This window comes from Colias croceus, chromosome 12 (assembly GCF_905220415.1).
Source record: "Colias croceus chromosome 12, ilColCroc2.1".
Taxonomy (NCBI): Eukaryota; Metazoa; Arthropoda; class Insecta; order Lepidoptera; family Pieridae; genus Colias; species Colias croceus.
Window position 1 is genome coordinate 5,623,898 of NC_059548.1, and position 288,358 is coordinate 5,912,255.

Here is a 288,358-nt window from a genome sequence, read left to right on the forward strand (position 1 = left end):
ATGTAAATGCACCGTTAGAAAGTATTGGACCGAAACCACAGATAATGTAATACTATACTAGTACCGAAACTACAGTTTAAAATTTTAAACATAATTCTATTGGTACAGAACCAATTGAATACGTTAGTGGTTTAAATTTAATGGAATTTAGGCAGCGATTTTTCGAATAGGGATTAAACTTTAGAAATACCGATTGTACAATATCTGTTAAATTATTTCGTTACTATTTTTCAATATAAATTTGCATAATAATAAAAATGTAATAAGAGCACATTCACGACAAAAATATTACATTATTAATTATTATATATAAATATAACTCTATACATTTAAAGGACAAGGACATAGTATAGAATATGTGAAGATAAAGACTTTAGGACGAAGACATCTACAAGAAAATTGAAGGAGTAGCTTAAGGACTAAACTTATATATTACACATTATATAATAATTAAATCTATATATCTATATATAGCCACAGTCACATTCCTACATATATAAAAATAAAGCTTCAAAATATTCACAGTAGTTTTACATTTGAGTAAACAGAACGTTATACAATAACCTCCTAAAGCTATAATAAGAAATCACTGTTCTGTCACTTTCTTAAATACATAGAATAGTTAAAGTGTGAAAGAGACAAAACAGCGACGCGTTAAATTCAAGATAGACACATAAAGGAAAAACAAAGCATTGGTCCATCACGATAAACACTTATCCTTACACGTTAGTAATAGTCAACCGTCTCGGACTTCTAGGCCTATTTATATTAGTTCCTGAACCCCTAACATGTACTTGTATGGAGGGAACATCGACAGCGGAATGTAGACTTGCAGCTCTAGACGCGCGTGGTGAAGGCGCACATACTCTAAGGTCTACAGTGTGGAGACTGGCAGCTCTAGAGGACCTAGAGGTGGTGGGGACGTGGTCGGAGGGAGTGAGCGCGGGGAGGTCGGCGGCGGAGCGCGAGCGCCGCGGGGGACTCTCCGGTATTAAGGCCATACCACCCATACTACCTACGAATACTGAGTTCTGGAAAGAGGTTATAAAAAAGTAAAAAATAGATGAAGATGGTTGCAGATTCCACCTATTATTAAAATTTATTGTTGATAATGGTTAGGGTGTTGAGTTCTGAAAAGAGGTTATAAAACGAAAAAAGATAAATATTTCGTGACAATTTTCACACGATCTGATCCCATACTAAGCTTTCGCTTGTGTTATGGAAACCAGATGGCTGATAAACATACATATATAATTTTAAATAAGTACCTATATAGATAATTAACACCCGAAGAGCACGCAGCAGCATGTTTATCACACAAATATTTGCCCCGGATGGGAATCGAACCCACGACCTCTGGCTTGGAAGGCAGGGCCACTACCAACTAAGCCAACCGGTCAGTCAAGATGAAGATGGTTGCAGATTCCTCTATTAATAAAATACATATATGGTTGATAATAATATTATGGTCAGGGTGCTTTTCCACCAATAATGTGCGATCATGTATAGCGAGGAATATGTTTGTAAATAACCAATCATATCGCTCATTTAGTTTGAAGTTTGAACCGTTTAGCGTTTGAAGCGATACTATTGATTATTTACAAACACATTCCTCGCACATTATTGGTGGAAAAGCACTCTTATTCCTTACAATTTAGAAATTAAAGATTTTAAACGTGATTTATTCTGATATTTCGAACACTATAGAAAGGTCGCCTTTAAAATTAGTTAAAATCTTTAATTTCTACATGTAATATAATACTCGCGTAAAATCTAACACAATCAAATTCTAGGAATAACCATATGAAGACAACTATACCTACCACAGTAGAGGTTCCATAAAATTATAAATTGAAACTGTAATTGATTCTACTCCTCTTAAAAATATTCCTAAAATCGATATGGGTATTAACAATATAAATATCACAGCTTAACATTCATTTTCATTATATTCAGAACGTGTATCTTTTGTGAAGATAATGTTCGAATTGGAATTGTAAGTCGAGACATAATTAAAGCTATCTAACATAATGATAAGAGTCAAATATACGTACACGAATCTTCACTCAGCACAAATACTAAGCCCTTTCTTTGAATACAATGGACATCACGTGATTCCACGATATCACATTTTTAAGAGAGCTTTCATTGATCGTGCTTTATTCGTAGTTATGTCAGTTATTTCGTCAAAAAATATGTGACTAGACTTTAGCCTCATTTATACTGAAGGTTTTATTTTCAGGTTCTATCTTTACACCTTACCTTTATTTAATTCAATTGAATATTACCTTCACAACACTATGATATACATAATTCACAACTTTATAAAATTATACTTACTTGTCGTGGTCTATGAGAAAGGTATCCACACGGTTGGTACGCAGAGAATGTGCCCCCACAGTCATATGACACGCACCCCCTTGAGAGTGACGCTCGATGCTATAAAATACACATTATATTATTTACTACCTGTGCTCCGCGGTTTTACCCGCAGTGCTCCGCTCCTGTTAGTCGGTCTTCCTTGATAAATGGGCCATATAACCCCGAAAGAATTTTTCAAATCGGACCAGTAGTTCCCGAGATTAGCGCGTTCAAACAAACAAACTCTTCAGCTTTATAATATTAGTATAGATGCACACGGAAGTAAAACAGAATAATATAAACATTCATATTTTTAGTATCTATTTTACACATAAAAATTTATTCTTTCTTTCTTTCTATTGCTCTTGAATTTGCATGTTTAGTCAAATTCATTTTCAGGGTATGAATTTACAAATTTTCACTTAAGTAGTGCTTGAAGCTCAAAGGCAACCACATTGAATAATTCATTATGCGGTTTATTCAACGATCGACCACTCGAGATTATCGACCAAAAGGTAATTTCAAATTCCATATAGAAAAAATGATAAAATAATGTTCATAGGGAAAATAAATAAAAATACTCTGATTTTTCTTACAAGGGGTGGCACGGAGACTGTCTCAGCGAGCACGCAACTCTGACGATGCTGTTGTTGGAATTTTGGTTGATATGGTTCTAACATTCTGCAAAGAGAGTTATTTATGTAATAAAATTGAAAACGGGAATATTTGCTAGCATTTCTAAAACACAACCGCAAGTTTTATTATCTGAAATGCGCTGTAAAGAAACTAATATTATGTAATTGAAGCAGCTATTATTTATTATGTAAATTTACTAATGTTGGTACACTTATCATTTTTTTAAACATGTATTTATTACAATTCTTCAAACATTAAAAAGCACCTTTTATTTATCATGCTAGTAAAAAGAATATCAAGTAATCAAAAGCTTAAATAAAGATAAAAAGCATAAATAAGGCACAAAATCTACGTACAGCTTATAGACGCACCTGATCTTGCCCCAGCGGTTGAAAAATAGAGCGATTGCCGCTACCCACAGGAGTAGCACGAATGCTACTATCAATGCTTCTTCTGCTCGTACTACTATTGCACTTCCATCTGTAGAAATTGAGATAATATTCTATATAATAATTAGCGTAGTAGTCCATTTTTTAGGTAGTTCTGTACATGATTTAAAAAGCATCATCGATTGAGCTCAACGTCTGAACTATAAGTAAATCGTCATCAAAGTTTGTTTATTTTTCATTTGTTAAATATTCTATATAAAAATGTTCTGAACTGAAAAATGTAGATGTAAGTCAATGAGAAAATGAGAAATTGGTTTATAAAAATTCGGCAAAAATTGTATCCAATGTTGAAAGAAATATGTTGAAAATAACTATTGGCAAATTCATTTTTAATGATACATGTAAAGATTGTATTTTGAAAAGAGATGTTCGGCTCGTTATTTTCGGTAGCAGCTTCTTTTCAGGCTATTGATAAAGGAAATTTATGTGGCATTTCCAAGCACTCCTAAAATAAATGCGAGATTATAGTAATGCTCGTATTTAGTCTTATTTCAATTATGTAAGAATTACTGTAAGTAATGTTCATTTTTATAGGTATTACTTTTTTATACATAAAGGAAGTAAAATGTTTCAATTATAATAGATCAAAAAGCTCTTACAATCCATCAAATAATTCGAAAAAACGTAATTGGATATTTTCAGAACGGCCTCCAAGATATAATCCATTAATTTAAGATAATTTGCAGTAGGAATCTAAACTGAATCATCGGATTTGAGAGCTATATCAGCAATTTCTCTCAAGTGTTCTGTAATGCGGATTTGCTTGCTGATGAAGATATCTTGGAATTAATGTTGACTTCTGTTCTGTGTCTATTTGGTTATTTCGACTGTGTAATGTATTATATTATAGTTTTATGTTATATCTTCAAAAAGATATTTGAAATTTGATCTTATATTATGTAACTATATAGATTATGCATTTTGGAAAACAAAAATCAAATGACTCAGTCTCAAATTTAAAAAGTTGATTGAAAACATCGCTCGAAAATATGCACATGGCAGGTTCACTTTCTACGCTTCGGAGTAATTTCTGACAATAGAAAAAGTGTACCAAACAACTTTTATCACTAAAAATTCTAATAAATTACATTAAAAATAATACACAACTCATAGAAATAAACAAAAATAATAAAAGCGATGTACCCTGACAAGGCCTTGGCTTAGCATAATGTCATGATTCTGAGACCATGACGCTGATATTCTGCCAAGCCCTATTCGAGGCACTTTAACGAACCAAGCACTAAACGACAATTTAGGGAGTCAAATAAATATAATAATAGAAGTTACAAAAATATAAAGGTGATATGAATGAATAAATAATAATTTATGAAATCCTTTAAATAAATATAAGGCTTTCGTAGCGTATTTACGTAGCGGTTTAAATCGATACCGACAGGCACGTGTGGAACGAATAATAATTATAAAACCGTTTACATTATTTAATGAAATACCTGATAAAAAATAAGCTCTATAGGTTTTCGAAAGGAGAATGGCGAAACTGGGCCTAACTATTACAGAAATCATAATAATCGAAAATATTATTTTAAGAAATCGAAAATTTTTCAACGACGATTATCTTTCTATATTGTTAAAAACTATTACAAAAAATTCTCAGTTACCTATGTAAAATATAATACAGTACTTTAGTTTTTAGTTTAGTAAATTTAAGTCACCAAAATGAATATGCTAATTATGATTTTATAATTACGTGTCCCAAATCCTGTCACAAACAGGACTGCTAAACAAGTCCTAACATAAAGATAATAATATAATTAGAACCTTATATAATTAGAACCTTCCGCCCGCGACTCCGTCCGCGCGGATGTCGGTCTTCGCGTGGATGGTTTATTTCTCCATTTTGAGTAACTCTGACAATGACATCTTATAAATATCTATTGGACCCAAATACGGCTAGGCCTATAAATATATAATAGGCATACGCAACGTGTGTTCGCGGTTCTACAGAACAACGTCTATGGATAAAACTGAAAAATTAAGATTAATTTTTTTTCTTCGTATTTTTCCAGGATAAAAAGTATCCTATTTTACGCCCAGGATAGTAAGGTATAATTATACCAAGTTTCATCGAAATCGAACCGTTAGTTTTCACGTGATGTCTTCACATACAGACAGACAGACAGACAGACAGACAAAAAATTTTTTAATCACATATTTGGGTTTGGTATCGATCCAGTAACACCCCCTGCTATTTATTTTTTCAATATTTTCAATGTACAGAATTGACCCTTCTACAGATTTATTATATGTATAGATTATTTATTCTGTGGTAGTACTCAAGTGCTCACCTATTTCAGTAATTGACATGTTCCCACGGCTCTGCACTGGGTACGGAGTGACGGGAGTTGGATGGAGACGGAGGATCACCTCCGCTGGGGGACCGCCGGTCGCACCACTCCATTCTGTGGAGTTCAGTGGGCAATTAGCTAAAGGGTTAGGAAAATCTAGTCTGATAAGTGTGTTGAAATTATAATGAATTTTAAAGTTGTAATTTGGATATACACATAAAATATAATATGTTAGGTACTCAATTTTATGTACATTTCGTAGATAGTTAGGCATAAATTAAAATCTTGCTCAACATTTAAAGGTTTTTGTTGAAATTAAATACAGTATGTAGCTCAATATTTTAAACAATTTGTAGAAGTAGTAAGGTTAAGCTTTGATTAAACACAGAATAGAAAATATTATAACTCCGTTCCTGTTCTTCCGTAAGACATGTCTTTAAAAAACATAAAATAATTAATTAATTTACTTTTTGAATTCCTGAAATCTGTTAATTGGATTATCAAGATTGTCCTTGAAGGTAATAATGAATTGACGTCTATAAACCCTTTTAATAAGGTTGACATTTAAATTCATAAGACTAATTTGTACAATTGGTAATCCATTGATACAAATAGAAATTCGAACCATTATTAAAATGGCCTTGCCCTTTGTCTGGTTCAATGCAGAGTAATTTGTCATCGTATTGTAGATAAGTTAATTCGATTATTAAATAGCGTTTATGGTTTTTAGTAGCCGAATAGTGGTTTCACCGAATAACCGAATACCGAATACTATTCGGTTAGAACCTTACCGAACCGAATATTCGGCCGAATTATTCGGTTCAATGTTTTGACGTGTTTTGATGCGTAAACCGGTTCTAACGGGTCGCAAGTAGCTGCCGGCTCGGTGGCGAGCGAGCCTTACCTCACCGCCCGCCAACCGCGTATATCGCCCGCGCACTCCGTGCCGTCTCAGTTCTGTTGAAACTTCGCACAAAATATTAAAATTTTTTAATTGTTTAAAAATTTTATATTTTTACTTTAAGTTAGTGTTTGCAATATGAGCGGACGTAATGTCATTTTCTATTGGGACTAAAAGCATTGTCTTCAGACTTCAGGATTTAAAGTATTATAAATATTAAATACTGACTAAGTTCTAATAATAAACATGATTAAATTATGTTGATGTAAATTTACAAAATAAACGTTGGTTTGAAATGTAATGATCGTTTTATTTTATACAGGGTGTAATCGTTAAGTGTGGCGATTATTCCACAGGCGATTATTCCATAACTATTACAGATATCAAAAAACTTTTAACTCATATTGAAAGTACTATACCTAATGAGTAAAATGACAATAATAACTTTTTAAAAATAAAACGAGAAATATCCAAAAATGTTACATGAAACGCTCACGTTTTATTTTTAAAAAATTATTATTGTCATTTTACTCATTAGGTATAGTACCTACTTTCAATATCAGTTTAAGGTTTTTTGATATCTGTTATAGTTACGGTTAATAATCGCCTGTGCACACTTAACGATTACACCCTGTATACCTTAGGTTCAAACATTCTTCATAGGATTTCTTTGACTTGTGTATAGTATGACATAAATCATTCATAATATGAAGTTATTTATTTAGTTCTATAGCCAAGAAAGTAGAAATACTCATACCGAATATATTCGGCACCTAAACCGAATAATTCGGCCGAATACGAATAGTGAAAAAGATGCCGAATATGCCGAATACCGAATATGTATTCGGTATTCGGCGCATCCCTAGTTTTTAGGGTATAAAAATTAGTACCAAGTCAAAATAATATATGAAGTAGATTTTTTATTACTTCTACACATTACCAATATGTATAACCTACCCTTACCCTTTAACTTTATGTATATTATCAACAGCTTTTCGCCCGCAGCTTCGCCCGCGTATTCAAAGCAAAATCTGCATAGTTCCTATTTGTAGGATTTTCGGGATAAAAACTGGGAAAATCTTATGTTGTGTTAATCCAAGTTACCCTCTAAGTGTGTGTGTTTATAAAAATCGGTTCAGTAGTTTTTGCTCGAAGCAGTTACAATAAAACAAACAAACATACAAACTTTCGCATTTAGAATATTAGTAGGATTTGTCGGTAGGTTATAGGGGTTTTTACTGCTACGAAGATCATTATTTTTATGAAAACTTTGCTAGCGATAACGTTAAGACTTCAGAACAGCAATCGCTTTCAGCTTCCGCTATTAACTAGACTGTCAGATTGCTTTTAAATATTCTGCTATGAATCATGATTATCAAAGCAAGTTGATATACATATTTACATAATTATATTATGAAGTGAGTGCTTAGATTCTGTTCAGTTTCGATTATAAAAACGGATTTTATAATATATTTGTAAACATTATCTTTATGCATATTAGTCCTCTTTGAATGAATGTTTGTTACTGAACCCCTTAAAAACGGCTGGATCGATTTTAATGGTTTTTTTTTTGTCTTCAGGAAAAAATTCTAGATCGATTTTTTAATTCAATCGTAAGCCAATTCCCAGGCAAAAGCTTGTTTAAATAAACTTGATTAGCTATTATAAAAGAGTAAAAAAGAAAAAGAATGAAAACTTACCAGCAGATATTCTCGATGGTGAAGGTGTTTGACGAGTTATTGCTTCTGTGGATTTCGCATCAGTAGATGTATCTAGAAAATAAATTAGCCATATTTGAAAATAGTAACTAAATAAAAACCCATTAACAATTTGAATAAATATTGCTAATGATATTTTTTTTCTATTTTTTATGGAAAATGGATATGTATTTAATAGTTTAAAGCGTGAATATTGTATAACATGCTAGACACAGAATTTGGACTTCTTTGTTTTTTTTTTTTCGGCAATATTCAAGTATACAACGTTCAAAAACGACATAGGTAAGTTTTATATGTTTTAAAAAGTATAGTTTCAACTTCAATATACTTAATTAAGACATAAATTGAATACATGTCATCTAGTTGATATTTATTAATGCTGTTATCTTCTTATGCTGCAATACCTTAATATAATGTTCAAACAAACACTTCCACTATACGTATATATATACTTATATGATATTATTGAATTAGGTAACGTTATTAGTTGGTTCCCTACATAATTGTATACCGGTCCCTTGGTAAATGTTACGTGTTCATAATATCAAATAGTGATGAGAAATTAACTTCGTAAAAGTGTTTCGTTTCAATTCAATTCAATGAAGATTTTTATAAACTAGCTCTACATTTTATTTAGGTTGCCCTCTTGTTGTCACGTTTTAGTTACATTTGGTGTTTGAAGAAGAAGTCAGGAGGAATAAATTGAACATTCCATAAACAATATTTGAACATTCCACCTATAATATCGTGTCAAAACTCAATTGATGAACAATTTTTTGATATTTTAAACATACATGAAGCAACTTAACACTTTTCTATACATTTATCGATATAATAAAATAAAATAATATATTATATTATACTCAGTTATCTTCAGTCTTTATCATCAATAATAAGAAGATTAAGAAGAATAATAAGATTATGGAGATTTTCTGCAAGTAGGTACCATCTTTCATTCCACACGAACGTCTTTTAAACATCTTTCAGAATTATCTTTAATGTGTCGAGACCAAAAAGAGGGATAAAGTCAAAAGTAAATAAATTGTCCCTGAAAATTTTTTAAAGTACGAATGAGATATTTTATTATTCAATTGAATTTTTCTTACATTTATAGGTAAGTAATTGAATTTGAAACTTAAATGAATTCATTCAACCTTTCGATATAGTCCGATAAGTAAATCGAAAGCTTTATGGGATCAGCTCCTTTTTTGTTTCAAAATTTAAAATATTTTTACATTACAGTCATGATAATAGCAAAAGTTATATTAAAAAAAGAATGAAAACCAGAAAGCTTTATCTATAAGGTACTAGCGGTCCGCCCCGGCTTCGCCCGTGGTACATGTTTACGTTTTCTCTACATAAGATCCATCCTTGTACTTCAAGAAATATAATAAAAAAAGAATTATCGAAATTGGTTCAGCCGTTCTCGAGTTATGCGCTTACCAACACATTTTGCGATTCATTTTTATATATAAGACTAGCGGTCCGCCCCGGCTTCGCCCGTGGTACATATTTACGTTTTCTCTACATAAGAACCATCCTCATACTTCAAGGAATATTATAAAAATAGAATTAACGAAATCGGTTCAGCCGTTCTCAAGTTATGCGCTTACCTACACATTTTGTGATTCATTTTTATATATAAGACTAGCGGTCCGCCCCGGCTTCACCCGTGGTACATATTTACGTTTTCTTTACATAAGAACCATCCCCGTACTTCAAGAAATATAATAAAAAAAGAATTATCGAAATCGGTTCAGCCGTTCTCGAGTTATGCGCTTACCAACACATTTTGCGATTCATTTTTATATATAAGAAGACTAGCGGTCCGCCCCGGCTTCGCCCGTGGTACATATTTACGTTTTCTCTACATAAGAACCATCCTCATACTTCAAGGAATATTATAAAAAAAGAATTAACGAAATCGGTTCAGCCGTTCTCAAGTTATGCGCTTACCAACACATTTTGGTATTCATTTTTATATTATAGAAGATATATATGTAGATTAAATGACTTCAAAAACAACAAATACTTTTTATATTACTTTATCTCCAAAAGAAAATATGTACAAATAAAAGTAGTAATCCTACTTTTTAAGATGAAAGACGAAACTTTCACTCCATTATAAGTTCAGAAGTTTAATGCGTAGAAAGTAAAGCTTTGTGTAAAGTTTTTCAGTGGCTCGAATTACACCACAAAAGCTGTTCTTTAACATTAAATAAATATTTAATTGTTCATAATATTCGCTCTACTAAATATTACGGTTAGTATGAAATATCGTAAAAATACACTAGCTCTACTTTTTATTTAGGTTGCTATGTTCTTTGTTATGTACATTACGGTATATGAAGAAGAAGTCAGGTCATTTTTAAACCTTAGTGTTAACTATGGAAAATGCAGTATTATCAGTATTCCAACCCTCTGAAGAATATGAAGGATATAAGTTACAGGAACGAATTTTATGTGCGTCACGATGGATAGGTTTAGTACTGGGGAAAATGTCTTCTGCGTTTAATATGAATTTTGTATCACATTAAAGCCACTACATATATATGTTAGAGCGTGGTTGTATTACGTAATTAAATACTGATATAATATTTCTTAGACATCTTTACTCAACCAAAGTCAAGACAAGAATGACTTGCAACTGCAGACGACCGTTATTTATAGTACGATCAAAACAACTATTCGAGTGGTGTGACAGTGTGAGTCAGCGCAGGTGTTATTTGTGTTGTTTTGATCGTTATTTTGAATACGACATGAAATATTATTACTCGATAATTAAATGACTGTTAATACTTTTATCCAATTGGTTATTGTTAAAATAATTAATGAAGTTAATCAATTGATTTACTTTTAAAATATAATTTTATCTTTAAATTTAACGCGCTAACACGGCCATTCTGAAAGAAGCTCGTGCTCTGAGCGTTAATTCAAAACTCAAAATATCAATGATATAATTCACACTTGTTGGAATGATAATATAGTTCGCGCTGGTGACATTCAGACTTGTTTTAAGTATTCAAATTATTTGTTTCTTTGTCCAGTTGTCAGACAAGTGACAATCAGGTTATTATTATTTCCCGCCCGGTTGTAACAACCCGTGCAGACAAATGGCATTCGATTGTATTATTATCTGCCCAGTTGTAAGACTAAGTCACAGAAGACCCGTACAGACAAGTGGCATTCGATTGTATTATTATCTGCCCAGTTGTAAGACTAAGTCACAGAAGACCCGTACAGACAAGTGGCATTCGATTGTATTATTATCTGCCCAGTTGTCAGACTAAGTCCCAGAAGACCCGTACAGACAAGTGGCATTCGACTGTATTATTATCTGCCCAGTTGTCAGACTAAGTCACAGAAGACCCGTACAGACAAGTGGCATTCGATTTGTATTATTATCTGCCCAGTTGTCAGACTAAGTCACAGAAGACCCGTACAGACAAGTGGCAGTCGATTATCATAATTAGATTCCATTACCGCTAACACGGTCATCTAAATTTGGCTTTGGTACTATTCTTACACGTACATAGGACACAATAGCAGTCTAGCAATTGCTTTTACTTTTCGCTTCATAGCAATCATTATCTTGTATTTTTGTGATTTGATGATATTTGTACATAGGATTCGATAGCTTATCGAGTTCTGCCAGCTGCGAACAGCGGCTTTATCTCATCTGGTTGTATCTCATATCTCAAGTGATAACCATAAGTCCTGGAACTTAATTAAAAGTTAAAACACAAGTTATAACGTCCTCGTACGTTCATTTGAAATGAGTACGGTAATTTATCTCGTGGTTTCAATACAATGTATTAACACAAAATTAACCGCTCGGCCAAACTGACCTTATAGAACACCAGTCACATCCACATGATGAACTCAAACTCAAAAATTGATTTATTCAACTGGATTTCGCTTAGAAGCGCTTTTCAATTGTCAAAATACAGAAAAATAATAATTTACCAACACAATAGCTTACACTGGGCGCCATCGAAGACACCACATTGGATTCAAATTCCCTGGGATCAAAAACTTATTATTTGCGACATAAGCACGTCGTTCGCTTACCACAATTAAAGGCTCAAATATCCTGGACAACCGCCCGAATTGCACATCACATTAATATTGATGAACTACATTACCGTTACAATATTCCACACCACAAAAATTTACTTCACACAACGCACAAGAAAACACACTTTGTGCGAGTTCCTTCATTCTTGTTTACTTGAAGTCAAATTCAATTCAATTATTTCGAAGCTTAAGATTTTTCGAAGGTTGAAGTTCACAGTCGTATACTATCATGATGGTGACAGTGACAGTTGCACACTGTCACGTAGTATGATAGAAGAATTTGTGCCAGCCTGCCAGGATTCCGAGTAAGGGCTGGTTCATCTTCTACTTCTGATGTTAGAGCGTGGTTGTATTACGTAATTAAATACTGATATAATATTTCTTAGACATCTTTACTCGACCAAAGTCAAGACAAGAATGACTTGCAACTGCAGACGACCGTTATTTATAGTACGATCAAAACAACTATTCGAGTGGTGTGACAGTGTGAGTCAGCGCAGGTGTTATTTGTGTTGTTTTGATCGTTATTTTGAATACGACATGAAATATTATTACTCGATAATTAAATGACTGTTAATACTTTTATCCAATTGGTTATTGTTAAAATAATTAATGAAGTTAATCAATTGATTTACTTTTAAAATATAATTTTATCTTTAAATTTAACGCGCTAACATATATGTATAACCTAAGAAGCTCGAGACAGCGAATATTGAATATATTTATATTATCTATATCATATTACTTTCCTGAGGTTAGTGGGTTCGATTCCCTGCACCCGGGGTAAATATTTGTGTGATGAATGTTTGCTGTGTGTCTGGGTGTTATGTATATAAGTATTTATTTAAAATTATATATGTAATATGTATGTTTATAAGCCATCTGGTTTCCATAACACAAGCGAAAGCTTAGTATGGGATCAGATCGTGCCGTGTCTGAAATATTTATTATTTATTTATTTTTAAGCTATTGCATAGTATCTATCGCGGGTCTTGAGCGCGGGGACCGAATCGAGAAATTCCGTAACGAAAAAACCTCACGCTCACCACTCCGACGGACACGGAGGTGTGGTTTGAAGGCATGCTATGCAATAGCTTTACCGCGGCAGTCCCCGAGTGCCACACGTCTTTTTTATTTTTATTTATTGTAGGGACACACATGTACAATTCGCTGATCGAGCTTTTTGTATATGTGTGCGTCCACATTGTTTCCCCGACGCTTTTTAGATTTATTAGAATTTAAAGTCAGTAGTGCATAACGGCTAGCATAAATAACACTTATATATTGTGAAGAGCAATAAATTCATTGAAGGAAAGGCTTTATTATTTGGGGCAACCTACGGGGGCAAAGGCACTACTCAACATTGGTGACCCCCGACAAAGAACAACAAGAAATTATAACAATAAAATTATTTTGAAGACAATATATTGGAAGAATTTAAATTTTAACATGGCGATGCCTACATCTAACCGTTTCGGCAACCTTTCGGCGGAATTGGCGAAAATCAACGAGCGTCTTTCAAACATCGAGCGCTCACGATCACGAGCGGTACACCGGCGACCCAGAACACCGTCACGCAATTTTCGAGAGTCTTCAAGGTCATCTTCGAAGCGACGTCGTCCCGGCGCACCTGACTTGTTGTGCAGCTACCACTTCAGGTTCCGGCAGCGCGCTCACAAGTGCATCCCACCGTGTGCCTGGAAGAGAAGCCCCAGCCCCAGCGCAGCAGCCGCCCAGCCGGAAAACTAGCGAGGCAGGTGCAGACTACGGCGGAGGTCTGTACCATCACGCCGTGCAGCCGTCTCATGGTAACAGATTTAAATACTAACTTAAAATTTTTAGTAGATACCGGTGCCAATGTATCCGTTTTACCCGTACCTAGAAATCCATTTAAATATAATAAATTATGTCGATCCGATCTTAAGTTATACGCTGCTAACGGTACAGAAATTGCAACTTATGGCGTTAAATCTATTGTTTTAAATCTTAATTTAAGAAGACCGTACCGTTGGGATTTTATTTTAGCAGATGTCAAACAGCCAATATTGGGAGCTGATTTTTTAACACATCATAAATTATTAGTTGATTTGTATCGAAAAAAGTTAATAGATCAAGTTACCGATTTACATGTATTAGCCTCCTTAGTTTCGTGTACGCAACAATCGCTAAATTCTGTGTGCAAAGGTCACCCGTATTACGATTTACTAAGTATGTTTCCTGACATTATTAAGCCGATGTCGTTTAAAGAAACTACATCGCATAACGTTTTGCATTATATAGAGACGAGCGGCCCACCTATTCATGCTCGAGCTAGACCGTTGCCCCCGGATAGATACAAAAAGGTGAAGGAAGAGTTCAGGGTTATGCAAGAATTAGGTATCTGTAGGCCTTCTAAAAGTGCTTGGGCTAGCCCGCTTCATGTTGTAGTTAAAAAGAATGGCGAGTTAAGGCCGTGCGGAGACTATCGACAGCTCAACGCAATTACAAAACCCGACAGATATCCAGTTCCGCGATTACACGACTTTACTTTTATATTGGCTAATAAAAAAATATATTCAAAAGTAGACATAAATAGAGGCTATCACTGCATAAAAGTTGCCCCATGCGATATAGAAAAAACTGCTATTATTACCCCTTTTGGACTTTTTGAATTTCCCCGTATGAGTTTTGGCCTAAGGAACGCCGCACAAACGTTTCAACGTTTTATGAACAATACCGTTTTACAAGGTCTCGATTTTTTATTTTGTTACTTAGATGACGTCATAATTGCCAGCGAAAATGAGACTTTACATCAAGAACATTTGAAGTTAGTATTCGAACGTTTCAATACATACGGCATATCTATAAACTTAAGCAAGTGTAGCTTCGGACAGTCGCGTATAGAATTCTTAGGTCACGAAGTAAGTGTAGATGGAATTAAACCACTCAAAGACAAGGTCGAGGCCATAGTTAATTTTCCTAAACCCGTTACAGTATCGGATTTAAGACGATTTTTAGGAATGATCAATTTTTATAGACCACATTTACCTCATTTAGCGTCACATCAATGCGAACTCAATAAATATTTAGTAAATTCTAAGAAAAATGATAAATCGAAAATTATTTGGAACAATGTTAGTGATAATGCTTTTGTGCAATGTAAGATAGGACTACAAAATGCCGTCACATTGTCACATCCCCTTTTAGATGTTCCCTTAGCCTTGATGACCGACGCTTCCAATACCTGTATGGGTGCGGTATTGCAACAGCGAGTAAAAGGTAAGTGGATACCCCTAGGATATTTTTCCAAAAAATTTTCGCCTACCGAGCAAAAGTATTCTACTTATGATAGGGAATTACTAGCGATTTTTCAAGCTATAAAATATTTTAGGAAATTGTTTGAAGGCCGTCCTTTAACAATATATACAGATCATAAACCATTATGTCATGCATTTTCTAAAATAGGTAATGACAGTAAAGAAACGCCTAGAAGGACGCGACAATTACTTTTTATAAGTGAATTTACGGTCGACATACAGCATATTAGCGGAAAAGATAATATTGTAGCCGATACTTTATCGCGCGTAGAAACAATTGTTTGCCCGACTGTACTCGACTTCAACGAACTTGCTGACTCGCAAGCGAAAGACGAGTACTTGATTAATATGACACGTAGTGGGCATAGCGATAATAATGTAAAATTTAAGAAAATGTATTTACCGACTTGTAAAAAAGGAGTATATTGCGAAGTTTCAAATAATATTATTAGACCTTATTTAACAGAATATTTTAGAAAAATTGCTTTCGATAGTGTTCACAATCTAAGTCATCCCGGTATACGTACGACTCGGAAGATGGTCACTAAACAATTTTTTTGGCCTAGTATGAATAAAGATATAGGGAAATGGACCAAAGCGTGTGTAGCATGTCAAAGGTCGAAGATTTCGCGTCACGTTGTTTCGGATATAGGAAAGTTCCCGGAAGTTTCGCGATTCGAGCATATCCATGTGGATTTAGTTGGTCCATTGCCGACATCTCCACAGGGATTTAGATATTTATTAACAATTATAGATAGATGTACGCGTTGGCCTGAAGCATTTCCCGTTAAAGAAATTACTGCAGACGTCGTTGCTAAGCATATTTATGAAGGATGGATAGTTAGGTATGGTTGTCCCATCCGTATTACTAGCGATCAAGGACGTCAGTTTGAGTCGAATCTATTTTTAAAGTTAATGTCATTTTTGGGTATTCATAAAATTCGTACTACACCTTACCACCCACAAAGTAATGGCGCGGTGGAAAGGTGGCATAGATCGTTGAAGGCAGCCCTTATGGCGAGACTGCTTAGTAGTAAAAAAACGTGGTTAGACGAATTACCCACTGTTATGTTAGGGTTGAGAGCAGCAATACGAACTGATAGTAATGTTAGTGCCGCAGAATTGGCTTTCGGTAAAACTTTACGTTTGCCTGGCGAGTTCTACGATAGTTCTACAAATGACTGTGATGTAAACGATCCTTATAGTTTGGTAGAGAAAATCCGTGAAACTATATCTCAGTATCGTCCGACGAGAGATAAGACGAACGCAAAGAAAATATTCGTTTATTCCGATTTGCAAAGTTGTAGTCACGTTTTTGTTAGAGATGACGCAGTGCACAGGTCTCTAAAACCGCCTTATGATGGTCCTTATCAAGTGTTAGAACGTAGTTCTAAAGTTTTTAAAATACAATTTCCGGATAGAGTCGCACGCGTTTCCATTGACAGGTTAAAGCCAGCCTTTATATTAAAAGATGATGTTACAGTTGAGAACAATATTGTTCCACATAATACATCTTTATCGAAGTCGGTTAAGCATGCGCCACCCATAAGCGTAACTAGGAGCGGTCGCGTAATCCGACGACCCGTGCGATTTGCGATATAGTACTTTCACACAGTATTTAGCTATTGTCTTTAATTCGAAGTATTATCTGTATTGTATGTAATTCAATTTATTATACTTGTGTGTTATATACATTTTTGTTAGAATGTAAGTTTATATTAGTTTACATGTAATATTGCGTCTTATACAAATTTTTATATTAATTGTTCACTATACAACGTTTTGAAATATGTAATTTTATTTGTTTTTACCGTTTCATATTATTGTTTAATCATTTCATTTTATGTTTTACATAAATATGATTAACATTATATTGTGCATATTTTACATTTTTGTGTAACTATTGCGAAAGAATAAAGTAATACGATAGTTTTGTTTTTACGCATTGAAGATGCTTATTTAGTATTTCCTGTTTTTGTAATAATTAGTACCTATTTACTTAGTAAGTTATATCGGATTACATAGGTAATAATATGGTCACTCATTTAGCATTTTATTTAACTTCATTTGTACAGTATTCAATCACATTCATTTATTAATCGGCTCGCAGTGGGGACAGTTCAATCTTATCAATTAGTTCATATACCTTTTTTTGTACCAATATGGGTAACTACGCAACAAAAGAGAAAACGGGAGGAGTTGCAAACGTGCAAATAGACTCCAGGAGTATAGACGATCACGTCAACACCATGGTCATAGTAATGATCATATTGGCTGTGATCGTTACGGTCATAGTTCTATTGGGCCTGCGTGGTTTTTGCCATCGCCGGATCAGGAGTTGGCTACGCCGCGAGGTGGATAAGGCCAACCAAGGACGAGCGTCCGCGACGCTGGGGCAAGCGACCCAGCCTGCGCCGCCCACTGCGGGATACGCGTAAAATAAATAATAATATCGTAACGTAGTTGTAACATAAAGATAAATTCGTGTAGTGAAGTGTAATCCGATCAATTTTAATTAGGCTAAGCCGTTTAGATGTAAGATCTTATTTTTATTGTTGTGACATTATGAAATATTACGAATTAATATGTATTCAGTATTGCATTGTTATCTCATTTGTATTTTACGGCAATTTCTGTGTTTGTCTTTGTATTTTTTGGAGTGTATGTAGTTTTTTTTTGAAAAAGGGGGGGAATAATGTAGGGACACACATGTACAATTCGCTGATCGAGCTTTTTGTATATGTGTGCGTCCACATTGTTTCCCCGACGCTTTTTAGATTTATTAGAATTTAAAGTCAGTAGTGCATAACGGCTAGCATAAATAACACTTATATATTGTGAAGAGCAATAAATTCATTGAAGGAAAGGCTTTATTATTTGGGGCAACCTACGGGGGCAAAGGCACTACTCAACATTTATTTTATCTTCTATTTCTATATTATGGCATCAATGCCTCTTATTGTCCGTAGGAAGCTGCTGAGTGCTGATAAAGTTCCACCCTTATAAGGCAACATTTAACTGAAGCCAACTAAAACTTAGCTCTTAACTCCTTTGTTAAGTTCTGTGAGCGGTATTAGGGCAATTTATCGATTTTATCTCTTGTGGTAGCTTTACTGAGCCGATGGGTCAAGGTTTCTTCCATATATACTGTTACATTCGTAGGTAATAACTGAAAGATTCACAAACGCTGATAGCGCCTATGAAATTTAGATTTAATCGCGCATAATTGGATTTTCGTGTCTCACAAGAAGATATAACGTCCGAAGCAGAATTATTAGTGCCTGTGAAGGTAGTTGGTTGTAGAATCCTAGATCTTATCTATAATCTTATATATAAAAATGAATCGCAAAATGTGTTGGTAAGCGCATAACTCGAGAACGGCTGAACCGATTTCGATAATTCTTTTTTTATTATATTTCTTGAAGTACGAGGATGGATCTTATGTAGAGAAAACGTAAACATGTACCGAGGGCGAAGCCGGGGCGGACCGCTAGTCTTATATATAAAAATGAAACGCAAAATGTGTTGGTAAGCGCATAACTCGAGAACGGCTGAACCGATTTCGATAATTATTTTTTTATTATATTTCTTGAAGTACGAGGATGGATCTTATGTAGAGAAAACGTAAACATGTACCACGGGCGAAGCCGGGGCGGACCGCTAGTATATGATAAAAAATGAATCGCTGAATGTGTTGGTAAGCGCAAAACTCGAGAATGGCTGAACCGACTTCGTTAATTCTTTTTTTATAATATTCTTTGAAGTACGAGGAGGGTTCTTATGGAGAGAAAATGTAAACATGGACCACGGGTGAAGCCGGGGCGGACCGCTAGTTCTCAATGAAAGGACCAAATATGATATTTTTTATTGAGAGTTGTACGAGATTATTCCTAGCTTTGTTTGGTAGAAATAGAAGCAGACGTCTCCATGATATTCAGCTTTCACAGGGACTATGCATGATATTTTTCTTTTTTAAAGACGATTGATATAAAATATAGTTAGCAGTTTGTTCATGTTATTATAACTGAAATGATTATAAAGATTTACTAGTACCGTTGAAACGTTATAGGTAGGTACTCAAAAAGTTAGACGCACAATAACAAGCATTGCATGTCCTATTTCAAGGTTTATTAGAAATCAATGAGAATGTATTATGGAAGCTTGGTAATAAAATTGTTTGTAGTGTGGTTGAAATCTTTTTGGGTTGTTTATACTTCTCCTTTTTGCGTGTCGCTTTTGTCGTTATTTAATATTCGAATGTTTCTTTTATACATACTTTAGTGTAGTTTCATAATATCGTTAGCGAATAAACCTAGGCACACTTTATACATGTAGATTTCAAAAAAAAAGAAAATATTTTTAAGCTATTGTATAGCTTCTATCGCGGGACTTGAGCGCGGGGACCGAATCGAGAAATTCCGTAACGAAAAACCTCACGCTCCCCACTCTGACGGGCGGAGGTGTGGCTTGAAGGCATAACAACTAGCAAGGCATGCAATAGCTTTACCGCGGCAGTCCCCGAGTGCCATACGTCGTTTTTTATTATATTATAAAATAAAACATTTAATTGAAATATAATACAAAAATAAGGTTTCATGTGAGTATAATAATTTTAGTTTCAATTTAACAATCTGCGAAATATGTTGTGCAAACAAAATATTTTACAACTGAAATTATGTTTTCATTTGAAAGCGTAATTGCTTAATTGCCGGGACCCTAATTTTTGTTGTAGGGCGTATAATTATCAAGGAAAACAGACGCTGTTCGGATAAAATAACATCCCTTTTATTGCTAATGAAAATTAATGTTAAATAAAATTGCTTTTAAAACGTACATAACGTTTAGAATAAGAAAATAACGGAGAAACGATAACAATGATGAACTACACTTGCAGCTGTCGCATTTTGGTTCGGAAAGGAAATTGTGCCAAGTCTTCTCGTTTAGATTATTTTGTTTTACTGCAATATAAGAAAGAAATAGAATGAAATAATGTTATATAGTTAAGAATGTAATTTGTAGGCTTTGTGTTCGTGGATAGACTGTATTTATAGCGTTCGATATATCCATAGAGTTTTGAGGTGAATTGCAAAGGTGTACCCCTCTGAGGGGTTAGACAAGTGGCTTTCGTTTAGCGTAACGTTTGATAGAATAGATTATTAATGTATGAGATTGACATAAGCTGTAGATAAATGTATCGACAGCTTACGTCAATGTCATACATTCATAATCTATTCCAAACGTTACGCTAATAGAAAGCCACTTGTCTAGGGGGGCAGGTTGTCATAATTTTTAGGAAGTGTTTTATACGTAGCAAGAGAGTGATATTATATAATAAAAAAAGGAGAAAGGCTTTTCTACGTACGTCAACCCTTTTCTTCCTAAACTACAGTCTAACTCGGGTCATTATTCACAAACGACGATCCGAACGGAATTTTTACAATTCAATTGGGATACTTATTTCTCGAGGGATATCTAAATATCCGGATTTGTGAATTGCATTTTAAGGAATTCGCAAACGGCCCTTGGGTTGTTTATGTAAAGGTCAAGTGTGCACAATATTTACTGAGGATCGGGTATTTATTTATATATCCCATATAAGTTTTATGTGTATTGTAGTTGCCAGATCAGTTGAGTGCCTGAATTTAAAATTCGATCTATAATAATTAAAGAAAAATGAAGCTTTAATAATATGTTTAAGCAAAGCAACACTATATTATGCCTCTATGGAGTGTGACTTTAAAATTACGGGAGATATAAATATCAGAATCTCTGAAGCAATATTTTTATTGAACATTCGTTTAAATCCGATAAATTTTTTATTTTCATATGACGACGAAAATGATTTCAAAAACAAGAAACTCTGAAATAATTAAAAAAAGGGCCTTTCTATCCGGTATTTTTTTAAATGACCAAATTTTTTTTCCTCGTACCTACTTAAATTAAAGTACCTATCTCCATTTTGGGCGTGTTACACTTACACTTAATTACTAACGAGTTTCTTAATTGCGTTTTAGTAATGGTCCCGGGGGTAATGTAGGACTAATTTGTGTATTTTATTATATAGAAATTTCTGTGGTTAGTTAGTTTGTTGAAAATAGTGGTTAGACTAAATTACATGTTTTACAAATCCTGCCTATTAAAAAGTATAATATAAGTGTTTTTTTGCTATTTGCAGATAGCATTTTAAAAAGGCTCTTATTGAAGTTTTACAAAATGCCATAGTTCAACTTCACCGTACGTTGGTAATGCGTAATCTTCTCTTCTCTTAATATATATAAATCTCGTGTCACAATGTTTGTCCTCAATGGACTCCTAAAACCACTTAACCGATTATAATAAAATTCGCACACCATGTGCAGTTTGATCCAACTTGAGAGATAGGATAGGTTTTATCCCGGAAATCCCACGGGAAAGGGAAATATGCGGGGTTTTCTCTGAAAACGCGGGCGAAGCCGCGGACGGAAATCTAGTTTTGTTATGAAATTTTAAATTATGTTAGAAGTATAATTATATCCGTATATCCCACGTCTCACATCAATATGTCAGTTTTCTGCCAATAATATAACTCTTAAACTGTACATTTTAAATTCTATTTTCCTTCATTTTTGAGTGAGAAAGCCTCGAGTAGGAAGCGATGCGACTAAGCCTGCTCTGGATTGACTGAAATTTTAATAAAGGCGGACGAAAATTTCACTACCGCAGTCAACGGATTTATTTCCTTTTTACTTTTACGTATTCTTCCCGTCTTATTTAAATAATGCAGCTGTTTGTTTAGCTGAGCGCTTAAGATTCATTTCTAAAATATGCATTGTATTAAAAAAAGAAAATTTATTTAGAGAAGGATTCATAAGATGTGAATTAGAAAACGGAATGTACTTTTTTATATTGAAATATTATATACAGATTCCATCCACCACAGAACCCAGTCAATCAGCGATACTCATAGCTTTAAACTTGGTGTTTATCACATTAGAGCATAAGATAGACAAGATTTTCCATAGTTAGTAACTTTATAAAATTTTATATCAGACTAGCTGCTCCGCGCGGTTTCACTCCCGTGGCTGACCTCCTGTCCTGTGTCGTGGTCGTAGCGTGATGATATATACCCTATAGCCTTCCTCGATAAATGAGCGACCGATAAAATACACCGAAAGAAATTTTCAAATCGGACCAGTAGTTCCCGAGATTAGCGCGTTCAAACAAACAAACAAACAAACAAACTCTTCAGCTTTATAATAATAGTATAGATTTATTCATTGCTTTTATCAAGTCTCTGAATTTGAATATCAGTGCAAAATATATAATAATAATACAACCTCTCAAAAATTTCCTCTATATAAGTTCAGACAAAAATTATTATTAAAATGATGAAACTCCTATAAAATAGACTGCATATTAATAATTCCCTAGGCTATGTTCAGGACTCAGGTAACTTGTAACTATAATAAACTAATTTTCTTAAAGCTCTCACGATACTTGTTTAAGCATTATAAAGTTTTAGTTCTTATTATCCTTATTTAAAGAGGTCTTTAAGTTTTCCTTGAAAGTAACTAAATGCTAAGTTTAATAGGAAAACTGTTGACTAGAGCGCTCATATATTACGATAAAATAATTTGTTCATTAGTACCAAAGTAAGTCTCTAATAATATTATCTTTTAACAGATTCCGGAGACAGATGTCAATCGATAAATTTAACCGAAACTTATTTATGACTAGTTTAATCGGCTGTATTCGTATAAAGTTCAGCCTGCTTAAATAGGTGACAAATAATACTGATATATGAAGCACAAATTAAACTTAAAATTTAATGTAAAACGTTTTAGCCTAATATAGTATTTATACTATATTATTATTAACTGTACTACTGGGTTCCTTCCTCTGAGAAAATAAACAACATTCTCGTACAAAGCTGATCACGTGCATGTTCCTAAATGATTGAAACACTATGTAAAAGAAAAAGGATTCTATCTTTAAATAAATAAGGCTTTCAATTCTTTAAAGTTTGTTTCACATGTTCATATTAAATCCAAGACAATGAATATATTTCATCCAAGCTTTCACAATGTTTATTTAACGTGTTATTGTTACCAGTTTTGCGTACTCAGAAAACGCTTAAAAAATATAAATATTATCTGTATCTGTATAATATAATACCTACGAAGAAGTATAATGTTTGAGAATTAAAACTGAGGAGATCCTTGATGTTTTGATGTTAGCGCTTCTTAAATTATGTTGACTTAGGAGCGGTGTTTGTCAAAGTACTTTCAGACATGTACTAATTAGTTTTAGTATGGAAAATGGTATAGACCTGGCTTTCCATGTCAAGAGTTTGTTATCGGGTCTACATCAAGGCCTGACAATGAAGCCTATACCCTAGCCTAGCTAATCTGATGATTTAACAAAGGCATGGCTACAAGATATGAACTATGTAGGGATTTTGACACTTTGCCTAACAACGGAATTAACAATAGTTCAAGACGAGATTATAAAGGGTCAATATTGTAAAGGAGCTTACTTGGTGAGGAAGTTGGATTGGAATTTACTATCGACATATAATACGTGTATTCAATCAGAAATATAAATACATTTCAACCCAATTCTTAAAAAGCATGACAAGAAATACGAACACTTACATAATATTGATGATGATGATATGATGGCTTTTTTTTGAGTATCATTGGGGAATAGATTTTTAATCAAAAATAACAGACGAAGAATAGGATTGACAAATACTTTTTTTTAAAGAAAAATACGAAGAGGGATCTATGACATAATTTGGCGCACTAAGTGTTGTTTAATAAGGAGGCGAAAAGTTTAATTAAAGTTAAAAGTAAGTAAAGCGTTAACAATTATTGCGTTTAAGTGTTCTTGTACCAGCAAATAGAAATTTACATAATAAAACAATGTTACTTATCGTACCGCTGAAACCGTCTGAAATGTCTGTTTACCCATTCTAGTCGAGAAAATGTGTTGAGAAAGTTCATTGCACTCTATCGTATTTCCTTTGAACATGCAATGGCATTAACCTACCTGAATGCAACCAAGTTTTGCAAATTTCTTATACCGAATACTGCAGGATATATCCTTCTTTATAAGTGTAGAATAACAAGGCTATATTATGTTATTGTTTGAATTGAATATTACTTTATAAATACCATAAGAAGGAATTGTTACAAAAAATGATTATCACGAGAATCCATTACAATGCATTAATCTAAGGATAATCCTATAAAGAATAATAACCTATAAAGTAAAATCCAGCATTTACGATGTAAAGAAAACCGCAAAAAGGAGATCACAGTAATAAATTTCGAGAAGGACTATTTTTCCCGCTTTGGCAACATTTTTAATTGATACTTCGTTTCTATTGGTCAATTGTTACTAAGCCTATGAAACCTCCGTATATTAACTATCCAACACAAAAATATGTTTTCAATAATTTGTTCCTGAGCGTAAGCAACCAATCAAGAAAACTGCAGCTTTATAAAATAGATTTGATAATAATAAGTTTTCTTAAAGAATAATTGGTTCCTGAAATAAACCTCTTAGCCTTATAATAATAATTTGTAGTTTCAATATTAATTGCAAATCAGTTTAAACAATATCCATTAGTGTTTGACCCTCTTTACGTATAGGTAATACATTGTTTGGGCAATCAATCAAGCAACTTTAGCGGAAGCACGCACCACTAATTTGTCACATGTATTGACCTTGTTATGTCAATGCTTGGGAGTGCCTTGGAGACCTTATAATTAGGTAAGGAGCTACAATATATAGGTCTCTATATTGAGATAGTATATACGTATTAGTTTATAACAAGGGTTGTGCCTGAAAGGGCAAAAACATGTAATTTACTTTGCAGGGAGTATAGGTCCTGGAAAACAGGGCGGATACGTTTTCAATGAATTGAAAATGTTGCAGTTCTTCGTAAAAATATGTGTTTACTGGATATTAAATGATTTAAAAGGCGCAGTATCATTACTTGACAATAAAATGTGTTAACTATTTTATATGAAACAAATGAAAATATTCCTATAATAACGGTGCTCTCTTGAGTACCTAGAGATGGAATTGTATATCTTCCAGGAATAGATATTATGCATTATGCATAATTTATACTTCATTAAGAAAATAAATAGAGTTTAAAAAGCTTATTAGATTTTCTATATACTTAACTATACAGATAAAAATATATATCATCAAAACAATATTTCATTTTAATTGCGATTTCATGCCATTTTATGACGAATGTTCTCTTTGACTTTGTTAGTGTAGGCCGTGTAGGCGTTACCACTAATTTGCGTGACAACTAATCTATAGGTAATTAATAAAAGTTACAAGTAATTATTTGCTTATACAATAAATTTACATACAGCCAAATAAAAAACCAAAATCTGATTTTAAACATTTGTCAGACAATTAGTTATTTATATTTATTTAAAAATGTAAAGTGCGAGTATAATTTCTTGGCGAAGAATGTAAATGTTCTTCTTGAATATTAAATAGAATGGTTTTTTCATTCTGTTTAGGCTCTAATCATTATTATAATTTTATTTCTAATTATTATTATATTTTTTTTTTCTTTTTCTCTCGACCTACTTTTACAATTTAATTGAGCTGATTACCTTCTGCCCTGGTTGCCTGGAAGAGATCACTACTAAGTGATAAGGCCGCCAAATACACTAAACTGTTCCCTGCTTTTATTTTTGTATGTTCTAGTATGTAAGTTTGTTTAGTTGTATTAAAGAGTAAAATAAATAAATAATCTTACGCATCACCGCTATCCGAGTGTGGTGGTTGTTTTTAAAGCTTTCACATTTAAAAACGTTTTTTTTTAATCATCAGTATATTTTATATAGAATGGTGTCAAGCTTCAGAGAAAATATTTGTATTAAACATAAGGAAGTCAATATATCATGAAACTAAAATATTACTTTTCGGCAATATGTTTTGGAGACGTCGTTATGACGTACATCAAGTGTTGAACGAGAACGTTTCGTTCTTGAAAATTGAAACTTACACATTTATCATATTTTCGAAAGTCACTTTACGAAACAAGCATATGATTAATTTAATCTGATGTTGTTTATTCTACTTGTTCATTTATTTCAATGTTAACAGTTAATTGGCTAAATTATTTGTATGTTATCACGTATTTTACTAATTAATATAACCAGCATACATACCTATTAACGATTGAGTTTCAAAACTCATACAAATTTACTAACCCTTAAAACAGCGCAAAATTTCATAACCTTAGTAGGTATGTCAGTCAGTAATTAAGAAAGTTTTTTCTCTCTACATGTCTTAATTTATTGCATCAGCTCCTATTGCAGATTTTATCTTGGTATTCTGAGCTGTAGAAAGATATTCTAGGAATTCTAATCCAAACTTGTTACAGGTTTAGGTGAAGCAAACCCAGCATTCCCGTTCGTTTTTCAAGGCAATAAAGTTTTCGTGAGAAAATTATCTGAGAAAAAAACAATTCTTAATACTTACAACCTTTTACGTTTAGTTATTGTTTTCTTAAGAATTCTTGGAACAAGTGTGGTTATGAAATTATACCAGAATAGCTATGGTTAAATATACTACACTACTTAGTGTCTTAATGCTATTAATGAAAATGTATTGTCTTACTGGAATATTAAAATACGGGTGTTTCACGTTTATTTTAATTTCTAGACGTAGAAATATTTTATGCTATACTCAAATGAACTTAATGAAGTTCATTCCACAATCTAGGCTATCTAATTTAAATTTTCTAGTTAAAGTCTATACGATACTAGATAAAATATCGTATTGCATAAATTTGATATTTTTGGTATTATGGCATTCAAATGCTTTATAAATATAAATTTATAAATAGAAAAAAATCTCTCGAAAGAATGCGGGTTCGAGTCCCGCCTCGTAATCGAATTTTGCATCAATTTTTTTTGAAAAGATACAACATCATCAACAATGATTGATCATTGTTGATGAAGTGGTTGACCACTTTAACTCTTACAAATATAAGTAGGTACTTTTAATACAATTATCAGAGTATAAAAATATATCTAAATGAACCTCGATCTAAAATCACTCATCTCTGTTGTTGTTATTTTTTTATAGACTTTTACATCTCTGAGAATTGCTTTATAGAAATAGGTACCTATCTGTCTTTTCGCTCGTCCCCTTCTGGATCTGTAACGTTTTGCAACCAGCTGCAGCGTTCGGCTTCCTCTCATCCAGTCTTTGTTTTCTGTAAAAAAAAAATATTAATCAAGAAAGCATAAATAATATCTAATTTATTTTTTATAGTAGTAATTCATAAATTAAGGGTTATCATTTATTTATTTATTTATTAATTCTTTATTGCACTTAAAGAGAATAAAAAAGAAATACAGACACTTAAATATAGCTTAAACTAAGTACAAATGGCGGTCTTATCGCTTTAGAGAGCGATTCCTTCCAGACAACCTTTGGTACAGTAGAGGAAAATGTATAAAATAAAATAAATGGGTAGTGCAATAATTAATAATAATAGTAGGGAAAACATACACATACATATTTATATTGTTATTGATAATAAATAGTGAAAGGGAAAGAGAATTACAAAATACCATAATATGACATAATACATAATAATTAATAATAAGTATATAATATAAGTAAATATTATGTTTGGCTATGACTAAGGAAATGAGCTTTAACCATAGTTTTAAAACTTTTTAAGGATTGAGCATTTTTAATAGAATCTGGCAGGGAATTCCATAGTTTAGTAGCGTTCATCATAAAAATGAGTGCAATGTGGAGGCATTATTATCCTCAACCTTTCAGTTGAACGAACCTCGCTACAATGGCCTCTAAACTCAAATCTTTCCTTGAGGTACGTTGGTGTTTTAGGATCGAATAAAATTCGATACAGTAGTTGAAGAGCATGTGCATCCCTCCGCAAACGAATCGGCAACCATTTGAGCTTACTTCGCATATCATTGTATTTGTATATCCTCAAAGGATCTATTTCTATTAAAAATTAAACAAAAGGCTTAGAGGAAGCAGAGGATAATATTATTATCTAGGTTATAACGCGCGAGTACGCGTGAGAAAGCGTGGTTGACCAACGGAATTAACAACTCAAACTAAAAAGTTAAAAAAAGGCCTATTAGTTATTCAGGATGTTACGATCACCTTAGATCGTAAGAGGATTGATACTTACGCCTCGTAGAAGTAATAATGTAGAAGATATATTATCTTTACCCGAGAACATTTTGCCATACCTAAGTATCAGCGTATGTTAAAAATGTACGAAAAATAGAGATGAATATTGAATGAAGACGTGAATATGCTGTTGAGGTGGAAGTGAAGGTCGCCTAAAAAATGTTTGTGTTTTTCAGACATTTTTTTCCTGATAAATCTTGCATTGGAATATACAGAATCACCTCCGGTGGGACTATAAAAACAGGTGATATTCATTTAGGTAAACAATATAATTTTATTGTTAGAAGTAATAAAAAAACTTGTCAAAATTTTACTAAGTGATAGATTAATAACTTTTTAGTAGTAGCAAATAAATAATTGTGGTAGAATAATTTAATAATTGTTTATTCTATTTTCAAAAAGTGTCTGTACTTATAAAAGTTTATGTTGAAAACAATTTATTTAAAAAACTACCGCCCGCGGCTTCGCCCGCTTTGTCTAAAACCTTCCTCTTGGATCACTCTATTGACGCGTATAGTTTTATAAGCATACAAAGGGACATAGGAACAGAGAAAGCGACTTTGTTTTATACTATGTAGTGATTCACAGCTACCTCCGTGAAGGAGGTAGCTATGAAATTGGCGCTTCAACTAATTATGTAAATGTATGGTATGTCTACCCTCATTTTTTGTAAATTAAAAGTCTGTAATCTGCTTCGTTGTCAGTCGACAATCGATGATAGTAGGTGTTTTTATTTTATAGCTTTAATTTAAGGTCATATTTTCCACTTGTTGATAAAATCGTTGATATACATATTTAACGTCTTTGTTGACAATTTTTTAAATATTTGTTTTCATTTGTACTGGCAGATAAGATGAACATCCAGAAGTTGTGAAACAGTTAGCAAATATTCATAAATAAATATTATTCATAGATTATCTGTTGGAAAGTCTACATATCCATTGGTGACATAGGACATTGATAGTGGGAGTCGAGCATGCTTCGGCACGAATTGGGTCACGCTCGCACCGGGGAAGGTACCACACCCTCACAGAATATCGGCGCCATAGTGACAGTTTACTGTCGCGTTCCGTACGGTGAGTGAGGGGTCCGGAGGCCCACATCCCTTCCCGTCCCCTACCTATCCTCTCCTTCCCTATCCTCATTCCCTCCCATCCTCGCCCCTTCAACCTACTCCTTCCAAATCCCTTTGAGGATAGCAACACATCCACTTCCCAGTGGAGTGGATGCTCATGGGCGGCGTGTATCGCTTAACACCAGGCGACGCATCGCTCGTTTGCTATCCTATAGCATAAAAAAAAAGGCCAAAGCCCAGCTTTACTGCTTCAACAGTTACCATAGCCTGTGGCATGGCGTGCATCGTTCTGCAAACAACGGCAACGAACCGACCCAGAAAAGGAAGGAAATTAAGGTTAGTGGTTTTATATAATCCATGTTTGTTTAGATTATAATTATAATATCGATGTGAAGTGACCGCGCTAGTAAAGCGCAGTTTGATTGGTTTGATATTTAAATGACTGTGTAATTCAGTTGGATTCACTTCGTTTATAACAATTACATAATATTATAATGTAAACAACACCAAATTCTGTTGTTGATAATAAAAATTGATATTATTTGTAAATTCTTACTTTATAAGTAAGTAATTAGCTTTACAAACGTATGATTTTGGTTAACTTTATGAGTAATAAATAACAATTTATCAGATTTATGCAAGCAAATTCGCTCAAGCAGTGCTAAGATAAGGCCAGTAAGCCGGTATAATATACTGGGATAATTACATTCATACGCATGTTCTGTATGGTCGTCGGTGGCAGGCTTCCTTGGTAATTGGGTTACTAACAGTCCTCGGCTTGTGAGAATTGGAATTATATACCCTTTGTGAACGTAAGAAGTGAGAATTTGAAAATCTAAGAATAAAAAAATTGGGGAACCAGTATTTTTTTGGTATTGCAAGTTTATTTTAATTATTTAATACGTTATACATAATTTCGATGGATAATTTTCGAGTTGGGTAAAGACTAAAGACATTGAGATGAGAACATATTTTAATAATTTATATTAAAGTACGCTACTATCTTAAATTTAAATAGATCAAATTGACCAATTTAGGCTTATTTATACAGTTATTGTATAAAACAATAGGCATTTTCAGCATCTAAAAAATATAGTTCAGTATTGTGCGTAAATAATTTCACATTGGGTTAATTGAAAATAGTACCAACCGAGCAAAAATATATAAAAACTAAACCCTAGACCAGCAAAGAATAAAAACTAAACCCTAGACCCGCAAAAGTAGGCTAGTTTTGCCAGGCCATAACACTTCACGATAATCAGAACAAATAAACGGAGCCATAAGTTTCAGGTCTCTAACGAAGCTAGCAACGGAGCTAGTTGTTTGAAATAATTAAACTTTGCGAAGTAGCTAATTGGTGTGTCTGTTCATCTTAATACCTACGGATGTTTACAAATTTAATTTGAAATTGATAGTGTAGGTACACGTGTATTTGATATCGGATGTTAAAACATTGTTTAATCGAGAGGGTGCCAATACTCTTTATACTCGTTTGTTTATTTGTTCGTAAATGCAATACTTATTTGTTTTTAATAAAATGTAGATATAAATCAAATGAATGCTCAGTTTAGCATTGCCGCTTTTTCAGAATATTTTAAAATTACGCGTCTAGCATGATACATTATTGCAGTGTTTGACCTACTTAATTTGACTAAAAATACATGTATTTTTCTCAAAATACAATTGGAAAAAATTAATAAAACATGCTTGTCTGAAAATAGTACGTTCTATAAATTTATAAAGAATAGAAATATTTATATTTATAAATCATTTGAATGCCATAAAAACCAAAAAAATATAAATTCAATAGTACGTTCTATTCATAAAACTCTCTTTAAAAGTCGTTTACATATTGAGGGTCTTTCAAAATTATAATGTATGCTTCGAAAATAACCACAGGCTTAGGACATTGATTTTGAAATAGCTTGGTTATTTATTTCACTGTCGCTTCGTCTAATGATATATTATAAGAAGGACAACGTGTATTCATTTATTATTATTTTCAGCCTTTCGATAAATTGAATCGAAAACTCTCCACTAGTTATTTGGTAAATATAAAAATATGAAGTGTAATAATAAAATGGTATCTTCTTTCGATTCGTTTTTAATATAACAAGTATAATGTTATTTAATAGGTAATTAATAATTAATAGATATATAGTATAGTTTCATGAATTTATATAAGATAGGTAACTATTGTGGCCTTTTTTTTCTGTAATTTTTAAACCAATTTATTAATGTTAAATTATGTTATAAAACAAATTTCGTATATGAGATAAAAAAAGAACCTTCGAAATTGTGCCAATTGGCACAGTATCTTCTTAAATATCTCCAACCCTTTCATATTTTAACTTTACTTATCTTATGCAGTTTATATAATATTAAAAGCCGTACGTAATAAAGAAAAATAACTGTCCTATTTGAATTTTAAGCGTGGTTCACAGTTTAATATTTCAATAAATATATACAATTATGTACTCAGTTCTTACGTTTATCTCTATCGTTTTTTTATTATAAAAAAATCTGAGTGGGCTAATTATTCACGTGAAAAGTTACAGCATTAACCTTTGAAGAGCTTTCAAAATTAAATTGAATTAAAATCCTTATTGCAGAACCGTAAATACGATTCTAAGTATACGACACTGCTATAAAGATTCATATCACATGTAAACTCCGTCGACTTGTCTGATTTTCAAACTCGCGAGCAACAAACCGAAAAGTCGGTTTTAATTAAGAGATATATAGCACTTCTTCATTCACACCATTTAATTTATCCTACGTAAATAAAGTAGCAAATAACTTCGATCCTTTAATGAGACTATATCCAATAGGAAAATCTTTGATCTGTGATTAAAAAGTTCGTTGCCTTTTAGCGTAGGCGGCAGATAAAAATGGTCTTGTAACTCAGTTGGATAAAGTAATACCTCGTTGTTAAATGGAAACCGCAGTGGCTCAACTAGGTTCGTGACTAGAATGTCTCTCTAGGGTTAGCGCCCGTCAGACTTTGTTTTATAAACATTGCATCTTAGATTTATTTTGTAATACCAAGAATAACTGAAAGCTAAAGGACTTTTAAGGGGTTTAAATTGAACATACAAATTCATTGACCCAATGGATTTACCGATAGTTGAGTTTGCGGGTTTATGTTAGTTTTATTGACCATTCCCTTTTATTGATAGTTGGCAACCCTCACTTATTGCCTTTAAAGTGGTGTGTAGTGTTTTTTTCAATAGTTGAAAGGTTTTTAAAAGTTCATAAATCTCACAATAAATCATTAAAAAAAAATGATTTATTCGACAAATAAACCTCTAACAGCCTATTTCTACCAAAAAATGAATTACCTATTAACTTTTCTGACAAATTTTAGCACGAATTATTCTAATAGTGACGGAGAAAGTATTTTCTTAATGAAATATAATAAGTTAATTAATGATCTTTCTTATCGGGAGATACTCTCAAAATTAATTACTGTAATGAGAAAGTAGCTTGTTACTTGTTATAACATTATAAACTAAAATACCATAGAAACAACATTTTATAATGTAACAATTATTTTAAAACTAGAATATTTTCAATTCATCTGTATGATAATTAAAATCTTTTACAAAATAAGTTCTTGCTTTTACCTTTTTAAAATGTTAGATACGTATTAAACAGAGCTTTTCCCTTTAAAAAATTCCACGTAATTTTTCCACAGCATGTCTTCATAGAACTAGTTAATAAAGTAAACAAAGTGTTACCTCTGGGCAATGCTTTGTATAATATTTTACTTTAGCTGTCCCACACCTGTGCAGAACGCAAAATGCTTACAATAACTGGGGACTTTATCTGCTACCCTCATTTATGTTTTGGAACTAGTTAGTTGTTTTATGTTTATATTTTACAGTGAGATTTTACCTTGATTAATGCACTAAGTTACATGTATAAGTTCAAATACTTTTAGGAGATTAGTTGTAAAATTATAAATTTTTGGACAGTGCATATAGGTAAGTAATTAATAATTATGATCTGAAGTCACGAAATTGCAATCATATCTATTCAATCAAATATAGCTAATATATCTAGCTAATACATATTATAATTTAAACACAGCATAACTTATTGAAAAATATTTATTTCGGGTCAAAAAACTTTCAGTTCTCTAAAACAGTACAAATTCTTCTATAATACTTATGTAAAATCGTATAGTATTTTCGCATTATCCACTCGATTCGCTCGTTGCACGTGCAGTTGATCGAAATTAGACTGGATATTTTATTTTAATACCACCTGCGTTCTATTTCACGTATTGTAATTGAACAAATATCCGAAATTTCCAATGTATTTCCAGAAAAATATTAAAATATATTATTGAAATCTCTCAAAAAAGTTTGACTTTTAAATTACGTTTATTCGGGACAATACAATTATTTTTACGCGGGGTTACTTTAAAGTCCCTAAAAGTCCATCCGTTTAAGTTGAAATTACTTGGACTGTAATTAGCCCGGTGTACATAGAGAATGTCTAAATCTGGACATTTTTGTAAGCCCCACAAAACATTTCAAAGGCTGTCCAACGCTTTGTTAGCGTGACTAATTTACAGAGAGATATCCTACACAAGACGTGACTAGATGAAAGTTTAAATACATAATATATATTTGTGGCTAAAATAAAATTGTATAAGATTTTTCGTTTTTCAGAATCCATTATAAAATGTTAAAATGTACTTCACATTATCACAGTGAAGAAGTGAAATAACTGCATTATCTATTAATAAAACATAACCTATATGAAATTATGAAAAACAAAATAAGCCGGCAGGATAGACAATGACTCCGTAGACAATGGAGTAAAGGAATATTTTGACGGTAGCGGCATTGTTTAAAAAATAAGCTGAGTAAATTCCTAACAAAATAAAGCAAGTAAAACGAACTTGGTACAGCACAAAGTGACAAACAACGATAAGATCGAAGTTACGTTTGAAGTTCTTTATTTCGTTTCGCATTGTTCTGAAAGCGCTAACTACGACTGAATTCAATAAATCCACATCGAAAAATTTCCCAGTGATATTCTACGTTTCATATCTTCTAAAGAAAAAGGAATAACGTTTTTAAGTTTCTTTTTTAACAGCCAGCGCCTCTAACTAGCCCGTAACTTTTTTATTTGGCTTGGTCTGCGTTGAAATCGGCCTCCGAGCCGAATTGCGGTCAAAACGACTTTATTACTTTTTTAACAAAATTCATTACTGTAGCTTTGTTTAAGAGAATGCCTCATTGTTTTCTACTATTGAAATAAAACAATGACATCTGTGTTATAAAATTGCAATGTGATAAAAAGTTTGATAGTATCCGAGATATAAGAATACTTGACCATATAATACAATAAAAATATAGAAATGCATATCATTATCGCTCATGATGGATTTATAATGACTATATTTGGTTTCATGAGCATAAATTATGCGTAGTTCTACCACTGATGACGTATTAAATATGGTGTGTTTAGATTACATTACCAAAACATGATTTATGATTCTAACCTAACCTACGTCAACAATTTTAATTATTCAGTACAAATAATATGATTTCAGATAAAGTAGTAACATAACGTGATAGGTATATTGATTGTAAATAAATTCATTCATACGGACATTAATACAATTGTTGAGGATATATTTCAAGTAATATTTTCCAACCATTTACTTGTTTTATTTACGGGAGTAGGTACCTTTATTCAATATAACCTTTAGGGCGCTTGTGCACTACAAGGAATTTTACTGTCCGGCATTCCGATTTTTTACGGTCCGGTGTGGCATGAAAAAACCGATGAATTGCTTGTGCACCTGTCCGTCTTTACTCGGATCAGTGCGGTACAGTTCAAGGAAGTTTGGCGGTATAATTCTATCATAAATGATTGTTTTTGCATTTTACAAGAAACGAGTAAAAAATATAGAAGGTGAAATATTATATTACTTCGTTGTAATAAAAAGTAAAGTTCCGTAAGAGATTTAAAATGCGTGTTTCACTTATTTATTTTAATCGGTAACGAGGAGCTAAAGCTATTCCCACTTGAACTTTAACTTACCAACACTTACTTAGATAATAATTAAATTTTTATAGGTCAATGCTTGGTCAATGTATATAAAATAACAATACCGACTTCTCAAATCTCATTGCCAACTAAAAGAAAGTAAAACAAGAGCTTGCTTTCAATTGGCATATGCAGTATAAAGAGTAAAATCCAAGCAAGTGGGCATTCGAAAACAATTATTATACCTACAGCGACTCGTAGACACAAAAAACCATCCGGAATAGGGAAAAGTAAAATGTCGGACAGTAAAATTACGTATAGTGCACAAGCTAGTATTTAGATTAATGGCGTGCCATACCGGACCGTAAAAAATCGGAATGCCGGACCGTAAAATTCCTTGTAGTGGACAAACGCCCTTATTTTCCAACAAATTTTTATATGACACATTTGCTATGTATAGAAAGTAAATCGCTCATTAAAAATTCTCTCTGGAATTCATAAATTACATTTACACGTCTCGAATTCTCCGCTCATGAATACGTCATAATTTCCCGAATTGTACTCGAATCGAGTGCTCATTATCCAGCGTAATGATTTTAGGATCACCTGCCCCTGTACCATGATATTTTAGCATTATTATTATTTATTACCAATGTGGAAAACTGACAGCGCTATATAGGTTTTCTAACGTCATCACTTTACCATACTGGAAATAATACTGCTTAAAGACATCATGGTAACACCCTGTCCTTGTACCATGATATTTTTAAGCAGTATTATTTTCAGAATGGGAATATGACTATATAGGTAGCGTCATCACTTAATCTCAGTGGAAATAATACTGCTATACGACATTATGGGTTTTGTTATGGTATAGAGTAGCAAACGAACAGACGTGTCTTCTGGTGTTAAAAGAAATAGGTACACGATTCATAAGTATATCCTTTGGGAAGTGAATGTGTTAAATGGTAACCTGGTATTTCATTTATTCGGTGAAAATTCACGTGAGCTGAGCTCGCGTAACAAATTACAAGTTAAGCGTTCGTGGCAGATCCTGTTGTGGAATTATGCGAGGATCATGTTCATGTGAGGCGAGATTTCATGCATCACAATTTAATTCGTGAGTACTCACGTATGCGCGAAGTTTACTGTCTAGAATACATGCAGGAATTGAATAGGGTTAATATTTAATTTACAATAGCTTGTCAGATACAGCTTATATTGTTATGGAAGAGAAGCGCCTTCTAACACAAGGCATTTCCCTCCAACCCAAGATGAAAACTTGTTTAAAAGAAATAAACAATTTTTATTTTTATTTATTTTTATGATAGTTTAATATAATGTACTAACATAGTAACTAAGAAATTACTAACAAGTTGACCTATGATGTTCTTATAATAAATGGATTAAATTAAATTAAATTAAATTAGAAATAGAACTTTAAATTTTCATATCAATAGTTAGGTCACCGTAAAAAATATACCTAATAGGAGATCCCCTATTCTGTCTGGATCTTCTTTTTTTTATAAACATTCCAACATGATAATTTGTAGTACTTAACATCGTCATTGAAGATTTCGTCCACGGTAGTCGGTAAATAAGTTACATGTCCCCAAATTTTTATACAGAACTACGTTTAAACAGTGGATATTTTACGTTGGCATTATTACATTTAAAGTGGGGTCCTATCAATAACGGTCCCTTTACGAAGAGACAATATGCTCGAAAAATATGCTTATTCCGTTTTTCTTCTTTATCAATATCAAAGATAAGAGTTTACTTTGGGATAATGGCGAATGAGAAGTTATACTAAAAATATCGATTATCAACTTATTTTTTATGGTAATAGAGTCGTATTTATTTTGCTATATTAGTATAATGTTATGATAATATTTTCAACTAGCTTACGCCCGCGACTCCGTCCGCGCGGAAAAATTAAGAAAAATTAAGATTTATTTTTTTCTACCTATTTGTCCGGGATAAAAAGTATCCTATTTTATGCCCAGGATAATAAGGTATAATTATACAAAGTTTCATCTAAATCGAACCGTTAGTTTTTACGTGATGCCTTCACATACAGACAGACAGACAGACAGAAAGACAGACAGACAGACAGACAGACAGACAAAAATTTATTTAATTACATATTTGGGTTTGGTATCGATCCAGTAACACCCCCTGCTATTTATTTTTTCAATATTTTCAATGTACAGAATTGACCCTTCTACAGATTTATTATATGTATAGATGTAAATAATGTGGCAGCTTGTTACTCACAACAGTGAAACCTATCGTGGAAGCGGTGTTACTATAATCTTGTTATAACTCAGTTTAAAATAAATAATACATATTTTTAAAGACAAAGTGTCAACAAAATATGATGGAAAATAAAATGTTTTTTTTTACATTATATATTCTTCTTATTATTATTCGTATTCACAATTTTGTTCTTAAAATATACAACCAGACGTTAATTATTTAATATAAAACAGTTACGCAGATTTATCCTTCATGTCTTGAAATAGAAAGCAGAAGCATCAAACTATTATTAGACTTCAAACGCATCCAACACCCAAACAAATCAATCAATTACAAAATCTTTGTGAAATGTATTGCGTGTAAAGAGGATTACAAACATGTTAAAATGTTAAGGTCTTATCATTTGTTCGAATTCTCTTGGCTTTTTTAATGTTCACTTCATATTTCACATTAATTAATGTCATGTAGGAGCAAAAGCGAAATATTAAGGTGAGGTGAGAATTCAATCTTCAGCATATGTCTTGTTCACTAGGAATACACGTTTTTAAGGTAACATACTTTTACCCGCGCTTCAATATAGTAATCAGTAATCACTGCGACAATCACGTGACGAAATCGAGTATTTCAAATTTCAATAACACACGAATATTTAACCAAGGGCGGGAAATCTTAACAACGCTTTTCAAGATACATAGGTACTGTGCCCACGGCTAGCTCTTAATTATAATATTTGAATTCGCGATCATAATAATCAGTCTGCTAAATGTCTGTCCTTTTATATTACCTAACAATGTATCCTTTGTAGGTAGGTTGTCAAACGCAATTTAGAGAGATTTATCACAAAACCTTCAGTTCCAGCTCTTTCTATTTAATTTTAGTTTCTCAAATATAAAATAGGCGCAACGAATACAATTTCACCTTACATTCCTGGAGTTTCTCAAATAGCTCGCAAACGGTTAGACTACACTCGAAATAACGACCCTTCACTTGTTATAGAAGGCTGTTAATTTAGCCTTTTGACGAAGGTTTTCATTATGAGATTCCGTGGCCGGCTAAGAATCCGCGGCATCTCGCTGCGTGTTAGCGTCCTTCAGTAAACGAGGGAATTTCTTTTGTTGAAGCTTTGTATTATATTCCTGTATGCACGTCCCTCTGACGTTAACACATATTTTCATTTCCGTAAAGGTGTATTCCGTAAACGTTCCATTTTGGGATAAATTTACCTGAACACGGTATAGCCGGAATTTTTATGAATGAGTTTTATCTAAAGACGCGAGGTAAATGGACGTGTTTAAAATAGGTAATACTAATCAAATATTAATAAGCACCAAGTATTTCATTTTCTCGTAACTCTATATTAACACGCATTTAATCATTTTTCAATAATAAATCGAATCGGTGGTAAATGTTAAAAATACTTATGTAATGACGATTCGAAAGTGCTACTAAATAGTAGTCTAATTGAATAAATGAATGTTTGAGTTTGAGTTTGAGTTTAAATATATCTACTTTCGCAACACAGTACCTAAATGGATTATGTACATTGATTATTTCTCGTTTTAATAGTTCTTTTGAAGTCATTGTGAAGCTGTAAAGACCATTGTGCGGTTTTAGAAGACTCACCGCACACAATAATGTTACGATTAAAACCTAGATCTTAGGTAATAAAAGATTTCATTCGAGAGTCTTCACAAAAGAAGCATTTTTCTGAAGACATAAAAATTTATATAAAATGACAAATGTTGTTTATTACTTCTTAGATACCTATTTCATTGAAATAAAACGTATCTTAAAAATGTTTATAGTACCAGTATAGTATTATATTATCTTTGGTTTATATGATAATTTGTTAACACATTGTTTCCTGAAAAAGGTGGATTTATAGATTTTTATTGAAATGTACTTAAAAAAATAGGTATTATTTGCACGTCCTTTATAATATATTTTTAAAGTATCTACTTATGTATTTTATTTTTTAAATTTTCATAAAATCAGAATATTTTCTCATAAGTGCAATTTACGATAAAATTAACTGTCGCGTATACCATGCAAGAGCGTTATTACTATATGCCAACGTTATCGTCCATATAATTTAGTTAACATGACACAATAGCGGAGGTTAATTTTGAATAAACTTTACACTTATGCGATCAATTCTTATGATAAAATACATGCACGTATAATATACTAAAAAGATTTTACATAAGAAAGATATTTGAATACCCATACATACGTAAAATTTCAATTTGTCAAGTACGTCTTTACTACTTACGTGTAGTAAGTTGTCAATACAATATGCTCAAGATTTTTGAAAATAATAATTACCTCATTTCTCGAAAAAGAAAGCGTTAACACGATACCAATGACACTGGCTAATAAAAAATGGTTTTGAAATGAATAGTAATATCTAAACACACTGTATAAATAATAAATACTAAATAGACAGAAACTAAATTCATAAAACATGTATATGATAAAAACGATAAATAACAATTATATTAATAATAATGATATACATGTAACTTCATTTAAACCTGTCACAAGCGAACATCAAATAAACAGACAGCAAAATCAATGGTTCCGAACGAAGGCTTATCGATCGATTTGAATAAAATATTTGTTCGGTGTACCTACTGATTTGTGCACACTACACATAGAACATGTGCGATCAATTTTTTATTTTAACTTTTGCTTCTTATAAATAAAGTTTTGATATGTTTTCAGTGAGCCAAAACAATGGTATAACGGTATAACATAAATTGCTGTATTTAGATTTTATGGATGACAGGAGAGGACAAAAAAATCATAATACAATAGGTATGTAAATTTCCCAAAATGAGGTTCCCTTATTCTTGCAAAAATGAAAGTATTTTAAGGATTAATTACAAAGTCTTGTGAATCAGATAATGATTGGTAAGATTTCTATATATACTATATTTTAATTCAAGTTGTGATAGATATTAAAAAAATATTACAAACATAAAAGTCCCAAGTGTCCATTATAGATTGTTCTTTAGCAGTTCCATGATTATGAATGATATGTCACAGTACGCGTGTTATAGATAGGGAGGCGAAGAGGGGAATTTTCTGCAATACTCGAGCGTGGCAGTTTAAGATATGAGAGATACCTTAGACCTAATAGAACAAACTTTTTCACTATTTAGCTCTATATGTAGTGACGCGCGCCCAGGATAGACGATCAGATTAGTAAAAAAAATCGATAGTCTGAAATACTCGAGCGCGTCAGATTAAGATATTGGGGGTTGATTTTAGTGTTTTAAGACTAAATATAATTAATCTGACCATAAGTCCTTGACGCCGCCGAGTTATAGGGTCACGAACTTGTAAAAAAAAACGTTAACCCGGCATTCTCGAGCGCGATTTTTTTTATTTTTATTTTGAAGAATATAATCTAAAACTTACTAAAAACACAAAATCTGCCGGTTTCCGCATGACCGGAAGTCTGGAGGAGCCATTTCGTCTTCCGAAAAACGCGTTGCAGCATATAAGTCACAAACTTTACTTTTTCAAAAAAAAAAGTTTAAATAAACAAAAAAGGTAATTTTATTTTACAAAAAAAGGTCTCTTTTCATTTTTGTCCAAAGTTTAATTTTTTTTTACTTGAAGCATCATAAAAACTCAAACTCCCGGTTTTTTGAGTATATCTCGAAAACTGAGGGTGGTAAGAAAAATTGATATGAAATAACGATGATTAAAAAAAAGAAACCCACAAACCTTTTTCGGTCAGATTAAGAGAACCCACCAACATTTTTATCAGATTAAGAAAATATGCTTTCAGGATACCTAGATAAACCTCCCCTATGAAAATCTGATGCGCTCGAGTATTTCAAAAGGACTTTTTTTTTCTGCATTTTCAAAAATTCATCGTAACTTATCGTCATGCCGTAATCGTCAGTTTTTTTAAGGGAAGCTTTCTTGGGGCCTAATTAACACCCCTTCCGAAAATCTGACGCGCTCGAGTAAATTTTTTTTTTGTGCATTTTTGACGAATTTATATGCCTAGCCCCACCACGCAAACCGGCAGATTAGTATACCGTTGTTATCAGAGGCACTTGGGGCACACGTAGTATGAATATCTGACGCGCTCGAGAATGCCCAAGTAACTGTTTTTTTTTACATTTTTGAAAATCCGTACACGCCAAACCCACCGCTAAAATGGTTTTTACCATAGAAGCTTTTCTTTTCGAAATTATTTTCTCTTTCGATTTTGATAAGTCTCGACGACGCCGTTGAATTACGCCATTTAGCTACCTCGCCTCCCTATCTATTATCAAAGACCCATATCTAATTTAATAATGAACAATTTTTTTTTTTTTTTTTTTTATTGTGTGATAGGGAAGCGCTTGACCACGATCTCGCCTGATGGTAAGCTGAGATGTGGCCTAAGATGGAGCGCGCTTCCCTAGAAGGTACCCGTTCACTCTTCGCTTGAAGACCCCCATATTGTACTCGTCGGGGAACACAGACTCAGGAAGCATGTTCCAGTCCCTCGCGGTTCGGATGAAGAATGTCGATCCGAACCGCTTTGTCCGGGTACATGGAACGTCCACCATATGGCGATGCCTAGAGTCTGTGCGCCTCGACGATCGATGGAAAAAATTTATCGGAGCATAAATTATTTATTTAGGAAAAGAAATACCATATTTAAAAATCATGCCCTAGAAAACTTTCTGGCTAATATAAACGTTATCTTTAAATTAAATAGAACAACAAGTCGAGCAATTAATATTGTTAGCTCTTTATAAAAATACACAGGTCATGTATAGGAAACACAATTTTAAGGATTGAAACATTTTGAGATTTCCCATGTACTAAAAGCATTCAAAAGAGTGCATACTTAGTGTTAGGTTTTCCGTGAAATTTCTCTTTTAATTAAAAGTTAATAATTATTAGCATTAAAAGAAAAATAAGACGTTCATTCAAAAAAATGTTCAATTAACAATCAACCCATATTCCTATTGTAGCATTTTTTGTAAGTACAAAATTTGGAAACCGTCATCTATTGACCTAATTCATGTTTTTAAATAAGGGCTTAGTTACTGAAATTATTATTAATGAGCACTCTCATTAAATTTACATTAACAGATAGGTACATTATCTTTTGCTTCGTGGATAAAACCTTACCTTTTCATAACCTTTGTGAAAGAACGACCCTCAAAGAAAAATTTAGTAACGGTACAAATTCTGAAAAATTTTGTGTCATAATAATTCAGGTATTATAGAACTTCAAGGAATTTAGGGCTGCGTGGGATTATTTAGCAACAGTTACAAAAATTAATCAACCCTGGTGTTGGCGACAGAAGGACTTCTTTATAGCGCGGAATCTAAGCTAAGCTTAAAATATTTCTGCAGAATATTTCTTTACGAAATTTAATATAAGAAACTAGCTGCGCTCCGCGGTTTCACCCGCGTAGGCAGCTCCTGTTGGTCTTAGCGTGATGATAATATATAAGCCTATAGGCATCCTCAATGAATGGGCTATCTAATACCTAAAGACTTTTTCAAATCAGACCAGTAGTTTCTGAGATTAGCGCGTTCAAACAAACAGACAAACTCTTCAGCTTTATAATATTGAGTACTAGATTTCCGCCCGCGGCTTCGCCCGCGTTTGCAAAGGAAAACCCGCATAGTTCCCGTTCCCGTGGGATTTCCGGGATAAAAACTATCCTATGTGTTAATCCAAGTTACCCTCTATATGTGTGTTAAATTTCATTGTAATCGGTTCAGTAGTTTTTACGTGAAAGAGTAACAAACATCCATACATCCATACAAACTTTCGCCTTTATCTTGTCTTATATATAAAATTCTCGTGTCACAATGTTAGTCTGCATACTCCTCCGAAACGGCTGGACCGATTCTCATGAAATTTTCTGTGCATATCGGGTAAGTCTGAGAATCGGCCAACATCTATTTTTCATATGTACCACGGGCGAAGCCGGGGCGGACCGCTAGTAATATATATATTAGATATTAGATAGATATATAAATCAAAACTTTTTATAAACGAAGGAATAAATTGATAAAATGAGGTACAGCTGTTACATATACCTAGATCATAATAGGTATAAAGCTTTCACAAATGACGTAAGTGAATACTAATATAGGATGTTGAAAAGTTTTATTCCTAAACTCTTGTAACAGATTAAACTTACGACGAAGTTAGTTTTTTCTCGTTCAAAATTAAGAGGGATTACTAGTTCTGACAAACTTTTTCCATGTAATAAAACTTGTACCGGGTGGTGATCAAAATTTAAATGATAATATAAAAAATGGTAGTTAGAACTAAAAGATACAATTAAATCTAATTTACAGTAAAATTGATAAAAAATAGCGCGTTCTTTAGGAAATTATTCATAAAAAGACTGCACAAACAATATTTTAATTGCTTGCATGTATTACAACCCTTTTATTTTGTCCCGTCAGATATTTAACTACTTCATTTTTGTTTTTTTATACTAGGTACAACTTTTCAGTTATATATTCTCTACAATAACTGTTAGCCACAGTCTAAACCAAATCCATTACACAAGCAATTTAGAACATTTAAAATTCAGTCAATACACATTTGAGACATTACCGCACATATATCCTACGTTACAAAGGTCATCGCGTGACTACAAAAATCATTTCAGTCGATACATCCATACTTTTGGGCATTCTAGTAATTAAGTATCGAATATTCCAAAGCACATGGTTTAATATTTAAGTACACGTAGTGAAAAGTTTTAATTGAGTTACGTACGTATTTGATACGTATTTATAAAATGTAGTTATTAAGCTCGAACTTTATTTATTGGTTTCAAGGTGTACAATAATTGTCTGTGACTTAGGTATCCTCTAAATAGAAATAAGTGACACTTAAACTACGGTTTGTTGGTGAAAACGGGCATGAATGTTGTATAGGTAAACCAGAATCTGATGGCAATTAGGGAAATCAAAATTTAGAGTGTGCAACCCTGGGGAAAATGGACTGAACGATTTTGATACTGCTTAATTTTTATTTTGATCTCAATATCATTAGTCACATTACATAAGTGGACAATACTGTTCTTAATAATGATATATCCACTTAATATTATGTAGGGTAATTGCGCCTGTTCGCGTCCACTTAGTGCAGTTGGAAAGTTTGAAGGAGAAAATAAAAATGTTCCAGAACAAATTTCAACGCAAAATTTATGTAACGTGTTCATTACATAGTCTATTTTAAGATTTACTTTCGATTGTGTTGGATACATCATGTAGTTTTTATTTATCTAGACAAATAGCAGAATTAGGCGTTTTACCCAGTTTGCGTCCAAAAATTCCAGTTTGCGTCCACCCGTGGACCAGTTCGCGTCCACCAGCTTAGAAAAGGAATTAAGAGTGATATTTTATCAGATAAATGCAAATAAAAAATAGATTTTAATGAATTATTTATTTACGAATAGCTATTTAATAAAAACCGGCCAAATGCGAGTGGGACTTGCACATCGAGGCTTCCGTATTAACCTGTTTTTTTCGTATGTTTTAACTGTAAATGATTATTTTTTTCAATGTTTCCCTTATTTGTGCTATAAGACGTTGCTTCGTACCAAACTTCAAGTGTCTGTATTCACGTAAAGTACCCTGGTAGTAGGTTTTGATTCCCTTGCGAATGACGAAATTTGCGAAAATTTTCAGCATAAACGGCTGTATCTTTTGCTTATAAGTTTGATTTTTTCACTGCTTCAAGGGACCGTAGATTTGAGTATTCAATATAAATTTCAGCTTTATACCTCCACGCGTTACTGAGAAAAAGGGTCTTGACAGAAAGATAGACCGGCAGACGGACATACTGACGGACGGATATCAAATTGATGATCAAGTCTCATTCACAGAATACCCCTTTTAAAATGAAAAAATAGCATCAAAATTTGCTAATTTGAATGAAAATTTAAATTATCAATTTGTGTTCTTAGTCCAAAATTTACAATCTATTTTAAATTACTTAATTTAACAAACAATTCATTGCTACGTAATGAAAAACAATGTGGACGCAATATGTTCTATTGTTATGCACTATAGGTATAGTTTGCGCCCACCGTGGACGCAAAATGGAAGTTGTACAAATTCGGTGTAGTAATTCGCGTCCACCTTATTTTAGCTATTAATTGTAAAAGAAATAAGCTGATTTATAATCCATACTATTCCATGTTTTGTTAGCAAAGTAAAGAAATAGTTACATATTCAAAAATTCACATTTAACAATAAGATACTTACAGTCAAACGCGACGCTGCGCACTATTTTTTTTTTCAAAATCCCGCGCGTTTTAGCTCTCTCGTTTAATAGCCAAAATTAAATATTTTTTTAAATAGGATAGGCGGTCCGCAGGCATATTTTGAATATGTGTGCATGTCTCTTATACATTGAGGTATTATCGGAAATTTTTCTTATTACAATTTTACTTAAAGTATACTTATTTTCGTGAATTTTCTAAAAGATGTCCGCAAAATGGACGCGAATAGGCAGGTGGACGCGAACAGGCGCAATGACCCTAGGTACATACTTACATGTATGATATACAATTATACATATTACTTTTATACAGGTAATACATATTATTATTTACACATACCTATATTTGTATATTCATTACCAGTATGCCATCTGAAAATATCGATATAATGATAATGTAGATCAAAACTGCTTATAATTTTTTATAAAATAAAATAAAAATAAAATCAAACTATTTATTTATTCTTCACTGTATAGGAAATACAAAATGAAGACGACACAAAATAAAAGATACAATCGGCATACAGTGGGCGGCCTTATGGCCATAAGCCATTTCTTCCAGGCAACCGTCTATTTTTAACTATGTTTATTTTCGTAAGTATTATCAGATACTTACGAAACTTACATTATAAAATTGACTTGGACAGCTTGGACTTGACGAATAGCCGTATTGGAAACTCCTGTAATAAGTTTTCATAAAATTATATTCTAATCAACAAACAATATTATAATTACCTACATAAAATATTTTTTAATTTAATCCATCAATCCCTAGAATCTCAGACACAATAGAAATCTATTGTTGTCGTGCCCCGATCGGGGCGCTCGGTGGTCAATGGGTTAAAGTATCAAAACGAGTAAGTCCAATTTACCAATAAAATCTTCAAAATTGAAAATTGTGATGTGTTTGACCCTTCTTCATCGAATGTTTTTCTATACACATTTTAAACAACACCTCTTGCTTGTGATCGCAGCGGCTTTTTCGACATTTTCGAAGATTTTTTAGACAAAATCCTAAAAATTATTCATCAACTGGAAAAAAGACAAATAATTTGACAACCAATTTGATAGTTGTCAAATAAGTTGCCACATGAAAATCTTATATTTCTTAAATATAAATATGCCATCAGATTCTGGTAGACCTATATCTTATATTTAGTTGATATCTTGATTTTTGGATAAAATTGAATATATAAAATTACATATTACTGGAAAGTCCTTATACAAATAAAAACATAACATACACATTGTGTGGATATGCGTTAAATATTTTATGAAATTGCGGCGGTACACGCAAGCAAATAATATATAGGTACAAAATATTAAATACACTTAGATCCACGAGTACATAAATATGGGCTGATTTTTCAATCCTTGGTTAAAACTTATTAGTAGATAACGTATTAAACTACCATATTTTATGAAATGTATTATAATTGCCAGTATTTGACAGTTTACATATTGTGACATTTTAATATTATCGTGTAATACTTTATTGGAAGCATTGAGATAATATGAATATGGAGCAGACATCACGAACAAAATCTGTGCGCCAAGCGCGGCGGCGCGGGGCGCGCGAATGACGGCTAGACAGTCATAGATTATGCGATGTCACTGACTCACCGCTATAGCGGCGACACTTTGTTTCATTCTGTCTATTTTATTGGGTGCCACTGATTACATGCACGTTGACTTGAAATTTTCTTTGTACTTACTTAATATTTATTTTAGGTATAAACTGACTTTACTACGCGGGGCTAACTATATCTGGCATATAAGTAAATAGTGACGTCATATGGAATAATTTAATTTTTTTCGTGTTTTAGGTTCAGTCAGGGAAGTTTTATTCCTTACAAATTGAGCCTTTTTTAGAAAAAAAATAATTTTTCCCTTTCTTCACGGCCCAGACATGGAAACCTTGAATAGAAAAAATATTAATTACTTATCTCTGAACTAGCAGTCCGCCCCGGCTTCGCCCGTGGCACATATTTCGCAATAAAAAGTAGCCTATGTTCTTTCTCAGGGTCTTAAGATTGTCTGTGCCAAAGGAGAATGCCCATGAAAGTATGGACCACAGTACAGTGTTGCGTCAATGCCAGAGTGGTTTTGGAGGGTTCTTCGATATTCAAAAGATTTTTACCAATTGATTTTTTTGTGATAAAAACAGGGGTTTTCAAGATATTGAGAAAAATGTGAAATAACCTCAAAACTTAAATAACCCCGATTTAGTTAGGTTTATGTGTGATTTAGGTAACATTTTATCGTCCATAGGTTATTTTTCGATTACTTAACATATTATTTAATCTATGCGTAGAGCTTATGCTTTCAGACAAAGTCTATCTGTTCATCGGCTAGTGTAGGTAGGCACCAGAAATCTTCCGGGACGGATTTCAAGAAAACCTAAATATATACTTAAAAAATGCCAATTGAGTTTTTATTCGGTTTATGTAATTCGGTTTATGTTGTTGTTGTTGTTGTTGTTTGAATCATTTTTTCACTACATATTCGAAGAAAGAAACAAATAAGAAATAACTGGTTACCTACCAAGCTATGTCATAATAATTTTTTTTTTATATATACATATTTATATTATTTTACTTCACTATCTTTGTTAAAACAACCTACAGTGTATAAACAATACCTTAAAGAGTGATTTTATGTTAATTGATTTTTTTTTATAATTCAATGAAAACAATAATCGATATTAATACATTTAGCTATTTACCATAGTAAATGTAATAAGTTACCGCTTGGTTACCGTGGTAACCTGTAATGGACACTAATTAATCTATAATAATGGATCTAAACAATTACATGTCTTATTAGATTTTACAAAACATTCCCTGTTCAAAATATATTTTCCGATGGTAAGAAGGCCTCTAAATTGCCGAGATTTTTTTTTAATAGTATTGTTGTCTTGATGCATGAGAAAAACCAGTACCAAAAATGGGCATTCTCCTTTCATCAAAATCGGTCCAGTAGTTTATGAGCCTATTAATTACAATCAAACAAACAAACAAAGTTTTCCTCTTTATAATATTAGTGCAGATAAATAAATAATAATTCAATTATACGTTCAAGTCAGTAGCTTATACAATATCAATTAAAAACTTGATTAAAATCAATTAACAAAAAAAATTGGTGATTGAGTAATTGATTTTCATATTTCATGATTTCACCTTTTTTCAATTAACAACCAGTCTATGCTTTTCTAAATATGTAAAATTATTATTTTATACTATAAAAATATACGCCAGCAAATATTACTAACAACACTTATTTCATTCCCAATGTCATATCTTAAATTTTTAATCTATGACAAAATGTCGCCCGCCAAAAATTTTGCTCTAACTAAGTTTTAAAAATTATTATCTAATTACTTACTGATGAAAAGTTATTCCTTTGCACTTTTCCGTATTCTTTGTATTATTTGTGCAATATCGTAACACACACGTAGACATATTTGATGCGTTTCACTTTAAAACAAATAAAAAATGAGCGTGACGTTCGCGCCAATGAGCGGAGCAAGCGACTGAGTGCAGTTACGCCAGATGACGTATGTTGAGCGGAACATATGTGATGTAGGCGGTATCGACTCCATATTAATATTATCTCAATGATTGGAAGTGTAAATTTTATACAAGGATTGAAAAATCGGCCCTAAGTAATATAAATTACCTTTTTGATTTCGTTCATTTTCAATTTCCGTCTTGAATAAATTAATGAACTCGACACTCATTTTACAAAATAATAAATAACTTCTAAAACAACTAACTTTATATCCAACTCTTTATATCCATGTACAATGCCACATTCTTACTTTTTAAGTTTGGAATGTGAAAAAAAAGAAATAACTGAACGTTCGAAAATTAAAAAGTTATAATGTGAAGAGTTTGTATTTCGTATTCTCTTTCGAGCGGAGCGGTTCCCGAACGCGACGCGCGGCTACGTCCATCTACGACGTAGCACTGGTTGGTTCACTCGACAGTCGACACCATCTTTGATATTATTTTGTGATGGCGCGACTTTTCGTTTTTCTTTTTTTTTATTCGCGGGTTTCTTTTATGCCAATGTTCTTTTTGACGTTTCTATATGTCATTTTTTTACAACGACTTTTATGGAGCCGGTATACCAAAAAATACAAATTAATATAACTTGATTGTATAGAATGTTGTATTTTCATCTGTTTTAAAATTTGTTTAAAATAAATAATTTTAAAATTAAATAAATAATAGTTTATTTTTTACTTTTAAATAATAAAAAAACTTAAGTAGGGTAAAAAGAAAAAGGTTGAAATACATAATAGATATTATTCAAATAAATAGATGTAGGATTAACGAAGGTGTAAATTTTTAAAATGTTTATCTAATAGTGAAAAAATTAAAATGTAATGTGTGAAACAACAGTAAAACTGTTCATTTATTTTAAGTAAGTATTGTAATTGTTTGTATTTATTTAGTAGTATATTATGTTTTTGGTACCTACAGAATATATTTTATAGTTTTTGTGTACATTCGTTTCTTTTATTTGAAATTGTGGCGTAGTACCTACACATGTTTTGGCACAATATTTGAAATGTTTGTATTCACTCTTGTGTTAACAAAATAGTACATTTTCATAATGGAAAAACATTTTGAGTTAATTGAATGATATAGTCGAGCACTGTTAGAATATTATTTTACCCTTTTCGAATTTAATTTTCGTTATCCCTACGATCATTATCTTACGAATTATATGATTGCATACATTATGAATATAGTATTACTATGTCCTTGATAGTCCAATTAAGTTGGTTAAAACTTAAAAGTATCGTGAATTAGTAGAATAAGTGGGCTCTAAAAATCTCTTAAAGTACAATATTAAAAAAAGATCCTGTGTGCCGAGTACACGTGTCTGAAGTGAAACTACTTTGGCAAGATTCAGAGATACCAAAATTGTCGTAAGGTGCATTAGGGTAATTCCAGATGACGGGGTAAATGTAATAACGTTAAATTAATACGTAACTATTGATTAAACAAATATGAATAATATTGTTATCAAATCCGTTTATTTGCATGCGATGCCTTCACGATACTCACAATAAAACGATGCTGAAGTGGTATTCACAATTTTCCGCCACCCGAAATTCCTCGAATGCACTATACTCCATGACTTGACGGTATTGCCATGTCGCGACCTTGAAATTTTACTCTCAACGCGCCTAAAGAAGTCTCACTTCAAAACTTAATTTTAGATGAATTTCTGATCCCAATTAAGTGTCCATTGAAAGCACTTTATTTTAGTTATTTTCCTCACGTTTTAAATCGTATTATCGAAATGGAGATTGTGAATAATCCGAAAATGAGTTATAAAGTTCATTTCGAGCTTTAATAATTTGATTTCTTCGTAATAAACGAGTACCGTAATAAGTTTAAAACTGTATCATTTCCATTTGAATAAAATTAATGAATGAGATCAACTTTATTTCACAAAAAAAGAAATCGCGCTTCTTCGGATTGTATCTAATTTCTTATTAAATAAAACTTAGACAATTAAAGCTGTCTCAAAATTTATCAGCAATTTAATCAAGGCAATTGAACATTATCTATTTATTTTTATTGGTGAGAAAAAGAAAATTTTCTTCCATAATTTTTCAGACCGATTAGACTTGATCAACATAAATACATCTATACGATTAATACTTTATCGAAAAGGATAGGTACTGTAGTTAAACTGTTGATACTGTACGAAATAAATAATACCATCAGATATCATACAATAAAGTCACACATAGCGATAAATCAAAGCAATAAATTTAACACAAACGTTACAGTAAAATCTATTCACAAATCAATTGCGTAAACCCAGATTTATCGATATTTATATTTACTTGTATTCGATACGAGAGGTTATTGACCCGAAACGGCATACACACTGTTAAAACCATACAAGATTTTCCCTTCCGTTTGTAACCGAATATTATAGGTATATCTAAAATGTGACAATAATATATTATGATATAGAATACGTATGATATTATGTTTAAGTAATCGTACCGTTGGATCCTTTTTCTAAAACCTTATTGAGTAAAATGTCGTCAGTAAAAGCACTTTTAGTTATTATGGAAAGAGAATCATGGAATCCTATAAAAAAAACTACCATATAATATGCCACTGGACAAGTGTGTAAGTTTTCGATGCTTAGCGCTGTTGTTGACACATTGTAGTACTATCCATTGTAATTGAAATACTAGATCGTTTAAATTAGTTTTTAACTTTGACGTGTGAAATGTGGAATTCTTTCAGTGCGAGTTTGATAAAATTATAACAATTTACAGGTTAGGTATTTATGAATGTATCTATCTAATGTGTGCGACATAATATGTGCTATAGCTTGACCGCGTCGTGGTCGATTTATAAACATTAATTATTTAAATACTTAGTTAACTTAAAATTAACATTTGCAATTGTTAAAATTTACCCCACAAAGGTATGTAAATGCATTAAATTAAAATTAAGCTATTTAATTAAAATGACATTAATTTATACACATTTGAAACGATAAATACAATGGAGTTGTAAATGGCATCGGAAATTCGTGAGTTGCAGTGGAATAAATTAGCATAAAATTTCGAGTGTTTGTGAAAGTACATACTCCCTTATTATAAGTATTTACATACTCCCATTGGAAATGTTTACAAGAAATATATTCTATTAGCCCGGTTTTTCTCAATAAAATAATAGGGTATAACTTAACTTATAAACGTATTATATTTTTTTATTTATTTATTTATTTATCAATAAAAGAAAAAAATACTTTATAATTGAACATGCCAAAAACCACGAAGATTTGTCCGGCATGCAAAGCAATCCATCCACGACAAAATTCAATGCACAGCGTGCTCGTGTGCTTGCGACAAGTTAGATACAATAATTATGCCACATTATACAGGTTGTTTACAAAATGCAATTTTAATTTAGATTTAACATTATTATTATTTATGGTTTTTTTAAAGTTCAAATCAAGATTATTTAATAATTGAGGAACTAAATAACGAGTTGTTCTTTTACCGTAAATGTTAGTTATTTTTGGAATGATTAAGCGTTGGTTGGTTTGTTGACGGGTAATGATTACGTTATCAACTTTTTTCTGCAGGTCAAAGTTAAAGAATTGTTCTTTTAATATAGTGTAATGGAACAAAGATTCTACCGGCAAAACTTTACAATGGTGAAAGAGATTTTCATTACTATTTTTACATAATGTTTTTATCTTAGGAGATACTATTTGTTTTAATATTCTTAGTTGTAGTGATTCAATGTTCTTCAAATAGCTTTTAAAGGTTCGGGCGTAGCTACTTATACCGTAGCTTATAACATTATTGACTAGGGCGTTATATATCATTAGCAAAATTTTGAAAGGCATTTTATTTTTAATAATTTTTATATTAGCTAGAATAGCTCGGAGTCGATCACAAACAGAGCTGATATGTGGCTGCCAGTTAAACTTACTGTCAATTATAAGTCCCAGATACGTGTGACTACTTACAGTTTCGATTTTAGGACAATTACAATTACGCACATTATGTTGATGCAAACAATAATGATTATGAGCTACTATCACATTGTTTGCATCGAACAATTTTTTATTGTACGGAGAGCGAATATGTACTAATTTGGTTTTATCTGCATTAAGAACAAGACCATTATCGTGGCACCATTTATTTATACGATCAAAATCCTGTTGTAGGTTAACAAGCGCATTTTCAACATTATGATTTGCAACTAGCAAACAAGTATCATCCGCATATTGGTAGGAAGTGCAGTGCTTAAGAACGTTATTCATGTCATTTACGTAAGTGATAAAATGGAGGGGACCGATCACCGACCCTTGGGCTGTTCCTTCAGTAACAGGTAACACACGACTCACAGAATCGTCGATTTTTACGTAGAAAGATCGATCATTGACGTAGTTTTCGCACCATTTTAACATAGGACCCCTGATCCCAGAGGACTCTAACTTTGTCATAAGGCACTTATGATTTAAGGTGTCAAAAGCCCTAGAAAAGTCTATGAAAAGAGCTAAAACATGTTTTTTGTTATCCAGGTGAATGTTCACGGTGTCCGAAAAATCTGAAAGAAGAGAAGTGGTGCTTTTACGTGGTTGAAAACCATATTGATTATTACAGATTACGTTATTTTTAGAATAGAACAAGTGTATTTGATCACTTATAAATTTCTCAATGATTTTATCTATAGACGACAAAAGGGATATTGGTCGATAGTTGGTTACGTCGGCTTGTTTTCCTTTTTTATATATAGGACGAACGCAGCTTTGCTTCAACTCATTAGGATATATTCCTGACAGAAAACTAGTGTTGATAAGATGTGAAATGGCAGTTGCTATTTTACTTGAGATACTTTTAACGTCTATTACTCTAATGCCATCGCTACCAGGCGCCTTTCGGCTATTAAGATTCAAAATAATCTTTTTTATAGTTTTAGGGTTGGCTTTTTTAAAATAGAAGCTAACGTTGGTTGGTCTGATGTAATGATTATCATATAGAAGATTATTCGGACAGGAAGGTAAAATTTTTTTAACTGCATTTCTGAATTCATTCGCAAATTTATTGGCGATGACAGCGCACGTCTCTTTTTCTGTATCAAAAGCATTGGTAATAAATTCATCAATTGACAGAGCAGCCCTACCACATATTGAATTTATGATTTGCCAGAGTTTGCGGGGATTTTTTGTATTCATTTTTATTTCATTTTCATAATATTTATTTCGTTTAATTTCAAATATTTTATTAATTTTATTGCGGATTTTATTATATTTTACTCTGAGGCATTTATTTGATGTGTCTTTTTTCCATTTATTAAATAATTTATCGCGTTCATCGCACATTTTTATCATATATTGTTTAATCCACGGTTGTTTAACTTTTTTGATATTAATTTGTTTTTTATATTTACAAGATTTATCATAAGCAGATTTAAAGTTGGATCGAATAAAATTGTAAATGTTTGTAGGGCAGGACATATTTTTTGTTACAGACCAATCTATGTTATTTAGTTCCTCAAATAATATTTTACTATCATAAAACATTTTATTACAAATTATGGAATCACGCTGTATAAGATGCGTACGAATACTTTCACAAGCTAACAAAAAAAAAAAAAAAAAAAAAAAATATACCGGCCGAATTGATAACCTCCTCCTTTTTTTTGAAGTCGGTTAAAAAGAACTCGGTGATCTGCCAGAACGGTATCGACCACGGCCGTGCACGGATTCATAGTGGTTAATCGTGTAAATAAATGGTCGATACAAGACTTTGTTATTTTGTCTAACTTCATTTCGATTCGAGTATAATCTGAAATTCCCATTGAGAATCCGTGCTCGGACAACATATCAAAATAAGTGTTTTTAATAGCAGTGTATGATTTTAAGTCTATATTTGCGTCCCCGAGTATGATTACATTGGATGTCTTATTGTTATCTAATACATTAGATAGCTCGTTCACAAAAGTGTTCTTATTTGTTTGAGGTGGTCTATAAAATGCACATAGTGTTACGGAGTAGTTATCGGCTGTAATTAAAGTACCAATAATTGATTCAAAGCTAGTATTTTTGATGGGTATTGTAGTAAATTTAAGATAAGTTTTAACATAAACTATTATTCCACCTCCTTTTTGTTTGGATCGTAGCTCAGTGTGCATTTTATAACCAGGTATGTTATATAAATTACAAATTGAATGAGAGATACCTACTTCTGTTAAAACAATAACATCAATCGGACACTTACAAGAATTTATGAGCACTAGTAGTTTAGAATAATTCTTTATTAAAGATCTGATATTCACATGCAAGCATAAAAAAATTATTTGGTTAAAGGGTACACAATTAATAAATGAATTGACTGTTGTACAATCAAATATTTCTAAACAGTGATTATATGTATTTATTTTGGCCATTAATGCTTGAAAAAGAAATTTTAAAATTAAGGCTTTATTTGTTATACCTATTACTTATTAATATTAGATGTAGAATACAAGATATATAGGTAATATGACACAATGTATTACCTACTTACTTAGATAACAAGGATTCTATATCGGACAAAGATCTTATTATAAATGGCCGACTTTTATCATCAAGTTTTTTAGCGTACACAACACCAGCCTTGCACCACACAAACTTGTAACTGTCTTTTAATTTTTGTTGAGCATTGTAGAGGAGGGTTTTTGTACGGTGGGTTAATGCTTCGCGGACAAACACACGACGTGTCGCTTGATCTGAGGGCAATCGGGGCAAGATATCACCAACCGTGATTTCTTTTTGTTTAGCTGATGCAAGCCATTGATTACGCACCACATTTGATTTGACCTCCACGATGATGTTTCCTGGTTGGGGACGATTCTGGGGTTTTGGCATGCGGCGGGATGATAGTACATCACATATGTTAACTTGTAAGTTCTGGGCAACACTTTCCAACACACTATTTAGATTTTGATTGGTAGCTTCTGGAACTCCTGCAATTTCAATAGTACAGGCTAGCAATTTTTGATCAATTTCATTAATATGCTGTTCAGCAGCCGCAATCCGAAGTTCTAGATTTTTATTTTTGTTAATTAGGTCGGTGTTTTTGTTAAGTAATGTTTTGATGGTATTTTCCTGCCTTTTTACTAATTCTTCGAGATCGGTCATCTGTCCATTCATATGTTCCATTGCGGTTGTTAGATCGCCGAGTTCGGCCTTGATGATTTTTTGCATTTCCCGTGTAATACTCGCATGAATGTAGAGGTAGAGGATAGATATATAATGAATATATATCTATCCTCTACCTTAGGTGGCCTGGAAGAAATCGCTTATAAGCGATAAGGTCACCTTTTGTACTTTACCTCGCATTTATACAGTAAATAACAGTATTTATTACCTACAGAGGTACATTTTAATATTAAACGGTGTGGTAAAATATATGGCTAAATAAATATAAGTAACTCTTTTCTAATACTAAAAAAAAATGCGTCGACTGCTCATATATTTATGCATAAAATATTATTTTGAAATGTAAATTCACTTTTTCGAAACTGAAATAATTTTGAATTTTCCACAAAAAATAATAGTATTTTGTTGTAGGTTCTGTAAGAATTCTGAAGTAGGTGTACTATTGTCGATTTTTGCTACAAAAAATGACTTACTTATAAGAATGAAAATGTATTTGTCTCTACACCAAAGTGAATTTAATATTTCGGACCCAAGTTACACGCACCTGTTGTATAAATTGTGTCTTAGTTTGAAGCTTATATTGTAGGTACGAGAGAAAAGTTTTGGTAACAATATTATATTTTGTTATCTTCACTCGTAGTTAATAATTTCGCTGCGACATTGTTTTTGGGCTAAGTTTTAATTACTGCGAAATTTTAACCAATTTTGTGTGATATAAATTGTATAATAGAAGAAATTAACTTTTTTAGGTTAAATTGACAGTTATCGCTTACCTTAATAATTAAAATAAAAGAACAAAAATGATTCGAAGAATTCAAAAAAAAGGGACACAGATAAAATAGAATATTGTGATGTCTTTTTAAGATGTCTTTTTCCCAAATCATTCACTAAGTTACAGTAATGTAATTTACTTACAGATTAAAAATAGAAAGTAGGCCAAGACTTATGAAGAACCAGGAAATGCAGCTAACTTAAATTTAGACAATGCCAAACCGCATAAGATTTGAGCCAAATTTTATGACTTTAAATAATTTTGAAAGCTTACTGCGATGTCAGTTTGTTGACTTTAAGGTTAAATGAGCACTATCGATATTGATGCAGCACTATCTTCATTATCTAATATTTAGTCTATAAAGCTTGAACTTCAGTCTGTCAGTTAACGAAAAATAAACAGTAACTCAGTTAGAGTGCCTATCCTAAATAAACTCTAGTTTAAATCACATGATCTTTCGTTTACAGACCATAGATTACTAGATAAACTAACTACCGTGTTAGTTTCCGTTTAGAAAATATTATGCGCAAAGCTCGCAATAGAACAATGCTATTGCATAATCCACTTCACTACGTGTTCTGGCAAATGGTAAAAGATTAGTTGCTGTCTTATTCAGTTCCGACTCATGTAGTTCTGACGACAAGCTTGAATATGCATATGTCGTGGCCATATCGTAGATTTGCTCATTTCATGAAATGGCCAACATAGTTTGATCAGATCGTTAAATCGTCAACGTTTCACGATTTGGTCATCGACATTTGGCCACATCGTATAAAATATAGGTTAGGTTAGGTTAGGTTAGACTTTAATAAACAACGCCAAGCCAGAAGCGAATCGCTTTTTAAAAAAGAAACAAAAATGGTCGCATTTCGTGAAATGGCCATCCACGTTTGGCCAGATCGTCGATCTGGTCAAACGTGGATGGCCAAATCGTGAAACGTTGACGATTTAACGATCTGATCAAACTATGTTGGCCATTTCATGAAATGAGCAAATCTACGATATGGCCACGACACATACATTTGACAAAACAGCTGTTACGTATATTATACGAACTTAGGTACCTACTTATAACAAATTACACATTTTAATTGATTTTGCCTTTACACTGTGACTTGATCATAATGACGTGTGATTGCTTACTTACTCCATAGTTCTCTTATAAAAATAGTCACTACCCACTTTAATATTATTTCGCATTTATAAATAATTTTATATTCTCTGTAGGTTACAAACATTTTTTATTAGTCGCTTGCCACAACTGTATCGAAGTTGAATCGGGATGAAAGAAATACTTAGTTAAAGCCTAATTTGAAAAGTTAATGATACAAATTTTGAGTTGATCTATTACAAACTAATAAATACATATTTAATAAACATTAAATGTAGATAACATTCAATTACAGGCCTCATAGACGGTTTTCATTGAAATTGACGAAATTACTCTCTCTAATAGTTTAATATTATGTGGTCTGTGGTTTTTGTGCAATTAGTTTATACATATTGTATAGTCTGTGCTTTCATGTTCTGAAACTGGTATTGAACGATTTTAATTATGATATTGATTTGATAACATATTGTGAGGAAAAGGGTGCATTTCAAGCCACTTTATCAGTTAAGGATTTTGTGGAAACGAACTTTCATTCCGATAAAGAGGATAGGATATTTTTAATAGATTTTTTAAAATTGAAGATATCTAGGAAATAGATATACCTACACAAGGATAGATATTTAAATTATTTTTTAAACAATGTACCTATTTAACGTATAAACAAATATTAATAGAACACGATACAATACCGCTTAGACACCAATAATTTCTATGATAATATCATTCTACAATAAAAAACTAAACTGATCTAGATCAATTGATATGAATACCGAAAAAACATAAATCCATACTTTAATATTAGAATATTGCTTTCATATTTCTCTTTTTCATAGTATTGTTTGTTCCCAATGTGTAGCAATTCGAAGAATATGTGCGCCGCGGCCCGCGACCCAAAAATAGATGATTGTGTAGAAACCTCTTTATTTTGCCCTAATAAAAACGAACCACATTTTTATGTAGTCCTCGTGGGCTTTACTAGAGCATAGTTTATAGCTGCGTAGTATTTAACGACACTTAAATAGGTAGTAAAGTTTATATTGGCCGAGTCATACAAGCTGAGGCTTAACGGCTTCGGAAGTGGATTAAACTATATTTGCTTTCGACGATTATGCACGCTCTACCGGTAATGATAGATTTGTTTTATTAGGTCGTAAATAAATATGTCTGAGTATTTTTCCCTTAAATTCAACCTTCATAATAAACACAGGAAAGCGCGTGTGTTGCCATTTTCCCAGGCCAGGCCACGTTCAAACTGACCGAGCTGCTTCGCGCTGCAATTGCTTCGCGAGGCTGCTCGCTCTGTGTGTACCAATCACATCGCTTAATTTAGCGTTTGAAGCGATACTATAGGTTCTTTACAACAAACCTCTCGCTTCGCATCCTCGCACATCTCTGGTGGAAAAGCACCCTGATACATAAACACCTACATTAGGCGTGTGCGAAAAATGTACCCTTTGTAAGTGTTGCGGAAAGTATCCTGACAATAAATATCATTACAAACCACTTAGCGCTTTCGCCTATTATGCGTACCTACATTAATTAGCCTTACTAATAGGACGCACAGAATTTGGGATTAATGTTTGTTAATCATACATAACTCGTGTAAGTAAAGCATTAGTCACCAATATTATAAAGGTAGGTAAGTGGTAGTAATAGGTTGTCTGTAAAACATGTAACAAGAATTCGGGATGTTGATATTTTTAGAGAAATGTCATTTCTATAGATGATAACCCATAAATTACTTCATTGTTTTATTGTTGTAAATAATTTCTTCCGAGTTGTAATTATTGCAAATAATTTTATACATCTATTAAGTTTTATACCTACTATTAAGTGTGATAACAACGTAGTTACGTAGTACTATCACAGTATTATGTAATACCTATATTATTCTGTGACGTAAGTAGTTACTAAAAACAAGATCTCATCATGTTTCATTCGATACGTCTTTACTATAGGTACCTATATAAATGATAATAGCGTTTGGAATCATTTTATAATTGCAATATTGCGTGTGATTGTAATCCCTGAGGTATACTCAGAGATGCCATAAAACTTTGAGTGGAACAGCTGTGAGAGTGGAACAACAATGGACTATTGTTAATTATTTAAAATAATAATTTAAAAAATATATTCATGAGTTTTCAATCTATAGTGGTTTAAAGTTAACTCAAAAATGGAGCATTTTCGTAAATTTTCTGAAAAATCTCAGAGAAAGTGTAAGAAATGTTATAGTATGCTATATATTCGTGATCTACTCAATAAGCTCTTTCATTTGATACCCCACACGGCATGTTTTGGAAATTTTTATTTTTTTATTTGTATGCCATATTTAATTACCGGGGTGGGGGGAGGGGGACCACAAAACTGGTTGGCAACATCTGTCTATAGGATGTTTGGGATCTATCCAATATATATCAGAAGTCAGAGTTAGGTCCGCTATTTTTGCAAACGAACATCTCCTTGGAGCCTGCTCTAATTCATAGGGAAAAGAAGAAATATAGTTTACATTTTTATATTTAAATTCGATGCTACAACTTTTATAAAACAGACGGCTTTGTAGAGTGTTAAGAAATAACAAAACCATAAATTGTAATCAATCGTAGTAAATAAAGCTTATTTATAATTGAACTGCTAATAATAATAATTAAACATTTTCATAAAATAGAGGTAATTGTTTTAAAGCTATTGCATAGCTTTTATCGCGGGCCTTGAGCGCGGGGACTGAATCGAGAAATTCCGTAACGAAAAAACCTCACGCTCCCCACTCCGACGGGCTCGGAGGTGTGGCTTGAAGGCATGCTATGCAATAGCTTTACCGCGGCAGTCCCCGAGTGCCCCACGTCTTTTTTACACGAATTCGATCCTCTTACGAGTATGTGGTAGGTATGTTTTGAAACAACTAAAATATGCTTATAAATTTATAATTAACTGTATTTGATGGTGTTAATTAACGGTATTTAAAGAAAATTACTTTAAAATGAAAATGTTTAAAATAGTCCTTTTATCTTTATTCTTGGTCTAAACTAATTATTAACATCACTAACTAATTAGAGGCTATATTCTCTGAAGTATTTTTCATTAAATCTTTTTATTACTGCAAAAACGTTTTGATATTTTTTTCAGTATGAAGTTCAAAATATATGAATTGGCATCTACATTTTGTGTTATTTTTTATATATAAAATTATTCGACATAATATAGATGCCGCATAAGTTCGTTTATATACAGATGTTTTATTTATTTTATTTTATTTATTTAAGATCCCTACATATAAAATCATTATAGATTTCAGTTTAATTCTCATGGATGGACATGGATATAATAAAAATCGTCGTATGAAGGGTCTGGTCCTGAAATGAAATGCTGATGTATTCAGAAAGTACCTATAAATCTTATTTTTATTTCAAGGGTTTCGTTGCAGACAGCTTGATTAACCATAAGTCTCAATCGATTGCATTAAATATAATATAAAGAACAAATAAAATATAAATTGTTTTCTTACACCATTTTATTAGAGCACAAATCCGGATAAGATGTACTTTTTCAGCAATACATAGATACATACATATATAGCTGTTATAATCACTTTTTCTTGGGGTCTTATAGCTATCAATTTTACTATTCCTTTCCTTACCAGCAATTCAAAAGATATGTGGATACTTTTTAAGCGTATCTTAAAAATAAGTGATATTCCAGAAAACACTTCTAATATAAACACACAAGTGAGAAAGCAACTATAAATGGGAACGACCTCTAAACAAAAAGATTAGAGCAGCATATTGTGTTATGAGGGTGTAATTTTGTTTTAAAATAAAACCGCTTTGGTTACACACTCGGACTTAATTTGACCCACGAAAGCGGCTAGGGTTTAAACAGAAAAATAAACAGAAAAGTTTATTTAAAGCATTATCTGTGCGACTTGTTTGTCCAACAGCATTTATAAAAATAAGTATGAATTTCAATGTAAATAAAATATTGTGTCGTTTATTATTTAAATGATACTTGTGGAAAAATAAAACTGACCTGTGTGAAAGCTGTGTTTGTTATGACGCGTCAACCGTGGCCATACAAATAAATGTCTGTTCCTGATTTCACTCACTTCACCTTTTTATTTTCTTGCTAGATTTCCGCCCGCGGCTTCGCCAGCATTTTTAAAGAAAAACCCGCATCGTTCCCGTTTCTATCAGTGGGATTCTTATTCTATTATACTGGGTCTTCAGGTACCTATATACCAAATTAAATTGTAATCGGTTCAGTAGAATTTGCGTGAAAGAGTAAAAAACATCCATCCTTACAAACTTTCGCATTCATAATAATATCTGGATGTTCTTGATTTAATCTAGACAATTCTACGAGAAGAATCTGTACTTCAGATTAGTCACAGAAGGTTGATAACCCAGTTGTCCGTAAAGAAAATTCGATCACTAAAATACATGTAAAAACATCTGTATCCCAATTCACTTATTGGAATTGTATCAATATATTCTCGCCATTTTAGTAGAAGAAAGTTTTAAAAATGTAGTAGAAAATTGTGTCTGAACCTTGTTTATCCGAGTTCAGAAACCTAGTAAAAATAAAATACGTCGTATTTGTAATAACGGTAGTATAGAATAATTAGTGACAAATTAATTATTATGGTTGAGGGTAAATCTGTTTCTTTTTAATAAACCAGTCTGTCGTTGAAGCCCGCCTTTCATTTACGTATCATTGGCGACGAGGCAGGATTTTTTTTTCCTTTGTGTTTAAACTGTTTGTTTTTTGCGAAATCCAAGATGCCTATCGGTAAAATTGAACCTTTCAATTTGAGTTCGAAGCAGTGGCCTGCGTATATACGACGAGTAAATCAGTACATTAAATTGAACGAAATTGGTGACGATTTAAAGGTGTCCATGTTGATAACGGTCGTCGGCGAAGAAACATACACGTTGATGTGCGATCTATGTGCTCCGAGTTTCCCTGAAAATAAAACTTATGAACAATTAATACAAATTGTGACGGAACATTTGGAACCTCAGCGTTCCGAGATCGCCGAGAGACACGTGTTTAGATTACGACGTCAGCGTGCCGGCGAATCGCTCACTGAGTACCTACAGGCATTAAAGCATCTCGCGGCTACTTGCAATTTTGGTAAATGCAGTTCGTGTTCAACTCTGGAGGAGAACCTGCGCGATCAATTCGTGTCGGGACTATCGAACGATGCGATGCGTTCCAGAATATTCGCCGAGAAAAAAATTCAGTACAGGGAGGCCGTGGAACTCGCGCTAGCTTTAGAGGCTGCGGAGAAGCATGCAGAAGTGAGCGGCTCCACCGGGGCGGGGACGACAGATTCAACGGCAGCGGCGAGCGGCGAGGCGGGCGAGGGCCTGCACTACGCGCGCGGCGGCGGCGGCTCGGCCGGCCAGCGCGCGCGGCCGCTGCGGGCTGAAGGCGCGCGGGGCGCGGGCCGCACGCTCGAGGCGCGGCCGGCCGCCGGCGCGGAGGCGCTAGGGCACCGCGGGCGCAACTGTTGGCGCTGCGGCAAGGCGCATGCGGCAGAAAAGTGTCGGTTTAAGCATTACAACTGTGATGAGTGCGGCCAGCGGGGCCATATAAAAGTGATGTGCAAACGGGTGTCAGGTCGGCAAAATTTCGTAAGCGACGAGTCGGACGACGACGGTTTGTACAACATCGACGTTACGACACGAGGTAACCAACCATTCTTTGTTGACTTGTTAATTGACAATAAACTTATTCAATGTGAAGTGGACACGGGCAGTCGTATTTCGGCAATAAGCGAGGATATGTATAATCGTTTGTTCTCGCATAAATTAATAAAAGCTGATAATTTAATTTTACGTTGTTATTCGGGTTCACGAATTCAATCTCTGGGTTTCATCGAGGTGGACGTACGTCTGGGCAGAGTGTATAAAAAAGAGTTACGATTATATGTAATTAAACAGGGAGCACGGCCTTTGTTAGGAAGAGAGTGGATGCGTGCGTTAAACATTACAGAAATCCGCCTCAATGAAATCAGTGAGGATGAATTCGTGAACCAGTTATGTAAAGAATTCCCTGAAGTATTTTGTGATAAGTTAGGTACTTGTAAACAAACAATTCGATTACGACTCGCGGATAACGAACCGGTTTATGTGCGAGCGAGATCGGTGCCGCTAGCGCTGCGCGAGAGGGTTGAGAAGGAGCTAGCTCGTCTCGAGGCGGACGGCTCGATCTATCGCGTTGAATATTCAGACTACGGGACCCCGATCGTACCCGTTGTAAAAAAGAATGGGGAAATTCGAATCTGTGGTGATTACAAAATTACAATTAATCCAAAATTAAAGAGGGATTTTTATCCGTTACCGCGTATTGAAGAATTGTTTGCTAGCTTAAGGGGAGGTGAGAAATTTACAAAGATTGATTTAACACACGCTTATGAACAGTGTATTCTTTCGGATGATTCACAACCGTACACCGCTATCACTACGCATATGGGCACGTTTGCATACCGGCGCACCCCGTACGGTTTATCTTGTATACCCGAAAAATTTCAAAAATTAATGGAAGAAACCCTCCGGGGAGTGACGGGATGTGTCGTATTTTTAGATGATATCTGTATAACGGGTTCTAATAATTCGGAACATATGAAAAATTTGAAATTAGTACTCGAACGGTTACGGGAAATGGGGCTCACTGTTAAATTAAGTAAATGTAAATTTTTGCAAGATTATGTGAAATATTTAGGGTTTATTATAAATAAGGAGGGATTACGGCCGGATCCAGAAAAGTTAGAAGCTATTTCCAGTGCACCCACACCTAATAATGTTTCGCAACTTAAGAGTTTCCTAGGCATGCTTAACTATTACGGTCGATTTATTCCCAATTTAAGTACTATATTACAACCTTTACATAATTTATTAAAAAAGGACGTGAACTGGAAATGGGATTCAAACTGTAGGGAAGCGTTTAATGAAGCAAAGCGATCACTCTTAAGTGAACGGTGTTTGGCACATTACGAGGAAGGACGCGAGTTAGTATTAGCGGTGGATAGTAGCGCGTACGGACTGGGCGCTGTGCTGGCGCATCGCTACGCGGACGGCAGCGAGCGGCCGGTAAGCTGTGTGTCGCGCACGCTTAACTCGGCTGAACGTAATTACAGCCAACTTGACAAAGAAGCGCTCGCTATTTTGTTCGGTGTAACGAAACACCACCAGTATTTATTCGGTAGACGATTCACATTACGCACAGATCACCAACCACTAACATATATTTTTGGCAGTAAGGGCGGTATTCCGCAGACGGCAGCGAGCCGTTTGCAGCGATGGGCAGCGCGTCTGGCTGCATACGATTTTAAGATTAAATTTGTTAGGTCGGCGGACAACGGGCCGGCTGATGCGTTATCGAGGTTACCGTTAACACGAGAGGGTCGCATTACAGACTCAGTAGATTATTTAAATTTAGTTGCGGACGCATTACCTGTTTATTACAGTGATGTCGCTGCGGAAACGGAACGTGACAACTTATTGTGTAAAATTAAGCGGTATATTATTTTTGGCTGGCCGCTTAGTCCGAGTTGCGATGAGGAGAAACCCTATTTTGCTAGAAAACAGGATTTTGTAGTTGAAAAGGGGTGCATTATATATAAATATAGAATAGTCATTCCTTACGCTTTACAAAACAAGATTTTAGAGGAGATTCATGAGGGGCACCTTGGTATGAATAAAATGAAAACTTTATCACGAAATTATGTATACTGGGCGAGTTTAGATAAGGATATTGAAGAAACATGTAGGTCGTGTTCGGCGTGCCGCTCGGTGCTGGACGCGCCGGCGCGCGCACAGCTGCACCCGTGGGAGTTCCCGCTGCACCCGTGGCAGCGCGTTCACGCAGATTTTGCAGATTGCGGGGGTGTACGCTATTTAATTTTAGTGGACGCACATTCTAAGTGGATTGAAGCTTATCCAATGCGGTATACGAATGCAGATTTCACTATAAAAGTTTTGAGAGGCATATTCGCAAGGTTCGGTCTACCATCGCAACTTGTAACTGATAACGGTCCACCCTTTTCTTCGTATGAGTTTAAGACTTACTGTAAAAATAATTGTATTAGGCACACGACTTCGGCCCCTTATCGGCCACAAGGGAACGGGGCGGCGGAAAACGCCGTTAAAATAATTAAAAAAACAATTAAAAGAGCGTTATTTGAAGGCGAGGACGTGAGCACAGCACTAAATAAATTTCTTTTTAAATATCGCAATTGTGAGCACGCCACGACGGGTATATCACCAGCATTAGCACTACAAGGACGACGCCTACGCAGTCGCCTCGACGCATTGCGACCCGACGTGGCGGCTGCGGTTCGCGATAAACAGGAAAAGCAAATCGCGCGCAGTTCGGCGACGCTAAGGGAGTTTAGCGTGGGGGATGCTGTGCTCGCGAGGGATTATAGGTCTAAGGAAGATAAGTGGGTAGAGGGCACTGTTTCTAAAAAGACAGGGCCGGTTTCATATAAAGTCGAGTTAGGGAACGGTATCGAGTGGCGAAGGCACGTCGATCAAATAATATCCGCGAAAAATACCTAGGTTCTCGTTAACACGGACAAATGCCACCTGTGCAAACGACGCGGGTGACCTTGAGGCCGGTAAAAAAATCGAGGGGGAGACGTGGGAAGACGCAGCCAGTGGTGACGAAACAAATCACCAGTCAGAGACTGCAGGGCTGTCCCCACCGGCCCGCGTAGAGGCGGCACCAACGGCGTCGCAGGTTAGCCCTGAGACATCACAAATGTCCGCTCGTGCACTGCGTGCAATTAATCGAGCAAAAAAATTATTGTAACGAAATATATTATGTAATTTAGGTTCTAGTAGTAAGTATTTATATAACATTAAGGATATGTAATTTGGGTTATGGTATTTATATGTATAGTTGTGCGATCAAGGCGTTTCCTTATGTTTATTATGTTTCAAGCTGTCTTTTAAGTTTGTATGTTAATTACTGTTGTGTCTTTTAAGTTTGTGTGTTAATTACTTGTCCTATATTATGTTATTGTGATCTTGTTGCGGAGGAGTGTAATAACGGTAGTATAGAATAATTAGTGACAAATTAATTATTATGGTTGAGGGTAAATCTGTTTCTTTTTAATAAACCAGTCTGTCGTTGAAGCCCGCCTTTCATTTACGTATCAGTATTGAAAACTATATTCAAAAATGGTTGTAAAATGTATACACAATATTTAATGAACCTCAATAATGTATTTAAATATCCTCTCTACTACTAAATCTATACAGACGTAATATAATAAGGGTTGCTAACCAAGAAATAAACATTTCAAATCGAAATTTACATAACAATACACATTTATATTCCGTCCACAAAATTGATATGACCGTCTACATTACCAAGAACGGTATTATTTGTGACATCAAGCACAAAGCATGGATGCATAAATAATGTGCTGACTGTTTACATTTGAAAGACAGCTGTAGCCTTGCTTTATTAATTATTTGGTATATTGATTGATTGTTCCGGCATTGCATGGGCTACTCTATTTTCATTTCAACGTTTCAAACTTCACTACCAAATTTAGCGAGGTAACCTTTAACAGACAGTGAAATATTTTTCTGAAATAACTTTGTGGTGATTAAAATTTTGTAATAGATATTATTAAGTATAACGATTACCGGGAAGAATATAAAGATTTGTATTTTTAAAGTATATTTACTTACGACAAGTGATAACTGCGTTAAAAACAACCGACTTCAAACTTGCACTTGCAAAATTTACAAATACCTACAGACAAAAATGCTCATAAAATAAAAACTACTGGGCCTATCCGAATAAAATTTTTATGGGACCAATTCGACACCATCCCGCATCGAACAAAAAAAGAATCACGTAAATCGGTTCAGAAACCTCGGAGTAATCGGTGTACATACATAAAAAAAAAAAAAAATACCGGCCGAATTGATAACCTCCTCCTTTTTTTTGAAGTCGGTTAAAAAAGTGTCGTATTGTTTAGTTGCGTTAATAAATTAGGTGAAATAACAATTTAAGATTATAATGTAAATAATGTAAAAAAAATCACGCAGTCGTCAGTTTAGACTCTAGATATCATTTCAGAGTATCAAAAGCAGGGCCTAAACCCGCTTCAACCATGTTCAATCGAAAGCAGAGAATGTTGAAAAGCGCAAATATAAGCTCAATTACAGTAAAATTAAGAACTTTTTCAATTTTAATTTAAAATCAGTGTTACCTGAATATTTAAGATGTTGTATCGAGCGTATTTCATATCACTCAACAGAATTCAAGGCCTTCTATCTAGGTTGAGTGGTTGACTTGAACTTATAAGCTTTACTTATAGCAGAAGGTTAATTCGGAATTAATACTGAAATAATAATGAAAGAATGTATTTTGAACGACTTAAATGCAGTTCGTGTACCTGAGATGTGATATGGACAGATTTTAGATATGATCAGTTTGTAAATAATTAGTTATTGTTATGAAAGAGAACTTGTATGACGTTAATTTAAAATATATATAAAAACAATATATTGAATGAGTGAAAAAGACTAATCTGAAAATTGTCAGGTTCTTCATCGTTAGTTCATTTCTAGAAGTTTGACATGAATGAAAAAATCAACGATATTATTTGGCGACAAAATCTAACTTTAGTTTATTTATTTTTCGATATAAACTCCAGGAAATTAATTCAAATCTAATAACGTGTTAACATAAATCTGTCAAAAAATAATATTTGTTTTTATTAGTTATTTCCAAGGAATAACTTAAAAGGCTATCATGACTCTTAACCTGAAACGTCCTCAATCCTGATGAATGTAAATCACCTCTTATCGCTCAAGAGAAAAATGTCTGAATATTAAAACGAGAGCTTTTAGCATTTTATGTGAAGTAGCTCAATTACATAAAACTTCACTTTTCATCTTTTGGTTTCAAAGTAGATAATCAATGAGTTTAAATTAAGTGTTATTGTATTGAAATTTATCTTTCGTTCCAGAACTTTCAACTATAAGTTTCAAGGGAACTACGAATATTAGTTTTGAAACTAATATTTTTATTTATTCTGCAACCAAAAAGGTTGCACATGCATTCAATGAAAAATGTTACTGGCCGGTTGGATATGCGCTGGCTACATTAAAAAAAAAAGAAAATCTTACGAAAATATGGAGGACGGCAAACAGTAATGGCTCGAAAAAACCCTACTACCTACTACCTAACCCTACTACTCAAAATAGTTATATCTTAGTACTGGGATTTTAATAAGGCCTTCTCTGTAAGTAATTATTTACGTATTATAAAATTCTTTCGGGAAGTATATGCGACATGCGTGTTAAATGGCTATAATTTTTGAACATATGTTAAAAAAATTAATAAGTAGTTAATTTTTATAATTTTTAAGAATCTCATCGAATTCTTAACAGTAAAACGTGGTTTATTTTCGTGATTATTATTGTTCCTGCTTCCCTTGGATTTATTCTTTCTCCACAGGGATCAGTTTCGTGTCAGCCCAATGTAATAGTTCTGTAGATGTGAGAAAGGGATTCGAACTCATAAAAGTGAAGTACTGAGAAGTGAGAACAGAATATATGTACTATGCTGTCTCTCACACCGAACGGTGAGTAATGTTTATCCAACTGATAAAAGGATTGTGAAAATTTATCTGTTTCTATCATTAATAATATAATAGTTTTGTACGACTCTACTTATCTCTTGTTTTTAATATCTGCACCACATATAATGGCTTATTCTCAAATTACCTACAAATAAGATAAAGAAATCATGATTTTAGCTAAATTATAAAGACCCTATTCTTTTGTATTTTGTAGTTTAAGATTCAAATTGGATTATTTTTATTAGTACCTTATTATTAGAAGGTAATGTTATATTTAATGTTTTAAACGTTATTAAAACAACAAATGGTACTTTTTTCAGTTCAATAATTCTTCACTATCTCTTTCTTTCTCCACATTTGCATCTTTAGTTTCACTACAGAATGAATCTGAAAATAAATCGTAGTAAAGATAAGTAACTCTCCAAATAAATCGTTGCAATTCTAAACGCACATCATAGTGCAAATGAAAATGGCCAGTAATGACGTTGTATACGGTAGCGAGAGGACAGTGAATTCGTTTGCCCACTTCGGAAAGGGCAACGGTATTTACAGAAGGGTTTTCCGAATGTCGTTGCGAGGAAAGGTTGTTACTCCCATTGTCTTCCGCCTTTTTCTGGTTGTACTCATTCCTTTTATATGTGTAACCGTTCTGTGGTTTTTTCGCAGTTTTGTGGAAAACAGTTTTATAGTCTTACACATCTTTAAACTTTTTTTTTGTAAATTGCACATAATAATATTTACTCGCGACTTAGGTCGATATACAAATAGGCGGTATTAAAATATCGAATTATTTGGATTTGAACTCAAATATTCTTATGCAATTTATTGCATTTCTTCTTGAAATATCGAAATAATTATAATTAATATTTTTTCTTAATAAATAGCCTTTTACATCCACTCTAGACATATATTTCAAAATAGTTAACATTCTTGAACCTCAAGTGACAAACCTGATTACAGAAAAAAAACTTAAATACATTATATTTCATAATTGTGCTCAAACAACCCGACCTAGTTTCTCTTATGACAATGTTAGCTTATGTAAACTAATTTTCTAGAGACAAAACCTTTCATAGAAATCATAAAACACACTTAAAAAGGCTGAAAGGTTTAACAGAAAGAAACAAGTGTTTGTTAAATTAATTAATTCTAAAATTAGATTTGCTTCATTAACCGTTGAATTCAAACTGTGCATTTGTTAATTTTTTGAATCTAGAACATTAATTTATAAAATTATCTAGGCATAAACTGTATCACATAGCAATGCATTAAGTATGCTATGAATTCAGAATAATCATAATTCCGTAAATTTACCGAAAAAGTCTGAACTAGAAGCCGACCTCAAGTAAATTTTCTTCAAACACATTGGATCGTTTTAGTAAAGTCGGCCTTTGTTGCCAAAACAAAATAAATATTTGGTTCAAATATTCTGATATTACAACCATTTTCTTTGAATTTCGTTGGTTATTTTTGTGATGCTTGCTATAAACGGTCTTTTTATTATATTTCGTATTGTATTAATGGAAATATTATACATTTAGTACAGAACATGCGTATAAAGTAATTCATTTATTTTAAATTACGTAATTTAAGAAGAAAATATAAACACAATAATAATATATAAAAGGAAACTATTAAAATATTTATTTCTCTTACCACACGTACAATTAATATTTTTTTTTACTGAAACTCCTACGTATATAAAATAATTATCATTTACCATGATTTTCATCATAAATCAGGATTTTTTCTTCTGGATTCATGTTTCATGCCGCGCGCTGAAACTAGGCTCGAAAATAGTTCAAAATTCAAATCCCATAAATGTGTCACATATACCTTCTACGGTGCTTTGTTTGATAAACTGATGTGTCGGAAAATTCCAGAATTCCATTACATTTTGTATTCTACACAACTCAGCCACAAAATAAAACTTTTCGAAGATATAACAACAGCATTTCGCTTTAAAAGTATCAGATACTGCACATATTAAATGCTATAAAATACCAAAGAATGTAAAATCCAACAATAGTATACAGTATACTACATACATCTTAGCATACAAAACGCTATTTAAAACGAATTACCAACTAAAACGAAAATTTATCGCAAGCTAGCTGTTCCAAGCATTCTATGACTTTGTAGCGAAAATTTCTGCGACAAAAACCAACTTTCACGGACTTTCAATACAAATGCAAAACAGTGCGTGGAAATTCGTAACAGGAATTATATCACAACATGAATGCCTTAAATTTATACGTTTTTAAATTTTAATTTAAAATATTTATAGCTGATGAGGATCGCGGTTTGTGTTTTAATTAATTACGTAGGTAATTGGAATTCGTGTTTGTTATTTGTGTAATTTTACAACATAAATAACAGTGTCTTATTTCAACATTTACCCATTTTAACGAGAATTTTTTATAGAACTTTCCAGGCCATGTCGAAATGGGAATATCTGAAAAAATAAATTAAAATTTATATTTTAGTCTTATATTCCATTACTGTAAATTAAGATTTTCATCCACACATTTTGTTCACGCGATAAAAAGTATCGTTCTCAAATTTCCTGAACTTTCTGAGGTCTCAAGCTATTTGTATCCAATTTTAACCAAATCGGTTCAGTGGTTACGGCATGAAGAAGATATATACAGTAACTATCGCATTTATATTAGTTAGGATTGAATAACGAACTGTCTCAGTTCTGTACTTATTTTACAGGTAATAATAATATTTATTTTAGTCGCAGTAATAAATTTGCATGTGAATTGTTTCCGTTCCACTGTAAGGTTAATGAAGAAAAAGTTTTGTTTCTCTTTTTGTAATTCTTTCTTTTCCGCAATTAAACTTGGCGCTAGTTTTAAGTGGAAAGCCCAAGGCAAGTTTTTGGTGTTATTAAAAAACGTGAAGGCCATTGCAACAAATTTTACAATGATCTGAAATTATAAAAATTATGAACTGAAATACGGGATACCATAGACGAATTAAACTATGCTCATTATTTATAATCCCTATAAGAAGAAAAATTTATCAAGTAGTACCTATTAATCTACTCGCCAATTTAAAATAATATATACTTTTTAAATTATACTTCTGTTTTAATTCTATTTACTGTACAAACTTTAACACTTAAGACTTCACGATCTCCAGGTTCTCACAGCTTCAAGAGTTGATCCCACTTTAATTCTAAAATATTAGCAGTCTCAACAATTTCAATTTATCCAGACAATAGAGACAAAAGTGTCAACAAAACAGCAAAAACAAAGAACAATTCATCCACTTTGTCACTGCCATTTGTCGTAATTGTTAATATAAGTTTGGTCCCGGTCCACCCTTTTCTGATAACGTGTCATTTTTTACAATGATAGGGATTTTCGTTGTTTTGTTTAGGACGTGTATAGCGTAGGGTTCTCTCGACTCACAACCTGCTTGTGACGGACCTGTGGGTAAATTCTCGGAATAATGCGAGCCAGCGAGCCTTTCTTAATTGATTACCTACTTACGCTGTAAGTTAACGGCAAAAATATACTTATAATTGCCTGCGACATAGAGTTTTAAAAATATATACTGATTGTTCCACTTTTCACAATTTTATGCAAAATGTGTGTTAAATAGACTTGATAAAATTCACACAAATTATTTTATTATGACTAGGTCTAGTACACACTTGTGGTCATAATATCCTTCTCAATTCGTTAGGTATATATTACATATATTTATTTTATCTTCCCTGAAATATATGGACAGGAAGAAGGTCATATAAAATATCAGAAAACCACACGAGACTTCACTCGGAAACATTTTATGTTCCACAAGCTAGCCTCTATTTCCAATATTTCACTAAAATTTTATTATAGCGACAAAATGCCAAAATTCAAAAAGTCATATTTTATTAAATTTTTAATTACACTATTAACAGTAGGTTGATAAATATACCCACTAAAATTATGAAAAATAGCATGCTTTGAATTTTAAATGAGTGGTTACGTATATCACTACTTCAACAAATTTTTTGCATTTTATTTTAAACGATTTATGAGATGAAACTTTGAGAAACTTATAAAACGGCTATTAAATATTTTAGATTCGTTCACATCTGGCTTGAAGAAAATTCTCACAAATGTAAATTGAATTTAAACTTTTGATATAAATTTTATGTTATTTTTTAATATCTATAACTCGTTAAAACGGTCTCATTTCAGGAGTATCTTTTAATAACTTTTAAAAAATAGTTTTTGATTCATTCCGTACAGATTCTATACACAAGAATTTATCATCATTTCCACTTTCAGACAATACGAAACTTAGAAAAATAATTTTCTAATTGTTTTATAACGAGATAATTCTATATCGGATACAAATAATTTTCAAATTTATTTTAATTCATAAGTTTCAAATGTGATTAGATACATTTGATACAACTAAGCATAAAATTATTACAATTGGTCAAACAATCTATTTAACTTTTATTTTACAAATGGAATTTCTTTTCATATCGTTAGAAAAATCGTTGTTACAAAAGGATAAGAACAATAAAAGTTATAACTGACTTCATACATTTTTTATTTTGCCATCAACACATATTATGCCATGACGACTTGTATAAAAACTTTTAAGAACAGAAAATGTTCCAACGAACCAAGATCGCTATACATATAAATTCTAAAGAAGAGATTCAAATTTCAATAAATTATTGTATAAATGTAAAGCAAATGCTTATAATTTGTTTAAAATAATAGATTAAAGAGGTTCACTGCGTATATATGAATTAAAATGTTACATTAAATTCTGTATAGAATAGACCTAAAGAAGACATCCCGACCGCAAGCATTTGTTGTCGATATCCTATCTTAAATAGGGTTAGAAGTGGGATAATAGGATACTGTTATAAGTGGCTAAAAAACGTTCACGATAAACAAAGTCTAGCCTTTGGACAGATACGTATAGTTATATATTACTTATAAGCTCATGTTTTGCTCAGGTTTTCTTATTTTTATTTCCTTGTATATGGCATGAAAATCATTTCTATTTTATAGATCAGTAAATATGAATACATTGAAAGACAGACTGAATAATAGGCCACACTCCTACTATTTAGATTTGGTTATGATGCTTAGATACCAGCTGTATTTTTGCGGTGCCTAGAAAAAAAGGTAGACCATACTTAATTTGAATATTTTTCAGTTCAATAAATAAGAAAATTACTCTGGTATGTTTCGTCCACTGGGTAAAAGATTTAAACATTCAAATTAGTTCATTACTGCATCAAAAGGGTATATATGTATGCATAATCTCATAAAATTTATATGTATGTAATTTATTTAAATAAATAGTATTGAATAATATTATGAATGTGTTAAAACTTTGATTGTTTTTTTTATTATTGTCATAGGAGGTGTTTGTAACAAGCCTTATTCTGAATGACAAACTAGCCTCTTATATCAACGCTTGCACAAGGTAAAAAAAACATAATTGTATAATTCAAGTTATAAAACTCATTTACGTATAATAATGCATGATATTATCCAAATAAAATCTTGCATCTATGATTTAATGCAAGAGACTATATTATGTAGGTACTTTTCAAAGCTATTTCTAAATTCATAACATTTTTGTTTCCCTCTTTTTATTAAATAACTTAAAACATTTGAGATTTTTCTTACTTTAACATTTGCAACATAGGATAAAATGTAATACCTATTATAACAAACTCCGTATAGGACCTATACTATAGGTGATCCTATTACAAAGAACTATTCCTTTGACAATTTTCCTATTCAAGTAGAACCACCTGATTCAAGACCTTATTATACTTTGTAAATGTACTGGAAAATTCTTCAACCATTTTTATAATTTATTGCAAAGATTTATTCGACTCTCAACCTTCAGGACCTACCGTAAATCTGAACTCGGAGTTTCTAAAACTTTATAATCACTGGGCCTTCGAATATTTTTCACGCATTTTTCTCCTTTATTAACAATAATTTCTGTTCGCAAAGAGTTTTTAAGTTCAATTTAACGTAAGTTATATTTCTATTCAAACTTTTGTGGTGTGGTGTATTTTCATATCTACTCGTATTTCATTTTTTTTTTTGAAGAAATAAAGCAGATGATCGCTCATTTATTTTACTTCGTTCATTTCTATTTAGTGTAATGTAGCCATCGTAACTATATTGCTTATTAATGTAGGTAATCACCGCCTATAACATACGTGTTTGTATGTTCATAGGTTCATAAATACGTTAGCGCTTATATCACTTAGGTATAAAATTTTATTTTATAGAATCAAATAAAACCTCGAGAAAATCTTGGAAGTTGTTTTTCTGAATTACAGCTATACTTATGTAAGTAATCCTAAGAAGATGGAAGTAAAGTGAGTATTAATGATTCTTTATCGTTGTATCATATCTTTCATATCAATGTAATAAAAAATTTCTTATAATAATGACGCTTATTTTAGCGCTTTTTCTCTCTTTATTTGAAAAACATAACCAACTTCTGAGTTGTGTAGGTACTTGTGTATCTACTAATAACTAATACCACGAAAATAGTCTTAAAAAGAACCTTTGCACATAAGGATCGCATATTTAAAGATACGGGATGCTCTGACCTTTTCCAATTCATTCCCTACAATTGATGATATCGTGATCCGTGACTGCGAGAAAAGAACGGAAACCGGTTACTTACAGCCAGCGATGGAAATGAAGGCGCTGGAACATTATTTCTATAGAACATACTAGATAAAATGCTCTTTGAAACTGGGAATTCGCCAAGCATAATATAAAAATATGCTTTAAAGTTAAAAGCAATATTATCGAAGCCAGAGTTTCAGACATTTTTTACTGATTTTAATACAGAAAATTTACAAGTTTGCACAGATACATTTTCAAGTATAAACACAAGTATCTATTATGTCGTAAATTGCCAGATTTCCGAGTACCAATATGTTTTCTCGTGTGTAAAATTCATACCCTCTAGGGTTTTTATTTTTATCGTCACATTTGTTTCGTTAAAAGAAATTCTCGACGCAGAACGATCATATATTTTTATGTAACAGTGTAAATTGTATGCGCCTTTGAGTAAGAGGGAATTGCGACGCAACGGTGTCATCACTTTAGATAGAAGGGCCCAAAATGTTGATAGCTATCATAGCTGCGTATAGCTATAAACTCTTGTGTTGATATAATCTTCTTGTAAATACAATCTGGTTCGGGTTAATAAATACATTTTGTTGGGCACTTATTTTTTGTACTTTCATGTGCACGCAGGACGTCTAATTACGTACGTACGTATTAAAAAAAAATGTATGAAACATCTTGTATTGTTGTTTTCCCTGAATCGGTTGTATAATTGTTTTAGATTTTTCTATAATGTATTGAGACGTTACATCGTTTTCATAATATTTGTGTGATCAATATGAGAGAATGGGCACTGGGATGAGTGTGAAAATAACATTTCACTATTCTTTCTAGAATAAACGTGGTTTTGGTAGTATTATTTACATAACATTATATTATATTACAATTGTTACGATAAAATGCTTGAATCAGATATGCGTATCTGCTTAAGGTTGTGTTGATATAAAAAAGCGTTAGCGTACAAATAATATAATAAAATATAATATTTTCCTAAAATCCTATCTAAGGAGATACCTACGTCAATTAGCTTTATGCATGCAAAGAGATGCAAAGTCGTAGCCCGATTGGTTTAAAATTGACAAATTTTATACAAAATTTCAACCCCTGTTTTATTCCCTTAAGGGTAGAATTTATCAAATCCTTTCTTAGCGGAGGCCTACGTCCTAACATCTACCTGCATACCAAATTTCAGCTCGATCCGTTCAGTGGTTTAGGCTGTGCGTTGATAGATCACTACATCAGTCAATCGGCAATCACCTTTGAGTTTTATTTTATACAGTATACCTATTTAGATTATTTTCCATATTCGCTTATCGCTATACATGAGGCTACAACCGAGAAGCCATGATGATACTACCACATTTGTTATGAGCATGTTCTCAAAATGTAATCATGAAAGCTTTGTCATGTAACGGGTTCCATTCCGCTTATTTTTGTATCAAGTAAAGATATACAAAGTAAACTTTATTATTATGAATATTTTGGTAATAATTTGATTGACATATTTTGTTAATATCTATGTCTTTAATTTAGTTTCGCTGATTCGGTTCTCCAGACGAAATCGCTGTGTGACAACAAATTGTTTAATTATTTATATTCAATTCAATAATTTAATTTTTTGTTTTCAAAAAATAATTTTATAAATACTTTATTAATTGTAACAGAGCATAAATATTAAAGTGATATTGGTCAATTAATTTATAACCAAAATAGGTATTAACATTATTAAATCCAATGACCTATTATACTAGTAGACGCGGCATACGCCAACATCATTGCACTAAAAAACAGCGTAATTAATACATACCTACTTACTAACGCATTATCACCAATACAGTTGTTCTCTCTTTCACTCTCACGCACGAGACATAATACATGTCTCACTCATGTACTTCGTAATAACAACTGCCGATTAAAATACAAAAAGAACGTCCAGCCTTGACGCTGAATGGTGCGTGACTAAGTGAAACTCGGGCACTTACCTGAGTTTTTTCTTGCCAAAATAGAGAGCGGGTAACGTATCTAGCTCTTTTATATATCATAGATTAAATCACAAAGAAAACGAGAAATGAATAAAGACTTCTATAGAAATCTAAAATAATTGTAATTTATATAGTTATATAAGTCTTAAGTATTTTTATCTCAAAATGTAATATATTGAAGTTTGAAAAAACAGATTTGAATATAGACAAAATTCAACTCTATCCTAATTTCCCAGCGGTAAACGCAAAGAAGGAACAGTTTTATTATGTCCCGGCGTAAAACAAATTTTTGATTCAAAAGATCGCAAATTTAACCAGACTGATTGTAATATAAATTCCACGAGAACCTCAATAAGCTCCCAATTAAATAGAGCGGTGGGTTGTTTTAGATCTAAATGGGATATAGTCTATAGAAATAAAATAAATCGCGAGGGGTTTCGCTTACCTAGTATTCGTGGAACGGATTACAAGTTTACTCACGTTTTTGCATGCAGAAATATACTTTTTTGTACCTATCCAGTTAATTTTGTAAACGTGTATGATTCAAATTTCTGTAAAAAATATCGTGGTTATACAAAATATTATACTATACACCACTAAAGCGTTCTTTGATAAAATGTTATTTAAACATTATTCCTTTTATCTTTATTAAATGCTTTCCAAATTCCATCGACGTAGTTTACGTGTCGTTTTGTTCTGCTTTGAAGACCCACTCTATTAATAAGATCTATAAAAACATCTAGTAACATTATAATTATGATTCAGTTTCAATTTTCCAGACTAGTCTCATTTTTATTAGACGAAAAAAAATATTAAAGCTTATTTTACTAAATTAAACAATGAACTACAATTTTACGAATACATTAATATTATCATCTAATCACTAATGGATTCTTTATAAAAATAAGTGAAAACGTTTTCTCCTTACATAAATATATTAATATAACATCGTATTCTACAAAAGTAAAGTTATCTCCAAGAGGCTATAACAGCATCACATTATTTCGCCTTGCAAATAAATACGAGCAAAATTTGCTTACATTTTCTTGCTTACTTGTTGTTTGTTGATATCTTAAATAAACAGGCAAGTCAGTTGAGGACCTTTTTGAACATATCGAAGTTATAAAGAGTTATTTCGCAAACTTGCCGTAATTTTGTTATATTAGCACGAATGTTACCTGTACGTTAGTTTGAAGACAATTATATAGGTATTGTAATTATGTGATCACATAATAAATTGTAACTTAGTCATAATGTGTTTGTCATAATGTATCATAGAAGTAACTGATTGCAGTCGAGATGGTTAAATTAATGAAAATTTAAAATAACACAGTGCACAGGAGTGCACATAAACTTAGTTAATTTATAATTAGATACTAACTTGCATTGGTTTTAGATGTTTTACTACCATTGAGGATAAAAACACAGAAATTAAACCATAAATACCATGAGGTGAATACTCCTTTGGTTGTTAGTTGTTACAGTCCAAATTTTCCCAATTTGCGTAGTGGCATAATTAATCTATCATCTCTAGACGGTTTAATCTCGTATTCGGAAACGAATGACTTGAAAAATCATAGTTTCAGTTATTTGAACGGTGGTCGTATCAAAGATATCTGAGGGCACGGTAGTGCCCCCGCCAAGACGAGCAAAGCGAACAAGTGAAGCGCACGGGCACTACCTACCTTTTCTCGAAGCGCTTCGACGTTTTTTTGAACCCTCATAACTTGGGTTTGGATTATGCTAGATCAACAAAATTTTCGGGATATATTGCCAATAGCGGACTTATTGAAAATATTAAGTTTTAATTACATTAGCTTTAATACTTCAGATTTTATTTATATCTAAAAAACGCTAATTTCGTCACTGACTCACTGATGATCATCAAAATTCTTAAGGTATTTCCTAATGTCCTAGAAAGCTGAAATTTTGTATGTAAGCTAGTATTAGCACACAAACAACAAAAAAATTATAAAACTTGTAACTTTCATCCCCCAACCCCTTAAACTAGGGAATGGGAGTTTGTATGAGACCTGTAATTTTAAATTAAATTTTGATGACGGTAGAGGTCTAATCTAATAATCTAAAACTTGGTTCCCCTAGACATATATATATGCATAGGTACTCCTAAACATTTTCATGTAAAATGTTGCCAAGACGAGCCCATATGACTCGCACTGTGAAAAAGTTATCAGATCTCATGTAGAACCAAGCTTCTAACACTACACGCCCAAACTCTACAAGGCCTAACTTCACAAACTCTACACCTTAGTCAAAATATGTGGCTTGGCCGTTCGTTACTACAAGAACTATTGTATAACACAAAAGTAATGAACAGTGAATTAATTAATTTTTCACCTTACGCCGATGTGAATGTAGCGAAATGGCCAAGCCACATATTTTGACTAAGGTGTAGAGTTTGTGAAGTTAGGCCTTGTAGAGTTAGGGCGTGTAGTGTTAGAAGCTTGGCTCTACATGAGATCTGATAACTTTTTCACAGTGCGAGTCATATGGGCTCGTCTTGGCAACATTTTACATGAAAATGTTTTTGGTGGGATTTGTTTATTCTCAAATGTAAAATCGTTTCCTATTTCAGTAACCTATCACCTATGCCTTCGATCTGTAAGAATCTTCCAGGCAATTCTAGTAGTCTTATATATTAAGCCCAAGAGTGCTATTTTGGGAAGATAAGAGCCAGATCGTGCCTTCGCGTATTATACCATATACGCCCAATGTAAGTTATGTTATGTGAGAGGTTTAACGATATAGCCGCTTTAAGATTATACATACATAGAATTTGACCGCCTCGTTGACCTAATGGTGAAAAGGTTTTGAAAGAGCAGTTATAACAAGAGTGTGAATTTGCACTATTTTGTGTAAGTATACTTATAATATGTCCGTAATTTTACTGTAATGTAGCTTACATTTGAGAAAACTTTTGACTTGGAAAAGAATGGCTGATTATTTGTTTTTTAGTTTTTATATTTAGTTTTTTAGCATTCAAATGGTTTATAAATTAGAAATTTCTAAACTTTGTTCTTATTTCATGCATTAGCTAAGAAATTAACTGGGGGTTTTTGTTGTTAGAGACAATTTTCTCTTCGTCGTTGATGCAATTTAACTGGCTTAGTCAAGTTCAGTCGGTTGGGCTGATTAAACAATACAAAAGAAGATAGAAAGGTATGCTTATATTTGTTGTTGCCTGTGTTTGCTTATATTTTTAGTGCAAATCATTTGATAATTTTTTAAATTTAACTTAAATATAATTTAATAATATCAGTATTTTTAAAACAAATAATTCATGGTGAGATGCGTGTAGTTTTAGGCCTCCTATGTTTTGTTCCCAAGTTTGATCACGAGATGTGAAATGCTCTTAGACATACGCAGGGTTTCCAATACATAATTTTGAATATTTATATCTAATATTATACTCTGTCGGTTTTTAGGTGGTTGGTTAGATTTCCTTTTTTTTGAAGTCAGTTAAAAAAATGTGCAAAAATCTTAGATACATAGATACTGCAATTCAATATCAATGACGTGCATGTGCATACACGTATACCTCAAGGGTCAGCAGATTGATTCAATTAGTACATGCGCCGGCGCACGTTGACTCAAGTGTGAGTCTCCACCCAATATTTTATAGTACAAGAGCTTAATAAGATCCAGTGAATTAAATTTAAAATGGTGTGATGTTGTTTTTTTTTTATAAATGATGAAGGTGGATGGAGGAAGTACATTAATTAATATCGAATGTTACTTAAAAAAACACTTTATCTTGTAACTGATAATTTCTTTTATACTTTCACTAATTTGCAAATCAATGCTGTAAAATATGAAATACATACACACAATAATTTTTATACAGATAGTAGTTAATTAAGAAATAATGTAATTTTGTTAATTGACGCACATAAATTGAATTTCATACATCCATCGTACTGTTCTATTTTTTACTTTTCGTTGAATGTATGACTGCGACTCTTTGGCTAAAAGTAGAAAGCCATAAAATTCGGGGAGCCTACGTGATTTAAGCCATGTACAATGCATTCGTTCTCTTGTTCTATCGGAAACTGGGTTATGGGAAGAATCAATGGATTTATTTACGATTTAGACACTACGTAGGTATGTAATAAATCTGGAGGTTGGAAAAGTAGCATTAATTTATATTCTCAAAGGTATAAGTTAAATAGTAGAGAAACACAGTCGCATATTTTCCTAGTTTGAATATTATACCACGTATTTTTTTTACAAAGAGCACAAAAACAAATTAGGATCATAATTTCGACAATATTTTTTTCTTATGCGGCTTAAAGAATACGTAGGCAATTAATAATTCTTTGCTTCCGTTCATAATTTAATTATGTAGGTACCTAACATTAGAAAAATAAAAATTCGGAGCGCTAAATATTGGCCAATATTAGATATTTTTTTATATTGTATCAAGTCACATAATTGTTAATATTACATTATACTTTTTCTTCTAATCGTAGTTAATAAGTAGGTATAGTAATTAGTAAACAAACAATTCGTTTAAATCTACTTAAAATGTTTAACAAAATGAATCTTGAAAATTCATATTTAGATTTTTAATAATCAAAATTTTATCAAAATTGACTTAGTACAGTTGCGAATATGAACGACGTTCCTCCGGACCTTGGTGCTTCATTAAAACAAAAAACGTAAACAAAGGCAATGTCCAAAGTTCAATACTAGTGTTGTGCTTGTGCTGTGATTATATCGATTGATAAAATTTCGGCACACACGTTATTTCTTACCCCTTTTGTAAAGTTATACAATAAACGAAAACGAAGTACCAATAGCTAAATACAATAATTAGTTAATAATAAAATTATGATACTCTTTAGAATGGAGTTTCCTCTTTAACTATTAATAATGATAACATTTACATAATCTACATTGTGAAATTAAAGTATTTACTCAATCGATTATTATAAATGAGTAGAATAATAAAGTGGCTTCTTATTTTATATCGACAAGTGCACCGTCGATATCGACACCGCTACAACACTACCGATGTATACAGAACGGACGCCACTCACACGCACTACACGTGAACCTCTCGGAGTGACAACACTATAGTAAATAAATAAACGGTTTTTGACTTGTTATTCGAAGTATTATGTGTGAAGTGGTTTTAAGTTAAAATTGATATCAATAGTATTGTAAACATGGCAACGGGAAGTATTTTACGACAATGCATGTGAGTATTCATTATTTTTTTTTTTAATTTTATTTATCAAAGTTATTTTGTTTCAATCAAATGAATGGTTTTAAATAATGGAAAGATTTCAATATAATCATGAAATCTTTTCAATAAAAAGCTTAGATATTTAGACACATTGCAGTTTTTATAGTGGTAGACAGGTTTTTAAAAGTAATTCATTGAATTAAAATTGAGCGCTGACGTTCGCTAATTCGCTAGTCGTGAATCGTAAAATAGCGCGACAACCTTTTAAAATTCAAGCCGTAGCTGTATATTTTTATTACCATATTTGTATACATAGATAATAAAAAATGTTGGTGTAATATAAACTAATAGTGACCGATTTTTTTTTAATCTTTGAGCGTTTGACATATTTTGACAACCTATACTTTCCCGCCAAAATGGAATAAACTTTTTCTCGAAAAATAAACGTGCGAAACAGAAAAAAAAACATCATACGGTCATTGATCTCTAAGTGCGAGTGACTTTACATTCCTAACTGCATTTGGCATAAAATGGATGGATATGAAATTCATTTTGCAGTAGCGCCGGCCGCGTATTCTTCGAAAAATTATAATGAAAAAATTTTGCAGTGTGTTTGTGAAACAATTTATTATGTGGGAAAGATAGTTAGGTTTTTTTTTTTATTGGAATAAAATTGAATAGTAAAATAACAATTATGTAATAAATTATAACCTAAATAATTTTCTTTACTTATTAGGTATGTTAAATATTTATATATCTAATACCTACAGTTTGTTAAAAATACTTTATTGATTATTCCATTCACTAGTATCTAATCTAAAGTTCCTTTGATCGCGAATGTAGAAATGTGAACCGCTTTCGCAAAATAATGTTAATCAAGTTGATAGTTAAAAAAGCAGTGCTAGACTTGTCTACTTTCACTACTGTCTGATATCTTTCGCGTCTGCAAATAACAGGTTAACCGTGTATACAAAATTATCTATTAAATAATAGCAACTGTTACGTAGGTCCAATGATATAGGTGAAATTTAAATGAATTATACCTGAGTTTAACCGTTTACTTACGTACACCTATTAATGTTGTCTTTGTTTAAAGTACTCAAACTTTGCTCACTTATATAATATTACTAGCTTACCTACCGCCCGCGGCTTCGCCCGCTTTGTCTAATACCTAATAAATTATATACTAAAACCTTCCTCCTGAATCACTATCTATTAAAAAAACCGCATCAAAATCCGTTGCGTAGTTTTAAAGATTTAATATGCTTAAATCAAGATTTAATAAAGGGACATAGGGACGGAGAAAGCGACTTTGTTTTATACTATGTAGTGATTATACAGGTAGGCACATAATATTTTGTAAGGCCTTGACTTAGCTTATGTACAGTGTTGCTTTCATTGAAAATATACCACTGTTTCATGAATTTAAAACTGAAACCGTAAAGTAAAAATAACTTGGAAGTTAAGTTAATAAATACATAAATATTTTCAGGATAATTTTCACACACGGCACTATCTGATCCCATATTATGCTTCGCTTGTGTTATGGGAACAAGATGGCTGATAAACACCATCGATGATGATATTAGGCAGCTAGATAATATAATCCAAAAGTCATGAGAATCCACACTCTACTTATTGTTCTAAAATGGAAGTAACAAGCCATACTTTATTAATTTCTACCAATATACAGATTTAATATTGCATTTTTTGGGGTCAGAACCAAAAAAATTCTAAAATTCTAAAACTTTACGATTTTAGTTCAGAGATAAAAGTATTGTTATTTTATAAAAGTATATATGAGTACATTTAACTGTTTCGTTCCCTTATGAGTCATATAGAACCCTGTTATGGCCGTTGTTATAAATGCAATACGCACGCCGGATAAAACCAGTTCAGTAATTGCAGACCGTTGTTTTTCCTTCTTGTCCTTGAACTTGAGCGATGTATTGAATTCCATATTATAGACTAAGAGCTTGTACACCTACCTAATTGTTTATGATCTTGGATTTTTGTATATTTAACTTCTTAAATACGATTAGTCAAAATTTACTTATACACACAGGGCGTGCGCGATTTCAAGGTACTTTCATTCATACAGTCTTACAGATGATGTTTATTGAATTTTGGTTCGGGCATTATTAAAAAAAACAGTGTATTATTCTAGAGATATAGTAGAGATGTTTATAGTTTAGAAGTTATAACATAAACATTTTAATAGGATATTTTATAAACATCTTCAAGCTCTTTGCCTCAGCGTTTGATAAATTGTATCTAGAATGCATTCTGCGTAGTTAGCTGCGTATTTCAAACTAGTCAATGAAATTTATTTCTTAATGCATCATCTTAAAGTTCATTATACTTTGTCTGATAAACGATACCATCGTTTGTGCTCAGTTGCAGCTTCGTTAATAGATAGAGGCTATCACAAGATAACTTTTTACGACTAAAATAAACATTAATCGAATGCTTTATCTTCCTATAAACACTTCAAAAACAGATCATTCTTATCTATAGTTATGTAGATATGAATTATTTGTTTTTCCATATGAAAAAATGTTGTGTGGTTTTATGAAACCACGGTAAAAGTGAAACTTTTTTTCACACTATAGACATTTAACTAAAAATTATCGTATTCGTACGTATCGTGCGCGACATGCGCTACACAGACCAAAAAGTTTGAGACGAGCGATGTAATAAAAGTTTCACTTTAAAAGCTTTTTAAAAAGCACTTTTCAACGGAAATGAACTTGTCAAATATTACTATTAAAACATACAGTGAAATCAGGTCGCTCGGTAAAAATTTATAGGAAAACATAAAAATTTATGGGTCAGGAGCTTCTTTGTTTTTATTGCCTCAATAAAGCTTTTCAATCGTAATTTTATGAATTGCCTATTACTATTACATATTTACGAACGAATAGAGGTATAATACAATAAGTAGGTAAGTACATATTCAGTTCCAGAAAATTCGTTTGCAATCATTACAATATTTATTTATTTATTTATTTATCATAGATGCACCAACAATAGCTCAATTTGTAACAATAAATAAGTATTCGTACATAAAATCCTATTCTAAATTGGCTACTAATTATAGGTACATACAGCATTACATGAACATTGGATTGAATTTAGTATTAATCTAAATTATACACAGAAAAAAAAATGACAGAATTAAATAGAATAATTAAAAACAATATTGTCAAGAAAAAAAAAACTTAGAGGAGTCCAATAACAGTGTCACTTACAGATAATTCCAATAATTTTATTCTTAATAGACCAAAACGAGTCGTGAAAAATGTCAACATCATTATTTGTATTAATCTTATTGAAAGCACGCATTAGTCTGTTCATGGGGCTATACTTCTTTAAGTTTGTACGAGACGAAGAGGCAGAAAAAGTATTAACTATCGCATAACGTGGGATTGAACGGGGAACAGTTAAATTAATATAAGTTAGAAGATTGGTGTTTAGATTGCCATTTACGATTTTATGCAAAGTATAAAGATCCAAAAGGTGGCGACGATTTTCCAAAGAAACAAGTTTGAAATGCTCTAACCTACCATTATATGGGGCCCTATAGTTGATGTGAGCATCCTTAAAAGCTAAAAATTTTGTGAATGCCTTTTGTACTTTTTCTATTCGTGCAATGTGTCGTTGGTAGTGAGGGTTCCATATTGCACTAGCATATTCTAGCACACTGCGAACGAGAGAATTGAATAAAATTACCAAAGGCGCAGTTGTGTGAAAATCCTTAGTATTTCTTTTGATAAAACCTAACATACGCCATGCTTTTGAAATAATATCCTCAAAGTGATGCGAAAAAGTAAGTTTAGAGTCAAAGTATACACCCAAATCGCGAGCAACAGATACTTCCTTTATAGGCTCCATGTTAATGTTATAAACTGAATTTAATTTATTAATTTTTCTAGAGAATTTAATATGTAAACACTTGTCAACATTAATTTCCATCCTATTATCAATACACCATTTATGAACAGCATTTATATCTTGTTGAAGTAAAAATGCATCTGCCAAAGTATTTACAGTCCTATACAATTTTAAATCATCTGCAAAGATTGCACATTGACTATATTTTACACAGTCTGAAATATCGTTAATAAAAATCAAGAAAAGGGCCGGGCCTAGATGCGAGCCCTGAGGGACACCAGAAGTTGCTACAAATTCATGGGACGTATAACCCCCCACGGTAACTCTTTGTATTCTATTGTGAAGATAAGAATAAAACCAATCCAAAAGACGCCCGTGGAATCCATAATTTTTTAATTTATGTAAGAGAGTGAAATGATCCACCCTATCGAAAGCACTACTAAAGTCAGTGTATACAGCATCTACTTCACTACCACTGTCGAGATTATTGCAGATGTAAAAAGTAAAATGCAGCAAGTTTGAGACCGTTGAGCGGTTTTTACAAAATCCGTGTTGAAAATCGTTAATTAGATTATAGAAGTATGGCATAATAGTGGAAAGCACCAAGCGTTCAAATACTTTAGAAAACGTGTTCAATATAGAAATAGGACGGTAATTTTTGGTGTCACTTTTATCTCCTTTTTTGTGAATAGGTATAACATTAGCAAGTTTCCATTGTTTAGGAAAGAGAGAAGAATCAAGAGATTTTTGAAATATAATTTTCAGAGGAAGTGACAGATTTGTGTATGTTCTAGTTATAAACAAGGGTGGTACACCGTCAGGCCCGGCACCTTTACTAGAATCAAGAGATTGGAGTAATTTTGCTATATGGTCTTGACTCAAGGCGATATTGTGGATGAAGAATTGGGGATACTTATCCTCAGTATCAGAAATAAAATTCCTATCACTCTTGGAATAAATCGACTCAAAATGAGAAGCGAATAGTTTGCAAATACCCTGCCCCGTATCAGACGTTACATTGCCTAGTTTCATTTCAGATGGAATATTTGATGAACAACCTTTTCGGTTATTTATGAACGCCCAAAATTTCTTAGGGTTTTGTACAATAGATGACTCTTGAATTCAATGTATTCCTTGTAACGGATCTTAATTAGGTCGCTTATCCTTTTGTTTAAGATACCTACCTCTAGTTTGTCCCTCGGATTGTGATATATTTTTAACCTCTTACGAATTTTTTCCTTCTCAGATATTAGTTTCTTAAGGTCAGTTGTATACCAAATTGGGTATTTATTGCTTTTAATAATCCGTTTAAGTACATGAACATCAATAATTTCATAGATAATTTTATAAAATTTAGAAACCATGATATTGACATCATCATAAGGCAAAAGTTCCTGTTCCCATTCAACTTTAGATAGTTCAGAGTTTATAACACTGTAATCAGCTTTAAAAAAGTTGTGAACTTCATGCGGTTTATGTCGCAAATAAGTACATTTAATCGAAGCGATTTTTATACAGATTGCAGGGTGGTAAGGATCTAATTTTGATAAGGGAACAGTAACCCTTGAAACGTTAATGTTACAAAAACGTCCAAAAACTAAGTCTAACGTCCGTTGTTTAAAATTTTTAATACTGTTAAATTGAATAAAATCGTTTTGAGACATAAAGTCAATCAGTGATGTCCCTAAAATATTGGAATAATTACAAGGACGTAATAAGTTATCTTCTAACTCCCAATCAATGAAACCTAAGTTAAAGTCGCCAATTACCAAAACTTCACTAGAATTAGATTGGATTACATTATTGATATTATCTAAAACACAGTTCAAAATAACGGGACACACTGGCGGTGCTACGTAAACCGCGCATATTAAAATATCTTTTACAATACCATTAATATTACACCTAAGAGATACCCAAAGATCTTCGTGGGGACTTTCAAAGTTTCGAAATCGAACAGAATGGATAGATTTGGATACAGCTATAATAACTCCACCTCCTTTGATTTTTGAAGATTCTGTAGATTCTCGATCTCTTCTATATAATATGTAATTTTCATTAAAAACTTCTTTGTCATATATAGAATTATCGAGCCATGTTTCAGTGCCAATTATTACTTCGTAGTGGTTTTGTAGGGACATCAGTCTTATGTGATCCAATTTCGTCTTCATACCCCGAAAATTTTGATAGTAAATATTGAATTTTAACACAAAAAAATAATCGGTCTAGTTTGATTTTCTTTTTTTATCTTTATTGAATTTTTGCAAGACACTCGAAATTCTTTATCTGAACAGATTGGGAAAACTCGTCCTTACGAGTAAAAATTCTTCCATTCCTTACCCACACGAAGCGAATACCTTTTTCTTTTGCAACACTTCTAGTTTTAGCATGCAGCGATTTGTAAAATGGTGATAAATGTTCTGATATATATAACGGCGATAAAGCTCCCCCATAACCTAAGTGACTGGAGTTAATTCGGTCGTTCTGAGAAGATTTATTGAATTTAGATACAGCAGCAATTATTCCATCTCTGATGTGGGTACTACGTAATTTGTAAATAACTGATCTGGGTCTTTTGTTGGTGTCGTCTAGTTTCCTCACACGTGTACAAGTTATGATGTCTGATTCTTGAATAGGATATGATATGACTGCACATAGCTGTTTCATGACTGATATTAAATTCTCAGATTTATTCTCAGGCAGACCGTTTAACTCAACATTGTTCTCACGGGCGTGCTGTTCAAGCAAATTAATACGCATAGACAGATCGTTGAGATTGTTTTGTAGCAAGGAGTTCTCTTTTTTCAAGCTTAAAACGATTTCCTGGTGATTTATTAAATCAACTTTAATTTTATCATAGTCTGCGCTCATAAAACCCAGAGAATTTTTAAATTCTTTCAAAACTGTCAATTGCTCTCTGATTTCGTATAATTCTTTTGATATGCATGATTGAATTGCAGATTTCACGGCCTCATGTACCGCCAATTGAATTTCGTTTTTAATAAATGACATTAAATTAGGGTCATTATTCTCAACATCGGCAAAATTTGATAGTTTTGCAGATTTTTTGCGCTGAGTAATATTATGGTGTTGACATTCGTCATCATCGGACGAGCTCAAGTGTCTTTGTGTTTGTAAATTTGTTCGTATTGGAGCAAGAAGCTTATATCCAAGCTTATATCTTATACACTGGAGATTTCGGTATGAACATTTGACGTGTAACAAGAAAATTGTTGTGTTTTATCACTTTCACACCTAACTTGGTATTGCCACTGTTAATACGAAGTTTTCCCAAGGCTACTATGTATGCTGTAATATTCTGTGCAAAAAGTTAGTTTTTGTACATGAGTATGTTGATAAATTGCCAACAACGTCATTCAGAAGCATTGTTGGATGAGACAATTATTATTTATGCTAAATAAAATAAGTATCTGGACCAATTATTAAAAAGCGATACTCCCTGATTATGGGTAGTTACCATAATAAAATTGTAGCAACTCTCACTTTGACAATATGGCATAAGTGTCAAAAAAATTGCGTCGCTTCGAATATTTAAGTTAATATTGTTGCGTATTTAATAAATATTTTCCGAATATAAATAGTGTATTGCATTGTGAAAAATTGCAGAAGTGTTTGGACACCAAATTCTGGCATAGAATTTCACAGGCAAGTGTATATTTACGTTATTTACAATATTCCTCAATACTCCTGCATTTACCTGTTTAGAATCATTTCAATGGCAAAAATTGTAAAATTTTGCATCATTTTAGAAAGCAGTCATGTTAAATTTGTTATTTTCCTAATACTTTATCATTTTTCAACAAGTTTTCAATAAACAAAATTAACAAGTAAGGTAACCATGATGACGAGTTTTTATGGATAGTGAAGAGAATATATTGTAATAACAATATTATGATGAAATTTAGAACACCATTTTCAAGATTTTTACTAGTAATGAAACAACACTCGACATCGGTATTGCACTCACATGCAGTTATAAGATTGTTCGTTTTTACATTGAAATTTATACTTTTTTAACTTACCTCATAGTTTTTGTTTTACGTATTTCAGCTTTCCAAAAAGTAAAATAAAAAGAAATATATGTGCCCATCAAGGGTAAAATTACTGAGGATTACGACACAGAAAAAAATACCTTTTGAAAAATAAACTTTGTAAAGTTAGCTGAAATTTGTGCAAGGCGTTTATTATAAACAGTTTTTCTTTGATGATTTTGGCTTGAAATTGACCCGTCGAAGCAACGCGTTTAAAAAGAAGATCTGAGTAGCTTACAATTTGGTAAACAGTATCTGATGCAAAACACAACTTTCCTCTATTTACAAAGGATGTTAATGCTATATATCGGTTCATATCCAGGCTTTGTAGCTAAGAGTTATTTAAAACTATCATTCTATACCAATTAAAATTGTATGTACCTATAAAGTATGGCCAGTAATATTATAATATAATTAATACTGTTAAAAATATATGTCGTTATTATTTATAGACCATGATTTTTAGTTTTTTCTATTTCGAAAAATCCTGAATATACAAACCAGTGTGGTCACCCACAGAAAGAGACAAAAAACAACACTGACGTCATTCAAGGTTATATTTTCTTGTGACAAGTCAATGGTCATAGTGCAATCTCCAGTGTATTAGATATAAGCTTCTTGTATTGGAGTATTTGTATTATCACCTCTTTGAATGTGTTTGTTACGACATGTCTGGCAATTCCATGCAGTCTTGTTTGCTTCGGACATTGAATTGAATTTTTTAAGAGAAACATTAGCACATAATAAGTCGTAACGATCATTACAATACGAACATGATAAAAATTCTTTTCCTTTGATTATGTTTGGGCAACCCGCGCATGTAAACCCTTTAACTTTAGATGCCATGACAAAAAAATATGCAAAGAGAAAAAAAAAAAAAAATTATATATAATATTCCTATCACTACTAACTTCCTTGTTCTACCTCGTATCAATCAATCGTTAAGTGTATTGTGCACCACCATACCACGGCAGCTTAATAGGATCTAAGTTCGAAAATACGTTCAGTTTCTAAATTCCAACAACTAATTGACCGACAATGTCACTTGAAATGTTCGTTAACCCTCAGACACTTTAACTTTTTTTATTTTATAAATCTTTACTACCGACACTTCACACACATTTAGATAGTTTTACTTTAGTTTTTTCTTGTGTTTTAATGATTGAAAATGTTAACTAAATCACTTTTTATATATCAAATCTAATTAACGACAAAGTTTCTGTAAACAGCCACTAATTCACGCACTTTTTATTTTATTTATACGGAGCTAACTTATTACATGTATTCACGTCAATGTCCCGAGAAACGATGATGATGATGATGATGATATGAACAATAAGGCAAATTATTTATGATTTGATTGTCTATAAGAAAAAAAAGCTATTACTTAGTCAAGTTTAATACACGATTTTTGAGAAAAAGCAGTTGAAGAACCCTGACATAAAGGTAAAAACATGTAGAATTTTTAATTTTGATAGTGCCGCGCCGTCATAAAATAAACTAGTTAAAATTCTAAAACTCACCAAAACAAAAACATGAAACTTCAAAGCCATATTTATTATAATTAATTATCCTCTCTACATTTTATTAATGATCAAAAAAGTTTATTACTTTTGTATTGTACTATGAATGAAAAGTTCTGCATCTGCCATTAAAATTCCTGTTATTAAAATTTTAATGACATCGTTATTGCTATTCAAATTTCGTCTTGAGTCTCAACTCATAAATGAATAATTTCATCCTACCTTTTATTTCCTGCTTTGTCTAGAGTTCTAGAGTCTACTCTAAAACTAAAAGCTTTAGATATTATCTGTTCTACTACGCAAAAACCATAAGGGGTATCATTTCTTTCGAGTTTCTTGCTGATTCTTGTTAGTAGAAAAAACCGCAACATATTTATATAATGATATATATCTATGTATATGTATTAAACCTAAAAAATACCGAAACGATCCAAATCTGCCGTTTCAAAATAATTAATTACAACTCAAAATCGGTAGAAACGTTTTGACTTTACTTTTTCCATGATGTCCCGACGCTTTGAGTATAAGTTTTATTCTGAACTAACTACCTGCCCTCGGCTTCATTTACGTTGTCTAAAACTTATTACGGATTGTATACTCAAAACCTTCCTCTTGTCACTCCATCTATTAAGAAACCGCATAGTTCAGGATACATCGCCCATTTTTGCAAGTGACTACTATCAAGCTAATTTTCCGTTTATAGCTTTATTTTGATGAGACGCCCAATAATTTCGTGTACGAAAGTCTCGATTGTGGTAGCTAACAGAGATAACAAGGATAAAAATTTTTGATTTGATGGTTCTCAAATATTTATTACTACTTAACTGAATTTTTTTTTGTTCAATCTCAAGATAATTACCTAAATTATTCGAAAAAAATATTTGTCCTACAAAATCTATGGTTGGTTCAAAGAGTCCCCCTTTCCAAAGTGTATCGATAACGAGGTCATCATAAATGATTACTAACAAGCTGATTTTTTTGTTTTCACTTAGTTAATGTTTATATAATTCAACAGACATATTGTCCTACAAATTGCGTAATAAATATTTGAGAACCATCAAATCAAAAAATTTTATCCTTATTATCTCTGTTAGCTACCACAATCGAGAGTTTCGTACACGAAATTATTCGGTGTCTCATCAAAATAAAGCTACAAACGGAAAATCAGCTTGATAGTAGTCACTTGCAAAAATGGGCGATGTATCCTGAACTAGCATCGAAATCCGTTGCGTGGCGTTCGTAGGGATACGTATACGTATACAGATGCGGGAAGCGACTGTGTTTATACTAAGTAGTTTTATAATGTCTAAACACCGTTTCTATTTTGATTTTTTGAGATTGTCTTTCCCCCCAGGATGTCCAGGCACCGCCGGCTCTCCACCTCCTCTCCTCGAAGAACATCAACATCTCCACAACGTCACAACGCGAACGCAGTCGCACCATCTGTGAACCAAGCCGCTAACAAGCGCTTCTCGGATATCCCTGGGCCTATAGCCCTGCCTGTTATGAAGCATCATGAACACGTGTTGCCGAGGATTGGTAATATATTTGTATTTTGTTTTATAAAGGTCTATATTTTATGGGTATTAGCTAGGTTAAGGGGGAGCTACGATACTGGCCTTAATGTTCACAGCGATATGAATAACCGACTTAAATTCTGCTTATTATCTAGGACTGATTGCAAATGCATATTACTTACTTACCTACATAAATATATCTTATTACTTTTTTAATTTATTTATAATTGTAGATACTAAACCCGCTATCAAATTATTATAATATAAATTTAATAATGCGAGAATTATAATGTTAATAGGATGAAATAGATGATAATAATGCGATTATGAATAAAGACGTCGCGTTGAATTTTTTAAAATTTTTTTTATAGTTCGTGTCGGTAGGTAGAGTCCAACTACTTCAACATCGTAAAATTAATTTTTTGAATTACTATTTTATTTTATTATTTGTTATTGCATGATTACAAAGGAGAATGGCGAAACTGGGCCTAACTGTTACAGAAATCATAATATATTTAAAATTCATTATATTATTTTTAGTAATTCTTGGTAAAATATTTACTCCTGATTCTATGGGAAAACAAATCTTTGAAAAAAAAGATAATGTGTTCACTACCGGCATTGTTATTTAGATTTCTATGACTACCGGTCTTATCAAGCAGAGATTGTCAGTGTTGTCAGGAGTAAAAAAGTCGAATATATCGATTAATACGAATGAATATCTATATTTTATTTTTAATTTTATTGAATTCAAATGCTTTATAAATCAGAAGCAAAACTTAACTTATTTTTAACACATATCTTAATTTATTTAGATCATTCTATAAAATATAAACATGTTTTACTTAATCAATAATAATTATAACATTTTTATTTAGGTAGCTGGCCATTAATAAAATGTCAAATTATTAATCATAATTGTGTCAGTTATGAGTGATTTGTTTATGTTTGTTGTTTGACATTTGAGTGAAGTTTTAGGCCCTTCTCCCATTACGATACGCATAGGCGATTTAAGTATCCTGCAAGTCTCGGAGACTAGTCGCCGCGGAGTATCTCACATACATTTTTATGTAGGCTCGCACACTACGCTACTGGTATCCTACACGTCCGCGACTAGTATAGCACTACTCACCGTGTCGGTCGCTTTTGCATCGCGTCTCGACTCTCGCGCGTATCTTTTCGTTAGAAAGATAAAAATATCTAATCATCATGTTGTAGTTCTCGTTCGGCTACAAAAACTCTACAATTTATGTTTCTTTCAATATATGGATGAATCCAGTACTTCTTACTCTTACGTTGGCGTCTTCTATTTCTATAAAAAAGAAAAACTGCAAGAGCTTCTTCGTCACTGGAATTGCTGATTGCTCGACATAACGACGTAACTGTTGTTGCAATAAATAAATGAATTATTATTATTATAACGTCGGTCCACAAAAACGAGGCACAATAATGATGAATTTAGTCGCATAATTTGCGAGCATCGGGTAGCCAGCAAATATCTAAGTAGTATTCTACGCGAGTATCGTATTCTAGAAGTATCGTACCTAATGGCAGAAGGGCCTTAGTAACGTTATATTCAAAATTGATCTTAATCAATATCCCAATATCTCTGCTATCCCATAGAAAAGATCTATAATTATTATATTCATAGAGTCTGTATATTTTTATCTATTTAATTACCCATAAATCATCAGTGTAACGATCAGGCCCAGAGTCCTATAGGAGTTTGCCATTCTCCTTTATTTTATTGATTTACACAAGAATAACATGATCGTATACTTTATATATTACATTATGTACTATGATAAAAATGGCTTGATGTAATAATATTTGCACCGCCATTTTTCATATCATGATCATCATACTATATCGACAAATAAAAAAAATCAACAATCCAATTTATCATAGAAAATGTCAATATGAATCAGTGCATAGTTACAATTATTTTCAAGCCTCTGAACATCATTAACTGTTAATAAGCTCTACATGCATAAATATCTTAACCACATAACTAAATCATGTTTCGTCGCCAATATTTTATATTATACCAGTAATACATTAAAACATAATCAATTATTTGGTGAAAATTGATTAGCACTATTAATTCAAACTGCTCTTTAATAGAAAATTATTTCGATGATTCAAGTGGCAGGCACATCGTATTGATATGATTTAAATCGAAAATGTAATTTAATTACTTGCGTTTTATTGTAATTTGTATTTGTTCAATAATAACACACAAACAATACTTTTATAAACTTTGTAGGTGGAATAAAATTGATTTATTTTATTAATACCAACTAAATTTTCAATCTGGATAATTGGAAATTTTTAAAATGGATTTGAATGGATGATATGTACTCTTTTTATTATTTCGTTCAAAAGAACAATTTACAAAAAATACACAGTAAACCGATACAGTTACAGCGATTAAACTACGTATTGAACTATTGAGTAGGTAGTTATTTTTATAAATAGAGGTATGTTATTTAAGTGGTCAACTAAAACTAGATATACTAGTAATATATAAACAAGTACTAACATCCTCGTTAGGGCCTATTCAATAGATGGTGAGAGGATGTGCCTCATTTGCTATTAATAAAACGTTTCTTACTATATATACTAGTTGGCTAAGTTTGCTCCGATGAAAACCTGTTTTTCTTGAATTGCATGCTAGATCTAGGTGCCAGGAATAATCTTTTTTTTTTCATTCCTTTTTCCTGATCATATTATAATAATATAAATGCTCTTCTTGTCCTCATAAAAATCGATGCAAAAAAAATATATTATGCGTAAAAACTCGAATTTAAAATCGTAACTAATCGATAACGTAATCTAGTTTTGCTAGGGTTTACAGTTTACTAAGTGTAAGGACTAGAATTACATGAAACTAATTGTGTCATGCAGTTGATAAGTATGTATATATGTATATCAATAATAAATTGTTATATAATTGTACCACGTAATCACAATTTATGTTTTGTAAATACAGCCATTTTGCATCATATTCAAATAATCATTTGTTTACATTCACGAATCGCTAATCGAATAAACGAATGATGTGTCATTTCGCATTTACAAATTAATTTGCAATGCAAAGTTGATTTTATTGCTTTAAATTCGTCATTCGTGAACCTCGTGCGACAAAATGTTATTTCGAAACTTCAAAAATATAAATTCAATTCAAAATTTCTTTTTGATAATATTTATTCAAAAATTCAAAATAATAGATATCTATTCCACCAGCAACAAACAAGACTATAGTCATAAATTGTTACAATTCCTGAAAAATAATATGCAACGAGATTAAGGTATTTATTATAACCAAAATAAATCAGGACAGGGAACTAAATTGCAGAACTTTTCATACAAACTCAATGTACGTCAAACAAAAAACGCAGTAAAAATAAAACTAGATTTGCGAATATAATCAATTGAGGACACGAGTTTGAGCAGGAAATCATTTATGCGCCGCGTGTTTGGGGCCTGTTATAGGCATGTTGTCGGAATGATAATATACTGTATCATACCTTTAAAATATTTATTTGCCAAAAATATGGTAATTGCATAGATCATAAAAATATATAGGTACAAATATTTCGCCAGTGATTGTCATGCAAATTTATGTGTGTAGATAATTTTTTGATTATTATGATATCGAAGTGCAGATTATTGCAGTCAGAAACGTGATAGGTAGTTGTATGATAACCGGTTATACATTTTTAAACGCACCACAAACTTAATATTTTTTGCCTCTTTTTATAACGTCATTGATTTTGCCAGATATGTTTTAGCGTCTAGACTTAATGTGTGGAATTTAATTACCGTTGTAGGCGCAAGGCCATAAATAATGCATGATTCATTAGTCGTTTTGCGCAGATATTGGCTTTAAAATAATATCTACAACAATTCACTAGAATATAAACACATACTTACTAAGCAATATTCTTTACGTACGGGTTGTTTGTAAATACATAATACATATGTAATATGTATACACTTATGTACGTGTCATATCATTGATTAATAACTTAAACATGTACTAGCATAGTTACTACACTCACATAGTTTTTCTTATTCATATAATGAATAATAATATAGGTGTAATAAATCCCCCCCCAACGGTCCAGGCCTTGTCGCGGCGGAGGGGCTCAGTAGCTCAGAGTTATGGCCCTCTGAGTGAAGCGAAATTGGACCAGCGAGGGGCTGAACGGCTGGTTTAGAGTCGGGGAGATTCAACCGGCCCGACGGCCAGGGCTAGGTGTGGCCCAGCGGCCGCTGTGTGCGGCGTGGGATGGCGACCAGAGGTCGTGGTTTGGTGGACCCCGTGTCCACTAGGCAAAGGTGGCGCTGAACGGCAGTTGGGGTTGGAAAGCCTCGACTGACCCGACGGCAGAGGTCCTGTTTGTGGTCCAGAGAGGAGCCGGCTTTTATGCGGCGGTGGATGGCGGCCAGAGGTCGCGGCGCGGCGGGCTCGCTGGTTTAGCAAGCCACGCCGTGCAGCGGAGGGCGGGATCCCGACGCGTCATTGTGATGACGCGCGGAGACTCCTGCAGAGAGGTGTGGGGCGGCGGCCGCTGTAAAACGGCCGTCTGCCAACTCGTAATCCGGTCCGTGGGGCCGGACCGACGGCCGCCACCTCTGGTGAGGTGGGGGCTGCGAGGTAATCTCTATAAAAGTGCGCCGGAGGGTCCCCCGACGTGTATTTCACACATCGGAGGACCTTCCGACGTGCACCCTCCGGCCGGACGGTGATGGAGTCGGGGGTTCGGGGGAACGCGGATGATGGAGCGGGGAAAAATCCATTGTCTGCGCGTTGGTGGCGTAAGCCTTCGTTCCAGCAGCCGCCAGCGAGGGGGGATCTAGTGGTGGGCCTGGAAACGGGCATCTGCTGGGCGGGACACGCGGTAGAGTCGTAACCGTTCCCGCAGTTCCGTCCAAAGCAGCGCGATGGAACAGAGTGGGGTTTTAGTCGGTAGAAATCCGACATAACCACGGCTCCATCCCCGGGAGCCGGGGGTATCTAAGAAGATTTCCCCACTATAAAAAAAAAAAGGTGTAATAAATCCTTTGCCTAAAGGGTCGTCTAGTAGAAAACACTGAAGTGATAAGGCCTCCCCATTATGCACATAAAGCTGCGAGAATTGTTATTTTATTTTCCTTTTTATAATTTTTTTTTTTATTATAAAAGCGTTGAATAAATAAATAATATTTCTTCCATTCTGTACCCATACATTCACTAAATGTATTTTAAATGATGAAATATGGTCATATTTCAGGACATTTATATTTGTTTACAATTTTGAAATGTTTCAAGCCAAACAAGAATATAAACAAATATTTTATGGCCGTATATATTTTTAAACACGATATACATTTTAATGTCTGTTTTTTCCCGGATTTCGAGATTCCATTTTTTTTATAATTAATAAAGTTATTAAAAAACTCGTAAAATGGATAACATTATTGCTGTAATATCTACAAAAAAATCAAAACAACTGAAAAGTTTATGAAGCTTAATCAGCTTCATAAAACTTTTAGAATTACTTGAAGTTGTATTGTACGCGTATACTAAAAGTATTTTATATCGTTTTCTTCCCACCGTAATATGTCTATTATATTTTATACGCACATTGTCTAACCGAATCTTCAAAGATAGTGTACTATAAAGGTCCATTAGCCATCCATCAAATATGTCCAAGATGCCTCTTTTCTTTGTGCGATAATGTGCCACATAGAAATTGTTTTACACAACCCTTAGTAAATGTCTGATAAAGTTTATAGGATATGGACTATGAAAAATAATACGTACCAAACCCCAAGGTAAAATAATGTAAAGATAGACCATAGCTCATTTTTTTTAGTGTATAAAAATAATAATTAGAAGAGACCTAGCTCAAAGCGAATAAGAGTTCCCTACTGTACCTACATTTAAAAAAACTGTAAAAATAATGTTATGTTGAAAATAATGTAATGTTTTTTTTACAGGATGTTTTCATCATGCTGTCGGACTTGGCTTGCTAGATGGACTGAAGGAAAAATATGGCAGCTTGGTTCGATTGGCGAAAGCCTCCAGAAAACGACCAGTATTATATGTTTTTGATCCGGAATTAATGAGAGAGGTCAGTATTTATTGTTATAATAACTAGACTAGATATAAAGTTATACTTAACTATAAAGCTATTCCATAAATACGCGTAAGATAATAATATATAAATAAACGCAATGGAATAACAAATTATATAACTTACATTATGTCACAAATACATCGTCTATTTTTATGATAATTAACAATGTTGTAGTTAAATATTTAACATTTTGATAAAGAAATTAGAAATCTAAATTTTGTAGAGCCATTATATAACTATATAATACAAGTTACAATCTTTCATTTAAAAAACCAAAATGAAAAAGTACTTATTATTCAACAAAATCTCCCGCGTTTGAAAATGTTCTTACAGTCTTGTATTATTTATTGAAATAACGATAAACAAATATCTCAAGAAATCTGTAAGACCGAGTTCTCAAATATTTCTTAGTCATAAATTATTTTGTACTAGAAAAATCATTAATCATTGTATAAACTCTCGTCTTAGAATTTCTTTACTTAGTGCAATCAAATTTCTTGCCTTAATCCTCAACTAGCGAATATTTTAATTACATTATAATTGAATATTAACCGTTGTTTCCACTAGGTATATTAATAATCAATTGTTTTAAATATTACGTTTGTCAACTTCAATCTATTTTAAGTACGAAGAAATTTAGCAACAATATGTTGCCTTTGTATCTAAAAGCAAATTGACAAACGATACGTTATCACTATCATATTATTGACGTAATAAGAGGTCATGTTTATGTCGTAAATTATAAGATTGCGACCATAAAAACGTATAATAATTGTTTCCAACTTTATCGCATATACCACGCTCGCCATTCATGCAAATTTTAAACCTCTCATATCTTTTTAAATATTTTTGAAAGTTAAAGCATTCTCTGCATAATTGTAACATTTGACATATCGAAATAATATTAATTTGTTCGTCTTCATAAAATATGAATACAAAAGTACCTACCCTATTCAGAAGAGAACTCTCCTAAATTTATAGTCCGTGATTCTCATTGTAAAATTAACCTAAATCCAAAAGTAAAATTAACTACTTAATGAAAAATGTCATTACATTTTTCATTAAGTAAAAAAAAATGCTTGTCGTAAAAAAAATCACAAAAAACATGTTCAAAAAGTTCCTCATTAAAATCACGTAAATCACGCAATTACTCTATGAAATAATCGGACAAAACCCTCAAATCACTATGCATATCAAATTATTCGTACTGATAATTCATACTATTTGGCACAAGAGGTTGTTAGCTACATGGCCGTTGACACCGAAGCGAATTGTTTACCTTTTAGTTATATGTTTATATGAGCTTTACAATAACAAATAACCGCAAGTACCTAACATCCTTCCGTAAACATTATAGCAGATTATTTATTATTAGACTTTTAATAGGCAACTACGAATATTTATTGACGTAAGAAAGTACCTATATATTATTTTCTTTTTGTATGCAAATGTAATCTTTTTATGAAACAAGCCATATACTCTCGAGTCTCGACGTTTTTATTTAACATTTTTTTTTTGTATAAACTTATTAATTTTTAACACAAATCGGTGACTCTATAACACATTTGCAATTCTAAGGTCATGACCTCGTTTATTTCGAAAGTTAGAACTAGGACGTTGGTTTTAGATTCGCAATTCGCATACGCGGGTGTGTTAATTTTATATTAGTACGAAGAATTTTGGGGACTTGGCCTTCATTTTAGTATCCGCAGCCTTTAACAATCTTTTTTATATGAGAAATTTTCTATAATTCAAGCAAGTGTTAACTAACCATAAAATAATACCTAACATTTTCTCTAACAATTGAAGAATTTCTATAACTAGTACCTAACTCTTCCATTTAATTCAAATCTGCCCACGAAGGAAATTATATCTATATATATGTGAGGCCTATGCCTCACATAAATATAATTTAAGAAAACTTGAATAGTTACCTTTATCTTGCTTTATAATAGTAAAAAAAATATCCACATTTACATGTACAAATATTTATTCACATTTCACATTGTTACGTCTCGGTGCGCTTACAGCCGCTTATCTGACGCCGGTCACGTGCTAATAGGGTAGTTATATCTGTGATTTATGCCTCATTGTTCCTGGAAAGTATTATTTATTGCGAACTCTATTTCTACTGAACTCTTCAAGTGATTTATTTTGACAGGTCTATAACAGTAATGCGACGGAACCGCCGGCGTGGGTCGGATCGCCGCTGGAAGTACAGAGGAAGAAAAGTGAATGCCCCATGCACAGGTAAATAGTTAAGTTTCTATAATAATCACTACATACAGTTCAATTGAGAACCTCCTCCTTTTTTGACGTCGATTTCAAAAAGTCGCTTTCGCTCCTAATATGCTTAGATCTTATTAACACTAAGCAACGGATTTTGATGCGTTTTTTCATAAATAGAGTGTTTCTAAAGGAAAGTTTTTGATTATAATTTCTTAAGTTATAGACAAAGCGGGCGAAGCCACGGGCGCGGGCGCAGAGCTAATTTTTTATAAGTACCTACGAGAATTTGTTCCTATGAAATGTTAACTGTTTTGCGAATACATTTAGAAATTATCTTGCCCTGAAATACCTAGTTGTTACGATATTTTGGTGAAGAAGTGATGTAGGTATATTTAATAGAATTTATTAAAAGTCTAATGTAATATGATCAAACTATACATATTGCAAACACAAAGTTTACTCTCGATCAGAAATATAACACTGATAAAACATAGGACGGGGGAGAACTTCGCTTTTATAACTTGTTCCTTTATAGTTAGTTAATCTCCAGAGTAGACTGAGTCTGCACTTAATTTATGACTCTATTACTTTGTTTCAAGCAATATCTTACAATTTTGTTAAAATTGTAAAAACGTTTGTAAAATGTAATAGAAATGTAACTTTCTATTTTTTCCCTTATAATATTTAAAATAAAATTCTAACAAAATAGTAGAAAATTCTAATAAGATGTTGTATAAGAATATTGGTATGCATTTCATTAAAATATAAGGTACGAAGCCATACTCTGAAGCTAGTAAATTAACTGTCACACAGCAGTTAACCATCCGAGCTCCTACGTCAAAAAGATAATTAAAACAATGAAATATATCACAGATGCGTTACAATTTAATTGTTCCCTCCTTTAATTCCTTACCTACTTATATTTATTTTTGTGTCCTTGATTAGAAATTTAAGATTTAATCTATGTAATCTATAATATCTTAAATGTATGTATTTTTTGTAGGAATGAATCAAATGCTATATGGTCGGCTCTACATATTATTTTACAAGACGGAACTTTACTGAAAAGCTATGAGAAAGCGTTCGACGATATATCTGAAGATGCAATTCGAAGGTAACCCTTTTTTATATTTTAGAAACAGAAATAATTCCTAGAGTACTAAAAATTTGTGGATAATATTGGATTTTTCCTATAAAGATAAGAACATAAACATAGATAACAAAGGATTGCATTTAATGTACTCAGATAACAATAAAAATATATTGTATATTATGCAATAAATGTCCAAACCGTGGCCGTTGATAACAAGAGATTAAAGCTTTTGATTTATTTATTATGTCAATACATTATATAATACTAAAGTAATTAATGTATTTTTATCAACATTTAAATATATTTTTTGTTATGTTAATATCATTTTATAGCTTTAAGATTTACTTCAATAATTAATACAATATGTAGGTGTGATAAATTAATAAAATATATAATATAAGTAGGTTATATTTTTGTATTTGTCTCATCACAAAACTTCCAAAAAGAATACTTTAAATTTTAAAATGTGCATCAATTAAGTGTTTTTTTTACTGCACCTCGAAAAAACTTATAAACAATACTTATTCATCATTAATTGAGCACTTTTATCTGTACAAAATCTCCAAAAAACATAAAAAATATCCAAAAAACTAAATATTCACAGGTTAGGCGAACTCCGGCACGCAGGGAACGCGTTAAACGAAGAATTATTAACCGAAGTGTACCGCTGGGCTTTAGAGACCATCGGTGTTATGATCTTTGGTATGAGACTGGGCTGTCTAAACGGGGCTGTGCATGTGCCTAGTGAAGATAACAGGTAAATATATACTTATTGAGTTTAAATAACATAAAAAGAAACAAAAAAAGATCGTGTGTGCCGAGCACACGTGCCAGAAGCGAAACTTCTTTGGCAAGATTCAAAGATACCAAAATCGTCGCCTTACTCCATGACGTGACCTTGAAATTTTACTCTCAACGCGCCTAAAGAACTAAGAAGTTACATTTCAATTTTTTTTGCAAATTCGCAACTTCGATTAAAAAAACATGATTTAAAGGTCAATAATTAATGTGTGTTTTTGTTGATTTGATATTTGAGACTATAATTCTAAATTCATCACATGATCTTTAAAATTTTAAAGAAAGGGAAAAATTTTGGAAAAACTTGACTTTTAAAGACTACAATAATTTTATAAAACGTTTAGATTAATGGTGTGCTTTACGCAGCGGAGGCTTCTAATTAATCTATGACCACAAGTTACAACGTTCAGTTCAATGTGCTTTTGTTGAAAAAATTAGGGTAATTATTTAATAATGGGTTTGATTTTTTGTTTAGATTATCTTTCATAATATTATATCGATACTTTTTAACACGCTATTGTATCCTTAACGGAATGAATTTTTATACCTACTTGAGTGATAAAAGCGTACATAATTAAAAAGTCTAAAATGTCTATGAAAAATGCCCCAATATTGTTAATCGGAAAACTCTTAGTGTGACTCGAAAATTTCTAGAAACTTCTACATCATAAAACAAATAAACCACATTGCCAAAACCATTTAACCCCAGTCTATGCCCTAAACGATCATAACCGACTCTCGGAAAATTTAGGGTTATATTCAATCACTAGATAACATTTAGCAGGCTTAAACTCTTATTCTCAATCGTTGCTAAAGTGTTTTCTTTGTCCATTTTATATACCTCTTTACATAGTATAATTTATTGCTACAAAACTTGAATCGGCTTGATTTCTGTTGGAGATATCAAAAGTTGAAGAAAGAAAAAGAAATGGCTCACAAAGAACTTTCTTATCGTTGTCTGTTATTATAAAAGGTATTGCGATTTCAATTCTTTTTTAATATTTTGTTGTAAGCCAAAGCGTTATAGTATGAATGAATGATACAAAACACAAACATTTTCCGGAAAATGTCACAAAATTTACAGATATATCTAATCCTAGTTTATTTCAGGATTATTTGAGCACTTTGTAAAAGCCAATAGCATTGTTTAACTTGCCATAATATATTGTAATCAATAGATTATTATTGGTATAAAAACAGCTTAATTCTAAAGTCTACGCAAATATGTTATGTGGAATTTGGAAACATTGTTAGCGAAGCATTGTTTGGCAAGCTTACATTAATGTGCAATAGTGGCGTATACTGATTCCAAACTTTAGATATCTAATGTATCTATTGTGTATAACTAGCTTTATTATCTAAAGTATTAGGGAATTTTTTTGTATGTGTGTAAATAAAATTTATACACTATGTGAAAGAAGATGAAAAACTTACTTACTTCACGTACAATTTTAGTTTAAAATTAACGTAACTATGTCTCATGTTTAGTATAAGTATAAAATAGTTAATACTTATGTTCTGATCTTTTTTGCATGTGAATTTAAGATACAAATCATCACGTGCCAATATGATTTAAATTTTACTATCATAGTTCTGTCTGTTATGGACACTATACAATAATAATGCTATTATTGCCTTGAAAGTTTTAACAATAGAATCCTTCAGTTTAATTATAATTTATTTATAATGGACATGCAATAAATCATCAGACTTTCATGTATATTTTATAGAGCCTTCAATTGTATTGCATAGTTAGATTTCCTTGTATTTATAGCTGCATTTATAATCTAAGCACGTTTTGCGAGGCGTATGACGAATTAATTGTATCGTATTGTACTTTGGAATGCTGCATAACTACGCTATTATGATGTTATTCTTTAAATTTGCAATTATAACCTATGTATTTAGCTTATAGCTTCATGTGATTCTTTAACTTTACTTTACTTTAACACGCTATGAAAAAAGGAATAACTCAATAATTTATTTATTTATTTATTCAAATGTTTAACAGTAATTGTTACACAAAATAAACAAGTATACATAAAATTAATCTTAAAACTAAGTGTACAATTTTAGGTAGGTAAACACCACATGCATACATTAAAACTTAAAAGGTTTTATACAGAAAAAAAAAAGACGTGTGGCACTCGGGGACTGCCGCGGTAAAGCTATTACATAGCATGCCTTCAAGCCACACCTCCGTGCCCGTCGGAGTGGGGAGCGTGAGGTTTTTCGTTACGTTCTGGATTCGGTCCCCGCGCTCAAGGCCCGCGATAGAAGCTATGCAATAGCTTAAAATATAACTTAAATTTCATATTCTTATCTGAGAAATAGTTGTTAGTCGTTTACCAAAGGAGTACAGCCATTTAATTTAGTCTAGCCAGTTAGTTACTTTAAGTTAGTAGTGGTCAAGCAACTAGTTAAGTTCGTTTCAGCGTTAAGCAATTTTACGCACCATAGATTAAATTAAAATAAACGAACATACAAAACTTTCTTAGAACATGCATTTATACATTTCCTTTCCTATCAGGTTGCCTGGTAGTGATAACTGTTTAGCAATAGGGTCGCATCTTTTATATAATTACGAAGCCTTTTTTGTAATTGTTGAAATAATTGTATATTGAAACACAACTTGTGGATGCTGATAAATTATCTTTATTTTTATAATACTTTTTTACAAACTACATTGTGCGCACACGACATTACACCACGAACCACAGAGACAGAGAGGAGGGCAAAGACAATTGCAGTTTACAGTGATACCATACAGACTATACAATAACCAAAATACAGATTATAATATTTGCCTATTACAACAGTAATATTGTGCATTTTTTGTTACCTAGTTTGTCCAATTAAGTATTGTAACTGAATTTATTGACTCTGTTATTTTGATTTTATGGCATTCAAATATAAATTTGGACCGCCCCGGATTTGTGGAAAGACGCGGGTTCGAATCCCGCAACGTGATCTAATTTTTTCTATTCTTCAAAAATTTATAATTACTTACCTATAAAATAAATTTATTTCCAGAAGACCAGAAAAAACATCAATGGACGATGACATAAAGGACCTGTGTTCTCTATCACAACGTTCTATAGACGATTTAACAGCAGCGGAACAATTAGTGCGATGCTCTTTGGAAATTGCGGACGAAAATTATTTAGTTCGCAGCGAAACTACGCTACGACCAGATACACAAGGATTTAAAGATGCTGTGAAGAACTTTGATAGGCATTTTTGGTGAGTAGATTTGTTATTTTTAAATGTTTAGGTAAAACTGTGCTAATCATAAATATAACACGAAGAGAGAATAAATATTTGTAGCTTTTAAACAGCCTATATTAATAGGCTTCTGAACCATCTTGGCGCAAATTGAAATCTATACATATAATAAATCTGTAGAAGGGTCAATTCTGTACATTGAAAATATTGAAAAAATAAATAGCAGGGGGTGTTCCTGGATCGATACCAAACCCAAATATTTGATTAAAAAATTTTTTGTCTGTCTGTCTGTCTGTCCGTCTGTCTGTCTGTCTGTCTGTCTGTATGTGAAGGCATCACGTGAAAACTAACGGTTAGATTTCGATGAAACTTGGTTTAATTATACCTTATTATCCTGGGCATAAAATAGGATACTTTTTATCCCGGAAAAATACTTAGAAAAAAAATTAATCTTAATTTTTCCGCGCGGACGGAGTCGCGGGCGGAAGCTAGTTAATAATATATTTATGGATAATCAGATATACCTATTGACTGTTATTTTTATCCCATTCTTTCTTTTAAAATAAGCAAATTCTTCTCTATTTTACATTTTTTTATTTAATTTTACAGTCTCACAGAACATTTCCTAGCTGAAGCCCAAAGGAATCTAAATTCCGGCGATTTAAAACCAGAGCAGATTCTTCTCGATAAACTCAAACCACTTGGTGATAAGATGCTACCTCTTGCAGCGGATGTTTTCCTTGCTGGAGTTGATCCGGTAAGTTCTTTCATCCTACTTTTTAATTATATTGAGGTAATCATAAGTTTAAGTCGCATTTTTTAATTTTTTAAACCAGCTACTGAAAAGCGGCAATTTCATCGATGTTAATTTATTTAATATTACTATTGAAGTAAGAGAAACAAACTACACAGTTGAGTGATAAAATATATTTATTTATAAAACGTCCAATTCAATAGATATAATATGCACTATACATTATTTCGAAAAATATAAACCACTTCATGACTCAGTCGGAATTCGGAAAAACGTGAAAACGTGAAACGCTGTAAATTAATGAACCTGCACCAACTTACACGTTATTATTGCCCTTAATTTCATCCCAGCTATTTACCCAAAAGAACATCATACTATATTATATTCGTTAAGATCTTCATTGCAATGGCGAGAACTTAATTTATTTTCCCTATGGAGCCACTCGTAGCTTTCCAGTAAAGCCTCGGGCATATTGGACTTTGCCTAAAATAATATTAGGATTTTTGAGTAAGAGAATGATGCAAATAGGTTAGATGTACTCGCCAATGATTAACATAAATATTATAGGGATATGATTACGTAACTATTTTTGACGTTTTTATTAAAAATTTGTAATGTTGGTATACTCGATAAAGTTCACTAACTAATCTTTGCACTCCACAGTCTTATATAATATTTTTTTTAAATATTTCAATTTTTTACGTTGTTCTTCGTTTTAAGTTTAAAAAAATTGTGTGCCTTTAAACATTTGGAATTTTCCAAATCGTACTAGTAGTTCCTGTGATTTGCGCGTTCAAACAAACAAACAAACTCTTCAGCTTTATAATTATAAAAGATTTGATATAAAACTAAATATTACTCATTACATATAAAAAATACCTCTCAATAATATACACATAGTACCTCTACAAAAACATTATTTCCCTTCCAGCTAGCGCAAACAGCGCTCAACATGTTCTACATATAAAAAATACCTCTCAATAATATACACATAGTACCTCTACAAAAACATTAATTCCCTTACAGCTAGCGCAAACAGCGCTCAACATGTTCTACCAGCTCTCCCTGCACGCGGCGCAACAACAACGCGCACACGATGAGATCACTTGGTCTAAAGCTTCCAAAGACGCTGGTGTGGAAACACATGAACTGCCATACATTAGTGCGTGTGTGAGAGAGGCTTTACGGTTGAAGCCGGTTACCGGAGGTGTGGTTAGACGGAGCGTGGAAGAGTTCGTGGTTGATGGTTATGAAGTACCGGCTGGGGTAAGTTGCAATTTGATCGGTGTATAATGGCATGGGTCACCAAGTCTATAGCTAAAGTGTATATTTACATTAGCTCGTGTGAGAGGCGATTGAAACCAGTCACAGGCGGAGTTAGTAGATTCGTGGTTGATGGATGGCTGGGGTGAGTTGCAATTTGGTCGGGTTATAATGACTTGCAGTACATTGGTGCGTGTATGAGAGAAGCGTTGCAGTTGAAACCGGTTGGTCTTTAGAATAGTATTAAACTTTAAATTTTATTATTTAGCAATCATTCCAACTCCCCACAGGATACAGGGTGATACAGTCATCTGTTATTAATTATAGACTAATGTTATTAAAGAAATATTGGCATCTTGTTACACAACAAACTTTCATGCAAATTAAAATTATCTTTACTAGTTTTATAGTTAACATTTTAGAGGTTATAAAACGAAATATATCCCGAGTGCAGCTCACTCAATCAACTACATAGTTGTGACAGAATATGCAATCCTGGGAGATAGTTTATGCATACTAGTTGTTGTTCGTGACGTTGTCTAGATCACAGACATATTATATTAAGTAGACAACGCAAGTACCGCGATCTGTATGAAAACCAAGCGTGTCATATTTTTTGTACTGACCTTGACGCGTTATGACGTCACGAGCGCTTTTTAGTGATGGAAATTTCATTTTAAGCTAAATCGATTAGGGACGCCACTCGCGCGGCGATTCTAGTATAGGAGTACGATGATAGACTTTTCAATGAGAGGTTGTGTGCACGAGCGCAAAAACGAATTGGAGGAAATTTGGGTGCTGATCTTCGCGTGATCTTCATAAATTCTCTATATCACAGCTCTATATTTTCAAGTAAGTTTACCTACGCTATTATAATTCGTACACTAATATTAAAACACCTTACGTATTCCGTGGTTTTCCTTGTTAGTAGGTAGTTCACAAACCAGATCTATGTCTAAGAGGTAGTCAAATAAATGAATCGTAATCGATTACAAAATCGATTCAAGACTAGAATTTATTAAATATTATATTATAATTAGATAATATTTACCATATTATTTATTATAAGTAGGTACTTATCTTTTTTGTTGTAGAATATGGACGAGTCTAACTCAAACAAAAAGACCAGAGAACAATTTTTAGAAACTAAACGAAAAGTTCGATGTTCGTGTTCGATTACAAAATCGATTAGAATCGAGAACTGTTGCATCGAATGAACATCACTAAACACAAAATTGGACAGAAAAATGAGAACAGAAAAATGAGAAGACGCTATTCATTGCATATTATCATACGACGCCATCTTTACCGTGCCAAGTAAAAGCCGCAATGTATTCCGAATCATTCCGTATGATTTCGTATCCATGTTTGTCACGATCGTTTTCCACAAATATTCTTTAATTGATTTTAAAATAAATAGTGCATATTCTGATAAGAAAATTACTTACCGGTGGAAGGAAACATCTCCGACAACTCGGCCACTCATAACTGTGGAGTTTCTACAGTTTATTACTGCGCAATTCGGCATTTTACTCTATTCCGTTTCACGTCTTTCCTTGGCGAACTGCAAGCGCGGACTGAGTGTAGGTAAGCGTCAAGCAAGCGTTTTATGCTTAGTTTGGACACGGGAAGTACATACACTCGCGTAGTCTATCTTAATGTATGTCTGTGGTCTAGATACATTCCCTCTAGAGCCCCATTCTGTAACGGATTAGCATTTCAATCTTATTATTAGCTGTAAGATATCTCGCAGCGAAACTTCTATAAGCCAGTTGATTCTTAGTTCCTAATTTGTAACAAACTAACTTAATAAATCCATTAACACTAAAGCTGCTAGTGTTATATAATGTAATCTATTTAAATATCATGACATATTTATAATGATATGATATATATTAATATTATAATATATAAAGCTACACTACCACTCACTGACTGACTGACATCGGGTTTCTCGGAAACTACGCGGAAAGTTGGGGGGATTTCGACGTGATCGTATAGAGGTGCGGCGAGTGACCACCGGAAAAATATTGACATCTCCAACACCCTGGACAAGAGAGTGGACCCCTGGAGGTGCGCAAAAACGGTGATACCTGGAGGGGGGGTGTCTGAACAAAAAATGCTCAGAACTGGTGGCGATTACCAGGGGTGGTGGAAAAATGGGGATTTTCGCGAAAACAAGATGGCCGCCGTACTTTGCCAAAATCGCCGTTTATGAATCCTTACGTCTCAAATTTGGCACACGTGCTCTGTTCGAGCCGGCGAATCGATCGGTGCCCCGTTCGAGTGGCTCCGGGCCCCCGTTTCCAACTTCCATACAACGTAAACTCCAACGGCCTGCGGAAACGGAGCGAGTTGGGTTGGGGGTCCCGGAACTAAAAATGATCACCACCCTGGGACGCTACCAGGGAGCCATAGTGGGACGCTCGATTTTGGAATTTTTCCATTTTTGGCGCAAACATAAAAACGTAAATTTAGACGAGGTGGTGCAATGGAGAAATACAACAATGACGCATTCGTACTCGCCCAGCTCCCAGGATATCCAGAAAAATCCGAAATCTTAAACTTTCCCTCATCTCTCGAAGACGGTCAACGGCCCGCGCAAACGGTAGCAGCTACATCTGGGGTGCTCGAACTAAACTTGGAGTAGACCTCGAGCAATTACCACAGATAGTGAAAAAAATTCAAAATGGCGGAAAAAATGGCCGCCGCCATACAAATTCTAAAACGGCCATCGCTGGTGTGATCGCGCTGAAACTTGGCACAGGGGCTTTAATCGAGCCGCAAATTGAGGTGGCATACTCATAATCGAGTTTCCATCGCTGGTTTCCGAGTTTCATACAACGCGAAATTCGACGGCTCTCCGAAACGGCGCGAGATAGGTGGGGGGTGTAGAACTAAAAAAGGATCAGGAAGATGGGGCGCTACCAGGGCAATCGAGAAATTTCAAATTGGACGCAATTTTTTTTTTTAAAATGGCCAATTTTTCGAGGCAAGATGGTGGCGCCAGTTACTTTACGATCGGTCTGAAAATTGACTTTTGTGCTCTGATCGGCCAGATTTACAAAACTGCATACTCAGAATTTCTCTCCGACCCCCGGTTTCCATTTTCCATACATCACGTAATTCAACGGCTCTCTGAACCGGTGGCAGGTAGGTCGGGGTCGCCAAAGTAAAAAATACTTCAAAACCTGGTCCGCTTCCAGGCATATAATTTTTTTTGTTAAAAAAGCGAAATTTTTTTTTTCGAAAATTTTGTATGGAAATTTCCATAGTAGGAAGGGTGATTGAATAGCAACGGCAAAGGACGGCGCCGCGGGCTGCTTGCTCTCTCGCTCTCGAAGGTCGACAGCCTCCCGGAGTAATAAATATTTATTAACTTTTGAACTACCGCACGAGCCAAGCGAGCCAAGCGAGCGTAGCGAGCGAATCACGGCAGCGGCTGGCGTAAATATTTAAATAGGTAGCGAGGAGCGAAGCGACGAGCGTGTTAGGTTAACTTTTGAACTACTGCACTAGCCAAGCGAGCGAAGCGAGCAAGTCACGTCAGCGGCCGGCGTAAAAATTCAAAGAAGTAGCGAGGAGCGAAGCGACGAGCGAATTAGGTTAACTTTTGAACTACTGCACTAGCCAAGCGAGCGAAGCGAGCAAGTCACGTCAGCAGCCGGCGTAAATATTGAAAGAAAGAGCGAGGAGCGAAGCGACGAGCGAGTTAGGTTAACTTTTGAACTACTGCACTAGCCAAGCGAGCGAAGCGAGCAAGTCACGTCAGCGGCCGGCGTAAATATTCAAAGAAGTAGCGAGGAGCGAAGCGACGAGCGAGTTAGGTTAACTTTTGAACTACCGCACTAGCTAAGCGAGCGAAGCGAGCAAGTCACGTCAGCGGCCGGCGTAAATATTCAAATAGGTAGCGAGGAGCGATTAAGCGTCGAGCGTGTTAAGTAAACTCTTGAACAGAAGCGACTTTAGGGCGATTCCCACTCAAACAAAAAAACTACGTAGGTTAAAAACTATTAAAACTACGTTAAAAAAACCGACTTCAAAAACGGAAAAGTAGGTTCTTATTTTTAGTGCCGAAAACATAATGATTTTGATTTTAAACGAAGCTACTAAAAAGACTGAAGTTTTCAATACGTAATAATATATTCATCTTCACACATTTATTGAGTGAATGAGCTAATCGTTCACGCTTTATAAGCGTAGGACTTACACCAAGAGTAGTGTAGTTTTTGTATCGAAAATAGCCAATTTTTTGTATTGCGAATAATGTAATTGAATTGCAAGTAGGTAGTTCTTGTATCGAAATAATCGTAGTTCTTGTATCAAAAAATAGCGTAGTTTAATAAGTGCTTATGCTTGGCACCGACTTCAAACCTATATAGTGAATAACACAACTAAATAATATGTAGTAACTAATTAATTATTTTTTACTTTTCCGTTTTTGAAGTCGGTTTTTTTAAAGTAGTTATTTTTATAGTGTAACAATATCTTATTCGATACACCCTTTGACTTTAGTCCTATGGCTTTCACTTAGATATTTTTAGTGCCGAAAGCATAATGAATTTGATTTTAAACGACGCTACTAATGATGACTTGAAGTTTTCAATATGTTTTATACATCTTCACACATTTATTGTCTTGAACAGTTTATTATGAAAAGTCACCGCTATTGATTAGACACATCAAAAAAATAAAATTCGGGATCACGTTTCAAAAATTTAACCAATATTTGAATAAGTAATTTATAAGCAGTTTCGACTGACTGTAGAATCGCTGTTAGCAGATGTAACAAATGGACAGGAAATTCGAATGCATTTTCAAATGACTGAAGATTTCTGCTCTGGGATGAGCCGCGAGCTGCTTGCAGCTCGCGCACCGCGCGTCCTCGAAGGTGGACAGCCCCCCGGAATAGAAAATATTTGAATGGGGAATTTATAAGCACTTCGATTGACTGTGGAATCGCTGTTAGCAGATAATAACAAATTGACTGGGAATTTTATTGCATTTTCAAATGACTGAAGATTTCTGCCCTGGGATGCTTCGCGGGCTGCTTGCAGCCCGCGCACTACGCTCCCTCGAAGGTGGACAGCCTCCCGGAGTGGAAAATACTTGAATGGGGAATTTATAAGCATTAACGACTGACTGTAGAATCGCTGTTAGCAGATGTAACAAATGGACAGAAAATTCGAATATATTTTCAAATGACTGCCCTATTGCTTCAACCCAGGGGCAAAAGGGGCTCGCGGGCTGCTTGCAGCCCGCGCACAACGCACCAGCTAGTTTTATTATAAACTTACGTATTCTGCTTCCAAGCATACGAATTTTTTTTAAAAACAAAAGGCTAAAAAGTGTATGTAAAATTATATTCAAATATTTCATAGGACTTTTGGTCCCATAGAGTCAAGTTAAGAAATGATTACGTATCACAATAAAGATAGCGCTAACCGTAATGGTTAAAAAATGGCCTATAATTTACTTACCTTATTATCTTTACAGGTAGACATAGTGCTCGCACATGGTGTATCAAGCAAAACAGAACAAGAGTGGGGCAGAGCCAAGTCGTTCATACCAGAGCGTTGGTGCAACGAAGGTTGGGCGCCAATAAAGGCTTCTAGAGCCCATCCCTTCGCTTCCTTACCTTTTGGCCAATCCTGCCCAGCATCAGGAATCATCTCCCACATGCTATCAGCTCTAGCTACAAGGATGCTGGATAAATACAGACTAGAATGGCATGGACCACAGCCAAAATTGGTCACCAGTGGCGTTAATAAACTCCAAAAACCATATTACTTCGTGCTACAGAACGCTTCGTGAATTTTCCTTTTACAATTTTGGATTTTCGGCTTTTTACACAAGCTCCTTTGGGGCTAGGAAAGAATTGGGACGCGATGCAACGTGTTTGTCATTAATGTATTATTTTGTAACGGTGTTTATACTGTGTTACATGGGAAACGCTTTTTAATGTTTACATTATGAAATAAATATAATATCGATATATTTTAGATTGTGTTTTACTGTTTACCTATCTATATTTGCACGAAAAATCAATAAGAAACCAGTTACTTTACTATACAAATAAATATTGAAGTTAGTTTAACTATTTTTATTTCAAACTACGGTGAAAACTATTTCGTTACACTAAATTTATGCATGGTAATATATTAGATAATTTAAAGAGAAAATACCTTAAATTGGATGTTCGTTCTAACCAATTAATTACTGTTGGGTTTGTGGCTAATTTATTATTGCACTAATGTTTGTTTATTTATAATGAGCTGATATTTAGGTGTTAACTGCCTTTTGATGATACAAAATATGGAATATTAATAAGAGATTTATGGTGCGATTTTAACTAACGTAAATCGTGTATTTCATCTTAATTATCTTGAAATACTAAAGTATAATGCTTCTTTTATTCAGGTACTTTTCGTTTTAGGAACATAAATTTAAACGTAATGGGTAATTTGGTTCAATACTTAATAACATAAACCTTCATCGCAACGTTTCCTCTTTCTCTTGAAATATCGTAAAATATTAATTTTCATGATGACTATTATGAAGTACCTACCTAAAGAACGAAGCGTGACGCTTTCAAACCAGATTTTAATAATATCACATCCGATAATATAATAGGTATATTTTCTTTCCTTATTAACACTAGATAAATCGAAATTTACAAACAAATAAAGAGGGCCTTCAAATCAGGTTGTTAACATCAATCAACGCGTACCTTAATATAATTAACAATTCATAATCAAGTTGTCGCCTTAATTAAAGCGCTTTGTTCGTATTCCGATAGCAATTTGTTAGCAAATTGCTCTTGTTAATAAACGTTTATCGTGAGAACTTTGTAACTTTAGAAATGCGACTGCAATGTGAAACTTTTCCACGTTAATCGATGTCACTTGAATACTATAATTGCACTGCTACTCTATCATAGCTTTTTGGGAATTAATCGAAAGAAATACTTGGAGAGAAAATATGAAAATTGAAGATTTATTACTACAGACAGAAGATTTGAATAAATTAATATGTTTGGTATACAACTAATTTGTTCTACGGAGAACAAATTTAGCGTAAGTATACCATTTTAACGAAGGTAGGTAAGGCTGATTATGTAATAATTAAGTATATAGATTTTTCTTATTGTTCACTTAATCCAATAATTTCATCGTTATATAATATAGGTTCATTCTATGACCTAGTAACCCATTTATTGTAAAGTTATATTCTCCTCAAAGACCATTAAAACCGGATGCCACAGCCTCCCGAATCACATTACATTCGTAACATTTGATAAATGGGCTAATGGACCTGTCACATCTGCTATAATGACACACATTACCGACATATTATGATCAACATATTACTCTCTCTGGAATTTTTCCTTACGAAAATGAAGTAGGCTGTAGGGCTGTTAGAAAGATTCCTTTGCAAGGAAGGCTCGGTTACCTATTAGTCATACACTCAATGTTGACACATGGACACATGTTTGTTTAATATATTTTTGATATGCTAGACGCTAGTGTAATGGATACAAACAAAACAAATATATAAATTGTATATATGACACTCAGAGATAATGTAGGAAATATAAGTAGTTAGTTAGTAGTACTTTATTTTTTACCTAAAATGTCCTCGTGAGCTTTTTTTGGAATACGTGCGATTATCGTAGATAGGTATTTTACTTTCTCTTATCTCTAATATAGACTGTAGTATTTAAAGGTTTGATTAATAAATTTAATTATATTATAATATTAAAGTCTACTTCAATTTTAACTCTCTAATACCTACCTACTTATTTTAATTCCGGTAACTTACAAAGAGGCTAATTAAGGAAAGTAAATACAATTTCATTTTTCATTGTTAAATTTCATCCAAACTGGGCCCCAAGTCTGCTATTTTTTATAAATTCGTCATTCCAACACGATCCCATTGTCATTTTGATAAAAGTTTGTAATCTGCTAAATTCATAATGGTCGATCAGTGGTCGGTCAGTGGTCTCGTAATGGAATCGTGGCAGAATGACATTGTCGTATTGCCATTATTATAAAACCCGGTAGTAGAAATGATTTTCGAAAAACTACTACTAAATTTTAACATTTACTCATGCCAGATTTCATTTTTAAACATTTTTACATATTATTTAATAATGTTATAAGCAATCTGAAGTAGTAAGAAGTTCGTAAATAGCAAAAACATTAAAATGTGTAACGCGGATAAAAGTGAAACTCAATAATGTTTTATCTGTTTAGCTGTCAAAGTCAAATGTGACATTACTACTTGTTTACAATTCTAGCGGCCGGTGTTTAGCTATTTATTTTCATTGTGTTTTATTTATTTATAATATTGAAAAATGGTGCTAATAGAGCAAATTTCGGCTCTAATTGATTTTTTGGAAAACCACCAAGACCTGGCGCTTGGCTACTGCAGCCGCACCAATGAAGGGCGAAGTTTAAGCAAAAGATATTGGATGGAATGCGCCCAAATTTTAAATTCCATATCGGTGGACTGCCCCAATAAAACTCCCGCAGAATGGCGCACAGTAAGTACCTATATACAGTATTATTTAATAATAGGTATGCAAAATGTATCATTAATATAATTTTTGCACTTTTTTAGTTCTACAATGAATACAAAAGCAAAACCTTAAAGAAAATTAAATCACAGAAGAGTGAAATAAGTGCAACAGGTAAGCAATTCTTTTCTTCTGGCAGCCTTGCTGAATTATAGTGGAAAGCATATAGTAATAATATTGTATAATTTGCATTTAAGGTGGTGGTCCTGCAAAAAAAATATCATTAACCCCACTCCAAGAGCGCTTATACTCAATATTAGGGCGAGATGTAGGAGAGCCACTTCCAGGTGTCCGACACAACCCACTCACTGTAAGCATTTGGACATTGGTTTTATCTTTTATCATCCATAACTGTTGTATTGCACATTATGAAGTACTTCTAACTTGTGAACAAAACTAATATGTCACAGTCTGTTGTTTAATATGTGCTTTTTTATTTGCATGCTTAGGTATCTATATTATTTATTTGTTCACCATCACATTTTGTGGACTTGCTTACTGTTTTAACAACTGCTTTTTTTTTGTTAAATAGCCTTCTATCACGCTTCCTGTGGTGCCTGCTAGTCCTACTACTAGTACTAATTTTCAATTTGAGAACAATTCTTTCTAATTTAATTTATGCATTTCTCCACAGTCTGTCAACAAGAGCCTGCTGCAGTGCCCGACCTTCAAGAAGATCCCGGTTCACCCTTCGATGGTCTTGATAATTAGGTGCTGCATAATTATTTTCCTCCTAAATTAAAAGACTGATTAGTGATTATCATGTTATTCTTTTTATTATAATAATATAAGGTGAAATTTGTGTTTATTAAAATATTGAAGATGTTTATATTTTGTATGAAGACTGATTATTGATTTCTTATTATTATTACAACTTGATATTGTAACTTGGATTTTATAATTTAAATGACAAAATGTCTTTTTGGTTTTAATATAGTATATATCTATAGATAAGTATCAGATTTTTCAATTGGTTTGAAAGTCTAGTTTAATATTATAAAATAAATATTTAGTTTATGAGAAATAAAAAGTATTTTAAATGTTGATTTTTTAACATAGTAGTTTTATTTAAAATTTCAACTTCATTATATTTCAAAATAGTGGAATAGAGATCACATACCTGTTGCAAGCGGAGTGCTTCTGCATAAACCTCATCAGGTGGCAACGGTGCTCTTGCCATGTTTGCAATATTGTGCAATATGCAACATGCATTCACAATCTTGCCTGCAGTTGTTGGGCTATAATGTAAAGTACGTGCTACAAGCAAACACCTGCAAAAAAATCAATTTACCTTTATACAGCCCCATTTAACTAAATGTCAATATCAGCATATCAGCAGAATTACAATATCAGCTTCCAAGTGAGTGACATTTTACATCAATTTGAACGGGAATTTTATTTATAAACCTAAATAATATTCTATAATACCTATTTTGCAAGTGCTATTAGAATCTGCAATAAAAAATATAACAAATCAACTATTTCGTGTTTATAGCTACAGAACAATAAATCAATGAAAATCAAATTCAGATTACTAACCTTCATTTCTGCCGATATGCTATCGTTTCGACGCGGTCTGGCCATAAGGGGAATGAGTTCTTCAATTAACCCCCTTACTGAGTCCTTTCCAAGGCGAAACGTTTTTACAAATTCCGCCTCGGAAATATCAATAAAGGGGTTTGTACTAATTCTCGTCAAGCGACGGGCTCGACGACGTCTTTTGCATTCCGCCCGTCTTCTTTCTCTAGCATCCACTGCGGCTAGCTCGAGAATATTTGCTCGTAGTGAATACATTTCTCCACTCAATATTTCACAAAGTACAATACAAACACGATAGATAACAAACTCTTTTCGACAACCGAGCTATTATAAGCAATGACTGCACAATGACGATCCAATGGTAGGTCAATGATCAAAGGAACTGTCAAAATTTTAGCAGATTACCCCATACGTCAGTCATTCATTTGTCATTATGTACGAGATTACCATTCTAAGCCATTTCTTTCAATGGAATGTCAGTGGTTGACCATTGGAAAGTCATAATGACACCATTATAATAGTAGATTACCAAACTTGTCAAAATCAACAATTTTGAAATCAATGATAGACCATTCTGACACTATTGTAATAGCAGACTTGAGCCACTGGACTTCATAGAGATTTTGTAATAAAATTAGATTTGGTTTAGTTGGAGCGATTTAAATGACGCCTCAATTTATTTAGCGAAATCTTTGAGAAAATTGAGAGACGCCGTCTCACGAAAATGAAGCAAATTCTATATCTTTTTGTATTTTAATTACGAACTTACGAAGGCTGTTTTTTAAGGTATAATGCGTTAAAATCTATGCTTTTACAGTTACTTAACTAAGTAGTGATTTGTAAACTGCGATTCAGGTGGGCTCAGTACCTAAAATATTAATAATTTACCTTCAAAGAAATTGAGCATCATAATGAAGAGGCTATAAAAGAAATAATTATTCAGTTTGACAGTTTTAATTATAACATCTAGTGGTTTTAAGGTTCTAGTTGCTAAAATGACTTAGTTAAATATAGAGCAAATTAATCTGATTTGAATTTATTTAATACTGCTTTCATCTTTCTTTAGTTTCGAAATTTTAAATAACTCACAAAACGAGCATGAAGTTCAAGTAAGTTAAAGTTCATACAACACAGAACATCGTCTACTCAGAGCATTAGTGGCAACATTTATCTTGTAAAACTAGACAGTTGAAAATAAGCGATGACAATAAAATACCACAAGACTCTGCAATTGTGTTACTTCATACACATTGTACAATAATATTATGTTCTAGTAAGAAATAGAGCGATTATCTTAAATTGCCATTAGCTCTGAAAGCAGTTTGTTCGATAACCATGGTATCGTAATACATGCATAAAACAATACTTTTTCATTTGTGGTCAAAAAGTAAAAAGAAATGATAATTAATTATGATCTTTTGACTAAAATGCAATTTGTATCATGATAAATAAGTTTCATATACTTTTCATAGCTTTTTCATATACTTTGGTTACTTCATCAAACCTTACATTTTTCAAACAGTTGATAGGTACCACTTGCACGTTTTTCCATGCCAAAAATAGACACAAGATTGAATTTCACACCAAACAATCTACTAGATGTTATTTACGACTGTAACACAACATCTTATATTTTTCCACAGGTTTAGTTTCAGACGATTTCCCCTGGGAAAGGGGTCGAGGAACGACAAGTACCAGACTAACTTTATAAGATATAGCAATCTTCTATTAAGTTCATAGCGATAGGGAGTTCTTAAGTGTGTCTGTTTCCAGCTTATCATATTTTTTACAGTATGGAGAGTCAGAAAGATAAATTGTATATGTTATTATTGAGTTGGTCATTTGAAAACGCTGTAGAGATAATCAAGACTGGATAGTAAGTTAAGTTTATATTTAGAAGAAAATTGGCTACTATAAAGGTGGCTATTATATACCTAGGTACTATTATATTATTTTTGTAAGAAAATTAAGTGTTTGTCCTGAGTTTCGTACTATTTATGAGCCAATTACCATTCATGTTTTCAGTGTTTATTATTTTGAATTTGATCTATAAACTCGCCCAAACTCCGAACTCTAATTCAGTGCAGCGTTCTCATCATGATGAAGACCCAACAAATTGCTATAGACAATAAAGCCCGCCATTTTTGTAAACGAATTCATTTGAAGAAGATTCCCTCAGGCGCCTAAACATTCAGAGTAAACGACCTCCCAGTGACAAATACATTTCAACCCCTGACACTTTAAATCAGGCTCGACGTATAAAAATCAAGATTAAGTTGAAGCCATAATCGTAGATTGCTAAGATAAAACGTACGTCCGCCCTTACAGCTTGTAGACGGCAATTTTTTTCAATTCAATTTGTGCGTAGAAATACCAAGAATTGTTTGTTCCTTGGGATACTCCCAGCTGAAGAATTCCACGATTTTTGCTTAATGGATTCTAACCACTAGACCATTTTCGAGGGTTGTGTAACCGTAAGTGCGTTGGAAATCTTTTATACTTCTAATTAAAATACGGTCATTCACGTTACAAATTGTAACACAATATAAAGCGAATGGTTCACAAAACACACAAAATACATAATTTGTGGTACCTACTTAGTTAGGTACAAATATAAAAAAAATTATTTTTTTCTATTGTTTATCAGAATAATGTTGTTACAACATTTAACATTAATTTAATTAAATGTTGTTGATTCTAAATTACAGTGATCAACTTTGATAATTTATTGGTCCACTTTAAAACTTTGAAATATTTCACGAACAAGGGTAATTTAAAATTTCCTCAATAGATATCTAAGTACATTTACTTATTACATTAGCTTGGATTTTACTTAGTACATTTAGTTCTTAACAGATTTCAACAAGATTAATTTATCAGTGGTAAAGTCTTATAAAATAGCTTTCAAAACATAGACACATTCGTACCATTTGTTTTGTCCTAAATCAATCTACTCTTTCTCAAAGGTTGAAACTCCATCTCATTGCCATTTTATATTCTTGTTTCTGTATAAGAAAACTCAAGACAAAAACGTATAAATTTCTTCAGAGAATGTGGTCGATATAGTTTGTTAGGATCATAATTTTGTCTGGTCGGAGTTACTTATCAAGTTTTTGTTGTAGATATACAGTTCTATTGTTTAGATTTCAATTTGGTTTATGTTAAGGTTTAAGGCTTGAAATACGATTTTGTACTAAAATGCTTTTAAAGTCGATTAATCACGGGTTTATGTTTCAACTATTATTTTCTTCCTTCCAACTATAACAATCTAACAATATTTCGGCCAGCAAAAAGGAAAAATAACTTTACTGTAAATTAATACCTTGTGTCATGGCCATGAAAATCAATTAGGTAAATATTTAAATTTTAAGGTTAACCAGTAACATTGCCAGTGAGATTTTACATAATAATATATTATGTAACGTAATAACCATGGTTTAACACTTAATAATTAATTAGTAAAAAGTTAACTTACTTAAGATAGAGACTTACTTAAGAGAGAGAAGAGAACTCAGAGAAATCAGAATACTTGTTTATTATTATTTATTTACAATCTACATACATACCTACGTAGTGTCGTATAGTTTTAGTAATTCTTATGTACTTCTATTCTCTTATTACTATAATCTAATCGTGCTTTTGGGTGTTCTTTAATAATGTATGACTCAAAAGTTTAGAATAACATTTAATTTTCTACATCGTACAATAAACATTTAGAAGAAAGTGGTAAGTTTGTATCATTATCTAATGATTGTATTTATTTGGGAAGGTACCTAATTAATAGCATATTTGTGTGATTCATCCATTAGTAACGAAAATCTTTCGTTAAATTCTCCATTGGGATTTTCTTAATGAAATCCGTGTAATTGATTTTTAATCGACCAGAGCGTAAAATACGCTTGGCTCCAAATACATTCAGGTTTTCAATATATAACACGATCGTTTTTATTGATGGCCATTCACAAGTCAGAGTTCATTAATTAACAGTCAATATGAACCGCATTGTGAGTAAATTTTTATTTCGGAATTTTGCAACACAGTAGATATATTAGACGATTTTCATATGAGATATTGTTTACTATTTCCTATAATTAATTTTATCGTGTATTTCAGGTACTTGTCGCTCTTTCGTGTATTGTAGCAATCAATGCTCAGCCTCTCGGCATCGGTGGTATGGGACTTGGGCTCGGCGGTATAGGAATGGGACTTGGCGGAATGGGAACAGGTCTCGGCGGTATGGGGACCGGTCTAGGTGGGATGGGAATGGGTATGGGTACAGGTTTAGGAATGACTGGACTGGGAACCGGCCTAGGAATGGGTTTGGGAGGAATGAGCGGTGGATACACTAACGGTGCCGGCTACGGTGGACAGCAGTTCGGTAGCGGCGCCAGTGGTATGGGAAACCAGGGGTTCAATACAGCTGGTGTAAATGGTTTTAACAATGTGGGTGGCCACAATAACAGGGTATTATCTGTAAGTATTACTTTTAATTCCATAACAATGTTAAGTTTGCTTAAAATTAAAAAGAAACAGCTAATAATTGATAAACTCTTTCAGATAAACCAAGCAGACAGTTCCGGCTTCCACAACATTGGCGGTGGCTCTGCCTTGAACAATGGCGTTTACGCTGGCAACGGTTATAACGGATATCAAAATGGCGCTTCACAGTTCGGCAATGGCTTCGGCTCGGGCTCTCAAGGAGTAATTTTATAAAAAAAATCACCGAATTGTCGTATACAAATATTTAAGGTATAAATTTAAGTAACTATTTATTTAAATAAAAAAATTAAAACAAATAATTTTATTGTTTATCTTTCCTTTCCTGCCTTTTATATAAGTAGAAACTAGAAAGTAAATATTATCCCACCAAAAACATTTTCATGTAAAATGTTACCAAGACGAGCCCATATGACTCGCACTGTCAAAAAGTTATCAGATCTCATGTAGAGCCAAGCTTCTAACACTACACGCCCTAACTCTACAAGGTCTATAACTTCACAAACTCTACACCTTAGTCAAAATATGTGGCTTGGCCATTTCGCTACATTGACATCGGCATAAGGTGAAAAATTAATTAATTCACTGTTCATTACTTTTGTGTTATACAATAGTTCTTGTAGTAACGAACGGCCAAGCCACATATTTTGACTAAGGTGTAGAGTTTGTGAAGTTAGACCTTGTAGAGTTAGGGCGTGTAGTGTTAGAAGCTTGGCTCTACATGAGATCTGATAACTTTTTGATCGTGCGAGTCATATTTATTTATTTATTTATTTATTTACCAAGGATAGCCAACAATTGTTTACACTATATATGGCATGAAAGGAAAAATACAATTTAACTTATCAAGTGTAACAATTACTTACAGGCTAACACTACATGCTTTTGAAAACGGTTATGACTTATGAACATTAAAAAAAAAAAAAAAAACTGATAAATACACAAGATAACGTTTAACAAATTATCAACAGAATATCTATTTAAAAACTAATGTAAGTCATATTAAAATAAAATCGGCATACAAAAATTACAATTTTAAAATATTAAATTAAAGTACATAAAAAGTTAAAAACCAACATAAAAATTCATTTTTTATAATATCAATAATATAATATAATATCTACATAAAAATAAAGTTCGACAGACAAAATATCTATTTAAACAATGTAAATATTCAAGTTAAGATAAAATCGGCATTTAATTTACAATTTTCAAATATAATATTAAAAAGCTTAAAAAAAACCAACACAAGAATTCAATTTTTTTTTTATAATATCTACACAAAAATATAGTTTGAAACAAACATAAGAAAAATATCCATTTATAAATAATTTAAACATTCATATTAATATTAAGATAAAATCGTCATTCAATTAATTACATTACAATATTAAAATTAAAGAAAAAAAAATTAAAATAACAATAACAATAAAAAAGCTACAATTAAATAAATACATTATTTGGTACAATTATTTTTCCTTGAAATATTTGAGAGAAGCATTATAAAACTTAACCACACTGTCTGCATTTATATCTATTAGATCACTGTATTCGTTTAGAGATTTAGTTAATCTGCCGATAGGGGAATTTGCCCCTAGAACCGTTCTTCGTAGTGGCGGACACAACGGAGTAATACATTTACGTGGGTACTTGGATGGAACGCGAAAATTTATCAGATGCAATATGCCTGGACAGTTAATTTTATTTCTAAGAATTTTAAAGAGAAACAACACATCGCTGACATTATAGCGGGTCGATAGAGAGATCATTCCGAAAAAGCCGAGACGCTCCTTATAAGAGGACAGCTGCTTAGCTTTCCCTTTAAAAAAAGCTAAGTGCCATAAAAAACGTTTCTGGACCCTTTCCAATCTCAACATGTGAGTGGCAAAGTGCGGCCTCCAAACGATACTACAGTATTCCATAATACTTCGTACTAAGCTATTGTATAGCATAATTTTTGTACGCTCACGGATAAAGTCCTTAGTGTTTCGGATTAGGAAGCCTAACATTCGGGATGACTTCTTAATGACATGATCAATATGAGGTACAAAGGTTACTTTCTTATCAAAAATTACTCCCAAATCTCGGATTGTGTCAACATTTTGAATTAGTTCATTACCAATTAGATACTGCGATCGAAAGGTTAAATTTTTACGGGAAAAACTTACATGGTAGCATTTTTTTGGATTTAGTTGCATTTTGTTTTGATAACACCATTGAGTAAGCCTATTTAAATCGTCCTGAAGTAGCGCAATGTCATTCGGTTCATCAATAGCTCTGGCAAATTTTAAGTCATCGGCATACATAAAACATTCAGAAAATTGAAAACATCGGGGCAGGTCGTTGATATAGATGTTGAAAAGGACGGGTGCTAAGTGCGAACCCTGGGGAGCACCCGATGAAATGTGGTGACTATTGGATCTGTACCCATTCATGACGACAAAGAACTCGCGGTTCGTAACATAAGACTGGATCCAATTTAATAGTGACCCTGTGATGCCATATGCAGAAAGTTTATAGACTAGTATAGGCTGAGAGATTCTATCAAAGGCTTTGCTAAAATCTGTATAGATGACGTCAAATTGTTTATTTGCGTCAATATTTCGGATAAGAGACTCTGTAAACGTCACCAAGTTTGTGGTTGTTGATCTTGATGGAATGAAACCATGCTGGTGATCACTTACATAGAGCTTGAAATGTTGTTGGATGTAAGGACAAATTAATGACTCGAAGACTTTCGCAAATGTTGAGATAATTGAAATAGGCCTATAATTTGAGACTATATCCTTCTTCTCGGACTTATGTACGGGGACGACTTTAGCTTTCTTCCATTGAATTGGGAAAGTTCCAGACTTCAGCGACTTATTAAAAATTATTACCAGGGGGTCAACGAGGGCTGTCGCACAAGTAGATATAAAAATGGGCGGAATCCCATCAGGACCAGCACCTTTTTCGACATTCAGCGACTGTAACTTTTTAAGAATGCAGTCCCTATCAAGTGACGGTATTATTAAGCATTGGCTATTAGTTTCAATTGCATCTAGATGATAAGGAACACGAGAGACACTGTCATGAGCAGTTGTGTATGATGATAAAAAATACGAAGCAAAAAGATTACATATTGTTGTAGCATCTGATGAAGAAGTCTCGCTATCGCTCATAGTCAGGGGATAGGAACTGGTTCCACCGCGCTTTAACTTGATATAAGACCATAAGAGCTTTGGATTCTTCGATAGATTAGATTCTAATGAGTCCATATATTTTTTGTATAAGTCCTTTGCTAGTAATTGACATCTCTTTGTTATTAATTTGAATTCAATTTCATCCATTGGATTTTTGTACATCTTATAACGCAATCTCAACTTATTCTTTTCTTTTAATAAACGTATCATTCCTTTATTAAACCATGGTGGATAACGAGTCGATGAGGTTTTACTTGTTGGAACATGCTTAGCTATGATCTCATTTAGCAAATCATATAGAATTTGAACCATGCTATCAACATCATTAGACCCACCAAGAACTTCACTCCAATTAAGACTATTCAGGTACTCTATAATTTTCTTATAATTTGCTTTGTAGAAATTACGTTTCAAGTTGTGTTTGTTGTAAGGTAGATTTAGTTCCTTTAAAAATATAAGTGTAATGTCAAGCGGAGGGTGAAGTACGTCAATGGATGTCAAAGTGAATAAGGGTTCACTTACTGAGCATGAAGATAAGGAAGAAAGGACAAGATCCAAAGTTCGACCAGAAATATTTTTTACACAGTTGAATTGGGACAGTTTACTAACATCAACAAATTCCAGAAATGTTTTGCACACATTAGGAAGAGATATATTAAGGGATCTAGAGGTCCAGTTTATTTTACCTAGATTGAAATCTCCTATTATGCATATTGGCATTTTTGTCGACTCAATGACTATATTGCAGTGCTCAATAAAATGTTCGATGGAGGACAGAGAAACAGGTGGAGGATGGTACACTGCACAGAAGATAACTTGATTTGAGACGTGATTAGAAGGCACATCAACAGTCACCCAGAGATCCTCACATCTACTTTCCCATCTATCGATACGGTAGGAGTTAAATTTCCTTAGAACAGCAATTAAGACTCCACCGCCATCTTTATTTGGGTGAAAACCTGACGTCTCCCTATCCCGCCTATAGATCACGTACCTATCATCAACCAGTTCAGAACTAAGTATATTGCTATTTAGCCAGGTTTCGGTTAGGATTATTATATCATAATCGGTACAGGAAATATTATTGTAAAAAGTGTTGGTTTTAGTTCTAAGGCCCCTGCAATTTTGGTAATAGATTTTTAAATTATTGAATTTTGTAGAGGTTAAGTCTCAATCATGGTTATAATAAAAGAAAAACTTACGATCTAGGTTCAGCTAAATTAATTTGCTAAGACTAACACTATTCTTGATCAATATATATTCAGCACCATCAGTTTTACGTACAAATATTTTACCATTTCTAACCCAGACGTATTTGTAACCCATTTCTTTAGCTTTAATTCTGGTCGCTGCATGAAGAGCCTTGTTGGCTGGCGAAAGGTGTTCCATTATGTAAACAGGAGACCTCTGTGTCTCACAGCCCAGATGAGTAGAGTTTAGTTTATCGTGAGGGTTGTTTTGGTTATACTTCAGAATCGAGGCAAGCAGCTGATCGCGCATCTTTGTTGACGTTAACTGAACCACTATAGACCGTGGGCGAGAAATCGATTTATTGGACTTAGCAACGCGAGTACAATGCAAAATATCTTTTTCTCCGATGTTGCAATTAACAACGTTGCCTAGTTGAGTAACGATGTTGTATAGATTCTCATTTCTTTTTTCAGGCATGCATTGTATTTCCAGATTATTCGAACGAGAATGTTGCTCCAGGTTATTAATTCGTAACAGTAAATCATCAATTGAATTTCTAAGTTCGGTATTTTCTTTTTCTAATTTTTTTGTTATTTCAGTGGCCGATTGCTGTAATTTCTCAATTTCATCAAATCTTGCATTCATAAACTGCATCGATCTTACGAGCTCCTTCATTTCCTCACGGACTGGTATTAGTTCTTTATTGATAGTGGAGACAATACTAACATTAAATTGACCTAACATCTCGCTAAATTCCGTTTTTATAATATTCTGTATCATTAAACGTAAATCTTCATTATTAGATATCGGAGAAGTTGGTGGTGGGGATCCTGAGGCTTGCCTTTTATTGCCTCTATTCAAGGTTACATTACGGATAGGAGTCGAATCCTTCTTCAAAGTTTTTGGGTTCTTGCTTAGGCATATAGGGCAGTTCCAGGATTTTTCCTCCTTAGATTTGTAGGGGGAAACCTTCATAGATAAGCAGGCATAATGAAATGACTTTCCACACGATGAACATATAATGCACTTTTGGTTTCCACCAGTATCATCGTCATTTGTGCAACATCCCCATAATGCGGATACAGTAGCCATAGTATATATTTAAAAAGTGTAATCCAAAAACTTTAACTTATATTTCCGATTTTTCCCTATATAAAGATTCTCACAGCGGCACACAAGGGCAAGGCACTAAGTAACTTACGTTCCGTCGCTTATTCTTTGACGCAATGGGCGGGGACTATGCTTCAACGCGGCAGGCAAGCAGTTCTGATGCTTATGCGTGGAGCGGAACCGTGCAAATTGCACGCACTACGCGTAGAAATCACAAGTCATGCAGACGTCAGTACATCGAGTGTAATATAACTTTTGAACGGAATGATATTAGTTCGCTTAAAATACACACTGTTTATTGATATTTTTGATGTAATTCACTGCAGCACTGGTTTATTGTCAAGTTATGAAAGTATTTGTTGCAATTTAAACGTAAATAACTTTAAGAAATAGTAATTCTTCACAGAGCAAAAACTAACGTATGCTAGCCGTTTGAGTGCACGGTCAAAGATATGGGCTCGTCTTGGCAGCATTTTACATGAAAATGTTTTTGGTGGGATTTCATTTCTTTTTGTAAGTTGTTTGTAACAAAATTTTAAATGTCGATTAATTTTTTTTTTAACAAGGAGTACATATACGGGAGTACATGTACATATATCTCTAGGGGAACCAAGTTTTAGATTATTAGATTAGACCTCTAGCGTCATCAAAATTTAATTTAAAATTACAGGTCTCATACAAACTCCCATCCCCTAGTTTAAGGGGTTGGGGGATGAAAGTTACAAGTTTCATAATTTTTTTGTTGTTTGTGTGCTAATACTAGCTTACATACAAAATTTCAGCTTTCTAGGACATTAGGAAATACCTTAAGAATTTTGATGATCATCAGTGAGTCAGTGACGAAATTAGCGTTTTTTAGATATAAATAAAATCTGAAGTATAAAAGCTAATGTAATTAAAACTTAATATATTCAATAAGTCCGCTATTGACAATATATCCCGAAAATTTTGTTGATCTAGCATAATCCAAACCCAAGTTATGAGGGTTCAAAAAAACGTCGAAGCGCTTCGAGAAAAGGTAGGTAGTGCCCGTGCGCTTCGCTTGTTCGCTTGGCTCGTCTTGGCAGGGGCACTACCGTGCCCCCAGATGAAATTAATACTAAACTATCAATTCAATGTTTTGAAAAGATACAAGACATTTTCTCGATGCTGAATTTAAGTAATATTAAGATTAACAAAAAAATGGTGGAAAACGTATGTTATGAGCTTAAATCACACCTTAAGAAAATGACGAAAATCTAAAATAAAATTACATTTTCGATTGGTTTCTAATTAATATTGACATTGTGGTAAAATAATTGAAGGAAGACGCGTGTACAAAAATTAGCACGACACTTTTTATTAAATTATAATAATCACCTACCTTCATAATATCAAACATTTTGGACCACTCTTTGTTTCAAAGATTTCCAATAATATGTCACTAATTAATAATAAATAACATATTTAAGTAACCGGCTTTCATAATACATATCTATTACTAGCTGTGCCCCGCGGTTTCAACCGCACTGTTTGCTTCTGTTGGTCTTAGGTCTATCCAACACCGAAAGATTTTTTCAAATCGGACCAGTGGTTCCTGAGATTAGCGCGTTCAAACAAACAAAAAAACTCTTCAGCTTTATATAATATTAGTATAGATTAGTGGGGAAACGGGGCTATTCCTCGGATAGTCAATTTTTTTAGGTTCTTTTCAGTTTTCAGTTTCTTTTATTGTTGAATTGAAGTAAAATATGAGTAGATAAAAAATATTATTCTACAATGTAGATTGTAGGTAATAAATTTGATTTTTTTTATACCCGTTGTAATCACTTTAAACAGCATTTTCCAAGGAAGGAACAATAATGTTGAATCCGAAATTGTCTGCGAAAATTGGCTATGTTCTAAAGTAAGAAAGAAAGAAAAAAGTTTAAAATAGCAATAAACAATATAAACAGTGGCACGTAGACTTCCTACTTTCAGGAAGTAGAGTAAAAAAGGTGAGCAGTAATTAATCAATACGGTGTTTAGCCAATGGCCGTTGTTATTTATTATAAGTGACCCCAAAGATTTATATTTCATTGTTAGATATCTACATAAAAATATTTTCATACACAAGAAACAATAGTAGATATAGGTACATATATTTAGAAAGAATAGATTTGAAAAAGAAAAAAAAATTACCGAGTCTCTAAATCTAATTAATGATTCACTTATTTTGTACAGATTTGTAATGAGGTGTGATTTGAATCCACATTTGAATCAGTGAGATACAAATTAGCATAATATAATAGGAACTTTTTATAAAATAAAACGATAAAAATCATAGCGACCGAAACCATGGACGAATATAATCTAGTATGGGGATGATCAGTCCTCTAGATTATATTCGTCCATGCCGAAACTTAGGTATCTTTAGGTTAGGTATTCTTCTATTCTACTTTCGTTGTAAGAATGTATATTATATATAACTGTTTGTAAGTATGTACATTGTACATAATGTTTTTCAAAATATTATAGCTTTTTCTATCTGAAATAGATGGATATATTCCTTTTTTGGAAATTTTTTACAGAATGCAAAAAAAAAATCTTATTAAGAACGGGGGATATCCCTTTAATGACTTCATTATACATAAATGCTCCAAATGGGTCTTATTGTTCACTAGAAATGTCCGATAGGTTTTTCACAACGTGTGCGTGACGACATTTAATAGATTTTTAATTGATTTGTGCGTGTGATATTTGGATCTCCGAGTTATTCTACATAATATATAAAGCTAGCTTTAATTTAATTATCATTGAGGAGTCTTCTTTCGCAGCAAACAGTCAATATGCATTGTATTGTAAGTGTTCTTAATTTTATTTTGTTTCTTTGTTTTCCTTTATATTTTTCTGTGTTAATAAACGATAATGTTTCCTTCCAGATTATTCTAGCAATGTCGTGTGCTATAGCTGTAAATGCTCAGCCTTTAGGCATTGGCGGTATGGGTCTAGGTCTAGATGGAATGGGGATAGGCCTCGGTGGTATGGGTACCGGACTAGGCGAGTTGGGCCTAGGCGGAATGGAAACCGGTTTAGGTACTGGACTAGGAATGAGTGGTATGGAAGGCGGTCTTGGCATGGGTTTGGGAGGAATGGGCGGTGGATATACTAACGGTGCTGGCTACGGTGGACAGCAGTATGGCGGTGGAACCAGTGGAATTGGAAACCAAGGATACCAAACAGCCGGCGTTAATAATGTACATAATATAGGCAGTCATAATAATAGGGTATTATCTGTAAGTATACACGATGTTTCTCCAAAATTGTTGCAATATATACGGTAAATATATTGCAACAATATTATATTATATATATGTTTATAATGAATTACTATTTTTTTAGGTAAACCAAGTGGATAACAGTGGATTCCACAATATAGGAGGTGGGTCTGCCGTGAACAACGGTGGTTATGGCGGCAACGGTTACAACGGATATCAAAATGGCGTCTCACAATTTGGCAATGGCTTCGGTTCAGGTTCACAAGGAACGATAATATAAACTAGATTTATAAGTAATTATACTTAATATAAAGAATATTAGTTAAAATTAAAAAATATATTTCGTTACAAAACCAAAGTTTTATTTTCTGCTACCTACCTAGATTATTCGTAAATAATCATGAATAACATTATCATTCTTATATTAAAAAAAAACATGCTTTTGAATATGTTGCTATTTACTAATATTAAATGTTCGAACGAAATAAAGTTCGCTAATAATGATTAGGTAATGAAAACGCTTTTTTATTATTTTATTAACGAAAATGCATTTTACATATACAAAGTTACTTACACAAATCTTTTTAACATAGAATAGCTCGTAAAGAATTCTGTGAATCATTCAGAATAAGCCAAATACTCTACTAAATAATAATTAATACCCATGCACAATATACTTTATTAATGCTAATAATAAAATAAACATGTTTGCGGGGAAGTGATGTTTTTTTGGAATAACATTTTTTTAGAATAATTAGGAAATCACATTTTTCTGTGCTTCTGTAAATCAATTCGTTAAGGATATCTTATAATATCTACACTATCAGGATGGGTCCAAGTCGGTCACTCCATAAACATGTACAAAGAGAAAAAAGCTGTGAAACTTATATTTTTCTATGCCCGAAATGATCTATCATCTTGTCAAATTTTTGTGAACAGTTAATCATTAATGCATTGTTCGCGTGGTATAGTTCCTCAGTGAGGTAGTTAGTAAGATACCTACACTTAGTTATCTTTCAGAGGTAAAAATCACCATCACTAAACTTTTCGTTTCGGTGGATTTAAAAATTATATTTTATTAAAGAATTGTGTCCACCATTCAAATGTATCAAAGGATGCATTATTTGTTTTCTATTGGTCTTTGATAGCTTGTGTTTAATAGGCTAGTGTATTTTAATATTTTTAATATATTTTTTGTCATATATAGTCACAAATCATTTCATGAAAGACTATATGTATTTACTATTTACCATAAAATGCGGAAAATTTAAGTTATCCTGTTTTAGTCTTACTCCTAGTAAATTTTTTCGATAAATAACTAAATGAATGTTCGTTATGTACAGGAAGATTCAAGTCTGGTTACGGCGGATTATGTTCAGAATTCAGATACTATGAAATGTATAAGTATTATGTAGTGTTTATTATGGTAAGAAATTCTATGAATTATATTGAAAATAGACAAGCCCAATACAAAAGTTCTTTAAATAAATTCGATAGTATCTTGTTGTAAAATCTACGACTAAACATTACGGTGTTATTATGTATGGTGTGGACTGTAAAGTTTTTACGAGGCTAATATAGTTTATAAATCATTCAGATCATTCATCACTTCTTTATGACTTACGGATTTTGAATCTAGGTAATTCATAGTTAACTACTGGGAAGGAAATAAAAATAGCATGTAAACTGGTAAAATAACGTTTAATTTCAATAAAAATAAATACATACTTAAAACAACATAAGAAAAATATTACATATAAAACATGTTATAACATCATTCCTGATTGAGAGCCCGAGCCGAAACCATTGCCGAACTGTGAAGCGCCATTTTGATATCCGTTGTAACCATTGCCAGCGTAACCGCCATTGTTCAAGGCAGAGCCACCGCCAATGTTGTGGAAGCCAGAACTGTCTGCTTGGTTTATCTGAAAGAAATTATCAATTATTAGCTGTTTCTTGATAATTTTTACACAACATAACATGTTTTTCAATTACAAGTAATACTTACAGATAATACCCTGTTATTGTGGGCGCCCACGTTGTGAAAGTTATTGACACCAGCTGTATTGTATCCTTGGTTTCCCATGCCACTAGCGCCGCTACCGAATTGCTGTCCACCGTAGCCGGCACCGTTAGTATATCCACCGCTCATTCCACCCAAACCCATTCCTAGACCGGTTCCCAGTCCAGTCATTCCTAAACCTGTACCCAGACCCATTCCCATCCCACCTTGACCGGTACCCATACCGCCGAGACCTGTTCCCATTCCGCCAAGTCCCATTCCCATTTCGCCAAGTCCCATTCCTATACCGCCGAGCCCAAGTCCCATACCACCGATGCCGAGAGGCTGAGCATTGATTGTTACAACACACGAAAGGGCGACAAGAACCTGCAATACACAAAATAGGTCAATTAAATGATAAGATTAATTTCTTAAATAAAATTATATTTAAATCATGTTACATGTAGCGCTAATTATGTTTTTCATAAAAATCAAATTTTGAGTTAAAATTGCCGTAAATTATACTCTCTCTTCGATCTTCTTTCAAATTTGTTTTATGATTTCTATATATTATAAATTTTAAAAATAACGTGCAAAAATACTTACAATGCACATCATATTGACTGTTAGTTAATGAATACGCTCCTGTGAATGATTATCAATATTTTTGCTCACGTTATTTATTGAAAACTTTAATTCATTTGGAGGCGTGTGTATTTTACGCATTGGTCAATTAAAAATCCATCAAACGAATTTCATTAAGAAAACCCCGTGGGAGAATTTAACATACACTTTTGTCATTATTGTGTTATTGATAAATAATTTACACATTTGAATTAAATAATTAAATTTCTAATTTCTTGAAAAATGATTTTCTTTTCGTATTCAATCATCGAAGGTTCAACTAAACACCGAAATAAAAAAAAATACTAATGAACACATATCGCAAAGGAATTTAACAATTCTACAAATGTACAATAATTCCACTTACAGTTTACATGGAAACATATTAATGGTTTTTCTCATTGCTAAATATGAAATGGAAAACTGATGGATGCAACACTAATCAATTATCAATTAAATTCTGTGAGAAAAATAATTAATTACAATCACAATTTTCCATAAAATCTGCAAGTGGAACTAAAACTAAAACAAAATAAAATTTCGTTTTTATTGAAAATCAAATTGAATAAAGCTCTAATAGAAAAAAAAAAGTTTTGTTTATTTTGGGAATTGAATTCAACTTGACTTTATTAATTAGGTTCTTTAGAAATCGTTAAATAACTTTGTTAAAAATAGACTTTTTATCATTTTTAGTGCCTTTACAAGGCACAAGTACGATTTTTGCGTAAACCTGATAATATGTAGATGATTAGATCAATATTATATGTATGTTATCGACAAGATTTAAAAAGGAAAAAAACCCTACAAGGCAACATTGATTTTTGTAAAGAAAGACTAATATATTATATTAATCTACGTCTTAGGTTTAAGACAAACATAAAAATATGGATACTTTGGAAAGTAGAACTTTCCCGCTTTTTTAAATCCGTTTAAAAGTACCAAGTTAATACTTTTAAAGGCAAACATACATTTTATTGTAATCATAAAAAATGCTTAGACTCATACCAAAATTACTCGTAATAATCATTCAATTTTCCATAGTAATTAATAAGCTAATGACGCGTTCAATAAGACTTCCAAATCTGTAGGGTTTTCTTAATGTTCGCGCCACGAAATTTAATGATTTTTTTAATAGACTTATATATACCTACGTAAAATACACACATCTCCGAATACATTCTGTTTTTCGATATATAACGGGAGCGCAGTAAATATTGATAGTCATTCACAAGATCGCGTTCATTCACCATTTATCAATATGAAGTGCATCGTAAGTAATTTAACGCATTGCAAATAGATATATAAATAATAAGCTGTTATTTATTGCAAATATTGCTTACCCACCTTTCTGTAGGAATCATCAATTTTTTTTTTATTTCAGGTTCTTGTCGCTCTTTCGTGTGTTGTAGCAATCAATGCTCAGCCTCTCGGCATCGGTGGTATGGGACTTGGCCTCGGTGGTATGGGAATGGGACTTGGCGGAATGGGATCAGGTCTCGGCGGTATGGGTACTGGTCTAGGTGGGATGGGAATGGGTATGGGTACAGGTTTAGGAATGACTGGACTGGGAACCGGTCTAGGAATGGGTTTGGGTGGAATGAGCGGTGGATATACTAACGGTGCCGGCTACGGTGGACAGCAATTCGGTAGCGGCGCTAGTGGCATGGGAAACCAAGGATACAATACAGCTGGTGTCAATAACTTTCACAACGTGGGCGCCCACAATAACAGGGTATTATCTGTAAGTATTACTTGTAATTGAAAAACATGTTATGTTGTGTAAAAATTATCAAGAAACAGCTAATAATTGATAATTTCTTTCAGATAAACCAAGCAGACAGTTCTGGCTTCCACAACATTGGCGGTGGCTCTGCCTTGAACAATGGCGGTTACGCTGGCAACGGTTACAACGGATATCAAAATGGCGCCTCACAGTTTGGCAATGGCTTCGGCTCGGGCTCTCAAGGAATGATTATATAAGCGTTAATTGTGTTATTGTTAGTGTACATAAATAATTAATTTATTGATATCAATTATTTATTAAATAAAAAAACTGTTATTGTGAACTGTTTTTCTTTCTTCTATTTTATTAAGTCTAACACGTAATTCATAATACCATGTGAACATTTTTAATACCAGTACAAACCGACTGGGATATATCGGGTTGTTTAAGGCTCTTTATTTACTATTTATAATAAATGTTTCATTTAAAAATTTCATGAGAACTTATCAATGAATATAAAAAAATATCAATACATTAATTATGTAACCCGACAATTGCATAAATCAAACTTACATTTGCGTGAAGGAGTCACTATTAAATTTTTATTTTAATATTATAACATTTTCATTTTCTGTATTCTTTGTGAAACATGACTTACCTACATGTTAGGTATCTATACATATAATAAATCTGTAGAAGGGTCAATTCTGTACATTGAAAATATTGAAAAAATAAATAGCAGGGGGTGTTACTGGATCGATACCAAACCCAAATATGGGATTAAAAAAATTTTTGTCTGTCTGTCTGTCTGTCTGTCTGTCTGTCTGTCTGTCTGTCTGTATGTGAAGACATCACGTGAAAACTACCGGTTCGATTTCGATGAAACTTGGTATAATTATACCTTATTATCCTGGGCGTAAAATAGGATACTTTTTATCCTGGAAAAATACGTAGAAAAAAAATTAATCTCAATTTTTCAGTTATCCATAGACGTTGTTCTGTAGTAGGTACCGCGAACACACGTTGCGTATTATTATAGACCTAGCCGTATTTGGGTCCAATAGATATTTATAAGATGTCATTGTCCGAGTTACTCAAAATGGAGAAATAAACCATCCACGCAAAGACCGACATCCGCGCGGACGGAGTCGCGGGCGGAAGCTAGTTATACATAAAACCGAAAGTTTCAATAGCTGGTTTTATACTTAAATAATAAATTTAGAGTTGCTTCCTAACATAAACATAGACTTTAATAGTATTTTCAATTAAATTAAAATATTCTGAAACGATTTTTAAGACCATTCAGTTCAGTGGTTCACACTACCAACCGAATTTGAACCAACAAATCTCATAATGTAAATTTTTTGTCTGTAGCAAAATAAAAAGTAATATATTTTTGGACGCAAGTCCACATATTACAAAACAAAGTCGTTTTCCGATGTCTATCTGTCCCTGTACAATGTACCTACCTACATGCTTAGATATTAAAAAAATACGCAACTACACTTCGTTTAAAGCCGAATCTTGACCTTACCGATAGTTAATTATAATGTTATTCAAAAAATGCATGTTATTTTCTTAATTCTTATTTTAACTTATTCGTGTTCGTAAGGTAGTGCGGTTAAAAATGAATGAAAGATTGAAAGATTACCTAAGATGAAGATCTGACGTAATGATTATTATTTAGCGATGATTTTATGACATTATGTAATGTTTACGAAAGGCTTTTTTCCTAAGTACGGGCTCTAGGAGAAATAATAAAGAAGGAGAAACATCATTTTCAATAAATATTTATTTAAAAACATAACAGCTATTTTAAGTCTACTTTTACATATTAGGAAAACTTATGACATCATTCCTAATTGGGAGCCCGATCCAAAGCCATTGCCAAACTGTGAGGCGCCATTTTGATATCCGTTGTAACCGTTGCCAGCGTAACCGCCATTGTTCAAGGCAGAGCCACCGCCTATGTTGTGGAAGCCGGAACTGTCTGCTTGGTTTATCTGAAAGAGATTATCAATTTTTATCTGTTTCTTGTTAATTTTTACACAACTTAAAATATTGTTTCCGAATTTTAAGTAATACTTACAGATAATACCCTGTTATTGTGGGCGCCCTCGTTGTGAAAATTATTGACACCAGCTGTATTGTATCCTTGGTTTCCCATGCCACTAGCGCCGCTACCGAATTGCTGTCCACCGTAGCCGGCACCGTTAGTATATCCACCGCTCATGCCTCCCAAACCCATTCCTAGACCGGTTCCCAGTCCAGTCATTCCTAAACCTGTACCCATACCCATTCCCATCCCACCTAGACCGGTCCCCATACCGCCGAGACCTGTTCCCATTCCACCAAGTCCCATTCCCATACCACCGAGGCCAAGTCCCATACCACCGATGCCGAGAGGCTGAGCATTGATTGCTACAACACACGAAAGAGCGACAAGAACCTGAAACACACAAAATTAAATGTCAACTTAACTAATACCTAATTAAAAAACGGCATGAATATTAGTTAAAATTTACATCATAAAAATATGTGCAAATCTCTTATTCATCTTTTTTTTTAAATTACTTAGTTCATAATATTTATCTATTCAAAAATAATATTCAAAAATACTTACGACACAATTCATATTGACTGTAAGCTAATGAGCGCGCTGCTCTTGTGAATGACTATTAAAAATCAATGCTAAGGTTAGTATATATATTGAAAATTAAAATGCATTTAGAGGCGTGTGTATTTTACACATAGTGCAATTAAAAATCCATTTAACGAATTTCATTAAGAAAACCCCGTGGGAGGATTTTACGTACACTTTTTGTTAAAAGGTAACTAAGTATTGAATAATAGATAAATGACACATTTTTAATATCAACAAATTTCTTTTGGTATTTTCCCTAAAGAATTTATTATAGTAATGTGATCAAAGATGATACATTATATTTGGCGAATAATTTATTATTAACACTTGAATGGACACTCTTGTATGTAAATAATACACTATTTTGATATTAAGTGGTGTAATTATTTATCGAGACCGACTACTACTACTTATGTCTGTAGTATGTATACCTATCCGAAATTATTCCAATATACCTAATATTATATAGTCTAAGTAAGTGCATAAATGAAAAAAACATCGTCAGCTTAGTTAAGATTTGTATACAAGTTCTATAGTTCTTGCAGGGAACTTAATGACTATTATTTCTACTAATTTAGTTTTTTATTCTCTAAACCCATTTCAGTAAAATTAACCAGAGATCAAATAGACTCAAGCTTTTACTACTACACCATAGAATTTATTTTAATTTGAAGTATATCACACTATTTCTAACTTATGAATAGATACCTAAAGTCATGCAAAGTTTTTTTTTTTGTGATAATTAAGAAGTGACGTAAGCTGGCAGCTAATTTTCACGTTGCACCGTTTCCCCCAAAATCTGTTAAATAGCTAGTAATTAATTACCTACTACGTATCATTGATATTCGTAGTAGTATCGAATGGTTTAAAACCCTCTTGACTTAATGTATATTTAATTGTAAAGATATTTGATTATATAAAGGCGTTTTTAGTTTTTTTAATCATTCAGAATTCAGTCTTAGACGGACAGTATCCTACCAATATGAACAGCATTGTAAGTACATGTATTTCTATATTTTTTTAATTCTTCAATGTTTAATTACTATGGTAAATTAATAAATTGAAATATTTCAGGTACTTTCCGTTTTATTGTGCGCTGCAGTGCTTAATGCTCAGCCACTTGGTTTAGGCGGTATGGGCCTTGGTCTAGGCGAGTTGGGTACAGGTGGCGTAGGTCTCAGTGGGATGGGTATGGGTACAGGACTTGGCGGCATGGGAATGGGACTTGGCGGTATGGGTACCGGACTTGGCAGCATGGGAATGGGACTTGGTGGCATGGGAACGGGCCTGGGATTGGGTTTAGGAGGAATGAGCGGTGGATACACTAACGGTGCCGGCTACGGTGGACAGCAGTTCGGTAACGGAGCTAGTGGAATTGGAAACCAGGGATATCAAACCTCAGGCCTTGGCGGTTATCACAATTTGGGGTCCCACAACAACAGGGTATTATCGGTAAGTCTTCTTATATGTTATAAATTATAAGGTCTCATGGTCATTTTTAATGATTACGAACAAAAATATTTTGATTCTTGCTTTTGTAAGTAGGTTATCCTAACAATAATTGAAAAGTTTATAAAATTGTTTTTAACACAAAATATAATTTAGTGGCAAATAAATAATCATATTCAACGCAGAATTACTGATCACGAATTTCATAATTCTTTCAGGTCAATCAAGTAGACAACTCCGGTTTCCACAACGTCGGTGGCGGCTCAGCGTTGAACAATGCTGGTATGGCTAATAATGGCTATGGCGGATACCAGAACGATGGCTCCCTTATGGGCAATGGATACGGCGCTGGCTCACAAGGAATGATGATTTAATGCCTGTGATTTAGTAAATTTATTGAATAAATTGTTGTTATTATATTCTGTTATTTCCTTTCGTTTCCTTTTTGACGTGACAACGTCTTATAATTCGATAAAGCCGGCTGCACGCACGAAAAAACATGACTCATGCGGCGTTACCTCGCTCTGACTCATCTGAGGCGTTCCATGTAAGGCTTGAAGTGCGAGCGAGAGCGCGGAACGAGCGACAAAGAAGCACAATCGAACGTTGTCACGTTCAACTATCGTCAGTTAACCGACTTTAAAGGCAACCAATTTTTTTTTAATTATGTTTAAGTATTGAAATTGAAAAGTCGTTCAGAAATACTCAAATGTGTTATTAATTATTAATTTTATTTTTGCAATAAGCCTACCTACTTATATTATTCAATAGGAAACTGATGATTATGTAATGATCAAAATATCATTAACATGATACCAGGAAAACAAAATATTTGTTATTAAAAATGTAATTAGTCTAGACATCGGATTATATGCACTAACAAAATGCCAAAATATGCATGCAAATATGCACTAAAAAAGGCCGAAATATGCACTAAAAACGGCCGATATGCCTAAAATATGCACAATACAAAATCAAAAAACAGCGAAGTTTTCTTAAAATGAAGTATTGTTTTTGTGGCAATATACAATTAAGCTTTTTTAGCAAATTTTCGAGCGCAAATTTGTGACGTTTTTCACCCGCGAGCCCAGTGTTGCCACCTTTCGGGGTAAATCTAAGCCTTTTTTGGAATTCAACCCGTGTTTTAAGTTTTTAGCCCCAAAAGGGTAATCTAGCCCTATTTTCAATGGCTCAAAATTTACTTAAATGGAGCCCATTTCGTAATTTTTTGCCATTTTACCATGCCAAAGTAGTGTTTCTTTACTCGCTGAGCGTTCTGATTGGCTAATAAAGGTTTGTCAACCAATTAAAACTCCCGCTACTTAACGAAATATGCACGATTGGAGGAAATAGGCTAAAATATGCACTAACGGCGTAATTAGAGAGTTATATGCATTTGCATATGCAAACATGCAAATGCATATAATCCGATGTCTAGTAATTACATATTTGCTACATGCTTCTGCAGTACACCACAAATATACTAATTTTTGCTATTCAAAGGAATGAAATAAAACAAGATATACAGGTGTATACATATAAACTTAAAATTTATTTACACCTTAACACTTACATTTTGTGACGGTTTGCATAAAAACAATTTAAAAAATGAGGTTCTGAGTAACATTCGAGACATCTGAATAAAAAAGAAAATATAAACAAAAATTGAACATTTGTACGGTATTAACTACGGGCTGAAGTTTGGCACGGAATTTATGCGTTTGGTATAGAACAATGAAATTTTATTGGTACTATTTCTTTGGAAATTAAAAGATAATACAAACAATTATTGTGCAATTGTAACAGTCTTTATTAAGAATCAGTAGTAAATTGTGATCGCTATTTCCATAGTACATTTTAAAATTGTCTATTTTTTGAATATTATTTGTGAAATAACTTATATTTTCGCAAACAGAAGTAAATTCAACCGGATAAAAGGTTTTTGTGCTCAGTCACAAATGAGTTTTGGATGTTCGATCGTATTTGTCGTATATTTCGTCTTATTCGTTTAACTTATTATACAATTTAAACGCTTAATATAAAATCAGTCTAATTCTTAAAGCGACATAATGTCTAACCATAAAGCTTAAACGAATGCCATAATCACACTGGAAAGTTCAGTAACGTAAGGCCACTAGGTTTCGTTAGTATGTCTACTATGGACTGTGTTTGAATATTTCTTTTATGGATACAAATGATGCTAGTAAATAATATACATTTTTTTTAATTCGAATTTAATGTGATAGTAGTTTTTTAGTCAATTTTTCACAGATCAAAAAATAATTTAGCACTTTATAATTTAAGATTGATATTTCATAATAAATTAATATATTTTTAAATACTTATTTTTTGTGTATGTAGGTATGTACAATATGAAAAAAATGTCCAGTCATCCATAGCAGATTAACAGTTGATACTTAACAATATAAAATGTTATTTTAACCAAGATTTACAATTACGCTTTAAAAATTAACAATACAAAATTATATTATGTTAATATGGCGGTTTTAACATTTTGGAAATCAAGAGCTTAGTAATAAAAATTAATATAACATAATGTGTAACCGGTTTGTGAGAGATAATTAAATTTTTCATAGAAAACACGAAATGCTTCACAATATATAACATATTATTATCAATATAAAGATCACAAAAAATAATGCACCTGCGCGTATATAATTGAATAACTGTAAATATCATACATTTTCTAACATTTAAACGACAACTTCGAAAAATAATTTAAAGCTTATCACGAACGCAATTACACTGTGTGCAATAAATTTTCTCTTCGCATTTGTATCAAATTGGAACCGAAGCCGCTCGTCGGCGAAGCGTTAACAGGGAGGGTATAGCTATATTACAATATTAGACACCAGAACGAATGTACACCTATCTACAACATGCACCTCTATTTACACTATATGACACCGAGTTGTTACGTATAGAGATTCCGCCTCTAACGAGGTCACAAGCGCATCTCCCATAGGATGAGATGCGCGTCTTTGGGATTGGGGTCAGCGGCAGGGGCCGGGCGTTCCGAAGCATCAGCTGTTTGTCTCCAGTCGACGTAACCACGCCCACCCATCACCGTCACTATAGACCTCCGGGACGCGCCATCGCCCACTATATAATCCGCCCCTCGAAGACTTCTGACGGCGTTCTTCTTTGGACCTCTCGCGTCATTCGCTGGAGCAGTTGCCGAATCGCTTCTCGATACGGAGCGTTCTGATGCACTCGACTTGCCCGATGACGAATCAGGTGTGGAAGCGGCTAAAGGAGCTAAACTCGCCGCTCCCGACGCGCCTGAACTAGTTCGCGATACACCACGCAATGCCATAGATTCTTCGCTTCCAGACGACGTGCATAGACTCGAAGCTCGTGAATCGACCGACCAGCTGGACAAATCTAGACTTCTAGGTCTACCAGCTCGCATGCGTAGCCGTCTATCTAGTGTGCTGACACGGAATGGGATAGCTGCTAATTCTGGGTCACTCCGCCTTAACGCTTCACCGCCTGAGCCATTAACGTCACTTTCTCCGACGCAGTCCTTTACAAACATTAGATCCCCAAATAGGCCGTAGACATCACACGCGTTCAAATTAGCGCACTTTGGCAGAGTTTTGCTCAGACGCACGTCACCAGGTTTCTTCCTTCTAATCACAGCTGATTGCACTCGCTGCGGTCTATAAGGACTCATTTCTTCTGATATCCTTCGTTCTAATTTATGTTTTTCGGTGTCTTCTTTGCCATCTTCTTCTTTGAATTCGTGGGCTGTGTCGGCGAGTGCGCGTGCGTTTGATAAATTACGTCTAACAGTGTTGACATCAACATCTTTAGTCTCGGTGTTCAATGGTAGTAGGAATGTAACGGGGCCAGCGTGAGCATGGTAGGACACGGCAATGTGTCCACCGATGAGAGGCAGGCCTTCTAGTTTCGGTAACGGTACAGTAACACTAACACCAGCCGTTGTACCGACCCATAGGAGCCCTTGAACAGCCAATAAAGCTGAAACGTGGGCTGGCTTGCTTCCTTCTCTAGCACCAATAGTTTTAGCCACATCAGCGGCTATGTCGATATTTTGTAAATGCTCAAATGTTTCGGTATGATACAGACTTACGAACGTCGATTCTGAGAAAGCCGCCCAGAGTCCGACGCCGGAATGCGCCAAATATTTTACAGATCTATCTCCTTCACCCTTTAACTCTAAGATACGCATGATTTCAGCAGTCAAAGCGTTTATTGCGAACACTCGTTTCGCACACGCCGCATAAATAATTCCATCAACAGGTAATATACAATGTACAGGTTTGTCCCCGAGTTCAATCGCTATAGGCTCCTGCAGGGCCCAGGAATCGTCATGATTTCTTCTAAAAACTGATATCCTTCCGTTGGCGAGACCAACGAACATGGAGTCGCAGTGGAATTTGATTTGCGTAACAGCAGCTATAGTGGGAACTTCGGTCAACTTCTCTTGCTTCTCGGGCTCGACGCCAGAGAATATGATGATTTTCTTGTCTTCAGTGCCGAGCCACACTGTGTCGCCGCACAGCGTGTTCACTTGTCTCACTCCTTTTGCATATTCTATTGAGCTTACCTGAAACATAGAAATAATAAGATTAATAAAAAAAATTAAAATCAAACACTATTGAAATGAAAAACATATTGAACAATTTATAAGTTTATTATTCATTATATTCGGGTCTAAGAAATAATAGCCGAAAATGAACGTCTCGATTGTGGCTGCTCGATGCGAGAAAACAGTGAGCACGACTAAATGCGCGTGGATTACAAATCCAAACCAAAACCTACACCCGCTCGACGTGACAACAACACAACTAGATGCGTGTCATTTCCCAATAATCCCGCACTTACCCTAGTATCCGGTAGATCCAACGTCACTAGCGTCTTTAGCGTGGCCGCTCTATGTGTGAGCACAGACAGTTGCGTGTTCTGAGCACCGCCCGCGCACACCCACAGCAACGAGCGCGCACGTCGCCGCACACCACCCCCTGCGCACCCGCTCGATGTGTAGAAGCACCCGCATTTCACCTGTCAATGGTTAATACAAGATTATAGATTGAAACAATAAATTTATATGAGGTGTAAATAGTTTTTTTTTAAGCTATTGCATAGCTTCTATCGCGGGCCTTGAGCGCGGGGACCGAATCGAGAAATTCCGTAACGAAAAACCTCACGCTCCACACTCCGACGGGCACGGAGGTGTGGCTTGAAGGCATAGCATGCAATAGCTTTACCGCGGCAGTCCCCGAGTGCCACACGTCTTTTCTAATTAATTACCGATGAAAAGTTTTTTTGTGGAAAGTCAAAAAAAACAACTTTCAACTCCAGGAAATCAAATGATTCTTACACACTATTTTAAGCAATCAAAACTGAATGAACATCGTATTAAAATCTTTAAATAATTAATTAATTTGAATTTTAGTATTACAATTTGGCCGATAACCGCCACGCGGAGAAGTTAGACCGAGCCTGCGCAAGTTGCACAAGCCGTAACGTACTATGTACATTACGGCGTATATAATCAGGCTTACCTCAGTCAAATTGTTAGACGAGTATACGGGCGCGGCTGTTACATAAAGCGGCATCTTATGCGGTGGTGGTGTAGTTGCTGGTAACCGCCAAGCGGGGCAATTAGCCCGCGCCTGCGCAAGTTGCGCTAGCCGTAGTTCAGTCGCCCACGCACGTCTAGCACCGGGCTCGTTCGCTCTGAATGTTAGTGGCTCTTCGCGACCGCGGATGGTTAGTTGGAGACAACAGGAATCGACCCATGCCATTTCGTCGTCTTTTTTCTGGAAGGGATTGGTAATCATTAATTTTTTGACATGAAAACACCAACTATTCGTACGCATGTACGTAATCCATACTATAATATTATAAATGCGAAAGTAACTCTGTCTGTCCGTCTATTACTCAATCACGCCTAAACTACTAAACCAATTTGCATGAAATTTGGTATGGAGATATTTTGATACCCGAGAAAGGACATAGGCTACTTTTTATTACGAAATATGTACCACGCGCGAAGCCGGGGCGGACCGCTAGTTACATATAAATATTTTGTCTTATTTTTATTAAATAAATTTATTGAATTGTGATATGACAATTTAACTAATAAATATTAATAAGGACTTACAATGTTGACGTTTTAATTTATAGTTATTCTTAATGTTAAACTAAGTTAGCTAACTAAGATGTGTTGATACTTTGATTTGAAACACAGAAAGAATTACACAGTGCAAAATCAAATCAACTCTACACACCTGTATACTCCTCTGTATATTTTGCAACAGAGCCTTAAACACTTCAGGCGCGACTTCCGAATACGGTGTCTTCAACGAAGCGGCCAAATCGGCCATTCTCGATACCGTTTCATAGTCGTGCATTAGCGCTGACATCTCGTTGCAAAGGGAATCTCCGGTGGACGTGCTACTGCTCGAGTTTGATCGTAGGCTTCCGCTGCGGTTCATTCCTGGAGATGTGAAGAAAACTATCAATAAGTGTCTGTTTCAAAAGAAAAACAAAATTTAATAGATATGGTGGGTTAGGTTAGGTTCGGTTTATTTAAAAATATATTTATGTAACTATGCAGAAACAGCCTCGCGTGTGTCGACTCGCAACCTGCACTTCGCAAACGTTAGGAAAAAGTATATTCTCGGCATAATAAGTAAGTAAATACGTTACGGATAACAACTTTTCGACAGCATGTAATTTCGCGACTTGAATAATATCTAAAAATTTTTAGTTTTCACAATCTTACGGCGACATCAAAGACTATGGCTGGTTGCAGAGCTTGACCGACTATCAGTGCGTACCGTCGCTCCTGACGATACGCATCAACAATGTGTATGAATATGACACTTATACGCATGACAATACGCGTGCGTATGGTCGGTCTAGCTATGAATTTCCATACATATGACGAGCGCGACTGACGTACGCAGTGATGGTCGGTCAAGCTCTGCAACCAGCCTATTACTGATAGTCTAGTACCCTTACCCTGAGCCAGCACGCGGCTGAGCGTCGGCGAGGTGCCCGTATCGAGCACGTCCACGTCCTGCACGGGGTGCGCCCACTTGAGGCCGAGCCGCTCCGCCTCCTCGCCGCCCGCGCCCACCGACACGCACACCACCAGGTCGTTGAGTAGCAGCAGCCGCCGCGGCTTGCACTTTGTGAGCGTGCCCGATTGGTTGAACTCCTGGGAAGGGAACAATAATTATAATATAGTTGTAAGATTTTAATACTGTGCACGTACGCACGTAAACAAACACACACGCTGAACGCACGAATGAAATGAAAATTATCTGCGCTTTCGCCCGTCGCTTTGCGTGTTAAGATGTCTAAAACTTAACATTTTTATTTTTTATACTAAAACTTTTGAATTACTCTTTCTATTAAAAAGACTGCACAAATTCCGTTGCATCGTTTTAAAGTCCATACAACTTTGACAGCTTTATACAATGTATTATGTAGTGACATAAACAGTCAAATCCGTCATTCAATAAAAGATAAGCACATCCACGCCCACGCACACACACGCACACGCACACGCGCACGCACGCACGCACGCACGCACGCACCCGTGCACGCATACATAACATACTTTATTCCCACAAACCCTCACAATATAGCAAGTTACTAACCAATTGCAGCAAGTCGTCCTGCCGCAACAGATGCCTCCGGTCGGCGCGCGAAGCGAGCAGCCGCGCGGCGCCGAACCGCGCCGCACCGCCCGCCCCGCCCGCGCCCGTCATACCGCCGCGTGTCAACCGTCTTAGGGCTCCGCGGAACGCCTGTTGAACATACAATACGTATTATTAATTATTATGTTCTACTAATAAATTAAAAGTCAACATTTATTCATTCAACTTAACTTCTTTCAGAAGCCCTAAATCCCTATTATGAAGATATAATCGCCTCTCATAAAGATATCTCGGCGCTAATAAAAAATATATCGCAGGCAACATGCTAATTACTTTACTGTATCTATAACAAGTCTTCTTCTTTTTAAATCAGACGTCAAAATGGAAAAGTTGAATAGTCTCGAAAAATTTAAAACAAGTCCTGCTCTAATAATTGTCCAATTAATAAAAATAGAAGTAAAAAGAAACTTACACATATAAATAGCACTGTGTACGACTAGAGCTCTTAACAAATAAACTAAACACTATTATTTACCTGCGTCCTCTCCGCGTCCCGTTTCCTCTCATTGAGAGCGTCGGCCAACGCCTCCAATCTGGTCAGAGCTCGTTGTAATGCAACTCTATCCACGTGTCCCGGAGGCGTGTGCTTTAAGAGATCCTGTAATAATATAGAATATATGAGCCAAACAGAACAATTATTGTGTATTGTAAATCTCAAGACATGAATAAATTATTTCATTTATCTACATTCTATGACCTTATTTCTGGAATGTGGTTCTAAACTACAATCATAAATCAAACATAATGTTGAATATGTTACATTTGATGAATACTTAAGATTTTAATTTACGTTTAATTGAATACTTTAGAAATAAATCTATACAAATACTATAAAGCTGAAGAGTTTGTTTGTTTATATGTTTTAACGCGCTAATCTCAGGGACTACTGGTCCGATTTGAAAAATTCTTTCATTGTTAGATAGCCCATTCATCGAGGAAGGTTATAGGCTATATATCATCACGCTAAGACCAACAGGAGCGAAGCCACGTGGGTTAAACTGCGGAGCGCAGCTAGTTACAAATAAAGGTTATAGCTAACAAAAACTGCCCACAGTCACAATTCTTACCTGTAAAAACATAATAAACTGCGGGAACCGCTGCACCGGTTTCACCATCAGCCCGAAGAAGGACAGCCTGTCGTGTGCGCTGATCTGTTTCACTTTGAAGAAGTCAGCCAGCGCCGACTTGCGTTTCGACTCCATCTTGGCCAGCTCCATGGCGACCGAGAAGTTGTTTATGAAGTCAGAGTACACGTCGAGCACCACCGCTTTGGAAAACGCGTTTAGGAAGACCTCGCCTGGAAAGATTAATAGAATCATTACTTATTAAGTATTTCATTTAAAGGAAAAAAATATTTGCTAGGGCAATAAGTAAAAAATCTGTAGGAAAGAGTATTAAAATGATGCTTTAAAAAATGAATATTAGAACAAACAATGTTTGTATTATGTCATATTTTATAAATTATTAATTCTTATATACATATAATTATAAATCTTAAACTTCCTGATTTATGGGTCCATCACAGCAGTCTGTTTCTTTGGAAAATGTTACTTTTTCGCAAAGGTTTTAATGAGTAAAAGTAGCTTAGGTTCTCACGGCTATTTTATGCTAATAAAATAAGCTATTACTTTAAATGCATCCTGCTTCAACAATTTCACCGACTAGAACCAAAGTATTGGGCCAATATCTTCCGTACAAGTTTATAAAAATTAAAAACATTCATCAATAACGTCTCAATTATAACCGTAGCAAAACCTCGCTCAATTAGCGAACAAATCACCAATCAATCAAAATCAAATTACCATAATTTACAACCGACCCGCGAACACACATCACACTAGACACCACAAGACATTTTTACAATCCGTAACACATTAGAGAAATGCTTGCATAATTTCGTGTGAAAGTGAAACACTTTCCGCCTCATCGTCATTAAATATTAATAAAGTGTTAATTAGCTGGCGATGTTGTATACAGGTGGATTTTTTTGACAGGTCAGTAAGAGCAAGTATCTTGTAGAAGATTATGCCTGCGTACGTGAAGATGCTACGGTGCGGTGTTGTGACTAACCATAATTTCTGAAATTAAATTTTAGTTGCTAAATAATCAAATGTAAAATAATGTTTCGAGTTGATTTATCTTTTACCGTACAAAATGTATAGGAATAGTTTTCGGAATTTCTGCCATATTAGTTCAGGATACATCGCCCATTTTTGCAAGTGACTACTATCAAGCTAATTTTCCGTTTGTGGCTTTATTTTGATGAGACGCCCAACAATTTCGTGTACGAAAGTCTCGATTGTGGTAGCTACCACTATTTATTACTAACTGAATTTTTTTTTGTTTAATCTCAAGATAATTACCTAAATTATTTGAAAAAATATTTGTCCTACAAAATCTATGGTTTGTTCAAAGAGTCCCCCTTTCCAAAGTGTATCGATAACGAGGTCATCATAAATGATTACTAACAAGCTGATTTTTTTGTTTTCACTTAGTTAATGTTTATATAATTCAACAGACATATTCTCCTACATTTATTATTTATATTAATAATTATTTATTTATTTATTTATTTATCCTTGTTATCTCTGTTAGCTACCACAATCGAGAGTTTCGTACACGAAATTATTCGATGTCTCATCAAAATAAAGCTACAAACGGAAAATCAGCTTGATAGTAGTCACTTGCAAAAATGGGCGATGTATCCTGAACTATATCCAGTAGGTACTCAAACCTAAAATGACCCAAAAGTCTTTTGATCCCTAGTTTGGTCTCCTAGGAACGTTTTTCTTTAGCTGTAACGGTTAAGGTTCTGAACAAACCACCCTGTATAGTCTATACAACTGTAGTAGTTGTGTATGAACTCACCAATCTTTTCGTCGCGGTCCCACGTTCGAGCGCAGTCGGCGAGCGCGGTGCGAAAGTGCAAGTGGCACTGCAGGATGTCCGGCAGCCGGTGGAACAGCGTCTGTATCTTGCTAGCGTTCAGTATCGCCGGGCTGCTCTCTTCTAGCGGCTTCTTGTAGTCCTAGAACGGTAATGAACCAAATTAATACTGAAATCTTTTCCCAGAACAGTTAACTAACTCTGCTCCTAGGGTGAAGCATATTGACATGTTTTGGATATTTAAATAGATACAGACGATGAACTTGATGATATAGGTACATCGAAAAAAATGTTATTATACAAGGTATTGCTGATTGCTAATACGATGAAATTTATAGAGTTAACTTACACTCAGATATTTTTTTACAAGCTTTACATTTTTTTACAATCAAGGTAAAAACCTCGATTAAACATATTATTATCAACAAATATACAAAAAACACTTCAAGGAAAATTTTTATGTGTTATTTGTACACTAGTGATGATAATAATATTATATTATCCTCTAAAGAGAGAAGGTAAATGACCATGAATATGACCGGTAAATGAGCTATCAAAACACTTTATTTGACATATTGTAAGTACTTAAATATACGACTATTAAAAATTGCATATCATTTATTAACTAACTCACAAAAAATCTCGTTACGACAGTTTTACCGAATTTAAAAGGAAACGAAAACAAATAGCATACAAATTTTGACATCATCGAGTTATCGATAAAAAAGCTTATCCGCGTGTGTCATATCTTTATTTAGTATACAGTACAACCTGTCTTGTACGTACATTATACATATAAAGTAAACAAGCGTCATGCTCATGTTTTATGATTAAATGCAGAAATCGTTATGAAAGCACTGCGTAAATTGAAAATAATTACTCCATAACGAGCCGCGGTATAATCTCTATTTAATAGCAAAATCGTGATCTTAAGCATACATTAATTTGCTGAACTTAAATGCGTATTTTGTCTAACATAAATAAGGAGTTTGCGTAATTGTGGGCAAATTGTGTATTTTATAACAAAACTTTAGTGTCCAATAACTAAACTGAATAGTCGTAAGTCTGTTGTGACCTACATTTCCAACCAATTCCTACGATGTTTCAATAAGCTCCTCTAATTTAATACTAGTACCTATTTGCGAAAATGATTTGTAAATTAAATCTTTATGTCTATGCCATAAAACTTACTGTTGTACATTTCAATACATAAAAGTTGTGACACCATACTTGTTTATTGTTATTTAAGAGTAAATTTCATATGAATATCAAAAGTAAATAGAACCCGAGAATATCGATAAATGTACGTAGTAAAATATATTACCTATTATTTACTATGCATTAACTTAAGATTTTGCATAAAGCATATTGTATTTTAAATAATATTAGAAGTATTTAATTAATAATTTTATCTCAGGAAATATTAAGAAAAAGTGACTTGATTTTCGAACCATATGACAATCTTTAACTGCATACTAAATGCATATCACACACAATAAACAACAATTAACCTATTTCACGTATATATACCCAAGCTCTATCATACTGTTCCACATTCGTAAAACGATATACCAATTAATAAAATAGCCATATTCATAAAAGCACACGCCAACGACCTCGCTTCAACCAAATAGCTTCACAAATACAACCTATTGAAAGTGTCCCACTTCCTAATATGCAAATCTGTAACATGTTAATTGAACAATACTTGTGGGTCGACCGTTCTGTTGTCTGTTTGTATTCGTTTATATTTATTTTACCACTAATTATTCGACTTTCCATAAAAACAAAGGAAGAAATTTTGTTTCAAAATCTAAAAGTCGAGAGAAATTGTCACATGTCAGTATGTTATTATCACAAACAAATGATTATCATAAATATTTGTAAATTAAAGGATATCGTTAAAGTTAACAACCTAAATTTAACGACTATCAACCAATTGCGACGTAAATCAAAGTCTAGTGCTATTATGTTTTGGTAACTATAAAATATCAGAATACCTCGCGTTATAAACTAGAGATCAATCATAAAACCGGTGTAAATTTTAATTTATCGTCGAATATATTATGTAAGATCGGAGTAACAACAAAACGTTGCAATGTGTATGTACATACAGTATACATACCGGATTAAGCGGTCAGTTAGGTGTTTTGCAACTCATTCAATCAGCCGTCGTGTCCCACCTCTGTGGTGAGAACAAACCACGCTAATTGATTCCAATCAATTGCGTAATAACAATTTAAAAAGCCTGTCTAATTGCTATGACTAACTTCACCGCACTTCCTTTGTGAGCGCTCTATGACAGTATGCAACATTCACCATTTGAATTGACTCTACAAACACTAATTAAAAAATAGTTTTGACGTTTCCACAATATGTATTAGAAAACTATTAAAAATCGGACAGATAGGTGAAACTATAACTTTTCGAAATAATTGAGGTCATCGATTATATATTCTTGTTTTTGATTATATGCAGGATGGATAAAACATAACACAATGGGAATACGTGTGTAACAATGTGTATTATTAAATATGCAATTATATGCATATTTAGCGTAATCTTGGAACAAATCACACAGTAATGATATAATGATCTAAAAGACACGTAACAATGAAAAAAAATGTTTTCGCAATCTCAGATATTGAGAAAAAGACAATAGTAAAGAAAGGTCAAAGTGAAATAATATTGAAAGTTTGCCACATAAATAAAGGTCGAATAGACACCCAAATATTTAAGACCAATTGCAATTGTCATAGGGCAGACAGCTATTACGTGAAGGCATTAATTTCTTATAGAATAAGTTTTCACAATACAGTATATGTATGAATGAATGAATGAATAAAAACAAAAAACAGATATACGTCATACAAAAAAGAGACATGCACAAATGGCGACCTTATTGCTACTTAACCATCTCTTCCACCCTCCAGGAAACCTTACACAAGATAGAATAAAACATATTAAGAAAGAGGGTGGTCGTAAAGCTAATTGTTTTGATAAATACTTAGACAACTAAATCAAATAACAGTATACATAAACAAACGGTATGTAACTATCGGGCAGTTACCGCCTTGCACCTATTGCGTAAACCAAATATTTGCAGCGGCCTTGTAATTGCTGAATATTTGCCCGAGATAAACGTAACCACTTCTATTCGCGTTCAGTTTTGTACAAATGTATATAGACTGTAGAGGTATGGGTGGACAAGTCGTGGGTAACAGGTTGTGAGATTGAGATATTTGAACGCAAATCAAACAGCTCGTAAAGTCCGGTGCCGTGTGTGAATAATTGTAGAGTCGTTGTTTTATGCACGCGTAAGGCTTAGGTAAATTAACTGCAAGTGCATTCTATGGTGTATTTATAAGATTCTTAAGGAATGGTGTAGGTTTTTTTATATATCTTTCTTAATCCTCAAGGAACTTGGTTGCTTACAAACATGGTTCTAATGAATGAATATTATTATACTGAATTTACTCCGTCAGTAAATTATTGTCATCTCATTATGACGAGCATGATAAAATTATATGATCATATTTTCATTTTGCTACGTTTTCCTATAAGTTGGAATTTCGCAATTAGTGCCATAAATTTGCAGACAATTTAGTGCACTTATTGCGAATAATTTCAATAAAACATGATTCTCTAACGAAGACGTTATATTACGCCGTTTTATTATGTCTATTAATATATCTCAACGTTTAATTGAAACTTTCCCATTACATATTTAAAATCTCTTTACGCCAGTCTACGCGGATTACATCCGTGTAGTCTATGTAAAGCAAGAATAGGAAGCTTAGAATATCAAGTGCTGGGTGTGTATTATCTTCTCCCTCTATCTATCTTATTGTTTTGTTGTTTTAGGTTGCCCGAAAAAAACGGCTCTGTTCATCTCAGTAGCACTAAGAAGATCTGTGTTATTTGTAATTTTGTTTGTGTAATTCTTTTGTTATATAGATATGGCATTGTATAACAGACAGTGTATTTTTGTGTCGTTATTCATTTTTCACATATTCATAAACATCATTTACTTATTCATTTCATTCATTCATCTCAATACTCACATTAATAAGCCGCTGCAGCGTCGCCACATACGAGTTCTCGCTATGTATGATCGCGGCTACAACGTGCCGTCGCCGGAGTTGCACCGGACTGAGCGCGTCCGGCGGCGGACCGAGCGACGGCGGCGGCGTACGACCGCCTCGCACCTCGCCGCCGCACGAAAACATGTCTTCTTCTAGCTGGAATTAAATAAATTTCGAAACGTTTATTATCTGAAATGAGCTTAACAGAGAGGGGAATGGATCCAACCAAGAATTAGAGAAATCCGTTCAGCCGTGCTTGAGCTATGAGAGTCTAACAAACGATTTTATTTTAATTCAAACATGGTAAGTGGTAAATTACATCTTGAAGAAATCGTGTGTGGAAACGTCAAAAAATATTTAAGGATAGAAACATACTATCGTGAGGTTGTATGCGAACGTCTTTAAGCCCGGGTACAGTGCAGGTATAGGTATAATGCATGCCCACTAAACTTCGTCGCCGATATTCCAAATCAATCGAATATCTTTTACTCTTTTGCCTTAGATGTAGAGCTTAAAGCACTAATTATGTAATCCGTCATTTTGTGAAGCGATTTAAAAATTTCCGTAGTTAATAATACCGAAAGAAATCTTACTACGTACTAATATTTAATATGTACTTAGGTTTATTAACCTCTTACGTGTTATATGTTTAAATTATTATAAATAATTTACCACAACAATTAATTTAATGTTTCCTCAATATTAGTGATTCTGAAAAGTATGAGTTATTAGTTTGAAAATGAATATGATTTATATGAGTAGGTTAATTTTATAAATAAGGCGCCGTCATAATTTACCGTCATTTTTAAATAAATGGGGGAAAATATTAGGAGTTAAACTTTCGGATGAACGCTTGATAAATAAATATTTAACAGTTATTTATCATCTTATACGGATAAACTGTATTCTATTTACCTACTATTAATCGTAAATAGTTAGCAACAAATCCAGTAAACATTATAATCAAAGGTCTGATACATAAAACATGACAAATATGGCAAAAAGCAATAAAATTATGCAACGAGAAACCGGTAAATCAAATAATCCAATAAAAAAATATATCGAAAAGAATAAAAAACTGTAATACACAGAATTATTCATAGGACAGCTGCTTTTAATTGACCTAACTATTTAGGTCCGGATTAAATCTAAACAATTTGTTCTAAATTCTAATGCGTTGTAAAATATGTTGGCCACTTGTTTCGATTAAAGGTAGGTACAATCGACGTAAGAATTTATCTCAGAACCTTGAAAGTAATACTATGAATGCATCATTATTATTGCAAGTATAAGCGTGGAGACAAAAGAAACCGTTAACCGTTAAATCGTCGCGTGCGCATGATAATGTTGGTGTTTCCGACGGTGTCTAGATGATATGATTTGCATTCCTTATGTTTTGCTTCTGAACATAATGATAAAATTTAGTTGGCACGCGTTGAGTCGTGTTTAACGCTTTTCGCCTGCATGCAAACTAGTTGTAAACACCGGTCACTGACGTCACCGATTCAAGGCGAGATCACATCATCTGGACACTATCACCATCGATGTAAACGTCAAAAGTCCATCCACACCCGGTGAAGATCACGTGACTTACGTCAAACAGCATCGAATACTGAGCTTTATCGTGGAGGAGCTTTACACAAAACATGATTAGCGTAAAAACGTTAGATTACTGGCAAACCGAAATTGAAATCACTTTTGACATTTACGTGTAACACGTTACTCATGCCGTCTCACTAAAAATAAACTGAAGTAAAAAATTACAATCGTAAACATAGATCCACTATGGTAGAGCACCGGACAGCGATCGCACACCATTATATCACATGTTTAAATAGATTATTTGTTTAGCACACAGCGTCAGGACATCACATGGAGTCGTCACAGCGTTATATTATTGAATGCCGAGACAACCGCCCGATCATGATTCATCACGGACCACGGTACGAATGTGAATCATATAGATGCCTATATTTAATTATTGTGCAGCTATAGTAACAAGTGGAATTAAAGATGGCGTGCGCACCAATGAATGAAGTCCTATAACTCTACGGATGATTGTCATCGCATCCTTCGTGTCAACGACCACTGTTTAACGATTACGCTCATCTAGGGGAGAAAATTGAGCGATACTATAATTATGATGCAACTTTAATTTGTCGAGGTTAAATTTAATTATTAACTTTAGGTCTTATTGTGAAACCAGGCGAAGGACTTTTATAATTTTAATAACGCTATTATTTTATCAACATGAGAAATGTGTGCGTAGTAAATTACGTAAAGGTTTTATAAAACTAAATGCGTTTTGTTTTGTGAATTTTAAATGTTAATATCCTGCAAAAGCATTGGACCGATGCATGTATGTATTCAACAATTCAGTAATAACCGTTATAATGAACACAAGAGTGTTATTTTGTAATGCGTTTTTGTAGGATTTATATTTAGGTACTATAGGTTTAGAGGTAGGCACATACCAATACTTTATAGTTTATATTGTAAGAAATAGTTATAGCATTTCCCTAAAGAAATTGTAAACTGTAAATACTCCACGTTCTGCGCAATTTGTGGATCTATGTTGCATCTCAACTAAGCTTAGCTATTTCGTACCATTTTTACGACGAACACATAAAACCAATTGTTACGCCCAAGCAAAGTTCAAAGCCGCAAAGCCGACGCCACAAGCAGCGGTGTCTTTTGTTGAGAAACCAGTGAACTTTTCACATATAAATCTATGCAAAGAATGTTGTTTGTAAGCGTCGCCTTATTCACGTTCCTGTTACGGTCATATCTCGCGTACGGAATACCTAAACCGGATTTGCGGGAGGCATCTGCGTCCAATACGTACCTAGTACCTACATACATAAATAAACGTGTGTTATGAATTTTTGCATTTAGATATCTTATAAGGATGACTAAATGCACTGACTCACGGAGGAGTTTTCTACTTTCGCGTTATAAAAATGAATCAAATTTATTGGCGGTTACGAAAATAAAGTATTGATCGAAAGTAAATTTCTTTATTAACACCTACATGTTGGGATTATTAATTCTTACTTTCTTTTACATTTAAGCGTAAGAATATTATTTAACGTATATTATATAAAATGTTCACGTGCAAAGAGCCAACTAATGTGTTTGTTTATAAATATTGGAACTACGTAAAAAGACTCACCGACTAAAAGTTCAATCTAGGTTTATAAATTGTCAATTTCGCGATCCATCGCCAAATACGTATTTGGGTCAGAAAATCTGTGCAAAATGCAAATCGATCTACGAAATTGACTGTGATAGATGCGTTTCCAGTTCGTGGCTCCGGCATGCGAGGTAAATCGTAGGATGTACCGACCCAGTTAAATTTAGCTTCGTTGGCGCCGCATATTCATATTTCCCAACGAGAAATTTACAATTTTATCACCAATGGGTACTTATTTATTCATTTAATTAACCGATAAAACAGTTTATAAACATAGCGAGAATGTACACACCATGTGTCAATTGCAGGTGCACTGTAGATGAATAAGGTTCAATTATGTTAATTGGTAATTATAAAATACTTCTCCATTTATTTCTACACATAGATAAAAGATGATTATATTAATTCCAAGTAAGTAATATATCAAAACGCAAGGATGCGAAGGATGCTCGTGCGAAACGAGTTAGTATGTTTTCGTTTTATCTTTTTCTTGCAACATATTTTGTATTTAATTGATCATATCTATTAAAGATAGTTAAAGGTTTAAATTCAAAATTTACGCATTCAAGGGAAATATTATACACACGATATTACCATAATACACTATTAAAATTATACAACAATCACGGGTCGATTGTAATGCTGATTTAATTGATTATGACCGGCCAGCGACTGGTTTATTTAGTGATTGGTATCTTTTGCCGAGATTATTCATTGGTGCGTTTAACCGCGTATTACGGCAACGTAATAATTGCTTTCCTTGCTCCGTCGCTTTAGTTAGAAAATACCAAAAAAAAGCATAAACACAATGTTGAGCTGCAGGAATGTTATGACTACGCTCTTGCACGCACACATCTATACGATGTTCACGTTAGTGCGGGTATGCCATGAAACTGCATGTCAACGTCGACAAACAAAGGTACATTTAGAAGACGAAGTGCTGTTATGGCGCTAGAAAACAGGAACAATTAACATAATCTAGCCTTTGACTTTGTGAGTGCGAACGTATGTCACACCTCACGCAACGGTAAATAGAATTGTTGAAAACGCTAACACAAAAATGTCATGGACACTTTTATACCCAATGTCAACTACATGATTTAAACAATTTAATATTATACATATTAACTGAAAATTGATTTACAGATATTGGAAGTATAATTTTATAGCTTGTAAAGGGCCATAAACATCAATTTACTATGATATCGCAATCATAATATGATGCATAAAGCGTGTCACAACAGTTCTCTTACAATTCTGGCATCTTGCCTCAATCCTCATGTGTAATGTAATGTGTATATCATAATCATAACTAAAGCCGCGTCTCACATCAACCGCTTCCTTGGTCAATGCTATCAACGCATGCAATTCATGCTTGAATTAGGTATGGCAATAAATATGATGTTTATTTATAAGTTAGCTTGAGCACAAAATATGTTGATACTTGATATCCACAATTTGATTAAATTTAGCTTCTAAACAGTATTTCATTATTATAACAGAAAGGAACCTACTGCATGAACTTACTTAGGACAAGAATATGTATTATCTGTGTTTGAATATTCGACCTTCTTACTGTACACATACGTACAAAGCAGCTAGCTATAGGCATATTCCTGTGCGCACCCGCACTCGCACATGCACCTAACTTCCGAGCCGCCATTAAGTTTGAATCGAACTGTACTCTATGGAGTAACAAAAGCATTCATAATCCTACCTCCGGCAGTTTCGGCATCTTGTCCGGCTCATGCGCGTGCATGTCGTACTGGTGCGCGGAGCCGCGTCGCACGCTGAACCAGCGCGCGAGCCGGCCGCCGCCCTCGTCGTCCGGCGTCGGCGTCGGCGGCGACGGCGTGCTGCCGCCGCTCCGCCATCGCTCGCACAGCTCGCGCGCGCGGCTCAGTGTGTTGCGTAGCTGGCCAGTACTCCTGCAAAAAAGAGAAAAAATTGATAAATTCATGTTTCTGAGAGGCAAATAAGCTCGAGCTATGGAGTAACCGGATTATACGCTGCAAAAGCTGCGATGCGTGATACGATAAATGTTTAATGAGATGGAGATCTAATAAAAAGTATTCAAGAATTATTTTCATATTAACAAAACTTAAATTATTTAAGCATCAGCATATATGTATTTAAGATCTTAAGAAATTCCTACCAAATACATAATACGAAAATCCTATGAGAAGGCATAATACGCAAATCCCACTTTTGAAAGTGTAGTGTAGTTCAGTCTTCACCTAAATAAAACATGACCAGCATGGAAGTGAAAATTAGCTTAATCAAATCATTAGAGATCAAGATAAATGAACGTTGAACAAAAAGAAATGCACATCATATAAGGCAACGACAGAGGTGGCCGCCCCATATCGTCGAGTCATCAAATGAAGCGAAACAGTATTTCCCATCAAGCAGATCACTTAACATTCATTAAGCATCATTACCGATAGGATATGGACAATCAATTAATGCGGAAGCACATCAATTGAGTGAGAAAATCTAAATAAAGCTGAGAATGTGGTGGAACCTGAAAGAAACTAGATTGATAACTTTCTTTTAATTAAGAACGAAGCTTCAGAGCCCCAACGTTTAAAAATATTCAAATTAATTGATTATCGAATTAAAAATATTCGAATGCTATTTTAAATAATGAATAACAATATTATAGGGCAAAGAAAGCGGGTTAACATTCCATTTTATTTTTTACTGATTATAATGAGACACCCTATATTCTGGAGGACCACCACTGCGTCAAGTTAATTTATAGTAGGATAAAATGCACGCCACATTTCTTCTAGAAAAATAGGAATTTATATACGTGCAAAGGACTGACCTGAGTCTTTACTTTCGTGTCTAATCACGAACATAAAATTATTTCAACATCGGTATAGATATCTGGTAGAAAATTATAGTAATACTAGCGGTCCGCCCCGGCTTCGCCCGTGGTACATATTTCGCAATAAAAAGTAGCCTATGTCCTTTTTCGGGTATCAAAATATCTCCATACCAATTTTCATGCAAATTGATTCAGTAGTTTAGGCGTGATTGAGTAACAGACAGACAGACAGACAGAGTTACTTTCGCATTTATAATATTAGTATGGATGAGACCTAAACCTAATTAATATTGATATGAAAAAAATGAACATATTCACAAGTTTTACACAAATGTTAAATATGTCTATAGCCTGTAGGTACTTTAACTTTATTATAATAGGTACTTATTTAAATTCGAAGGTTTTCAAACTCAAACATTCATTTATTCAATTAGACTACTATTTAGTAGCACTTTCGAATCGTCATTACATAAATATTTTTAACATTTATTTATAGCTGTCCTACTTACAACGCATCCTAATTCCCATGTGTTAATATACGGGCTATAAAAATCATTGAGTAGACTCGAATGAAGAAATACATAATATATCAACATACATATTAATGTTATTTAAAATACTGTAATAATATTCATTTTTCTAAACGCAATTATCATCAAGCGCCTCGATTGCTATACCATAAAATATACCATAACAATAATAGTCTCAGCTTAATATCTCATACGCAATGACACATCTACCAGCTTTATTGTTCCATTTAGATATGCATACGAATACCAGAAGCACTAGGCACAATTGCTTTCGCACAATCGTTAACAATATTTACATGGTACTAAATCATATAACAAACGATGTGATCATTGCCAAAGCAATCAAACAATGTTTGAAAATAAACGCAAGGACGTATTGACTAATCGATCAACACATTAATATGACAATGAAGCAATTATCTTGACAAAATACTAAACAAAGAAGCTGACGATTCTTGACATAACAATATGCACACATGATAAATTCATACAATACACAGTAGACATAATATGTATGAGTTTGTTCAGCCTACGAATATATTCGATCCTGCTCAACAATATAGCATAACGATAGAAATCTTTAAAAATCCATAAGCATATTGCAATTCGTCATCGTTAGAAATAAAATAATTTTATATAAATGTACATAATATGTATAACCTAATTAGGAATTAACTTTATGTATTTACGTCTTCATAATCGTATACAATGTATTTTTAACACTATAATGTCGTATAAATAATGTACAATGTACATGTGCCAAAAACTAAATTTTCATTACAATACGCAATGCAACAGAAATGTCTTGGCGTATTGTTTCTACCGACAAGAATATAACAATTCTGACCAATAATAAATTAAATGTGAAGAGGTTTTATTATTATTACTTTGAAAAATTAAATCATAAATATTATTCCAATCACTCATACACACCTCATACATGCGATGAGTTAAGTTGAATACTAAAGAGACAAGTTACATCATCCAAGGTTAATAAAACGCTTATTGCTTAGACTTCAGACTTGCGAGCTATGAATAAAAATTATTAAATCTAGCATACTAAGCTACCTATATTATATTTCTCAGAAATATTAGGTACATTTTAATCACGTATTAAAAGATAATAACTGTTTTATCAAATGTTACTTGTTCAAAATGTTAATTGAAGACAGGTTAATAAATTCTATGTCGCAAGTTTCGTGAAACCTTGGGAGAACATTTACTGTTAAGTGGTGTGAATCGCCCACGCTCTATTGGATTGTCACACGAAATAGCTTTTCAAAATGGTACTGCAGTAAACTGTACATATTAATAATTTGTTCAAAAATGATATCTATTGTCTTATTTTAAGTGTCAAAGTGCAACAAATTCATAGCGCACATCGTGGCTGATTTATGTGGTATTCTTTGGACGAAGTTATTCAACGTATTTAAACTCAATTGTAGGTAATGAGATACGAAACAGACGGCGTACTGTCTGCAGGCTCATCGTGTTATCTGAATGGCATGACCTATAGCGCTTGTCATAACACAAACACTAACATGTATAAAATATGTTCCATAGTTATAGTTGAGCGTACATTCTATCAAGAGCTACCATCTGTTGCAACACAGATGGTTTTAGTTCCAAATATCTTAGTCATATCATAGATCGCGTTTTGGGAGCAAACTAACTTTAGTCGAATTATTTATACAAACACTGGGGGCAAAGTTTAAAATGAATTTGGTTTTAATGTTGAATTTCGTATTTTTTATTGCGTACACTTGTAATATAATTTCCTTTTAAATAAAAAATTAAGCATATTCATTTTATTTTTACTGTTTTATCACATCTTAAGTGTTAGTAGAGGTCATCTTCCTCGACTTTTTATCGCCTTATACACAACATACGACTAATTTACAACGAAGTTTTTATTATAAAACAAATTGAATTCGGTTGAAGGTGACTTAACATTTATTATCTCGTTTCTTATTTTAATAGTCCTACTTATATTATTCTTTATCAGTTCCGCTAGAAATAAACTTTTCTTAATGTATCTTTATAGTCCATAGGTCTTCTAACACAGCATGTATGTAAACAAAGATCGGATATGGCTTTTTGTGTAGGTATACATTTGGACGGTTAGTATCACAAACATGTGCGAATATCGATTCCCACGCCAATTGAAATAACAGGATAAATGTATTTTAGTAATAAATTAGTGATAGTTGCACACAGTAGTTCAAGGCTTTGACCACGTTACCATAGTTCACTTGATCCAGTCTAAACGTGAAAATTAAATCGTTATTGACTATTTAGATGTATAATGCTGATAATCTAGTTACTTAGAACAATAATCAAATGATTCATTACATAGTTTCTGAGATTTTATTCGTTTAGTATTAAATATTAATACCTTGGTTGATGAAATCTGAATAAAATAAGATACATTTTATCTTTTGATATTAATGGCATATAAAAATACATAAATAATCGTAATCATTACGGTACTGCAGTGGCAGTTTAGTCACAGTTCGTGCCTACGTCTTTGAAAATTACAGGTATATCAGAAGTAACACAATAGGGGCCGGAATAATTATCCCGCACCTACAACAGTACAGAATTATTTATCATTATCAGTGAAACATGCAAATTGAGTGAATAAACCTTGACATTCTTTTTCAATACTATCTCTGTACGTGTTTACACAAACGCTACCCCTGTTCAGCTAAATATATATGAGGCAGTGATAGTTGCATGTTTGCCCTTGCGATAAGGCCTCTTCTTGAGTTAATATTGTGTTTTACAAATTACTCAGAGGTCACGCATTCACTTTCTCGTAAGTCCACAAGTTCAGAATTTGTATAATCCCCAAAAAATGTCAAGTGAAGTGAGTCAACGAGGAAAGCGCATAAGCATAAATGAAACCCGTCATAAGCGAATGGACCTCCTGCTGCGGTGGTTCCACAACAATTGTCTATTAACGGTAAAGGCAATATGGAACTTGATTATTATTTTACGCTTTTCACTGGGATAGCTTTAGCTGTAATGCTAATGAATTTGTTTGACATTGTTCAAACTCAACGACCTATCTGCACATAAGGTTAAATTAGTAGTAGGAAATGTAACTTGTTAATTTATTTATAGCTTTAATTAAAATAAACTAGGAAATTGCCTAATTGCTATCGCTCGTTTTAATTCCTAGTGATGGATAGTTTTATTTTCAGCATGATCGTTCCTATACGTACTTTGGACTAATCTATTTTATCACTTATTCAAACTTCCCCAATCACATCCTTAGCTTGTCACCGCGAACGTACCTACAGTCTACTTAAATTAATACGTAAACACGCCAAAGTAAATGCTGCGCGCCAGAACAATAGCCGTGTACTGTTAACATAGGATTAGATTAGATGTAAAGGTGAATGATCACTTAGGGAGGCAGTGCCCTCATCTGGCCTGCAGTTCGTACACAGGAAATTTGTGTTAATTGGCTACGCGGCGTCGGTCGCTAATTGTCGAGCGCGACAGGACCACACCGCACAATGGAAGGGAAGTGTGTAACACTTGGTAGGGCTGCAGCACTTTTAATTCGACGATAATGCAGTGTACAAACTGATGATCGCTGAGCTAGCATTTCACAGAAAATAGCGGATATGAAAAGGCTTTCTGGTATCAGAATGCTCTATGGATGGATATAGATATGGTACACATTTTTATATGTTCATGGGTTGTCTAGTTTCCATACCTAGTCGAAGTTTCATTAAGGTTGAAAAATCTGAAGAATGTAGGACTAATAATTAAAGATAAACATTTGAGCATTTTCATTTTAACACGAGTTAAAATAAAAGCTGAGGAAGTGTTTTAACTTTTAAGCTTTCACAGCTAACGTAAAAAAGATTATTTGGGAACCCTATTGATGGCGAGAATAAAATAAGCATTTATAAAGTGCTCTTAGAATACATGTCACTAGGATTATGAGCTTACAGCAGAAACCACTAAAGATACCAGCATAATACGCTTTGCTTAACGTTAGCTTTTATTAAGATAAGTAACGCGAGGAAATTGCGTAATCCATCGTTGTTTTATGTTCCTGATATCATTATTACGGTTATCTTGATCCAAACAAACATTATAAAAAAACTGTTTGTCTGTGGGTGGCAATATTATACCACTGGTGAGCTTTCATTACGTTTATATACCGAAGTAAATTGGGAAAGAAAAAAATATAATTACAAAGCTACTTCAAATTGTGCAGTCACGATTATCAAAATAAATTATATAAAATTGTAAGAAACGACGAGTAATACGTAATATTGTGTAGCGTCAAGGTTTGGGTCACAAAAAGTGAGGCTATTGAAATCATAATTAGCGGCCTTTTTTTTTTATAGTGGAGAATGCATTTAGGCATACCCAGGGCACTCGGGGAAAGAGCCCTGGGTTATGTCGGACTCACCCTGCTGAGTGCAGGGACCTACCGACTAAACTCCACTGTGTTCCGCCGTGCCGCTTTATAGACGGGGCCGCGGGTATTCGGTAGAACCGCGTCCGCGGACCCGTCAGCGGATAATTAGCGGCCGAAGCCAAATTACCACAATGTATACTTTAGTGTTGTAAACAATTAGCGAACCTAGTAGCCCACGTCTATTACTTTATGAATCTTAGATCCCGGACTTGAATAGTTATAACTTATAAGAATGTTTATAATGAAATTACCATTTGAATGATATGGAGATAAATTTTTAACGTTAATTAACTGTCCCAGAATTTAAATTTACTTTAAAATTTATCCTTAATTGAAGGATAATTTAAATTCTTGGACTTTATAGCTCATTACTTAAGGACGCTATAACGTATTTTTACAAAAACACGCTGTTTTTCGGTACCATTTTAACTTAAAGCAATTACACGTGAGAACATAGTAATATCTTAATTTAAAGATAATATATTCAGCTCTACGTTCATCTTATAAAAATTGTACGACGTCATACAAAATTGTCGCTGAAATACGTTTTTTCCATCACAATAAACGCATAAAATGCAAAAAAATGGGGTCTAAACCGGTACCATTTTAGGAAAATTAAGAGCCTAATCTATCTTCTTAACTATATCTTATTGAGGGATATATAGTCCTTTATATATGGTGTAATTTTTATGAATCTAAATCAAAATTTTATTTCAATAATGAGCTAAATTAAAAATACTTGTCAATTTCTTCATACATTTTGTTCTCGCAGTTCGTCAGACCGCGCTCAGAAGCGCTCTTGGAAGGACGGGTGTATCGCTCCTCGTGCCAAAAATAAAAACGAAATAAAAAAGATTATTGTGCGTGCACTGTCTTTTTCGTGATTTGAAATATTTGATACTTTTTATGAGTAAACTGTATAAGTTTCATATTCCAATTATTTGTAATTTAAAATTATGTTTTTAAAATTACCTTGCCTGAGATCCTCTTTTTTATGGGTTGTTGAATAGATTGGTGGGGTAAAACAATTCAAGATGGCGTCGATGAAAATTTGGCTTTTTTTCGTGATGGGTGTCATTTTCATAGTTTTGGGGTAGCTATTACCGAATATGAGGTCAAAACTGAAATCCAAGATGGCGCCGACGAAAATTTTACATCTTTTCGTCATGGGTGTCATTTTCATGGTTTTTGGGGTAGCTATTAACGAATATGAGGTCAAAACTATAATCCAAGATGGCGCCGACAAAAATTTTACAACTTTTCGTCATGGGTGTCATTTTCATGTTTTTTGGGGTAGCTATTAACCAATATGAGGTCAAAACTGAAATCCAAGATGGCGCCGACGAAAATTTTACATCTTTTCGTCATGGGTGTCATTTTCATGGTTTTTGGGGTAGCTATTAACGAATATGAGGTCAAAACTATAATCCAAGATGGCGCCGACAAAAATTTTACATCTTTTCGTCATGGGTGTCATTTTCATGGTTTTTGGGGTAGCTATTAACCAATATGAGGTCAAAACTGAAATCCAAGATGGCGCCGACGAAAATTTTACATCTTTTCGTCATGGGTGTCATTTTCATGGTTTTTGGGGTAGCTATTATCGAATATGAGGTCAAAACTATAATCCAAGATGGCGCCGACGAAAAATTTGACATCTTTTCATCATGGGTGTCATTTTCATGGTTTTTGGGATAGCTATTAACGAATATGAGGTCAAAACTATAATCCAAGATGGCGCTGACGAAAATTTGACATTTTTCGTGATGGGTGTCATTTTCATGGTTTTTGGGGTAGCTATTAACGAATATGAGGTCAAAACTAAAATCCAAGATGGTCGTCGAATTTCAAGATCGCGTCATGGTAATACTGTCGCGTTATGGAGCAAGGCGGCGATTTTGGTATCTATGAATCTCGCCAAAGAAGTTTCACTCCTGACACGTTTTCTCGGCACACACTTTCTTTTTTATTTTATTCTCTTCGTTTAAATGTTTTAGATAAACTTTATTTTAAATAAAGTTTAGCGAATATATTTAAAGAATATAATATTTAAAGTTACTAATATCTGTCAGAATATTAACATGATTGCCACAGAGTTGCGTTTTATATTAAATTTCTAAATATGCATTTCAATGTTCTTTAAAATTGTTTTTTTTAAGACTTTCTACAAAACTGTGGTTGTTAACGTTTTTGTTATTTTATTTAAGTTTACTTTAAAGGAGTAAGAAAAATATACCTAATTATCGACGGTTACATTGGGGATTTGGTAATAGCTGTCTCAAAAACCTTGAAAATGACACCCATGCCGAAAAGATGTAAAGTTTCGTCGACACCATCTTGGATTTTAGTTTTGACCTCATATTGGTTAATAGATACCCCAAAAACCATGAAAATGACACCCATGACGAAAATATGTAAAATTTTCGTCGGCGCCATCTTGGATTATAGTTTTGACCTCATATTCGTTAATAGCTACCCCAATAACCATGAAAATGACACCCGTGACGAAATGATGTAAAATTTTCGTCGGCGCCATCTTCGATTTTAGTTTTGACCTCATATTGGTTAATAGCTACCCCAAAAACCATGAAAATGACACCCATGTCGAAAAGATGTAAAATTTTCGTCGGCGCCATCTTGGATTTTAGTTTTGACCTCATATTCGTTAATAGCTACCCCAATAACCATGAAAATGACACCCATGAAGAAAATATATAAAATTTTGGTCGGCGCCATCTTGGATTTTAGTTTTGACCTCATATTGGTTAATAGCTAACCCCAAAAACCATGAAAATGACACCCGTGACGAAATGATGTCAAATTGTCGTCGGCGCCATTTTGGATTTTAGATTTGACCTCATATTGATTAATACTTATTAAATAGCTACTCCAACTCCTTGAAAATGACACCCATGACGAAAAGATTTCAAATTTTCGTCGGTGCCATCTTGGATTTTAGTTTTGACCTCATATTGGTTAATAGCTACCCCAAAAACCACCCACATTTGCAAATGTGTTTGCTACTTAGGAAAAGTTCATATTTAAAGATATAGGTAATGTGAATGTGTGGTAACGAATTTAATTTATTTCATTCCGACTGTTTCTCGGAATAACATACATTTACTAAGAATTGCTTACAATGCCGGGTTTAATATATTGCCGGTAACATATAATATTATGTATGATAATAATTCTTAAAAAAGTATTTTATACATTTCTTAAAAAGCTTCGATATTGTATACAATAATACAATTCATATTCAAATTGTTGTAAAATAGTCACACTTTTTTAAGTTGGTTGAATACACTAAAATACTTATAAGGATCGTACCTACTAATAATAGTAACAAAATGAATTTTTAAAGTTCCCAGTAATCTTCTGGAATCAATTTCAATAAAAATATAAAAAAAAATAATATCAAGTATGAAGATGGTCTATAAAATGGAATGCGCTATGTTTACGTGAGCGCGATGTTCCCGCGAACCACGTGGCGACGTTAGATACCTAAATTTGAGTAACGCAGATTTGTGACAGCGTCCTTAACAGTTTAGCTTAACATTTTTATAGCATAGCACGCGTTTTACACATTAATTCTATATTAACAAGTTCCCAATTTATCTTTGGATAACCTTAAACATATTATATTAGGACGCGAAAAAGGTTCCCCTTGATTGCCAGTCTGTCAGTCCATTATGTCGGTTTCTCAGAAACGAAAATTCGTATACGGTCTAATGTTTCGAATATATGAATTATAGTAGGTATACGGTCTACATTATAATTCATATATTCGAAACATTATAATTCTTTATTAACTTTTAACAATATATTTATAGTTAATTTGAAAGAAGAAAGCTTAGAAAGATTTCGCTGTCAATATCGTTGTAGTAATGATACTTTCCAATGTGCGACAAATTCGAAATTTTACCATCAATCGTTGAATTTCTAATTAGATGTCTAATTATGCGAAGCTGAACAGCAATTTAAGTAACATATTTCTAAATTCTACAGCACCTTTACTTAATTCGTAGTTAACTTATTTTAAGTTTTTAACTGTCTCTGCTTAATTAATTTTTACCGTTATCAAATTTTAAAACACAACTTACCAACGTTACTTTTTAACTAATATGAATACCTAACTTACTGAGTCAATTAACACCATCACATATTACTTTTAATTTCATGCATAAAACAACAAAGATTTAAATATCACGACAATTTATTACTAAGAAAATATTCACTAATTCACCCTTATAAACGATTCTCACAAGCGTATTTAGTGTTTCTTGCAGAAGAATAGCATCTATAAAATATGGACTGTAGAAGCAATGTAGGTAATATGTATTAAAATACTATGACGCAATCGAGTTAAATGAAAGAGTTCATAGAAATATATAAGATGGCTGCGGATTCCTTCCTATTCAAATGATCTTCGATAATTTTCAACATGGGCTCAAATACTTGAAACCATCTGGTTATAAAGAACAAAAAAGGGAATAGCAAGAACGAAGTACACTTTAACCTCCCCTATTGAAGGGAATTGGTTCTAATTTCGGAATGGTCATCAATCATACTTAGCTTAGACAGGCTCTGCGTTTGTTTCCTTCGTTTGATTTTAACCCAGTGTTGAGTCAATACATTGTTTTCACTTTGTAGGGATTAAGGCATTTATTCAAAACTAAATTGTTACTACGAATCGATCGTTAAAATAAGTTGCTTGGCTCGATCTTTCTGTCTCAGATCTGTAATTATCTTCACGAATTTAATACTCGAAAGCTTATCCTAACATAAGTTGTAAGAAGACGCGTAATTAATAATTAATACCAACCAGACGGTTATTTCAATTATTGTATTTTGCACAATTAAAATATTCCGTATCAAAATTGCTCAAGTCCGAATCAAGTTAAACGCAAGTTCGATAACCCTGTTAAAGGCAACGCACTGCCTTTATTAACTGAAGAATGGTTATATATAAACCTCAGAAGCCTCAATATATTATTTGTACAGTTTAAAAACTTAACATTGAATTAGTTAAATACACAATACAGTATGTAGTACACTACAACATATTAGGTTTATTATAATATTCTAAAAGCATTCAATTTTACAGCGACCTAAATTTCAACTTAATATGTTTACAGATTACAGAATCTTTATATATGACTAAACTGTGTAAATAAACATTATGAGATCTTATGAACAAAAACTTGTAAAAATGTTTACAAAAACACAACGCAATCAATGATTTTAGTTCACCTCGACACCACCTTGTAAGAGTTATCTAATCTTACAGAAATAACTTAAAAACCTTTTTAAACGTTTTTAAACCTCCTTCAATATTAGAATATTCAGTTCAACATACCGGGAGTCCAGAGTGCTGTTGAGGCGTTGCGAGCGCCGGAGCGGCGCGTTCCGCACCGCGCTCACTGGCTCCTCCCAGCTACCACCGGCTGATCGATGTTCATCTGTGAAACGACATAATTTTAGCAATCACATTACCTATTGGAGGTACATCGGAACGCACCTAGTGTTTACTCAAAATACTGCATAGATAATGAGATGAATGAAAAATTTGCATTAGATTTACAATTTTATTTTTACACAATTCCTGTAATGCTGTCGAGTGACAACAAAGGTATATGTAGTAGGTATGTTCGTTATGGTTCATTATAAAAATTAGCTGTATGGTTACTGTAGCTGAGTATTTAGGTACTGGGTACTATAAATCTACTAATATCGAAGGTAAATTAAGCACTGCTTACATTCCATTATTGATTAATCGTATATATAATACGTGTGCTTTTACTCTAAGCACATATGACAGATATCTTATTCCGAGCCGGTACAAATTAACCTAAAATTAAACTAAATTCAATTTCGACTAGCAAGTTCAACATCTAACGTCTACTAAAATTACGAAATCATAGAGTAAGATGAGACTTACCCTAGTCCCTTTCCATTGGAGCAAAACAAGAAAAATACATTATGAATACGATGTAAGTCAATGTATACTTTGAACGCTGTTATAGTTCAAGCAATTTATGAGTTTGTTTCGCCTCGAAACACAAGTTGTAAGTCCTTGAAGACTAGCGTGGGTGGAGAGACCACGTTTTAGCAACGCGACATTTTTAAAATTTCACGTTAAAATACTCAATTAAGTAATGATGTTTAGTAGGTATTAATTATCTCAATTATCGTTAACATTTAAAACAAATTAATCAAGAATACATACTTTTACACTTCTTTATCAGCTTGTGTTTAAATTTTGATATTCTATCACACTTTCTCGAATGTTTCATTATTTCACATGTAGCACAATACGAGATGTTCCAGGAACACTATCTATTTGTTATGTAACAACTTGCCCCTAAGTTCATAGCTATGATCTTTACTCTGAACAATATACACACATGTTAACGCTATACATCATTAGGTATCACTAAACACAATATGACGTTTTGTTAAACACACACACACAGGCCCACACATCGCCGATACATACAAACACACTAAGATCAAATGAACATGGGCATCAAATACGACACTGCTTAATAGGAAAGTTTATAAACGAATTAATTAAAAAGTAATAAATATGAATTGCACCGATAAACATTATTTAAACTAGCTTTTACGTTGAGTAGCTATTTTAGAATGAAGGAATATGAAACTAGCTTGGAAACTAATTAAAATATTTCTTTTGGTAGCGCGTAAAGTATTTAATCAGATGATTACATTGTTTGTACATCGTGGATACGCGACAGTTCAAATATTTACCGATGTATATGTGATAATAAATTGATTGATAATAATTATTAATTAATAATATTCGTTAACAACAATATTATTTGTTTGATATAATACATATTATGTTACTTAGTTGGTAGGTATTTAGCCTGATTGATTTTAAAATTGTCTCGCAAGGATGTCGCTAAATTATTTTAATTTAAGATAATTACAGAAACAAACATAACATTAGGTACATAATTATAGGTGGCTCTTGTTACATAATATTGTAATGACATGCAACATAGGTACTACACGATTCATTATGTTGCTTACAACAAAAAAAATATATTTATTATTTAACATATTATTATATAGTTAGATCAAGATCACGAATCGAATTTATTGTACCTACTCACGAGTTAATTAATACAAATGATATCTCGATTCTGAAAATAAAACAAAATTCATCGCCCTAAAAACGTCACTGTTGGTACCTCTTTCAGTTTATCATGAGATTAAGCCGTCTGTATCCTGACCTAAAATCTATAGATAACGCCATTTTAAATATATGTAGTAAATCATACTGACCCACTAGTGGTATATTTTACAATATAATATGCAGTGCTTAATTTAGAAATAGTTTATTTAGATTTTAGATGCAGTGATAAGATAGAGAATTCTTTACACAAAGTTATAAACGTTTTGCTTGATCATAGTTTACCGATAGTTTTATAAACATTTCAGATATTTCCGTTGCAATTTCAATTAGTCCAAACAAAATGCTTTAATTAGTTTTATACAAAGGCGTGACCATAACGAAATTTTGTAAGGCCAAAAGTACTGGGTACCTAATACTATCTACAGCGTTTCGAAATTTTTTGAAGGCGAATAGTATCAAATAGATAGACGCAACATGGAGGGCAAACAATGCGAAAACAAACAACGTTCAGATAGCCTGTATAGATCAAACACGCCCGCTCTGGGTCGTGTAAAAGCGAAATTGCGGGTCCGAAACACGAATCGATTTGCTATCGGTAAGATCTTAGAATAAGTACGTTACCAAACATCGAAAGTTTTTTTTTTTTTTTTTCAATCTACAACAACTGAATTCAGCTAACACATTTGGCACCAATCGGAACGGTAAAACATAGTTAAAAGAGAGTAACTAGGTAGGTAGTAGGTACTATGGGTAAAGTCTTGAAAAGTGAGTACACGACAGCTCTACAACATAACGAGACCGGAGATCCTATCTCGCGATCTTCCACATAGTGGGTCGAGATCAGAGTCGCCGCGAACACGCCCCGTCACTCGCACAGTTATTGTTTGAACCCAGATCATTATGATTCATGCCGTAATATTGCAAGTTTCAGATAAGAATACAACAAACAGGGCGTTGCAGACAAACAATCGTGCATGAAGAATTGTGTCGTCGACATGATTCCTTTGCGAATTGGATTATTTAACTAAGATAAGCAATCACTGTTACGATAGTCATTTATGGTATCGACAGATTTAAAAGAAAAAATACTTTCATACTTAGTCTAACCTAGATTATTATTAGTAAGGAATTCAAAAGACATTGAAACAAAAAATATCAAGTTCACTCACATGTACACATTACAGTTCATTGTTTAATACATACTGTTTCTAAGAACGGAAATTCAATAAGAACAATGGCATCACCATCTTTTATAATGTTATATATACATAACGTAACGGCACCGGTTTCCGACTAGCCTCCTCTATCCGACCATTTTGATTTTTATTTGATAAAACGTTTAAAATACGCGTGACACTCGTGAAACTGAAGGCTTTCGATTCAATCACTTATCGTACGTCATCTGTCCAAAATTGGGTTTCAAATTTTAACCGACATTTCGTCAATCCAAGAAAAGCTAGGCGAGGGTGTAGTTTGTATTGAATTGAATGCGAAAAAAACATAAAACGGTGAAAATAAACATTTGGATTTTTACGCTAAATACTCTGGTAAGTTTGTGGTTAATTTACTTTGAACGTTTTATTGGTGTTTTAAATTATTAATTTTAAAATATACATGCAAAGATAGCGTGTTTTTATAGGTTTTTTTGGACAAATAATTATGGACGGAATGAGGAGCTTTTCAAAATAACAACATTCCGAAATCCGACCGAATCGGTCGGTAAACGGAATTTCGCACTTTGTAAAAGAAGGTAATTATCTATTATGCATGTTGTTTTGTGGAGGTTTCGTATTAAGTTATTTATTCTAAACGCTATGCTTATATACTACACCTGTATGCGACCAATGCTAACTTTAATGGATTATTTGTAATATACGTTTTAACTGACGCTCTTTTTTGATTTTTTCGTTATTCATTTACAAAGACCGGTCTGGTTTAAAACCCCTATATTTTACGTTTATGACACATAATTGCATAACTACGAAATTGTGAGATCTTTATAAGTGTACATATGAAATAGAAATGAACTAAAAATGAATATCAATTTCGGTTTAGAGGCTTTATTACGCAAATTTAGGTTTGGTCGGAATCTAGGTGCGATATATTTCCCTGTTTCCGTCCAACTGGGTTGCTTTTGCTTGCGCTGTGCTTGAGTGAAATTGCATGCGTTTATTTCAGGTCATCATCATGAGTGATAAAAAAGAGGCTGAAGTATTCTCATTAGCTGAAATAATACTTTTGGTGAAATGGATTTTAGAATTGGGCAAAGTAGTCAATGGGACATTCTAATTTAGTGTGGATGACCAGTGAGGCATATTATGCATTTATTATAATAACAAAAACTAACTCTATGTTAGACTACTACAGTCTAACATAGAGTTAGTTTTTGTTATTATAATAAATGCTCAAATATTATTTAAAACTAGCGGTCCGCCCCGGCTTCGCCCGTGGTACATATTTAAAATATCTCTCCATAAGAACCATCCTCGTACTTCAAGTAATATAATAAATAAAAAAAGAATTATCGAAATCGGTCCCCGCGTGATGCAGTGAAAAGACGAAACGGGTTTTTACGAATTTACATTGTATTTCTATTATCATAAAGTTGATTTTAGTAGAAAATATTTGACTGGTCGGAATCTAGCTACTCAGTGGTCGGAAACACGTGTATTTGTACTCAGTCGGTCGGAAAATGGTGCTTTCAGTTAATTTCCAGTCGTGACAGTTAAAATCCAAATTTAGGTTATAAAAAGCCATTATGAAATACAATTATGTGCATATTTTAAAATATAAGTTCGTAATCTTTCATAATATCATTTTTTCTATGACCTCTAGAGTATTTAATTTATCTTTTAAAGGATTCATTTAGCCGTATCAATCAGTGGTCGGTATTCGGTGCCATTACGTTATATTATTACAAAGTTTACTTCTTGACGTCACCATAATAATCTTCTGACGTTGGAAATGTATGAAGCAAAAACAACCCAACCACAATGAGTAGTATTTTCAAGTAAAACGTAATATTTGTCAATTAACAGGAAAGAAGGTGAGTGTGACAAACAAAAAATCTGCATCAGGAAATAATTCATTTGTCTGCTGCTGTTTTCATTAAAAGAGTAAAGAGTAACAAATAAAAAACATATGATAATTTTACGAAAGCTGAAACACTGTGAGTGTACAATTGAAATGAAAGCTCTATTTTGTTGGATTGGGTTTTCTCATTGAAATTATGAATAACTCGACCATAATTCTCATATTGAATATTTAAAATTTTAATAAGTACCTTTGTATATATAGTATATATACCTAGTAATTTTGTAATGAATTGCCATTCAAAAGACTTTCATAATACCTATCTCGTAAGAAGTCCATGAAGCACACTGCACAGGTCCTACATCAAAATTGAACAATTTATATTCAGTAGATTTAATATACTGAATTTAATTAATGACTCTTAACAATAATCTACAGCTGTGTTATGAAATCGTCGTGTAGGTACCAGTGTAAGGGCAATGGGTTGTTAGAAATTGTTCAATTACATTTATTCAGATGACGAACGTCACTTACAATATAAATGAATTGGTTGCTTCATTTCGTTGACCCTTAGACACGTGTAGAGAATACGAAAACGAAAGGAAATTCAAGAATTGAATACAAGAAATAAATAATATAATTCAATACTAAGAAATAAATACAATTTTACATAATCGTTACAAGGATAATATGTAAATAAGACTTTAATATTAGAACACTTTTTATATACTGTGAACAGTAGTAATTATTATAGTTCAATGATAACCAATAAAGCTGTAAGCAAGAACTATGCTTTATGAATGAATTTTATCAAAAACTTATTCGTCAATGTACCTACTATCAATCGGAAATTCATGAATGAATAACCCCAATAAATGAGTCACATTCACGACCGCAATACGTACATATAAAACAGTATCGATATAATGACCGGTCGATACGTACCTATTTGTTTGAGCGGCTCCTCGGTGAGCGGACATAGCTTAACTTTGTTTACAACGATAACCAACGTAAACTGCATTGCGGTACACGGCACGGAACACAGTATAACTTTCTCACAATACTATCACTAACCGAGAAATGCATCGTTCGCTGCGTGCAATACACTGCACAGTCGCTTTTGGACTAAGCCGGATTACCATAATTGCTGACTAACACCGTCAATTATTCTGCCTACCAACAAACTATGACGACGAAAATGAACATTTGCGCACGAGTACAGCAGTTATTAAGGCATGGTTAATTGTAAATGCTCGGCTCCCGCATTAATTAAACGCGTGTGCGCAACGGGAGAGCTTTCGAGGACAAATATAAACACAAACGCAACTATTCCTGGTAACCGCTATCGTAATCGAATCTTCGAATTCATACTAGTCTGGATATTTCGCTCGCTGATCGTTTTATTGATTCAAGCAAATTCTTTGGAAACTTGGGCCATGTTTTCGTAAACATTACTATTATTTAGCATAACCATATGTTCAACAACGAATTATCGATTCGGGAAGTAGTTATTTGTTATTGCAAATTGCAATTATAAAACATACCGGGTTATTAGGTTAGTGGTGATAGTTTTTATGAATATTTTTAATGTTTTCCCAGTTGTACATTAAACAAATGGCCAATAGTAACATACCTAATATCATTGTACACATTCAGAGTAACATTCTAGGTCGTTATAATTTATGATAGTTATATCGTTTACGTTATAAGTTATAACAAACTATTATTCTGTCCTACTAACAGAGTTACCATCGTAATCTGTTAAACTAAATGGATTAACCATTCAATTATAATTTGTACAGCACTAAACTGTTCAAATTTATCACGAAATTTGCGTGACATTTACGACGTAATTTAATTAACTGGATAATGGCCAATTAATTGTGAGAGTTCATACCTGAACTGTTATTTTAAATACACATTACACACTCTTTATATTTTATTACCAAGAAATAAGTCATCCATCATTTTACTCAAGAAAATAACTTTAAGAAATATGATTTCTATTTTACATGAACAGTAAAGCATATCAAGTCAACGATTCTATCTACATCAATAATCAAATCTCAATCATAATGAAATCAATGAATGAAGCATATTGGTCTAGATATTTCCAATAATTTATAATACCTATAAAGAATTTATTACAAGTTTGTTTACTTTTTGCAGAGAAACTGCAACAACTCACAGCTCACTACAACATAATATACCTACATTCATGAACTACATTAAGTACATATACCAGAATCAGTATATTATCCAAACAAAGCAATTAGAACTCACACAAATGACGTCACAGACGCAGCTAATATCATATAGGAGAAATGACTTACATTTAATGAGAACAACTGAGTCGTGGGGCTCGCACTGCACCTGGGTGGCGTTCATGGCCAGCAGCCCGCCGCTGCCGGCCCCGCCACCCACACCTCCTGCTTCCCTGTATAGCAAACAAATATAAGATTAGTAAACATGTCCATTTAATATTTTATTACTCATTGGCTGTTTAGTACAATACAATCTCACTTAAAAGTTTATAGTGGTAGCAAAAAAAAATATCATTTAGTTTCAGGCCTATAAAATAGCAATTTATCCAGACAAATAATCTCATCTATATTATATATTATGTATTCATATTATATTATGTACCTTGGTGTCTTAGTAAAGTCTAGCATACAAATGAAAATAATTTGGAAAATTTTGTTCAAGCAGTATGTTTACAACGCAAGTTTTCTTTTTTTTTAATATAGAAACCATAGAGGCAGTGTTATTGAAACTATGTTTTAAAGCTTAATAAACCATTAGACATGTAGTGTACTGACCACAATCCCATCTTCATCTTAACCACTCTAAATGAACCTAATAACATAGTTGTAAGTAACTGAGAAAGTGAAAATTCAAATCCTTGCTCAATCATAATTCCATAACATAGTTCTTCATCAAAGATCATTATTTGTTGTCCCGAAAGATTACTTCCTTGTACCACGGTAAAAATGTGAGTTGCTTCAATATATTTAACAAGTTTGTTTGGATCAATAAACATAAATTTATGTTGTATTTACTAATACTTTTAGAAGAAAACAAGGAATTTGGCAAGTAATATGTATTACTATTTTCATTAAAGGTGTAAACAAAAATTTTAGTTCACAAAACCAACATGAATATTATTTAACATAACCCACATAAATATTACAGCTGTGTATCTGTATGTTTATTAAGATCCTGGACTTTAACCTCTAATTAATAAATTCACACAACATTAATTAGTTAGATTAAATACTTCATTGACATGAATTAAAACATCATAGTTAATATCTGTAAAAAGAACATGGAAAGAAAACATTAAAGTCTAGTCACTAATTAAGAATTACAACAGAATAATTAAAGAGAATTTTCTTGAATAATATCATAGGTAAATGTTTGTTCTACTTCTCATTTCTACTTCTAATTTAATGTACAAAGTTCCCATATAAACTACTTACTGGCAGTCGTTCCACTCCTTAAATCACTTTAACATGGTTAATTCAAAAATTATATTACATACAGTACTCCAAAAGTGATAATGCGCATAGAAATCTTCGTCACAGTTCAGTAACTGTCATATTCCCGGAGCTTCCGAAGATGATATGTATATAGAGTGGTTAAATGCATTTCCTTCATGCATAATTTAGTAAAATTTGTTTAGTCAAATGAAACACATTTTGGAAATACGACAATTAGCGAAGATTTGCATGCGCATTATTAATTTTGGAGTACTGTACATAGTTATTAGTTAGTTCTTATTTTTATTTTGTTGTATTAAATAATTATTTCAAATACTATTTCAGATTCGCTTCCATATACTATGAACTATTCCATATACTATCATTATTCCTATGGCACCCTGATTGTCAATGTGCGAATCTATGAAATGGCCAAGGAAATGGCAAACATGATATAATGTGTGTCAAATGTTATACAGATTCAATCAGCTGTTTTAGGTAAACAGTTGCATATCCTAAAAATGTGTTTGTTTTAAATATAACTAGGATATGTAGTATTTAATAACATATTGTTTTAAAGACAACATAGTAACATAAAAAATAAATATTACCAAATATTTGTTAAAAAAAGGCAAACAAAAAGTCACATGTTAACTATTAAAAATAATATTCACTAACTATTGCAATTAAATATTATAGAACTAACAACACAAATTAAAAAACAAGCAAGAAATTGAATATTCTGGTCATACCATCCCTATTTCATAGAATAAAAATATACTAGGTACCTACATAAGATTTTTTATTTTATTTTAGTTCATTTCAGTTACAGATGATAGACTCCAGGAATTATTAAATGACATTAGAATTGTTTAATTAAGATAGAAGAACTAGCTTATTAGTGTAAGTATAATTGGCTTCAAAAGGAAATGCTTATTATAAATTAATGAATGACCCTAATAAAATAATAACACACAGTAGTAATGGCCTTGGAACAATTATGCAATGGCAGATATTAATTAAGGTAATTATGCTTTTACTCTGAATTGGATCCTTAACAATTTGTTCTAGGATTTACTTTTAACCCTTAATTAATGACTTTATGAATTTGTGGGCCCATTTTATAGAAACAATAATTACATTTACATAATTTTTAATAGTTACACAAAACAAATTTAATGAATTTTTGTTACAAATTATTGAAGCATAGGTTTTTTTTTTAATTACTCAAAAGTATATTATCATCATCTCACTTCTGTAGAGTTGCAATACTTACAGTAAATTAAATTTCATATTTAACAATTAGTAACACGTATGACAGTTCTTTATCACTTTCCTCTACTTCATCGTTGTCTGGTAGAAATAACTCGTGGCGATAAGACTCTCATTGTATCCTTGTTCTTTTTTGTGTTTCATCTTTGTAATTTGTTTTATTGAGTGCAATAAGGAATTTTATTTCTACATGCAATACTGGAATCTTATCAGTGGTATTACAACAAAAAAATTGGCCTATATAGGTACCTAACTTGGGACCAAGTAATTCCCTAACACTGATTTAACTTTCAAAATCATGCTTGTAGTTTTGATGCTATCATACAATCAAAGGTTTCCTCTTTATAATAGTTACTTATTAGTGAGGATGTTTACTTATGGATCATTATGAAATAAACAGTAAGCCATTATGTATACTTAAATCAATCTACATAAAAAACTACATTATGTAAGATACCATGATTAAGCTTCACGCTTCATGTACATTAAAAAATGTGTTGTTGGAAAAGGAGAGGTTTCAATAATTACAGATCGACATGTTCAAATTATATGTCACCAAATTAATATAATAGTTGAATTATAAGTAAATTAATAATTATATAGTTAAATACATTTTGCTACTCATTGTTACATTTAGATGAGTAATTAAAAATAAGTGTAATTAATTTGGGAATTTACCTTATGAATTGTGAGTCAGAACTCAAATTTTAATTTATATAATGATAACAGAGGTTTTGGAAGCTATGCCTAAAATATACTGAATGATGTTGGCCTCATAAATAGAACATAACTTATTAAAAGATTGTTGTATACCTATAACATAACTTTTTTAACATAATTCATATTTTTTTTTATGAAACACATGCAATGTAATAATATTATGTTAATTATCTTCACTTACAATCTACTCAATTGGTTGTGTCTGATAGGGATAAACTCAAAAACAACTGAGCAGTGAGCACATTTTGAAGTCTTATAGGTGATTGAAATTTATTGAGTACTAGCGGTCCGCCCCGGCTTCGCCCGTGGTACATATTAACGTTTTCTCTACATAAGAACCATCCTCGTACTTCAAGGAATATAATAAAAAAAGAATTATCGAAATCGGTTCAGCCGTTCTCGAGTTATGGAATTACAACGAAAAGTGGCATTGATTTTTATATATTAGAAGATATATTTTATTTATTGTAGCTATTTGTGTTATATTTTATCCTAAAAAGTGGTTACAATAATAGTTACTGTATTTTTACTAATATTCTACTTCAAGGAGTTTTTTTACCTTTGAAAATATTTGAAATTTATTCAGCCTTGAACTCTTAAAGCTTGACACTTTTTTCCTTTCTTTTTCTAACCAGATTTTAATAAAACCATTTAGCAAGTACCACTCACCCACCTAATATCTATATTATATTATAAATTAATCTGGAATTATTATAAATACCTATGTAACTGTACCTATATGAAACTGGGTATCCATGCATACCTAAAACATTTTTTAACAACAGGTAGGTAGGTACCTATATAACTGTAATTTCATTTAACTAGATTCAATATCATGGAATGTTTAGGCTAGGTACTCATATTATTATATGGATGACCATACTATGAAGTTATTATTGTATGGCTATAATTTTAATTCTATAGTCATACTAGTGGTTCGCCCCGGCTTCGCCCGTGGTACCTACATGTTTAAACTATCCTATCTCTCAAGTTGGATCGAACTGCACATGGTGTGCGAATTTTATTATAATCGGTTAAGTGGTTTAGGAGTCCATTGAGGACAAACATTGTGACACGAGATTTATATATATTAAGATTCACATCGGTCACACATGCGAACTTATACACAGGTTACGTTTAACAATATTGGGTCAAAGTACGATGAACTTAAGCGCGCCTTACTCACCGTAAAATGCTTATTGCCGGCACTTGCTTCCCCAAAGAATGCGTGCAGGCTGGGCCCGCATTCGCTAGGAAAGCATTACCCACAGAAATATGCACGTTATGAAAGTTTCCTCAACGGAAACCGGCCACGACAACAATCACTGATCACACTCTTGTCCACGGACGTACCTGACAGGAACGAACTAAAATAACACCACTTTTGTTTTATTCACTCTTATTACAGACAAAAGACACTGGGTATCCAAGTAACGTACATCGGAACGACGATTACAATTTGAAAACGTCCGAAACAATAATATGTTGTGAGTCCGAATGTAAGATAATGTCATCTGTAAACTTTTTCACACGCGCATGCGAATAATTTTGCTTTATTTGTTTATTACGTTAGAAAATAATAATGAAACGTCAATCCCGATACGACATCCGAAAAACACAAGCAAGAAAGACGAACGCGCAGCTGGCTAGCTGTCGCCTCTCGCTTGAATACGGGCAATGCGGGGCGAAGGCGGGTAGAGGGGCTCCGCGCTCCTAGCGCCCCCCAACCCTACCGCTGTGTCTCGCAAGTCATTTTATTATCGTGCATTTTATTTTAAATTACAACGTTGTATGCGGTCGCTGTTGGATCACAGCGAGCTTTAGTTTTCTCGTTTTATTTTACAATTGTAAAATCGACTAACTATTTACCTAAGCTATTTACTATTCAGACTCAAATAACTACCAAGTTCGAAACTTCGGAGTTCAAAACATTTGCCGTTTGCATTTCATTTGAAAATAATTTAGATTTTATTAGTCCGAAATCCGAATGCAAGTCTTTTTGAATTTAGGAACTTAAACGAGTTTGTCTATTTTGTCAATATGGACAACAGCTTATTATAGTATAAATTTACTTTATAATATTTCCTATTTGATTAATTTTTTATTTTTTACGTTAAATTCATATTTATTTTATTTACCTACATCATTAAAAATTAAAACACATTCAGATGCAAAGCTTATTTTATATCTTAGTAACGTACCTACATAGGTATTATAAGTTATTCATCAGTGGAAACATTTCTTTTCAGATATTATTTATGGATTTTTTTAAAAGGTTACCTTTTTACTCATCATTATGATCATAATGAAAGCGAGTGTATGATTTGGCCATAATAAATCCGCGGGCAAATTTCAAGCTAAAAAACGGAATTTTCGCACGACACACTTTCGTTCAATTTTCGAGAAAGTCATCCATCATCGGCGATCTATCATGAGGTCTGGAAGGTTTCTCCACATCGTGATGGAGGGAGCCCATACAACCCCTGTAATTACGTATACTTTGTCGGCAGATGAGTAAATGCTTGAAATTCTGGGTTGTAGAGAAAGTGAAGTGTTAATGCGACAACTTGATCATAGTGTATCGCTACTACAGGCCACGAACCGGGAAGAATTTCGCGAGTGGTGGTGACCCTATGTTATATATTTATTACTTGAAGTAAATTCATAACGACATTCTATCAAGTGAAATGCATTAGTCAACCCTGTATATTAAGTTACAATTACCTACTGTGAATAATTGTAACTTTAGAAGGTTCAAACATTCATAAGTCGTTAGATCAATTTTTATTTAATTAATTACATTAAAAATTAAAATGATAAAATTGATTATTTTATAGCTATCTAACTAAGTAAGTACTAACAAAAAATAAAAATCATACTTAATTTAAATGTCTATAAAAATACGCTTACCTAATAGTTACCTATGTATTATTTCGTGATCTGTGTTAGGTAAGACATAGAATACAAATTAGGTACCTCAGTCCTCATTAACTAGGTGTTGGGAGAAATTTTAAATGGCAGCCCTTTTAAGTTTTAAGGCCTTGGATAAGACCTAAGTGTCGCGTTAGAGTACATTCTATGCCTAAGTTGAACTTAGGATCATATTATCTTACGACAAAAACGAGAGCATCTTTAAAATGTATTACCATCTGCTTGTGTTTTTGTCCAATACAGCCGCGAACGATCGCATTACCCTGATTTTATAACGGAAGTGGGGTGCAGACTGGGTGTGTCCTTGAGCGTGAATGCAGCCGGAAATATCTATTATGGATTTTTGTCTGAACTTTTGGAATCTGTATTGTCGTAACAAAACCGTACTACAGGTAAAGTGATGGAACTAAAATTGTGAGAAAGCTGTTGTAATTTGTACTTTAAAATTAGGTATATTATTATGTTCATGTAGATTGTTAATTCATAGAGATAATATTGCGTATTTTGCGAAATTTATTGCTTAATTAAAACTAAATTCTTCGAATAACCATAAAACGTATTCTATATTTGCAATACGCAATATCCATTTTGTTAACTGTATTTGGCATTACAGAGAATATTCACGGTACAAACGGATATCCTTTTGTCAACGTGCATGGATTAATTATTATAATAACATGAAGATTGAAGGACTGTGGGTTCACTGAATATGACCGTGGCATTGTTTTATAGTATTTGAATTAACATTTAAACTATTTAACATAATTATTGTTTTAATGTTTAGTCATGTAAGTACCTTACTATAAAATTACCATGGTAGGTCTGTACAAGAATAGCGGATTAGCAAAATAAAATTAATGACATGGCCTGAAAACCTAGCCCTTGGTATAGTTTCAAGGACTGGCAAAAATATTTATGGAAATGTTTCTGTTTCAGAAATCTCCACAAATCATCACATGTTTATGAAGAAGTAATTATTAGTACAAATGCTTCTAGGTACCAGAAATCTAATCTATCTTCGCATACGTTAATAGTTATACTGTGGTTATACCGAGACTCAGAGCTTCTAGCTTGGCAAAGGGTAATTAATAATTAACTTATCAACAATACAAAATTTACTCGCTATTCTATACTAAGTACCTACCAAGTACAAGCTATTCTTATGGCGCGTATAGTGCTGCGTACGCGCTGCATACTCCGCGCGCCACGCTCAAAATATCGCGTCGTCCTGGCGACTTCCGTCGATTCACAAGTGACAGTTGGGCATAGTTGAGCACTTTAGCGTTGTCAGCCGTTATACGTTTACGAGTTTATCGATTATGCGACTGTAAAACGTCCGCAAACATTAAAGGAAGGATTGTTTTCTGTATTTTATTAGATGAGCAGACTGCAGAGATGTAATACTAATTCTGCGCGATATTTTCGATGGTATGGGCAGTTACTCATTGAAATATCATTTGTAGATTCCAGTAAATATAAAATGTGTGAGTAAACTTTCTACCCTATTAATGGACCAGTGAGATGATTTTGTTAACATATTCACCAAGTAATTACCTACGTACTAATTTGCCATCGCGTATGCTCTACCATAACTCTTGCCATAGAGTCATATAAAATGTCTCATAAATAACATAAATATATATATAATCGAGGCTATACTGTGAATTACTAATAAAATGAATAAAAACTTGTATTGTGGACACGCGCAATGCTGTTTTTGTTAAGTTTTTATGTGCTCATTGTGCCGGTTTTTTATACGGCGAGTGATGAGTTATCACAATGTGGACGCTTTGAGAGTCGGCCTGCTTTTATTTCGAGTCCTTCAGTTCGTTGGTGGGAACGTCATTTGATAACACGATGTAATCTATTTACTTGATTCTGATAGTATAGACATAAATGTAAACAATTAATGACAGTAGGTAGGTATTTTTTTGGGTACCTAGTGTTAAGATTATATTGAAGTGATATTGAATTATTTAAAAAGAAATGGGTTGACTCAAATCGCCAAAACACATAATGCAGTATGTAATGCGGTGGCAATAATTTTGCGATTTAGTACACTATTGATTTCATAAAAATCTAAAATGTCATCTAGAACGAACATGATTTACAAAGCGAATTACTTTAATATATAGTATTAAAGATCCATTTACAAAGCTCGATGGCATAGATGCAGTTCATAAAATAATTATCGTTCAAACGTAATATAATAGTTAGGCCTGATTTTTCAATCATTTGTGAATACTTATTCGTCGAATAACGTATTATAAACTACCATTTCAAAAATATATTCTTTGCGTTCTTTGCCCATTTTTGACAGTTTACGGGTGACATTTTAATATTATCGTGTAATAATTTATTGAGCAGATAAGTTTTAACCATGGATTGAAAAATCGGCCCTAAGTAGTTATTTAATTTATCGGAGACATGACCGACTCTGTGTAGTCCATAATGTGTTTATAAATTCAAATTCAATTGATGCTACCATTCAGACAATTTGTACCGGATACTTTACAAAGCACTCAACCAATTAAAGGGGCTTTAGCGAATTGAATGGTGTATATCAATGGGAGAGCATTGTTATGGGCTTACGGTTCATTTGATTGTGGGTTACCATTCATTTTTGATATCTAATACCTTCCCTATTACGAGGGTGATAAGAAATAGGTAAGTGCCCTCGTAGCGATTACAAATATGACCTTATTTCCAGAAATCTGACGTTATTGAGTATTTCTGTATTGGAATAATAAGCCCGCATTTTTGTATTTCATTAATGTATAATATACCTAATAGCCCCAAATATGCTTGCATGAGCATAGTAACAATTAACATCACGTTATCATCATCATTATCTGATATCACAAAATTTTGGGAGTACTAATGCTTTGCCTGCTCCATATTATATGATATGGACAAGTGTCCTAATGTCTAAGTAGCAATATTGAGACAAATACTGTCGCACCTTTACGTGCAAAATTTGACATTCCGAAGGTTAAACGGTTCCCACAATTTCGTTTATGAAAACCAGAAACCTCACGCAAAGAAAGAATCAACTTACACCTGTGCTTCAGTGGATGAGTGGGTCAATCCAATTTAATTCCACTGACCTACGTTCATGCCAAACTAATTGTTTTATATCCATCAAAGTAGGACAAACGTTCTTTCATCAATTTTTGTATTTAGCATGCAACACATTTTTTAAATTTTTACCGTCTAATTAAATTTATTCGTCATATCATATTCAATATTAGAGATACGTACTTACTAGATTTTACTTTGGTAAGAACTGTTTCTTATTTTAACGATTAGTCAATATTGTTCTCCTCGGAAAAGGCCTGATTTTTATGAATTCCTAGGTAGATCAACGTTTGTCATCTAGTCAAATCAATTCTATAAAAATAAAGAGAGAAGCCAGCTGTTAATCTATATCTATTTATATAAAACTCAAAGGTGACTGATATAGTGATCTATCAACGCACAGCCCAAACCACTGGACGTATCGGGCTGAAATTTGGCATGCAGGTAGATGTCATAACGTAGGCGTCCCCTAAGAAAGGATTTCCCGAAATTCTTGCGGGAACGGGGAAAAACGGGGAAAAACGGAAGCTAGTTATTTCATAAACACTAATACAAAATATGTGAAACAAGGAAAATCCATACTCCTACATAATTCTAATTAACACAATAAAATAGTCCCAACTTGCATCAAACGTAAACACGTACTTGGTAACCCTAATATGACATGATGTCGCGGCTATCAAAGGTCTGACGGAGGTCATTGCACCTTTCACATTGTTGATTTTAGTAATCCATTTTATCTCAATTTTATTACCATCGCTTTGGCATAAGTGTCGGGGACGTAGCTTATAAAACAATATTTATTTCCAACAACAAGAAATTATTACGCACTTGTTTTCTTCAGTCGTCGTGACTCGTGAAAAGGGCGACGGCATGATTAAAAAGTACATTAATGTCTTATTTCTTTTACCAGTATATAATATAAAAGAATTAAGAACAATCCAAATATTGTGAGTGTTTAATAATGTTCATTAATCCTTTTCAAATAAAAAATTAGGATTATTTAAAAATATTAATTATTCCAAAATAGACGTGAATGATTTCTGTTTACAAACTTTACCATACGATACTTTCTATAATGTAAACATATAAGGCTATTGAATAAATTATTCATTCATCACTCTTAAATTTAGAAGCAATAGAGTGTAAAATTTTATATGAATTTTATAATATTGATCAATTATGTATTATAAAAGCGAAATTGCTATTCAGTCTCGGCTAAACGAGTTATAATTGGTAGGTTATAAGATATTATTTATGAATAGTAAAGGTAACTTAATCGATTATGATAACAGTCTTATGGTATGTTACACAACGGGTCAGTGTTTTTATTTTTATCTGTCAAATACATCGATAATGATAGATAAGTTGTATTTTAAAGTACTTTGAATTTTAAAGACACTATGCTTTAGATAGCTAAATGCATTTTCACAGATCACTTATGATATTTATGGTATAATTACACGTGCAACTATCAGAATCATGTTTACTAGTTATTTTCCATTAAAATACTTACAATATCTATTCTATATACATATTATAATAAATCTGTAGAAGGGTCAATTCTGTACATTGAAAATATTGAAAAAATAAATAGCAGGGGGTGTTACTGGATCGATACCAAACCCAAATATGTGATTAAAAAAATTGTTGTCTGTCTGTCTGTCTGTCTGTCTGTCTGTCTGTATGTGAAGGCATCACGTGAAAACTAGCGGTTCGATTTCGATGAAACTTGGTATAATTATACCTTATTATCCTGGGCGTAAAATAGGATACTTTTTATCCTGGAAAAATACGTACAAAAAAAATAATCTTAATTTTTTAGTTTTATCCATAGACGTTGTTCCGTAGAACCGAGAACACACGTTGCGTATTATTATAGGCCTAGCCGTATTTGGGAATTGGGTCCAATAGATATTTAAGATGTTATTGTCAGAGGTACTCAAAATGGATAAATAAACCATCCACGCGAAGACCGACATCCGCGCGGACGGAGTCGCGGGCGGAAGCTAGTGTCGTAATAATGATTAGTTATCATTAACAACATGCATTTTCACACTAATTGCTCACATAACGCAAACAATTAAGAATGAAATAAATAAAAATGAAATAGAGAGAGATACGTAAACGTATTATTTAATAGTAGAAAACTTACTAAGTTCATGGCATTATAAAAAGCCGTGGGCTAAAATAAATTGTGAGTTACGAAACATATTACAAAACAATGCCTTTTGAAAACATCTTTAGTACCGAAAAAGCTCCGTCATAATTGTCGTACTCATAATATAATCCATCTCATTAAGCACAAGAGAAGATTAAAATTTGGCTTTCTTTATTTTATTACAAAGACGCGTATTGAAAGTCCGAAGCTCACAATAATCGAACAAGCGTGATGACACTAACAGCGCGTTATCGCCTATCTGCAGCTGACTCACGGCCCATACAATTCTTAATTATTATAATTCTCTTAGTCAAAATCATCCGCGCGATAACTGCTTGGGCTCAGGTGAAAGTATTCTGGTTTCGTTAGGCGGCATAGATGCAAGTTCAATGCCTTGATTATGACTGTTATTTAAGATGTATTCTTTTGCTTTCAAGCGGTGAATGACGCTTGTCGCAGGTGCCGTAATCGACGTAAGACACTTTTTGTGGAACATTCATGACATGCGATTTCCAAAAGCGGGTTCCATGTAATGTTTACCGTACATCCGGTTTTAATTAATTTCGAATAAATCCATGTAAGCTTACATTGGCAAATGGCAATATTCACTGCTGAATTACTACATTTTTATTCGTAGCTGATTTACAACTTATAAATACAGGGTTACTTGTAAAACACCGGCAACCTCGCAGGACAAGATAGCTAACATCATAAGCAACAACATTTGTTCTACGACTTTTGATAATTTGTTAGATTTTATTTTCATACAAAAATAAATATTCATTTAATTTTCCGTTTGAATCTTATAAACTCTACGCCTCCGAAAAATTACGTAAACAAGAAGCGAACGAGAGGGGGAAGAGGGCGTCGCGTCATCCATCCGATAATGAATAGAACATAGACTTACAATTAATGTTAGGAGAGTACAATAAAAGTTTAAAAAATCATTTAAAAATAATTTATTGCGTTATGCCAAAAGTCGTAGAACAAATGTTGTTACTTATGATGTTAGCTATCTTGTCCTGCGAGGTTGCTGGTGTTTTACAAGTAACCCTGTATATTCATTTATGCAGTAGTTGGTAATGATATTGTTGTTAATTTTTTTATTCCTCAATTATTATCAATTTGATTAAATTCATTTAATGATTTAATTTGTTAAATGCACGATTACGGGAAGAATACGTATCTACTTACCTACTGCTGAAAAAATAATAAGTATAATTATCCCCTTTACTTTTACGACAGAAATTAAATGCGTTTAATATTTATTCGTTTATCACTGCCGATCAATCCAAATATTATACTTTTATTGCACTTTAAAAAGTGAGTGAAAGCATTCTGTCAAAAATATCGTATTGTAGAGCAAGTTTTGATTAATTACTTTTATATTATGTATATTATTAATAATATTGTAGATACGAATTACTTACACCGCAAAGAATGGTAGGTACTCGATATATTAAATTCGAAATACTGTGTGATTTATATTTTAATGTATATAATATAATAGGGTACTTATAATTATCAAATTTACCATAGAGACAATATATTTATAAGCGTCGCGTCGGTTCAAATCAGTCATTGGTAGGTGGTAGGTTCTGACTGATGCAGCGGCGTCATATATTATGTACTTAGTTTTTAAAAAACTATATAAAATATATATTATATAAAAAAATAACTAATGCCGTCGTCCCTTAAAATATAATGTTGATTTTAAAGATTTTAAAAATAGAAAGAAAAACCTTTGATAGAGCCTTTTCTATATTTAAAACGAATTTGATAACTTTCAATAGGTAATGCCCTCATAAATTTGGCAGGAAAAGATATTGTCGTATGGTCAATGGACTTGATTAGAAGCAAACTATGTGACTTATATTCCTTAGTATTATTGCATATAAAATCTCTATGAATAGGAGAAACTGAGCGTGTGACTGAACTAAATATGCAGGAATGTAACTACTGTTTAGCTAGTTCATTGTATTTGAGGACATCCGTAATTAAGACTGCAATCGTAACAATCGTGTTTCCTTGGAATACAATTTTTAAAATTTCATTGTTCTTCGCCTAATTTTACCTACTTATCTTTGTACACACTGCCTAGTGTAAATGTACTGTTAGTAAATATTAGATGGACGTGTGGTATAAATGGAAGTTTTACTTAGGTACGTATTACCTAGTAAAAACTAGCCTATATCATGTATTGCAAATGTAAAGTCGTATTGCAGGCATATTATATTTTACAGATTTGTAAAATGACTTCTAAAAAGATAGCATAGGTAGCTGCTCGATATATGAAGCCATTAGGATCTGTTTTTTCAAAATGTGTTGCCACTTGCCAGTTACCAGGATACCTAGTTGAATTAATAATAACGACGTTAATCTATACCATAACCTTTTTGTATGTGTTACAAAAGGTCAATAGCTTCCGTTGATTTTGCATGAGAACTGAACAAAAATCTTTTCAGTTCACACCCTGGCTGCCACTGCCACAATATTTATGACAATTAGTAAGTCCAATTAATTTTTAATATTTTTTCAAACACCTTTTCCTATATTATCATTAGCTTTGGTTTATAACTACATAATTTAATCGAAGGATAGGTAAATCAACGCTAGCATCTACCATTGTCTTGAAAACTTGAACACATTGAACATAAAATGAAACATAAATTTGTGACCCGGCCATTAAAAATCAGGACACTTGAGACATTCTTAGAAAGATATGATTTAAACAAGTGAACCACACACGTTGATAAAGAGTGAACTTTTTATTGGGCAAAGCCATGGCAAAGCTCTCAAAACTAGCTGTCAACAGTGCAGATTAGATGGTAGCCGATTGCACAAAGTTATAACGGTTTTAAGACCTACATAATACCAAATTGCATAGACGCGTATAGAAGTAAAAAATGCTACTCTTCTTGGGATTAAATTGTACACAACTCACATTGGAGTTATACAAAGACAAAGGGAAGGCAAATCTTTCAAACTTTATATTTTTGTGGATGTGAAGATGTTTATTGCTCTTGCAGTATGAAAATAGAACACTTTTACTGAAATTTTGGTCGGGGCATTGGAACCACGCACAATATATAAAGATTACAATTGATTAGTAATTTGAAGTTTTATACAAAAATCATTTCCGCGATTTTTTATTTATCGTTTTGTCTGTGGAAATAATTCGAGAAGCGTATAAATTTAGGTAAGTAAGTAGTAGATACCGACTATCCAAATAAATATTTATTTACGTCTTCCTTTCTTTAAAGTAAAATATTCTCAAGAATACATTAGAGTATTTTCTAGACCGAATCTAACAAGGTTACCGGAGCGCCCTCAAGGCATACAAAATACGTATACAGACACGAAAGAATTTAACATTACGTTACTGTTACATAGGCTATTTTGTTCACGTAAGCGGTAAAGGGAACTAGAAATTCGATGTTCACCTAATTTACGTTTGACATGAAAGGGTTTTACCGCTGATGTTGTCACTGGAAATCGAATGAAGTAATCCCGTCCGTATTTCACACGTTTTCTAGTTTTGCAACTGCATCTATCTTATCTGTAGCGTTGATGTTAGCTATAAGTAGGTGTATTATATATCTAGTTTTTGTGTCAGTGGTCAATTTTATAGCGATGATCCATCCTCAGATTATAATATTATGTAGTGAATATATATTATTCTGTGAATTATCGCGCCAAATAGAAGTTCAAAGTTTGACGGATTAGGCTCGATATAATTTATTGGGTGTTCACACTCCAGCACTATCTAATGCTCAAATGATTTACTAAAAACTTTATATTAGCTCTGTATTTAATAAATCAATATTGCAAATGCCTTGACAACGATCTAGACTTATCAATGTGAAAGTTTTTGATTGTTAATTTATTGAATATAGATCTTATACCTACCTATCATAATTAATTAATTTGAGAATTTAAAAAAGTTAATTTAAATAAAAAAGTCTAGTCTGGAAAATAAAAATTCTACTTTCCCGTAAATTAAAAAAAATCCGTTTTATTTATGGAATGATATAGAGTAGATCCTAATAAAATTTTATATCCTGAAGGAATTAATAAGTTATAAGAATATCTATGAAGCGCTATTATAAGGAAAAATATAATAATAGTTACCTACAACTTATTAATAGTTATCTTAGGACTCAGGTAATCTATACTAATATTATAAAGCTGAAGAGTTTGTTTGTTTGAACGCGATAATCTCGGGAACTGCTGGTCCGGTTTTAAAAATTCTTTCGGTGTTAGATAGCCCATTTATTGAGGAATGCTAACAGGAGCGGAGCAATGCGGGTGAAACCGCGGGGAACAGCTAGTTATATAGCAGAATCAAGTTCCTAAAGTCTTTAACTATTAAAATTTGATTTACTGATATCGTGCGTTTGTTTATCATGCACGCCACAAGAAAAGGAAATAAATTAATTGTTAATTTTTCCTGTCTTAGTTTTCACTTCACACGATACAAGCTGTGTAAAGTATTTCATACTAATAAAATATAATTGAAGTAGGTAAGTATGTGATACACATAATTTATAAATATTTATATTTGTGTAAACAAAATAGCTTCTCTGAGTTTTTATACAATTTCAAAGGAAATACATATTTCGTTACGAATTATTTTTGCACTCGTCTTCGTCTCTAGACAGATCGCAAATGAGCTTAGATCATTAAGGAATGAGGTAGGTACTCTGTACTATTTGTTAATGATTATTTTTGTAACTACTTAGGAAGCTATTTCCTAAGCTCTACATTCTTACTAATTTGGAGCAGAGGCGGCTCGTGACAAAATTTTATGGGTGTTCACTTGAAATAAAACACTGAAAATACATGGTGTAAATCAGTACAATTTAATTAAAAAATTACTTATAAAGGAAATGCATACGTCTTTCTTTTTGGTGTGCAATAATATCTATAACTTGACACAATCTAGGTATTAACCTTCGTAAAATATGTCTGTTTTCATCAACACGGTCATTGAACTCGCGTATTGACTTTCGGTACGCGGAATCTAATGCTTTACGAATGTCTTGTCGTTCGATAGACGCCAATTGCAGTTCATTCAACAAATGGTACCTACCGAGATTGTGAATGTTTTTTCATCTTGATTGAAAGATGAGCTAAGTCGTCAACGCCCGTTTCAGTCCAAGCACTCTCACCTCCGCCGGCCGCGCCCGCTTCAAATAAAAGACACGGAAAACAAAATATTTTGTTGCTTTCATGTTCATCACAACCACACAACCACGGTGTTTTCACATATTGTTCGGATTTAAACACACGCGTATATGTTTTCGTTTTTGTCGTACATTTTTGCGTAAGGTCAAGTTCAAGCCGTGGCGGTCCCTTAGCTTTCAATTCAAGCCGAATTTGTAACGTTTTAACACACTTTTTAATGAACGCCACATTATAATTGTCCATTTTAACACTCACAAGTAATACTGATTACTACAGGCTATTTCAACAGTCAACACGTATCTTATGATTTTAATTAGAAAATTCCCGAATATACATTCGCGCGCGTGCAGTCAAGTTGACTAGAGTGTTTGTTTATATAGGCAACGTCGCGCGAAATCGCTGTCTTGTGTACGGGCGCGCGGTAAAAACGAACCGGCAACGTTTGCGGGAGCGGCGCTCCGAATTTTGCTATTTTTTCATAGAAAATCTTCTGTTTCACGCGCAGGACTCTGACAAAACTATCTCTTTCACTCCTATTGGATTTCGTATTAGAAAATGTACTAAATATTTGTTCATTGGAGCGCAATCGTGAGCGCTCCGCTACGCGCGTTTTATAATACAGTATTATACCTACAGGTGTATGGAATGATGGAATGATGGATATATTCATTGGTATTGCCAGTAGTTTTTTACGATTACGATTGATTTTAAATAGTAATAATTAATATTAATAATGAAATTAAGGAGTATGATTTTATTATAATTATTTATGGGAGTTCACTGCACCAGCGCTCCTTAGGGCGAGCCGCCTCTGATTTGGAGTCTGACATTAAAAATAAATATAGAAATTGAATCATTAAAAAAACAATGTAATTTAATAATAGCCGTAGTCCACAATATCCTTAATTTTCAAATCAACTTCCTGACCTCTTACAATCTCACAGCGCATTTAAAATATCCTTGATAAACATAAATCGTTATTCAGATCATTAGTAATAAGAAATGACGAACGCGTGTGCATAAACAAAGCTAAAGCTATTATGAAAATAGATTATGATCTTATAAACACTTTTTCTAATAGTTCGTGACCTATATAATATCTATTTCCGTAAAACTAGTTTATAATATTGTTACCAGTTACAGTTTCCTGATTTTTAACAGGTTATTGACGTACGTGAACCGTTATTTTTTGGTAACTTGTACCAGTTGTGGCAGATTTAATACTCATAAATTATTTTTTATTACGTTATGACTGGGCCGGCAGTAAGTCTCATTGCATTCAGTAAGTGAGTAAATCATGATATAAATAATAAATAAAAAGTATTTCATGCCGCTACGAAAGAACGGAACGTAAAAATTTTATCATTTCGACAAAAGATTCAACAAGGACGAGACTCTTTTTTACATATCTGTAACTAGATGCGCCCCGCGGTTTCACCCGCATGTCTCCGCTCCTGTTGGTCTGCGTGATGATATAATAGCCGATAGCCTTCTTCGATGAATGGGCTATCTAACATCGAAATAATTTACAAATCGGACCAGTAGTTCCTGAGATTTGCGCGTTCAAACAAACATACAAACTCTTCAGCTTTATAATATTAGTATAGATATAAATTTCTAAACAACCCCAACCATTTCATTATACGTAAAGGTAATCAATTTAGAATCAAATTATAACTTACAATGTTGTTTACGTTACGTAAGGCAATCTTGTCAAGCATCGTCTAGGTAAATAGGTCCAATAGTATAATAATAGGTCGTAGGTGAAAGTTCGAGACCCGTAACACTTATTGTTGACGATGGTCACGTTCCGTTAATTTGAATACAGGCATGTCGACATGGCAATATCGTTGATAAATAGACTTCACGTTGATAGTTGCAAGATAAATTGCTGTTATGCTGCTAAGGATTTTCTGTTTGGAAAGGAAAAGTGGCCTACGAAAGTCGGTTTATAAGTGGTGTAATCGTTGCGATGGGAAGTTTATATTAAGTACCAATGTTTAGAGGGAGTAGCTACTTACTAGAATCTCATGTTTAATATGACGTATGTATTTTGTTTGTAGTCTTATTCCTGAATACTGCCGCTGAATATAATATATTATTATAAAGTTTAGAGAGCATCCATCGTGTTTATTTGGTAACGTTTTATTTGATGAAAATGTTACAAAATCTTGAAGCTTTTTTAAGAGCACATTTAAATGGTTAAATTAATTCATATTTTGATATAGTAATGTATCTTTCGAAATGCAAATAAGTGATGATAAGTGTACTCTCACCTTGAAAGTTAAAAATGTAACATGTAACGGCGAAAATTTGAATGCTTCTATTTAATTAAATTAATGAGCAATTTGTAAACGTTCTTTCAGTTGGACATTCGCACAAAAAGAACAATTAGTTCGCAAACGATGTGTCACGTGCAATATAAAAGTTACCAACTATGTAATAGAAGATTTTACCAATAAGTCCGATTGGTATTTAGCTCTTTCTATTTAAAACGTAATTGAAATAATGTTATGTAATGCTGAAGTTACGGAGAAATCATTTCTATCTGTTTGCCTCCAGGCGGTAAAAGGCTCTGAGCGTTTTTCTTTCTTCTGTTACGAGGATCGACTTCTATGCTCGCATCGGTCATCGACCTCAATTTAATTTTATTGCTCACGTAATTGATTAAATCGATCTTAATAGTCATAGTTCCATGAGAAATCATTAAACGATTTTGTGTGAAATCACGTTGAACTAACTGAGCAATTTGGAGATTTTAAAACACATGTAGAGTCATAGATTTGGTATTAAATTTGTGCTTACTCAATTTTTTCAAAAACATAAAACAATTATAAACATATGTATAGGAAAGTAACCAATGTTATAACCTTAGAAAAAAGCTTATACACTTGCTGGTTACGTACCTATTGCCCACTATGTATGAAATACGATCTGATATAGTCAAAAGCATCGATAAATTCCAATATCGATAGATATCGAAATTTTCTTTATATATGATATTATGTAATAGGTACTTACTTACTAGTTACTAGAAATGTTTCGATAATTTTCCGTAATTGAAAATTCAAATGAAACTGTAAGAAACCGTGTAAAACATTTCATATCTATTTAACCTTATTCTCTTACGTGAAAGCATTTATGTTACAACTTACACCTACCAAAAGATCACAATTTACATGCGACTTGTATAAATCATTCATACAAGGGATGTTGTGAAATTTGCTTCTTGCATTGAAAACATGATTGCTATCACTATTAGGCGACAGTCTTGCAGTTTTGAGGTCAAAGTCCAATCGAGCGCACGATCTTAGTACTTCATATTGAGCCAAATACATATCTGCTAAGATGACGTGACAAAATGTGTAATGAATAAATTTTACAAATATAGATATCGTCACCTCTTCCAAAAGCATTCAGATTGATCACTTCCCACTCATTTGCTTTCTCCCTCTATATGTAAAAGAAAGGTGGAAATCAATCAAACAGTTTTCGTAATTTTTAAGAACATACTAATAATAAAAATTTTCTTCATATTTATAAATCATTAGTTACTCGCTTTAAGATCTGCTTATCTAAACATAGAGTCTTTAATTTTGTTTACAAAACTTTATAAGCGTCGCTTTTACTTCTCGATTAGAGCGTGTGTGGTTTTATCTCCATATATTATAGTGTCAGCAATTTATTCATAAATATGCATATATCATATTTACTGATAAGAAAATGTAGGCGTAACATGCGTCGGGTTCGCAATTAACTTTCACTACACCAATTTATTCGCGATAATTTAGTCAAGAGATTCGCAAATGATTTCTTTGTGTACTTTTTATGATCTAGTCACGTCTGACTTTTGTTGTTTCCAAGGTCAGGACCGGAGTGTACAACAATGCTGAACTTTCGAGATCGTTGATTGAAAGCGAATTCGTCTCTTGTTTTGGGAAACTTTCTGCGGTGTGTTCGAACCGCTTTTTGCTGGTACATTCCCAATTGGAATCTCGATAAACATCAATCGTATAAGAACAAGACCACTTTCGAGTGTTATGTAAGATTATGTTAATATTATTGTTTTATCGGCCCGATTGAAGGGTATGCTGTAAGAAAGTACGAGGCCTTAATTAAAACACGCACGAGCGCTCCAAGCGGACATAAAAATGCAATTATGTATACGCTATATTATTAAAATCCAACATAAATTGCCAATACTTTATATCTAAACGTACTAAGGAAATTGAAAAACACGCTAATAATAAATAATATGAAGATAAGTTAATATAAGTCATATAATAGACGTTGTGATTTTTCTTTTACCTTAGAATGAATAAGAATCTAAAAAAAAAGTCTAATCACATGATATAACTAACGAACAACTCCTTTATAAATATGTTGTGAGCTACCTACCGAATTGTTTTACTGCATGTTGCGATCATGAAAACAATCTATTAGTTTCAAGAATCAAGTGGCGCTAATTTTTAAGGAATTGTAACGCAAGGCCAGTGGACAGATATCAATTAATATTAGGGTAAACGCAGGTATTAACGACCCCTCTAAGGCAATTTCAAAATCAACCATATTTTTTAAGTATACTGGTTCTTCTAAAGATTTATAATTTCATTTTATATGCTAGTGTTATGTATAAAAAATGTATTTATTGAAGCAAATACATTCTAATAAAGGATTATCTTGTAAAAAATAATTTACAATGTGACTTAGTCGATTGTTGCTATTACCGACCCACAAAAACGGCTGTGAAGCTATTAACGATTTTTATGCAGCTATTCCCGATCGTATGTGAGAGGAAGCCTTTTTCCAGCAATGGAATGTATAGAAGCTAGTGATGATGATGATTACCGATCTTAATAAAATGAAATAAAAATGCAAATATATTCGTATTTTTTAATTGTAGTTATTTTTAATAAAACAAATGAGTACTTTTTAGTAATGAACTAAATAATTATAAACTTTTAAATTAATCAACATAATACTATTAATATATGTACATAATATATTAAATTAAGGATTTCAAACTCTAGGATATTTCGTTATGCTATTTGATTGATTGCTTCGGCGAGTTGTGTTTTACTGAATACTTTTCGCTGCTTTCGTGGCTCCAAATTTCTGGAAAAAATATACCTAATTATATGTTTTATGTTAATTTAACCTAAAAACCTAAAAATATAATTTTTTAAATTTTTTAAATTTAACCTAAAAATATAATTTTTAATAGGCACCTATTATGTCATAAAAGTAATAAAAATATATTTGCACGCTCAATTACGAGCAGAATGTTTAAGGATCAATATTATCTGTATATACAAACATCTTTATTCTACATTCTGCAAATAAAGCAATTTGAATTTGAATTTGTAGATGAGAAACTAAACAATCTATATTCGATCGGTAATAGCTTCCTATAGTTGCTATTGCCGACCCACATGGGTCGGTATTAAAGTATGTAAGTATAAACCTAAATTGTATTACCGACCCATAAAAAAATGGTTATTTTAATTCATTTGATCATCAGACTATAAAATAGATTATAATTGATTAATGTCATACAAAATATGAACAAATGCATATTGTTTAAACAAAAAAAAAACAATGATTTACTTCTGTAACTATTCGATAGGGATCCTCGAAAATATCATAACTTTGTATAAATTGACAACGCTAAAAGACACAACACTAGACAAAGAAAGTTTAGTCGCTAATAGATTTTTATGAAGACTCATAGCTTAGATTTAAACTGGTCCATAAAACCACTTGTGTTAGTGTGATATTATAACATAAAAGAAAATAAAACAAAAAGTTACGTTGCTGCCATTGCCGACTTACGGGTCGTTGATACCTGCCGCGGCTTAAACTGGTGAAGCTAACACCGTCCCATTTTAATTTTAAGTTTTATCGTTTCAAATTACTTTTTATTAATAAAATGTTGTAAGAAATGAAAAGTTGACACTTAAATGCATTGACATTTAGTAATATAAATTAAAGTATAGATGTCATTTGTTTGTAAATGTCTTAAAAAGATACTCACAGTACTTACCCGAAGGAACAACGGAACAGTACGACACGTCCTGCTTCCACGCTACCCCGCAGCAACTTACGCATTTTAACTCTTTTTTGCTCAGTTACTCACCCTAACGTTAAAGTATACGATGCTCAAGTAATACATTCGTGTATAACTTTGCCTACCTATAGCTAGAATAGTTCTGGAAACGTTTAAATTTCGAATTACTTTTATAGGTCGGTAATACCTTCAGATTTTCGATGGGTCGTTGATAGCTGCGTTTACCCTACAGTTATTTGGCACGATACAGCAATTCATATAGGAGATCAGTGAACATAAATTCATATCTGACCTTGGCACAATAACATTTATTTGGGTGGAGCAATTAAATAGCTAGTACAAATATGGCTGGACTGAGCTGCTGCACGTTTACACTATGATTTTATCATGATCGATTAAATCCAGCACTATTTTTGCCTATGAATAATTTAATCAAGTTCGTTCCCACCTAAAGTCATAAAGATCAAACTCAAATTCAATTGCTTGATGTTTTGCAACACATTATAAAACTTATATTAATTTGCAACATAGTAATATACTTATTCTTAGTAACAATAAAAATGAGATTTTTTTGCAAAACTATAAACGTCTTCACATTATGTAGAGTTCCATTCGTATATGCATAAAATCTGGTCGATTTAATTTTCGTACAATTTGCGAGTGTGTGTGAATTGTTTTTATAATATTCAGATATATATAAATTAAAAACAATGCACGTTTTTCAGTTTTCACAGAGAACAAACAATGAAAGGAACTAGAAGAAATTACATTTCGAAAAATGAAGCACAGAAGGCTCTAATATTTCTGCACAAACTATTAATTATTGCATATATTGTGTTGTACCTGTTATAAATATTGTAGATATAATAAATTTAAAATTATGTAAATAATAATTACTTGCATCTTCATTCAACAACCGTAAATCATTGAATCCGGAAGATACTTCGCATCTTCTGGGTTTGATTTGACAAAGATTTATACATATTTTAGCGTAAAACGCGGCGTCCTTAAGCTGAAGCTTGAGGCCATAAAGATTTAAAGGTCATCAGAATTAACATCGTGCGTGTCCCAGTTTTGGGTATCACAAGATGGCGCCGATGCATGAAATGGTGGACCGTGGACGATTTGCGCAATTCGCAACAATTCGGTAATCCGTAGGAGCATTTTGCAAGGTCGAGGTTACAAATGAATAATTTATTCAGATAAGTATCGAACTCGTAGAGATTTATGTTTGAATATTTAAAATTTCAATTTATGCAATAACATTTGATTTATTTTTTTGTAAACAAATCTAAAATATATTATCTTTACTTGATTAATGCAATTTCTATGCATTTTTTAAATACCTACCTACATAAATTTAAAACAAAGTTCAAAGTTAAAAAATGACGAAATACAAAATTTTGATTTTTGATTAATATAACTGTTGATTAAGCCGTAAGCGAGTTGGTAAATAATAAATATTTTATTTAAATGTTGTAAGAAAATGTGGTAGATAACTAGCGGAACTGTCACGGATCAAGGTGAGGATGTTCTTTAAATAAGTGGTTATAAAACATTAAGCCGCAGAATACAAAAAAAATTATAATAAACGAGAAATACGAGAAAGAAAAAGCACAAAACATCATGGTCACATAAACACTGAATATTTATACAAAATATATACATTTTGGACACATGATTACACTCACGTATTCATCTCGCAAGCATCATTAACGATATCAATAAATAAATATTGATCGAAGCGTGAACTGGGCGATCTCTATCTTCACCATAATCCTACTAGGTAGGTAATATTTTAATTTTGAAAGTTTGTGAGGATGGATGTATGTGTATGTGTGTATGTTTCACGAAAAAACTAATGAATAGATTACAATGAAATTTAGCACACATATAGACTATAGAGGGTAACTCAGATTAACACATAGGATAGGTTTTATCCCGGAAATCCCACGGGAACGGAAACTATGCGGGTTTTTCTTTGAAAACTCGGGCGAAGCCGCGGAACGAAATTTCATTGAATGCGCATGAGACGTATCGACTAATCACTATTGCAAATATAACGATTAGAACTTCCACCATTACCAGATGTGCTAAGTGAGTCCTAGCGAATATTGCAGTACCAATATTTACTTTGATAAACATACGTATTAACAAGTCATTTGTTCAGCACCTGTGTAACATCTTACTTTACTATTTGTATTGCTAATTCGTATGTACAAACTGAGATTTTGTAAAACAAACGACTAGGCAGATGCGTGAGCGTTCTTTCGAAATATATTTGCTATTTTGTAGCTATATTATTACATATTCAGGGACGGTGTGGTTTCGAACTTCGCATTGATGAAACTTGTACTACAGGCTCTTTATCATTTACTTCAATCATTATTCATTAAAATCATCATCATTTAGCTACCTAGTCTTCGGTCATTATTAATTTTAACGTGCAGATTTTACACTTCTAGTTATATTAAGTATGTTTTGTTGAATTAAAGCTTTAAATTTGTTATAAGAGATAATTAATTATAATTTCCTATTTAATAATGTCGGAAACTATAATGAGAGCTTGTATTGAAATACTCGAACAATACAATTTATAAATAAGGCAAAGCAATTGTACAAAGATGCAATAAAATACAATACCAACGCCCACCCTGATTTGCCATGAGAATGGTGACAATTAGGTGTCCACGGTTGGCCCTTAGCAATATTTTTGAAACGTTTAGCAAACCGCAAATATAGACTGAATTCCAAACTAGAAGCTAGTTCCAATTTCATAAGCTGCCATATTTCGTTCAAATATGACGCAATATTTTATTCTATGCAAAACATGGATAAATTGCATGATCTCGACCATTTATTTTCCTTGAAATTTGAACGGTAAAAAAATATTAATAGGTTATTGGGTCAATAATATCAGTACGTGAAAAATCTCGAAAAATAAACTAAATTTTATTGAAATGACAAGTGATAGCTGCGTTAAAATCAACCGACTTCAAACTTGCACTTGCAACATTTACAAATACAGACAAAAATGCTCATAAAATAAAAACTACTGGGCCTATCCGAATAAATTTTTTATGGGACCAATTCGACACCATCCCGCATCGAACAAAAAAAGAATCACGTAAATCGGTTCAGAAACCTCGGAGTAATCGGTGTACATACTAAAAAAAATATACCGACCGAATTGACAACCTCCTCTTTTTTTTTGAAGTCGGTTAAAAATTCTTACAAAAATGTCACCGACACAACGTATTAAAATAATAATTTCTTTTGCATTGTTATGTCGGTAGGTAAATAAAATTAAATAATTTCAAATGAATGCTTAGAATGAATGCATAGAAATAGGTCATAGATACATCATGACATAAAGAGATTCTGCTCTTTCACTGAGATGATTCAATTAGGTACACCTATTATGACCGTATTACAGTTAATTTAACTTTATGAAAGGAAGAAAGGTACCCATTTGCCCTATTAATTTTCAAATACAAAATAGACAAGTCATTCGATTTGAAATAACAACGAACTTAATGTTTATTTTTTTTTATTTGTGTAGAGTTTAATTATAATCTTTAAATTTTTCTTTTTTCTTTCAGGCGGGCAAAACAGCACTATGAATACCTACGTCTTTTGAACTGCACACTGGCTACAAAACGCAAGAGTGCATTTCTTATTTGATTTGATAATTAGGCTATAAAAGCAAATCGAATAACATTCAATTTAAACCAAATCATTTATATACGCAAAAAGATAAATACACACAATTATTTGAGTTCGGTTATCCGACAACTAACTGATAATCGTTGCAAAGTATGCAATTACAGTTTTTAGTTTAACGGCAGTCTCAAAGTGAGAGGGATTTCTTATTACCAGTGCATACGTCCTATGGCGCTTGACGCAACGTTCACCTGCGCTTTACTGTGGCTATATGGAACAAAACGACTTGATTACTGCATTCCATTTCCATAAACAGCTAGCTAAGTGTTATCCGCGCTTGATTTACAATTTATAATATTATACACAATGAGCCTTTGTTTCGAATTAATGAGCTGAAAAAACGCGGAAATTGCGTCAGACGCTAGGAAAATCTATTTATGTCCTTAAGTTTACGTTTGATCTGGCGACACGATTCTCGTTTTTTGTTGCAGTTACGTTGTGTGAAATGTTATGTATTAAATGCATGTCTTATTATGTAAGTACAAATGTAAATATTGCTATAGAATGTAGTAAAGTTGGATTGCAAAAAATGTTAGCCTACGTACATAGATTTAATCATTTAATTAATGCTGTGTTCTTAAATGTACTTATTAAGCTGCACTCTGCTGAACATTAATCAAACAGCAGGTACTTACCTATTACCTACTTGCAAAATTACAATATAATTAAAATCGCACTTTCTGTTACTACTTATTCATACTTTTTAAGTTATGCCTATAATCATAATATTCAACTCTACATAGCACAGAAATATTTAATGGATTCACTTTTGAATAACATAAGAGCTGGAGTATGTTTAAATATGATCGTTTCCTAATGAATAGGAATACCAATGTAGGATGTGAGAAAGAATGTATTGATGCTGAACGAACATAATATGGCAATGTTTCAATACTTTCTCACGGTCGCCTCTAGTCGCGATTTCGACAATCATCCTTATGTAACACTATATTGTTAATAAATTAAACTAACAGTGGTATTCATAAGCAATTATCAGTGTTCGTGGATATTAAACGGGATATTATTACAAAGGTAGATAAGAGATTTCACTTGGTTATCTATAATAATAAAATAGGATGTTTTAACATTTGTTGTCACATACAGTGAGAGGTGCTGTTACGTAAAATCAGTGTTAAAGTGCATTGAACATTATGGGAATTGCATATTTTGTTTATAGAAAACATTAAATATCCTTAACATTCCTCCTAAGTTTAAATTGTCTTATGATAAAACAGCCAACCTTATTTATTAACAGGTGAGTCTATCATTTGCCTACTAATCGTATCGTTAAAATACAGAGCAATTCTTGGCATTTCACTTATTAGCATTGATATTTCATTTATGACTAGCAGTAGTTTAGTAGTTTACATCACAAGGAAACAGTGTTAATTAACACGTTAAAACGTTTAACATAAACACTAAAGATTAAAATTGCAACACAAATGGCACAGTGGAGCAAGACCACGGAGTGTTCTACAAATATTTTTGCTGCATACGCAAACACTTGCGTGTCAAAAGCAAATGATAAAATCGTGATCTTGAATTCGTATCTCGAGAGACAGCGCGGAGGTTTCTCAACGTTAAGGAGTATCGTGAATATCTCTTTTTGGCATCATTAGTCCGTGAACCATTGTTTTGACTGTTATTTTTGGACCGTATCGGAATGACCGGCTAACGAATGTGACCGAAGAAGCCAAGGCTGAGACTCAAGAATAATTTCGTTCAAAAGGAATGGATAAACATTGCGTCCGCTATGCAATCTGTTTGTTTTTGCCATGTCACTATAATTTAACCTGCATATTTCGCATACCGTAATTACAGTATATTTATAGCTTGCGACCTCTAAAAGTGAATTCAATTCTGTGATTTTGCTATAAAAAAATAAACAGGAATATAATTTAAAGAATGTTGGCGCATTTTATGCTGTAATAGGGCATATTATATTAGGGCTAATATTATATGCTATATTAGGGCATAATCACGATAATATATTAACGCAATCATACATATAAACGCAATTATTTTTCTCATTTGAAATACGTATCCACTATTTCAATTATGTTGACGTAATATTTTAAATTGTTTGACTTTTAAATACTCCATTAATAAAACAATTTTGAAGTGATTGAAATTAATTGCATAGTTAACATTGTCAAAAATTAACAAATGACCGATGCGTAAATCGCCTTGGGTGGTCGTAGAGTCTTACGTTATAAGTGACCAGCGTATGAAGACCCCCAGGTGATATTATGATCATGTTTCTAGCGACTGATGTGAAAATTTTTGAAGTAAGATGAAAGGTCTTTTGGTCCGGGAGCCAGAAGCATATTTTATGACCAAGTTCCTCTCAAGCGGTAATTAGTAAAATGCATCAAAATATAGTATTATGAAGCCTCGTGAACGTCAGCTGGAGCTCGGTTGGGGGGGTGAGCGGTTGTAGCCTCCCACGCACGTAAGAAAAAAAAGTATATTCAGTCATTTCCTCTCAGCTAAAAATTTGTCAAATTGTAGCTAACCCAATATCTCAACGAAAAATAATAATCAGCTGGTTACAGCATGGTGTATTATGCGTCAGCTGGTGTCTCGAATATAATGAGACATTAACAAAATCATCGAGATACGTGGAATTCCATCAACATAAGTCCCCGTAAAATATAAGTAATAACTTTATTAATTATATATTATACTATTATTTTTTTAATAATTATAGTTAACTAATGTTTTTAGTGGGTTATTTCATATTTGTTACACTTTTAGGTAGTTATGTGAATTTGATGATATTATGATAGTTATTTTTAAATGCAGTTTATAATATTTGTAAAAACATGTTTACCGATGTGGCTGAATGTACGTAGTGTAATCATGTGCACATCTAACCACCTCCAAGTACCTTATTACTGTCTATATTATGCTAGCGTGTGTTGCTTGAATTTTTAAAAATAACGATAATAATTAAAGATACGTCATTTCATCTCAGATGAAAATTTGTGAGCTGATTGTTAATATACTGATGCGATAAATAAAAAAAAATCAGCTAGCAATAATTCGAGGAAAACCTAGTAAGTTGATGCATATAAATTGGCAATAGATGCTTCTGTCTAACTCCTATGTAATAACTTTCAAAGTATCAGCTGACGGTTTTTCCACCCAGATACAGCCAGCTGACCTATATATATATCCACAGTTACATATAAGCTATCATCAGGTAAATTTTAGTTTGAGAGGAAATCACGGAAAATAATTTTATTTTTTTCATGTTCGAGACACCAGCTGACGTATAATACACCATGTTGTAACTAGCTGATTATTTTTTTTCGTTGAGATATTGGCTTAGCTACAATTTGACAAATTTTTAGCTGAGAGGAAATGAATGAATGTATTTTTTTTTCCTACGTGCGTGGGAGGCTACAACCGCTCACCCCCCCAACCGAGCGCCAGCTGACGTTCACGAGGCTTTATAATACTATACTCTGATGCGTCTGACGAATTATCTCTTGAGAGGAAATAATTAACCAAATTTGCACCTGGCTCCCTAACCATTTCTTGAGTGGTCAGACAACACATATGACGAAACATTTAAACGACTCCAAACTGTCTCAGCGAAAGTGTGCGAACTAAACCCACTCTAGCGTTGTTTGCATAATTTCTGGCAATTCATCAAGTTTATTTTATCAAATGATCGGGCAGTGGGAGGTAAGTTTTGACTTGTGAGAAAAATTTCTAACCGCGTCGGTGCACTATCTTGAAAATACATTAATCCTTCAGATAAACTCGAGGAAGTCAAAGATGGAACAGTTGAAAATAGCTGCGTTGTTTTTTGCTTTGTTGTTACGAAAGAGGGCACAAAAAGCTTGTTAAGACTGTTTTATAAGAAGTTCATTATTTGCTTTACGGTGTTAGACCGTAAAATTTATTTTAAATAACCTTATCAGAACTATTTACATTGTTTAAGTGACCAGCACCTGGGAGCACAATGAATGGCCTCTAATAACATGTGGCGTGGGGTGTGTTGCGTAATATAAAACAAAGAAATTACGTGTACCTACTGTCCAATTTCTGGCTAAACTAATTGTTTCATGTTTTGAGAATTAGTAAATAATTGTTCCGAATGATTGAATTTTAGAAAGTGTAGGTTCAGTTTCTTTTTGTAAATAAAAACGATAATTTTCATTGTTCGTATTTGCAAATTGTAGAGTAAAAACATCAAAAGCTCGCATACAAAAAGGACTATGATCACATAGTTATCGCATCATCTTCACGCATGTTAAAAAACGAAAACAAACACGAAGATCTCAATAAGAGTGATCAATGTCCTTCAAACTAGTTACTGTATACATATCTTGTATCGGTGCAGACGAGGTGTGTGGCCGAACAGGTTTGGCCCTTACAAGAAAAAGCCATTCAGCTTACTACGGCGCGGCGCGGCGGCTCGCTAACGAGAAGATTTGGGCGCACCTTCAATGAAATCACTTTCTTTGCATAGTTCCGATAGCTTTACGCTTTTTGAATACGCATTCTTACATCGTAGAATACGCTTCGCTCGAACTAAAGTGTAAAGAATAGTATGTAATTAATTTATTTATATTTTGCAGGAACAGTGCATATTTTTCCTTAGATCTTTCTAATTTCAAGATATTAAAAATAGGTAAGTACATGGTAAGTACGCATTATTTTTGCTGAAAAAAAATGGAAAAAAGTCTATGTGATGGATATGACGTAGATAATATGGGGCTTTAAAAAAGTATAGATCTTATATGAAACAGTGTTATTGTGAGTTATGTTATCTTTATGCATGAATATTAATCATAATATAACTGGATGACAGAAATATAAAAAGAAAAGCCGAAAACTTGTTTCTGATGTTCATAGAAGTTGTAAGAGTTATCACATCTAGTTATATAAAATTATGTTAAAGTCACTGAGTTACATATCGCAGTTTCCGAGAAAGCATTAATTTCATAAGATTATGATCAAGCGGCGGACTTTTTTTAACTTTTAGCTCCTGTAAATATTATCAATTCTGTATGATTGATGATTGCATTAGAGTAGGTTTAAAAAATTGTGTCAATACTTATAAGGATCACGATTAGATTGACACTATCACATTTATATGTCGACATGTTAGAAACGTATTACCTCTGGTTGCCTCTGGTATTTAATTTGGCAACAAACACGGTAAACTGTTAAGATCTAGCTCAAAAGTTTGTCGTTATATATTTTGTTTCATAATGAAATAAGCATGTGTAATTTATATGTAATATTATTTCATATCATTCTTTCGAAAGATAGACGCTTTTTGCGAAATTTTGATTCATGTGAGGGTTCAGTGACATTATTATGGAATGAATTGTGAGGTCCCAACATTGGTACAGATAATCTTGTTTAGCTTAGATTACAAGGTATACTTACAGTTAAATTTATTTAAGAGGTACGATCATAATCATGAGTACAATTGTAGAGCTCTTCGTCTTTTACTTAAATAAAGATATACTAAACAAATTGAATCTTAAAGAAAATGTAGAGCATCGAGGAGAAAGATTAAATCATTTGTATAATAACTTAAATATCTAGACTTATGTTTACATTTTACACTATCACACTAATCACTATAACACAAGTGATAACTGCGTTAAAAACAACCGACTTCAAACTTGCACTTGCAAAATTTACAAATACCTACAGACAAAAATGCTAATAAAATAAAAACTACTGGGCCTATCCGAATAAAATTTTTATGGGACCAATTCGACACCATCCCGCATCGAACAAAAAAAGAATCACGTAAATCGGTTGAGAAACCTCGGAGTAATCGGTGTACATACATAAAAAAAAAAAATACCGGCCGAATTGATAACCTCCTCTTTTTTTTGAAGTCGGTTAAAAATATCACCAACTACCTTAGCTTCTTTCGATTAAAGAACGGCATAAATAATTATCATAAGATTTGTTTTATGTTATGAAGTCAATACATTTCAATAAGCGAACTAATGACTAAATATTTTCCTTCCCATTCAATCAAACAATAGCAAGCTAAAGCAAGACGGATTCAAGTGACAGCAGCACAAACCCTTGAAGGATCTCAGCATTCCCTTTGCGAATCGTTCACAGCAAGTGTTAATACAATGAGGAATAGGCGTGTCGCCACAGAGCGAGCAGCCTCGCGAAGCAAATGCTTGAAGTCTATGTGGACGTGGCGTTGACGTGTGCTGCTATTTATCACAATCGAGCCATGTTCACGTAATTTTCACAGCTGGTCCTCACATAGGCTGAGATGCTTTGCACGGTAATTGACTTGTGTGTCTAGTCACTCTGTAGGTCCACATAGGAATCCACATAGGCCAAACCGCTTCGCGCAGTAATTGCTTCGCGAGGCTGCGCGCTGTTTGTGGACCCGATTCGTATTCGTTGAGTCTATAATCTATATATTATGAGACCAAACGGATTCGCGCAGTATTTGCCTCGCGAGGATGCTCGCTCTGTAGCTACCCGTCTAATGACGTTCATGCTCATCGTTCATGAGGCTGGTACGAGAAGAAAGTTGTAGCGTGGGCGAACATTGATAAAGCTAGTTTAAAATTCCGTGAGAATACACGGCTGACAACTATGCGCTTTGCCAACAAAAACTATTTTTATGTTGGAATTAATTGCTGTTTACTTTTCTCACATTAAGCCTAGATGTGTTTTGGATGAAATGGCTTTTATGCTAATTAATTATTTTTTATAGTAATATTTTGTTGATGTTTCGTAGAATTATTTATTAAAAACCTGACTAAGACATCTTTTTTTTTGCTACCTAAAATAAAAACAGGTTCAATCTTCAAAATATTATGCTCTACGTATTTACGCATAAATGTAGAGCTCATAAGCTCTACGAATTAATTTCTACAATTTGAAACTACTATCGTATTAGATACATATTATAATATGGTTTTTAAATAATTAAATAAATAGGTACAATTAATTTAACTAGGTTATAATGTTTCACTAAAAAGTATGTACTTTTTACAACATTACTTAGCTCTACTTAAATAAAAGTTCGTCTATGCTAATGATACAAAATCTCAATTGTAGCACAAACCTCTAAAAGTATTTCTCTGTTACCGTTAGTGTCCTAACACTGGACAACGTGACTACTATTTTGTATTTGGTTTGTGGCACACGCAAATCTCATCAGGCAGGCAACCGGCGAAGCGTGATCTTGACCTCAGCGGTGACTCACTGCATAGTCTCCTCTGAGTTCTGACTTTAATTATGTGGGAAGAAACGCATAAACATAGATTTATACGGTTCGTCCTTTGGCAATATTTTTTTTATAGTTTTGCAACTTGGCCAGGTTTGGTTTTTATTTGTTTCATTCCGATGCGTGCAGTTGAATTATTTTGTTGAGAGGCAGAACGAGTACCTAATTCACGTTTTAATATTTTTATTAAATTGAAGCTTTTTTAATGCAGGGTAAGAATTTTGTATCTAGAAATTTAAATAAATTTGAGAATAATGTAACTATTATTTGTAAAAGCATTAAAAAAACTTTTGTAAATAAAGCTTTATCTATCTAGACAATTATTGTGTCTTTTGATTTCTTCCTATAAAGTACAGCATGGAGAAAAGTATAAAGTTTTTTATAGATACTTATGCGTACACACAAGAAATTACAATTTTAATAATGTTCGGCAAGTTTTGATTAAATCTATAAACCTCCATAAAGTAAATTAATCAGATACTGCAAATTAATTACAAGTTATCTTTAATGTACACCTTAAACACCGGATTAGATATCGGCCCACATTTAACAGATGATTTATTATAAAATTTATTTTCCAATCAATTTTTGATTCGACACATTTGATTAAAAGCCGTGAAACTAATAGTACAAAAAGTAAACTTTATTAAACGGTTATAAAAAAAGAAAGCTAAAACGAGGGATTTTATTTATGGAGCCCTTAGACTTTTATTAGTTTGACACAATATGATGAACAAGTTAAAACCTCTTTATGCGTATGCGTAGTTTCGTTATTTTCACTTTTAGAGAAATTTCAAATATAAAGCAAAACTGCTGTTTTTATGCCGATCATAACTTTTAATGCATGCATGTCAACTTCTTTTTCTCGTTTTATTTTAAATTGTCATAGGGACATGAAGATATAATATGGAAATATAGAAATTACACATAGGTTGACAAAATTGTTACAAATGTACAGATTTACTCTACAGAATGTATTGTTTGAACATAATATTATAAACTGGGTTAGGTAGCGTATCGTAATAGTTCATAGAAGCTACCTACTTTATGCTTCAACAGAAATTATTCTATGAGCACCTCGTATCATTGTCAAACAAACAATCAATATGTACATATATTTGCAGTTGTAAATTGTTTTACGTCTTTCACTGTAAAATAAAAACTGCAAACATCCAATAATTATTTTGAAATAAAACAAAAATACGCAGCTAAAACTTACACCGAAAGTCGGCCGTTGTTCGTCAATTTGTTTAGTATTCTGTACATGTCAAAGTGTGAGTAATCGTAGTCTCCTTTGTCGGTATGACACCCCGCTTTGTCCGTTGTTCCGGGACTTCGTGACCAACACAATCCGTCCACCATTAATGTTAATAAACCTATTTATCGAGCGCTATATCCTGAAGATACGGAAACGACAATTGTTTGAACATCGGCTAATACAATATACAGAGGTAATTTTTCAAATTGACTTGTGCACGCAGTCGAGGCAGATTTTATCGTCAATTCAAATTGCGTTATTACTTCGAATCAAAAGAAGAATAAATTACAATCGGAGATTTTACTTAATAAATAGCTTTGGTATATTTGTGATATATGTATTTTCGTATATGTGAAAAAAAAAATGTTACAATGAGAACCAAAACGATAGTCATTATTTTCGTTATTTTGGATTGTTTTTGCATTCGGGTTTAAGGTTGTATCTTATTCGTCTATAGTACTGTTTTTTGATTGAAACAAATGCTATATCGATTATTTTCTGGCGTATTGATTATTCCCAAACGCACTAAAATCCCGGTTTGTCCAGTCATTATTAATGCTGCACTTTTGTAAACATTACACAGGAACAAACATGGGTCAGGTATAAGCGAGGAATCGTGTCTCGACCATCGTTAAAAGTATTGCCCGTTCACGAAATTAATTTACTTTAGTGTACAGTGTACACTGTAGATAGTAAATGTGCGACTGTAACAAGACACGCACGGTTATGTAATTTTTTATTGTCATGTCTGAGGAAATCATCCTTAGTCTATTAAGAAACTAAATTACCCAAGAATAGTTTAAAAGAACTCTCTAAAACAGGTATGGCGGTTGTAAGAGCGATATTATGGTTTCAAACGTTATGCAAAGAGCTTTTTAGATATTAGACTGAGATATGTACGGCACAGCGTATCGTTTTTCTACTTATTATGTTAAAAATTATACGTTTTTTACGTTATAAACTGTGTTTTCTATCTTAATGCACATGGTAAAAACTTTATGACATTAGAGAGCTGTATATTAAAATTCGGTCCCTTATAAATTTACATCATCAATACTTATCTACAGAAGTACTTGTATGTCGTAAGTAAAAACAAGTTTTACATTAATTAACTTTATTTCTCATTTTGAAATACCATCAAAGTAGGTTGAACGAACAGTGAACTAACCTTAGGTATCATATCATACCTTTCCTAAAAGTTATTTAACATGAAACTACATAAATCCACAACCAACCAAATCCTTAAATTAAAATTAGTTATTATACGCTATTTTATATTAATAGTTATTTTAGAACTATTCCGTGATTGATATTTCACCAGACTAGAAGTATAAGGTAACTGAAACTCACTCATTATGTAAGCACCTTGGTTCGAAGACATAAAGCAGAGTAACATTTGTCATTATTAGGTACACATTAAAACAATTCAAGGTAACACGTAACTAATAAGTTCTTATTGTGTTGCCTCTTCTCTTAGAGCTTTAAATTACAAACTAGCTAAAAGTAGGTATAACGTATTCACCTAGTTCACATTGCTATAGGCGGGAAGTACACAAATCCGGTGTCTTCACACCGTATTCGGGATAAAGAACTTACCGCACCTCTAGAGATACTGTGTCTGCGGTATTTGGCACATTTACCAGTCAATGCTACGGTTGGCTTTATCTTTGCCGCAATGATGTTCCCACTGAGTGCTTCTACGAAAATGCGATTTCCTGTAAGTTTTCTAGAGGCTACTTAACACAGTGATTTATTGTTTGTTTTCTTTTATATTTTACCGGGATGAATTCGTGAAAATGTTGAGGCTATTTCTAATCCCTACGTGTTTTCGGTTTCTCAGAGGTATTGCGCATTCTAAATCTGTGTTCATTATATTTCAAGGATTTGTCCGTGTGCGTATTGGGATAAATATTAATGTATGTAAATTGTATGAATTCGGGGAAGTAATTATAACATCTTTTACTTTTACACTAGAATTTATAGATAAGGAAATATTAATCTGTTATATTTATACGTAGCTTCGAAGTTCGATAGCTTATTGTAACATAACCACAACTGTTTTATGGATATCTTGTTAAGATCTAATAATAGCAATACTGTCTTGGTGTAGCATTTCATGTTCATTAGAAGCTTCATTTTCTGCAAAGAATGACGTCCGCATTTTTGCTCATACTTATTTTGTAGAGGAAGGAATTTTCTTAATTAACTGCTGCATTTTATCTATTTGTACACGTATTTTTAATTTTGTATCATTAACGGACGATAAACGTAAGAATAAGTTCAGTGAGCGTTCAGTTGTTATTAATAATTGAAAACTGTGATGAAAATAAAACATGCTTTCAGTATTTTCAATTCGGACCATGTGTTACGCACTCGTTATCTCGAAAGTTAATTTGAGACGATCATAACTGATGTTTCAGTCACAACAATAATGTATCCAAGTGAATTTATTTTATAAAATAGCTGTACTGTAAAGTACATAGGTATATAAAACGTATATTAGTATATGTAACCATAGAGCAATCTGAGTTTTTGCAATATAAACAGAGAAACGGCGATTGTTTCTAAATTATATAATACAAACATCATTGTTTCGCTAATTTTGTCAATTTGTACGCGTCCATTGTAAAATACTTTGGATTCAAAGAACGCTGACATGCGAACGGTCCTCACTACATCCGTGCTAGTTTTAAGAATCACATCGTTTAGTGCGTTTTACAGTTAGTTACAACTTTACCCTCTTCGACTTTCTGGAACGCGCGCTATTTTAAACACGGGAAATGGTACATTATATCAATTGAAACGATGTCCTAGAGCTTAATGGCTTTAACAGCTTGTGTACGTGTTAAATCCTCCATGTTCATCTCTAATTATAACACAATGACGAGTAAAAGTTGACATAAAACTAGATGATGTTTTCAATTACCCAGATATTCATCGATGCGAGGCGAAGTGCGAACGAGGAATCGTCATAACACCTTCCTAGAGCATGAGTGACAGTTTTAGATCAGCCAGGCTTGACATATTGAGCTTTGAAAGTGATCCACTTATGGGTATTGTGTTGCAGTCTCGCTGGGAACAATGAGATCGCAATAGAGACAGATTGTACGACGAGCGTAGATTGCATTGTGGAAAATATCATTGTATACTGTAAAGTGTACTATTGTTTTCAATTTGCACGTCATTTGATGTTATTACGCGAGGTGATTGGTTTTTGAATGTGAATATGTGTGAAAGTATAATATCGTATGATTCGTTTTGGTTGATATGCGAATGTGAGAAGCTTGATTGCTCCGCTTGATTGGTAGATGTTATCTCTTGGGAATATCGATTGGACCAGGTAGACCTGGAAATATTCTCATGGTTAGACGGTTCACCATATTTTTTGTAAAATAAAGTGTTTGGAGCATCAGATATTACAAAATAAATATGTATTGTTTTTAAAGAAAATCGTATAGTAACCATATATAATCAAATCGAAGATGAGGCCTAAGATATTAATCTGCGGGAAATTTTGGCACTCTATACCTATACCTGATAGCATTCTCTTTTGTTCGTTAAAAAGGTTTACATAATAAATCCTATACGTCATAGTTGGGAAAGTTTTTATTGGAGTATTTTAAAGTGATTGGTTCTAGTAGATTGGTCTTCTGTTCTTGTTACAACAATACCTCTATTAAATATTTAATGAGAGATACAGAGTGAAATATATAAGGTGAAATAGTTTATTACCAAAATTCAACCTTTGTATGGTATGTTCTTCGAAATCGCCAAGACGTTTTGTTCTATGTACTTATAATAATGTTATTCAAGTATGCAAAAAATATTTAAATATATTCTACAACTTTCGTCCAAATGTACCTACAATAGCAAAACTTTTATCAATATCATAAAAAATCATCTAAATATGAATCTAATGACACGTTACTTAAAATAGATTAGTGCATTTTAACATAATAATAAAATATAATCAACATCCATTTTTATTAACTTCAGTCTAATTATGTTGCTTATAAATCGTATACAATCCGGACACACATCTATAGGATTTTATCGAATCGGATAGCCCAATGAGCTTAAAGTTTGTTCTTACAAGTTCAACAGCTTCACATTGACACGGAATGACTCAGTCCCTCACCTGCCCTCTTGCGGGGGAGGGGCTTAAGTGCTCTCATTCATGGCACCATTCATTCTTACTTGATTAGAAGACATAGAAAGTTATTGAGTGGAAAAAAAGATAATGTATTTCCAAGATTACAAAATAACGTAAAGTCGAAACGAAGATTGAGCTCATCAAAGTTGATAAAGTAAAAATAATACTATTTAGGAATTTTATGAATTATTTGGATATTGTATTTGTTTGTTTGAAACACTGTTATTTTACTTTGAAATTGTCTTATTTCTTAGTAATACGTATACGTCTCCGCTTTTAATTCAAGGTGACAGATAATAGTCCAGTTTCTCTGATGACATAGGATTATTAAAGCTCTGCTCTACATTATCTGATGCGCTATAAAGCGAGCTTATTTTACAACGTATAGTATTTTCGGCAGACCTGAAATCTTTGCATTCTAAACTCGCTGCGGCAGTTATTATAAAGTCCATTGTACGTACGATTCTGAAGATATAGCATCAAAGACATTGAAATAGGGTTGAAGGTACGTTTCCTTTTAAGTTATTATTATCTCAACATCAGCGGGTGACGTGATCAGCATTCGCATTGGTTAATTTTGGAGTGCGGCGCGTGCGTTGACTTAACTACCGGATGACATAAAGTAGCAGGCAGAGTACAGGATCTCCATAACCCAATGAACGCCGGCCACTAATTGTGTCATGGGTTATAGTTATTAAAACTATTGAGGCCGTTTGTGTAACACAATATCAAAAGGTCGGCGTAATTCTATGCAAAAATATAATGCAAATAACAGGGTAATGGTACGGTGGGCGACAGTGAGTCAGCTATGTGGGAGTGCTGCAAGGCCACGGCTCCGCTTGGTCATCAAATGCTATTCAATAATAGATAAGTTTTTAATGTCACTTCACGGCAAACTTGTTAATATTTCGGATTATGTGTAAGGTCGCTGGTGGGTAGTTTTTGAAGAGCGTTTGTGACTTGAGTCCTTTCTACACGTACTTGATCGTAATATTATATACGTTATATTAAACGAAAAGGTTGCTCTCTTCTCTAAAAAAATCACTGATATTTAATGCTCTACATCCTATTTGTCAATTGTCATTCTAAGGTATCCTGTTGTATTATACCATAGTACCTACTGCATAATAGTTTTCATGTGATTTGCAACGATTTTCCTACACAATGTTTAAAGTGGGAGCTTTTGTTAATAATATATGTACTAGAAGAAAACGTGTTGGCTTCTGATAATTTTATATAATTATCTCATATTAACTCCATCAAAAATTATACACATATTATGAAGAATTTAATGCCTAATGACCAAATGAATGTACTCCGGATATGTCTTATTACATTGCATGACGCAAACCAACAAAAAGCTCACAAACCATTTTAAATGTTTCAAAGATAAATCATTCTAGAATTTGTATTTCCATTCGCTTCTAGGATGTAAACTGCGCATAAATCTTCGATTTAAATTTAATTACCAGTCAATTACCATTTGAGAGTAAAAGTTCAATCAGCTGTCAATTGTGATAAACATCGATATAAAATCAAACGAACATGACTGATGCACTTAACCTAAAAACTGATTGACATAATTTTTTCGATGAAACCCAATGGACCAGATCAACTAGTGACAACAACAAATCGACTGTCGTTTGTTTTTCACACGAGGGTGAAATATTTATAATTGGAATTTAAGCTTGTATTTATTAAAAAAAATGAAAATAATGTATTTTGTTAAATACAACAAGGTAGGTAACAAAGATTCGAAAAAGCTCATAGTTTTTTTAGAACTTAAAGTTCTATATTATACAAATAAAGACTCATGGGTTGCTTTGCATAGGTCAGTTTCAGAATCCATTACTTATCGATTCAAAAGAATTTCATTCATATGAACTAGTTACTAGATTAATACACAAGGAACTTTTCTCTCCGTGTAAATTTGGAAAGCTCTGCTACATAACTTTTCAATAAATCGCATAAGAATTCATCTACTTGTCTTCCCTATCAGATAAGTTATTAAATAACAAAATATATATGCATAGCAAATATAAATATACTGTTAATTGTATTATGTTGTTCATTTGTCACCAAAGTGGTCCAGTTTGCGAGCCAGCATTACGTGTCCATTAACCATTTAGATAACTCGTAACAGTTGTTTTATAACGACGATAAGAGAAACGATTTATTATTTTTTATTTCCAACAATGCGATCTTGATATATTGGTGTCAGGTCGAGATAATCGAACAAAGGACTATGGCCCTGGGATAATAGAAGCTCTCCCAAAAAGTAGTTCGAAACAAAAGGATTGATAAGTTTCACTCTTTCCTTTTGTGGTTCGTCTGAACCTAATTTAAGGTAACGTAGGTACAAGAATGTTTTTGTTATACTAGATGTGATTTTTAGTATGGTTAAAGGGTAATCAGGCGTGTATAATTATTGTCAGATACACTTACGGATAACGTTAAAAAATAAAATAACAAAATGTTCTAGTTATTAAATTAGCTACAAGTTACAACCAACGATTTAAGAACCTAAATATAAATTTAAAAAAAAAATCATGAAATGACACAGAAAATAATCTCCGTACAGAAAATTCCAGTGTTATCAAACCCATATTAATTAATATTATAAAATATGCGAAAGTAACTCTGTCTGTCTGTCTGTCTGTTACTCAATCACGCCTAAACTACTGAACCAATTTTTATGAAATTTGGTATGGAGATATTTTGATACCCGAGAAAGGACATAGGCTACTTTTTATCCCAGGAAAATGACGCAATCCCGGAAATCCCATGGGAACGGGCACTATGCGGGATTTTCTTTGACTGCGCGGGCGAAGCCGCGGGCGGAAAGCTAGTTTCTGATAAAAGTGACACTAGTAAGTATACATTCGTAATTCGTATTATCCCGTTCGTTTCAATAACACGCGCGTAAGTAATTACCGTTCTCAATAAACCGGCAATTAAGTGGAGGAAATACCAATTCAGAGTGAAAGAAAATATTTTGCGTAATGATATCTCGGCTAATTATTTATTTAACACGTCCAGACGGTTCGATCACAGCTGCTATCGTGGTCACGGTAATTGATAAATGGCCGTGACTCGAACCGCAATTTGAATCCGTTAAAATAGTTTTATTACCTGGATTATCTAGAATTCCGATAATAATATTGTAGAGGGCTTTTTGTTTTCACTAATGGCCTCAATTCGTGAGTATCGTGAAATATTGTTTAATTTTGGGAGAGTCATTCTTGTCGGATATAAACTTTTTATGCTTGATAAGAGAATTTTCATAAAATTTGGTTTTTCTCAAAGTAGCTATCAGAAAGTAACACAACCAAATGAAAAATAATTTATTCAGCCTTCATGTGTGGCATATGATTTAAACTCAGAACTTATTTAAATCGAATTTTGAATGAAAAATAGTAGAATAGTCTAAGACTAATGATCTTAATCCACTTTTATCAAAATCAAACTCAAAAGGGCTGAAAAAGTATTACCTAAAGCATGCCTAAAGCATGTGAAATGTCAATAGCGGTAGGTGAAACCGCGGGCACGGCTAGTTTTGTGTTAGAAAAGCAAAAGGGAATACAAAACTCTTCCAAACCCATGTAAACCCATTAAACTGGAGCCACTAGAATCGCCTTTTTGGTTTACGGATTTAGATAAATGTATCGGAGTCTGCACATTTGTTAGTTTATTTGTTGGCGCCGTTTGATTAATAACATTGCATTCCGGGTGATTGCAACTTATGTTCAATGACATAATGTCGAAATAAGTTTTAGCAAGATATTCAGTGTAGGTAATTAGCTTGGTAGTCTGTTAAAGTGTAATAAACAGACTTAACTGCTTTTTTGACGCCGATTTGTCGTGATAAAACTTTAATGTGATTTATGTCTGAGTTGGCAAATAAAGGAAGGATGTGATGTTTGATATGCATTTTGGTGAAATATAATTTTATGCGTTGAACTGATTAGGTTAATAATATTTAAAACTGCCCTGAAAATGCGAAAGTGAGTGAGGACGGATCATATTATTTCACACAAAGGTTCATATTGAATCTGAGTACCTAAAAATGAAATCGTATAGATAAACTAGACGACCCAAACTCAAATTAAAAGGAATCGTTTTTAAATAAAAATAAAAATATTATCAAATAACGCTTTTAAACTGCCATCTGTAAACCGTACTTACAAACAACTTTGTTTAGTTAAAGCGCCATCTAGTAACAAAACAATAAACTATTAAGACGTAAAGAGTTTATAATTCAACATCATTTTTCAATTGAACACTAGATGTCTCTGAAATTAATAAATTACGTTTATAATTTTTTTACTTTCAAAGCCGTTGATAAAAAAAATATTTGTCTTGCTATTTAGCTGTTAGTTCCTATACTACTTTTGTTTTTTTTTTTAATTCTAGAATCAAGCCGGAGGATTATATGTGGCTGTTTTTTTTTCATAATATGTACTTGGAATTTGAACACTGCTCATCCCACCAACGGAATCGCGGCAGCTGCGGGCTGATTAGTGATTGTCATCATTCTGAAGACCGAATGATATACCTACTTTATGTTAAACAGTGTCAGTTAAAACCAAGAAGCTTATATCTAATACACTGGAGATTTCGGTATGAACATTGACGTGTAACAAGAAAATATTGCCCAGTTCATGTTTTTTATCACTTTCACACCTAACTTGGTATTGCCACTGTTAATACGAAGTTTTCCCAAGGCTACTATGTATGCTGTAATATTCTGTGCAAAAGGTTAGTTTTTGTACATGAGTTTGTTGATAAATTGCCAACAACGTCATTCAGAAGCATTGTTGGATGAGACAATTATTATTTATGCTAAATATAAACTAAGTATCTGAACCAATTATTAAAAAGCGATACTCCCTGATTATGGGTAGTCACCATAATAAAATTGTAGCAACTCTCACTTTGTCAATATGGCATGTGTGTCAAAAAAATTGCGTCGCTTCGAATATTTAAGTTAATATTGTTGCTTATTTAATGAATATTTTCCGAATATAAAGAATGCATTGTATTGTGCAAAATTGCAGAAGTGTTTGGACACCAAATTCTGGCATAGAATTTCACAGGCAAGTGTATATTTACGTTATTTACAATATTCCTCAATACTCCTGCATTTACCTGTTTAGAATCATTTCAATGGCAAAAATTGTAAAATTTTGCATCATTTTAGAAAGCATTCATGTTAAATTTGTTATTTTCCTAATACTTTATCATTTTTCAACAAGTTTTCAATAAACAAAATTAACAAGTAAGGTAACCATGATGACGAGTTTTTATGGATAGTGAAGAGAATATATTGTAATAACAATATTATGATGAAATTTAGAACACCATTTTCAAGATTTTTACTAGTAATGAAACAACACTCGACATCGGTATTGCACTCACATGTAGTTATAAGATTGTTCGTTTTTACATTGAAATTTATACTTTTTTAACTTACCTCATATTTTTTGTTTTAGGTATTTCAGCTTTCCAAAAAGTAAAATAAAAAGAAATATATGTGCCCATCAAGGGTAAAATTACTGAGGATTACGACCCAGAAAAAAATACCTTTTGAAAAATAAACTTTGTAAAGAAAATTTGTGCAAGGCTGCTATAAACAGTTTTCTTTGATGATTCTGGCTTGAAATTGACCCGTCGAAGCAACGCGTTTAAAAAGAAGATCTGAGTAGCTAACAATTTGGTAAACAGCATCTGATGCAAAACACAACTTTCCTCTATTTACAAAGGATGTTAATGCTATATATCGGTTCATATCCAAGCTTTGTAGCCAAAAGTTATTTATACTTAACTATCATTCTATACCAATTAAAATTGTATGTACCTACCTATAAAGTATGACCATAATATTATAATATAAATACTGTTAAAAATATATGTCGTTATTATTTATAGACCATGATTTTTAGTTTTTTCTATTTCGAAAAATCCTGAATTTACAAACCAGCGTGGTCACTCGACAGAAAGAGACAAAAAACATGACTGACGTCATTGAATGTCATAGTTTCTTGTTTCAAGTTAATGGTCATAGTGCAATCTCCAGTGTATTAGAGGATATAAGCTTCTTGGTTAAAACATTGTAAAAGTTTTAAGTCATAAAATGTGTGACTGGATCGAACTATAATAATTTCGATTTATGAAAAATAAATACCAAATAATACTTACCTAATACTTACCACTCTTTTCTATGCGTAAATAAAGGATTATTCTCGGCGCATAACATTATCACTATAATAGAGATAAAAAATACTACTTCTATAACAATTTATGGTGTAAATAATATTAAAAAGCTTGTCTTCATTTCATTAATGTTTCCTCTTATCTAGGTATATCAATATAAAACTACCCCATACAATCAGTTAACTCAACTTATCAATAACTATATTCGTTAATAAGGTGTTCTTGAACAGCTTCCCCACTCAGGACAATGAGGTTGATGGATGGATCTCTGATCTGAATGCCACATAATAAATGATCGCTCAGACACCACTGGTAGCTGTGGCCGGACTATCTATATAACAGGAGAATATATATAGGTATATACCTATCTAGACGAGAAGGAATTAGATATTTGTTTCTACAATAATTATTTCTTCGTCAGTTGTCGTGTTTATACCAGATGTAATATTATGTAGTTTTTCTGTTTCAATATTGAACTATTTTTGATTGACTAACGTGATTGTATATCAGGATCTGCGAAAACATTTTGTACTTATCCATCTAACTATTATGGATTTATGAATTATGATGTTAAATCTTTTGTCTTCCAAGTATTATATTATACTAGCTTACCGCCCGCGGCTTCGCCCGCTTTGTCTAAAACCTAATAAATAATATACTAAAAGCTTCCTCTTGAATCACTCTATTTATAAAAAAACCGCATCAAAATCCGTTGCGTAGTTTTAAAGATTTAAGCATACAAAGGGACATAGGGACAGAGAAAGCGACTTTGTTTTATACTATGTAGTGATGATGATGAAACATTCTGTGAATTCGTAAAAACATATCTCCTAGTGTAAAAAAAGGAGCAAAGCGCGACATTGCTCACACTTTTTTGCAAGGCGTATCGAAATAGAATAATTTCTACGTAAATCTTGATTCGGAGAACATAAGCGGAGAGCATCTTCCACGTGTAGCTGACAGCTTTGACAGAAATCCGTTCCGTGACGTCCGCACTACCATTAATCCTACATTCAGCAGCTCAGGCCATTCGTCAACTGACACGCGAATGAATTTACTGTTACACCGTAGTGCAGCACAATTATTTAAGATAACTTACTACTGTTATTTGAGATCATTGTAAAGAATAACAAGAAATTCGTTAAAACTAAGCTGTAATAAAATGTTATAGGATGTTGAAATGGCTGAAAAATATATATTTTTTACAGACTTGAGTTGTGTTTTATTTTTACTAATTATTATTACTAGATATTTCCTGCTTATTCGATGGAACAAGGAACTTTTAATTATTCATGTGATCTTAAATGTACAGAAAAAATTAAAATCCACCTATATAATATTATGATGTATAATAATTGGTATGTGTGAGTAGGTTTTATAACAAAATTAATGATAAATTTGTAGCTGTAGATCAAATAACAAACCATAATGTTGGAACAGTCATTGTAATTAGTTCTTAATTATAGGCAACTGAAATAAAATCAGCTTACATACCTAAACTATAAAATGTCAGTACCTAAAATGAAAGCAAGTGAATTAACAATATATTGTTGTAGTCTGTTGTTTTATATTTAACGGCCAGTTAACTTATCTTCTTGTTTTTGTGCGAAAGTTTGAAATTTTTCGCAGCGCTCAAAGTGGAAAAGAAAAATGCTAGTAAGAAGTTTTCTTTATGCTTCTAGAGACAGTTCATTAGAGTCGTGTTTCGCGACTACAAGGCACTTGTAACTTATGACTCGCATAGAATAAGGACTGAAGTTTACGTCTAAATAAATTCGTATAAAGTAGTGTAATGCATGTTATAGAAATTCCATTGTATGTAATAAAAGCAATTTGTAGGTACTCGCAAAAAAACTTGTATGGATTCTGAAGTGTAGAGGCGTTGCTATTTCAATATATTATACATATACATATATAAAAGATGTTGTTGTAAGTAGAGTATATCGATAGGTTCTGTATTCATTAACCTTATTGAAAAATAAATACATAGTAATATTCAACTAATATATATAACCATTTCAAAATAGTTACATAGTAAAAAAATTATAATCACAAAGTAAGACATTATTATTGGTTTAATGACATTGGAATATTAAATCGCTGTATTTATGTAAATGAAATTGTAGACTAATAATACATTTAAATTATTATAAGCAAGCAAGGGTTTATTCTGAACAAATACTAAGGCTTTGTGATTTTAGTAAAGCTAAAATTACCACCTACAAATGACTTATAAAATAGATCGTATTTTAGAGAATACATATTATTACCTACAATGTTTGAATTTACTCGTCCTTACTCCATATTAGTACATTTGGAATTAAAACCTTTCACCGCATGGCATGTTCCCGAATAAAATATGTATATTTTTGTCAATACTGTGTAATTTGGATTGTAACGTACCCACCTACTTTACATTTTATTTTTTACTTGCGGCTATAGCATTTTTGATTTCTTACCAAATTAATTCTGTTATAAAAATGTGGAATAAAGTTTGAATTATTATGGCTTCTTTCTTTTATTTATCTAAAGAGTAAAAAAAATATAAGTACATCAAACTCAATAAGTACCTACAGATAAGAAAGACTTTCTCAGTGTTTTTTGGTATTCACCACTATAAATATAAATATTGTTGATATGTATAAAAATTGAATAAACTCATGCAGAAGAAGAAACTTTCTGATCATAACAAATAAGTAATAGGTAACATAGGTACATATTTAAGTTTCATAAAATTTATGTTTGATACTTTTGGACAGATTTAATTAATAAAAAGTCTCAATACTGATATGAATAAGTCCTAATTGTAACAAAATAAATACATTTCAATTTAAACATAAAACACACGCGATTGCACAGAACAAAAAATAAAACTCCGAACTTTCGGTGTAAAGGGCTGCCAACAAAATAGTACTAGACATGTGAAGAAAATCTAAGAAAATGGTGAATACGTGAATCATTCTTTAACACGCCACTCCAACTGTTGTATTGTATCAGTTGATAAAGTATGTAATGAGTGTGGGAATTGCAGGTGCTTCCATTTAGATGTATTTTTCAAGCTGGCTATGTAGTCTGTTGCCTAGGTTTAATAATGGACGGTATGAACTATTTTTATTAAACCACTTTATTTTTCTAATGAATCGTCTTTGTTCCTCAATTTATTAAATAGTTAATTTTTATTTAAAACGTAAAAGCGATTTGTTGTTATGTTATTATGAATAAAAAAAACTGTAATCAACGAATAATTTTATTTACCTACAATCACAATGATAAAAAGTTTGTACACAGTAAAAAGTTTAAATAATTTTGCTGTCCTAGACAATGAATTAATGTTTAATTCGTAAATTCTATTATAATATTATACTTGTCTGAACTCTAGAGGTCGTCACAATTGAGTCTAGCTCTTATATTAAATTCTGTAGATTTCCATTGCTATCTTATTATCATTTTCTTCAACATCGAAAGTACATACCTATCAAAAAGTGAGTTTTGTCTTTTGTGAACATATTTTGACCCAATTTTGAAAAGCATTTCCGAAGTACACAAAAGCGTAAGCGTACAAGAAGTCTATTTAGCAAGTACGAAAACAAATTTCTTCTAAATCCCTCTGTTATTAAAGACAGGTACCATGTAACAAAACCAGCTTCGCAAACTTTGTACGCCTCATGAAATTCGACGATGTGAAATGAGAGTTTCAACGCTTACAGTAAATACTAAAGCAATACAGGGTATTCAGGCGATTAGGTCGACCACAATATTATTACGTGACTTGGCCCCAAAACGGACAGGCAGGCAATCTCTATAAAGAGGTATTTGGGACCCTAATTTACACCCCCTTCCGTAATATTCGGTTATGAAGGTCCGGTATTGGACTTTGTACCCTCTTAGGCAGGATTCGTGTATTCTCCGACGTATATATAATACTATGTTACGTATTACCTTAAAATCCGTTTCATATGACGTGATTTATTCTCATTCCCACGATGGTTCAGTGTTTCCATTTACATGTGTTAAATCATAGATTTATTTTTTATTTGTAAAGAGAAAATGCTAGTATAATATCTATGAAGAACTGTATATTTTACATTTGTTTTAATACTCGAAACTTTGATATTATGTATTCCAGGCATTAACAACAAAAGCTTACTCAAATAGGTCAGATAGGGTAAAGATGCCGAATCTTCTGCTCTGAAAATTTATTGGCAAAAGATCGTCTTATAAAAGGTTAGATTTTATCAATTCGTACAGTGTGTGACGCTTGAATTACTAATACGTTTATTCCAAATGTTATGAGACTAGATTCTAAGAACACCAAATACCTAAGCTTGAATCTTAAAATACATTTTCTGTGTAGACCTATTCTGCGAATTTTACAAAACGCTCAATAAAATAGGTCAGTAATTGCCCCTCCTCAATACTGCATATTTACGAGATGTCTCGCATACCTATGTTGAATACATAAATAGTATTGAAAATTATAAAAAAATCAATTATTCTACAACTTATCTGTCTCTACATTATGATACAAAGCTTTCTAATAACGTTTGCCACAATAAAGGCAATCACACATCGCTTCTTAAGATATTACGCAACTGTAACATATGTAAGTTAATTGTGGACCGTAAACAGTATGTATGTATGTATGTATGTACGATGACAGACGGCTTTACGGATATCGAGATGCGCCACCGGATATTAAGAGAGCACGTATGTAGGCTAAATGCCTAATGTACCTTATTGGCTTAATAATGTGATTCGGCTTCTAGTCATTTCCTTTAATCTTATTCGAGCGTTATTCGAGAATTGATGTACGGATTCAGAATAAATAAATCTATTTGACGGTATTTGGACTGATAAAAAATAAAGATGTTTTTTTTTTATTTTAATTATATGCGTATGGTAATACGATTGTAATATAGCGTTCTGCGTTTCAGAGATGCGGTGTTGGTTTATTTCAACGTCACCTTTATTGGAAGTTAAGAATACCTACTTGGGTTATCACGACGATAGGTACGATAAATCCATATTGGGAGATATGATTACCTTATAACATAATCTTTTCAGACTTATAATTATTAATAATAAAATTCGGAATAGTCCTAATAAACTATAGTAGTGCTGAGATTTCTCGATCACATTTTATGCCTGGGCATTCTCTAAGTATGTCGAACCTTAAGTTTTTGATGTGGTTGGCAAATATGCACGTAGAATACAAATCGTAGGCTTGCAAGTCGTGTTCTGCATTGTGTTATTTGATTTTCATGTAGACATTTTCAGATGTAGCCCGATATCGCTTGACCTGTGGTATGGAATTTAAAATTTCGGTTGGATAGGCGAATGGTTGCGGCTTATTTCTTGTTTATTACAAAAAAACGCTTATATTGTATAGATTATAGATTGTTTTATTCTGATTTAAAAATTATATAAGTAATGCCGAGTTTCAACAAAATATTATCGGCAGTTTTCCCGTGATAACAAAATACCTCTACCTTATAATCCTTAATAATATCAAATCCCATCCCATTTAAACAGTTGACCATCCGTTCTAAATAGCTTTTAGATATTATATACATAGATAGTAGATACTAAATATACGTAATACGTGAGTGTCACGAATAAAATAACAGCGCAGGATCATACTTTTTAAAATATGATGATGAGTATAATATATTTATGAATTTATAAAAAATAAAATGTATTTTTATACAAAGCATATTATGTTTACTTATAACCATGTGAATTATTGATACAGAAAGATAAATAGAGTGAATTTGAGGTTATATCGAGGTGAGAAATGACTGATAACGACACAGCACCCGTAGAGACCTCATTTTATTGATTTATAACCATACGTCCATCTGTGTGACACCATCTATTTATAATACCTACCTTCGTATGAGATCATAACATAGTTATTTCCTTATGTGTTATAATTTTTTTGTCATAGTTCGCCAGATATCCAAGCAGAGTGAGTTTTTGAATCGGACTATCTAGAAATGTAATTACGTCAAGAATTATTTTATTATAAAATTGCGCAAAGAAATCAGTTTTAATTGTATGTCTAGGACAGAGGACCATTAAATAATCTTAAAGACAGCTTTTCTGGAACCATTATTACATAAAACATGAAAAATTGTATAAAATTAATGTAATTTTACAGAGCAATTACAGAGTTTCTTGCCATCTTTTCTTTGTAGAAACTGAACAGCTTCCTAAACTACTTGTAGTAATTTCTAGGCATTCAGGCGCTTCTGAAAGAAGCCTAGTTGAATAAGTAAATGTTTGCGTTTAAGTATGACACATTAACGGACAATCTTACTGCCTTTACTTTTTCAACTAAGTACCTTATTCTATAGGGAATGAAAATTGGTATGAGCACAAAGAGATCAGTTGCAGGACTGTCTATTTTACATGTTTTCCACAGTTTGCAGTAGCATCTTTTCTACAAATGTTTAAAATCTTCACAGTGCATTTAAAACATTCATTACATATACTTTATTCAAACCCCTCGTAAAGACTTTCATTAAAATGTATGATATTAATTTTCATAAAACTGAATTTACGAGTTCTTATATGTATTTTGTTTTACATAATATGCTGGATGCATAATCAAGATTTATTATAAAAACCACATCGAAACTTTCTACCAACATACGCGATTCTAACACTCATTTCTTTCTCTTCATTTCGTAAGAGTGTCTTCAAAATGTTCCAACATGTCTTTTAATTAATGAACGCTCCTTTACTTGACGTTATAGAGGGTAGATATGCAACTGAAAATTTTCAAATAAATACCCAGCCCACATTCCTCCTGCTAACGAACATAAAAATGTCCCCCTTGAATAAACCGGGAAAAGGCTCAGAATAGCCTATTAACACGGTGAGAATCTTGCAGAGCCTCCCCGGCTAATGATAATATTTTCTTTTATTTCCAACAGTCCGTATTTCAGCCATTAATTTTATTATGAACTAAGAATTCGTTGTATTATTACACTTCTTCTGCATTTAATACTTTTTCTACTACCGGTATAAAATGCTGATGTTACAACTTTATTTATACCTGAGTTAGATTAATTAAATTTAACTCAATTAGTAACATATCGGCTGTAACCATCAAATTTACAACTTTCCTAGTTTAATTTATAGCGTTAAACCCGTAACAATAGCGCTCGCCGACACTAGAGTTGGTTTGGCGGAATTTTAGTTACTATTACAAGGGGATGATGGCTCACATTTGTTTGGAGGGGTTTTCAATACCGTTCATATAATATACTTTATTCGGAGCATCTCCAATACTAGCGTCGGACAATCCTTGGGCGGAGAGAATGACAATATTTTCTTTTTATTGCGCGTCTCGGACTCGGAGCAATTACAAGTGCAATTAAGTTAATTTGACGGTTGGCTGTTGCTTAACAGCAGTCGTATTATAACAATTAGGATATTATTTATTAGGCTAAACTTTATTGCGTTATGAGTGGAGGCGATAAATGCTATTAGGCATTAATATAAGGAGTATTTTTTTTTGTATAAAATACAGTAAGGTTAGGATTCTTATTTTTGATATATTAAGGTAGTTACTTATGATATATATCAATATATTATTAAGATTATTTGTAAATAGTGTAATGTTAATAAAGGCATCTGTGATATTTTTCAAGAAGGGATATTCATCCTTTCGTCGAGCGACTCTACCGATACCCAGAAAGTTACTTCAAGTAATATTCACAATGTAGAGTCATTAAATATTTTCAATTAGAATACGATATTTTGTGAATTATGTCGTTATTTGGATATGTTTCCTCCAATTCATATGAATTTAATATTTATTATTTCAATATTTCGAAAATATTATTATTATATTGTTTATGTTTATGTGTAAGCGATTGTAATTTATAGTCTAGTAGTCAACACATGTTATTGCAATAACAATTAGTCATTAAGGTTTATAAAGTTAAATAAGTATTGTACCTATATTATTGTTATATGTGTTTGTGTTGCAAATAAAATAAAATAAAATAAAATAAAATAGGTATATGATAGAACAATTTATTGACATAGGTACATAAAGTCACTTTTTCTCACACAGTTGCAACTTAGACAATTTTTTTTTAATTTTTTACTGAATTAACAATTAGCAATATCTATTTGGACCTTAATTAGTTGAATATTAATTAAACCCTGATTATAATATCAAGGGCCTAGGAATGTTAGGAATTTATAGCCATTGACGGTTTATGTATACGAGGATTGTATTGGACTTAATAAATTGGATTAAAATACCATGTCAATAATTATTAACAAATTAATAATGATGTGATTATTATTGCATCGACTTGTATCATGAGGAAAGATAATAATATTCGTTTGTAAAATTACTGACCGTGATCAAACTTTTCTATGAAGAATTAAAAATCTGTAGTAGTATGTATGAATTAACCTGATTTAAATTATAAAACAGCGATAGATATCAGTGCAAACCAGACTAATCAAGCTTTTTTAATAATGAAATTAAATATATACGATACTTCATCATCATCATCATCATCGTCATCAGAAAATAAAAACTCTAGAGATCCTTTAATTTCATGAAGTAATTGCGATACCGTATCAAATCAATTTTATGTTTTATTCTTATTTAGTGATTGACCATAATGTTTAAATAATAATTAAATACTAGCTTTCCGCCCGCGGCTTCGCCCGCTTTGTCAAAAACATAATAAATTATATTCTAAAACCTTCTTCTTGAATCACTCTATCTATTAAAAAAACCGCATCAACATTCGTTGCGTAGTTTTAAAGATTTAAACATACATAGGGACAGAGAAATCGACTTTGTTTTATACTATGTACCTAGTGATTATTACCCACAAACAACGTTAAACGTTTCACCCGATTTTTAGTATTTAAGCAAAACGCGGCGTTGACTTCTAAATATGCACGGCACCAGTATGCACGCTGTGTTCTGTTAATAATTCACCACGTTTTGTTCCCGTACAATTTCGTTAAACACAAATAACAAGTTCTCAGTCAAAACCAAAACACACTTGCCGTGAGTTCTCTAGACCAACGTTAAAATAACACGCGGTTTGAATATAATAATCGAGCGAGTTGTTTCAACCGAATTTCAATGACTAGGTTACGGAATAAAGCTATGATATTTATATTATATATCTAATGTATGATATTTAAATGTTAAAAAGTATAAAGTCATCGTTTTTGTTAGTTTCTTACCCGCGGCTTAGCTCGCCTGATGAAAAATTCAGGTTGTATTACACTATCAGGCTAGAGAGCCTCTTTACTATCTCCAGACTCCAACAAAATAGCTCCATTAATACGTAAAAGGCAAACAAACAAACATACTTTCACATTTATATTTATAATTTATATAGTAAGAATTAAATTATTTTAGAAGAAGAAAGAACTTTTATTTAATTCCATTTTGGGACGTTATCTCTCCAGAGATTCCAAAGGCCAATGTCAATTAAAATATTTATAGAATTACGTCAGCAACTTCCGGATTTAGTTTACCATTTATAGTGTGATCTGTGATGTATTGTTAAACTTAGACTTGTGAGGTTTAATTTAAATATATATTCTGCCATTTGCGTATGTTTAAATTCTAAATATAAGATTAGAATAATAATTATTGTGAGAGTAATATTTTTGGGTCTTTACTACTGGGTTTAAAAAATAAAAATGAATACCAAATGTGTTGGTAAGCGCATATCTCGAGCACGGCACATAACCTTTTGATTTCATTAATTCTTTTTTTTATAATTTTACTGGAAGTACGAGGATGGTTCTTATGGAGAGGGCGAAACGGGCGAAATTGGGGCGGACCGCTAGTTGTATGTTATTGTTAATTTGTTAATATATTACATATAAATTTAATTCTGAGCTGTCATAACAATTAACATCTCCACAATCTAAACATTCATATTTTAATAAGATATTGTATTTAGTTCCTAACATTTCCTTAATTCGGAAAGTGTAACTTCTGTTGAGCGCAAAATGAAATTTTCACTACATATTGTTAGCCTGAGAGAAGTGTTTTGCGAAGTTTAAGCTGCATGTAGTGAAATTCTGTTTCAGAACTTTAAATGAAGTCAGTAACATGTTTTAAGGAAGTGATTTTATGGTTATTGTAATACTTTTATTGAATATAGCGTCACAGTTTTGTTATCTTAAAGAAAATAGACAAGTAGGTACATTTATTTTTAATTCAGATTTCAATGAAATTTTGATTTTTCACAATGAGCTTTGCGTCATTGTGGGCAGATGTATTAGAAATGGCTCAAAGATTTCCATGACAATAACAGTTAGTCATCTATTTTGTGTATAAATCTGCCCGAATATCAATAACGATTTCTCTCTCAATAAGTATTCTATTCTATTATTCTCAATAGATATTCGTCACTATAAAGAGGTGGGCATTTCATAAACCATTTGAAATGTACCAAACTTAGATATTAAACAATTATTTACATTGAATTTTCAAAGTTTAAAGATATGTGACAACTATGCGTATCGTTGAAGTTGGTTAATATACCTAAATAATATTATGTAATTTGGCCTTTATTACGCACGCTATGTAATAAAGAAAATTTATGGTGATAATATTACAACTTAGGTATCAAATAGTTCAGAATATATTATTATTCCGCTGACTGTATTATGTTCAAAGTTACTTTATAGAAGGATTGTTTAATTCTGCAAAAATGTTTTTAACGGACGTAGATTCGTCAAAAAGTAATTAGTATGTTTTATTAATATAATAAAAAACCGTTCCTTTATTTAAGATTAGTCTGAAATTTCGCGTAATCTCCAATTCGGCTTAGATATGCTTTATGACGAGGTCTATAAAAGATAAGGTCCAGAGAGTGTTCTTTATATTACTTGTTATCAAACCAAAGGTCGCGAGTTTTCTCTCGAGGAATGTTGAATAGCTAAATTTATGACGGCTTTATTTTTCTGCAGATTCGCGTTAAATAAGAATACCTAGTAAAATGGCGAAATTGTCGACGTAAACAGGTAACACATTACATATAAGGCCTTTAAAAATTGAAAATTTTGTCACGATAATTATTCCAATATCTTTAGTAATTTATGTAATGAAATGTTTTTTATAGTTCTTTTCAACTTATCTTGAATATCAATAGTTGTATTTTTAATACTTAATTTGATACACCTAGAAAGGAGAGTTCTACGCCATAGTAGATAAATACCAAACCATAATCTTTTAAATTCGCTCTAAACTTTCAATTCCCATGGAATAGCCTTTTTCGTAATAATTGGTATTCTTTGCCCTTACGTTCTTCCAAAGTCAAACGTTGTTTACTGTCTAAGAATGTTTTAGACAGCAAAATCCGCGCGACCCTTATTATACTTCGTGACGTGTTTCACAGACATACAAATTGGGGGTATCACCCTAGTACGCCTTTTAAGAAATGTGTACAGAATGCCAAAATGTTTTTATTAATGTTGTATACATTGCTTTCCTTTCAACTGTATTTTCATTTCTTGCGAAGGTTTAATTTTTCATAGTAAAAAATAAGTAAATAGATACTTTTTCTAGGTAAGACCTCTTAAATGTTAATGCATAATAAACATAATATTATACCTACCTTAATATTATAAAAAGAAAACCTAAAGAATCATGTCACAATTGATTCTTAAATCTAAGAGCATAATAATATAGATTAAATAGATACATCCAATAAAAAATGTACATTACCTACTTCATAGTTATTTTAATAATTCAAATATTTTTATAGAAAAGGGGTCATCTGATTATGATAAGCTCTTGATTGAGAGATTAAACACACTCTATCTATCTGCCTATCTTTCATATTATCATGAGTACTATCGGTTTGGATTTAACAATTTTCAATAAAAAGGCTATTGACTTAAATAAGAATAAAACACAGCCTGACTAGCTGATTGTATCTTGTAAGTTGCTGATGCGTTAAACGTTGCTCTAACAGATATTTATCATTTTGAATATAAAAATAGTTTACAACCTATATTCAGACACAGACCTACCGAATATACTTGCATACAAAACTTCATAAAAATCGATGCAGTCATTTCTGAGTTGTTTGGCAATTAACCTTTTTACTTCTCTGATTATGTTTATTGTTTATTATTCTATGAAAACACATCTTAAATCATGTACTTAATTTTTATGAGTTACCTACTTATTGTTACTACTAACGTTATAATTTTTTCGAAAACTGATTCGGCTATATACAGTTCGCGGATTAAATATCTCGCATTCACATCAATTTCATTAAAGGCGGAACCAAAGCGCAATTTAATTCACTTGACTCCTAATGCAAGACTTAGTGAATTGCTCAGAATTCCGGCGGGAGCCTGCTTTGTTCGCGATGCAAATCAATTGGGAGTCTCATAAAGGAAGCACGAATACCTCAGTACCTTCACCCCTTCGGATATTGCCGGTTTTTCCATTATTTGTCTGTTTCTATTGAATGAATCGGTCTGATTTTGTATGAGTTATTGATTGTCAATAGTAAAAAGATAATGTTTATCGCGTTATAGCGCAGATATTTTTTGGCATTGGATATAATAGGATATAAGGGCAAATATAAGACAAGACTGTAACATTCATTTTAGTGAGAAATGAATAGTAAGTTATACATTCCATGAGAAACTTAGTATCTATTGATCACAAAAAATTCAACATAATTCACATTGATACAGCTGAACGAAATGATTAAAATTAAACACAAACAATCCTTTATTTCGGTGCAGGAATGTCCCTTACGAACGGTTTCTGAAATTATAAAGATGTCATACCAAAAATATATTAAAAACGTCACCATCAATAGACAAGAAAAATAAAATTAATTCCAACAAAACATTATTCACAACTACGAATTTGCTCTCCGTAATTTCTTTTTGGAGCGCAATTTCATCACTGTATACTGTATAATTTATCAAATTGTTCGCAATGCACATGTACCGGGCTCAGATGTTCGGTCACAGTCGCAAGGCAATTTTTTATCTCCCCTTTCCTAGCTACGTCAGCGGTTCTCCTTGGGGAACAAATCAGAAGGGAGAAGGAACTACAGTTTGATATCAATCTTAGTCGCGACGGTTGTAGACTAGACAGAGAATTTTGGAACCGCTGTGGTATTTCATTTGTTGTAATGTTTATGGGGTGGAATGTTAATTTGCGGTGGTATGTTTTTGTTGCTAGAATTAAAATAGTTCTTGCGTTGTTGAGGGATCATTGACTGCCGAACAATGTTTTATAGCAATAGATTTTCATTTCAATAAATTTCTATTGTATAGGAATTTGTTTACTCTGTCTTCGAAACAATTCGACAACGTAGACCAGACAATAAGGAATGATACTTTTTCTTATACACCTTCTAATATAAATGTCTAATAAACCAATTAAGTGTTAAAACAAAAGCACTCGCAACACTTATTGATATCGAATAAAATAAAAGGCACTCGTACAATATCAATTAAAACAACGCTGGTAAAGTCTTCATTGCTCCATCGTATCGGCGAAACTGGCTGCACTCTAATACCATTCCTTAATTGAGCTTCGCGATTAATTGCTATGTGAATTTATACGATTTTCACAGCGCCGAAGACTTAAATGCGTTTTTAAATTAAAATCGTAATGAATCCTATCTTTCAATCTATAAAAACACGTGGAATTTCAGACGACGAAAAAACTAATAGTAAGTTTTTTGTGCAATATTTGAAGGGATAGTAATCGAATAGGAAAGTAGTTATAAGTGTATGGTCTAAATGTTTGATGTAGTAGGGGATGTATTGATGAAATACTGATAATGAAACCATAATTTACTTTCTTTTGTAGGGGCACATAATACGTTGTTATAATTAATTAGTTATTGTATTCGTGTTAGTATGGTTTATAAAAAGCTGCAGTGACGTATTGTTTGTTATAATTATATTGTTAACATATAAGCCTGACACATTATTCAATAAAAAGTTTTAAAATAAACGTAGGTACCAAATAAACCCATAAAACGTATTAGATATTGAGTCCTTTTATTTTATATCCACTCTTACATTGAAATAAGACTTAGAAAATAAATTTAAAAAGCGTTTGCATAGTAAAAATAACAAATACCTACAGAAAATAGCAATAGACATGCTATTTATAATAGATAATAACCTTTTTCCATCTCACAATTACTACAAAGAGAGCGGAAAACGTAACCTCGAATAATTATTCCGCTTATTCATTGTTCTGTAAAAAACTTATTAACACTCTATACAATTTTACTCGAAAAATCAGTTGCAATTCTAAAATAACTGAATCGCGTCATTCAATTCGTGCATAAATCTAGTGGATAAAATCGAACTTTCCCACTAAAAACGAGTCAAGTAAAAAGTTTAACGGTGGAAAATACTACAGGTACGGATACGTACGATTTTACGGTACGATTCAAACGTAATTTTACGTTGATTTACGATACGATTCCGGTTTTAATTGACTGTATATATATCCGCGCGTATGGACTTTGATATGCAAAACGGAACGAGATTGTTGTATTCTAATTATTTTATGAACCGTCTTACAAAATATATTCATACGTATTACATATTTATGATAAACATTGCGATACCGCAGTTGAATATGAGTAAGAATATAATAGGTGTAGAATAATAATATAATTGTCTCTCTTGATAGAGCAATTTATTTTATATCTGTAGAAGTTGCCCGCTAAGTATGTAATGCTTGTCTCATATTAAAAAAAAAAAAAAAAAATACGAATCCCAAATCTGGATATTATCAGCTGTTGGGTTCTTAAACATGAAGTGAATGACTAGTACCTAATATGTTACTTTGTCGTGTAAGAAAACCATCCAAGCAATACATCATAATCAAAAATAAAGTAAATATTTTGCATGTTGCTATTGCTTATCTGCATCCAAGCAGTTTGCGTCAATGACACGAAATGAATGGTGCTGCGTAAGCCTTACTTTCGGTTGGCTTAGCTCACGATGATAAATTGTTTACCATACATACATACAGCGCAGCGGTAGTACGCTAGCGTAGAGTAGACGGTAGAGCGTACCTACGCTGCAAAGCTTTAGAATATAATTTTAAAGGAATCTACTCACTGCAACATAGGACTATGGCCATAACATTAGTGGTATAACTGCAGGCTGTCGCTTAAAAATAATACTAAAGCATTGGCCTTGGTTTTCACCAAATGCTGAGCCCATAATATTATAGCTTTTCGTGGTAAACGGTGTCTTGTTCTGTGTATGTGTAGCTTTTTACTGCAAATTAGTGAATATTCTATTTTTTTGCGTTCCATTCTATTCTCTTCTAACAGGAAGGTGTCAGGCAAAATATTATTTGTATTGAAATGTATGAGACTATGCACACAAGATCGATTCATGACCGATCAGCACCGTCACGTGCCATGCACGGAGCGTCAACAACTGTCCATACATAATATAACTTTGATACTTAATTGATACGCTCTACTGGAAATAGTACTATAGTAGAGCTTATCGTGTTGATTTCCGATCCTGACACGTTCCTATTACGGCCAAAGTATGTTATATTTATTTATTTGAAAACTTCACAGGTTACAGATTTATTGATAATCTACTTATATATTAATACGCCACTTACGAGTTTTACAATTTTAAATATATTTATAATATTTTGGTTTAAGCAAAAAACTATGATTTGGATCCTGCTGTGGGATCTCGTTCTAATAGTAGAGTCCTTGATAAAGAAAAATCTGAATTTTTCAATAAATTGATGTCACTGATATTGACAGTTATCTAGTCAAGTATAATGTTTGACATTTTATTTTAATTTATTTTCGATATTGGATACTCGATTACATCATACTGTATACGACAGAATTATGATTAAACGTTATGTTCAAACCCTCATCATTTTTCTTTTTTTGCATTTCAATTTTTATAATTATTTAAAAATAAAAGGAATAATTATTGAGATCAAGCTTTAGTTTTATTTTCAGGTAATGTATAAGAGGTTTAGGTACCCGTTTAGTTAATAAGTGTGTTAGATATTTTAAAATATATGTTTTCCTTTAAGTAGGTACATAATTATTACCGTATATAAGTACCGTATATAGTATAATTAAATCTGTCTGAGAATTAATTTAATAAGTTTATAATATACATATTACGTACTCGGTACAAAAATGATTTTAAACTCAATTTTTTTTTGCATAAACATTGTTACTATTTCCAATTTCTGTAATAGAGTTTGTTCAAATTAAAAGTACTAAAAAATCGTATATTGTTATGTTCTAGCTCAAATTTTATGACAGGATAAGCCTAGAAAGGAAAATTCATTTAATATTTTGTCATTTTGTCGTCAGTCCGTCGGAGGTTTATGATTCCATTTTCGACTAGTCAGTTTCGATACCTGAATGAAAAAAGTCGTATTTATATTCCTTTTTATTATCCATACTATCTTCTTAATATATATAAATCTCGTGTCACAATGTTTGTCCTCAATGGACTCCTAAACCACTTAACCGATTATAATAAAATTCGCACACCATGTGCAGTTCGATCCAACTTAAGAGATAGGATAGGTTTTATCCCGTAAATCCTCGGGAACGGGAACTATGCGGGTTTTTCTTTGAAAACGCGGGCGAAGCTGCGGGCGGAAAGCTAGTAATATTATAAATGCGAAAGTAACTCTGTCTGTCTGTCTGTCTGTTACTCAATCACGCCTTAACTACTCAACCAATGTGCATGAAAATTGGTATAGAGATATTTTGATACCCGTGAAAGGACATAGGATAGGTTTTATCCCGGAAATCCCACGGGAACGGGAACTATGCGGGTTTTTCTTTAACTGCGCGAGCGATGCCGCGGGTGGAAAGCTAGTAGGCTATAATTTTCGGAAAGTTAATTTAAAAAAAAATTATACCAATTTCGAATTTCATTATTATCTATTCAATAGTTACCTATATTAAGAAGTGTTATTGCGTATTGAAAAAAAAGGATAGTATTTTTCTCTCCACGTTGAAGTAAATGTTATAGACATTTATTGTGTGCTTTTGTTTTATATTATTATTTTTTATTTGAGTAAAAAAAAACTTTTACGTGCTCTCTAATTGACTCTCACAATAACCGAACACTACATTTCTTTAAAACAGCAAAGCATTGCTTGCTTATGTGAAAACAAACTGACATATTATTACTATTCTCATTATTCCTTTATGGGCTGTTTTTTTTAATCCTTGGTTAAAACTTATTCGTTGAATAACGTATTAAACTACCATTTCAAAAATGTATTCCAATTTTACAGTTAACAGGTGACATTTTAATATTATCGTGTAATACTTTATTAGACGGATAAGTTTTAACCAAGGATTGAAAAATCTGCCCTAAATGTCGTTAAAATCCAGATTTATAAAATCTAGATATTTAATATTTATGTTTATAGTACGATATAACACATAACAACATAATACATTACGTAGCCATTACTAAACTAGGTCTTTCATCTAATCCAATCTGACCCATATATTGGCACGGATAAATTCCTGTCATTACTCATTAGTACAAGACGTGATTTGACTTATTAATTTGTCCAATCATAGTTGAGCATTGTTTGCTCCCGTTTCTATTATGTCTTAAAGCAGTATTATTTCCAATGTGGAAAAAGAACAGCGCTATATAAGTCATAGCGGCATCATTTTGCCAAACTGGAAATAATACTGCTATAAGACATCGTTGAAGATGACAGAGTATAGACCTCTTGGTCAATCATGTTCAGGCGTCAGGGTCTTTGTTATATAGAATGGTTTAGGGTCATAGGCAAAAACCAGTATAGACTATTAATTAATATAAACTAGGATATACTACGGTTTATAATCTCAAATCTTGGAATACAAAAAAATTGGTTTATCTCTCACTGGAAAAATATAATAAAAAATCTTGTCAAAATTATGCTATCACAATGTTTTGTCGAAAATTTGCCAAAGCTTTCGTGGCTTCAATATTAAATGGAGGTACGCTATACAACCGCCGCGCCACGGTAAATCATATTTTAAGTTTTAAAAATTAATTAAGATAAAAAAAATATAAAACTTTAAAATGAATTTAATAATGATGCTAACCAACCTGTAGTTTTATCAACTACGAAAGTATATTAAGTACTTCGAAAAGTATTCGCAGATATAAAGAAAAGTATTTGCTCGAAGTTTCCCGGTCTAAGTTCGATCGGTTTCCGAAGACAAACAAATTGAATGACCACAAGTTGTTATTGAAACAGTTTGCTGGATGCATAGTTACTTAAAAACATTGAATGATCTTTTAGGGCTGATTTTTCAGTCGTTGGTTAAAACTTATTCATCGAATAACGTATTAAACTACCATTTCAAAAGTGTATTCTAATTATCTGCATTTGACAGTTTACAGGTGACATTTTAATATTATCGTGTAATAATTTATTGGACGGATAAGTTTTAACCAAGGATTGAAAAATCAGCCCTTAGTTCAACAGTTTAAAACTGCGAATATATTTGGCATTGTTTATGTTCAAATAATTGTATGAACAAAGGTTTTCATGTAAATTGATTCAAATATGTTGTTTTCCGTACCATAGCGGATTTGTTCCAATACGAGTTCACGCTTGACCTGAATTCTAAACCACGTAAACATTCGACTGTTCTAACCAGAAATTAATTCAATGAAAAACAAATAATTGAAGTTTCAAGTTTCTGATAAAATAGGTTAATCAAATTATTCCATGACAGTAGAAATAAAAGGAAACTACAAATAATAAATACGATGCTTTAATTGGGAACTAGGTTTTTGATGACATGATGGTCCATTGACTGTGTTTTCCTTTATTCCTGTAAATAAATAAATATTTAGTTTGAAGAATTCTCATAAAAAAGTCTATACTTAAGTATATAAAACAAAGAAAGCATAAATATCTATTATATCATTTACTAGCAGACCACCTGTGACTTCGCCCGCTTTGTCTAAAACCTAATAAAGTATATACTAAAACCTTCCTCTGGAATCACTCTATCTATTAAAAAAACCGCATCAAAATCCGTTGCGTAGTTTTAAAGATTTAAGCATACAAAGGGACATAGGGACAGAGAAAGCGACTTTGTTTTATACTATGTAGTAATGATGAAGTGAAACGGTAAAAAGAACTGTAATTAAGTTATACAAACAGTCAATGAAGATAATGTTTATAAATAGGTTCAACGCGTACTTTCTAATTTGTTACATTATTAATTTACTCATAAATCTTGGGAAAACTTCATAATGCTATTTAAAATTGTATACGCTGGGGATCCAGGCTTCCAGACAGATAAAGTAGAACCTGCAACTAAAAGCGTCTATTTAGTATTCAAAGTTAGTTCAGTCTATTCAAATTGAGATACAGCTTTACCGAAAGGTTGTTACGGCCATAAACTTGTTAATGCGACCAATACAGCAATAATTTGTACTAATAAATAGATTTATAAATATAGAACATAAACATAACTTGTACATTTTACTGATGTAAGAGTTGTAATTTTATTAGGAAATTTATTCAAGTGGCTTCTGGAAAAGATGAATTTTATGTTGAATGATTAATATAAAATTATACTTACGTAAGAAGTAGGTATATGGTATCTGTGATTATGTTGCCTTGTTTATTGGATTAATATTAACATAATTATCCATGTACTTTACCTGTAAATTTTGTATAGCTGCTTTCGAATACTATATTATTAAATTACCATAAATGTCGTACGAATAAGAATAGGCAACAGCTCAATATATAAGCATTATTACATTTTATTACTCATTTCTAAAGAGAGTTATTTATAAAATTGAAGCCGAAGCTCTTATAACATTTTGTTCGATATAATTTTAGCATTTAATAAATATTACAATGTCCATTAAAACAAGTCATATTGACATTAGTGTATAATTTTATTAGTATTTGCTAATGAAAGCGACGTTATTATATTCAATGGATTTGTGTAATGCTGCACGAAGTACAATATTGGTCTTTGAATTTGAAATTCTATTATTGGATTATATTAAATCGTATAATCCAAAGATAGAGTCTAATATCAGACTTTTCAGACGAATTTATACGTATGAATGTCTATAAATACCTCGGTCTACTTACGGTCAGATAATGTCAACCTTCGGAATATTTAAAAGCCACTTAAATAATATATGGAAACTAAAATGGGTTAAGTTCAAATCAGTTGCAATCATGACGAACTTCAAGATTACATGAATGACCATAATCGGCTAATGTAAATAAAATATATATCATTACGTCTTGTACTACTTATAAAATAAAAGCTATGAGTATATTTACTGTAATATAATTTAAGATCAACATCCAATCAACTCTACCAGTACGTTAAACGTAAGTAAAAACCACTCAAGATCAAAACTACGGTAAAGTGAAAAATATAGAGTAAATTAGAAATTCACTTGCCTCATCTACACGATTGGAACTGAAAGGGATTGGAAGACGCAATATTCGTACATTTCGATACCTGTAACGAAAAATCGAGGTAAGAGTATTTCAGGCTTGGCGTTCAGCTCAATCCAGTGATTAGTCGGGACCCTAATAAATCCGGGGGGTCTTCATTAATTTCACTCCCGTCAAGTTCGTATCTGAAATTGTTGATGTTTTGCGCATGTTTGTTCCAGAATTTATTGAACCAAATCACTCGTGGATACAGGGGTCGTTTGATATTATCTGAAACGGAATCGTGATTATCAAATTGGGACCCATTTATATAACGATGCTTGCGTTGTGCTCTTGAGGTGGATATTACACGGTTAATGAACGGTTGTTTAGTTGATCCTTGCTCGTTGTTATGTAATGGTATTAGGAGTAAAAATTATCTGTGTGATTAGTAGTTTGTAATATGTATTCTAGTGCCTGTATACTTCCTGATATAGATGCCTGTATACAAAAAAATAATTTGGGAAACCTAGTTTCACTGTTATTATTTTGAAAAACACAGTTTTTTAATAATATGTTAAAGGTATAATATTATTTGTGTCACGCATAATGCATTCTGTGAAGTGGACATGAGTTTCAATATTTAGATCAGGCATGCTTATATGATTTTGTATTGTTGTATCTGCAAAAAATCTATCTCTTAGATTAAGGCGTTCAAACAAACAAACTCTTCAGATTATTAGTATAGAATATAGAATGTATAATATTTATATTGAAAAAGCAGCTGAACGTTGTCTCTAAAACAACGCTTATTACCTAATTTATAAATTATGTCAAGGTAATTTCACTTCGTTATGATAAATACCTTTGAATTTCATGCAGAAATGTTATGAGGTTTTTTTTTATCGAATCATCTTATTTTATAGAAAAATGATTTTTACTTCTGAATCATTGTTTATCAATTATTTAGATAGGGAAAATGTTTTTAATTGTTAAATTACATATATAATTTTCCATTTCTTATTACTCCATGAGATTTTTAGGTATCGAGTGATTTTTTTTTATTTTGCTTAAAGGCATAGCTGTGTTATGTGCTTAAAGCCAATAAATTGAGAAGCATTTATTTCCTAGAACAATCAATTACTCTTGAATAGGCATTTTTCATACATGATTTACATTATTTGATTTACATGATTTACATCGTTGTAACACATTGTACATACATATTGGCACACGAAAATAGTTGTATTTTGTATTAAACATTTGACAACCACAAAATCAAAGCCAGACGGGACAGTTGAATCAGCAGTCCTATTTATCTGTCAAATATTAACCAATGGCTAGTATCGGCTAATAAACTGTTCAATGTTCATGCTAAACTATTTATGCTCATACAACGTTATTCGACTTCATATTTTGTTTGTATATAATTATAACGGCGAATGGTATATTAGAAATTAAAATTCTATAACGTTATTATCGCTGATAATTTAAAGTATGTTCGTTCCGTGGTTCGAATTCGTACTCCTTATTCCAATCTACTACATGTTAATCTATACTAATATTATAAAGATGAAGAGTTTATTTGTTTGTTTAAACGCGCTAATCTCGGAAACTACTGGTCCGATTTGAAAAATTGTTTCGGTGTTAGATAGCCCATTTTATAGGCTACATAATATCATCTCGCTGAGACCTGCAGAAGCGGAGCACTGCGGGTAAAACCGCGGAGCGCAGCTAGTAAAATATACGATGGAATCTGTACTTTAATAAAAAAGTATGTAATATTATAAATAAAATTATCTATGTGATATTATAAATAAAAAAGTAATAATAATAATTATCTATGTGATATTATAAATAAAAAAGTATTTTTGTTGCTACTTATACATATTTATTAGATACATTACAAGTTTCATATTATTATATTACGTTTAAAAAAAATTTTTAATGGGTAAGTAAGGGCTGATTTTTCAATCCTTGGTTAAAATTTATCTGTCCAATAAAGAATTACACGAACATTTTAAAATGTCACCTGTAAACTGTAATATATGGACAATTAGAATTCATTTTTGAAATGGTAGTTTATTACGTTATTCGACGATTAAATTTTAACCAACGATTGAAAAATCAGCCCTTAATCGAATATGATAAAGACGACTTGCGAATTAAAATAAAGCAATTTTTCCAATCGGGTGTTAAATCCCCATGTATTTTCCTTTTCATTAATATTTACCTCTTCAAAGGTAAATATATAGTAGACTTCTCGGAAGGGCAAGCGTGTTTTGTAAGCGAAAATTATAATGGTTGAATTAAGTTATTTACCCTTTCATAAGACATATTAAGCTCGTCTGTTTCACCTTAGCTTTACGTAATTTTCCTTAGCGATTTTGAAGCTAAAAAGGCAGCTCTAAATATGTATTTACATTTTACATGACCGGCTTTTAAATTTAAAAAAATTTTTTTTTTTTATTATATTATAAGTTTCATTTAAACCTAATAAATTAATTACATGGAAACTTACATCCTGTTACCTGCTATTTCATAGTTGTCAGTGAGTATTGATCACACAATTGTGTATAGACTATAGAGACACATAAACTCTGATAAGATTGTGTCTTACCAATTCTAAAAGAACTCTGACTTCAAAAAAAACCCAATAAAAATTTTCATCCAAAGATATTTTGGTATAATTTAACAATTAAAAATGTTTATATAAAATATGAGAAAGTTGTGTAAAGGGATGGCTCCATCAGAAATTCCGCAAACATTCTTAGCAATAACAAACGCAATAAAAACTTTGCAAGAAAAATATCCTTGAGGACTTTTAACATTTACCTAGAGAGTTGCAGACAACGGAAAAATAATAGAGAATTGTTTTTATTAATTTAAGATAACCGAGTTGTTTGTGATCTAAATGATTTTAACTTTTTGTCATATTTTCTCGTTGTTTTTGGAAATGGAGGTTTGTTGGTGACGAAGACGTTAAGTTATTTCACTGCTGGATAGTCCATTTAGCGCACGGAAACCTATAACGATTGATCTAGGATAAAGGAGAGTAGAGGAATGCGGGTGAAACCACAAGGCACAGCTAGAACGTTATTTATTAAAATGAATAGAAAACATCATCGTTGCCTTTCGATGATAAGAAAAAACTGTTCATTGGAATTGTCCAATAAGAGTTCCCCTACAAACGAATCTAAACCAATTCTTACAAAAAGATTACTACAAATGTATTTTTTAAATGGGAACACGCTACCATTACACGGCGGTTACGACTTGGGTCGGGATCTCACCTAACTTAAGAGAGCCGAATGGGCGGTATATCGAAAACCCATTGACGTAATTTGAGGCGAACCTTCGACATGTCGCTAAGCGCTTCAATCACGCGACCACATCCTCTACAGCCCTATTTGAATTCGAAACATTTTATGTGAACACTAATGTCTTCGCTTTAAAGCCTTTCAAGGGCTGTAGAACACAACTTTATAGCTGTTTTGTTTACTCCCAAATAGGTCGGCTTGATAAATCTATTGTTTAAATTGTATTGTACGGATTTTGTGGCTTAAATACTTGTTATATTGTCTAAATTCAGTTCGAGGTCAATTATTGTTGGTGGAATGATGGATAGAATTATACACAAAGTATATTATAGTGGAAATAAAAAATCGAAAAACTTTTTCGGTCGCTATAGAAATTTATACAACTCAATTGTTTGATGAAAACTAAATAACTGTTGATGTTTAATTCTTCTTAGAAGTGTAGATTAGCTATTGCGACAATACATTTAACATGATCTCAAATTAAAACAATTTACAAATTCATAAATAGATCAATACATTTTACAAGTAGGTAAGGCTAACCTTACAATTCTCAAGACTATAGAACTCTGACGGTTTGAGTTAGAATAGACCATGTCTGTACTTCTGAATCGTAGACATACAAACTTGTAGCATTGTCTAACTTCGGCAACTGTGATCGAAATGCATGAAAATTCTGTTATGACTTAAAATTGGCGAAACGTGAATTTCAACGCCTCCTCCTTTGGTTACCTACCTCGTTTAAAGAACAATCGACAGTTTTAAAAGCAGATTTGTGTTGATTTGCAATCAAAAATAACAATTTAGGAGAAAAAGCTCTTATTCGAGCGGTAAACTATTATATGATTTAGCGAGCTCTAATCAATTTCTAAATTAGTGAAAAATAAGAATAAGCTAATGAAGTAAATGAAGAATAATTACCATAGATACAACTAACAAGTTATTACATACAGAAAAATAACAAGTCCTTTATAAAACATCGTCTCGCTTATAGCTATTTCATCTCGTAAGTATTTTTTTTCATATTATGTAATATATTCAATGTGTTATTAGAAAAAGAATAGATGGAATGAGAAAAGTTACAGTAAATAATAATAACCGTTTATTCATACGATATAATCAAATGGGTATAGCCCACGTATAACCTGATCTTCACTCCTATAACGAGGCAAACCGGCGTGCGGTAAATAATGAAATCGCATTAATGAACAATTTGTCATTACCATCATTTTATGTGTAAGCAAATATTATGACGCGCCGTTCATTTTCTCATAATGGTTCCTCTTTTATTAATTAATGTAATACAAGCTTGTGGAAGTTATTTGCTGAATTATTAATAAAATGTTTTTGTTAATTTTTAAATAACTCATCATCACTGTATATTTAATCTTTATTAGGTGTAGGTGTATATTACATTAGGTTCTTAGAAAAGTCAAATAACTAATCATTGTTTAAAATGTGATTGCTTATATGTAATGAAAAATGAATTTATTATTATATAAATAGAATATATTTATTTATATATGTGTTTTAAATATGTGGAATACGATTATAAAAATTTTCGTAGATAAAATTAAACAATTTTCAGGTAAAAGCTTTTCAGCCAAATAAGCTACTTGAATATGTAATGTCTATTGATTATTTGCTTTTTATAGCAGGCTTAGTCAATAAATTACACGTTATCAATCAATCCTCAAAAGTATAACCTTACCACACTTGTATTGTCAATGTTTACATAAACGGCCTATATTTTTTTAAGTCATGAAAAGTAAGTGTAAATTTTTAATTAAATGTGTTAAATCTCAAATTATAATATGAAGCAACAACAGCTACTGAGCATTTAACACTCAAAGCTGGTAGTTCGCTTTACAGCGCGATATCAATTTTTATGACGCGAATATTAAATGCTTTTAGCGCAACAGTTACACTCATTTATATGGCCCGGAATTTCTGGATTAAACGTGTAACTTTGTTCGTTGTCAGTTAGTCAGCATTAATTGTGTGAGACCAGACAGCGGATTTAGCTTTTCGATGCCGAAACTCGCTTGAACTATGCAAAAGTATTTGCAAATTTAGTGCATGAAAGGTCAACGACCCTATCGCGCTTTATGCGGGTATTGTAAAATATTTTCTAAATATGTATATGATGTTTATTTCATGTCCGAATTTTCTAAAAATCTACCTTTTGCGGTACGCGGCTTAGACTCGTCAGATATGATAAAATCTGAAGTTATAAGACTTCTGAAAGCTTTTCAAATTTTTTCTAGGATTTATATTAGCAGAGGCATTCAATTTTGTGTTCTAATTAAGTGCTTCAATGAAAAAAGATAATACATTAATTTAGCCCCCGTCGTTGGCAATAGATGGCTTTTGATTCTTGGAAAAAATAGCTCGCTAAATAAGTTTTATAATAAGTTAGTTAGCCTGTATTCAATGAATAAAAATATATTATGAAAAGAAGAAATATCCAGTATCCAGTTATAAAGATGAATTAATCAGAAAAAAAAATTAGCAAACAGCAACATTAACAATTTAGATTTTATCCAATTTTTAACCGACTTCAAAAAAAAGGAGGAGGTTATCAATTCGGCCGGTATATTTTTTTTTTTTTTATGTATGTACACCGATTACTCCGAGGTTTCTGAACCGATTTACGTGATTCTTTTTTTGTTCGATGCGGGATGGTGTCGAATTGGTCCCATAAAAATTTTATTCGGATAGGCCCAGTAGTTTTTATTTTATGAGCATTTTTGTCTGTAGGTATTTGTAAATTTTGCAAGTGCAAGTTTGAAGTCGGTTGTTTTTAACGCAGTTATCACTTGTTAATATAATTGAAAGTGGTATAGTAACGGAAATATTGAATGCTATAACGTCACAGGCTACTAAATTTCCCACATCATAAAATCGACATCATCGGCGCTATAAAATGATCATTTATTTTTACGACTTTGATCCCTAGTTGAATAATTATGTTAGTGTTTTTGGTCTGTTGAACGTTTTATTTTATTTTAGATTTTTATCTATGCTGTAACCAATTTTTAACCGTATTTAATTAAGGAATTAAGTTGATTAACTAATCCATGATATTGTTACTTCTTCTCCATACCAAGTTACTCTTATAACTTATATGTACCTATAGGTTCTAATTAATTATATGCAAAATGCATTGAACTTTTAAATATTTTTTTATTTTTTCAAAAATAATAAAAAGATTTTAATTTGTTTTTGTTCAAATAACAACAATATTCATCGAGGCAATGATCATCAAAATCAAAATCAAAATCACAGAAATTAAATTAATTAAAAGTGTGGTACCGAATAAATCAGTCAAGACAGTGCAAGGAAACTATTAATTTGTTTATTTAGGAAAGACAATACAAACACAATAAGGTCTAAAATAAAGCTCCTTAAATCATCGATAGCTCATAAAGGCCTTTGTAAACAGCTGAAAATAGATTTTAGGAGAAAAGGACGATTACAGTTTACTGACATCGTTACAGCTCACGACGCTTTTAACGAGCCCTTAGCTCCTTAGCCGTTAATTAAGGTTATTAATCCGAAGGCACGGCTACCTTGTTTTCCCTAATTGGTAGCAATTTTATTTCAGTCAGCGAAACCCAAGTTTTCATAATAAAATGTAAAATTAAAAAAATAAACGTAATGTACAGATACTTCGTAATTAGATGAGAATTTCTTTACGACTTCTCTTGAATACAGTTTTCTAAGAAATAATGAGGGCATTCATACATAATTAAAACTGAAATTGAAAAAGTAAACAAAGCTGGTTAAACCTTTTATACTTTATTGTATTATGCTAATTTATAAGCTTTCTGTGCCTTTACGCTTAATAGCAATTAAGTATCAAATGTCGATCTCCGACTTTATAAAACTAAAATAAACACAGCGAAAATTATTTATCGAAAGGAAAAAGGAGGCGGAAAGAGATCGGAAGATAATAGAATTATTTTTCCGAGCATCCGCCGAACCGGTGGAGGTCGTTATTCAATTACAAGGGAAAATGCGGAGCGATGTTTACCTGTGTTGCCGCGGGACATTCGAAAAATCTTTTAACCATAATTACCTATACGATTTTATTTTAGAGGAATTTAGACGGCATGTTAATGAATACGGAAAAATCCTATTTCGTCTGAAAGGTGATTTAGCGAGTTTATCGGAAATGGACGCCGGCTTCGGTTTATCGGTAACAATTTTTGTCATTTATTCGAAATAATCCAATATGGCGGGCGCAGCGCGTGATCTCATTGACACTAAGCTGAGCCACGGGTAGCCATCCATTATTCATGGTGTCGGACGTGGGTAATGGTTGATTTGCTTTTGAAATTCTGCAATGATGGCGATACTTTTGTGATGCTAATAATGTGTACAATGCGGAGGTTTGTTAAGGCTCACCATTTTATAAGGATAAAGTGGAATATGCATAACAGTGTCAAAGCTTTGTTGACGACAGGCGTGGAAGCATGTCTGCTGAGCTTGTCTCAATGGTCGAGCTGACAATTTGCGTGACCTACAATTGTTTGTTTGGAACTGTGGTGTCTGATTGTTATTGTGTCCGTGACAGTCTACAGGAAATTGAGTGTGGAGATTAGACAGTTTGCGGCCTTTATCCGAGCTTTTACAACGATGTATTTGTATAAAATTGTTGAAAGATACAAAAACTAAATATCATGAATGTTAAAAATAGTGTTTTTTCTTAATATGTGTGTGTATGTATTATTAGCGTTTAGCTACTATTATGTATTCTGTGGTATTATCTTACAAGTGCAATGTATGATACATAAAGACATTTTAAGTTTGAAAAATCAGATGTTTTGCGCGAAGTGACAGTAGTACCCACCTCAACGCTTCGCTTATGAGGCGTGCAATACCAAAAAGATATTACAAACTAATACTAACCTATTACTGAAATTTTTGCAGATAGTGCCTACTAAATTAAATTAACATCAAAACATAAAGCGAAACGAAGTTTACTCCTACTTTATTATATTATCTGTGCTCCTACGGATTACATAACGATCTAACAGCATAATAGCAGAATTAACAAATTCAATTAGCTACCACATTACATCTCACAATGCTTACAGGAGCTATTTCAGTCTTGATCATAAATTGATGGCGGTATATTACATGTATCGCGTGCAGGTGTGCCTGCAATGTGATTAATCTAATATATAAAAATCAATGCCACTTTTCGTTGTAATTCCATAACTCGAGAACGGCTGAACCGATTTCGATAATTCTTTTTTTATTATATTCCTTGAAGTACGAGGATGGTTCTTATGTAGAGAAAACGTTAATATGTACCACGGGCGAAGCCGGGGCGGACCGCTAGTCACTTATAACAATTACCCAATGGCCTATATAGGGTACTAGGTTTCCGCCCGCGGCTTCGCCCGCGCAGTCAAAGAAAAATCCACATACTTCCCGTTCCCGTGGGATTTCCGGGATTGCGTCATTTTCCCGGGATAAAAAGTAGCCTATATCCTTTCTCGGGTATCAAAATATCTCCATACCAAATTTCATGAAAATTGGTTCAGTAGTTTAGGCGTGATTGAGTAACAGACAGACAGACAGAGTTACTTTCGCATTTATAATATTAGTATGGATTGACCGGACTTTTTATAAAAAAATTGAATTAATGAATAAAGAAAAGAAATAACATACAATAAAATACACACAAATTGCACAATAGGCGACATAAGGCAACTACTACCAAGGCTCTTCTTCCAGGCAACCGATAGAAAGATGTGAATTAATAGCTAGACAACAAGAAAAACGTAGTAGTAGTAGTATCATTTGTTTTAATCTATACTAATATTATAAAGAGGAAAGGTTTGTAATAAGTTATGTATGTATGTATGTATACATATATGGTTTTTACGCATAAACTACTGGACCGATTTCAAAAATTCTTTCACCATTAGAAATCTTCACTGATCAACATAGGCTATATTGCATTTTCAAAAAATAATGTAACCCAAGGTGTAAAAAAATTCCTTAATAAAAATTCTGTCATCGCGTGCGCTGCGGAATCCTTGAAGTACGAGGATGGTTCTTATGAAAAAAAAAAAACGTAAACATGTAGGTACCACGGGCGAAGCCGGGGCGGATCGCTAGTGTTTACTGACTTTACAATATGTAGAGCAGTCAGTGCCATGGGGATTTTTAAAAATATTTTAGGCATCAGTAATATATTATGACGTTAAATAACAAAAATAACGATGTTAACCAGCGTGTTTTATTTTACCTGGTAAGTAGAGGCTAGATTTAAGTTCACATAATTTAGGGCTGATTTTTCAATCCTTGGTTAAAACTTATTGTCCGTATTTGAAAGTTTATAGGTGACATTTTAAAATGTTCGTATAATACTTTATTGGACGGATAAATTTTAACCAAGATTTGAAAAATCGGCCCTTAAATGTATCTATGTGAATTATTTTTGGCTACTAAACTATTTTTAAATAACGAATTGAATAATGTTTTAGCCTACAGGAAGATGTTTGGGCTCATGCGAACAAGAAAAGGATAAAAAAGTGACATACCTGATCCCTAAGGGCTATGTTAATCACAAACCTTTCTTTCCTTTTTGGGCTCACGGAACAGGAGTCGAATAAATAAAAAACGAACGAAAGATGATCGCAAAAATACAGTTTCTGTGTCACCCCTATCTCTTCTAATATATTATGCTGTTTGTCTTTTCTTCACGCCGTAACTACTGAACCGATTTAGATTTAATTTGGAACAATGATAGTGTGAAACCTGAAAAAGGATTTGGTATTGCTTTAATACCGGAAATGCCACAGGAACGGAAACTATGCGGGTTTTTCTTAGAAGAACGCGGACAAAGCCGCGGGCAGAAAACTAGTTATATTAATAAATTAACTTCTCTTGAAAGGTTTACAAGTAATATGATAAACATGACATGTATCATAATTCATAACGTATAAATTACGGATGTTTATAAAGCCCGCGCTTCGTGAATTTCCACAATACGTGTAGGGATTTGTGAAAATTGCTTGTGGTTTTTCGTGTTTGGCTTCAATTTTCTGTCACATACGAAATAAATTAAACGGTCGTTATGGATGAGTTAAATTGAATTGATTAATGCAAATATGTGAATATTAATTGATGGTAAACTTGTCACAAGATGGAAAATAAAAGTTATAAAATTGTTCATAAGAATACTGAATATCACTCAGCAGATCCTACAAATTTATATTCGTATTTTTATCAAATTTTATTAATAATTATAAATACAGTAACTAACCAGTACTTTGTAAATTATAATAAAAATCACCACAGTTTCTTTGTTCATGGCCCATTATTACCTATTAAAAATATACTCGAAAGTCTATGATTTTTTAAACTAAAACCACATAATTTCTACTAAATGACGTTAAAGTGTGTAAGAGCATTATAAATGGTTGGATTGCATGTTGACAGTGGCGTGATATAAGGAGTTTTTCTCCATAATAAATTACAATGTTTGCGTCTCAGAATTTATTAGTCTGCCCATTGATTTCTTATTGTTAGACTACTCTAATATTTTTTCATACAAAGAGTCTTAAGTAGGTGTGATATAATATATCATACCTAAATCATTATTTATCGACATTACGAGTCATAAATAGTCTCTATACAATTACATTTTTTCAACAGTAAAAAATTTCAGTATAGAGCTGTCTTTTCGTCTATTATCACATTCAAGAAGCTTATATAATCACATTGTGCGATATGATATTGTCAAATCTATGTAAACTATTTCCAAGATAATTCATCTCTAATAACAAAAAAATTTTCGGATTTCTCTCCGCCAGAAAACAAGTACCAACAAAATTCACTACCATTAATCCAGATCCCTGAATAAGTAACAAATTCAAAATTGTGAAAAGTCGATGAAATATAGGTAGCGTTTTCAGTCCAGGAAGTTGTCTGTTCACGTCTGCGGTAAACTCGAGCGTCGCAGAGACAACGTTCAACTTATTTGGCGAAAATTTCACATTCACAATTTTCATAGCGTCAAGCCAAACAATTTGGAACTCGGCGTATATTCTCTGCAAATATTTACACTGTATTCGGCTATCGTAGTTGTTTGTAACTGCTACGTAAAACGATTTAGTTGCTCGTTTTTTAGATCACAAAAACAGACGGTTCATATCCTTCGCGTTGCGTTGCGGATTTGTTAGAGCTTTAGATTGATTGGTATTAGGTACCAAATTTTAGAGCATAGAACTAACGTTAAAATGTATACTCTTCCCGATAATATAAAATCATAATAAATCAAATATAGGATCAAGGACATATTAAATTGTGTTCACACAATATTATGAAACTTAATATATTGAGAGTTAAATTTAAATTTTATTTTAAATTTGATAGACACTGGGAATTTGCTTAAGGGTTTACTTTCATTCATAGTATGTATTTAAATAGCCTATTTTAATGGGTAATTGATATTACTCAAAATCAAATTAAGATCAAACAAACTCCATTGACACGAAAACCCTTTTTCAGATTTATTTATAGTTAAAAAGTAAACACAAATATTGTTTTACGTAAAATAATACCTCTCAATGAATATTTCATAAACAATGATATTTAATGCCAACAAAACTCACCGAAACTAATTTCAAATCATAAACTTTATCTAATAAAATTCCAAGTCTCCTACAAAATGAAATTAATATTATTTAGAATATACATTTTAGTTATTGCTTATCTGTTATACAATTTCATCTTAAAAATATTTTCAATGTCCAGTATTGCAGTGAATACAGGTCTGCGGAATACATAAAAGGTCAGTGGATGTAATTTCACTTCAATCTACGTTATTTAATCTTCTTCTTCTTTTTACAAATGGCAACTCCCGATCCCAGTGAAGACGGATTCTGCCAATGTCAAGTTTTGAACAGATGATCAATTTAAGTTAATGCTCATGTTAAGCATACTCTGTGCTGAGGAAAAATCACGGATGAGATGATTCACTTTTTATTTACTCATAAACTTCTTACATGGAGCTGTATAACCTGACAAAGAACAAATATTAGTTATAGACAACACAACACATCACAAAAGCATAACATAAAATAGATATAGGTACTTAGATGGAGTTTAAAATTTTAGATTGTTAAAATTGATAAATTTTGATAGGATATTGACAAATGAGGTAGGGACAAGACAAAGTAAACACTTAAAATTAGTAGGGAGGGGAACATCTGGGGGGAGGATATCCAGAAGTGAGACACGAAGCTTTGGACAAACAAAGAATAAGTGATCATAACTTCCCTCGTCTATACCACACTCACAGAGAGAATGGTCACGAACATGAATTTTAAATAAATGAATAGGAGTGGAATTGTGACCTAAACGGAGGCGGCAAATGGTGGAAACAATGGGCTTGTCTAAGTTAGGGAAACGGAAGAACCAGGGCTTACGTGGAATTGAGGGTTGGATGTCTCTATAAAATTTCCCTTTATTTGAATTTTTCCACTGGCTGTTCCATGTACAGTCCAAGCGATCCTTAGACAGAGAAGAGAGATCATGGGCATAATTGGAGTAATGCTCCAGAGTACCATGTTGAATGGCTGACTTAGCTAGAATGTCAGCTTTCTCATTGCCTATAATACCTGAATGGCTTGGAATATGTACTAAATCTACCTGGAGCCCTTTTCTGAAGCAGTTGTAAAGAGCGGATTTAATTCGAAAGATGATAGGAAATTTAGACTTTGAGCGGAAAGGGTTAGAAGTAATAGTCTGAAGACAGCTGAGGGAGTCTGAAAAAATTACAGAATTTTGGAGATTATGAGAGTCGATAAAATTCAAAGCTTCCAGAATAGCAGTGGCTTCACCTGTAAAAACAGAAGAGAGAGGGGGACATTTAAATTGCAAAATAGTTTTGGAGTTATGGTGCCATACAGCAACCCCTACAGCAAGATGTTTTGACACTTTTGAGGCATCCGTGAAAAAAACATTATAACCATGCCAGTAGGAGGAAACCAGACAATTAAAAGCAATATTAGAATCTGGAGCACGCTTTTGAATACCACAACTCACATTAATATTGGGGATAAAGACTAGAGCATGAAACGGAGTTGAATATAAAGGATGGATACTAAATTGGGATGTTGGGTCTGGGAGGCGGTTAAATTTAATGAGACTTTTAAGTAGGCAAGGAAAATCAGAAGGACAACGGAAATTATTTAGGGTAAGTATTTGAAGAAGATTTCGAATTTTAGGAAGGAGGGGATGGGAAGATAATTGTATTAGCCGAAAGAAATACTTGTCTGCCAGATATTGACGGCGGAGAGATAAAGGAGGATCTACACATTCTACCTGAAGGGCATTGACTGGGGTAGACTTCATGGCGCCTATAATGAGTCGCAGACACTTGTATTGTATTCTATCCAATTTTACTAAAGCAGTTTTATTGCAAGGTTCTAAGATGAACGACGCATAATCTAAATGGCTACGGATTATAGCATTATAAACTAGTTTTTGACAATATGGATGTGATCCCCACCAAACACCAGATAGGGAGCGTAAAACATTAATACCCTTTTCGCACTTTTGAGAAATGTAGTTAGTGTGAGCCATACCATTCAGCTTTTGGTCAAGCACCACTCCTAGAAATTTAATCTTGTTGACAACAGGGATTGAGGAGTTTTCTAGCAATATTACCGGCTGTGGGATCAAGCGTTTTTTAGAGAACACAACTACATTGCTTTTGCTAGGCGATAGTGACAAGCCATGATTACTCATCCAATTTTCCAAATAAGCTAAGGCACTGTTAAGTCGGAAGGTAATCACATCCATATTATCTGACGAGGCATATAATGCTATATCATCCGCATACTGCAGAACGCTACAATATGATGGAATGGATTTATCCAAATCCCAGGTGTAAATAGAATACAATAAAGGACTCAGAACGGACCCTTGAGGGAGTCCTTTAAATACAAGTCTAGTAGGTGTATCCTTAGAAGAGCGTACCTGTATCGTCCTCAACATTAATAAGTTGAAGATGAAATGTATCATCCTCTCAGGCAAACTCAGCTGTAACATTTTCTGTCTGAGCACTGGAAGAAGAACATTATCATACGCTGAAACTACATCCAAAAATACACCAACCAGATACTGTTTATTTTGAAAAGAGGAGCGAATGTCAGTTGTTAAAATACTAAGACTGTCTAGCACACTCAAACCTTTCCTAAAACCAAATTGGGAACTAGACAGGAGGCCCCTGTTCTCAACCAGCCATTCTAGTCGATTTTTAATAAGGTGTTCAGTGATTTTGGCTAAGGTAGAAGACAGAGCGATTGGTCTATAGGAATTGGGGTTAAGGGGATCCTTGCCGGGTTTGGGGATAGGAATAATAATCTGGGTTTTCCAAGAATCAGGAATAATGGCATATAAAAAGAAGATATTGATTAAATTTAGAAAGTAAGATTTGGTCTGATCACCTGACTTACAAAGAAAAGAATATGGAATACCGTCAACCCCAGGGGATGAGTCTTTTAAGCCGTCAAGAACCGTAACAAGTTCTTGCAAGGTGAATGGGCAATCCATACTGTCGTGAGATACTAAATGATGGGGAGAACAAGGAAAATGATCAGAGGAGGGAACGAATGGAGGAGATAGTTTGTCAATAAAATCATCAAGCCAAGCGTCTGAGTTGTTGGATATTCTATTATTATCACTTAAAGCTCCACGGAAACGCCGAATACTATTCCACATCAGCGATGATGGTGTTTTGGGAGATAAATTCTCACAAAATCGAATCCAGCCCTCTTTCTTTTTTTTTGATAGCATTCGTTTAGCGCGTGCTGCAACTTTCTTATAATGAATAAAGTTCTCCGTCGACATATTAGAATTATAACTTAATTCGGCTTCTTTACGGTCTTTAACTACGTCAGTACATTCATGATCCCACCAGGGAGGAGATAGCTTCTTAGTATATGATGTGGAAAAGGATTTCAATGGAAAGGAGTCGGTAGCAGTGTTATCGAGGCAGTTAACGAAAAGGGAATAGCATTCCAGACAGTTCTCAAGGGATGGGATCGGGAGGTTACTTATTTTGGACTCGAGGGAGTTAGTGAATTTCTCCCAGTCAGCATTACCCAGTTTAAATTTGAGCAAAGGAGGAAAAGTTCTAGTGGGAACATGGACTGTGCGGGAGCAGGAGATGAGGATTGGAAAATGGTCACTGCCATGAGAAGAGGAAAGTGTAGAACATGTAAAGGAAGGAGCTAAAATGGAAGAACAAATAGTTAAGTCCACTACAGTATTGGGGTTTTGTAACGGGGAGACTCTCCGAGTAGGTAGGCAATCGTTAATAATGCACATATTCAGATCTTCAAAAAGGTCAATCAAAAGATAACCAAAGGAGTCGCACATGTACGAACCCCAGGAAGTATGATGCCCGTTAAAATCACCCATAATAAGAATTGGAGGAGGGAGAGAGGATATGATTAGGGAAAGCTCAGGAATAAAAGTAGAATGAGGATGAGGAACATAAACGGATAGGACTGAAATATTAGCAACTCTAGCTGCAACTGCATTAAAGTTACAGCCATGATGGGGAAGTGGAATGTGTGAAAAGGAGATACTATTATTCAAAAGCAGAGCGCAGCCAGCGTAACCATCAGCTCTGTCATCTCTAAGACAGGAATATCCTGGAACCCTAAAGCGTGAGCCAGGCATTAACCATGTCTCTGAGATAGCAAGAACCAGAGGTTTATGGTTGGATATCAAATCGAAAATCTCATGCTTCTTGGGACGGATACTCTGAGCGTTCCATTGTAGAAACACTAGATCCATAATTAAGGATTGATGAGAATCGGGATAATCTTTGGGCAACGTTGGACGGTAACTGGTGAGGGTAAGAAAGTAAAGTTTCTATAAATGATAAACACATATTAAGAAGATGTTCATCAAAGGGAGAAGAGGAGCCTGTATTAGGGAAAGCACAACCATTGGAAAGGGAGGAGGAAGGTTCACGGATGATAGACTGATGTACAGTTTTATCATAAGACTTACCAAGAGGGGCACGGGGACGGGGGGTTTGAGTGACGGTTTTTCTATATGAAATATTAGGAGTTGATTGGATAGGAGGGTTAAATTGGGAAGAGGGGAGGCTTTGGGAGTTCATAGATAGTGTATTCTGCATCTGGGTATTCTCAGCGTAGGACCTACGTGCTGATGGGATGACTTTAGACGCCTCCTCAAATGATATCCCTTCGGATGCCATTAATTGCTTAATGGCCTTTTGTCTGGATTGTTCAGGGCATTTCTTGTCGGTTGCATAATGCTTACCAGAACAGTGAAGGCATGTTGCATCAGATTCTAGAGTTGGGCAAGAGTCACCCAAGTGGGCCTGTGAACATTTGAAACACCGTTCCTTGGACCGGCATTGATCGCGTACATGTCCAAACCTACAGCATTTAAAGCATTGGACTGTGGGGTATTGGTAAACCTCTACAGGCATGGAATTGAAAAGGCAGTAAATTCTGTCTGGGCGAACTTGACCCTGAAAGGTTAAAACAACAGTTTGAGATGGAGACCATGAAGTTACACCATCTATTCTTACTTTTTTATTTAATCGTCTGGCTTTCAAAATTTTGCCTTTCCCGCCAGGAAAATCCACATAACTGATGAATTCCTCCATAGACCACTCCGTAGGGACACCTTTGACAATGCCCATACGGGTTATGTGAAAAGTAGGTATGGAAGCTTGATAATTGGAATCTTTAAGAGGAGGGAAGTTAATAAAATTATTTGCATCACTAGCGGTATGGAATTGCACAGATATTTTGTTACGCCCGATAGCTTTTACACCATCTTTAGCTATGTTAGCTACCCGATGATTGTGCAGGAATGACCCAAATTTAATCGGTCTAATAGTTAAACCCGCCGCAGGATCGGCTTCCGTTCGAGACACATAAACAATGAAAGGACCACTGTCATTTCCGGAATAGGTTATGGGATTCGATAAAATTGGATCCACATATGTATTTTGAGAAGATGCAATCGCGTAGTTAGTAACTGTTACATGTCTTTTAGACGGAATAATGTCCATATCAGCAACAGAAGGCTCTGACCGTTGTCTTTTATTGCGTATGTGTTCTGCTTCCATCGCCTCACCCTGAATATCAGGAGGTTTACCAGGGTCGGGAGGATCAGGATTCATGATGGATGAGGAAAGTTAGTAAATATACGCTTACCCCAATATATATATAAAGACAGTCACAAATTTGGTTATCACTACCACTTTACACTATAAATGAGTGTTCTCAACAAATTATTTAAGAAAAATCTCAATTGCACGTGTTTTCTCCGACACAACAAAGTTCGAAAAAAAAAACTACGTTATTTAATATTGCTTGTATACAATTATCTTGAAAATATTTTAATCTGAACGTATCAGAGGAATGGAGAGCAATTCTATATTTACCTCTTGTCGACCCATTTCCGTGAATGACTTGAATTAGTTTCAAGAAATATGGAATTTATGATCATTTGAAAATTATCTTGCTCTCTTTTTAATTTGACCATAGTAGACGTTTACTGATATTTTAACGAGTTTGTAAAGTTTAAAATTATCTATATATGTATTTTGAATTATATTCAGGAACCCAGGTAAAATCCAACTAACTAATTAAACGAATCTAATTCGAAACCTAATTTAGTTGTAGCTGAATATCTTTATATATAAGTTGTTACTCCTAAATAAATAATTTATTTATTATTATTTAAATCAACAAATTTTACTGTAGTGTACTTAAAATATGTTTAAGTACCATTATTTAGTATTAAATTTACTTTACGCAAACATATAAAATCAAAACACATTCCTACTGATGCAACATTTTGCAGGCGTTCAGTTTTACCAAATATTTTAAAACTAGGCCGAAATAAATGTAATAGCGGTCCGCCTTATTGTATAAAATACTAATTCGGTACTTAATAAAAAATAATGTAATAAAGGAAAATAAAAAATGGATAGTGCGGGCCGTTCTTATAAAGGCGAGGATGCATTTTACACATACTTTCGTACTATAATCTCAAACGAGCTGACCTCACGCTCCAAAGTTATTCCATTACCCTTTTATATAATACGTTTTAAAGCTCAGTTTTATACTGTTATCCCGTAAGTTCTAATATTGTCTAAGACGAAGCTGGTATTATAAAAGCAGAAATAAATGTTCCTGTATACAATAGTTCTTTCTCATTTTAATAAACTTGAGAAAGTCTACACAATGCTTTCTTTAATAACAATTTACTCTTGATATTTATTTTTACTTTCAACTTATACTTAGTTGTGGTAGCATATTGATTTGTGATTTGTAAAATATTTGCAATATTCTTACGCACGCTTCAGCCATGTTGAAATTAAGTTCTACATTCTATGAATTTAAAATTTTTAATTTAAGATTTTATGAATTTATCTTACAAATATTTGATTAAGTTTATACTTATAAGGAAAACTAATTTGATCTTATTTCATCAACTTACATTGAAATACATAAAAGTCATTGAATATAATATATTATTAGCAAAAGCTGAAAATACCAATTTTGGTTGAAACAAACTAGAAACGGGCAATCACACCGCTGAAATCTATGAAACAAACTTTCAGCTTTATAATATTCGTGATAGAATAGTTCTTGGCATTGAAATGTTCATTAAGAGAATGAGGGCAATTAAAACTAACATACACGCGCGTGCAATATTGTTGAAGTGCGCTTGAGTTTAACTTGCAAATATTTTTAATTCATTATTTGAATTAACATTCGAATAAACGAATGCTTCAATCAATGCTACTCAATTAGAGGATTTGAAGAGTTATCATTATTTTGAATTATATATATAAACTAGCTGTGCCACGCGGTTTCACTTGCGGACTATACCGCGGAAAAGAAAAAATCAAGTACTTACTAATATCATTATTTATTTATTATCGCAAACTTTCGTATTTATAATAACAGTTTGATTAAACTTAACTGACAAACGAGACCCGTTACATGGAAAGGTCTCGTTACGTTACATCAACTTAGTATAACGAATTCCAAATAGGCTTTTAATAGATTGTATGTGGAATCATTTATAATTAATAATTTTACAAATTACGTAGTGTTAAAAATCTTTTACATAGGACAACACGTGCTAACATACACAGGTAAATGTGGATGCTTACCTTGATGCTGTTTCTACATGATTACTTGACTACTTACATGACGCTCAAATGTTGACAGATAACAATTATACAATTTACTTACCGGTTAATGCAACAGTTTTAATGAACGGAAGACTATGTAAGATGACATCAAATATTACATAATGTATTAATAGCCAAAATGCATAAAACATATTTTACTATGTAAAAGTATCGAACGGTTTTCAGTAAAACTGACTGGCATTATTTGCTCAGCGACGAGTAAATCCACGTGCGGTAATTGGATAGAAAGAGCGCACGCCTACTAACGAACTTTGCTGATTATAATTAAGCTAAAGCCTTTAAACGAATGAGTTTTTAAATTTATAAAGTCCTATATTTAGCACGTCATTGCGCTTTTTTAAAACACGCCGTTACGACCTCCGGTATGGAATATTAATGAATTTTAAATGCATTGGTTTATAGTTTAAATTTTTAATTAAAGGTTGTGCTACAGTTTGAAATGATTGTGGTCGGGAGAAAAGATTACACGAATGTATACGACTCTCTTTAGGAGTTAAATATTTAATAGTATTCCGACTTCCATTACGTTTATGCATATTTTTTTGTCTATAAAAATATTAGAGTGTAACCTCTCATAACTTCACTATATATTAAATCATTATAAAATAATTATTTTTTTTTTCTTAACAAGTCTAATAATGATAAGGTCACATTTTCGTCTAGAAACTTACTTCATTGAAGCTTTTAATGGCATTAGAAATTGTTCGTACATAACAGCTGTATGCAGATTAAAAATTATTAATTTAAGAGCTTTGTTAACACCAACGTCCTTCACTGATTTTTAACAAAGGTAACCCACACAAAGCGGAGCATAACCTGTGCCTGTTACACTCGTTAAAATTTTAATCCCCTTTGATATATCAATCTGATTGAAATGCACCGACGTAACTTTATCAACGGCGTAACAGTGAAAATGTTTTGTTCTAAATTTTGTGTATTTGCTGTCACATGGCTAGCTGTACCTATTTGTATTTTTATAACAATACTGAAGACATGTTAGTAAGATTTGTTGGAGGTACATCGTTAGTATTCAATTATCAACGTGTAAATCATAATAAATTATTTTAACTTGCGTCAAAACTGTTATCATTAATTATAAAACTGACGTAGGTATTTTGTAGGTAGGTACTTCATTGTAATTGTTAAATTCTTGTTTTATAGTTTAAAAAGACGAAGAAGACAAGGATATTCTAATGCTGCAACTCAAATTCTATTTCTTCAATTCCTTAGTCAGGTTAGCAAAGGAAATCCAATAAGTCTGGTAGAATACAAGACGAACGGGATCACATGATATTCTAAACATCGGGCTATCTCGAAACTACTTACATAGATTTGTATTTTAAACATTTATATATTATCTTTAATGGTTTCGTCTCTTATGCAGTTTGTATATTATGGCAACGGAAGGTTTTTAAAGTCATAACTTTACCTATCGAAAGTTTGTAAGTATGGATGTATGGATGTTTGTTACTCTTTCACGTAAAAACTACTGAACCGATTACAATGAAATTTAGCACACATAAAGAGGGTAACTTGGATTAACACATAGTTTTTATCTCGGAAATCTCACGGGAACGGGAGCTATGCGGGTTTTCCTTTGCAAACGCGGGTGAAGCCGCGGGCGGAAATCTAGTGAAACCATAAAACCGTTTTGTATCATGAAATTTGTTTGTTTCAGTCGTATATTAATTGTGATTAATTAGGTAAACAAAATATAACCTAAGTTTACAATTTTTCTACGCCAATGTTTAATTTATCTCATAGAAATGCACCTTGTAATAAGTAGGATCTATACATATTAAGTTTTATATGTAGTGTCACAATATTAAAATATAAATTCCTTTGCAATATTTCTAATCGTTAACTTGGAGAGGTTTCAGTGCAAATACACAATACAGTGGTTGGACGTCTTTAGTGAAGGTTTCCTGTGCAGACGGTGCTCTATGCATCATTAAAATTGAAAAGCCACGTGGTTCCTCCAAATAAAAATTTTCAAGGCCTTGTCAATAAGAAACTTTTGAGTTCAAGATATACTCCGTGAGATATACTAACTATCATTCCGCTATTCTGGGATAGAAAATTAATTGTTTGATTAAATTCAGAAGATAGTATTATTATGTGATAAGTTGAGTAATGTGAAATATAACACATAGAACTGAGATATGTATTTTATTCGGTGTTTGACCAAAAAGTCTTGAAAGTTGGGTTTTGCGTAGCAAAGCGTCGCGTATTTTCATATTTTTAGCAAGAAAATAATATTAGGTACGCTTTCAATTTTTTATTCTCTAGTTTCTATTTGGATTAAAATTCATTAAGGATAGTAGAGTAGTAAAGATTGTAGAGATTAGAGACATAGTTTACACGAAAATCATAATTACACTACAGTTACAAAAAATGTTCCTTTTTCTCCATGTGTATTAATATTTTCCAATTTAACAAAGATATATTCTCAATTAAACTTCACGAAACGTTATACAATTAATTAATATCAAATTTATTTTATCACTCACCAATTTATTTCTGTTCATTGAACATCAATAAGTTTTTGTATCGACACGTCAACAAAGGATATTAATTATAAATCTTGATTATAATTTGCAAATTGAAACGGAAATATTGGCTTGAAATGATCCGGTTTTTTTCTTTGAAATTGATACAACGGGTATACCGACTTGGTGTATTATAATTTTGATTGATTTAAATTGACTCATGTGACGTCATTATTATTCAAAACATTTTCTAATTTGGCTATTGTAATTATAATTTTGCTGAGATATATTAAAAAAGACTAATTAAAAAAGGTAAACTTAAGCATTCGTTTAACTGTCATTATATAACATGTTTATAATATTATCCTGCCTAACAAAAAGGAAAAATTTAACAGTAAGTTTAACTAATTTAAGTTCTACTATTAAAACATGATTAAAACTAACAGCTTGGGAGAAAACTCCTCATATATTTCACACATACAGTCGTGTACATAACAATTTAAACCGTTGCAGCATTATGAACGACATATTACCCCGTGTTTCAGAACGATCGCGACGAAAGCGAACGTTAGAGCAAATTGCGCGTTGTCTGACGATGGTTTTATCCCGCTAAGGTTGGACCCATTCTATCAGTTCACGCTCCATCAATTCCGTCTATACCTTTGTTTCTAATGTTGAGTTCACATGGCACAACATTTCTAGAACATTCTGTATGTTATATATCGTGTGGTTGGGATTTTTGTTGTACTTAGAATATCGGAGGTAAAAAGTGGAACATAATATTATTATGTAGAGTTGTTTAGGTAGAACACATTATGTAGAGTTGTTTAGATTTAGGTAACTCTTTAGGTACTCTGTTCAAAATAGAAAACATGAAGCTTATAACTTGTTCTATTTTTTATAAGACGATGCTTTGTATTGATTTACGTATGTTCAAACTTTAAATCCTAAGTATTAAACAAAACGAGTTTTATACTTATGTGAATTTCATGATAAAATAACTACTAAGTACTAAAAGTTTCTGCTTACTCTGTAAATAATTTTGTGGAAAATATTTAATGTATAATTTTCAAACACAAGTACAAACGAATCTTCAGAACTCCATTCGAATTCCGAATAAAGCTCGCATTGAAATTGAATTGTTTCCAAAGTATAATTACGGTGCGATCATAAAAAGATGCTCAGTTAAATATCCTAATAGAGTTTACAAGCAAGTTAATGAGTTCCTTTGTTCATAATCCGATGTCGAAACTCGTGAAATTAATTCAGTGAATTCCTGACTTTTTCAATTTACACCAATTAGTGGCTAAAACACGTAGCTTATTATCTTAAGATTAACACTAATTAAGACTCCGGAGCAGGCTCAGCAGAGACCTCAAAGCGAGTGGCGTCCTTTGAAATCGTTGCTACTTAATTAAAATTCATAATGTTTACTTGAATTACTTTTTAATACCGTGAACTGACATTTTTCAAGGCTCTTAGGCCTGATACAAATTTAGGTTTTGCAGCGACTGAGATTGTAACGAGCAACGATTTTATACGAAATTCTCCAACATGATGTAAGCTTCAGGTTATAAAAGTAGAAAAAAATCTAAGACCTTGTATGAGAGAGCTGTTTCATATCTCTTTGACTTCAGTCCCTTGAAGATATTCTTAAAATCTCTATTCAGAGCATTTCCCTGCACGTGCCAATCTCCTAGCTCTAAAAAAACAATTTGAAACAACGCAAGCATTTTAAATGAACCGCGCATTGAGGCGAGTATCAATTCAATGTCATACCCGTCCGACCCTTTTTATGAAATGATAGAACAATATTGGTCGCCACAATACGATATGCTAGTCGCGCATCGTTTCTGTCAGATGTCACTCGTTTGGAATAAGCTGATTAGAGATGTAATTTCCTCCGTGCCGACTCCTTGCGATCGCTCGAACGCAATAAAATTTCGACTGACATTTTAATGAGAATTCAAGTCGCGTATAGCTATGATGTTAAACATATGTTTTGTAAGCATGCACTAGAGTGTATAAATACACTCTGAATTCATTAATTACTTTAATTGTTTTGGCTATGTTACCCTATTGAATTAGGAAACATAAGCGTTATAATCTCGTATAAGATTGGACGTACAACTTATTTTTTGTAAACAATGATAAAAATTGTATTAAAAATCTTTCCTATTTATAACGTGTTTCAATTACTTTGGAGGAAACTCCGAACCTATTTTCGGTGAATACTTCCAGCTGAAATATAAAGCTTAGACTACGTTATAGTACAGAAAGCATATTACAAAATAATGTAGGTTCAGACATGAAATAGGTGTAGCTATTGTCTGCTTTCGGCAGTCTACGGCTATTGATCATGGCTATACACAACCTGACAGAAACATATGTTCATATTGTAACCGCCTGATCGATTCTTCTATTATATTTTATTCGTGAAATTATTAAGCATACAAAGAAGTGTAGTATGACGAATAAAACTAGATTTTCAATAATATAATAGGATGATTTACATCTGAATTTACTTTCGACAGAATTTACTTTTACAGAGATTTTTCGTGCGTTGTGAAGTTGAACGGTATTTTTATATGTATTAAGTAATGGTTCGAAAACGATCACACATTCATTTCTTTCTTTTCTTATTAGGTACCTATATTATAGATATTTACTATAATAATTGTTACCTCTTCTTTATTTTTATTTCCTTCTCAGTTTATTAACTTCCAGTATCATACTCATGGTGTTGTAAGTACTTAGTATGTTATGTTCATTACAATAATAATATTATTATAGTATGAACGTGGTATGATATTAGGACGAGTACTTTAAACTGCCTGACCAACTTGCACTAAATCGATCGCTAAATATTCAGAACTAACAAGGTTTCCTACTCGAGTTTAACTAGAGTTTAGTATCGCTATATTATACTTATGTTATTCACTAATTGCATGATAACTATTTGAAATAGTTAAATATTAATTTATAGACTTTTTAATAGACATACAATTGATTAATTCATATCACGCTTAAGATTAAATTTACACAATTTTAGATAATATAGCAATGAGAAACTTTGGCGAATGTGTCCATGAAAATCAAAATGTAGGTTATGGAATATGCCTACATGATGCTATTTTGATGGATTTTACAGAAAAAGTGCTTATTTATATATCTGTAACAATTAATCTGTTAATATGATGTCTAATCTTGTGAATTTACTTTTATTTAAAAATTAAAATACCTATAAGGTCCTTACCTCATCGCATTCATCCTTTTTAATTTATTCGTTTTCAGATTTGATGATTACTAACAATTTTACATTTAGTTCAACAGAAATTGAAATGCACTATAAAGTTAATAAAATTACTATGTAATTCTCAATAGAGCATTTCATTGCAGATTTGAAATGCAAGAGCACACAGCAAATAATATTAACCAACGTCATTCTGTAACGTATAGGCGGAACACTACAGGAATTAAAGCTAAATTACATCGGGATTTGAAAACTAGGTTGTGCAGGACTTAATAAAATCGAGTTAGTCTAGTTAAATCGTAGGTAATTCAGTGATTCAAAGCCTCCTAAATGGATTCAGGACGCCTTTATACGCTTTCAAATCAGTTTAATGCTAATACACTCTGTAGGCTAAAATAAGCTCGGATTTAGTCGTGATTTAAACTTTTTTGCAACATTTTATGTGACGCAATTACGTGACTGTTACTTTTATTATGTTTGAAGTTTATATTGAATTTCCATAGTGTTTTTGAGTTTCCAGTTAGTAGGTAGTTTGAACTGTAATTAAAAGGTTATTAGATAAAAGAATATGGTTTTAAGAAAATCCTTAAATGTAACGATTCTATGATGACTTATCCAGATGCGCTTTAATAATTTAGCTTTTTGTAAAGTGTAATAACACTCGTAAATAAATTAAACTATTTATACAAAGTTCATTCAGATTTCTTCAACAGTGAAACAATCATCTTTCTATAACATTTAGGTCGGTTAAGCGGTTCATAAAGTTAATAAGCAGATGGACAGTGGTCAATATTTTAAATATTTTATGAGTAACTAGCTTCCGCCCGCGACTGCGTCCGCGCGGATGGTCTTCGCGTTGATGGTTTATTTCCCCATTTTTAGTAACTCTGACAATGACATCTTTCTAAATATCTATTGGACCCAAATACGGCTGGGCCTATAATAATACGCATAACGCAACGTGTGTTCGCGGTTCTACAGAACAACGTCTATGGATAAAACTGAAAAATTAAGATTAATTTTTTTCTACGTATTTTTCCAGGATAAAAAGTATCCTATTTTACGCCCAGGATAATAAGGTATAATTATACCAAGTTTCATCGAAATCGAACCGTTAGTTTTCACGTGATGCCTTCACATACAGACAGATAGACAGACAGACAGACAAAAATTTTTTTAATCACATATTTGGGTTTGGTATCGATCCAGTAACACCCCCTGGTATTTATGTTTTCAATATTTTCAATGTACAGAATTGACCCTTCTACAGATTTATTATATGTATAGATTGTTACAGATTTTATAGTTGACAATTTGGAGTTAACAATGGATATTCGAAATCAGTCCATTGCGTGAATATTCTTTAAAGCCAGTAATCATACAAACTCTTTGTTTCGAAATAATAGTATTCGAATTTCCAAAAGAAATAATAGGTATGTTATAGTATTCAATATTATTTCTGTTAATGAATTAAAATTATCGAAGTATTGTAAAATTATTTTATGCAAGAGCATGTCGAGCAATAATTTAAAACCAATTATAAATTTAAATGTAGTTTATTTATAATTCTTTGTTGTGTAATTGAATAAAAATAGGATAAAAAGAGCTTCTTTAATAATGCGACAGTTATTTACGTATAGTTTATTAACAATTGAATAATCGGTAATCTTGTATATTTCCGCTACTCAAACGAAAATTGTAGGTATATCAGCTATATTTCATCAAGAATTAGCTGCGAAATTCATTTAATATTCCATCTGAATTTATCCTTACACTTGTAAATTAATAATAACCCATATACGAGTCTTAACAATGAAGATTATATCGTATATTAATTCGACTACATAAGGTATAATCATTATTTAACACGTAGGGTGCGAATGACCCAGTAAAGTGCAGTGAGCACGAAATGGGAACATTAGTACAGCAGCGGCCAGTATTAAAAGCTTCGCGGTTTCTTACAATGTTCGGATTGTTAGAATTGTTGGATGCTAACATTCGATTGGTGAGGTTTAAAAATTGTTTGGTATAGATATTATTGATTTTGGAAAGCGGGTACTACGATGTAATAATTAAAAAAAAACAAACAGATAATATTCTCAATTTTTGTGTAATAAACGAAATGTTTATAAGCTTAGGCAATACTATATTACTGATATGAGATATAAATATTCATGGCGTCTCTATTCCCAAACTTGCATGCATGAGGCATGTGATGTGAGTTTGGAATTATATAAAGGAAAATCAGTGATTTTTTAGAGCATAGCGCTGTTTTTGTTTGGTTGATTAAAAATAAACAGATACTAAACAATATAAATTAAGGGATATCGAAACATGAATTTTTATAACCTCTCACAGCGTTTTACTTTAAAACTTTTCATGTTAAAAATGAAAATACATTAAAAGTGAAAACTTTTTCTAGTAAAAACTTGGTACGACCACATAAAAATACTTCAGAATAATAATATAATAGCAATATTCTTACTTATTTCATAAATATTACAGAAACTTCAGTTTCAAAGCTGATATACTGAATACTCGTATGGGTTATGTAGAAATAATTTTTGGTAGATTAATAAAATATCTAGAAGACTAAGAATATAATGAACAGTTTTTTTTTTCATTAGAAATAATTATTACACCGTGTTTCTAATATGTAATTGGAACAATGCGAGTTAGAATACACACTACATGCACCATCACAGGTTACCATGTTATGAAGCTTTTAAAAGTACCTTCTTGATTCTAAAATCTAAAGTAAAAAAAAAACGACGTGTGGCACTCGGGGACTGCCGCGGTAAAGCTATTGCATGCTATGCCTTCAAGCCATACCTCCGCCCGTCGGAGTGGGGAGCGTGAGGTGTTTTCGTTACGGAATTTCTCGATTCGGTCCCCGCGCTCAAGGCCCGCGATAAAGGCTATGCAATAGCTTAAAAATAATTAACGTAGTTTTTAATGAAAATGAAAATATAAACGACTTCAAATTTGATTAACGAGAAGTTACATTAACGAGAAAAAAGTGTTGCTTAGTACCTATTTAATTTAGAAAAATATTTCAAGGGATGGCTCAAAGAGATGAATTTCATTTTATTGCGGCGACTGAATCTTCCATTCAGATACGATTTAGCTAATGTGATTGCTACGAGATCATTTCATTTCATGGGCTTCCTTAAGGCGTAGCCTAAAGTCCTTTTTTCAGTATATATTGTGGAATGATCGTTACTTAATATAATTGTTCTATTTATAATTAATTAATTATAAAACATTAAAGGAATATAATAATATACCTACTAATATTGTTGGATGCTTAAAAGGTGTTAAAAAAGACGAATATGGTAAAAAAAAGCGCGTGTGCCGAGCACACGTATTAGCAGTGAAACTTCTTTAGCAAGATTCTAAGATACCAAAATCGTCGCCTTACTTTTTGACATGACGGAACTTGGAATTTTAGTCTCAGGATCGATTCGTGACGGATCTAGGAGTTTTAAGCCCCTAAAGAAGTTTCACTTGAAAAATGATTGAAAATGTTCAATCTAAGTTCAAATATTATTATCGTGAACATAACCACACATAACTGACTCTTTAAAATATTAAAGTGTATTCCTTGTTTTCAAATTGTTGTTCAGAATTAAATTTAATTGAAAATTAATTAATAGTGATTTTGAAGACATTTTTTTATTATTTATATCATTTGAGTTTTCATAGTAACGCTGATTTACTTTTTTGTAGGCACTTATCATCCTATACTTTTATCAAATGAAACTCAATCAAAGCGAAGGCGATGACCTTTTTAACATCGTAACACGAGTTAAAGTGATTCGAAGCAGTCGTACGTTCCACATAACAACACCTAAGACAGGTGTCAGTGCAGACCCCATTGCTAAGGGTAAACACGTGGGGTGCAGCCCTCTCCCTTGCATTCCAATTATTAAAGCCGGCATAAGTAATCGCCGCCTAACCTTTAGGTCTTAGGTTTAAAGGCTCGGATTACGTTTAAGGTTTTCCTTCGTTTATAGTGAAGGTTGTATTTTTGTGCGTAATATTATCGTTGCAAAGGAAAATTATGGTAGTTTTTTGTAAAATATGTTGACTGTGATAATTATTTTGTGTATTAAGTTCGGTTAAATTTATCTATTAAAATAATATATTTTCATTAATATACAACAATATGATTAGGTAGTTGAAATATAAAAGTGCTCCATTTTAAGTTCCCAACTCATAAATAAAAAAATATAATCAGTTTAATAATTTAGAAACTGAAACTGAACACTGAGAAAGTAAGTGTTTGGATTATGACATTAATATTATTAAGTTGCCTACTCATTTGCAAAGACTAATACAATTTAGCACAACACTATTTGTTCAATTAACTGATAATGTTACGCGCTAATAGAGAAACATTTCAATGGATTAAGCCAATACTATCTATTCTTTCACATTCAGCTTGAGGGAAAATTAATTAAATCATTAGCCTAAATGAATTTATTCAACATCAATTCATATTACATAAAAAATTATACTAACACACACTATTATCGCTCCTCTAAAAAATTAACAACTACCTACCAAAGAAGCTTATTATTTCTTATCAACAGAACTTTGCAAGATCTCTCACTATACGTGCGATGAAAACTCAACTTTGCTGTTACGCTAATCCTTGCTCCAAGGTATATTTATCACGGCAATATTAAATAAGGGTAATAATAGAATAACAAATGTGCTGCCGTCGGCTAACAATTCCTCGTACACACCAATCTCGTAAACCCCTATTTACCTTTGGAAACATTTCTGGAGATATTACGAAGGATTCCTCAGTTTATTGAGATTATGTAACTTATGTACGAAAATGAATGATGAGACGCTCCACGTGTGACTAACGTTGGTGTTTGATAAATTATATTTTGGTTGTAATTTTATTGTAATGAAGATATTTCTTGTGTATGGATTATATGGTTTAGATTGAGAATAATTTATTCATTATCTGTTGTTTGTTTACTTAAGAAAATATATTTTGGCCCCCTTTTGGTATTTCATCTCTTATTTGATGTAGGTACGTATGTATAAAATAGAGTCTCAGTCCTATTTTCTATGTGAGTAGCATAATTGTTAAGCATCTATAACATCACAACGTTGTAATAACAAAAGATAAACCTCTCAACCAATATTCTTTCCGAGGGTTACATGAACATAAAACTCCAACATTGTTCCAGGCTTAAATGGAAAACAAAGCGCACAGATCTCGTTATATGGTATACTACGTATTCAATTTGCGACGTACTATCAGTCCTGGTGGAATTTTTCATCGGTTTGTAATCCTAGGGATCTAAATCGGGTAGGCTGTGTTCGGTTCACAAAGCTGCTGCGTTGCACAATCAAATGGGATGCCTCTTCATATATTTAGAGACCTTAATAGAACGTATTACGTTGCTGACCTGTGGACTGTTTTTTGACTGGTTTGTAATCAAGGGTATAAAAATAACAAGAAAAAAAATATGCGTGATGTAAAGATACTTTTTCACAGTTCACAGGGAATAGAATATTTAAGTAACGAATGTGAAAATGAAAACAAATGCTACTTCTTATTTGTCATAGGTTTCATTAATATCATTACGAAAATATAAAATACTTGAAATAATGAAACGGATAATGTCGTTTTAAAACGATTCATTCAGAAATCAGGGAGAATGAAGTGAATACATTAACTATGTTGTACGTTGACTTGTTGACTCGAAGTTCTCCGTATCAGTTAAAATTTATTTTAAAGTTGTTTTTTTATTCATTCAGAGATTTGGGCGTGTCCATATTATGGTACCAAGTATCAAAATTCAATAAGCCTTAATGTTAAAAGCTTAAACAACCCTTGCTTTTTAAGTAGATGTAAAACCAATTGATTTATCAACATGCAATATTCCTCAATATATTGACCTTAAACAGCGCGAAACTCATAAAAATCCCATTTCCAGAAACGCCAAGGTACGGCATCAAAATAATTTGTTTACGCAGCAACATCATTGAATAGGACATCCCGAATACGTATTTGATATACCTATCTTAATCTAATCCAATTTAAAAATAATCTTCAAGATGAAAAGCCGAAGGAGGGTCGAGCCGGGCACAAAATTGAGATGTTTCGGTGTCCTCGTAAATTTCATTAGAGACAACGTTACCGTGGAGGGTATTTAAAAAGAAAGTACTGACCGGGCTTACATAAAGGAGCACTGATTACCCTCAACGTACAGGCAAATTATGTAAGGAGGATCTTATTAACATGAGAGTGTAGGAGCTACTTGTAATATTGGGAATTTCTAAGAGCCAGTAAATTGCTTGCTAATGCTGTCGATATGTTGTGGTCATTATTGCTTTATGAATTTGTAAGGCTTAATGTATTTTAGTATTTATGATATGTGTGGGTGTAAGAGGACTGTTTACAAACTTGATTCATTTAATATATTCGTCTATTGAATATTTAAGGGCTTGCGAATATGAGTACCTATTGTTAAAGCATCGTACGATAAATATTTAATACTTGGTGTATTAAAATATGATAAATATTACTGAGAAAATCTAGATTTATATATTTTTATCTGTTCATTCTATCATAGAAGAAGATGTCATTTGTATGCGTTGAAAATATTAATATAAGAATAACGAAAAATAAATATTTGAAACCTAATAAAATTGCAAATAAGCTGAATCTCCATGAAAATTGTTAATTACAAAAGCTGTGGGACAGATTTAACACTAATTCGAAAGACTTCTATCCAGGTAAGAATTATTATTAATCGGTAACCACAAAATTAGATAATTATCTGGTAGCAATAAACCACAATATTTGATCAGTAATTTTAATATCACGTTTCGAAACGCCTGTTCCAGGAAATATTCTCAACTTGAAATTATTTCAAAACATCAAATAAAGATGGTTTAATGGAATTAACTCTGTAAAACCGGAATTGTTTTGTAACAAAATTTATTGGAGATTTTAGCTTCCCTTAAATGTAAATAGCTCTTAATCCATACACCCTTCACCCTCCTAACTTGTAAGACCGAAGGTGCCGATCGTAAAAACCTATGATAGCTCATGATATTTACGCACGATCTTGATTATTAAACTTTCTCATATAAGCCAATAGAAAAGTTATCTAAATATTCACATATTCGGTCGTTGTGGCATCGTTGAAAGCGGTGATAAAGATTTATGACTCAATAATACTTTGATTATTTCTCAGATTCGGGGAACTTGAGTTTTATGAGGCGTACAGATTCTTACTTAGACAGTAACGTCGCTATTTATGTCCTTTTTTATTGTATTATATGTAAAGTCAATACAACGTGAATTTATTTATATTTATGGGTATGAATACGATTGAACACTGGATATGAGGACGCGGAAATGAGATTTTTATATAGTTCGACCATTTAGGTATTATAAAAAAGACGTGTGGCACTCGGGGATTGCCGCGGTAAAGCTATTGCATAGCATGCCTTCAAGCCACACCTCCGAGCCCGTCGGAGTGGGGAGCGTGAGGTTTTTTCGTTACGCAATTTCTCGATTCGGTCCCCGCGCTCAAGGCCCGCGATAGAAGCTATGCAATAGCTTAAAAATGTTTCATTCATTTCTTAATGTATATGTACTGCATATTATTTGTACACTATGAAATGAATTTCATGAATTTTCTACATATAGAAAAGAAGAAGAAGTACAGATACATCATACAATATCTATCTACGTACATATAGTTCGGTTTATAGTTTAGTGGTTGATAATTTTCCCGAATGTGTTAACAACCGGTCAATGCTTGTTATTAAAATTATCTTAAATAAGGAACGATAATATAATATTTTTTGGAAGTTAGGCTGCTACCGGACTTACTGTCGATATTTTAATAATAGCGTCATTTATATTAAGTATATGTAATAGAGAAGAGCCGTTTTCTAAAACGTTTTTATTTTATAGTATAAATATCTATAAAAAGCTCTCCGCTCTCTCTATAGCGGTTTTTGAACGTGTTATAAACGTTTTTCAATACTTTATTATTGTTTTATTGATTATTATCTTCGAAAGTGAAATGAAGCCGAATAAATAAATACATTCCAATAGCAATATTAACATAACGGAATGTAGATAAAAATGCATAAAAAGCTTTTAATTAAGACATAATTAAACAAAATTACCTTCATTTAGTTAAACGATACGTGAAATGGTTATTGCCTATTTATTTTTATGGCAGTGTAATTTATTTTAAATTGACGATATATTTACGTTTAAATATTCAAATTGCGTAATCGAAATAATTTTATCAATATTAAAATGGAAAATTATTTCATTCAATTGTAGATTAGCATTGTACATAGCATAAAAGGGATAGGAATGTGAGTTAAGTAAAGGTAGTTTAAAAAAATGATTTACTTTTGTTTTAAAATTACTTGAGAAAATGTAGGTGTGTATTGGTAACTTCAAACATATTAATGTAATTATCATAGATAAATACTTGAAATCTAAAAGGTATAAACGCAATAAGTTTCCAATTACATTATAGTGGATTCATATGGCACCCCATGGAGCTATCGATAAAATTGTCTTCTCTAAGTTTCTATGTAAGAAATCAAATACTGTCAGCAACAAAAAATAACAAAATACACACTTGCGATTGTATATAATAAGTTCTTGTGTTTATTTATATCTATGTATTAGTTGTCAATTGTCATAAATGGATTCTCGTATTTTATCAAGTAACTTCCTCTAGTTTTCCATAACGGTGTTACCTATATAAACTCAAATTAAATTAATTTATGTGAACAATGTATAAACCCCGGGTCATCCGCCTTCATAAATTGATATCTCAAAGATTGCCTATTTCCTATAAGGTGAATAACCTCAAATTTATTGACTAATAAACGAATATATATATTATGATTTAAATGGGAGTCGTAATATTAACATGATTCAATTGGTCGTTTATAGCCAGTTGTCTGACCCACCAATAGGGTTGCCAACTCTCACATTTTAACAGGTTAATAAATTAATTTACTAAATGGTTTGAATTTAATCACTGTACCATAATGTTTACCTTACTTATAGCTGTAACTTTACACTTAATCTAAATTCAATAAAGTATGTTCTTTTCAAGTATAAAAAACAATATACAGCAAAAGATACAATAAGTCTTTAGAGAATAATACACAGGTTGTTTGGTTGGCACAGCCCTATTCATACTATGATAGTACGTAATGAAAATTTTATTACCTCGTATTTGCAATTGAATTGAATTAATAGGTAAGCCTCCCGACCATACCCGTGAGGCAAGGCTATTGCTTACTTTTATAGCATTTTACACAAAGAGTTATAATCAACCTGTCGCAATACTTATTCGAAGCGACATTTAACGTTAAATTTAACGTTTGGAATGAAAATGTTCCTCTGCATATTTTTTTAAGAATATCTAAGATGAATAATAATTTTGCTTTTGATTAAAATGGTCTATATGCATATATTAATATGTAGGTAATATTATGTTAAAATATTAACAAATTTAACAAGGTTTTCTTTTGAGGAACGCAATGTAGATATGATTTCAAACTAGGGTTGACACACAATCGTTCCTATCCTATGTAAACAATATTTTAAAATAGATTTTTAAATCTACGATTGTGAATTAAATCTTAATATATATAAATCTCGTGTCACAATGTTTGTCCTCAATGGACTCCTAAACCACTTAACCGATTGTAATAAAATTCACACACCATGTGCAGTTTGATCTAACTTGAGAGATAGTATAGGTTTTATCCCGGAAATCCCACGGGAAAGGGAACTATGCGGGGTTTTCTCTGAAAACGCGGGCGAAGCCGCGGGCGGAAAGCTAGTATTTTTATAGAATGAAATGAATCCAGAGAGAAGCCAAGCTAGTTTTTAAAATAAAACCTTTAAGGAGATATGAAGTAGAGAAAAAATGAATGAATATAGCACGCTCAAAAAAAAAATTTAAATAAACATGTATGAGAAACTACATGTGGAATGCTACAATTTCAATCAATGCAATTATCTATATGTTATTCTGTATACCTATTCAAATAAAACAAGTATGTCAAATTGTAACAACTATGTAAAATAAACACATGCAATATAATTTATTTTTGTCAGTTCGTTCATAGCACTTCACAGAAGTGTTTATGAAATATGTTTTCTAGAATATTAATCACGCAAATGGCATAATGCAAACAACAAGCATTGTTAGCACCGAGCTAAGCACTTCAGAGAAAGCACGGCGATGTAAACACTGCCTTAGAATATTTGCACGGCTACAAAGTGCTAGAAGCGCTCACTGTTTCTTATCTTGTATATACGTTAAAAGTTTACGTAGTTCTTTTTATTGATCTTAAGAAAAGACTTACCTATGTATCATAATATATTTTTGAGGTATTTTTTATGTAAATGCTATTTAAATATTCATAACGTTTTACTACAATTTAATATTTATGCTCTTCAATAATAGCCTTTGGAAATGTTATGTGGGTACCAACGACGTCATAGTGGGTACGTATGATGTAAGTAATTACAAAATTTAAAAGCCTATAAGAGAGGCTTTTGTGAAAACATCATATTGAATAGAAGATTACACTTCAATTCTAAACTAATCAAATTCTTATTCGTCAAACCATTAAATGCTTCTAGAAAAGTCCACATATCTAATCCAGTCCACATAAGATCTTCCAATAATTGATGATCTGCAATAACTCATCGTTTGTACCGGTCTCACGGACGTGGGCCTTTCACACCAATGACAAACATGTACTAGCTTGTGTAAGGATATCATTAGGTGCTGTGATTCAATGTTATTGAGTGTTGAAAGGAGTCCTTCTTGAAGTGTTAGTCAAATTATTAAATGGATAGAAACGGATAAAAGAATCGGAGGTTGAAATTGGAACATAAAGCGCAAAGAAGGGGAAATACATAGAAATTAATCGCATTTTGTGATACTCTATCAACAAGAGTAAGTAACATTAACAAAACACAAGGAAGTTTTATTTCAGGTAGTTTTTTTAAGAAAATAACATAGCATAAATCTCTACAACGTAGATATTTTTTATTCTTATAATCCAAACGCAAAAGAGTAGGCTCGCTCTATTTTAAAATAAGCACTCTCGATTAATCTGCAAATGCGGAACAAATTTACTGTAGCATGTGAGTAGGTTTAAGCATATAGTACCTATGAGTATAATTATTCATCACACATGTTCAATACCGCAGTCCGAACTGTCCAAAGAAGTTACAGTCCGCTCGTCAAGTGACATGACACTACATATTACGTAATCTTTCAACTAACTGGTAATTAGTTAACTTTCTGAGCTATGAAGCCTGGAGTTATAATCTATACACATTATAATTTCAGGTCCGTCGTGAATTAGAAAGCACATTACCGTTTGAAGCGGTAGTTAATTCTAAATACTCACGACTCTATGATACTCGGGTAATTGAAATTTACATGCCTTGATATCGTGGTAATTTTTAATCGGACTCATACTATTTTGCGACTTACCTATAACATAAATGATAAGGCAAATACATAAGAAATATGCGTATAATTGTAGATACACACTCCATACAAAATCTACAGCTATCGTTACATTTGCTGATAATTGATAATCTTGTTAGGTTACTTCCAATTATACTTACGTATCGTAATTGAAGTGTCTTTCGCTATAGGAAGCATACCCAATATTTATAACAATCATGGTTTACCGTCAAACGCGGCTCATAAGCACTCATAAGCGGCCACAATATTCTATATCATTCTCGAACAATTAATTTTCCAAATGCTCTTGCTTTATTTCTAAATAATTACCATTATTATGAATGAGTAAATTTATCTCTGTCTATTTAAAAATAGGCCCATATCCAGTTGGCACCATTTCAATGTAATATTTTTGTCGCGCTCAACCAGTATTATTATAGGCCATGTCAATGTAAACACGGCCAAATTGCAATGCAGAATTTAATTGAATTTGTGAACTATTCAAAATAAATATTATTGTTGAAGTATGTCGTTATTTGAAAAATAAACGTCAGCATCAAATCCAACGATATGGGTGATTGCGAAGCTTGCATAATTTTCGCGATTTATGGAGCTATAACTAAACCAGGCATATATTTTCGGTGATGGCTATCTCTTTTGCTTTGGACATTTCAGTTTTTGCAGTTTGTACGTTAGAAAAAAAAACATGAGATAAAGGAACATTCTTTTCGTAATAAGAATAGGTACTAATAATTGTCGATACACAATCTCGACTCATGTTATTTTTGTGTTAAAAATATTATTAGGTCAACTATAGTACAAATAAAAAATAATGTAACTGCAGTGCAAAGCTTCACAGACCATAAACCGTTTACTCATTTTTTGATTGTGTTTCACAAAGATTTAAGCGTATTTTCAAATCCATTTGGTAGCTATGCACTAGATTTACTATTTTACGAGTGAATTTTTTTAAAAAACAAGCGTCCGTGAAATGAATTGTACACCAACGGGCATAAATAAAACTTAATATCAGTGACATCAAGTACAGATTGACGTTGAATTGATTAGTAGTCTTTTAAATGATTTCCTATATTTATAAAATAGGTATGTATCTTAATTTTAATATTATGAAGTTAATGAGTTAAGACAACAACTTATACCATTGTATATCTAATAAATTCAACAAATCAGTTTTACGACGCCTTATTCTGGCGACTCTATAAGTTGGCTGCCCAGCTTATACCTAGACCTAGAGTCAAAACAACAATTATTAAATAAATCACATAATACATACTTTTGGGCATTACTACTTATTTCCCTAAAGGCATTCTACATTTAACCAAATATAATTTATCAATAATGACAGCAGCAACAACAGCACACAATCCAAAACGGTCGACAGATCTTCATCTGAAAATGTTTGAATAATATCCATTCCCTGTTCCCTGTTCCATTTTACCGTTATTTTGCTGGAAATAGCGTAGCACTAAAACAGCTAATTTAAATTGGCTGTCAGCGTTGACATGTTCGGGCATAGACTGCGCCGCGACAGCCGATGCACTTACCCCACGGTGCCTTGGGACTCTTGACATGAATTAAAAATGCATGCAGCATTAGCGTTACATTACGTAACCCATAGACTGCGGTAAGTCACACCTATAGTGGACAACGTAATTTGTTCGTGTTATGATGTTTGTGTTGAATGTTTCTGTGATGTTGTAATAAAAGTCAAAGGGTCTTTAATATGAAAGCTTTTAAAAATATGCTTTGCCTGAATTAGGTCGGTTGTTAGGCAGCCATAGAATTCAGTTGTGCAGTGCACTGTGTGGACAAATAAACTTTTAAAAGACTACCTATTGAGTTTGTAAGGTTGGACAGTTAGAGTATCAAATATATTTGTATTAAAATTAAAATGTTTAGGTACGGTTGTACTTTATAAGTACGACAAACAAGTGTACACATACATATAAATTCTATCCAATTCATTTAGTAATTCGCAATTAAGTTAACGTGAGTATTATTAGAATCAGCCGTACGACGCTCATATTGATCTAGTTCTCGGGATGAATTTATAACCGGCTAGGTTTTCAATTTCGCCCCAAAATGAAGTGATTAAGTTAAAAGTGTCTGCGAAATTCGCTGATTTTTATTGACTCCTGGGAGATTTGTAAAAGAAATTAAAGCTCTGATAATATTTGAATATTTGGTAGTCGTTAATTTGCGTGTTATGTAATTATTTACATTTAGAGAGAAGGGTTAGTTAGAAGGTTATTTAACGTAATGTGCTGCCAGTTAATAATTTTGATATTTGTTTTGCAAACAGACTCCAAGGCAGGGCGCATTGCGAATTCCGAACAAAGCAAACAGTACGTCGTGACGGTGAGGACGGTCGCGTCGCACTGTCGTGACCGACTCATATTGCTGCCGCCATGAATCAAACTTTAGCACTTTGTTATACAAATGACAATGAAGCTTCTGCTACCGAGTTATAAGCGAATCATAAATCTTTAACAAACGAGTTATGATACTCAACATTACAATCGAGATGAAGACTGCATGTGCATTCCAAGTATTATAATTTTAACAAACGCCGGAATGAGTTTATTGTCGCAGGTATTAAAAATAACAGAAATGAAAATAAAGATGAAGCAAGGGGAAATATTAAAGTGCACCAACGTTATTTATACGACACTTGCTGAGAAATAGACGGTGCCTTTTTGATTTGTAAGTTTGTGAATCAACTTTATACAACTTTAAGCTTTTTAACACTGTTTCAGCTTGAAGTAAGACGGTTGCACGCTATGATTCACATTCCAACGACTCTTTTGAGACTGGATTGACTTAAAGTTTAGATATTTAACGTTTTGAAACTATACTGTAACTTTTTCTATTTTTTTTTTTTTTATTTATGCGAGAGTACGAAATGAGTCTTGGATTTTGTTTGTTTTTTTAATTTTATGTACACCATTTCGTTGTTTGTCTGAAACATTTTATAACAGAAAACTTCTATTATTATGGATAGGATTGCTGATTAGTATGTTTTTATTGACGATATGAATAATGCATGTGTATTTTTAAGGTATTTGCGGGTTCATAATCGTATTATGAACATGACTGTATTTACCAACATTATTTTCAGCAGTTGACGGAATCTTCTATTGTTTTATCTTTGCTAATACCTGAAAGACGTATGAACCGATTTGAAAAACACATCTTATAATAATTGAGTGCCTATTCTTTCTTTTAAACCATTAAACATACCTTTACACCTTTCCTTTAATATAAACTCTATCACTAGTTTAGTAGAACAAAATATTTTCCAAAGACGCCATCAATAAGCAACTTATGCTAATATAATTATGAAGAAAACAAAATGCAACAACGGCGCGTGGGTCAACAAAGATAATATTGCCACAATAAATTGTCGCACGACGGATAATTACAGCCAGGTATACCTGACTACAGGAGATAGGGATTTCGAGCGAGACGTTCAACAGAACCGAATTACCATACAACAGACTATTTGAGGCCCGACAACCTTTTTATCAAACTAGATTAATAAACAATGTAAGTCGATCAATAACATAATAATCTTTCTTTTATTTTAAGGTAACAAAACACATCATTTGTATCGTTAAGTGTCCAAATAATATTACTCACATCTATTAAATAAACGTGTACGAGTAAGATAAAGTATAATGTAATTTATGTGGAATTCTCGAGATATAATGCCCTGTTCACTCATAAGGGTATGAAGCCTAATCGCTTTTCTACGACCGTTTAGTTGTAAATGTTAACGGAGAATTTTCTGTGTTTAATTTTTTCTTGTTCGGTGTAATGAAACATAAGTGATGCTCATTTAGTAATTAGTGTTGGAAGAGATTTAATTTACTTGTATTTTATAATTAATATCGATTTTGTTTCTGTTCTATACTAATTTACAGACTGATTCTGATGTCTGTCAAACTCTACCACATTACCTTTATAAGTTGGTTCAATCCGAATTTACAAAAAAGGCAGTCTTACTTTGACATAAAACAAATGCGTCCCATTCCAACCCTGCCTGTAGATAAGCCAACGTCGCTGCATAATAAAGACTGAAAGAAATTAGCGTTGCTCATTAAGTGGCTGAATTTTAGCAGCTTTTCAATTTCAGTGTCTATACCTACCGTCGTGCTTAGTAAATTCTCGTTTCCATACAAAGCGTTGTACCTCATTGATATACGCTTTCAGTAATTGCAATTGAACATTTCCTTGTTTGGACTGCCTTTCTATTATGTAAAATTATTTAAAATTAGCTCCCGTATGCAGCTGGTGAACGAAATTAGTGGCTTTCTTTATCTGGCTATGTAATTTACTTATATGGGAACGTTTTGCGTAATTATTGTATGGTAATGTGCAATTTATGTGTATTAATGTATTGATACCTAGGTTATAATATTAAAAACTGTCATAATATTTATTATCTCTACTTGATAAAGCTGATTATAAAATATATTAATACTAGAAATATACCTACATTATTATGTATGTACCTAATAGCTAAAATACCTATTATATTTTATTACATATCCATGAATAATTAATTAGTAAGTATAATATAATTGTCAAGGATCAACCGAATGTAAATATTTTAACGTGAGTTAGAAACGTTTACGTTTCTTTACTAGCATTTGTTTCTATTAAAAATATTTATAAAAATACAGGCGAGTTACATGACGAGGCGTCTATTAAAAATATTATATTTTTATTCAATAAAACTAAAATTTAAAAGCGTACATCCATTACAATGGCGTCTGGCTGTTGATCGAGCGAGACATCAATGGGGCCGTGTGATGCATCATAATCGCTTAACTATTGGCAGCTTAAATATATTAGT

General features: G+C 32.9%; 10 protein-coding genes and 1 long non-coding RNA gene across 18 annotated transcripts; 6 read left to right on the forward strand and 5 right to left on the reverse strand.

Annotated features, from left to right (window-relative positions):
• Positions 1-621: 621 nt before the first annotated feature.
• On the reverse strand, positions 622-50,502 carry LOC123696479. 2 transcript variants are annotated; one of them, XM_045642658.1, is made up of 8 exons: positions 50,238-50,502; positions 27,893-27,982; positions 8,354-8,425; positions 5,753-5,866; positions 3,369-3,477; positions 2,943-3,042; positions 2,341-2,439; positions 622-1,031 (listed from the first exon to the last, which is right to left on the reverse strand). In XM_045642658.1, the coding sequence occupies exons 1-8, from the start codon at positions 50,296-50,298 to the stop codon at positions 720-722; spliced, it is 957 nt and encodes a 318-aa protein (XP_045498614.1). In that variant the 5' UTR covers positions 50,299-50,502; the 3' UTR covers positions 622-719. The 2 variants fall into 2 exon arrangements, with proteins under 2 accessions (XP_045498614.1, XP_045498613.1); XM_045642657.1 differs by having other exon boundaries at positions 3,354-3,477.
• On the forward strand, positions 30,276-117,058 carry LOC123696480 (probable cytochrome P450 49a1). The gene is made up of 10 exons (XM_045642659.1): positions 30,276-30,352; positions 95,404-95,588; positions 101,555-101,688; positions 103,856-103,944; positions 104,927-105,037; positions 105,621-105,773; positions 108,848-109,057; positions 109,649-109,796; positions 110,820-111,059; positions 116,553-117,058. The coding sequence occupies exons 1-10, from the start codon at positions 30,291-30,293 to the stop codon at positions 116,868-116,870; spliced, it is 1,650 nt and encodes a 549-aa protein (XP_045498615.1). The 5' UTR covers positions 30,276-30,290; the 3' UTR covers positions 116,871-117,058.
• A 1,881-nt stretch (positions 117,059-118,939) lies between these two features.
• LOC123696453 lies at positions 118,940-120,775 on the forward strand. 3 transcript variants are annotated; one of them, XM_045642615.1, is made up of 4 exons: positions 118,940-119,601; positions 119,679-119,748; positions 119,832-119,944; positions 120,269-120,775. In XM_045642615.1, the coding sequence occupies exons 1-4, from the start codon at positions 119,413-119,415 to the stop codon at positions 120,374-120,376; spliced, it is 480 nt and encodes a 159-aa protein (XP_045498571.1). In that variant the 5' UTR covers positions 118,940-119,412; the 3' UTR covers positions 120,377-120,775. The 3 variants fall into 3 exon arrangements, with proteins under 3 accessions (XP_045498571.1, XP_045498572.1, XP_045498573.1); XM_045642616.1 differs by having other exon boundaries at positions 119,832-119,921; positions 120,269-120,368; XM_045642617.1 differs by lacking the exon at positions 119,832-119,944 and having other exon boundaries at positions 120,269-120,378.
• LOC123696454 lies at positions 120,244-121,777 on the reverse strand. Its single transcript, XR_006752077.1, has 3 exons — positions 121,174-121,777; positions 120,755-120,905; positions 120,244-120,367 (listed from the first exon to the last, which is right to left on the reverse strand). It is a non-coding gene; the product is annotated as an uncharacterized LOC123696454 (long non-coding RNA).
• Positions 121,778-125,160: 3,383 nt separating this feature from the next.
• LOC123696441 (glycine-rich protein 23-like) lies at positions 125,161-125,972 on the forward strand. The gene is made up of 3 exons (XM_045642597.1): positions 125,161-125,177; positions 125,287-125,646; positions 125,731-125,972. The coding sequence occupies exons 1-3, from the start codon at positions 125,166-125,168 to the stop codon at positions 125,884-125,886; spliced, it is 528 nt and encodes a 175-aa protein (XP_045498553.1). The 5' UTR covers positions 125,161-125,165; the 3' UTR covers positions 125,887-125,972.
• Positions 125,973-133,940: 7,968 nt separating this feature from the next.
• Positions 133,941-134,669, forward strand: LOC123696226 (acanthoscurrin-2-like). The gene is made up of 3 exons (XM_045642297.1): positions 133,941-133,972; positions 134,054-134,407; positions 134,514-134,669. The coding sequence occupies exons 1-3, from the start codon at positions 133,961-133,963 to the stop codon at positions 134,667-134,669; spliced, it is 522 nt and encodes a 173-aa protein (XP_045498253.1). The 5' UTR covers positions 133,941-133,960.
• A 1,404-nt stretch (positions 134,670-136,073) lies between these two features.
• LOC123696306 (acanthoscurrin-2-like) lies at positions 136,074-137,287 on the reverse strand. The gene is made up of 3 exons (XM_045642413.1): positions 136,998-137,287; positions 136,398-136,778; positions 136,074-136,314 (listed from the first exon to the last, which is right to left on the reverse strand). The coding sequence occupies exons 1-3, from the start codon at positions 137,007-137,009 to the stop codon at positions 136,156-136,158; spliced, it is 552 nt and encodes a 183-aa protein (XP_045498369.1). The 5' UTR covers positions 137,010-137,287; the 3' UTR covers positions 136,074-136,155.
• A 931-nt stretch (positions 137,288-138,218) lies between these two features.
• LOC123696307 (acanthoscurrin-1-like) lies at positions 138,219-139,001 on the forward strand. The gene is made up of 3 exons (XM_045642414.1): positions 138,219-138,285; positions 138,397-138,756; positions 138,840-139,001. The coding sequence occupies exons 1-3, from the start codon at positions 138,274-138,276 to the stop codon at positions 138,993-138,995; spliced, it is 528 nt and encodes a 175-aa protein (XP_045498370.1). The 5' UTR covers positions 138,219-138,273; the 3' UTR covers positions 138,996-139,001.
• A 1,511-nt stretch (positions 139,002-140,512) lies between these two features.
• LOC123696160 (ctenidin-1-like) lies at positions 140,513-142,181 on the reverse strand. Its single transcript, XM_045642213.1, has 3 exons — positions 141,362-142,181; positions 140,828-141,187; positions 140,513-140,741 (listed from the first exon to the last, which is right to left on the reverse strand). The coding sequence occupies exons 1-3, from the start codon at positions 141,371-141,373 to the stop codon at positions 140,583-140,585; spliced, it is 531 nt and encodes a 176-aa protein (XP_045498169.1). The 5' UTR covers positions 141,374-142,181; the 3' UTR covers positions 140,513-140,582.
• A 61-nt stretch (positions 142,182-142,242) lies between these two features.
• On the forward strand, positions 142,243-143,236 carry LOC123696159 (acanthoscurrin-2-like). The gene is made up of 3 exons (XM_045642212.1): positions 142,243-142,376; positions 142,457-142,834; positions 143,050-143,236. Exons 1-3 carry the CDS (start codon positions 142,365-142,367, stop codon positions 143,203-143,205), a joined length of 546 nt encoding a protein of 181 aa, XP_045498168.1. The 5' UTR covers positions 142,243-142,364; the 3' UTR covers positions 143,206-143,236.
• A 1,118-nt stretch (positions 143,237-144,354) lies between these two features.
• LOC123696073 (rho guanine nucleotide exchange factor 10) lies at positions 144,355-185,847 on the reverse strand. 5 transcript variants are annotated; one of them, XM_045642076.1, is made up of 14 exons: positions 185,376-185,847; positions 181,052-181,155; positions 173,883-173,985; positions 162,434-162,644; positions 157,503-157,679; positions 153,421-153,580; positions 151,620-151,849; positions 151,028-151,150; positions 150,493-150,642; positions 149,849-150,047; positions 149,113-149,321; positions 148,384-148,641; positions 147,704-147,880; positions 144,355-147,425 (listed from the first exon to the last, which is right to left on the reverse strand). In XM_045642076.1, the coding sequence occupies exons 2-14, from the start codon at positions 181,104-181,106 to the stop codon at positions 145,797-145,799; spliced, it is 3,681 nt and encodes a 1,226-aa protein (XP_045498032.1). In that variant the 5' UTR covers positions 181,107-181,155; positions 185,376-185,847; the 3' UTR covers positions 144,355-145,796. The 5 variants fall into 5 exon arrangements, with proteins under 5 accessions (XP_045498032.1, XP_045498030.1, XP_045498031.1 ...); XM_045642074.1 differs by lacking the exons at positions 181,052-181,155; positions 185,376-185,847 and adding an exon at positions 179,664-179,789; XM_045642075.1 differs by lacking the exons at positions 181,052-181,155; positions 185,376-185,847 and adding an exon at positions 174,753-174,898.
• Positions 185,848-288,358: the final 102,511 nt, after the last annotated feature.

Bases quoted from the DNA above. Each gene is read 5' to 3' on its own strand.
- LOC123696480 (XM_045642659.1), top strand. From the start codon at position 30,291: ATGGCGTGCATCGTTCTGCAAACAACGGCAACGAACCGACCCAGAAAA. The intron at 101,689-103,855 runs GTCAGTATTTAT...TTATTTTGACAG, and splicing joins ATCCGGAATTAATGAGAGAG to GTCTATAACAGTAATGCGAC. The intron at 105,038-105,620 runs GTAACCCTTTTT...AAATATTCACAG, and splicing joins TCTGAAGATGCAATTCGAAG to GTTAGGCGAACTCCGGCACG.
- LOC123696479 (XM_045642657.1), bottom strand. From the start codon at position 50,298: ATGAGTGTCGAGTTCATTAATTTATTCAAGACGGAAATTGAAAATGAA. The intron at 3,043-3,353 runs GTACGTAGATTT...CTCTCTTTGCAG, and splicing joins ATCAGGTGCGTCTATAAGCT to AATGTTAGAACCATATCAAC. The intron at 1,032-2,340 runs GTAAGTATAATT...ACCTCTTTCCAG, and splicing joins TTTCTCATAGACCACGACAA to AACTCAGTATTCGTAGGTAG.
- LOC123696453 (XM_045642615.1), top strand. From the start codon at position 119,413: ATGGTGCTAATAGAGCAAATTTCGGCTCTAATTGATTTTTTGGAAAAC. The intron at 119,602-119,678 runs GTAAGTACCTAT...GCACTTTTTTAG, and splicing joins CTCCCGCAGAATGGCGCACA to TTCTACAATGAATACAAAAG. The intron at 119,749-119,831 runs GTAAGCAATTCT...TTTGCATTTAAG, and splicing joins GAGTGAAATAAGTGCAACAG to GTGGTGGTCCTGCAAAAAAA.
- LOC123696441 (XM_045642597.1), top strand. The intron at 125,647-125,730 runs GTAAGTATTACT...AAACTCTTTCAG, and splicing joins ACAATAACAGGGTATTATCT to ATAAACCAAGCAGACAGTTC.
- LOC123696226 (XM_045642297.1), top strand. The intron at 134,408-134,513 runs GTAAGTATACAC...CTATTTTTTTAG, and splicing joins ATAATAATAGGGTATTATCT to GTAAACCAAGTGGATAACAG.
- LOC123696306 (XM_045642413.1), bottom strand. The intron at 136,315-136,397 runs GTAAGTATTACT...AATTTCTTTCAG, and splicing joins ACAATAACAGGGTATTATCT to ATAAACCAAGCAGACAGTTC.
- LOC123696307 (XM_045642414.1), top strand. The intron at 138,757-138,839 runs GTAAGTATTACT...AATTTCTTTCAG, and splicing joins ACAATAACAGGGTATTATCT to ATAAACCAAGCAGACAGTTC.
- LOC123696160 (XM_045642213.1), bottom strand. The intron at 140,742-140,827 runs GTAAGTATTACT...AATCTCTTTCAG, and splicing joins ACAATAACAGGGTATTATCT to ATAAACCAAGCAGACAGTTC.
- LOC123696159 (XM_045642212.1), top strand. The intron at 142,835-143,049 runs GTAAGTCTTCTT...TAATTCTTTCAG, and splicing joins ACAACAACAGGGTATTATCG to GTCAATCAAGTAGACAACTC.
- LOC123696073 (XM_045642074.1), bottom strand. From the start codon at position 179,739: ATGCAGTTTACGTTGGTTATCGTTGTAAACAAAGTTAAGCTATGTCCG. The intron at 151,151-151,619 runs GTAAGAATTGTG...ATATTATTACAG, and splicing joins AGTTTATTATGTTTTTACAG to GATCTCTTAAAGCACACGCC. The intron at 148,642-149,112 runs GTGTGTAGAGTT...AATCCCTTCCAG, and splicing joins ATATACAGAGGAGTATACAG to AAAAAAGACGACGAAATGGC.